The sequence below is a fragment of the Ixodes scapularis genome, unplaced genomic scaffold (genome assembly GCF_016920785.2).
Source record: "Ixodes scapularis isolate PalLabHiFi unplaced genomic scaffold, ASM1692078v2 PGA_scaffold1__304_contigs__length_218370807, whole genome shotgun sequence".
In the NCBI taxonomy this organism is placed as follows: Eukaryota; Metazoa; Arthropoda; class Arachnida; order Ixodida; family Ixodidae; genus Ixodes; species Ixodes scapularis.
In genome coordinates, this window is record NW_024609846.1 from 169,044 (window position 1) to 457,401 (window position 288,358).

Below are 288,358 nucleotides of genomic sequence, written 5' to 3' on the forward strand. Positions count from 1 at the left end.
CTCTCTAAGGCTCCGAACTTTTTTTTTTTTTTTTTCTTTTTTTTTTTTTTTTGCTACCGAAATATATATTTTTTGAAAGCTCAAGAAATTCTTCAAAAGTTGTAGAGGGGATTTTAATTTAATTTGAATTATTCTCCTCTTATTTCGATCAAACCGCTTACTTGGAAGGCAAAAGTATATATTTCGCGCTCTCGGAGCGGTTGGTCGTTCGTAAGTCGACAAAAAGGTATTAATAAACGCAGATAGACACTCTTAATATAGCGTGCCAGTGTGTGTAAGAGACGCATGTTATAAAATAATTTTTTTTTTTTCGAACGAATAGGTTTGTTTTTATTAAGACTTTTAATGAGAACACGGAACATCCAATCGCGGGCCACGCGCGAAGCCGCTATCCCCCGTTACTCTCTCTAAGGCTCCGAACTTTTTTTTTTTTTTTTTCTTTTTTTTTTTTTTTGCTACCGAAATATATATTTTTTGAAAGCTCAAGAAATTCTTCAAAAGTTGTAGAGGGGATTTTAATTTAATTTGAATTATTCTCCTCTTATTTCGATCAAACCGCTTACTTGGAAGGCAAAAGTATATATTTCGCGCTCTCGGAGCGGTTGGTCGTTCGTAAGTCGACAAAAAGGTATTAATAAACGCAGATAGACACTCTTAATATAGCGTGCCAGTGTGTGTAAGAGACGCATGTTATAAAATAATTTTTTTTTTTCGAACGAATAGGTTTGTTTTTATTAAGACTTTTAATGAGAACACGGAACATCCAATCGCGGGCCACGCGCGAAGCCGCTATCCCCCGTTACTCTCTCTAAGGCTCCGAACTTTTTTTTTTTTTTTTTCTTTTTTTTTTTTTTTTGCTACCGAAATATATATTTTTTGAAAGCTCAAGAAATTCTTCAAAAGTTGTAGAGGGGATTTTAATTTAATTTGAATTATTCTCCTCTTATTTCGATCAAACCGCTTACTTGGAAGGCAAAAGTATATATTTCGCGCTCTCGGAGCGGTTGGTCGTTCGTAAGTCGACAAAAAGGTATTAATAAACGCAGATAGACACTCTTAATATAGCGTGCCAGTGTGTGTAAGAGACGCATGTTATAAAATAATTTTTTTTTTTCGAACGAATAGGTTTGTTTTTATTAAGACTTTTAATGAGAACACGGAACATCCAATCGCGGGCCACGCGCGAAGCCGCTATCCCCCGTTACTCTCTCTAAGGCTCCGAACTTTTTTTTTTTTTTTTTCTTTTTTTTTTTTTTTTGCTACCGAAATATATATTTTTTGAAAGCTCAAGAAATTCTTCAAAAGTTGTAGAGGGGATTTTAATTTAATTTGAATTATTCTCCTCTTATTTCGATCAAACCGCTTACTTGGAAGGCAAAAGTATATATTTCGCGCTCTCGGAGCGGTTGGTCGTTCGTAAGTCGACAAAAAGGTATTAATAAACGCAGATAGACACTCTTAATATAGCGTGCCAGTGTGTGTAAGAGACGCATGTTATAAAATATTTTTTTTTTTCGAACGAATAGGTTTGTTTTTATTAAGACTTTTAATGAGAACACGGAACATCCAATCGCGGGCCACGCGCGAAGCCGCTATCCCCCGTTACTCTCTCTAAGGCTCCGAACTTTTTTTTTTTTTTTTTCTTTTTTTTTTTTTTTGCTACCGAAATATATATTTTTTGAAAGCTCAAGAAATTCTTCAAAAGTTGTAGAGGGGATTTTAATTTAATTTGAATTATTCTCCTCTTATTTCGATCAAACCGCTTACTTGGAAGGCAAAAGTATATATTTCGCGCTCTCGGAGCGGTTGGTCGTTCGTAAGTCGACAAAAAGGTATTAATAAACGCAGATAGACACTCTTAATATAGCGTGCCAGTGTGTGTAAGAGACGCATGTTATAAAATAATTTTTTTTTTCGAACGAATAGGTTTGTTTTTATTAAGACTTTTAATGAGAACACGGAACATCCAATCGCGGGCCACGCGCGAAGCCGCTATCCCCCGTTACTCTCTCTAAGGCTCCGAACTTTTTTCTTTTTTTTTTCTTTTTCTTTTTTTTTGCTACCGAAATATATATTTTTTGAAAGCTCAAGAAATTCTTCAAAAGTTGCAGAGGGGATTTTAATTTAATTTGAATTATTCTCCTCTTATTTCGATCAAACCGCTTACTTGGAAGGCAAAAGTATATATTTCGCGCTCTCGGAGCGGTTGGTCGTTCGTAAGTCGACAAAAAGGTATTAATAAACGCAGATAGACACTCTTAATATAGCGTGCCAGTGTGTGTAAGAGACGCATGTTATAAAATAATTTTTTTTTTCGAACGAATAGGTTTGTTTTTATTAAGACTTTTAATGAGAACACGGAACATCCAATCGCGGGCCACGCGCGAAGCCGCTATCCCCCGTTACTCTCTCTAAGGCTCCGAACTTTTTTCTTTTTTTTTTCTTTTTCTTTTTTTTTGCTACCGAAATATATATTTTTTGAAAGCTCAAGAAATTCTTCAAAAGTTGCAGAGGGGATTTTAATTTAATTTGAATTATTCTCCTCTTATTTCGATCAAACCGCTTACTTGGAAGGCAAAAGTATATATTTCGCGCTCTCGGAGCGGTTGGTCGTTCGTAAGTCGACAAAAAGGTATTAATAAACGCAGATAGACACTCTTAATATAGCGTGCCAGTGTGTGTAAGAGACGCATGTTATAAAATAATTTTTTTTTTCGAACGAATAGGTTTGTTTTTATTAAGACTTTTAATGAGAACACGGAACATCCAATCGCGGGCCACGCGCGAAGCCGCTATCCCCCGTTACTCTCTCTAAGGCTCCGAACTTTTTTCTTTTTTTTTTCTTTTTCTTTTTTTTTGCTACCGAAATATATATTTTTTGAAAGCTCAAGAAATTCTTCAAAAGTTGCAGAGGGGATTTTAATTTAATTTGAATTATTCTCCTCTTATTTCGATCAAACCGCTTACTTGGAAGGCAAAAGTATATATTTCGCGCTCTCGGAGCGGTTGGTCGTTCGTAAGTCGACAAAAAGGTATTAATAAACGCAGATAGACACTCTTAATATAGCGTGCCAGTGTGTGTAAGAGACGCATGTTATAAAATAATTTTTTTTTTTCGAACGAATAGGTTTGTTTTTATTAAGACTTTTAATGAGAACACGGAACATCCAATCGCGGGCCACGCGCGAAGCCGCTATCCCCCGTTACTCTCTCTAAGGCTCCGAACTTTTTTTTTTTTTTTTTCTTTTTTTTTTTTTTTGCTACCGAAATATATATTTTTTGAAAGCTCAAGAAATTCTTCAAAAGTTGTAGAGGGGATTTTAATTTAATTTGAATTATTCTCCTCTTATTTCGATCAAACCGCTTACTTGGAAGGCAAAAGTATATATTTCGCGCTCTCGGAGCGGTTGGTCGTTCGTAAGTCGACAAAAAGGTATTAATAAACGCAGATAGACACTCTTAATATAGCGTGCCAGTGTGTGTAAGAGACGCATGTTATAAAATAATTTTTTTTTTTCGAACGAATAGGTTTGTTTTTATTAAGACTTTTAATGAGAACACGGAACATCCAATCGCGGGCCACGCGCGAAGCCGCTATCCCCCGTTACTCTCTCTAAGGCTCCGAACTTTTTTCTTTTTTTTTTCTTTTTCTTTTTTTTTGCTACCGAAATATATATTTTTTGAAAGCTCAAGAAATTCTTCAAAAGTTGCAGAGGGGATTTTAATTTAATTTGAATTATTCTCCTCTTATTTCGATCAAACCGCTTACTTGGAAGGCAAAAGTATATATTTCGCGCTCTCGGAGCGGTTGGTCGTTCGTAAGTCGACAAAAAGGTATTAATAAACGCAGATAGACACTCTTAATATAGCGTGCCAGTGTGTGTAAGAGACGCATGTTATAAAATAATTTTTTTTTTTCGAACGAATAGGTTTGTTTTTATTAAGACTTTTAATGAGAACACGGAACATCCAATCGCGGGCCACGCGCGAAGCCGCTATCCCCCGTTACTCTCTCTAAGGCTCCGAACTTTTTTCTTTTTTTTTTCTTTTTCTTTTTTTTTGCTACCGAAATATATATTTTTTGAAAGCTCAAGAAATTCTTCAAAAGTTGCAGAGGGGATTTTAATTTAATTTGAATTATTCTCCTCTTATTTCGATCAAACCGCTTACTTGGAAGGCAAAAGTATATATTTCGCGCTCTCGGAGCGGTTGGTCGTTCGTAAGTCGACAAAAAGGTATTAATAAACGCAGATAGACACTCTTAATATAGCGTGCCAGTGTGTGTAAGAGACGCATGTTATAAAATAATTTTTTTTTTTCGAACGAATAGGTTTGTTTTTATTAAGACTTTTAATGAGAACACGGAACATCCAATCGCGGGCCACGCGCGAAGCCGCTATCCCCCGTTACTCTCTCTAAGGCTCCGAACTTTTTTTTTTTTTTTTTCTTTTTTTTTTTTTTTTGCTACCGAAATATATATTTTTTGAAAGCTCAAGAAATTCTTCAAAAGTTGTAGAGGGGATTTTAATTTAATTTGAATTATTCTCCTCTTATTTCGATCAAACCGCTTACTTGGAAGGCAAAAGTATATATTTCGCGCTCTCGGAGCGGTTGGTCGTTCGTAAGTCGACAAAAAGGTATTAATAAACGCAGATAGACACTCTTAATATAGCGTGCCAGTGTGTGTAAGAGACGCATGGTATAAAATAATTTTTTTTTTTCGAACGAATAGGTTTGTTTTTATTACGACTTTTAATGAGAACACGGAACATCCAATCGCGGGCCACGCGCGAAGCCGCTATCCCCCGTTACTCTCTCTAAGGCTCCGAACTTTTTTCTTTTTTTTTTCTTTTTCTTTTTTTTTGCTACCGAAATATATATTTTTTGAAAGCTCAAGAAATTCTTCAAAAGTTGTAGAGGGGATTTTAATTTAATTTGAATTATTCTCCTCTTATTTCGATCAAACCGCTTACTTGGAAGGCAAAAGTATATATTTCGCGCTCTCGGAGCGGTTGGTCGTTCGTAAGTCGACAAAAAGGTATTAATAAACGCAGATAGACACTCTTAATATAGCGTGCCAGTGTGTGTAAGAGACGCATGGTATAAAATAATTTTTTTTTTTCGAACGAATAGGTTTGTTTTTATTACGACTTTTAATGAGAACACGGAACATCCAATCGCGGGCCACGCGCGAAGCCGCTATCCCCCGTTACTCTCTCTAAGGCTCCGAACTTTTTTCTTTTTTTTTTCTTTTTCTTTTTTTTTGCTACCGAAATATATATTTTTTGAAAGCTCAAGAAATTCTTCAAAAGTTGTAGAGGGGATTTTAATTTAATTTGAATTATTCTCCTCTTATTTCGATCAAACCGCTTACTTGGAAGGCAAAAGTATATATTTCGCGCTCTCGGAGCGGTTGGTCGTTCGTAAGTCGACAAAAAGGTATTAATAAACGCAGATAGACACTCTTAATATAGCGTGCCAGTGTGTGTAAGAGACGCATGTTATAAAATAATTTTTTTTTTTCGAACGAATAGGTTTGTTTTTATTAAGACTTTTAATGAGAACACGGAACATCCAATCGCGGGCCACGCGCGAAGCCGCTATCCCCCGTTTCACCCTCTAAGGCTCCGAACTTTTTTTTTTTTTTTTCTTTTTTTTTTTTTTTTGCTACCGAAATATATATTTTTTGAAAGCTCAAGAAATTCTTCAAAAGTTGTAGAGGGGATTTTAATTTAATTTGAATTATTCTCCTCTTATTTCGATCAAACCGCTTACTTGGAAGGCAAAAGTATATATTTCGCGCTCTCGGAGCGGTTGGTCGTTCGTAAGTCGACAAAAAGGTATTAATAAACGCAGATAGACACTCTTAATATAGCGTGCCAGTGTGTGTAAGAGACGCATGGTATAAAATAATTTTTTTTTCGAACGAATAGGTTTGTTTTTATTAAGACTTTTAATGAGAACACGGAACATCCAATCGCGGGCCACGCGCGAAGCCGCTATCCCCCGTTACTCTCTCTAAGGCTCCGAACTTTTTTTTTTTTTTTTCTTTTTTTTTTTTTTTTTGCTACCGAAATATATATTTTTTGAAAGCTCAAGAAATTCTTCAAAAGTTGTAGAGGGGATTTTAATTTAATTTGAATTATTCTCCTCTTATTTCGATCAAACCGCTTACTTGGAAGGCAAAAGTATATATTTCGCGCTCTCGGAGCGGTTGGTCGTTCGTAAGTCGACAAAAAGGTATTAATAAACGCAGATAGACACTCTTAATATAGCGTGCCAGTGTGTGTAAGAGACGCATGGTATAAAATAATTTTTTTTTTTCGAACGAATAGGTTTGTTTTTATTAAGACTTTTAATGAGAACACGGAACATCCAATCGCGGGCCACGCGCGAAGCCGCTATCCCCCGTTACTCTCTCTAAGGCTCCGAACTTTTTTTTTTTTTTTTCTTTTTTTTTTTTTTTTTGCTACCGAAATATATATTTTTTGAAAGCTCAAGAAATTCTTCAAAAGTTGTAGAGGGGATTTTAATTTAATTTGAATTATTCTCCTCTTATTTCGATCAAACCGCTTACTTGGAAGGCAAAAGTATATATTTCGCGCTCTCGGAGCGGTTGGTCGTTCGTAAGTCGACAAAAAGGTATTAATAAACGCAGATAGACACTCTTAATATAGCGTGCCAGTGTGTGTAAGAGACGCATGGTATAAAATAATTTTTTTTTTTCGAACGAATAGGTTTGTTTTTATTAAGACTTTTAATGAGAACACGGAACATCCAATCGCGGGCCACGCGCGAAGCCGCTATCCCCCGTTACTCTCTCTAAGGCTCCAAACTTTTTTCTTTTTTTTTTCTTTTTCTTTTTTTTTGCTACCGAAATATATATTTTTTGAAAGCTCAAGAAATTCTTCAAAAGTTGTAGAGGGGATTTTAATTTAATTTGAATTATTCTCCTCTTATTTCGATCAAACCGCTTACTTGGAAGGCAAAAGTATATATTTCGCGCTCTCGGAGCGGTTGGTCGTTCGTAAGTCGACAAAAAGGTATTAATAAACGCAGATAGACACTCTTAATATAGCGTGCCAGTGTGTGTAAGAGACGCATGTTATAAAATAATTTTTTTTTTTCGAACGAATAGGTTTGTTTTTATTAAGACTTTTAATGAGAACACGGAACATCCAATCGCGGGCCACGCGCGAAGCCGCTATCCCCCGTTACTCTCTCTAAGGCTCCGAACTTTTTTTTTTTTTTTTCTTTTTTTTTTTTTTTTTGCTACCGAAATATATATTTTTTGAAAGCTCAAGAAATTCTTCAAAAGTTGTAGAGGGGATTTTAATTTAATTTGAATTATTCTCCTCTTATTTCGATCAAACCGCTTACTTGGAAGGCAAAAGTATATATTTCGCGCTCTCGGAGCGGTTGGTCGTTCGTAAGTCGACAAAAAGGTATTAATAAACGCAGATAGACACTCTTAATATAGCGTGCCAGTGTGTGTAAGAGACGCATGGTATAAAATAATTTTTTTTTTTCGAACGAATAGGTTTGTTTTTATTAAGACTTTTAATGAGAACACGGAACATCCAATCGCGGGCCACGCGCGAAGCCGCTATCCCCCGTTACTCTCTCTAAGGCTCCAAACTTTTTTCTTTTTTTTTTCTTTTTCTTTTTTTTTGCTACCGAAATATATATTTTTTGAAAGCTCAAGAAATTCTTCAAAAGTTGTAGAGGGGATTTTAATTTAATTTGAATTATTCTCCTCTTATTTCGATCAAACCGCTTACTTGGAAGGCAAAAGTATATATTTCGCGCTCTCGGAGCGGTTGGTCGTTCGTAAGTCGACAAAAAGGTATTAATAAACGCAGATAGACACTCTTAATATAGCGTGCCAGTGTGTGTAAGAGACGCATGGTATAAAATAATTTTTTTTTTTCGAACGAATAGGTTTGTTTTTATTAAGACTTTTAATGAGAACACGGAACATCCAATCGCGGGCCACGCGCGAAGCCGCTATCCCCCGTTACTCTCTCTAAGGCTCCGAACTTTTTTTTTTTTTTTTCTTTTTTTTTTTTTTTTTGCTACCGAAATATATATTTTTTGAAAGCTCAAGAAATTCTTCAAAAGTTGTAGAGGGGATTTTAATTTAATTTGAATTATTCTCCTCTTATTTCGATCAAACCGCTTACTTGGAAGGCAAAAGTATATATTTCGCGCTCTCGGAGCGGTTGGTCGTTCGTAAGTCGACAAAAAGGTATTAATAAACGCAGATAGACACTCTTAATATAGCGTGCCAGTGTGTGTAAGAGACGCATGGTATAAAATAATTTTTTTTTTTCGAACGAATAGGTTTGTTTTTATTAAGACTTTTAATGAGAACACGGAACATCCAATCGCGGGCCACGCGCGAAGCCGCTATCCCCCGTTACTCTCTCTAAGGCTCCAAACTTTTTTCTTTTTTTTTTCTTTTTTTTTTTTTTTTTTGCTACCGAAATATATATTTTTTGAAAGCTCAAGAAATTCTTCAAAAGTTGTAGAGGGGATTTTAATTTAATTTGAATTATTCTCCTCTTATTTCGATCAAACCGCTTACTTGGAAGGCAAAAGTATATATTTCGCGCTCTCGGAGCGGTTGGTCGTTCGTAAGTCGACAAAAAGGTATTAATAAACGCAGATAGACACTCTTAATATAGCGTGCCAGTGTGTGTAAGAGACGCATGTTATAAAATAATTTTTTTTTCGAACGAATAGGTTTGTTTTTATTAAGACTTTTAATGAGAACACGGAACATCCAATCGCGGGCCACGCGCGAAGCCGCTATCCCCCGTTACTCTCTCTAAGGCTCCAAACTTTTTTCTTTTTTTTTTCTTTTTCTTTTTTTTTGCTACCGAAATATATATTTTTTGAAAGCTCAAGAAATTCTTCAAAAGTTGTAGAGGGGATTTTAATTTAATTTGAATTATTCTCCTCTTATTTCGATCAAACCGCTTACTTGGAAGGCAAAAGTATATATTTCGCGCTCTCGGAGCGGTTGGTCGTTCGTAAGTCGACAAAAAGGTATTAATAAACGCAGATAGACACTCTTAATATAGCGTGCCAGTGTGTGTAAGAGACGCATGGTATAAAATAATTTTTTTTTTTCGAACGAATAGGTTTGTTTTTATTAAGACTTTTAATGAGAACACGGAACATCCAATCGCGGGCCACGCGCGAAGCCGCTATCCCCCGTTACTCTCTCTAAGGCTCCAAACTTTTTTCTTTTTTTTTTCTTTTTCTTTTTTTTTGCTACCGAAATATATATTTTTTGAAAGCTCAAGAAATTCTTCAAAAGTTGTAGAGGGGATTTTAATTTAATTTGAATTATTCTCCTCTTATTTCGATCAAACCGCTTACTTGGAAGGCAAAAGTATATATTTCGCGCTCTCGGAGCGGTTGGTCGTTCGTAAGTCGACAAAAAGGTATTAATAAACGCAGATAGACACTCTTAATATAGCGTGCCAGTGTGTGTAAGAGACGCATGGTATAAAATAATTTTTTTTTTTCGAACGAATAGGTTTGTTTTTATTAAGACTTTTAATGAGAACACGGAACATCCAATCGCGGGCCACGCGCGAAGCCGCTATCCCCCGTTACTCTCTCTAAGGCTCCGAACTTTTTTTTTTTTTTTTCTTTTTTTTTTTTTTTTTGCTACCGAAATATATATTTTTTGAAAGCTCAAGAAATTCTTCAAAAGTTGTAGAGGGGATTTTAATTTAATTTGAATTATTCTCCTCTTATTTCGATCAAACCGCTTACTTGGAAGGCAAAAGTATATATTTCGCGCTCTCGGAGCGGTTGGTCGTTCGTAAGTCGACAAAAAGGTATTAATAAACGCAGATAGACACTCTTAATATAGCGTGCCAGTGTGTGTAAGAGACGCATGTTATAAAATAATTTTTTTTTCGAACGAATAGGTTTGTTTTTATTAAGACTTTTAATGAGAACACGGAACTTCCAATCGCGGGCCACGCGCGAAGCCGCTATCCCCCGTTACTCTCTCTAAGGCTCCAAACTTTTTTCTTTTTTTTTTCTTTTTCTTTTTTTTTGCTACCGAAATATATATTTTTTGAAAGCTCAAGAAATTCTTCAAAAGTTGTAGAGGGGATTTTAATTTAATTTGAATTATTCTCCTCTTATTTCGATCAAACCGCTTACTTGGAAGGCAAAAGTATATATTTCGCGCTCTCGGAGCGGTTGGTCGTTCGTAAGTCGACAAAAAGGTATTAATAAACGCAGATAGACACTCTTAATATAGCGTGCCAGTGTGTGTAAGAGACGCATGTTATAAAATAATTTTTTTTTCGAACGAATAGGTTTGTTTTTATTAAGACTTTTAATGAGAACACGGAACTTCCAATCGCGGGCCACGCGCGAAGCCGCTATCCCCCGTTACTCTCTCTAAGGCTCCAAACTTTTTTCTTTTTTTTTTCTTTTTCTTTTTTTTTGCTACCGAAATATATATTTTTTGAAAGCTCAAGAAATTCTTCAAAAGTTGTAGAGGGGATTTTAATTTAATTTGAATTATTCTCCTCTTATTTCGATCAAACCGCTTACTTGGAAGGCAAAAGTATATATTTCGCGCTCTCGGAGCGGATTGGTCGTTCGTAAGTCGACAAAAAGGTATTAATAAACGCAGATAGACACTCTTAATATAGCGTGCCAGTGTGTGTAAGAGACGCATGTTATAAAATAATTTTTTTTTTTCGAACGAATAGGTTTGTTTTTATTAAGACTTTTAATGAGAACACGGAACTTCCAATCGCGGGCCACGCGCGAAGCCGCTATCCCCCGTTACTCTCTCTAAGGCTCCAAACTTTTTTCTTTTTTTTTTTCTTTTTTTTTTTTTTGCTACCGAAATATATATTTTTTGAAAGCTCAAGAAATTCTTCAAAAGTTGTAGAGGGGATTTTAATTTAATTTGAATTATTCTCCTCTTATTTCGATCAAACCGCTTACTTGGAAGGCAAAAGTATATATTTCGCGCTCTCGGAGCGGTTGGTCGTTCGTAAGTCGACAAAAAGGTATTAATAAACGCAGATAGACACTCTTAATATAGCGTGCCAGTGTGTGTAAGAGACGCATGTTATAAAATAATTTTTTTTTCTTCGAACGAATAGGTTTGTTTTTATTAAGACTTTTAATGAGAACACGGAACTTCCAATCGCGGGCCACGCGCGAAGCCGCTATCCCCCGTTACTCTCTCTAAGGCTCCGAACTTTTTTCTTTTTTTTTTCTTTTTCTTTTTTTTTTTTGCTACCGAAATATATATTTTTTGAAAGCTCAAGAAATTCTTCAAAAGTTGTAGAGGGGATTTTAATTTAATTTGAATTATTCTCCTCTTATTTCGATCAAACCGCTTACTTGGAAGGCAAAAGTATATATTTCGCGCTCTCGGAGCGGTTGGTCGTTCGTAAGTCGACAAAAAGGTATTAATAAACGCAGATAGACACTCTTAATATAGCGTGCCAGTGTGTGTAAGAGACGCATGTTATAAAATAATTTTTTTTTCTTCGAACGAATAGGTTTGTTTTTATTAAGACTTTTAATGAGAACACGGAACTTCCAATCGCGGGCCACGCGCGAAGCCGCTATCCCCCGTTACTCTCTCTAAGGCTCCGAACTTTTTTCTTTTTTTTTTCTTTTTCTTTTTTTTTTTTGCTACCGAAATATATATTTTTTGAAAGCTCAAGAAATTCTTCAAAAGTTGTAGAGGGGATTTTAATTTAATTTGAATTATTCTCCTCTTATTTCGATCAAACCGCTTACTTGGAAGGCAAAAGTATATATTTCGCGCTCTCGGAGCGGTTGGTCGTTCGTAAGTCGACAAAAAGGTATTAATAAACGCAGATAGACACTCTTAATATAGCGTGCCAGTGTGTGTAAGAGACGCATGTTATAAAATAATTTTTTTTTTCGAACGAATAGGTTTGTTTTTATTAAGACTTTTAATGAGAACACGGAACTTCCAATCGCGGGCCACGCGCGAAGCCGCTATCCCCCGTTACTCTCTCTAAGGCTCCGAACTTTTTTCTTTTTTTTTTCTTTTTTTTTTTTTTGCTACCGAAATATATATTTTTTGAAAGCTCAAGAAATTCTTCAAAAGTTGTAGAGGGGATTTTAATTTAATTTGAATTATTCTCCTCTTATTTCGATCAAACCGCTTACTTGGAAGGCAAAAGTATATATTTCGCGCTCTCGGAGCGGTTGGTCGTTCGTAAGTCGACAAAAAGGTATTAATAAACGCAGATAGACACTCTTAATATAGCGTGCCAGTGTGTGTAAGAGACGCATGTTATAAAATAATTTTTTTTTTCGAACGAATAGGTTTGTTTTTATTAAGACTTTTAATGAGAACACGGAACTTCCAATCGCGGGCCACGCGCGAAGCCGCTATCCCCCGTTACTCTCTCTAAGGCTCCGAACTTTTTTCTTTTTTTTTTCTTTTTCTTTTTTTTTGCTACCGAAATATATATTTTTTGAAAGCTCAAGAAATTCTTCAAAAGTTGTAGAGGGGATTTTAATTTAATTTGAATTATTCTCCTCTTATTTCGATCAAACCGCTTACTTGGAAGGCAAAAGTATATATTTCGCGCTCTCGGAGCGGTTGGTCGTTCGTAAGTCGACAAAAAGGTATTAATAAACGCAGATAGACACTCTTAATATAGCGTGCCAGTGTGTGTAAGAGACGCATGTTATAAAATAATTTTTTTTTTTCGAACGAATAGGTTTGTTTTTATTAAGACTTTTAATGAGAACACGGAACTTCCAATCGCGGGCCACGCGCGAAGCCGCTATCCCCCGTTACTCTCTCTAAGGCTCCGAACTTTTTTCTTTTTTTTTTCTTTTTCTTTTTTTTTGCTACCGAAATATATATTTTTTGAAAGCTCAAGAAATTCTTCAAAAGTTGTAGAGGGGATTTTAATTTAATTTGAATTATTCTCCTCTTATTTCGATCAAACCGCTTACTTGGAAGGCAAAAGTATATATTTCGCGCTCTCGGAGCGGTTGGTCGTTCGTAAGTCGACAAAAAGGTATTAATAAACGCAGATAGACACTCTTAATATAGCGTGCCAGTGTGTGTAAGAGACGCATGTTATAAAATAATTTTTTTTTTTCGAACGAATAGGTTTGTTTTTATTAAGACTTTTAATGAGAACACGGAACTTCCAATCGCGGGCCACGCGCGAAGCCGCTATCCCCCGTTACTCTCTCTAAGGCTCCGAACTTTTTTCTTTTTTTTTTCTTTTTCTTTTTTTTTGCTACCGAAATATATATTTTTTGAAAGCTCAAGAAATTCTTCAAAAGTTGTAGAGGGGATTTTAATTTAATTTGAATTATTCTCCTCTTATTTCGATCAAACCGCTTACTTGGAAGGCAAAAGTATATATTTCGCGCTCTCGGAGCGGTTGGTCGTTCGTAAGTCGACAAAAAGGTATTAATAAACGCAGATAGACACTCTTAATATAGCGTGCCAGTGTGTGTAAGAGACGCATGTTATAAAATAATTTTTTTTTTTCGAACGAATAGGTTTGTTTTTATTAAGACTTTTAATGAGAACACGGAACTTCCAATCGCGGGCCACGCGCGAAGCCGCTATCCCCCGTTACTCTCTCTAAGGCTCCGAACTTTTTTCTTTTTTTTTTCTTTTTCTTTTTTTTTTTGCTACCGAAATATATATTTTTTGAAAGCTCAAGAAATTCTTCAAAAGTTGTAGAGGGGATTTTAATTTAATTTGAATTATTCTCCTCTTATTTCGATCAAACCGCTTACTTGGAAGGCAAAAGTATATATTTCGCGCTCTCGGAGCGGTTGGTCGTTCGTAAGTCGACAAAAAGGTATTAATAAACGCAGATAGACACTCTTAATATAGCGTGCCAGTGTGTGTAAGAGACGCATGTTATAAAATAATTTTTTTTTTCGAACGAATAGGTTTGTTTTTATTAAGACTTTTAATGAGAACACGGAACTTCCAATCGCGGGCCACGCGCGAAGCCGCTATCCCCCGTTACTCTCTCTAAGGCTCCGAACTTTTTTCTTTTTTTTTTCTTTTTCTTTTTTTTTTTTGCTACCGAAATATATATTTTTTGAAAGCTCAAGAAATTCTTCAAAAGTTGTAGAGGGGATTTTAATTTAATTTGAATTATTCTCCTCTTATTTCGATCAAACCGCTTACTTGGAAGGCAAAAGTATATATTTCGCGCTCTCGGAGCGGTTGGTCGTTCGTAAGTCGACAAAAAGGTATTAATAAACGCAGATAGACACTCTTAATATAGCGTGCCAGTGTGTGTAAGAGACGCATGTTATAAAATAATTTTTTTTTTCGAACGAATAGGTTTGTTTTTATTAAGACTTTTAATGAGAACACGGAACTTCCAATCGCGGGCCACGCGCGAAGCCGCTATCCCCCGTTACTCTCTCTAAGGCTCCGAACTTTTTTCTTTTTTTTTTCTTTTTCTTTTTTTTTTTTGCTACCGAAATATATATTTTTTGAAAGCTCAAGAAATTCTTCAAAAGTTGTAGAGGGGATTTTAATTTAATTTGAATTATTCTCCTCTTATTTCGATCAAACCGCTTACTTGGAAGGCAAAAGTATATATTTCGTGCTCTCGGAGCGGTTGGTCGTTCGTAAGTCGACAAAAAGGTATTAATAAACGCAGATAGACACTCTTAATATAGCGTGCCAGTGTGTGTAAGAGACGCATGTTATAAAATAATTTTTTTTTTTCGAACGAATAGGTTTGTTTTTATTAAGACTTTTAATGAGAACACGGAACTTCCAATCGCGGGCCACGCGCGAAGCCGCTATCCCCCGTTACTCTCTCTAAGGCTCCGAACTTTTTTCTTTTTTTTTTCTTTTTCTTTTTTTTTTTTGCTACCGAAATATATATTTTTTGAAAGCTCAAGAAATTCTTCAAAAGTTGTAGAGGGGATTTTAATTTAATTTGAATTATTCTCCTCTTATTTCGATCAAACCGCTTACTTGGAAGGCAAAAGTATATATTTCGTGCTCTCGGAGCGGTTGGTCGTTCGTAAGTCGACAAAAAGGTATTAATAAACGCAGATAGACACTCTTAATATAGCGTGCCAGTGTGTGTAAGAGACGCATGTTATAAAATAATTTTTTTTTTTCGAACGAATAGGTTTGTTTTTATTAAGACTTTTAATGAGAACACGGAACTTCCAATCGCGGGCCACGCGCGAAGCCGCTATCCCCCGTTACTCTCTCTAAGGCTCCGAACTTTTTTCTTTTTTTTTTCTTTTTCTTTTTTTTTTTTGCTACCGAAATATATATTTTTTGAAAGCTCAAGAAATTCTTCAAAAGTTGTAGAGGGGATTTTAATTTAATTTGAATTATTCTCCTCTTATTTCGATCAAACCGCTTACTTGGAAGGCAAAAGTATATATTTCGCGCTCTCGGAGCGGTTGGTCGTTCGTAAGTCGACAAAAAGGTATTAATAAACGCAGATAGACACTCTTAATATAGCGTGCCAGTGTGTGTAAGAGACGCATGTTATAAAATAATTTTTTTTTTCGAACGAATAGGTTTGTTTTTATTAAGACTTTTAATGAGAACACGGAACTTCCAATCGCGGGCCACGCGCGAAGCCGCTATCCCCCGTTACTCTCTCTAAGGCTCCGAACTTTTTTCTTTTTTTTTTCTTTTTCTTTTTTTTTTTTGCTACCGAAATATATATTTTTTGAAAGCTCAAGAAATTCTTCAAAAGTTGTAGAGGGGATTTTAATTTAATTTGAATTATTCTCCTCTTATTTCGATCAAACCGCTTACTTGGAAGGCAAAAGTATATATTTCGGGCTCTCGGAGCGGTTGGTCGTTCGTAAGTCGACAAAAAGGTATTAATAAACGCAGATAGACACTCTTAATATAGCGTGCCAGTGTGTGTAAGAGACGCATGTTATAAAATAATTTTTTTTTTTCGAACGAATAGGTTTGTTTTTATTAAGACTTTTAATGAGAACACGGAACTTCCAATCGCGGGCCACGCGCGAAGCCGCTATCCCCCGTTACTCTCTCTAAGGCTCCGAACTTTTTTTTTTTTTTTCTGTTTTTTTTTTTTTTTGCTACCGAAATATATATTTTTTGAAAGCTCAAGAAATTCTTCAAAAGTTGTAGAGGGGATTTTAATTTAATTTGAATTATTCTCCTCTTATTTCGATCAAACCGCTTACTTGGAAGGCAAAAGTATATATTTCGCGCTCTCGGAGCGGTTGGTCGTTCGTAAGTCGACAAAAAGGTATTAATAAACGCAGATAGACACTCTTAATATAGCGTGCCAGTGTGTGTAAGAGACGCATGTTATAAAATAATTTTTTTTTTTCGAACGAATAGGTTTGTTTTTATTAAGACTTTTAATGAGAACACGGAACTTCCAATCGCGGGCCACGCGCGAAGCCGCTATCCCCCGTTACTCTCTCTAAGGCTCCGAACTTTTTTCTTTTTTTTTTCTTTTTCTTTTTTTTTTTGCTACCGAAATATATATTTTTTGAAAGCTCAAGAAATTCTTCAAAAGTTGTAGAGGGGATTTTAATTTAATTTGAATTATTCTCCTCTTATTTCGATCAAACCGCTTACTTGGAAGGCAAAAGTATATATTTCGCGCTCTCGGAGCGGTTGGTCGTTCGTAAGTCGACAAAAAGGTATTAATAAACGCAGATAGACACTCTTAATATAGCGTGCCAGTGTGTGTAAGAGACGCATGTTATAAAATAATTTTTTTTTTTCGAACGAATAGGTTTGTTTTTATTAAGACTTTTAATGAGAACACGGAACTTCCAATCGCGGGCCACGCGCGAAGCCGCTATCCCCCGTTACTCTCTCTAAGGCTCCGAACTTTTTTCTTTTTTTTTTCTTTTTCTTTTTTTTTTTGCTACCGAAATATATATTTTTTGAAAGCTCAAGAAATTCTTCAAAAGTTGTAGAGGGGATTTTAATTTAATTTGAATTATTCTCCTCTTATTTCGATCAAACCGCTTACTTGGAAGGCAAAAGTATATATTTCGCGCTCTCGGAGCGGTTGGTCGTTCGTAAGTCGACAAAAAGGTATTAATAAACGCAGATAGACACTCTTAATATAGCGTGCCAGTGTGTGTAAGAGACGCATGTTATAAAATAATTTTTTTTTTTCGAACGAATAGGTTTGTTTTTATTAAGACTTTTAATGAGAACACGGAACTTCCAATCGCGGGCCACGCGCGAAGCCGCTATCCCCCGTTACTCTCTCTAAGGCTCCGAACTTTTTTCTTTTTTTTTTCTTTTTCTTTTTTTTTTTGCTACCGAAATATATATTTTTTGAAAGCTCAAGAAATTCTTCAAAAGTTGTAGAGGGGATTTTAATTTAATTTGAATTATTCTCCTCTTATTTCGATCAAACCGCTTACTTGGAAGGCAAAAGTATATATTTCGTGCTCTCGGAGCGGTTGGTCGTTCGTAAGTCGACAAAAAGGTATTAATAAACGCAGATAGACACTCTTAATATAGCGTGCCAGTGTGTGTAAGAGACGCATGTTATAAAATAATTTTTTTTTTTCGAACGAATAGGTTTGTTTTTATTAAGACTTTTAATGAGAACACGGAACTTCCAATCGCGGGCCACGCGCGAAGCCGCTATCCCCCGTTACTCTCTCTAAGGCTCCGAACTTTTTTCTTTTTTTTTTCTTTTTCTTTTTTTTTTTGCTACCGAAATATATATTTTTTGAAAGCTCAAGAAATTCTTCAAAAGTTGTAGAGGGGATTTTAATTTAATTTGAATTATTCTCCTCTTATTTCGATCAAACCGCTTACTTGGAAGGCAAAAGTATATATTTCGCGCTCTCGGAGCGGTTGGTCGTTCGCAAGTCGACAAAAAGGTATTAATAAACGCAGATAGACACTCTTAATATAGCGTGCCAGTGTGTGTAAGAGACGCATGTTATAAAATAATTTTTTTTTTTCGAACGAATAGGTTTGTTTTTATTAAGACTTTTAATGAGAACACGGAACTTCCAATCGCGGGCCACGCGCGAAGCCGCTATCCCCCGTTACTCTCTCTAAGGCTCCGAACTTTTTTCTTTTTTTTTTCTTTTTCTTTTTTTTTTTGCTACCGAAATATATATTTTTTGAAAGCTCAAGAAATTCTTCAAAAGTTGTAGAGGGGATTTTAATTTAATTTGAATTATTCTCCTCTTATTTCGATCAAACCGCTTACTTGGAAGGCAAAAGTATATATTTCGTGCTCTCGGAGCGGTTGGTCGTTCGTAAGTCGACAAAAAGGTATTAATAAACGCAGATAGACACTCTTAATATAGCGTGCCAGTGTGTGTAAGAGACGCATGTTATAAAATAATTTTTTTTTTTCGAACGAATAGGTTTGTTTTTATTAAGACTTTTAATGAGAACACGGAACTTCCAATCGCGGGCCACGCGCGAAGCCGCTATCCCCCGTTACTCTCTCTAAGGCTCCGAACTTTTTTTTTTTTTTTTTCTTTTTCTTTTTTTTTTGCTACCGAAATATATATTTTTTGAAAGCTCAAGAAATTCTTCAAAAGTTGTAGAGGGGATTTTAATTTAATTTGAATTATTCTCCTCTTATTTCGATCAAACCGCTTACTTGGAAGGCAAAAGTATATATTTCGCGCTCTCGGAGCGGTTGGTCGTTCGTAAGTCGACAAAAAGGTATTAATAAACGCAGATAGACACTCTTAATATAGCGTGCCAGTGTGTGTAAGAGACGCATGTTATAAAATAATTTTTTTTTTTCGAACGAATAGGTTTGTTTTTATTAAGACTTTTAATGAGAACACGGAACTTCCAATCGCGGGCCACGCGCGAAGCCGCTATCCCCCGTTACTCTCTCTAAGGCTCCGAACTTTTTTTTTTTTTTTTTCTTTTTCTTTTTTTTTTTGCTACCGAAATATATATTTTTTGAAAGCTCAAGAAATTCTTCAAAAGTTGTAGAGGGGATTTTAATTTAATTTGAATTATTCTCCTCTTATTTCGATCAAACCGCTTACTTGGAAGGCAAAAGTATATATTTCGCGCTCTCGGAGCGGTTGGTCGTTCGTAAGTCGACAAAAAGGTATTAATAAACGCAGATAGACACTCTTAATATAGCGTGCCAGTGTGTGTAAGAGACGCATGTTATAAAATAATTTTTTTTTTTCGAACGAATAGGTTTGTTTTTATTAAGACTTTTAATGAGAACACGGAACTTCCAATCGCGGGCCACGCGCGAAGCCGCTATCCCCCGTTACTCTCTCTAAGGCTCCGAACTTTTTTTTTTTTTTTTTCTTTTTCTTTTTTTTTTTGCTACCGAAATATATATTTTTTGAAAGCTCAAGAAATTCTTCAAAAGTTGTAGAGGGGATTTTAATTTAATTTGAATTATTCTCCTCTTATTTCGATCAAACCGCTTACTTGGAAGGCAAAAGTATATATTTCGCGCTCTCGGAGCGGTTGGTCGTTCGTAAGTCGACAAAAAGGTATTAATAAACGCAGATAGACACTCTTAATATAGCGTGCCAGTGTGTGTAAGAGACGCATGTTATAAAATAATTTTTTTTTTTCGAACGAATAGGTTTGTTTTTATTAAGACTTTTAATGAGAACACGGAACTTCCAATCGCGGGCCACGCGCGAAGCCGCTATCCCCCGTTACTCTCTCTAAGGCTCCGAACTTTTTTTTTTTTTTTTTCTTTTTCTTTTTTTTTTTGCTACCGAAATATATATTTTTTGAAAGCTCAAGAAATTCTTCAAAAGTTGTAGAGGGGATTTTAATTTAATTTGAATTATTCTCCTCTTATTTCGATCAAACCGCTTACTTGGAAGGCAAAAGTATATATTTCGCGCTCTCGGAGCGGTTGGTCGTTCGTAAGTCGACAAAAAGGTATTAATAAACGCAGATAGACACTCTTAATATAGCGTGCCAGTGTGTGTAAGAGACGCATGTTATAAAATAATTTTTTTTTTTCGAACGAATAGGTTTGTTTTTATTAAGACTTTTAATGAGAACACGGAACTTCCAATCGCGGGCCACGCGCGAAGCCGCTATCCCCCGTTACTCTCTCTAAGGCTCCGAACTTTTTTTTTTTTTTTTTCTTTTTCTTTTTTTTTTGCTACCGAAATATATATTTTTTGAAAGCTCAAGAAATTCTTCAAAAGTTGTAGAGGGGATTTTAATTTAATTTGAATTATTCTCCTCTTATTTCGATCAAACCGCTTACTTGGAAGGCAAAAGTATATATTTCGCGCTCTCGGAGCGGTTGGTCGTTCGTAAGTCGACAAAAAGGTATTAATAAACGCAGATAGACACTCTTAATATAGCGTGCCAGTGTGTGTAAGAGACGCATGTTATAAAATAATTTTTTTTTTTCGAACGAATAGGTTTGTTTTTATTAAGACTTTTAATGAGAACACGGAACTTCCAATCGCGGGCCACGCGCGAAGCCGCTATCCCCCGTTACTCTCTCTAAGGCTCCGAACTTTTTTCTTTTTTTTTTCTTTTTCTTTTTTTTTTTGCTACCGAAATATATATTTTTTGAAAGCTCAAGAAATTCTTCAAAAGTTGTAGAGGGGATTTTAATTTAATTTGAATTATTCTCCTCTTATTTCGATCAAACCGCTTACTTGGAAGGCAAAAGTATATATTTCGTGCTCTCGGAGCGGTTGGTCGTTCGTAAGTCGACAAAAAGGTATTAATAAACGCAGATAGACACTCTTAATATAGCGTGCCAGTGTGTGTAAGAGACGCATGTTATAAAATAATTTTTTTTTTTCGAACGAATAGGTTTGTTTTTATTAAGACTTTTAATGAGAACACGGAACTTCCAATCGCGGGCCACGCGCGAAGCCGCTATCCCCCGTTACTCTCTCTAAGGCTCCGAACTTTTTTTTTTTTTTTTTCTTTTTCTTTTTTTTTTGCTACCGAAATATATATTTTTTGAAAGCTCAAGAAATTCTTCAAAAGTTGTAGAGGGGATTTTAATTTAATTTGAATTATTCTCCTCTTATTTCGATCAAACCGCTTACTTGGAAGGCAAAAGTATATATTTCGCGCTCTCGGAGCGGTTGGTCGTTCGTAAGTCGACAAAAAGGTATTAATAAACGCAGATAGACACTCTTAATATAGCGTGCCAGTGTGTGTAAGAGACGCATGTTATAAAATAATTTTTTTTTTTCGAACGAATAGGTTTGTTTTTATTAAGACTTTTAATGAGAACACGGAACTTCCAATCGCGGGCCACGCGCGAAGCCGCTATCCCCCGTTACTCTCTCTAAGGCTCCGAACTTTTTTCTTTTTTTTTTCTTTTTCTTTTTTTTTTTGCTACCGAAATATATATTTTTTGAAAGCTCAAGAAATTCTTCAAAAGTTGTAGAGGGGATTTTAATTTAATTTGAATTATTCTCCTCTTATTTCGATCAAACCGCTTACTTGGAAGGCAAAAGTATATATTTCGTGCTCTCGGAGCGGTTGGTCGTTCGTAAGTCGACAAAAAGGTATTAATAAACGCAGATAGACACTCTTAATATAGCGTGCCAGTGTGTGTAAGAGACGCATGTTATAAAATAATTTTTTTTTTTCGAACGAATAGGTTTGTTTTTATTAAGACTTTTAATGAGAACACGGAACTTCCAATCGCGGGCCACGCGCGAAGCCGCTATCCCCCGTTACTCTCTCTAAGGCTCCGAACTTTTTTCTTTTTTTTTTCTTTTTCTTTTTTTTTTTGCTACCGAAATATATATTTTTTGAAAGCTCAAGAAATTCTTCAAAAGTTGTAGAGGGGATTTTAATTTAATTTGAATTATTCTCCTCTTATTTCGATCAAACCGCTTACTTGGAAGGCAAAAGTATATATTTCGCGCTCTCGGAGCGGTTGGTCGTTCGTAAGTCGACAAAAAGGTATTAATAAACGCAGATAGACACTCTTAATATAGCGTGCCAGTGTGTGTAAGAGACGCATGTTATAAAATAATTTTTTTTTTTCGAACGAATAGGTTTGTTTTTATTAAGACTTTTAATGAGAACACGGAACTTCCAATCGCGGGCCACGCGCGAAGCCGCTATCCCCCGTTACTCTCTCTAAGGCTCCGAACTTTTTTCTTTTTTTTTTCTTTTTCTTTTTTTTTTTGCTACCGAAATATATATTTTTTGAAAGCTCAAGAAATTCTTCAAAAGTTGTAGAGGGGATTTTAATTTAATTTGAATTATTCTCCTCTTATTTCGATCAAACCGCTTACTTGGAAGGCAAAAGTATATATTTCGCGCTCTCGGAGCGGTTGGTCGTTCGTAAGTCGACAAAAAGGTATTAATAAACGCAGATAGACACTCTTAATATAGCGTGCCAGTGTGTGTAAGAGACGCATGTTATAAAATAATTTTTTTTTTTCGAACGAATAGGTTTGTTTTTATTAAGACTTTTAATGAGAACACGGAACTTCCAATCGCGGGCCACGCGCGAAGCCGCTATCCCCCGTTACTCTCTCTAAGGCTCCGAACTTTTTTCTTTTTTTTTTTCTTTTTCTTTTTTTTTTTGCTACCGAAATATATATTTTTTGAAAGCTCAAGAAATTCTTCAAAAGTTGTAGAGGGGATTTTAATTTAATTTGAATTATTCTCCTCTTATTTCGATCAAACCGCTTACTTGGAAGGCAAAAGTATACGTTTCGCGCTCTCGGAGCGGTTGGTCGTTCGTAAGTCGACAAAAAGGTATTAATAAACGCAGATAGACACTCTTAATATAGCGTGCCAGTGTGTGTAAGAGACGCATGTTATAAAATAATTTTTTTTTTTCGAACGAATAGGTTTGTTTTTATTAAGACTTTTAATGAGAACACGGAACTTCCAATCGCGGGCCACGCGCGAAGCCGCTATCCCCCGTTACTCTCTCTAAGGCTCCGAACTTTTTTCTTTTTTTTTTCTTTTTCTTTTTTTTTGCTACCGAAATATATATTTTTTGAAAGCTCAAGAAATTCTTCAAAAGTTGTAGAGGGGATTTTAATTTAATTTGAATTATTCTCCTCTTATTTCGATCAAACCGCTTACTTGGAAGGCAAAAGTATATATTTCGCGCTCTCGGAGCGGTTGGTCGTTCGTAAGTCGACAAAAAGGTATTAATAAACGCAGATAGACACTCTTAATATAGCGTGCCAGTGTGTGTAAGAGACGCATGTTATAAAATAATTTTTTTTTTTCGAACGAATAGGTTTGTTTTTATTAAGACTTTTAATGAGAACACGGAACTTCCAATCGCGGGCCACGCGCGAAGCCGCTATCCCCCGTTACTCTCTCTAAGGCTCCGAACTTTTTTCTTTTTTTTTTCTTTTTCTTTTTTTTTTTGCTACCGAAATATATATTTTTTGAAAGCTCAAGAAATTCTTCAAAAGTTGTAGAGGGGATTTTAATTTAATTTGAATTATTCTCCTCTTATTTCGATCAAACCGCTTACTTGGAAGGCAAAAGTATACGTTTCGCGCTCTCGGAGCGGTTGGTCGTTCGTAAGTCGACAAAAAGGTATTAATAAACGCAGATAGACACTCTTAATATAGCGTGCCAGTGTGTGTAAGAGACGCATGTTATAAAATAATTTTTTTTTTTCGAACGAATAGGTTTGTTTTTATTAAGACTTTTAATGAGAACACGGAACTTCCAATCGCGGGCCACGCGCGAAGCCGCTATCCCCCGTTACTCTCTCTAAGGCTCCGAACTTTTTTCTTTTTTTTTTCTTTTTCTTTTTTTTTTTGCTACCGAAATATATATTTTTTGAAAGCTCAAGAAATTCTTCAAAAGTTGTAGAGGGGATTTTAATTTAATTTGAATTATTCTCCTCTTATTTCGATCAAACCGCTTACTTGGAAGGCAAAAGTATATATTTCGCGCTCTCGGAGCGGTTGGTCGTTCGTAAGTCGACAAAAAGGTATTAATAAACGCAGATAGACACTCTTAATATAGCGTGCCAGTGTGTGTAAGAGACGCATGTTATAAAATAATTTTTTTTTTTCGAACGAATAGGTTTGTTTTTATTAAGACTTTTAATGAGAACACGGAACTTCCAATCGCGGGCCACGCGCGAAGCCGCTATCCCCCGTTACTCTCTCTAAGGCTCCGAACTTTTTTCTTTTTTTTTTCTTTTTCTTTTTTTTTTTGCTACCGAAATATATATTTTTTGAAAGCTCAAGAAATTCTTCAAAAGTTGTAGAGGGGATTTTAATTTAATTTGAATTATTCTCCTCTTATTTCGATCAAACCGCTTACTTGGAAGGCAAAAGTATACGTTTCGCGCTCTCGGAGCGGTTGGTCGTTCGTAAGTCGACAAAAAGGTATTAATAAACGCAGATAGACACTCTTAATATAGCGTGCCAGTGTGTGTAAGAGACGCATGTTATAAAATAATTTTTTTTTTTCGAACGAATAGGTTTGTTTTTATTAAGACTTTTAATGAGAACACGGAACTTCCAATCGCGGGCCACGCGCGAAGCCGCTATCCCCCGTTACTCTCTCTAAGGCTCCGAACTTTTTTCTTTTTTTTTTCTTTTTCTTTTTTTTTGCTACCGAAATATATATTTTTTGAAAGCTCAAGAAATTCTTCAAAAGTTGTAGAGGGGATTTTAATTTAATTTGAATTATTCTCCTCTTATTTCGATCAAACCGCTTACTTGGAAGGCAAAAGTATACGTTTCGCGCTCTCGGAGCGGTTGGTCGTTCGTAAGTCGACAAAAAGGTATTAATAAACGCAGATAGACACTCTTAATATAGCGTGCCAGTGTGTGTAAGAGACGCATGTTATAAAATAATTTTTTTTTTTCGAACGAATAGGTTTGTTTTTATTAAGACTTTTAATGAGAACACGGAACTTCCAATCGCGGGCCACGCGCGAAGCCGCTATCCCCCGTTACTCTCTCTAAGGCTCCGAACTTTTTTCTTTTTTTTTTCTTTTTCTTTTTTTTTTTGCTACCGAAATATATATTTTTTGAAAGCTCAAGAAATTCTTCAAAAGTTGTAGAGGGGATTTTAATTTAATTTGAATTATTCTCCTCTTATTTCGATCAAACCGCTTACTTGGAAGGCAAAAGTATATATTTCGTGCTCTCGGAGCGGTTGGTCGTTCGTAAGTCGACAAAAAGGTATTAATAAACGCAGATAGACACTCTTAATATAGCGTGCCAGTGTGTGTAAGAGACGCATGTTATAAAATAATTTTTTTTTTTCGAACGAATAGGTTTGTTTTTATTAAGACTTTTAATGAGAACACGGAACTTCCAATCGCGGGCCACGCGCGAAGCCGCTATCCCCCGTTACTCTCTCTAAGGCTCCGAACTTTTTTCTTTTTTTTTTCTTTTTCTTTTTTTTTTTGCTACCGAAATATATATTTTTTGAAAGCTCAAGAAATTCTTCAAAAGTTGTAGAGGGGATTTTAATTTAATTTGAATTATTCTCCTCTTATTTCGATCAAACCGCTTACTTGGAAGGCAAAAGTATACGTTTCGCGCTCTCGGAGCGGTTGGTCGTTCGTAAGTCGACAAAAAGGTATTAATAAACGCAGATAGACACTCTTAATATAGCGTGCCAGTGTGTGTAAGAGACGCATGTTATAAAATAATTTTTTTTTTTCGAACGAATAGGTTTGTTTTTATTAAGACTTTTAATGAGAACACGGAACTTCCAATCGCGGGCCACGCGCGAAGCCGCTATCCCCCGTTACTCTCTCTAAGGCTCCGAACTTTTTTCTTTTTTTTTTCTTTTTCTTTTTTTTTGCTACCGAAATATATATTTTTTGAAAGCTCAAGAAATTCTTCAAAAGTTGTAGAGGGGATTTTAATTTAATTTGAATTATTCTCCTCTTATTTCGATCAAACCGCTTACTTGGAAGGCAAAAGTATACGTTTCGCGCTCTCGGAGCGGTTGGTCGTTCGTAAGTCGACAAAAAGGTATTAATAAACGCAGATAGACACTCTTAATATAGCGTGCCAGTGTGTGTAAGAGACGCATGTTATAAAATAATTTTTTTTTTTCGAACGAATAGGTTTGTTTTTATTAAGACTTTTAATGAGAACACGGAACTTCCAATCGCGGGCCACGCGCGAAGCCGCTATCCCCCGTTACTCTCTCTAAGGCTCCGAACTTTTTTCTTTTTTTTTTCTTTTTCTTTTTTTTTTTGCTACCGAAATATATATTTTTTGAAAGCTCAAGAAATTCTTCAAAAGTTGTAGAGGGGATTTTAATTTAATTTGAATTATTCTCCTCTTATTTCGATCAAACCGCTTACTTGGAAGGCAAAAGTATACGTTTCGCGCTCTCGGAGCGGTTGGTCGTTCGTAAGTCGACAAAAAGGTATTAATAAACGCAGATAGACACTCTTAATATAGCGTGCCAGTGTGTGTAAGAGACGCATGTTATAAAATAATTTTTTTTTTTCGAACGAATAGGTTTGTTTTTATTAAGACTTTTAATGAGAACACGGAACTTCCAATCGCGGGCCACGCGCGAAGCCGCTATCCCCCGTTACTCTCTCTAAGGCTCCGAACTTTTTTCTTTTTTTTTTCTTTTTCTTTTTTTTTTTGCTACCGAAATATATATTTTTTGAAAGCTCAAGAAATTCTTCAAAAGTTGTAGAGGGGATTTTAATTTAATTTGAATTATTCTCCTCTTATTTCGATCAAACCGCTTACTTGGAAGGCAAAAGTATACGTTTCGCGCTCTCGGAGCGGTTGGTCGTTCGTAAGTCGACAAAAAGGTATTAATAAACGCAGATAGACACTCTTAATATAGCGTGCCAGTGTGTGTAAGAGACGCATGTTATAAAATAATTTTTTTTTTTCGAACGAATAGGTTTGTTTTTATTAAGACTTTTAATGAGAACACGGAACTTCCAATCGCGGGCCACGCGCGAAGCCGCTATCCCCCGTTACTCTCTCTAAGGCTCCGAACTTTTTTCTTTTTTTTTTCTTTTTCTTTTTTTTTTTGCTACCGAAATATATATTTTTTGAAAGCTCAAGAAATTCTTCAAAAGTTGTAGAGGGGATTTTAATTTAATTTGAATTATTCTCCTCTTATTTCGATCAAACCGCTTACTTGGAAGGCAAAAGTATACGTTTCGCGCTCTCGGAGCGGTTGGTCGTTCGTAAGTCGACAAAAAGGTATTAATAAACGCAGATAGACACTCTTAATATAGCGTGCCAGTGTGTGTAAGAGACGCATGTTATAAAATAATTTTTTTTTTCGAACGAATAGGTTTGTTTTTATTAAGACTTTTAATGAGAACACGGAACTTCCAATCGCGGGCCACGCGCGAAGCCGCTATCCCCCGTTACTCTCTCTAAGGCTCCGAACTTTTTTCTTTTTTTTTTCTTTTTCTTTTTTTTTGCTACCGAAATATATATTTTTTGAAAGCTCAAGAAATTCTTCAAAAGTTGTAGAGGGGATTTTAATTTAATTTGAATTATTCTCCTCTTATTTCGATCAAACCGCTTACTTGGAAGGCAAAAGTATATATTTCGCGCTCTCGGAGCGGATTGGTCGTTCGTAAGTCGACAAAAAGGTATTAATAAACGCAGATAGACACTCTTAATATAGCGTGCCAGTGTGTGTAAGAGACGCATGTTATAAAATAATTTTTTTTTTCGAACGAATAGGTTTGTTTTTATTACGACTTTTAATGAGAACACGGAACTTCCAATCGCGGGCCACGCGCGAAGCCGCTATCCCCCGTTACTCTCTCTAAGGCTCCGAACTTTTTTCTTTTTTTTTTCTTTTTCTTTTTTTTTGCTACCGAAATATATATTTTTTGAAAGCTCAAGAAATTCTTCAAAAGTTGTAGAGGGGATTTTAATTTAATTTGAATTATTCTCCTCTTATTTCGATCAAACCGCTTACTTGGAAGGCAAAAGTATATATTTCGCGCTCTCGGAGCGGATTGGTCGTTCGTAAGTCGACAAAAAGGTATTAATAAACGCAGATAGACACTCTTAATATAGCGTGCCAGTGTGTGTAAGAGACGCATGGTATAAAATAATTTTTTTTTTTCGAACGAATAGGTTTGTTTTTATTAAGACTTTTAATGAGAACACGGAACTTCCAATCGCGGGCCACGCGCGAAGCCGCTATCCCCCGTTACTCTCTCTAAGGCTCCGAACTTTTTTCTTTTTTTTTTCTTTTTCTTTTTTTTTTGCTACCGAAATATATATTTTTTGAAAGCTCAAGAAATTCTTCAAAAGTTGTAGAGGGGATTTTAATTTAATTTGAATTATTCTCCTCTTATTTCGATCAAACCGCTTACTTGGAAGGCAAAAGTATATATTTCGCGCTCTCGGAGCGGATTGGTCGTTCGTAAGTCGACAAAAAGGTATTAATAAACGCAGATAGACACTCTTAATATAGCGTGCCAGTGTGTGTAAGAGACGCATGGTATAAAATAATTTTTTTTTTTCGAACGAATAGGTTTGTTTTTATTAAGACTTTTAATGAGAACACGGAACTTCCAATCGCGGGCCACGCGCGAAGCCGCTATCCCCCGTTACTCTCTCTAAGGCTCCGAACTTTTTTCTTTTTTTTTTCTTTTTCTTTTTTTTTGCTACCGAAATATATATTTTTTGAAAGCTCAAGAAATTCTTCAAAAGTTGTAGAGGGGATTTTAATTTAATTTGAATTATTCTCCTCTTATTTCGATCAAACCGCTTACTTGGAAGGCAAAAGTATATATTTCGCGCTCTCGGAGCGGATTGGTCGTTCGTAAGTCGACAAAAAGGTATTAATAAACGCAGATAGACACTCTTAATATAGCGTGCCAGTGTGTGTAAGAGACGCATGGTATAAAATAATTTTTTTTTTTCGAACGAATAGGTTTGTTTTTATTAAGACTTTTAATGAGAACACGGAACTTCCAATCGCGGGCCACGCGCGAAGCCGCTATCCCCCGTTACTCTCTCTAAGGCTCCGAACTTTTTTCTTTTTTTTTTCTTTTTCTTTTTTTTTGCTACCGAAATATATATTTTTTGAAAGCTCAAGAAATTCTTCAAAAGTTGTAGAGGGGATTTTAATTTAATTTGAATTATTCTCCTCTCATTTCGATCAAACCGCTTACTTGGAAGGCAAAAGTATATATTTCGCGCTCTCGGAGCGGATTGGTCGTTCGTAAGTCGACAAAAAGGTATTAATAAACGCAGATAGACACTCTTAATATAGCGTGCCAGTGTGTGTAAGAGACGCATGGTATAAAATAATTTTTTTTTTTCGAACGAATAGTTTTGTTTTTATTATGACTTTTAATGAGAACACGGAACTTCCAATCGCGGGCCACGCGCGAAGCCGCTATCCCCCGTTTCACCCTCTAAGGCACCGAAAACTTTTTTTTTTTTTTTTTGGTGTTAGCGAAATATTTATTTTCTAAAATGTAATGAAATTCTCTGATGGGTGTGAAAAGAAATTTAATTTAAATGGAATTACTTAATTTATATTTCACCGCATACTTGGAAGGCAAAACTATTTCTAAACAGCTGGTCGTTTGTAAGTTTGAAAACGGTATTAAAGGGCCCATGAAACGATTTTTTGGTTGGGATAAATCATTTTAGATTGGGATTTTACTAATAGCACATCGTTCAGTGGACCAAAAGAAAAAAAAGGTAGAAAGTCAAAAGCCTGACTTTCAGTGCGAAAATTTGAAAACGCAGCGGACTATTTCGTACCTCCTCCCCTTCGCGACCTCTCTGCCTCTTCACTGTGATACATCCGCGGTCCCAAAAGCGCGTTATCGGGTCCAAACGGACGTCAGACGAAACGAGACCTCACTTATTCCCTTCACCCCTAAGCTGACATTGTGGTGGGAGCTACGCGCTTGCCGGACCAATCAGCCGCCTCCCTTTCATCACCTGACTTCATTCTCTGCAGCCACATTTGCCACGCTCACGTGGCAAGTGTGGCTGGCCCAACGAGCACGTAGCTTCAACAGCACTGTCAGCTTCGGAATGAACGGGGTGGGGAAAGCAACGTATGTCTGAATTTTGAACGACGGGCTAATCTTCTAGGGGGAGAATGGATGTGTCCGGATTAAGCAAACGAGAGTGAGAGCGAGAGGGGACTCCCCCTTTTCGTCTTCTTTAACTGTTTGGTGGAATGCGCGATTTATGAGTTGAGGAGGAAAGCGAAACAGGAAAAAGTTGGAAAAGCGTTTCATGACCCCTTTATTAAACGCAGATAAATTTGTTGTGCCGCGCAAGAAGTGTGTGTACAGGACGCACTGAGAAGGATTTTATTTTAAATGGAATACTTTCGTTTTAGATCAATATTTTTACACAAACATTTCGAATCGCTCAAGTTTTATTTTCCTACTCGAGAAGGAAAAGCCCTTTTAATCTGTTTCGACCTTTCCAGCGGTAGTCTGGAACGAAGCGAGCGGGGAAAAAATGCCGAGTCACTGAGCTGTGGACGCATGCGCAGCGTCCGATGCACCGCACAGCAGATCAACAAGGCATGCTTGGAAGGCGTTCCACAGCCCAGCAGACAAAGATGGCAGCGCGCAGAAGGCGATTTCTGCAACCCTCGGAAAAGGCGAAAGCAAGTGCCGGTTGGCGTGAATGCGTAGGGAGTCTCCGAATGAGCAAAAGAAATCTTCGGAATGTTCAAACTACGAGTGAGAGTGGAATCAAATACCTTTCCTTGCTCGTCGTCTAGGTGCGGGTTCCTCTCGTTGCTTTTGTGTCCACCAGGAAAGTGCACACACAAACACAAACGGCTCGTTGAGGTGGCAACATTCGTAACGAAGCACAATTTGAAGGAAAAGTACTTTTTCACACGACACAGGGAAATGCGCGAGTGTTTCAGGTTCGTAACGACGCACTTCACAAGTACAAAAAGTGCTTTTTCACCACGAGGCTCACACGTATATGCGCGGGTCTTTCAGGTAGCACTGAGGTCACTCTAGTGTTCTTGCGTAGTTTGGGATGAATTTCTAGAAAAGAAAAGTGGGGTAATAGAAAGAAAGGGTATAATAGATTTCTTTTTATTTTAGATTTGGTAGTTGACAATAAGGTAATTGAATTAGGAGTGATTATTAAGGAAACGTCGACGCAGAACGTCGACGCACGCACGGCACGACACGAGGAGAGACAGGTTTTTTCTCAAAACACAGCACTTTCAGACGAAGACACGTAGATCGGCGACGCACCGAAGCGGCTTCTCCTCGGTGGTGAAGGAGACGCCGAAGAGAGCGATTACGGAGCGTACCAGGCTCACGGGAACAAAGCGCGAACGAACTGCATCGCTTGCAAAGCAGCGGCGGCAGCCTTTGTACTCACTCGCGCAAACTTATTCGCAAAACGACCGCTAAATACTCGACAAAGCATGAGCCGGACGGGTACTTACACGGTCAGTCCTCAGCCACAACTGAAACTTCTCCGGGCGCGCACTTTTCGGAACAAAGGAAAGAGAATGAGTGAAAGAGGGAGAGAGACGGAAAGGAGATGAACGAGAAGAGGAGAAAGACAAAGCAAAAAACAACGGAGAATTAAGCGAGGGAATGAAACCCAAATGACCAATCAAGAGAGAACAACGGGCTGTTGCCGTGGGCAACCAATACGAGCGCCCGCTCGAAGCGAGTGGTGTGCATGCGATACACCAGGCGACGCCACCGTCGCCCCTCCGGGGCTCTGCTCCGGGGTACTCCGGGGCACGGTGCTCCGGGGTCTCCAAGCGGGGCCGACCTACGGCTCAGTGTAGTGGGGTGAGGCCCTCGGCTACTTCCGTCCCGCCGCGTATACTTATGACGTTCGTCCGGTCCGGCGAACTGCTTCCGATTGCCGCGCTCTTAGCGGGTGTTGGCACTCGTTATTTTATTTTAAATAAATATGAATCATATATCTAATGAAGCGAAATAAAGGTGAAGTTGTTTCGAAGGTGTGAATGGCTTCGAAGCTTGTTATCGTAAACTTTCTCTTTCACTCTTTCAACGTGTCTGGGCGCGCTTTCTCTCTCTCCGAACCCGCGCCTCGAGATGCGCTGGCCGCTGGCGCCGGGAAGTCGGTGGACCGTTAGAAAAAGCGCGAGGAACCCGAGCCGGCGAGCTGATTCGCTTCTGGGAGTGCGTCGCGGCGCGAGATTCGTGCCGCGTTCGTGCGCGCGCGGCTTTCTTTTCTTTTTCGTGGGAACTCGTTGTTTTTGTAATGTGGTCAAGCATGGATTTTCGTCATCACCACACCACCTGATGTGCCAAGTGGGGGAAACAGTCGTGAGAAGGGGAGAGGATATTGTTTATTTTTTTTGTTTATTTTAATGAAATAAATGCGACAGCGCCCACAGTGTCATTTCTTGTTTCGAATAAATTAGCGTTATAGGTGCACCCGGGATAATAGAGAAGTTTCGTTTTATATATTGTATTTTGATCCAAATAACGTTATGCCCTCAAGCTTTCGCGTTCGGTCCCAGCCACTAGCGTCACATTTTCACGGAGTATAAACTTTCTGCGATGCATAGTTGATTTACCCGGGCAGAATAGCACAGTTCTCTCTTCTCAGGGAATCCCGGTACATCTAGCTCAACAACAATGCGATAGCGTCGGTGCGAACAGGTTTTGCTTAGGTTGGACGGCTGTCTGTGTCGCAGCCTTGGGGCTTCCCTTTTTTACATTAGGAGGGGTGGCTGGCGCCGCCATATGTTGTTGTCGACTGGCCAAGCGCAATTTGAGAGAGCCTTTTCGATTGTCTCGGAAAATCAGGACCAAGACGAGACAGGACGAGACAGATCAGTTTCCAAAGTCGGCTACCGTACACCAGATTGGAACACGTGGAGCAAAGCCTCGCGTTCCAGAGCCCCGGTCATGTTTCCCAGCTGCTTGGTGCATATTAAGAGGTTAGCGGCGGTACTGCTCGGGAAAGGTTCTCATCTACAGCTGAGGAACCAGACGCCCATTGGGATGACTAAATTCCTGCAGTATAAACATACACCCAACACAATTATTATGGGGTTGAACGATGCTCACATTTTTTGAATTTTTTTGGCGGCTGCATTGCCTAGAAACAGAAGCTACGGCAAGTTTATTCAATACGAAGAAAACAAAACGTAAAAAAACAGGAGACAGATATGTATTGTTCCGAGGTCTGCAGACGGTTGCAAGTACAGCTTCTGGACGCGTCCATCTTGCTGCTCGTGTAGGTAGATTGTCCGATAGTCAAGCATTACTGAACTCTGGGTACGCCCCAACAATGGTTGACTATCAGGTACGCCTTAGCAATGCTTTGTTTGCATACTGTCAACCGACATCAGCCGCAAGATGGCGGAGCCCAGAGGCCGTACTTGCAAATGTCAATATAGGGTCGGTTGGGTTGTCTTTTTTTTTTGGGGGGGGGGGGGGGGAGGAGGAGGGAGGGGGGGGGCTGAAATTTCCCCAGGCTACGCCACTGAATTCTCGCCGGCTTTACTTTGTGCGATAAAGCAAGAACAGACTAGGCAACGGCCGCGCAAGTGAGGTTTGCTCGCTCTTTGTGCTTGTTAGTCTCACCAGCAATCAGCTGTATCGCTGGCGATCGCTTAGCGTGTCCCGCCGATATTGATTTTGAGGACAGTGACCAACGCGAACTTCTTTTTCGCTATTTGTTATATGGTCACTGTGTGTATCCGACAGGCTGTAGCAAGTCAACAACCAAGTGTATTCGGTAAGCAATTAGTAATATAGGCCGACGCTGCCAGTACAGATACTAGGCACGTGGCTCATGTTAATCTCTCAGGAAAAATGACAATGCGGTTTACATTCAACGTAGACGTGACTTGCAGGATACATTTTCCTCTGTCTACGAATGCGATTAAGAGTTCCAATTATAAATACGCTGAAGTTGTGCCAAGTTGTGATCGTACTGCAGCCGCTCTGCTTTTCGGGTTTGCCGTGTGGATCGCCTCGGAGCCGCAGGTGTTAGACGCTTGTCAGCCGGCGGCGTTGGTGGGTTTGTGGCAGGAGAGTGGTGTTGCCGCAGCTACTGCCTCGGAAGGACTGTCACTATCCGAGTTAACGATTTCGGCAGCCTCTTCACTAAAGGGCTCGCCTGTTGCAAGAAGATGTCGTCGGTTGCGTCGAAAAACTTGGTTGCCCTCGGTAACAACCCGATACGATCTTGGTGCCTCTGAACACAAAACAGGAGCTCTCTGCAGGCCCCACACTTTGTCTCTCACCCTCACGACCTCCCCTTTCTTGAGTTCGGTCAGACTCCTTCCTCGCGTGGCCAGTTTCGCGTGCTCAAAAACACACCTGCGTGGTAGTTGGTTGAAGTCAGGAAGTCGGCCGGGTAACCTTCTGCCTTGTAGCAGCTCTCCCGGCGATCGACCATCTTCTAGTGGTGTGGACCGGTAGCTAAGCAGTCCAAGCCAGAAGACCTCGTGGGCCTCTTCAGTCTTCTTCAGGATTCGCTTGATAATCTGCACCCCTTTTACGGCGAGTCCGTTTGATTGGGGAAACTGTGGGCTCGACGTCACATGTTTGAAATCGTATCTGGAAGCAAAAACGGCAAAGTCATGAGATGAAAACTGCGGACCGTTGTCGGGCTGCACACTTCCATCGGGATTCTGTATCTTGAGAATATAGCGCTCAACTTTGAAATAACGGCGCGTGCCGCGGTGTCCCCTAGTTTTTCCACCTCCGGAAACTTAGAAAGCGCATCCGATACACACAGGTACGAACTCCCCCATGCTGAAAGAGGTCAATCCCAACTCTGTACCATCGGTGATCTGGCGTTGACCTTACTATAAGAGGCTCGCTCGGTTGTCAGTACGCATACTTTCGGCACACGGCGCAGCCTTGCAGCAAAGTTTCAATGTCCGAGTTAAGCCCAGGTCAGAACACCAAGCGTCGGGCTCTTGCTTTACACTTGCTAAGGCCCAAATGTCCTTCATGGATTCGTTTAAGAATTTCCGGCCTCATGGACTTTGGGATCACCACTCTGCTCCCCTTCAATACAGTTCCTTGAACAAGTGATAACACGGAAACTAGTGGTTTCAGTTGGCCTTCCACATCACCGCTGCCGTTCATGTAGCGTATGAATGACTGCAAGTCCGGGTCTTTTGCGGTCGCTTCAGCCAGGCGATTCAAGATCTTTTCGCTTACCGAGCCCGCGACCACGATCAGGGCATGAACTTCCACATCTTCGGTCGAGCCGGCGGTATCCCCAGTCTTCACTGGTGATGACCTTGACAGCATGTCGGTGAGGAGCAGCAGTTTTACTAGTACGAATTGAAGGGCGTAATCGTACATAAGTAAACGCAGGAAAAAACGCTGAAGTCGCGGAGACATGTCACCGATTCCTTTCGAAGCAATCGCTATCAGTGGCCGGTGGTCTGTTTCGATTAGTAAGTTACGATCATACACAAAGTCGTGAAATTTCTCGCAGCCAAAAGTGATACCCATCGCTTCCTTTTGAATCTGCGAATATCTTTGTTCTGGGTCTGTCATAACCCGTGATGCGTAAGCTACAGGCCGCCAGCTGTCGCCGTGACGCTGTAGGAGTGCGGCTCCCAGCCCATTTCTTGACGCGTCAAAAGAGATTTTTGTTTCTCGGGCTGAATCAAAGATAGCCAGCAAAGGCGCGCTAGTAAGCATTACGCAGACTTCCTTCCATTCCTTGGCGTGGTTGTCCGTCCAATCGAAGACTGTGTCTTTTTGAATGAGACCACGCAAAAGTTTTGTTCTTGCCGCTAAATTCGGTAAGTACTTTCCAAAGTAATTGGCTACTCCAAGCATCCTATGCACGGCCCCCTTGTCCCTGGGGCACGACATTTCGCCTAGCGACGTGACTAACGCGGAGCTTGGCCTTATCCCTTCCTGGCTTATGACGTCGCCCAAGTAGTGGATCTCGGTTAGCCCAAACTTGCACTTGCGGCAGTGAAGGTCAAGCCAGCCCGCCTGGCCAACTGCAATACGTTTCGGAGGCGCGCATCGTGCTCCTCTTGCGTTGCTTCCCAGATCAAAATATCGTCAATGTGCACACGTACTCCCGGGGCTGAGTCAAATATCTCGCTTACAGTTTTCTGAAAAACCTCAGGTGCCGATGCTATCCCGAAGGGAAGCCTCAATAACCGGTAACGCCCGAAAGGCGTGCCGAACGTGCAAATGGTCGAAGTGGCCTCATCTAAGGAAATTTGTTGGAGCCCAGAGTTCGCGTCGAGACGCGAAAGGGTCTGGCCCCCACTAGTTCGGCCTCAATGTCCTCGCGCTTAGCCATCGGGCAGTGTTCGCGCTTTAGACAATCGTTAATACGTCTGGGGTCAATGCGAACGCGGAGTTTGCCGTCTTTTTTTCGTACGAGGACGAGGGGACTCACCCAGTCCGTTGGCTTGTTGGCCTTTTGTATGATGCCTCCCCGTTCCATGCGCTCCAGCTCTTCTCGAAGGGGCTCTCGGAGTGCCAGGGCCACCCGTCGTGCCGGCTAGACCAGCGGTGTCGCGTCCTCTCGCAGGATCATCTGGTACTGTCGTGTCACGCAGCCTGTGCCTTCGAACAATGAGTGAAATTCCTTTACAATTCTGTTGGTGCCACTGCTGTTCACAGAATCCACAGAGCGAGACACAAGTCCGTGCGCCTCGCTTGCTAGCAGTCCGAGTATTGCCTGGTTGCCTTTCTTGACAATGCAGAAGTCGATGTCTCCCGAGTGACTGTTCGCAAATACTGGTAGGCTCGCTACGCCGATGTGCTTGATGACGTCTCCGTTGTGTGCTCGAAGCACGGAGCTGCTTGGCGTCAAGCTTGCCTTGTCCATGCAATTTCGATAGACAGAGTTGGGCAGCAAGTTAGCTTGAGAGCCCATGTCCACCTTCAAGAAGACTGTCTGGTCAGCCACCCTTGCGTTGATGATCCAATCTGCCTGGCTCCTGACGCTACAAATCTTCACGTCGAGAATCTCAAAGTTGTCGTGGTCATTGAGAATTTCTCCGACACGGGGGTCTCTCTTGCAGCACGCCGCAAAGTGATTAGTGCCTCTGCACATACCGCAAAGTGATTAGTGCCTCTGCACATACCGCAAAGTGATTAGTGCCTCTGCACATAAAACACGATTTTCCAAATGCCGGACATCTCCCACGCTCATGCTGGCGGTTGCAGTTGCCACACTTGTATGGCTGCCTCTTTTTTACGGGCGCCACGAGCTTTTCCCCCTGCGCAAACACCTCGCTCTGCAGAGCCGATACTTCCGCTGCTTTGCAGATCTGTTCGGCCCTGAGCAGCGTGAGGTCCTTTTCCTTGAGCATTTTTTCCCGGAACTTCGGATTATTTGTTCCGAACACAACCTGATCCCTGATAACCGAGTCGGTTAACTGCGCAAAGTTGCAGCAGCCTGCTTGTTTCCGCAAGTCACGCAAGAAATGTTCGAAGGGCTCTGCCTCCACTCGCAATCGTGTCCGGAATATGTACCTTTCATAGACCTCATTCTGCTGTTTGCGACAGTACTCCTCAAACTTGGTCGCCACCGTTCCGTAGTCATCCTGGACTTCATCCTCGGCGAAACGAAAATTTTTGAATATTTCCAAGACGTTGTCCCCAGCAGCACTCAGCAGCAGCGCGGTCTTGACGGCTTCAGACCTTGGTTCTTTTGGTAAAGCCGTTGCCTTCAGGAACAGCTCGAACATTTGTCGAAACAGCTCCCAGTTTTTGGGAACGTTCCCGGATAGAAGCAGCGGCTCCGGTGGCTTGAGGAGTTCCATTAGGTTGAAAACTACTGCGTTCCGCTCTTTTCTTCGAGCTATCACCGACGTGGACGGCATCCCACTTCTGACACCATGTATCAGATAGGCTGTAGCAAGTCAACAACGACGTCTATTCGGTAAGCAGTTCGTAATATAGGCCGACGCGGCCAGTGCAGGTACTAGGCACGTGGCTCATGTTAATCTCTTAGGAAAGATGACAATGCGGTTTACATTCAACGTAGACTTGACTTGCACGATACAACTGTGGTACGAATAGAGGCTCGCATACCCATTTGCTTCGACCGCGGTGCGCTACGTTGTGTCGTGCAGCACAGCGCCTCCCCGATGGCTCGCCGAAAGTTTGACAATAGCAACAGCACGACGCAGGCAGTCTTAACGAGGCGCTTGTGGTTGCAGTCGCACTCGAACGCAACTTTGTGAACGAGACTGAATGCGCCCGGCATGTGTCGCGTGTTGCTTCCGCACCTGGGCAGTTACCGTACTGATTGGTAGCCAAAAAACTCAGTCGGCTTCAATGTTAATGGGCTTGTCAAGTTCGTACAGAGGTCATTTCGAACGACAGACCGTTTCCGACGGGTCTCTCCAGGAACGAGAAATGATCTACCTTTGCAGCGGGTCCCACGGAGTGGATCTTCGCCTCCCTCGCGAATTTCGAAATGAACGTCCGATCAACCAGTGGAATTCACAATAAGCAACGCGTGTAGCGCGAGTGCCAAGTTGTACAGGACGCGGCACACCCGGATAACGACTTTAAAAAGACGTGTATCCCCCACAGAGAAGCACGAGAAACTAGCCCTGCAACAGTGTATTATACTAGCCGCTTATCAAAGGCTCATCTGCTGGGGTTGCTTGCAACCCCAGCAGATGTTCCGTGATATTCTGGATCAGGGCATATTTATTTAATCGGGTGCAGTATGTAGAGGTTAACGGTGACCGTTCAATTGTATCTGAAGTGCCTTCGGGCGTCCCCCAGGGGTCAGTACTCGGGCCAGTATTATTTTTAATTTACATTAATGATATCGCGGCGGAAATAAATCAAGGGGTTACTGTGCGACTATTTGCGGATGATTGTCTGGTATCTTCAAAAATCGAGGAGCAAGACGACCAGCGCAGATTAAGTGCATCTGTTGGGTCTATTCAGGACTGGTGCTCGAAATGGAAGATGAAAATTAATACACAAAAAACTGTTTTCGCACGAATAACTAACAAAACTAAGAATGTTCTTTCTTATACTTACGAGCTTGATGGGAGTCCTTTGGTTGAAGTTGATAGTTTTAAATACTTGGGTGTGACACTTTCTAAAGACTTAAGTTGGAGTAAACACATAAATGAAATATGTCACAAAGCAATGAAAAAGCTTTGGTTTTTAAGACGGAATCTGGCCAGTGCTCCGCCTAAATTGAAGTTAATGGCCTACACAACGTATATTAGGCCTCCCTTGAAGTACGCTGCATCGGTATGGGACCCCTATAGAAAAAATCAAATTGGTGAACTCGAAAAAGTTCAGAGGAAGGCGGCGCGATTTATTCTAACCAAATACAAGCGACTTGATTCTGTCACAGATGTGCTGAACAGCCTCAACCTCCCCTTACTTTCTGTCCGTCGAAAAATTGCTCGACTAAAGTTTTTCTTTATGTTTTCTAATCACCTGTATAACATTAACCCGGATTCTAGATTAACACATCGCGCATCGAGAGAACTCAGATACGTTAGCACTAATCAGTTTGAAGTGCCCAAATGTAATATTGACGCTTATAAGTTTTCTTTTTTCCCCAGAACTGTGAAAAACTGGAATGATCTCCCACAAAATATATTGTCATTGGACTGTTTAAATGATTTTGAGAGCGCCCTTTTGAATATGACTGGTTTGGAATGATAAATAGTAGTTAAATATTTTTTGGAAACTTCGTTAAAGACTTCGAGTGCTGAGTGTTCATTTTGTTGAGTGCTATATAATATATTGAATGTTTGTGCTATTTCAGCCCCTTTATTTTAAGTGAATGTCGCTGAATGTGTACTGTATTGTAGTCCTGATGTTGTATGTTTCAGTGCTCTTCTATACCCCACACCTGTTAAAGCCCCAACAGTATTCATAAATAAATAAATAATAAACCGAGCGAGGAAAGGAAATTATCTAGTGGCTGCGACGCGCGCACGACACCACCTATTGTACAGGGTGTCACAAAAAAAAAAAAACATTTTCACGGTCTTTTTTACCGCAAAAATAAACTAGGCATCGCCGAACGCTCATTATTCGTCCAAAAGTAGAGCTAGAGGTCACAACCAGATGGCAAAGTGTCAGCCCGATCCGATGACTTAATCAAAAGTTATAACTGATTTTCTAAATATTTCAATGGGAAAATGGCGGCCAACAGAGTTTTCGAACAGATGGGGCTCTATGGCACCAGAAACCGAAAACGGGTGAAAATGGGCTCCATTTTTCCATTGAAATTTCCGGAAAATCACTTATAACTTTTGATTAAGTTATCGGATCGGGCTGAAACTTTGGCATCTCGTTGTGAGCTCGAGCTCTACTTTTGGGCGGAGAATGAGCGTTCGGCGATGATTAGTTTATTTTTGCGGTAAAAAGTACCGTGTAAATTTTCTTTTATGACACCTTGTATATGCCTCAAACCTTGATCAAGACGTAAGGAGCGTTCGACGATACGTGGCTTATTTTACATTTCGACAAACCCGGTTGTAATTTTACCCAAATACCCGTTATGTAATCTCGTTGCCCGTGGGTTGGATGCGACGGTGAGTCTGGCTGGCGTTCGAGCCGGCGTTGACTTTTGTGGTAATGAGGATATATGCAACTTGTTTTTGGAAGGGAGAAATGGGCAGGAGTCACCCCAATTACCACGGTGCCCGTGGACAACTTATTGTGGCATTGTTGTGGAAAGAAGTGCGCGTGAACAGCTCTAATCGAGGTTCACGGGCGTGTCTTGCAAAGCTACAAAATCAATCAATATTTTTTGTTCGGTCGTTTGGTGAGGCGCGCTACTTTTTTTAGTTGGCCGTCGCACTGCACATTTAGTGTAAACCGAACGGTATCTTAATGCTTACAATACCGCTATACTTCCATACAGCTAAAACAAAGTAATTTTCAGTGTTAAATGTCGCTTCTTCTTTCACTATGAAGCTTTAATTAAACACAAAATAATAACAAAAACGCTCCCAGTCACGAGCAAGCTCGCACTTCGAACGCATTAGCCTCTACGATTATCCCTCTGACTGGTGCACTTGGAAGAGGTGAGCTCATTTAGCTTTGCATTTTCAAACCTTGCTATTGCGTACCGATTCGCTTTTTCAAGGCAGGAGAGTTGTGTTTTAGTGGCACCTCGGAGCTGGGTATTCAGGGGCGTCCAGTACCTGGCATGTAAAATAGAACCGTTTTTTTTTTTTTTTCGGCCAGCGTAAGTGGACCGCACATCGGAGGGATCTGAAACCTTGTGAAATTGTGCAGCTAGCGGTCGGCAGAGAAGGCGAGAGTTTAAGAACGTGCTGTAAACTGGGTTAAAAACTAAAAGGGGAGAAGAAAATTTCTTCTTGAGCCGACGTCTACCTAAGCACGATATTGTCAAAGGAATAAATAATTTTGCAGACATGTATAGGGTGTACTTTACTGGAGGAACCAGCAAGAAAGAAAGCAATGTTCCTTTCCTTGCCGCCAAGATTTTTGTCGCCGAAAGCGAAATGCGAAACAAGCGAAATGTTAGCTGTGTTTCAGGTGAGCATTCCGCTTGCCTTCGAGGAATAAATCACGCAGTGTACCCTGCTTCTGGAGGACTACTGGCTGATCTTGTTCGCGCACGCCTCTCGGTTAGTTCCGAGCAAGTGAAGATAATCCCCAGCTTTTGCGCACGGTGCCTAGCTCGAACCAGATGGCCGCCTTGGGGATCTAATGGTAGTCCGTTGGGCGAAATTCTGCCTTTCGTCATTTGAGACCATCTTCTTTATTGGAGTGTGGAGCGTACTGGTGAACTCAAAGCATGTAGGTGCGCACTTATGCGCAGTATCCATTCGACTAGTTGAGATACCACTGTTAAATGCACACATTTCATCGTTCTAATGTTTACAATATAGTGCTTCATGATTAGTAATATGAATGCATTTTAATTGTAACTATTTTTTTATTTTCTTGCTCGTAGTCAGCGCAACGGGTTCGTCTAATGTTATCTCCTTTTTTTTGTAGCTGTACACTACATTTTGAAAGAAGAAAGACTCGGAGGATGACGCTTTTTGTATAACTCGATTTCGGGCTCTCTTTCCAGGTCGTCAAAAAGAAATGTTGTTTACGGTAATCTTCATTTTCGCTTCGCTGAAGGAAGTTGCACCAGCGAGCATTGACGGAAGCGACGGCGGTTACAACGTCGTCGTTGCTCTTCACCATTCTGTACCACCCTCTGATCTGATCATCCAGAATACCAAGGTACTGAAGTAACACCTTGGGTTAAGATTCTAGATGCGTAGTTTATTGGTTGTCACGTGGCTTTTTTGGGCCTCGGTAAACCAACGAAATGCCATAAGTAGGCTTCATTGCTGATTTCTTGGTTGATATGTTTCCTATCTGGCTCATGTCTGGAGCTTTATCAACTGCTCTAAACGACTTCATTTTTGCGAAAACATTATCTCCTCGAATTTCGCGAATTGCCTACAATTCGAGAAAAATAGTTCCAGCGAACAAATCCGGTAAATTGTAAACACATTTGATCTATCTTGAGATCCAACCGGGTCGCAAAATCTAGAACCCGCGAGATATACTAAAACCTCAGCTTCGACCTGAATCGCCAAACATTGAGCAAGCGAAAAATACGTCGCTAACAGTATTTGGCAAAGCAGAAATGTCATAGAAAAGCCAACGATAAGTTATTTGACACTAACTAATGCTGAGGCAACATTACAGAGGAAGAAGAACGGGGCAACACTAAGTGGTAACTCGTAACTTGGGATTTTACTCTAAAGAAGGAAGGACAGAAAGAAGAAAACACCACATTACACACCTTCGCACGTGCATTCCCCACTCTGCGCCTGACAGCTGATCATATTTGCGCGTCCAAGAGCCTCACCGTCAGCTTCATCATAACTATTTTTATGTTTCGACTACATCACTGATGCTTCACTAATGCTGTCTTTTTTTATGTAGATCTAACACGCTTCTAGCACCTCCCCTCTCCATTTGTTCTTGCGCCTTTCCAAGATAGTTGTGTTCCTTAAGCGCGGTTGGCATAAAGTCAAAAGGTAACTGTATCTTGTATGTCCTATGTTGCCTCAGTGTGTTCAGTCATTACCAATTAGCCCAGCTATCAGCCTTATTAATAATTAATATCTTCGTTCAAAAGCTTATTATGCCTTAGTTGGAACACAAGGATCGCCAAACGTAGATCAAGTGAAGCGTTCTTTTGGCGTGCTGCCTACGAAACGTTTACTAACATCCAGTATCTGACCCCGTTTTCAGTTAGTTTAATTACGTAATTCACCTTCAAGATGAACTTATGTCAACGGCAGTAACTACAGACTAACTTTTTATAAATTTCGTTAATATGGGAGCTTGGGCGATTTGATGATTCACGTTGAGGTTACAGCGCACAAGACACTGCCAAAACGAGACACACACTTAGAGATAAACATAAGTGCTGACTTGCAACTCCTTTGCATTCTTCTTCAATTTTTTTCGTCGCGAAACTAATTTAAATATCAGATGGTTATGAGTGAAAGCAAGAAAAAAATCAAATATTCTCATAAGGGATTGCTATCATCGTGCTAAATATTCTAATTCTTCTTTCAGATGGCGTTATGAATGGGCTCCTGACGCAATTATCTTCTAAGCGAGTGATCATCGCTGCATTCAATTATTTCTCTTGAGAGCGGGTTCTTACACCTAGCTATGATAGTACTTTTCCCGAGATATGCTGAGCATCGGCAACCCCTGCATTGGATGCCGAGATGTCCAGAAATAACTTTGTGGGTGTTATAATGGTGTCCCTTAATAGATCATTCAAACACCCGCCAGTTTGTCCGATACATTTCTTACCACACGATAGTGGAGTAGAATAAATCACTCTTTCATAGCAAGGAACAAAGCATGTTTGGTGTTTTCTTGAGCAGGCGAATTGAGGGTGTGCTGAGTGATTTACTTTCCTACACACAAACACGCTTTTTAGCCTGTGAAGGACAGCAAATCACCCAGCACACCGTCAATAAAAAAAAACAAAAAAAAAACAAAAAAACATGATTTGTGCCTTTTCTGAAGAAGTTATTTCTTTTATTCGACTGTAATGTGGGAAGAAGTATATCGAACAAAGTGGCGGGTGTTTAAATGATCGATTAGGGTAACACCATCATAACACCCACGAAGTCATTTCTGTACAACTCGGCATCCACTGCAGGGATTGCGGGTGCTCAGCAGATCTTGAGAAAAGTACCGTCATAGCTAGAAGTAACAACACGCTCACCAGAGGAACAATAGAGGCAGAGATGATCGCGCGCCTGGAAGATAATTGTGTCAGGAGCCCATTAGCGGTGACATGTTTCGGTGGCGCCCTCGCGTGGTTACCTTTCGTGACATCATTACCTTGCGAACAAGTTCGATGGTGTTTGAACTTTGCATGGCGGAAGCTTGAAACCATAGCGTTCTTGAACCAACACCGTCAAAATTGAAGTCCTCACGTTCCTCTTATTTCCGTCCATGAGAACGCCTTTGCTGACGTCATGGTCAGCATTCGGCCAATCGTGGAAGGCCGACCACCGCGACGTTTTCGATCGCGCACATTGCCAATACCTAACGCTATGTGGAAAATAATTAGAATAAGTAGCGCAATAATCGCGATGGTCTGTGAGAAGACTTTTGGATTGTTCTCCTTGTTTTCATTTAAAGCAATCTAAGATTTAAAATAGTCTCGTGAAGATGGAAGCAGAAAGATAATACGTAGAAGTTGTAAGTCAGCGTTTGTGTTTGCCTCTTTGTGTATCTCTCGTTTTGCCCTCGCCTTGTGCGCTGTAACCTCGAGATGGTAATTAGGCTTTGCATAGAGGACACGTTGCCACACAGATATTCTGACTTCCGTTTCGTAACTCTATGATCGATAAATGAAATTGCATTTCACGAAAAGTACGATATAATAGATTATACTCCGTTTTATACTTAGCGTGCTACGCTGTCAAAGCTACTGGCGCGAGCGCGTGGCTTCTTCTATGGTCTTGTTTGCGCGGGAACGCGTGCAAATGACTAACGAGATCAAGCCCCACACTCGCGCCAGTAGCTTTGACAGCGTTGCACGCTAAGTATGAAACAGAGTGTAGAAGTAATCGACCATTTGTTCTTAAGGCCACGGTCCCACTGAATGTGGCAGTTTAGGTACTTTTTGGCAGGTCATTACTCATCTCCTTTTAAATACTGTTTTGTGGGACTGGTGTCATTCGAAAGGCAATGCAATCTTCTTTCATTTTATATTATGTATGCGTTGGTTTTTACTGTTCATGCGCATTTATAGTGTTGCAAATATGATGGCGCGGACCCTCACTTGCTCCGCTAGTTCATGTTTTATGAACGATCCATTAAAGATAACACGGTTCCAATGTAGCAGTTTTGTTAAGATGATGTCGGAGCAGAATGTAACGATACATGTTTTTGGTATTTGCACTACTTTGTTTTTTTCATCAATCCAAATATTGCCCTAAAATTGAACTTTTTCAGCACAAATATGTTTTTAATGACACGCGCTAGGGCAATGAAATTAGCTACAGATGTAGTGCTTATAATTGGTCATATGCAGAAAAACATTTATTGTTGGGTAAAATTTTTTTGTTTAGATATTTTATATCAAACGTAGCACTTTTTTGTGCTTCGAGTCATGGTACTTCAAATGCTGCTGAGGAAATAATTAAACTATGATAAAATCTTTTATAACATTTAGAGCTACCATGGTTGCCCAAGAGGTGGACGATGGCTTTTTTTCATTTTCAAAGTCATAACGCTCCAGGAGCGTTTCAAGCTTACCTGTTTTGACGCATATCTTTTTTGGACATCAAACAGATTTATTGGCATCTAATAATATTGTTTGGAATAGATATACATTGCGATGTATTAAATTTTCACAATGATCTTGCGTTGGTTTCTTAATAGGTGTAGAGCTTAGCTAATTTTAATAACAATTAGAAACTGTTTTGGTGCTTTTTTGCGCTACCTGGCGGATGGCAGACAAACTGCTGAATTCTAATGTTCAAAAAATTTTCGAGGGCGGCGTTGGCGTCTGTATCATCATCAATCTCCGTGTCTTTTTACCCTCACATTTAAAAAATATATTGGAAGATTTACTATCGATAAATGAATGGTGTAAGTACTGGGTCAGGCTAATAAATCTAAGGCAAATAATTACACAAGCGTAGCGTGATATATTGTGTTCATTATTCGATATGATTGAAATCAATAAACAATGAAGACGAAGAGAAAAAGAATGCACCAGAGTTCACTTCATGCCTAGAGCACTAAATGAGCTTTAAAGTATCGGCACTCCGTTCCGCGAAATTGTTTTGGGCGCCGCCGTTTTCGGGTCTTGCTCAGGACAAACGCAACTGCCGATCATCATGATTCAAAAGTGCGACTTCCTCAGCATTAGATGCGGCACTAGGAAGCTGATGCAATATTGCAATGCTGTGTCGCGGGTTTTAAAACGTTTGTGAGGGACGGAAAAGGCGTTTTCTGTGATTTTACATTAAGCTTCATATAACTGGAAACCATGATTTTAAGCCACAATATGGCCAAGTATCGTTACTCTGAACCGTAGCTAATTTACTGGCACAAGCGGGAACAATGAAGAAGAGGCAGGTGTCAAAAGGTAGTGGCTTGTGGAATCCACGGGGCTTACGTCATGGCCCCTCCAGGTATTACAAGCCTCTTGAACAAGAACATGAATAGTGTCATTAAATAAGCTACGCTTCAGAGTAGCGACACTTGGCCTTATTGTGGCTTAAAATCATGGTTGCCAGTTATTTGAAGCTTTATCTGAAATCACAAGAAATGCTTTTCCGTCCTCCACTTTAAACAGTTTGCGACAAAGCAAAGCAACATTACATGAGCTTCCTAACACCGAATCTAATCTGAGGATGTCGCACTTTTGAATCATGACGATCGGCAGTTGCGCCTGCTCTACACAAGCACCACAATGGCGGCGTTCACAACACTGTCGGGGAAGAGAGTGCCGATACTCTAAGCGCAGCTCACTTATTGGCTCTAGTTCCCGCGAAACTCCTTTTCCCTGACTGAAACTGAAAGTAAATATGAATAATACACCAATATTATAGCTTATTTAGTTATAACCAAATACACATAATGAGAGGAGGAAGCGGGCGGGTAGGAGAAACGTGGGTTTTATGTGCGACCGTTCTAACCGTCTCAAAAGAGAGAACGCAAGAGCTTGCGCTGGTTTAAAAAAAAGGCATCCAAAGAAAAGAGGCGGCACGCTGTGTTCTTTGTTATTATCCGTCTAATAGACCGATCTCATCAGCCAGTTGGACTACGCCACCGCTGCCGCAATGCATCGAGGGAACTTTAGTCTTTTTGCACGTGCGATAACCTCGCTGGAGCTCTGCGCGTGTAGAGCAGGAGACGGCACGAGCCCTCGCATGCACGGCCGTCTGCCTCCTGTGAACTAAAGTTATGGCGGCTTTACGCATGCGCCCAACGCTTAGTGAGATCGGTCTATTGCAAATTGTTGTGTGTATGTTTATACAGCCGGAAGTTAGTCTGCCTTAGAGGGCATTTGGTGTCTCAGCTGTACATGAGCAACTTAGCCAGTGCGGTACAACCGCAAACCTGGGGTCTTTAACGTGCACCACGCAGTAGTGATACACGACCGCACGCCGGTACAATGCTCTTCCAGATCGAAACGGGCAGGGGCGGGGTGGGTTCTGCAGCGCGAGCTTTCGCTCCACGTGCTCCGAGCTGGTGTGCGCTAGACCATGCACACGGCCACCAACCCCCCCCCCCCCCCCCCCGCTTGTGCGTCTAATTTATATAGACGCTTTGCAGCAGCTGTGCATGGACGCCGCCATAACTGACCTTTAGTTTTTGTTTCGTTTTATTCGGTTTATTTCACTTCATCATTACCATAGCAGGTCAGGTTATTGCCATATTAGATTCAACTGTGTCCTTTTCTAAAGCATCGGCATTTGTAGAGGATCGTCAACTACCGTTTCAGTTGTTCGGCATCTAGGTAAGTCAAGAGAAGGTCAGCAATGGTGGCTGCAATTTGGCGCGTGTGTAAAGCGTCTATACAGGTATAAGTATTTGAAGATCGACGATGGACGTCAATCGTCTCGAGGTAATGTAACGTAATAACATTATATAAATAATAAACTTGTTGAAGGACTGAACGACTATATTTTTCAATTCTTGGATTATAATATGGCGGTAGCCTATTGTACTTACTGTTGATGAAGAGCAATATGAGGTGACGAGGTAATTATTAAATTGTGAGGCTCTATAAGGACGACGACATTAGTGGGTGCCGAACCACAACGTACAGTGCCAGACTTGTTTCAAGTATCGTGTACCCAAAGACTTTCTTCACCCGCAACAGAATATGGTAGAATCAATGAGGATGCTGCTTTACAGCTGTACGTGGAACAGGAAAACTGCACTGTGCAGAAGTGCAGCTTATTCGTTAATAGGAGGGACGGATTTCTATCAGGATTCATTGATTGACTACTTGGAACAAATGGCCTCGTTGACATAAAGTGTCCCCGTTCCAAAAGATTCTTGAAGCATACTTAAACCGCAAAGGAGTATGAGGCGAAAAATAAGAAAAAGGAGCCTGGTGTGAAAGGTCCAAATCACCACCATAGCTTCTACTATCAAATACAAGGGCTGTTACACAATACACAAAAAGAGTTTTGTGATTTAGTTATATTTACACTCAAAGTCATTGGTATCCAACGTATTCAGAGGGATGACACCTTCTGGTCAACCAACATAGAGCCTTTTCTACTCAAGTTTTACATGGAAAGCCCGACTTCCGCTGAAATTTTTTTTCTTAGACGAGTTGTCCGACCGAATAAACTGCAATTACTCCCGATCTGGGAATCTCTCGATCTTCGTTCGTAAGCCATAGTATCATGAAATCGAGGGGTGTGGCTCTTCGTCCGCTGAATATTGCTTCGGCGGGTTTTTTTCCGTGTAAGATGAGACCGTCGCGTGCTGCCGGAACAAGAACCTGGCGATTCTTCACTGAACTGCTTCTTCCGTAAGCTTCAAAAGAGCTTTTTTTTCGTTTCGCACACCATCTGTTCTGCTTGCCCGTTAGTTGCAGGATAGTATGGTGCACTAATGTGATGCCTGATGCCGGTTTTTTTTCTTCAAAAACTTGTTTTTGAAGAAAACAAGTTTTCTTCAAACTTGAAATTAAGAAACTAAAAAACTTCAAACTTGAAACTAAGAAAACGTTATCAGAGAAACGTATTTTCGGTAGGGCAAAAGTAGGTAAAAGAGACCGTAGAACGTCAATGACGTGTTTGGACGTCGTAGCAGGCATCGTGTAAACCTTCAGCCACTTAGAGTACGCATCGCCCATGACTCCGCAGATGTGGATATGTTTCGCCACCCACCGACTGAATAGTGGATCGTTTTTAGTTACTGTTCATGATGGCGTTGGACTCAAGGAAGACTTCGGGTCTTTCCACAAAGTTAGGCCAGGTGCCAGGACTTTTGTCGAAAGCGGTAAGTGTTCAAAACGTCGACAACGTCGGTAGCCGCGTGTTGTGCTTGACACTGGACACTTACCATTCGCTGAGAAGAAACTTGCTTGTTCGTCTGCCATGAGTCGTCCGATATCAGGTCATCACCGCAACACCATCCCCCGACAAAACTGGTCTTCATTGTCCGCATGTTCATAGTTAGCAATCCCGTCAACTTATAAAGTCCCGAACGCTCATAACTTGCCGTCGCTACATGCCGTTCATTCATAGCGTCTTCATTGCAAATAAACGTCTTCGTATTTCTTCTGATGGTCTTCATCATATTCCTCCTAAGCTGTACTTACAACATTATGTGTGTCGGTATTTCCGAAAATATTGCAACGGCGTTTGTTTTCTGGCAACACCCCCCCCCCCCCTCCCTATGATGTAACAACCTTTACGACATCTTCCGGACCCCGTGAAACATAATATTTCGTTTCCTTTTTTTAGTCGTCATTAAAATGGTGAGGTAAGTACCGTAAATCGCGAAGCAGTTTACTTGACGTCCGCTTCCACTGGTGTCTTGAAAGATTGAGTCTACTGAGCGTGCAATCCTGCAGAGGAAATTTTCATTGATAGAATATTGACACGTCAATCAACATTTGATTCCTTCTTGGTAAGATTTATGGCGAAAGCCGGTTACAACCGCCGAACCGCATGTCTCTATATCAGAGAACAATTTATACCCAGCCTGACATTCTCGCATACATCCGTTTGCTGGGCCACGCTACTTGAGCTAGCTGAGCACAGCCACACAGCTGGCAGCGGCGCGAGCAAGGCCACGAGGGGAACGTGATGGTGCTCGAGCAATGTCACTGTGAACCAATGTTTCGGCCACCCCACGGGTGCGTGTCGCCATCTATTGGTTGAACTAACGCCTTGTTCAAGATGGCTGCCGTGGGACCGCAGCCTTAAGAATCAATTTTATTTCTTTCCAAATAATTCGTGACCCCAAATGGCTCGGAGTGTGATTGCAACGAGGCTTCCTTGCGCTTATTGGATATCTATATATTTACCTTTTTAACACAGTCTACAATAACGTACTGACGCCCATTGACGTTTGTTACTTTTGTCCGTAGTGGTTCTTGTTACACGACGCCTGGATCATGCGAATATAAAAATGATCTTTGTTTTTCTTCGGTCTGCTTATCTTCATGAACTCTTACTAAAGGTGCTGTTGAGGCAAGGCTCCCGACTACTGCACCAGGCGACGTACGGGAAGTTCTACTTCAAGCGCGTGACCATCGTCCTTCCCTCCTCTTGGCCCCAGACGAGTGAGAGGCGGGTGACAGGGGACAGCCTCTTCCCCAGAGCTGACGTTCGCGTTGGCGGCGCCCCTAGCGGTGGGAGCGAGAGTCGCCCTTTCACCCGCCACCAGAGAGGATGTGGAGAGAGGGGAGAGTACATCCAGGTGCCGACGGAATTTCTGGTCAGCATGAATCTATCTTCGCTGGCAGAATGTGGGAGTCCAGGTAGGCACGGCATTAGGGATTTTTTTTTTCAACACGAACATCGTTTAAGCATTACAAACATGATGATCATGTACCAAGCGGGGACAAAAGACAACTTCAATATATCAAACAACAAGAACGCGGAATGAAAGTGCGCGTGGCTTCAAGAAATTTAATCTATGAAGGAAACCTAAAGTTTGGCGCATTGATTGCCAAGCATACGTAAACTGCACTAAGCGTATGAGTTTTTTGTTCAGACACTTTTTTTTTTATGAATGTTGCATATTACACTATGCTTTGTTTCATCTTAAGAGTGATCGCGGCAGTAGCTACAAGAGCAAGCTCACGGCTTTCAGCGTCCCTGTGAAGCAGGCGCGCTGGAGCAGTGCAAGCGTCGTTCAGAGCCCGGTGCTCGCGCTTGTAGCATAGACTGCGTCTGGAGTTAAGCCGAAAGGGAGTATATACACACGCCTTGTAGAATGCCTAAACGCCCACGTAAAACTTGCGTTTGAGTGCATGCAATGGACATTTTAAAGCAACGGGCGCCGCCTGGAGAGTTGTTTGCGAACTACAAATGAAAGGCAGCCCCACTTGCCTTCGCCCGTCAGAACATATTGACATCGTGCCGTTCTGGCGGTTTCCAGAGCTTCTTTTGCGCCATGCTATCAATACTAAACAAATGAGGCGTCACAATAGAGAAAATACGAGTCTATTTTGACATATACTGACAATGTTGTAACAGCTTGGTCTGCTGGGCAAGTTGGTAGTGGACATTAATATTAAAAATAGAGCAAAAGGGACGGGACAAAATTTTGTCCCGTCTTTTTTGCGCTATTTTTAATATAAGTGACAGAGTTGATCGTGCGGGACAGTGCCCTGCGAAAATGGCAGCAGCGGAAGGGTAGGCCTAAGGGGAAAGTGTACGCATTCACAGAAGCTTACTGGCAAAAGGTCCATTAGCGTGAGTCATACGAAGCTGGGATGTCCTCGTTAAGAAATGGGCCAACTGGCGCCGTGGCCCTGGCGAGCCGGAGAAAGTTTACGGCAAAGCAGGGGAGACTTCACTCCTCGCCACGACACGGTCCGGCAAACTACGGCGTCCCGCCCCATCACATGTTTCATGACGAAACAATGGATGCTGCCAATCAGGTTCGCGATAAAGGTGGAGAGGAGGTTAAGGCTAGGTTTGCATGCAGTCGGGCGTCGCGGCGTCGCCCGACTCCCTGATGCAGCGAAACGCACCGAGCAGTTGGAAAGAGACATGTCCTTTGGTGGTGGTGGGCCAGTCACATCGCTTCCCGCTCTCTCACCACCATGGCTCGCCACGGCTGGCTGTCGTGTTCAAACGGAAACACGGAAATAGGAGTCCAGCATTGTTTACTGAGCGGTCGTGAGCCGTTCACGGACCACACCGCCAATTTGCATACCCTTTAACTCGACGTCATGCGGTGCTGTATTGCTCAGCTGCGCGCGAACGATCCCTTACGCATCTGTGTGTACGGGCTTTTTGTTAAAGCGAACTGAACTATTCTACGTCACGTCGCGTCTAGGATACAACGGGTGCACTTCTGGTCTGGGGTGACGGCGCAAGATGCCATGCCGGCAGGGCTTTGCTCTGTTGTTTTGGAAGAAGCCAGACTAACACTTAATGAACTTCTGAATAAAACAGCACAACTGGAGCTGAATAAAAAGAGCAGTAAAAGGGGTCAAGGTCCATTTATGTATTTTTGGTTCACCCGATTTGCCTGAGAAAAAAGATAGGTGCAGTAATAAGGAGAAGAAAAGAAAGACTCCGCCGGATCAGGTTGCTATTTATGGGAGGTAGTTTGGATTGAATTCGCGCGGACCTTTGGTTGTCAGATTTATTTCTTTTGTTCCAACATGAATGCGGAAAAATCGCGAGCTTGTCCGGACCATCTGGACCGCGTTCAGTGCCCTTTCAGGTTCAAGCGGCCGTCTGCTCATTCAAACGGCCGTCTCCTTGCTCGAGCAAAAAGGGCCCGTATACCCCACATTGACATGACAATTGCGACAAAAGGTAAATAATTTTAAATAAGAAGATTTTTGGGGGTTTGTTGAGACTCGGTGTAGACAACAAAGAGAAGGGGAGGTTGATTTTTGCAACATCCTTTCAAATATATGTATACACTTTCTACCAAGAGCATATATTTAAGAGGATATATTCCTCTTGAGTATAGGATATATCTACGAGGATATATTCAAAGAGGATATATTTACTTCTCTATACACTGTGGTAGCTTTTTTTGCCGATTTTTTGTAAACAATTTATCAGACTTATTGTATACAGATTGCATAACAATTGTATAAATATTCTATAGAAGACCAATAAAGCTTCCTTCATCATATCTATCCCCTTTCTATAGAAAATTGGGCAGTTTCTTGCGACAAAAAAAAATTGATCCTGAACATTTATTCTATGTTTGTCACAATAAATCCATGGAAACATGCACTCGCTGCTTGCCTAGTGCGCGTACAAAGAGGTCCCAAAGACACTGGCCACGGAGCAGTCATAAACTTGTATTTCAGTAGTGTTGACTGCTCCTCGGCCACATATACCCGAACTTGAAAAGCAATATTTGAACGAGAACCACATCGGAAACTAAAAATATCACAAGTATATTGCCTTGTTTCGCCAATTATCTGCACAATATGTGATCTCTGAGGGTTGGTGAATCGTATCCCCTAATATAAAGTATTGGAAGAAGAGATAAATATATGTCACAACTGAAAAAAAGCAGCCTCCTTAAGGGGTTCAAGCTGGGTGTGATGTCGCTTCGCGGTGCTTCAGAGTATTCTTTCAAGTCGAGTGTATAAGTATTTAAGAGAAATATGATGTCAGTCTATTGAGACGTGTTGAGAAAAACACTAGTATTTCTAGCGTCTGCTCTATATTCTTTGTTTAGACGAAAATTTATATAAAGTATTTTAAATATTGCCTATACGACGTGACTCGATAGGAAAATGAAAGTGTCATTGAAATGTGGGTAGAATTTTTATTGCAACCCTGAAGCTTCTTGAGAGGGCAGGAGACATTCACCGGCTTGAAATGTCTGATTAGCATTATCTGATTCTGATTGATATTTCCATTGATATAGAGCATCACAGCTGCCGTCCAAGCTTTTTTTGCCGCCCAAGCGACGTCGCGACTGAGAATAGCAAGCAGATTCTCATCACGTCAATTAGAACCAAAGTACGTTTTTGGCAGTTGGTGGTTATACATAATAAACACTGAAGCGTCAACGACAAGGACAAGTGAAAGAGGTAGACACAGCAAGCTTTAAACTAATAACTGACGTTTGATCAAATGGTGGTGAAAATAAAGATGTTAAGTGCTTTTAGATTTCAAAGAGATTATAGATTTTTAATGTTGACTTATTTACAATACCAGTCTCAAAGCGTATCAGCCATTAACATGAATAATCTCACGAATATACTGATTAACACGAATCACAGGCTACGTTCAAAGTTTGCTGATAAAACCTAAAAATTTAGAGAATTCAATGACAATATTTACGTGTAAAGGAGGAATGACATGGTAATTTAGGGACACCAATCAATCAATTTTAGCGTTGTCGTCGACAATGCTAATGATGCCGATCTCATGCCAGCTTGACCTTTCGATGTCATATCTTTCGCTTCATCAATTCTCTAGCTGTTTGGTCACTGAACAACTTGGTAACTTTTCTGTCAAGAAATATTGGGGTTCAACTACAGTCCATCAAATGCATTGCTAAATGGCCCAACGGTGATGATTTAAGGGACATTGCATGCACTCTGAGTCTAACGCTTATATACCTTCGGACTGTTCCACATAGACTTTCCCACAGGGTAACGGGATTTTGTATTTTGTGCTCGAAATTCAATAAACTTCCGAGTCATTGTGACTTGACACTGGTTATGAAAGTCTTGCTGCTTAAATTTCGCGGCCACTCGCTTTGAGTTTTGGAGCACGCAGGGAACGTAGGGTATTACAAAGATAGGATAATTTTTTGTTTCTTTTCTTTTATATGATTTCAACATATTCTGGACGATCTTGGACATAACTGATATTGGGTATTTTAAAGCTCAAGGTCTTTGCACTAGGTTCTTGAAACTCTCTTCTGCTGCGTGTTCGCAAGAGGTTTTAGAGCTACACCCAAAGCAATTGCAATGATTTTTCTGTGAACGCGTTTGGTGCACGCTGACTCAGATTGAAGTAGACTTTTCTTCGGACGCGGGGATACATCCAGCACACATTTTCGTTGTTGAATGTTATTTTCAGATGAAGAAATTGCAGGGTCAGGTTTTTTGTTAATTCGCGTATGTGGTTGAATTCCTAAGCCTGTTCGACGAAAAAAGCTTTAATGGTTTCTACCAGTTGTGATTCGCCCACTGGTCGTGCATTAGAGTACAAGACAATCATCTAAATATCTGAAGATAGCTGTAATTTGAACAATGGTAATATTCTCAGCAGTGGCTCTGTTATATCTAGAGTGGTATAAATCACCCAGTAACGGAGCCGCACGATCCGATGCGTATAGCTTTATTTTTTACTAGAAATTGTGATTAAACTTGACCACTGTGACGCCGACATACAATTTAGAAGTTCCAGGAACGAATCCACTGGATTACCACAGTTGTTTTTAAGTCCGACGCTTTTATTCTCAGAACGTTTTCTCAACGCAGTAAATAATTCCTCGAGAGAGATTGAGTAAAATAAGCTTTCTACGACGATAAACAAGCCGTAAAAAACGGTTGAAATATAGTTTTCAGGTAGCCTAACACAAACTCCGAATTTGGGACGAGGAATGGGTCATCCAGTCGTAGAGTTCACAGGTGTCGTTGGAGATACACTGACATGGCTCGTTGCTACGAGCCTTTTTCCTTCACAACCCCGCGAAATGGAAGCCTTCCTTGTGTGTCTTGACGCTGAAAATGACATTCAATTGGAGCCTATTGTCTGAAGATATATGTTTCCTCTTTGTGTTAGATCAGACATGTGGCACGCTTGACGTGCGCTACTATTCCCAAGCTTATATTTGTACACTCGTAATATTTTAATTTGTTTTACAATAGGTGCACTCCCATTTTATTCCAGTATATATCTTCTGGAGCAACAATAGTTTCCCCTTTTCTTACAGCTACAATTAAGTTTAATATTTTTTGCTAGAGATAACCTGCAGTGTTGGATATATTTGTCTTGCAGAAGTTTGTTCCATTTTTAGGAACATATTTCCGCGTTCTTCTACACTCCCTCCTCTCTAGGATTCTAGAGTTTTTGTTGCTAAGTCGTCAATGGTAAACACCACCTCTAAGTTCTGCATTTTAGGTATGATGCTAAGTTTCGGACCTTTTATAGCACCGCATACACTGTTTCATACTTAGCGTGCAACGCTGTCAAAGTTACTGACAGGAGCGTGAAGCTTGACCTCGCTGATCATTTGCACGCGTTCTCGCGCAAACAAAACCTAATAGAGGAAGCCACTCGATCGCGCCAGTAGCTTCGACAGCGTTGCACGCGAATTATGAAACAGGGTATAGTTATTTATGGATTGTAGACCTCTTTCTTTTACATGTAAATATCGTCCCTGAATTACCGTCATCATCGTATTCATATGTAAACTTTGGATGTGGCCTCCAATTTATGATAAATAGTATATATGTGATAGCAGCTATATTGATGAACAGCACGCTCAGAAAATAATGTTGTAGTTAATTCTACACTTCAATCATTACTTAAAATTTAGAATTATTTTAACGTATTTTTTCTTTTGATAAGCTTTTTATTAAACGTGACTTGTGAGTTTAGCGCAAATCATGTCTACGTCTTTCACATTTCTTTGTTCTTGGCGCTTCCGTGCTTATTACGTCAATCAAGCTTTAGCGTACATTCTGCGGAGTCCACGTGGAATAGACCGCCGAGCGTCACATGATCGGCGCGAAGTTTTGCGAAGCAAGAAAGCTTGTCAAGTTCACTGAAACGACTGACATACTCAAACATTACGATAAGCACGTAAAATGGACAATTTCAACGCGAAAAAGAGCACGGAGACTTACACCGACGCCAACATGGCACGCGAATGGTTGCTTGATGGAGGACGGCGCTTTTCTTGCTTACACATCATAGCGCATGCGCGCCGCCGGTGTCGTGTTTCCAGGGACGCTCCAGTTTATTTCTAAACATAAGGTGCGTAGAGCAAATTGTAATGATGCGTCGATTGTATTTTTTCAGTTTTTATTTTAACTCAGGAGTGGGCTCGTTTTCGGTATGGAGTGTTTCATAATCCCGAACATCCCTCAGACAACGCTTGTCATCTTTTCTGTACCGAAGGTTTGCAGGTAAAATTTATTTTTGGCTTTTTTGTTTGTTTTGAATGTTTCGCGATGTATGTTTGTGTGTATGTTTTACATTTTGAAGTTATTCCGCCACATCTGGTGACTTGCCTCTCAGCTGCAGGCAATTTAGCCAGTTCATTACAACCGCCATACCCGCTATCCTGAGTTCTTTGACGTCCACCAAGCAGTAGCGATAGACGACGGCACGCGGTGCGATGCTCATCGGGATTAAAACGGACAGGTGTGGAGATTAAACGCATGATTCCTGGCTTTGCAGCGCTAGCTTTTGATTCATGTGCTCCGAGCTGGTGTGCACTAGGTCACGTTTATGTGCTGTCTCTTCAATATGTCCTGTTGTGGAACGAAACTTGACATACAAATCCCATACCCATGTTCCTCTCACTTGACACAGTTATGTCTCTAAAGATGCCCCCACTTTTTAGCAGCCTCAATATCAAATCAATTTCTTTGGCGCAGTAGTAAAATAAATTGTTTAGGACAAGAATTTGGTTCAAGCACTCGTTCACTAGTATAAACTGTTACTTTAAATTTGCAGAAGCGTTACAGGCAAGAAAAGTCATGGCATCTGCCGAATTTACCGTGACAATTTAGGCATTAGGCGAAGCGTGTTATCCGTAAGTTCTAATTAAAGAAAAAACAAAAAAGTGGGGCTACCTGATGCTTGTAATTTTAATGACGTCAAAATATAGGTTTATACAGACCGTGATGAGGATAATTTTTCCGGCAAAGTAGAGATTGTACCTGCTTTGCAAATGTGATGTGGTTTCTATTAGAGTTTCACTTGATGAACAAATTTGGTGCGTCTCCGTTTGCTACAGGAGTTCAGGTTTTGCAACGAGGGACAGACTGACGACAATTTGCCTACAAAAAATTTGTATTACGAAACTTGCGCATCTATGTCAACCTGGGCTGTTATAAGGGGGAGCGACGACTTTCGTGAGTAAGCATCGTTTGGTCTTATTTGACACCTATCTTAACATGAAAGGTTTTATGCGTTGATGATTTCCTAAAATCGCATCCTTTTTTGACCAAGATTGAAAGGCCCTGCTCTTGAGACCATACCCGATGTGATATTTCGTGTGATTCAACACATCCAGCCGCGTGGAAGGCGAACTGCACTTGTTTTTGATACTTCAAGTGCGATTGTGAGTGGTTAAATCTTATTTATGTTTTTACCGTATGTTTTGACACTTCCAATTCCGACGCCGAAAGATTATATATGCCTGCGGGATTTCTCGGGGATCACATTTTTTCCTGAACAGCTAGTATCGACAATATAAAGATCGATTTATTTCTAGATTTATTCCTCGCAAATTTTTGAACTTGCGGCAATAATAAATACATTAGGGCCATGGAATTGATATTTGTGAAACAATTTTATGATCAGGAGTATCTTGTTTGAAGGTTAGTCTTTGGCGTCTAGTAAACTCACCTCGTTGACGAAAACATCTGATTCCATATTTTAGGAGCCAAGACTTTTCAGTCATGTAAAACGTTCGGCTATCTACATAATTCGAAGTGTATTTCCGGATGAGGACCGACTGAGTATTGTGTCACTCAAAGAGGGCAGTCACATCGAACACCCCCTTGCTGTCATTGGTCCATCGACCCGTGAAACGTTTGCGAATGCTATCAGGTCTCTCAGACCTGGTGGCGATACCTGTGTCGCCTGCGGATTGGAGAGATCCCTGAGGGTAAGTTTTAAAAACACCTTATCGACCCTTAATATAAATGAGTTCTTAATCAATAGGTTCTGACATCACGAGGTGAATTGCCCGACGGTGCTACAGTGTGGATATTTCTTGGCTCCAAATCAAATCATAGCGAGGACACCTCTAATATTTTCTCGACTATACTGGAAAAAAATGTAGTCCTGCACACCTTCGGTTTTGTATTTGACGACATCTACAGACTTTCAGTGAAAACTGGTGGAAAAGCTGTTTTATTCGCAAATGTTAGAAATGAACCAGAAATGGAGCTCGAAGCAGTCTTAACTGAAAGCGTTTATTCAGATCTTCCGGAGCGTCAGCAACCTGTGATGGTGAGTGAAAAAAACTTTATATCTGACGGTATTGGAGGGGTCCGCAACAAGCGACTTGAAACAGTGTGCTTAGAAGGGATTGTCCAATGATGTATGCCAGACTAAATTGGTGGAGTCACCCGACTTACAAGCACCGATGAGAAAATACACGAGTTAAAAAAAATATTAGGTAATCCAAGGTGTGATTTACTTATTTTTATTTTATTTGGTGCTTGTTTTATCACTATGTGTTCCAAGAAATTGCGTTAATATGTGTGATCTTTTTCCGCCGTAAGGTCCTGTAGTATAACCTCAGTATGTTTGTGGAAGCTGCAGTATTCTATACGATGTCCATTTAACCGATTTGCTGCGCGAATGGCACAAACCTCTTTGCTCTCCTAAGAGTAACTGCTTTTTTATGTAAATGGTGACTCTTGATCTACGACCATTTTGAAAACGTTTAAAGTAACAAAAAAACAAAAAAGACTAATGTTGACGCTACTCAATCTCTAGTGGTTTTGCTCGCGTTGAGAACCACTTTTAAAGAGAGCCAGTTCCGCACACACACACACACACACAAGAACGCCAGTTTTGCTACTATTCAAAATACTAGGATATCATATTTATGCATTCTTTTAAAAGGACTTGAACGAATGACGAGGCCATATGTACGTTTAAACATAGAACTATAGCCTCTTTGCACAAAACAAGTCGTTTTACATTGCTCAGTGTTTATCACCGTCTTCGATATTAAGTTTCAGCATAATTTAAACCTTATCATTCTGAAATCTTAATCTGTAATCTGTGATTGAGATTAGAGACAGGCTAATTTTTTTTGCACTAATACCTAAGTTGTTTTATGATAAATACTTCTAATCGCTGTATCCCAGGGGGAGCGCTGTTCATGCGACTTGTGGCCTTTCATCCTGGTACAGAAATAGCCACAATGAGGCGCAGGAAATGCGTGGGACAGAAATGTACTTTCGACCATTTCGTTTATGCAAAAGCTGAAGGAGGATGGAGACAATGTTTCACTTTTAAGACATCTTAAATCGCACGTATACAAACATAGCAAGAAAGATGAAGGCAAAAAGGTTTGCAACCACCTATAACTACAAGAGTGTCGAGGTGAAATGTCCTCCACAGTACCTAGTGCCTTCGCTATATAGATAAACATTTGTCAACCAATTTAAACCAATGAAACTTAAATAATGTTGTTTCTAGGGTAAAGGCTCAATAGGTTAAAAAGAAACGCTTACTTTTTGTTGTTTTTTTCCGCAGCTCCTGAAAACGTCAGAAACGTTTGTGAAAACGTTGACGCGCATGTTCATTGTTCCCCTTGAACTGGGAAACAGAACATCTGTCCGCATCGTAGGCAGGCCAGGACAAGAACTGGACGCTCGTCTTATTCGTGAGAGAGGAACAACGTGTGGAGACTGCACCATAATCGAGGATGACGAAAAGAGCTCTTCTTTTTTGATCATTATCCCTTCACCAGCCAAGGTTTGGTTTATACTACTTATCAAGTGTCATCGAACGGTTCCTGTTTCAATGCAGAGTTAAAATCGGTGGATCGGTGCGCAGACAGCTTCCCCCAAGAAAACATATTTCCTAAAAAAAAAAAAACGAGTGTATGCAAATATACAATCCCAAGTAGCACAACACGCCAAGTTGGGGATGGGGCGGTATTGGCCTGCCGGGATACCGATACCGGCCAGTACCGGAAACGCCCCAAGGGGCGACATTGGCCGGGCCCAATGCCGGAATCCGGCCGGTACCGGGAACTTATTGGGAAACCGGGATGCCGGGAATACGGGATGTTCCCAGCGAGCTCCCGACACAGATCCCCGGCATGGAACCGGTGGTACGGTAGGAAACCATCAGTGTGCCAGCGTGTTTCCGGGTCAGAGCCAGTCCAATTGCGGATTAGTCCCAGCGTAAAAACAGATCAGTGCCAGCGTAATTGCGGGTCATTGCCTGCGAAATTGCGGATCAGCACCAGCGTATGCGTCATTCAGTGTACCCAGCATAGAACCAGCAGAATGCTATCTGTGTCAGGCTTTAAAGCCCAGGAATGACATTTTACTGCATTTTTGAACAGCTAAATTCTCAGTAGATCAAATTGACTTAAATGTGGAAATGCTAAATTTCTCAGTCCAAACTATTTTATTGGTTTTCATATCTTTTATGGTGCTGACCGTTCTTAACATGTTTTTCGTACTTGAACTGAAAAAAATGCCGGTTTAGTATTTGTGCAATTTTAAGAAACAAATCTGGTGAACAATTGACATTCTCCATGTATACAGTATACTCATGGCAATTATTGTATACTCGTTGAGACGACATGTCCCATTCATCTGTCGCCCAGATGCATATTGTGGGTAGTACAAGAAGGGAACATACACATTTTTTTTACCGTGACATTCTTTATTGTGACTCGTGCATCCATAGCAGCTAGCTCCTCGGCCAGAGTGTCCCTCATCGTCAAAGGCGGTTGGAACCACCAGTGGAGTGTCCGTCTTTTTAACTCTATTGCCCTTGCCCGCCTCCCTGCCCGTCAGACACTTCTGCACCGCGTCCACGCTGCACGAGTGTGACTTTGTGTGGCACCTGTAAAGAGAATTGTCAAATCACACAGATTAGTTGAGGGATAGGGGAAGCCAATATCTTGCATATTAGCTACACACAAGGTGCTGTTCACACACTGCAGTTTGTGAGCGTTTACTTTGTGTAAATATGGGTCCCTCACCTAGCCTGCAATTCAAAGGTGACAGAAAGAGAGCACCACAGAGGTGGAGATTGTGGGTTTGGCTGCCACGCTAAGGTGCAGATTCTATGGAGGCATATGGCTATTTCACGCAACATCCTATTAATCTGAAATGGGGGGCAAGACGGGGCGGGGGGCAAGACGGGGCGGGGGGCGAGAAGGGGTGGGGTGCAGAGATGAGTGGTTAAAAAAGAGCAAAACTTCGCCAACTGACACTCTATAGACCAAGGCCTCTAAATGGTCGTCATTAGATTTTCAACCTGGAAACTAACAGGATAACAAGACAAGAGCAACAAAAACCTTTTTTCACAGTTCCTTCAAGACGCTGCTTTTCAGTATGAAGGTTCCGAGAATGGTAACACAGGAGTTATTCATAATAAAAAATGCAAATCAAATTTAAAAAAAAAACAAAAAAAAAAAACAACAGGAATCGACGACTTAAATTTTGCATATTGCAAGACTTAACAAGAAACTGAAGCTGTTCTGTATTTGAGGAAGAACACCAAAATCGTCTTGATATGGCATCCAGGATCACGAATATCGAGTTCATTTTTTCAATCTGGTGCACGGAGGCTGCAGAAATTAATTTCTAAAGTACAGTTGAAGCCCCTCCTTCCCGGGGCGTGACGTCATGCTGGGAGTTTTCGGAATTTCTGCTCTCGCTCTTCTTCAGCTCCTGTCGAACCTATGCACGTGAACTCTTGTATTTGTAAAAAGGTCAGAAATAGACACCACAACTGGCATCAGTGTGGAAAAATACAACTGGCAAGCTTGCAATTGCACGCGCCGCCCACACGAGCGACACGTGCTTGGCGCCCCAAAGATCCTAGTACGACGTCACGACTGCTCTGAGGTTTTTCGTGTTTTCTCGCGTCTAGTTACACCTTCGGGGAAAACGAAAGCGATATTCAGATTCACAGGACAAAAATACGCCAGAAGTCACCTATAGCTCGTTTTTTTTGTCAAAAAGTGTTTCAGTTTCCCTTTAATTGTCAACATATTTCAAAGATTGTGCTTGTCTTTTGAGCTCCAATAGAGATACCATCAATTTATAGCTAGTAAAGAATATGCATTACCGATGACCACCTTACACATCACGGCGTCCTTGAACCTTGACTTTACTTGGTAGCCCAGAAGGGCCGGAGAACTGCTCCTGGACTTGCTTTGAGAGCAGGCGTCCCACCATCTCTCGTACCACCTTCTGCAGGTTCTTGCTGTCTCCTAGAGACACGAGCTGCTCCTCCTAGAAAGACAAAATGTGTTCTCAATATGTCAATAAAGTTATTTATATGCAGATATAATGGTATGAACATGTCTCAAGTAAGAGAATGTGAATGCCCAGGTAAATGCAGCAAGCCACATTATGCATGCATCAAAATGTTACAATATTTACTAGAGAGAGAATAAAAAATATTAGAATATATGGCATCTCTACCTGTCTTAGACGAAACCAGAAAGATTAAAATATTCCCCTCCATACTCCGCTAAATCTCATTAGTCAGTCAAATTCGTTGCAACGTTCAAATTGTGCAAACGTTTTGATGGATCCTCTTTGCCCATCAGCATCCACTCAGTAATTTTAATAATGTATGTGGTTCTCAAAACAGTGCATTCAAGACCCTGCGCTTCTTGACTTTGTTAAAGCTTAGTCTAGCTGCCGGCTAGTCACCCTACAAATTTATCACCTATTTTACGACTTTACGAAGACTGGAATTGAAAAAGGCAGGAATTGACCAAAACCGTCATCATAGTTGCAAAAAATGGCAACAGCAGCACAGTATGAGTAGCTACCTTTCCATATTTTTGTTTAGTGCTGACTCAGTTGTGGCCCTGTAGGCCAATGAACCAACTTAATCAGCTCAAGCTCGCCTCGTGTAATAATCGCTTGTGCGACTACCGTATGCTATGCCAGGAGACACAGCTACGCATGCACTCACACCCCCTGAATAAAGTGGCGGATGCAATGACAGTTACTCTTTCACCTTGGAAATGATTTCCTCTCATAGGGTGACCTTCGGTTAGGACTGGTTAACATCCCATTTTGGAAATGCACTACTAATGTAAAAGATGGAATTAATTAAGATTTATCTGGCAACCCCTTACAAATTTGTTTGGGCATACGCATATGGTGGGCACGCTCAAAAGCGATTTTAGACCAGGCTAAAAGTTATTTTCAAGCATGTACCTTTACTTCTGTAGCAGATGCCGAAAGCACAAATGAATTTATTGCCCTAAATATTTAGATCTCTTGATTATAGCCTCAAGTGAGAACAGGAACAAAACCAAAAGAAGCCCAATATATACTACAGCATCTCGATCCTTCCGTCAAGCAAGCATTAAACACAAAAAGCACGCAGGCAGGTTTGTGCGTGCTCCGCACACATACTCACGGCGAGAGTTGTTGGAGGTGCGGAATTTAACTTCTAAGGATAAAGCGGGCAGAAGTGTCGTAGCCAATCAGCATGATTTATGATTATTTGCAGGCTGACATATTGTAAGCACCCAAAGGCAAATATGTTGGGCGATTTTACTTCCCCCGTTGTGAAATGTTTTACTTAAAAAAATATTTCAAGAAGCGGCAGTTGAAAAAGACGTAAAATGCCGTTTAATGAGGATGCACATGAAGGCCTCTTGTCTACACGACCTTCGGGTCGAAAGAACTCTTCAAAAATGTAATGATGCACAAATATTTAATTTTTGGTGGCCACCGTCCATCATTTCTCCCTTCAGTAGCCTCTATGAAACGCAGTTTAACAATTGCAAAAAGTTTACGCAGGCTACTAAAGCTAACTTGCAAAACGTGCAACTGGCGTTGCGTCACCTTGACACAATTCTATCGCACGGTTCAGTTTAAGGGTACCCCTTACAATAAATAGCCTTCCATTGTGCATTGGCTGTGCATGCACTCTGCTGTTATAAATAACAGAAGGCCCGTAATGAAGGTAGGGCAATTTACTCATTTTTAATTTGCCACCGACCGTGCTTAAAACATAGTTTGGGTGCGCATCCATTTGAAATATTACGGTAAAAGGCTTCAGTCCACATTCCAACCCCATTTGCATAAATCTTCAGATAACCCAAGTTAAACCACAAAGTAAGAATCGCAGCCTTATGCCCGTCAATATTGTGAAAAAGAGGACACATAAATACCGGCAGTGTCCTGTTGGTGAAGTTTTTCAGCTGCGCTTCTGCAGCACTAAGCTGTTCCATGTTGCGGAGAGGCATCAGGAACAGCTCGGGTGGTTCAGGCCTGGCCAGTTCCTGGGGCGTCGCCTGTTCCCCGGGCCTCGCCTGCTCTCCCTGGTGCTTGAAAGACACCACGTGCCCGAGCACCTGCCCAACAGACTTGCAGTTCCCTGTTCTGCTGCTGTAGGTGCCCATTCTGGATGTGCAGGTCTATCACGGCCTAAGCAGCTGAGCGCCGAAGGCTGCAAAATAACCAAAGTATAAGAAAGCATTATCCATTTTGCTGATCAACATTATGCACTGATGATGCGAAGAAACTCTTTTAGAAACTTGGGTTTCGGGAAGTTTCAGAAGAACGCTTGAACCTTCAGGTGTTTCGGATGGTTTGGGTAGCTTTGGAACGGTTGCCAGACACAGCGAGTGTTTCAAATTTTTGTAAAAATTTAAGAGACATTAATATTTGTATGCAATATTTATAAATTTAATAAAAAAAAAAATGTGTTAATCAAATAAACTTTCTGAAAAGGAGACATAGCCCCGATTTTCAGAACTTCACAGTTTTGGCTTGTACGGTCAAAATGAATGCTTCCACAAGGTTTTATGATGTTTTTTGACAATCAAAGGAAATAACAATACTGATTCGTCGGCGACGCACGCAAGACGCGCTGCGCTTGGCTGCGATAAGCACCAGTTTAAAAATCTGATATATAGGTCCGTGCCTATTAGGCCTAGCTTGGTGCCTGTACCCTTGTTGGAACTGTCATTTTCTGGGCTTTCAGGACGGCCTTTTTTTTAACTATCAACCGTCTAAGAATGGAAAAATCCCGTTAAGAACACTTGCCCTGGTATAGAAAACGAAATTGGCTGCAAGCGGCTGCTCTGTGGTCACATGATACCTCGCACCTAGGCATATGACGCTTTAGAATGAATTGGCACTTCCAAGTAAAGCACAGTTCATCAATTGCGCCCCTTGTTAAATAGCAGAAGTTCCCAATGCAACTTTTTTTTCTATCGTTTCACTTGCAGCATACAGCGTGTAACAGATGATCCACCTTTCTTCGGTTCTGGTAGCAGACGACGCAACGGCGTCTTGTTTCCCGCAGCAAATGACACTCTAGGGCAGACAAGCCCTCCCTCTTTACTCACGTTAGCAGGCGACGCGTCTGTTAAAGAAAGGTCAGCTCCCTCAGTACAAGCCTGCCGAGATCTCAGTTTCACAAAACACCAAAATCGAGCCATTAGTACAACATTTCAAGGTACAAACAGAAGCTGCACAGCACGGCGCCGAAGCGAACTTGCTGCACCTAAAAACAAGCCTCTACGCTGTCCGTCGAACCTCTCCAGAGTAGGACGGCGCCACGGCCGTTCTTGGCAGCATGCAATGCTTTCCCACAGCATTACGAGAAAGTTTTGTGCCCAGTAGCGTATTGAAAGACTTGGTCACTACTGTAAATGTGCATGTGTCACTACGAAGATTATGGAGCTAACTAAATTGAGCAACTGCACGCAAGCTAATCTGGTCAAGCATGCTAACAGGGCAGATCAAAAACGTGTGCTAGCACATTATCAGGACTTTAGGTGAAAAGGAACAGTACAAAATAATACTTACTGCATTTCTGCAAACTTGATGCTCTGAACAAAGGCCAGTCAGGGTCTGGTGCTCGGTACGCTCGCACACGAGACAAGATGTTCGCCCCAAACATTTTGCTTGGCATCACGCCGTTGTTTCATACTCACGTCAAACCACAACAGAGGGACGGGCGCCACAGTTATTTCGTCATTCTCTTCGATGAACAGTACTCCTCCTCACTAGAATAAAAGGCGGGGTCAGACATGATGTTCATTCAAGTTACTTCACACTGTCAGGTCTTTGCAACCTTTAGCATATATTATAACTCCATGGCTATATCCCCATGCACGGCCACAATGAAACACGACGGCGTCGCATTCCGGTAACGCCAAGTAATAAAAGTAGCAGTAAAAGAGAAAAACGGTGCTCATTTCGCGTAAAGGTCTGTTTACACCATGCTTTGTAGCTTTTTACTTGCAACGGTTTCGTGATACCGAGGTTTCGTGCAAATAGCTTATTTACATCCAGTTTTTCAAGCAATGGCAATGGCGTTTCGACTATACTCTGTTCATTTTTAAGCTGAGACTAGAAGCTCCGCCTTCAACGCAAGCTTTCTGCCCCTGCTAACACAAGTGCGATCATGCAGGCACGCAAAACCAAAGCACTGCAGAAGCCAGCGAGCTCGCACTGAAGGCGGAGATTCTAGTCTCAGCTTAGGGGCGAACGAAGTATACATTCCTTGAAAAAGACGACATGCTAGGTAAGGACGGGGCCCTGTGCCATGCCGGTGGTGGACTTCACAACGCGCGGTTGTGCTTACCAAGGCATAGGATGCCGCTAACTGCCTGGACATACCGTAGAATACCGTGCATCCACCCATTCCACAGTAAGCACCCATTACCAAATTTGTGAGATCTGAGGAAATACGCACAGTACATTTATATGTAAAATTGACGACCGGACAAGCACCCATCCCCCATTTTTTTGCGATTATTTCCAAAGTTTGAGTGCGCGCTTGCCCGGTATTTAACGGTACACCGTATTTTCATAGAAGGAACCTAGTTTTGTTAGATGTGAACTGGGAAAAACGAGCCGAGCTTACGATGATGACGGTTAGCCAGTACGTGCGGAATTTTTCAGCATTGCTGCGATTGCGCTACGAGCAGAAAGTTTCGATATACCGCTAAGTTATAATGCAAAAAAAAAAAAATGTTGTGTCAAAAAAAAAAAAAAAAAAGAAGTTGTATTGCGTGCCGCAAAATTTGACGAGCGGCTCTAGGAGTCGCCTGCAGAAAAATTGTTACGCCTTTGCGAAGTATGGCAAACAATGCAAGGTTACCGTCATAATCTAAAACCTGATGCAAGGATAAATAAAATAACGGACAAGCGTCTCGCGGACGGCACAAACCGATGCCCCGCCAGCAGCGTCTCGGCGAGCTAGCATGCCTCCACCAACACGGCGCGGTCGCCCCCGGAGACCGCCTTGATCACCGGACACCGCGCGGTGCCAGCTAACCACCCCCCCCCCCCCACACACACACACACACACACTCACACTCACTCACTCACTCACTCACTCACGGATTAACCGCGACGATGGGATGACGAGCTAGCGGGACGGTGAGACGACGCTCCTGACGCCCGACTCCTACTTCTATCTTCTCCCCCACTTTTCTCCGCTCACCCTGTCATTTGTCACTGACATTTGTCACTGACATGCGCATTTGTCAGTGACAAATGCGCCTAGCGCGCGTACACGATTGACTCTATCCCCCCCCCCCCCCCTTAATTTTACTTCAACGCTTAAAACAACACACGGAGGCAACGCCGACCGATCGCCGTCTCGCCGGGCTAGCGGCGCGACACTCGTCCATACTCGGCCGGGAGCCCCGAAGGTGCGCTCGAAGCGTGGAAACAGCGCGATGCAACGAAAGGCAAAGGGCATCTACACTACGAACGGGCAGAAGCCGATGCAAAAACGTGCGCGAACGTAAACAGAAAAGTGCCGCCGCTCGCCACTACGAAATACGCGGCCGCACCCCTTTCCTGCTGCTCGTACTTTCTCTTACTTGACGGCTACTCTGTCTTGCGGGACATGCCGACGAAACGATCGTCGCGATACGGCGAAGGGCCGTCAACACCGTCGAGTCAACCACCAGCAAGCGTTGTTGAGCGGAAGTTGGTTCACTAGGCCTACATACGACGAAACCGACAGAACACGAACATCAAAATCAAAGCACAGGCGGCAACTTCGAGCGACTTCTGCCTCGCATAGATTTACATGCAGCGCTTTCACTCGCCACCACGGTCACATACAATTTTTCAACCCTCGAGCCACCGCACCTGAACGGTCGTGACCTGAACCATGCCGCGAACCACGCCAACGTCCCGCTCGCCATTTGTGTTCGCTCACCTTGTCCGGCTTTGGATTGGATGCTGGATCGGCTTTCTAGCAAAGTCCATCAACAGCTGACTCGATGCTGGATGAGGTCTGTTTTAGTCTAAACTCGAAGTCGCAAATATATAATTGTGCTACTGTGCTACTCTATATAAAAAAAAAAAGAAAACAGGGGCACGAAAAAATACACGACGCTTCAACGAAGTGCCCTCTGGGAACTAGTTGGCCACTCAGTTTCGGTTTCGATTGAGCAGCTTCCTTTCATGCTATCACGCCGTGACCGAATGCGCCGCTTGAGTTTTCGATTATCTGACTTTTCACGAATGTACAATACATTCATTCTCGAACAAAACAAAACGAAAACTGGGGCAATTTCCTTGCACACAAATTACTATGATGTTTTCCTCGTGTCATCATATATCGCCCACTCAAATTTTACGCTGAGTTCGGCTAGCTACGACAGAGGCTCTAACAAGCGTCTCCTACTCTTCGCTAAGCCTTTTTGGACGAGCTTTTACTGACGCCCAAGATCTGTGTCTGAACGGTGTGTTTGAAATTATCTCGGCATACTCAGCCAGGAAGAAAGCAAACATATAAATATTACGGCCATTAGCAACCGTCAAATGCGCTTTGAATAATTTCGTTCCTTTGGCACACCGCATAGAGGTTCACGCCCGTCCGACGCAATTCCGGCGAACGGTGCGACATTCTTCACACAATTGCTCGACTTTTGCTTTCTTAAAGCGGTTTGTGTGTGGGAATGTGCCTATATGATTGCAGAAAAATTTTATGTGCGTACGCGATGTTGAATATTAGTGGAATGCAAGCGGCTGGGGACTTAGCTTCATGCAGTGCTGCGGGTCAGTACAGATAAGAGATAGGATGTGTGTTCAAATTGAGCTTTTCAATGGCGCCTCCAAGTTTTACCTCACGTACTTAGGCGTATTAAGAAAAAGAGTAGTTGCAAAAAATAATATTTCGTCTATGGACGCACAAAACAAACAAACTTCCTGACCAGCTGTAAAGGGACGAGTTTGATGTATGCAAACTTATTGGTCGTTACAGCTTGTTGACTCGTAGACAAGCAAGATACCCGAGCTACGCAGCGTCGAGATTTCCAGTACTGGCTCGTTCACATATATCTCGAAACGCAAACAGAAAGGCTCGATAGTGTACAAAAATGCAACAAGCATGTGTGAAGACAAGCTATACGTCTCGGGCTTGTGCTATAGGTTCGAGGTCTGGCCATTTAGGTTAGTTTAGAGACCAAAAATGATGCTCTCGTGACCAAAAAACGTGAGATCACGGCCGTTAATAGTCCACGCTGCCGATCGAAACCGAAACCATGCCACTCTCCTCCCTGGCCAACTAGTTTCCAAAGAGCAACGTGCGCCGTGTTGCACGCAGGGGTTTATGGAAGTAGTCCATAGAATCCCCTAGCAGTGGTAGCGAGAAGCAGATCTGGTTTTAATAAGCGCGTAAGAGTTAAATAGAGTGATCCTTCCTGGTTGAATATAGGGTGAACGTGATGTTTTGATTGTGATCATGCAGAAAGATGTAAGAAACGAATGTGCCGCCTGAACTGTGTCTTCCTCGGACAGACCGCTCGGACCCGGAGTAGTTCTCCGCGCAGCCTTTTTCGGGGGAGTACGATCTGTAGTCCCTCGCAACATTTCAGTTTCGTTATCAACGTTGCCGCGGGGGAATGAAGGGGTTTCGCTGTTTTTTTGTTTCGATTGCTGGGTGGGCTCTCTTGCTGTGCTTGCTTTGGTTCCTCTTGTCATGACCGACTGGCTCGAGCATACTGCGGCGCTGACATCGCTGCAGTTAATTTCAGGAGGTCTAAGAAAACGCAGTAGCAGCGAAATCAGCGACAGCGACGAAGATACCAGCTTAGGTCCAGCTCGGGTGACGACGAGGCAGCCGTTCTCGGCGAAGTCTTTGCCGACTCATTCGCCTTGCCAGCGAAGAGGCCCAAGGTATGGCGTTACGTCGAAGACGTTGTGCGCACCTATTCGGATGAAGAGCTAGGTATGTCGTTTGCTAGAAGACAATACGACAAATTCCCCTCAGATGGAACTCGCCTTCGGAGATGGCGGTCGCTTTACCGCATACGTGTTTGGTATTGCTTAATAGACCCTTTGCAAAACGTACAGCGCCACGACGGCAGGAAATTTTGGGAACCCTCGGTACAGATCACGCGCACGCGCTTTCTCGTTGCGCCTCCGCGACTGCGCGCGCGTACCGGCAGCTACCGCCAGCAGCCGTTGCAGCCATCCCCTCGAGTCGTACGTCGTTGCCGGCGTACCGTATCTGTGGCAGCGTAAAGGCATCGCGACAGGTGAACTCATTCCAATACGTTATTCGTCGGAACTTACCTTCACGTATTGAAGTGTCACCAAATCCATCTAGTTTGCACCGCAACCATGGCAGGTTTCGACCAGGTTCGACAAAGCGCTGGTGCAGCAGACGACAGAACCGGTACAAAGGAGAGGGATACGAAAGGGGCAGCCGTCGGATGCTTTGTTGCCGTGGTAACCTGTGCCTGCTCGCGTATGCCACGTGGAAGCCGGGGGAGGGGCGTACCGAGGACTCCCATTAGTTGAAGCGCGGCGCGCGCGGGCTTTTGGGATTTTTGCAAAGGGCCTATTGCATCCTGCGGCTCGTACAAAAGTACTTGTAGTTGTCTTCATCGGGTTTATATAACTGTAAGGAAAAATAAATACTGCCTCAACGTCGGGGTCACCGTTAATAAAGTAGTAACAATCAACATTTTTGTCAAAGCATGAAGTTCCCATCAGAACTTCATGCTTTCAGCAAGATAGCAATGGGAACCGAAACTGTTAAAAAGCGAGGGCAGACGCTATGAAAGCGGTGGCAGCGCGTGCAACTGGGTGGATCGCTTACTGAGGCCGACCGCTCAACGACCGCTTGCGCGGAGCGCTTGGCATCTGCCCGGGCGAAGGGCTGGATCGCGCATCCCCACTTGGTCGCTGCAGCTGCAGCGCGAGAGTGAAGCCACCGATCGGCGATTTTGCATGTTGAAAAATCGCGTTTTTGGAGCGTTCCGGAGGCTGGCGGCAACATGCTGAAGACACGTTTTCTACTCGTTCGTAGTCATTCGTCGAAGAAGCTCTTTAAACCCCTGTGTAAGCCCTGAGACTTGCCGTTGAGAACATGTGGAAGCGCAGTGCCGCAGTAAAAATGCCCAACTCATCGAAAGCAAGTTTCGCCGCCACGATGCAACGCGCAGGTCACGAGTGACCCGCGCGTTGCATCATTGGACTTTTTTCATAATGCAACGTGCGGGACCCTTGTGACGTCACACGTGACGTCAATTGTGACGTCATTATAGGAAACGTCCCATAATGCAATGCGCGGGTCACGAATGCGACTGCACATTGCATTATAGGACGTTTCCCATGACTCAACGCGTAGTTACGCCGACGGCGACGTTGGCGTCGCCGGCCCGCGCGTTGCATCATGAGACGCTTCCGATAATGCAATGCGCGGGTCACAAATGAGACGGCGCGTTGCATTATGGGACGTTTCCCATAACCCAACGCGCGGTTACGCCGACGGCGATGTTGGCGTCGCCGACCGCGCGTTGCATCATGGGACGCTTCCCATAATGCAACGCGCGGGACCCTCGTGACGCCACACACGCCGTCATTATGGGACGTTTCCCATAATGCAACGCGCGGTTACGCCGACGGCGACTGCGACGGCGATGCCGCTCAAGCCGGAAACGGGCGCCTAAGAGCTGCTCTCTAAAAAATTAATAGATGTAAACCAAATTGAATTTTCATTCCACAGCCATGTTTGATCCCGTCTTTTTTAACAAAACTGAAATAAGCCTTTGTTAAGTGGTTTAAGGATGACGCGGCGTTAATACTAGGCCAAGGATAATATTAGGTGTCACCTTTTAGCATATTGAAGACATGCCAAACCTAACGGTCATTTGTAACCATCATATAGTTTCCATATCAGCGAAAAAGCCATGTCGGTTACATATCAAAACTTGCGCGGCTCGAATGGCCTGTGAAAGCAGCGAAAAAACGATGTCGGCCAGTCACCGAAAACTCAGTGGCTGAACTGGCCGGTGATAACAGAAAGAAAACGATGTCGGCCAGTCAGCGGAGACTCCACGGCTAGACTGGCCGCTGACTACAGCAAGAAAACGATGTCGGCCAGTCACCGGAAACTCCATGGCTAGACTGGCCAGTGACTACAGCAAGAAAACGATATCGGCCAGTCACCGGAAACTCCACGGCTAGACTGGCCGGTGACTACAGCAAGAAAACGATGTCGGCCAGTCACCGGAAACTCCATGGCTAGACTGGCCGGTGACTACAGCAAGAAAACGATGTCGGCCGGTATCGGGAACTTTCCGGCTGGTGCTGACCAGTTTAGACAACGAGTCCCCGATATCGGCCGGCGTCGGTTTCTCACCGGCGTCCCTGGCCGGGATCCGCCGCACAGCTCCCGGTACTGGCCGACGTAATCCCAGTATCGGCCGACATGGTGTGCTATTGATAGACGTGCTGCGCTGCGAAGTTCTACAGAACAAACGCGTGACTAAAAAATTGAAAATGAAAAGGATGAGTTTACATTGAGATGAGAAGAAACACAACGAACACAAATGGGCGCAGACTAACAACTGTTTATTCTTTTCTTTTTCCTCCTTTTCAATTCATGATTTTCCCAATGCGTGAGTTTGAAAAGGAGCGAACGCTATGAAATAATGATAAATGTCTTCATGAAGATGTGTGGACTTTCGATTTTTGTGGTGTTTTTCCCGTTTTTTGATAAACGTTCGGTTTTTGTGGTGTGAGGGGGGACCTTGAAGCTGGTGCTGGTGTCCGCCTCGTTATGTTATGGATTGTCTCAGCAGTTCAATTTCCTTTTTGTTCAGAGCAATGGAAGGATCACTGACACACTTGCCGTGCTTCCCTGATGCCATGTGGAAGGCCTCTATGATTTCTCGTTTGTTTCTATTTTTTGATCTGTCCATTACTGATGTGTTTTCGAATAGCGGTTCACAGCTGCATCTCGCGCAATGCGCTGCTAAGTTGCCAGGTGCTTGCAGTTGCCCGCATGAATATTTATGCTCTCTGAGTCGGTCATTTAAGCACCTCCCCGTTTGCCCGATGTATGAGTTTCCGCACGTCAATGGTATCTTGTAGACGACCCCTTCTACGCATTCGACGAACTTGTTTTTATGCTTTACCCGACACGACGATTGACCCGATGTGTCGCCTTCCTCTTCGTTAACCTTTTTGCACAGTCCTTTAAGCTTGAATGGGGCGGATAGGGCTACTTTGACCTCGTGCGTTTCGGCGATCTTTTTCAGTTGGTGCGAAAATTGATGAATGTATGGCATCACTACCAGAGGTTTTTTGACCTGATCCTTTTCCTTGGTTTTGTGATTGCCTCTGAGTGTTGCTATGCATTTTTCTGCCACAGATACTAGCAGGGACTCTGGGTAGCCGCTTGCTTGTAGTCGGGTGATTTGCCTTTGTAGGCCTTCTGACATTCTGTGGTGGCAAGATTTCTTTATGGCCTGCCATGGGCACCCAGAGGCGACGCTCCTCTTTACCAATTCGGTGTGCCCCGAGTCGTACGGTAGTATGCCTTTTGCCCCTCTTGTCTTGTACATCCAGCATGTATGCTTTTCTCCAAATGCCATTTTGATGTCTAAGAATTGCAGCCTGCTTCTTTCCGGTGGTTCAAATGTGAATTCTAGGCCTCTGTGCACTTGCTTGAAGCTCTGCTTGACCTTTTCGCACACGTGGTCTGTCATTTTGTTCATAGGGAAACATACCAGGAAATCGTCCACGTATCTAAAGCACTTTTTAACTCCGATCTCCTGGAAAAACGGCACTAGATCTCTGTTTCCTCTTGCAAGGTATATGTCGCATAAGGCTGGTGCGATGCACGAACCTATGCAAATGCCCTCTTTTTGCGTGTAAACACTTCCTTCATACATAACGTGCAGGGAGCTTAAGTATGTGCGGAGGAGATCGAGGAAATCGGATGTGCTGATCCCACTCTGGTTTTGGAATTTTACGCCTCCGTAGACGTCGATGCACTCTTCCACTGCCTCTAAGGCTCCTTGCTGTGGCACGTTGTAGAACATGTCTTTTACATCTACCGAGAAGGCAATGATGGGTTGTGTTCCATTCAGGAATTTCACCACCTCATCCGAGTTGCGTACCAGGAACGGATCATCGATTTGTAGAAGTGACAAGGATTTCTGTAGTTCTCTTGCAATCACATGCTGCCATGTGCCTTTGTCTTCTACTATTACCCGGAATGGACTGCCTTCTTTGTGCGTTTTGACTGCAAAGAATGGGTTTAGACATAGTTGACTGCTGCCTTTTACTTCCTTCGCTATCTTGGTGATGCCTAGTTCTTCACACTGTCTGGCCATTTGTGCTCTGGCGTTTTTCATACACCTTTCGTTGATGTCTTTTCGTTCCTCGAAGTTTTTCAGCATGGATTCTTTGGCTTTGTTTTTGTACATTTTCTGTTCTAAGATGACGAACTCTCCTGTCTTGTCAGCTAGCAGGAGGCTGCAGTTGTTTCTTCTAATCCAACGTACCGTGTGGTTGGTGTTCACGCCTGGTTGCCTGGCTGTTTTTAATTTGTTGGAAACAGCTCTGATGCCGGCAGCTATGCATGCGTTTTTCTCTTCTTCAGAAACCTTCCTTGCAACGTCGTGCACCATACCGATCAGGTCCACAGTTTTGGCCTTAGGCTCTACTGCATATTTGGGTCCTTTTTCTAATGTCTTGGAGACGTTGTCTGGGATGGTTAGATTGGTCATGTTGACGAGCCTTTCTTTTTCGTCCTTCATCCTTTTTTTCTTTTTCGGCATGTTGTTCATGCATTTAGTCCACTGGCTCTCACCCTGGCTCTCCGCTATATCGATGAAGTAGTTGTACATCAACTTGGCTCGGGTCGGTGATAAAAAGGCATCGCAAATACTCCTGATGTTGAGCTTGAAGAAGCGTACTTGCCTCCAAGTCTCGGAGCGCAGCATTTTGCAGCAACGCCTTGCTGTGGCCTCCCCCGGTGCCATCCTTCCGAATAAGGAAATCAGAACAGGTGCTGACAAGCCGTGTGTGAGGGCGTACGTCAGAATGCGTGTCCTGCATCTTGCCTCAGCAATGAATCCGATGAAGTGATGTATGCGTGGGAGAGGTGGTGATGGGAGAACATGAAAGCCCGATGCACTCGAAATGAAGATTATTAAAGCTTGGACTTGGGTTTGGGCTAGTTGGTTGTACATTGATAGACGTGCTGCGCTGCGAAGTTCTACAGAACAAACGCGTGACTAAAAAATTGAAAATGAAAAGGATGAGTTTACATTGAGATGAGAAGAAACACAACGAACACAAATGGGCGCAGACTAACAACTGTTTATTCTTTTCTTTTTCCTCCTTTTCAATTCATGATTTTCCCAATGCGTGAGTTTGAAAAGGAGCGAACGCTATGAAATAATGATAAATGTCTTCATGAAGATGTGTGGACTTTCGATTTTTGTGGTGTTTTTCCCGTTTTTTGATAAACGTTCGGTTTTTGTGGTGTGAGGGGGGACCTTGAAGCTGGTGCTGGTGTCCGCCTCGTTATGTTATGGATTGTCTCAGCAGTTCAATTTCCTTTTTGTTCAGAGCAATGGAAGGATCACTGACACACTTGCCGTGCTTCCCTGATGCCATGTGGAAGGCCTCTATGATTTCTCGTTTGTTTCTATTTTTTGATCTGTCCATTACTGATGTGTTTTCGAATAGCGGTTCACAGCTGCATCTCGCGCAATGCGCTGCTAAGTTGCCAGGTGCTTGCAGTTGCCCGCATGAATATTTATGCTCTCTGAGTCGGTCATTTAAGCACCTCCCCGTTTGCCCGATGTATGAGTTTCCGCACGTCAATGGTATCTTGTAGACGACCCCTTCTACGCATTCGACGAACTTGTTTTTATGCTTTACCCGACACGACGATTGACCCGATGTGTCGCCTTCCTCTTCGTTAACCTTTTTGCACAGTCCTTTAAGCTTGAATGGGGCGGATAGGGCTACTTTGACCTCGTGCGTTTCGGCGATCTTTTTCAGTTGGTGCGAAAATTGATGAATGTATGGCATCACTACCAGAGGTTTTTTGACCTGATCCTTTTCCTTGGTTTTGTGATTGCCTCTGAGTGTTGCTATGCATTTTTCTGCCACAGATACTAGCAGGGACTCTGGGTAGCCGCTTGCTTGTAGTCGGGTGATTTGCCTTTGTAGGCCTTCTGACATTCTGTGGTGGCAAGATTTCTTTATGGCCTGCCATACGCACCCAGAGGCGACGCTCCTCTTTACCAATTTGGTGTGCCCCGAGTCGTACGGTAGTATGCCTTTTGCCCCTCTTGTCTTGTACATCCAGCATGTATGCTTTTCTCCAAATGCCATTTCGATGTCTAAGAATTGCAGCCTGCTTCTTTCCGGTGGTTCAAATGTGAATTCTAGGCCTCTGTGCACTTGCTTGAAGCTCTGCTTGACCTTTTCGCACACGTGGTCTGTCATTTTGTTCATAGGGAAACATACCAGGAAATCGTCCACGTATCTAAAGCACTTTTTAACTCCGATTTCCTGGTATGTTTCCCTATGAACAAAATGACAGACCACGTGTGCGAAAAGGTCAAGCAGAGCTTCAAGCAAGTGCACAGAGGCCTAGAATTCACATTTGAACCACCGGAAAGAAGCAGGCTGCAATTCTTAGACATCGAAATGGCATTTGGAGAAAAGCATACATGCTGGATGTACAAGACAAGAGGGGCAAAAGGCATACTACCGTACGACTCGGGGCACACCAAATTGGTAAAGAGGAGCGTCGCCTCTGGGTGCGTATGGCAGGCCATAAAGAAATCTTGCCACCACAGAATGTCAGAAGGCCTACAAAGGCAAATCACCCGACTACAAGCAAGCGGCTACCCAGAGTCCCTGCTAGTATCTGTGGCAGAAAAATGCATAGCAACACTCAGAGGCAATCACAAAACCAAGGAAAAGGATCAGGTCAAAAAACCTCTGGTAGTGATGCCATACATTCATCAATTTTCGCACCAACTGAAAAAGATCGCCGAAACGCACGAGGTCAAAGTAGCCCTATCCGCCCCATTCAAGCTTAAAGGACTGTGCAAAAAGGTTAACGAAGAGGAAGGCGACACATCGGGTCAATCGTCGTGTCGGGTAAAGCATAAAAACAAGTTCGTCGAATGCGTAGAAGGGGTCGTCTACAAGATACCATTGACGTGCGGAAACTCATACATGGGGCAAACGGGGAGGTGCTTAAATGACCGACTCAGAGAGCATAAATATTCATGCGGGCAACTGCAAGCACCTGGCAACTTAGCAGCGCATTGCGCGAGATGCAGCTGTGAACCGCTATTCGAAAACACATCAGTAATGGACAGATCAAAAAATAGAAACAAACGAGAAATCATAGAGGCCTTCCACATGGCATCAGGGAAGCACGGCAAGTGTGTCAGTGATCCTTCCATTGCTCTGAACAAAAAGGAAATTGAACTGCTGAGACAATCCATAACATAACGAGGCGGACACCAGCACCAGCTTCAAGGTCCCCCCTCGCACCACAAAAACCGAACGTTTATCAAAAAACGGGAAAAACACCACAAAAATCGAAAGTCCACACATCTTCATGAAGACATTTATCATTATTTCATAGCGTTCGCTCCTTTTCAAACTCACGCATTGGGAAAATCATGAATTGAAAAGGAGGAAAAAGAAAAGAATAAACAGTTGTTAGTCTGCGCCCATTTGTGTTCGTTGTGTTTCTTCTCATCTCAATGTAAACTCATCCTTTTCATTTTCAATTTTTTAGTCACGCGTTTGTTCTGTAGAACTTCGCAGCGCAGCACGTCTATCAATGTACAACCAACTAGCCCAAACCCAAGTCCAAGCTTTAATAATCTTCATTTCGAGTGCATCGGGCTTTCATGTTCTCCCATCACCACCTCTCCCACGCATACATCACTTCATCGGATTCATTGCTGAGGCAAGATGCAGGACACGCATTCTGACGTACGCCCTCACACACGGCTTGTCAGCACCTGTTCTGATTTCCTTATTCGGAAGGATGGCACCGGGGGAGGCCACAGCAAGGCGTTGCTGCAAAATGCTGCGCTCCGAGACTTGGAGGCAAGTACGCTTCTTCAAGCTCAACATCAGGAGTATTTGCGATGCCTTTTTATCACCGACCCGAGCCAAGTTGATGTACAACTACTTCATCGATATAGCGGAGAGCCAGGGTGAGAGCCAGTGGACTAAATGCATGAACAACATGCCGAAAAAGGAAAAAAAGGATGAAGGACGAAAAAGAAAGGCTCGTCAACATGACCAATCTAACCATCCCAGACAACGTCTCCAAGACATTAGAAAAAGGACCCAAATATGCAGTAGAGCCTAAGGCCAAAACTGTGGACCTGATCGGTATGGTGCACGACGTTGCAAGGAAGGTTTCTGAAGAAGAGAAAAACGCATGCATAGCTGCCGGCATCAGAGCTGTTTCCAACAAATTAAAAACAGCCAGGCAACCAGGCGTGAACACCAACCACACGGTACGTTGGATTAGAAGAAACAACTGCAGCCTCCTGCTAGCTGACAAGACAGGAGAGTTCGTCATCTTAGAACAGAAAATGTACAAAAACAAAGCCAAAGAATCCATGCTGAAAAACTTCGAGGAACGAAAAGACATCAACGAAAGGTGTATGAAAAACGCCAGAGCACAAATGGCCAGACAGTGTGAAGAACTAGGCATCACCAAGATAGCGAAGGAAGTAAAAGGCAGCAGTCAACTATGTCTAAACCCATTCTTTGCAGTCAAAACGCACAAAGAAGGCAGTCCATTCCGGGTAATAGTAGAAGACAAAGGCACATGGCAGCATGTGATTGCAAGAGAACTACAAAAATCCTTGTCACTTCTACAAATCGATGATCCGTTCCTGGTACGCAACTCGGATGAGGTGGTGGAATTCCTGAATGGAACACAACCCATCATTGCCTTCTCGGTAGATGTAAAAGACATGTTCTACAACGTGCCACAGCAAGGAGCCTTAGAGGCAGTGGAAGAGTGCATCGACGTCTACGGAGGCGTAAAATTCCAAAACCAGAGTGGGATCAGCACATCCGATTTCCTCGATCTCCTCCGCACATACTTAAGCTCCCTGCACGTTATGTATGAAGGAAGTGTTTACACGCAAAAAGAGGGCATTTGCATAGGTTCGTGCATCGCACCAGCCTTATGCGACATATACCTTGCAAGAGGAAACAGAGATCTAGTGCCGTTTTTCCAGGAGATCGGAGTTAAAAAGTGCTTTAGATACGTGGACGATTTCCTGGTATGTTTCCCTATGAACAAAATGACAGACCACGTGTGCGAAAAGGTCAAGCAGAGCTTCAAGCAAGTGCACAGAGGCCTAGAATTCACATTTGAACCACCGGAAAGAAGCAGGCTGCAATTCTTAGACATCGAAATGGCATTTGGAGAAAAGCATACATGCTGGATGTACAAGACAAGAGGGGCAAAAGGCATACTACCGTACGACTCGGGGCACACCAAATTGGTAAAGAGGAGCGTCGCCTCTGGGTGCGTATGGCAGGCCATAAAGAAATCTTGCCACCACAGAATGTCAGAAGGCCTACAAAGGCAAATCACCCGACTACAAGCAAGCGGCTACCCAGAGTCCCTGCTAGTATCTGTGGCAGAAAAATGCATAGCAACACTCAGAGGCAATCACAAAACCAAGGAAAAGGATCAGGTCAAAAAACCTCTAGTAGTGATGCCATACATTCATCAATTTTCGCACCAACTGAAAAAGATCGCCGAAACGCACGAGGTCAAAGTAGCCCTATCCGCCCCATTCAAGCTTAAAGGACTGTGCAAAAAGGTTAACGAAGAGGAAGGCGACACATCGGGTCAATCGTCGTGTCGGGTAAAGCATAAAAACAAGTTCGTCGAATGCGTAGAAGGGGTCGTCTACAAGATACCATTGACGTGCGGAAACTCATACATCGGGCAAACGGGGAGGTGCTTAAATGACCGACTCAGAGAGCATAAATATTCATGCGGGCAACTGCAAGCACCTGGCAACTTAGCAGCGCATTGCGCGAGATGCAGCTGTGAACCGCTATTCGAAAACACATCAGTAATGGACAGATCAAAAAATAGAAACAAACGAGAAATCATAGAGGCCTTCCACATGGCATCAGGGAAGCACGGCAAGTGTGTCAGTGATCCTTCCATTGCTCTGAACAAAAAGGAAATTGAACTGCTGAGACAATCCATAACATAACGAGGCGGACACCAGCACCAGCTTCAAGGTCCCCCCTCACACCACAAAAACCGAACGTTTATCAAAAAACGGGAAAAACACCACAAAAATCGAAAGTCCACACATCTTCATGAAGACATTTATCATTATTTCATAGCGTTCGCTCCTTTTCAAACTCACGCATTGGGAAAATCATGAATTGAAAAGGAGGAAAAAGAAAAGAATAAACAGTTGTTAGTCTGCGCCCATTTGTGTTCGTTGTGTTTCTTCTCATCTCAATGTAAACTCATCCTTTTCATTTTCAATTTTTTAGTCACGCGTTTGTTCTGTAGAACTTCGCAGCGCAGCACGTCTATCAATGTACAACCAACTAGCCCAAACCCAAGTCCAAGCTTTAATAATGGTGTGCTACCTGGGATGTACCAAAGTAGAAGTAAAACGAATATTGACTTTTATAATAAGTGGTCTTGGAACACCACCGCTAGTAGTGTTCCAAGTTTCTTTAAGTGGTGCAGTTTGAGATTACCACTCCTCAGAGTAATTTACTGTACATATTTTCTGTTCAACTTTGGTCCTTTAACATTTAGAATATAGGTTGTTTACATATTCGTGTTATACTTTATGACAATTATCTTTTTAACCTGCACTGGTAGGGATTGTTGTAGAAGTAGCAGGGGCAACGCTTTGTGTGCCTATTGTTTTGATATTGGAGCCTGGTAGCATACATCTATTTTGTGTCTGCAATGTTTGCTGCCTGTACTGTCTAATAGCTATACATTGTGCCTTTCTAGGTTGAAGTAGTTTTTTTAAAAATGGGATTGCATATTCGTTTTTCTGATCTATCTACAGCGTATTCACCCCTAAGCTTTTATACTTATGCGCCTTGCTTTGATATCACCTAATCTTTCCAGTCAGGGCAGTGGCAGCTGATCGTGACCGCACGCCGCCAAGGGCCAGCCGATGTCGGCATTCTCGTCAAATCATTTCAAAGGGACATGAATGTTGACGCCATAAGAGCCGTCATTTATAATGGAAGGAGCGTTGTGACGGCTGGCATTGTTCCAGTTATATACGTAAAGGTTACGAAAGGTAATAACGTGGTACGGCATGCTGACGTGGTTGCGATGGTCACACCACATAATACTTCATCCGGAGCCCGCATCACACTTCGCGACGACGGTGTAGGTGAGAACGCCCCTTGTCAGTATGTTCACTCAGCAATTACATCGTGAAACATTTACATAAATTACTTTTAGAGTTTTAACTAGGGCTGGGCATTTGATCGATTAACCTAGCGATTAATCGATTAATGCTTTAATCGCGATTAATTTGCCTAACCGGTAAAAATTTGACGAGCCAGAATTAAAAAAAAATTAAATGCTTTCGCCAAGCAGACATGAACGACCACACATATGTGAAGTGAAAACTTTAGGTGAAATATTAGCTTAAGGTAAACTGTAAAAGGGAGATATGTAACTTCATACAAGTGCAGAAGGTTTTCACATGTCCCAGCGATTTCAACGACGTGCAAGTGTCCGTTTAGTGCAGCAGAGATTATTTTGTGAGTAATGAAAGGAAGCCGCCCATCCCGGAGAATATCAACGAACATTTTTGTCTCATGGAGCTCAAATAGTAATCTGTGAGTGTGAGTGTTTTTGAACTGTTTTCAACTGCACATCGAAGTTGATTCATAATTAAAATTACTGCGTCGTTTACCACATTTTCAGCAAAAAGAAAAACAAAAGGAGAAACAAGATGCAATTTTTATTTTTAAGCAGTATTATTATGCATGAAAATGGACGAGACCGATTAATCGATTAATTAATCGAATAAATGGTGGCGATTAATCGGGTTAAAATTTTTAATCGACGCCCAGCCCTAGTTTTAACGTAAGCGCTTTCCCAGAATTGTGCATACACTCGAAGAAATGCCTGCTCGTCTACATAACCGGCAAAACCTCTCGAAGAGCCAATCTCTTCGATCTACCAAATCAGCTCAGCGAATGATGGGCCGGAACATGTGTTTAGACTTCAGAATTTAGTCTGCGCCATGGCATTGCGCAATGCAACCATGACGTTTTGTTATGCGCAATGCCACAGCGGAAACTTCATTCCTAGGTCTAGACGGATGTTTCGTCTCATCATTCGCTGAGCTCTTTGAGTGTTTTTGAGTGTTTTTCGGGTAAGTAGACGCGCAGGCACTTCTTAGAGTGTAGCAGGTAAGGTGTATACTCTTCTCATAATATGAACTAACACCCCTACAAACATAGCCAGAGCGAACTATGAAGAAAAGAGTGACACTAAAACTAAACCTGAATAGTTATTGACAGCTAAAGAGATGCGGGGCGTGTCGAGGCCCGAGCATTTGATGATCACTCAGTAGCTAATGAGATGGCGGTATTAGACGATAAGATCGCATAAGAACCAATCAGAAAGCAAGAAGCTGTAGCACACTGAACCACGTCCGGCGTTCCTTAAGCTCTCGGCAAATATCACAAAAGATATGCAGGCGGTTTCCAAGTCCGGCATAAAATCTTCTACGATCAATCGATATAGCGAGTTGTGAACTCCATATGAGTGTATATAAAGGCTGCCCGAAATTCCGAGGGTGGATGAAATATGGGACGAATCTATCAACATCTTCACGCCGCAACCGAAATTTGTTCTTAAAAGTGTAGTTCACAGGTGGGTTTTACTTTGTAAACTTACAGAGCGTAACCCTCTTTCTCTTGAAAAGATAAAGTCAAACAACCTACAAGGGTAAACGGAAGACGGTGACGCATACGACCGAATCGAGTGGCGGGGCGCGTTTGGCAAACGTATTGATAGATGGCGCAAAATCCTTATCAAGACCGCTCGCGACGGACGTGGTCTATTAAAACGGGCATAATATTTTTATAAGGTGCGTTTGCTTTCAAGATTAATGCGAACAGTGATGCCAGAACTTAATGTAACCAAAATAAAGGAAAATCCGGTTGCATAACGAGGGCGCTTTGCTGCAGAGGGATTATGTTTGTAAGTCTCTTTCACGGCCACACCTTCTGACGCTGTTCCTGACGCCCTCTATCGTTATGTGCGCCAAACGCGCCCGTAACCCGACTTGGTCGTCTGCGTCGCCGTCCCACGTTGACTCTGGGAAGCATTTTGCCCTATTTCTTACAGTTAAGGACGTACGCTTTGTAATTTTCCAAGGTAAAACCCACCCATGGAATACACCTCTGACGAAAATGTTTCACTGCTACCTGAAGGCGGAGATTTTTAAGCCCCATTTTAGTTCCAGTCTGGGTAATTCAGACACCCTATGCGCAATACCGAAGCGTTGTCGACGATGTGTTTATATTTCATGAGATAGTTATAAATAGCTAAAGGCACTGTCGTCTCTAACTTCCTGTATGGAAGAGAAACATATTATTGTTTTTACATTGAAATTACTGCTTATACGTTTTGTGAGAGCAACGCCATTTCTGGCGGTGTTTTTTGACACGGTAAAAAACATTCTGAACTTAACTTTTATTCACGTTTTACAGTCAATAACTATATTTATCTATAAAAGAATCTATTTTAGTTGTAAATGAACAAAGGTAATATTGATTTAAACGAATGGCCTGCCATATTCACTGCGGTTTAACCATGTATGTGTCCCTTTGGCAGGGTTCGATGTTCGAAGGGGCGACGGGGTTTACACAGCCTCGTTTATTGGTGACAGAAAAGGTGGGTGGTATCAAGTTCAGGCTGAAATCAGGGTTGTCGAAACAATGGCATCTAGGATGAACCTAGGAGAAAGAGGTCAACTTTTCGAATTAGTACAAGGTAAGTTTGAACTTTTTTTTTTAATTTTAGAAAACAGGAAATAATCGTGACCAATTTGAGTTTATCATTTTGCGTTCCAGTTTAGGTGGCTTTTTTACTGTTGCGCCTTGATGTACTGACAGACTAGACTCATCGCGTTGCATGCTATTGCTCCATGGAGCGCGAAGCTGGACGGCGGTAGTAGTTGCGTGCTCTTCTAGACTGCGAGCAGTCGGTTTGTCTGCATCGCGATCATGATTTTAGCGTATAATCACGGTCAGAGAGCGGAGTTGGAGATAAAGCGGAAGCTGCTCCTTCTGCTCCCGAACTGCAGAAGACAAGCTACGTCACCAATCCAGAGCCTACCGCTTGTGACCTTTTCCCGTGATAAATCTTGAGGAGAAACGTAGTATATTGCGCTAACGCTTGAATTCCGGATGATTGAACATTTTATGTTTTACTAAAACATAATTTTTATTCTCAAGAACTGACCAGAAATCTGTACGTTTAACAACTCGACGAGGGTGTTGTGGGACCTTGATAGCTTCCAAGTTGGAGGAATGTCAAACAAAAATTAACATTTATTCATTATACAAGATGTTTGTGCTTGAACTTCAAAAATACTGGGTAGAAAAATTATAATATCTTTATGCGTTCAGAACGTTGGCATATATTTTTGCTACGTTTTACATAATCACAAATTAAGGCAGTTAATTACGACATGGCGCCATTTTCGTTATGCACTCTGCAAAGAGGATTGCCGCGGGGGTTCTCGGTCCTTCAATAATGCATCAGAAAACGGTCACTCCCCAGGATATGCGATATTTACGCGGGAAACGGCATGAACTATCGGGAGGTACGAACAGTATCCCTGATGTGAGTGTAAGGGAAGATGTCTGGCGACTGATCGTCCTGTTGAACGATCAGTTGACTGAGAAGTTAGAACCAGCATAATCTATATTAAAGAGGCTATCTAAAAGCTTTGCAAAGTCTGCTTGATCTGCGTGACGAATATTTAGAAAGTAGCTAGAATATTGTATCCAGTCTTTATGTAAAACAATTTAGTCATTCCACTCTGTGAAGGTGGTTGCGCAGCAAAGCTGTAGAACGCCGCCGCAAATCATTCACCAGGAGACAGAGACAAGAACGAAAGCCGTTTACAACTCCCTGTAACACCGAATTAGAGCGCAGCTCTTCTGAAGGCGGAGGGGAAGATACAGAAAAGATTCTATGCCCCTCATCCTCTCCCGCTCGCCTCCCATTTGGAAAGCATATTCCACTAAATTGAGCGGGCAATTTTTTCCGCTAATTTTAGCGGGGAGATTTTTCCACCAAATTTGGCGGGGAAAGTTTTCCGCCAATTTTAGCTGGGGGATTTTTTCACTAAATTTGTCGGGGAATTTTTTCAGCTAAATTTAGCGGGGAAATTAACCGATAATGCACAGCGCGATTACGCCGACGGCGAAGCCGGCGCCGCTCAGGCCGTAGACGGGAACCTAAGAGCTGCGCTCTAAAACGTCACCTAATGTTTAGTTAGAGCATATATACGTAATATTAAAACGTTAGTGATGATTGCTTTGTGATCACTATGATATGCACGAATCGGTTCTATTAAAACTTTGGTGAGACCTATACATGACCGATGGCGAGTAGTTAAGTGACTGAGATTGTTGGGGCACTCCAAACCAAGCTCTTCTAGCACAAACTGAGTGAACCATTTGTTGTGTGTATTTTTTGGCCAGAAAAGATGTGTAAAGCAGTGGCGTCACTCGACTCAAGCAGGAGAAAGTACATTGTTCTGCGATGTATCTTCATATCACACGATTCGACGTCTTTCCTTATTAAAATACATGTCGAGGTGAAGGGGCGGATATGCATTTCCATACAATAAAGCGCTTTTACATGCAATTTCTTACTCTTTTTTGCACACGGATACCAAAAAACATGAGGCCCTGAACGTATACGTCTTTGCTGTAAAAGCTTGTTACCACTTTAAATATTCTGTCTCCCTCGTTTTTCCTTTATCTAGTTCATCAAAAGGGTTGAGAACACCGGCGGCAAGCTTCTTTGGGGAGAACATATAAATATTTTCGCAACGTCATAATAGTTGTGTTAATGTATGCAAAATTATGTCGAAAAGCAGCTAGGCTATAGACATTTACATCTTGTGTATAAAGAAATGTTTTCATATATTTGTTTATTCAGTTTATTGGAAGTTGAATATAAAAAGCCCTCGGTAGGCATAACTATATGATGAAAAATGTTCGACCTCTATCTGAGCCAAGTATATTTAAGAGAACAAGAAATATCTAGTCTGTTGTTCCGCTGGTTTGCTACCTTTTAAAAAGGAAAGCACTCGGGGAGATATCAGGCACAAACTAAGAAAATAGTAAATGACAAAGAGATAACAAGAAACACAAATGGATAAACTTGTACTGATAAACACGCATCCAACACAGCTCACTAATATCAACACAAACGCAAGTTAAAATTCAGTTCAATTTTCTCCACAACGATTTGTCAATTAGAGGGGAGTCTCGAAAAAATCTAAGCGCTGATGCCTTTTGTGCTTAATGAACTTACGTGCAAGGAGGTTATCTTATCATTATAACAATCGTCCCTTTTTGCTTTATCGTAATAGTTGCGTTTACTGCATAAAAACATGTATAAATTTATGACTGACTCAGTGAGTGGGTTGGGATTTAACTGAATCGATTTGATCATTCAACTATTTATATTACCTTTTACATACCACATTAAGGCGTAAACAATTGCAGATGTGGATCCCAAAAGTGTTCTTCCCGTATTTGGGAACTATCGACCACCAAGAAGGCGAAGAAGTATGACTCAATCCACGACTAGAGGCATCAGAACAATTCCTACGTATGACTGGGATGTAAGCACTAACACCCTAATAAGTAGTTACTTGGATGTTTTTTTTTTGTTGTTGTCACGATACTCTGTTTAATCTTAAGTCTGATTGCCACTGACGCTACGAGCCGATGGAATCATTCGAACGTCAATATCGCTACGACATGCTGTTCGTCGTGCTTATGTAATTGTTGTATCATAGCCGAACCAGCCATGTAGAGAGAAGGCCCACTTACTGAAGCTTTTTAGGTCGTTTCATTGGTCCAATCATCTCTACGTGTTGTCTGCGTCTTAAATTAAGGTAAAAAAGGATAACTCATTAAAAAGCGCGAAGCGCGGCGAGTCCCGAAGATAATAATTACCATCAGCCAATGAGAACACCACAGATGATAGAACAAATATTTATATTTACGCGCATGCAAAGACCATAGTAGAATATTTTCTTGCTACGAATACTTAGGAAACGTTACGAAAATTATTTGCGCTGCACATTTAGAGCGAACAAACTATAGCCGTATCTTACGCTTGGGATCAGAAGGCTCGCAGTAAAACGTCTATTGCGCTGGAAGGCGCTCGTTTCAAGCAGTAACGAAAAGAGTAAATTACGGCAGCCTCCAATTACGTTTCGAGGTAAAATCTTAAAGCGAAAGCACAATGCTAAAATATTGTACAAAAGACAGCCTTCAGACATTGTCTGACGTTCTTTCTTGTGCGACGGTTCTTTCACACTAGTCATACAAAAGCTGTAAAGGTGTTCGATGCGCAGGTGTGTAGCAACCAATGCATACGTATGTAGGAACCAAATGTGCTTAGAACATGAATGGCCCATGTCCGCTGATACTGCTCTCATTGTCTGAAGCGAGCACCGTGTATTGTGTATGACGAATGAGCTGCCAAAAACCGGCGTAAAAAAAAAAAAACCCGCTGGTGTAGTGTTTTTGCAAACAATAATGTGCCGTGCATATGCCAATGTAGCTTAATTTTATGGTAATTCAATATTTAGTGTCATGGTAAATTCTAACCACATACAATGTTTATGTTCAATAAAAAATGACTGAATGGTTTGGAACGTGTACATGAAAATATAAACTACGAAGATTCTTTTACAAACCATTACAAAATTTTTAAAGCAGTTAAGTATAATCGCGTACGCAAAGGCGCTAAGTGATTTTTAATACTTTTGTCTCGATAGCTTTTTAACACATTGCGGGAGTGAACAAGAAACTCAGGGACCTATACTGTGACAATAATTGTGATAAAAAAATATTATTTATTTTTCCGTGCCCCAAAGTAAGAGCAAGCATTGTGTTTGGTGCACAGAGTCGATCAGGAGCTAAAAAAAAAAACACGTTCACTGGCTTTACGATCACTGTAATGTCACTGAATATATCAATTTCGGCATGTTGAATACTATTAAACAGGGTCTGTGTCCTTGACAAAGTAGAGGGTTTACAGAGAGTAAGCACGTTGAAAGTATTCTGATTTCCAATGGAACGTGGATGGACATGAGTATTCCCATCACGTAAATGCGAGCTACTGTGTAATGCGCTATTTGCAATCTTGTACAGGAAAACTATATCGCGTTTTGCTCCTGTATCGGATACAGGTATTAGCGAAACCTTATAAAGATTAAAAGTAGAGTTATGATAAAAGTGACATTGAAAGTAGAGATCGCAAGCAATACCTATTAGCCTTTGTACCACATTTTCAATGATATTGCCAGCGTTTTCAATAACAAATTTCACGCCACAGGACCCAACTCAAGCCTAGACCTAACTAGGGGTGTAAAATGACGAAAACAGGAAGCCGGGTTCCTAAACTGCTTAGTAATACGAGATATGACTTCCAACATTCTTGTCGCCTTACCAGTTATAAACGACACGTGAGCAGTAAATCCAAATGCGTTATGAAAATAAGCGCCAAGACATCTTGCAGCAGATGCACGTTTGATTGCCACGTCTTTCATAATATAATCGTTGTAAACTATAGTGCGAACCCTGCAGACAAAATATTTTTTGTGGGGGTTTCAAGGATTAGGTATTCACCGAACACCACTGGCCAAAGCGTGATACATCATGCTGCAGAACGTGGCAACCAATCAGAGAGTTTACACTCATAAAAAGTTTAATGTCATCCGCAAACATCAGTAATGGCGCGTTAACACTGGAAGCGGATACGCAAAGCAAAGCGGATCCGCGCGTTCTCAACCGCAAATCGGCTAGGATCGGGTTGGAGCGAATGTTTGCCAACCGCTTCGGGAACGATTCCTCCCAACCTAGCAAATGGACCATTGGCCGAGAGAATTACTTACAGCGCGACTACCTCCCAGTCGCGCTGTAAGTAATTATGAACTCCTCCCAACCGCTTTCACGAACCGCAAAGCGGCAACCAATCACAACGCGACGCTGACGTGACGTCAGTGACTTTCGAAACAAGATGGCGCCTGTCGCCGGCGAGGCGTCCAAGGCGCTGTAGTCGTAGCGTTACAGCAGACGAATCAACGGAGAAACGTGATGTTCACGCCTGTCACTTGAATCCGCCGTGAAAAGAATTGACTGGTAATCTTAACGGGCTTCGCGCCGCTGATTTGGTTCGGGTAAGAGTTTGTTTATTATTCCGGGTGCCACAGCCTGATGCTGGCGGCCTTGTTGGTCTCTGCCCGTAGAACGTCGGAACCCGCCTTTGACCGACAGAAATGTCAGATTTTGTACCCACTAAGCCAGTCGCATGAACTATTGAAAGCTTTCGACACCGTCCATGACCACCACGAAGGCCGATAGAGACGTCGTGAGCCCGATTGCGTAGCCAACGCACTACCGTGGAGCGGGTAGGGTACCTGTGCTAGCTCGACCTGCAACGTTTAGTACTAACAAAAGAAATAAAGGGAACATGTTCAAGAAATAAAGTGTACGTAGCAGATTATGTAGAGGTAGTTCACACGGCGTTTATTTGAGCATAATGTTGAACAAACAGTAGACTCGATCGACGTGCGAGTGACGAGAGAAAAGTCCGCCACCAACGAAGCCTCGACCGGCTAGCAGCGAACACATTCCCCGCATTACGGTCCACAGCTGCCGCTCACAACTCTGAAAATGATACGAACGAACAAAGAGGGGTGAAGACTGGCCCTCTATCCCGAAAACAAGGCCTGCTATTCACGCGAATCCAATTTGTTGAAAAGGTCGGGAACATTCTATTCTGAGTCAGCAAGGCGCGCCTAGCTGGGCTTTGCTTGTGGGCGAAGTCGAGGGAATCACAGGCGGGTTTTGCGGGTCCATGCCTCTTTTTTCGCTGCCTGAAGTCGCGATGCGTGCCCCCCGAACATCCCGAAGAAAAATCTTGGGTGCCAAAATAGCGAAACGTTGGCTTCGTATCATGGATTAAAGTGGATTTTGGATTGTAAAACAGGGTTGCCAAACGCAAGTCTCAAAAGATAACGCGTGATCGACGAGAAACCGCCGACCGCCTCTCGGTGCGTCTGCACGGGGTTTTTCGGGAACGCGGATCTGCTTCCACTGTGAATGCGCCATAACTGAGCGCTCGCTAGACATGCCACTACATCTTTGACAAGGGTCATGAACAAGAGGCGTCCGAAAATTGAGACTTGAGAGACACCAGATGTGAATTGAAAAAGGCGGAAAGACTGCTACGACTAGGAAGACTCTTCAGACGAGATGATAAGTAACGCCCGTACCAGTGACGCTACACTGAGCAACATCCGTATGACGATGATTTGTGTAACAACGTTTCAGGATTTACTTTATCGAATGCTTTCGACATACCGAAATACATAAAATCAACTTGTCTTCTGTGTAAGATATATGCGTACACAAGTGTGTGCTACAAATCCCGTAGAATGATATGGGGTGAGACTTTCAGCTCTGATAGTACGAGCCGCTTCGTGGCTTTCTTTCGCTTTTCTGCAACTTCTGCGTCTTCCGCAATTTCGTATTTTCTCCATTCCCCTTTTTTCGTTAAAATATAAGTACGCTCAAGGTTCCCACAAGCTGCATTGACTTTTTTTATGGACAGAGGGAAGCAAATGGCAATCCATGAGCCGAGCAGGATGTAGACATTCCGCAACCCTAGTTAACTTCAAGAGTGTCGCATTCCATTTTTTAGATAGCTGCAATGGTTGTTTATCTAGTAAAGTCAGCGCCGATATGAACATTCAAAATGACTACCATATCATGAACCATTCACGTGATAGAAAGAAGCTATAGGCAACCTGTGATTAGCAGGATGCACTACTGGAGCTATAGCTATCGTGCCTCCGCCTGCGAGAGAGGCAAGCTTTTGATATCGTTCTTCTTCGCTGGCAGGTTTTATACTTTCTACGTATCTAGTATACCATTTTAGTTTCTTAGACACTGTTTACTGAAACGAAAAGAGGGACCAACTAACTCCTTGCCACGCGGCAATATCAAACGTGTGCGGCCAAGAATTCAGTTTCGGAGACGCTAAGCAACTTTGTATTTGTGCTAACTGAACTGATGAGTGCGTTTGGCAGAGCTGCAAGGTGTGTCCAAAGCGAAGGGGATCAACCCTGGTATCGTCGTCACTCAAGGAAGACAAAAAAATCGACGTGGCTTTAGGGAATCTGGAGAACTGCTAAAGAAATAAGAGGGATGCAACCCATTTTGCCATGTGCTCAAAAAGTGCACAACGAATACTTCAACCATTACTTAGTCCAAATGGCAGCTGAGAAATGTGGCATCTCGAGGCTCGTACCATCGTTTTGCATTTTGATTTTGTAAAAAAACTCAACCGTCATTGTCCGGCGAGCGGTACAACGCTTTCACTGGAAGAACCAAATTCGGTCTATTTTCGTATGCGTCGCTACAGCAGAGCCCAAACCCTATCGTTTCGGAGTGGAAAGCGACGACATTGCGCAGGATACAGAACACGCACTGTTCGCTTTGCGCGCAGTTGAAACTGGAACAAAACATTCCGATATTTAAAAAACTTGTTCACATTTCCGAAGGGGCAGCTACTCATTTAACAAAGAGGTTCCAACTGTACGAGATGGCGAAAAGGTTAAGATGTGACCATATTGACTTTTTTTCTCCTACGGGGGAATGGCAAAGATGCCTGTCTTGATTCGGAGAAAGTCCCCAGACGCCAAGAATCCTTGAACAAGCTCAGGTTGTCAGAACTCGTTACCACTAAAAGTACTGATGATATTGCTCGTGTAGTGATCCCGAAGTTTCCTGGAGTTGTGCTTATCAAATTGGGGGGGGGGGGGGGGGGGGGGGGGGCGGGGAGCAGCAAACCTCGCTCAATACCGTCTCACAAAAAAAAAAAACGGTCGAATTATTTGAGTCTTGTGAAAAAGAAAAAAAAAAAAATTCAATCCTGCCGCTTGTGGATGGAGGAAATAGAGAGAAGTCTTTAGGGTTAGGATTAAATAAACAAATCCTTAAGAGCGACATTAGCCTAACTTAAAAGTAATGTTTTATTACCATAAGCGTTCCTGTGAGCTTATAATACCAAAGACGGCTGTAATGTTGAAATTTTTTTACATTCGTATTATTTTGTATTTCCTGAAACAAAAAGAAACCAAAGAAGTTTTAAATGAGCCGTAGAAGTGCAGGTGAAAGTGCGGCCGCATAAAATACGCATAATTTCGCGCTGCGCACGCTGTCTTTTTTTTTAATAATTTATTTCGCCCCTTCATTGCCTGACATAAAGGTTTGTGAAACTTAACATTTCGGGTTGTTAAAATAAACAAAAAATTTTTCAGCACGTTTATTTAATGAACAAGTCTTCACCAAGAAAGTCGTAAACGTAAAAAAATGTTTGGACAGCAGCGGAGGTTTTATTGCACGACGCCTCGGGAAAAGACTTCCCTTCGAGTGTGCAGAAAATACAGTTGCAAAGCGTTTCTCGAGAGACCATTGGAGAGAAGCGACATCGGAAAAAGCGAAAGAAGAAAACTCGTAGATATATGATTGCACATGCAAAATCACTTGAGCATGAAAAGACTACATTACAACACACACACACACGCACACGCACACACTCAGTAATAGTACTAAGGGGAACACGGTCGCGGCACTCGCTAGCAAAACCAAGAAAATATATCACATGCAACGACCTTCGTCAAGCTAGAGTTAGAGCTCCGGATCCAGGAAAATAAAATAATTTAAAAACATACAGGGGTCAAGTCGAGTGAGCCCAAGCCTGTATGAAACCGAAGGAAGCGAAGATCATAAACAAACCCGAAGTGTTTGTAAACGGACACCAGAAATGTCGCACTGCTCAACAAAGCTTCAGAAGAATCAGTGGTACAAATTTGCAGTTTTGTTCGAGTCACAAATATTTCATCATTATGTATTGTTGAGAATTTTCTTGGGACCCATCATTTTTTAGCGATTTAAGATTAATGTAACTTTATAATATTAGATCGCAATGCCCCACGAATGCTATACCCTGGGGACACCATATCTTACCTTAAGAAAAGGCGACGTATGACCATCGACCACAAGTCATTGCGTGCGTTGCTCATCATCTAAAAAAGATAGAGTTACGCCACAGACTACGTAGCTGTACAGTTTCTCAAATACAATTTGGTTAATGAAGTCAAACGCCTTAGTAAAATTGATAAATATTCCTAAGGTAAACAATCGATCCTCTATGATTTTCAAGGTAATTTATTTTTGTTGAAGTAATGCAGGCTCTGTGTACTTTATTTTAGATAAATGAAATGTTGCAGTTGGTTTCCATTAGGGGGTGCAGTAGTGGTAGCGGGGATTTAGGTTTAGTATTAAAATGTTCAACCCAAACCCTCTAAAGCGGACAGCGGTACAATCAATATGTTACGGCGCTGATTCATTGGTTAAAGCCAAAAACGAATGGCCAGCAGCCGCATTCTACTTTTGTTCTTTAAGTGACTGCGAGTGTAGATGAAAATTGAAATATTCAACGAACATCTTCCATAAGGAAGGTTTGTTGGAAAGTGTAAACCTTTGGCACTGTATAAAAACTGTGCTCAGTATACGATGCATCTTTTTCCTATTGTGTACTTGCCTGCTTCTCATTTTTTCTCTAAATATTTATTTATTAACTGCTTTGCCAGTCTTTATTAAGTCTTAAGTTTGTTACGATCCCTTGAAAAAGATTTTTGTTCAATTGGAATGTTTTCTCTCAAAGAAGTTCTATATTAACAAATCTTTATATATATTAGCCCACGATGCTTCTCAATCAAAACTTACATAATATGTTTCGTTGTCAGATTTATGTCAAGCTACACGGGAGAAAAATATATAGAATTTCAGAAGCGGGAGGTAGAAACATTGGCTGCAGAAACCACTGTTGTTGGTTGTCTATGAATGGCACTAACATTCGTCATGAGAATCACGATGCAGCTGGCTGTGAATATGGCGATGAATTTTTTTTATCAAACACTCCCTTTTAGGAATTCAAATTTCCCACCAGATTTATCGAAGAATATGAATTAGTGCATAGGTCGTGCCATCATTTCTTCCACTAAACTTTGTGGAAAAACTGAATTGGTTCAAAGTTCAAGTGGCGTAAATGTTTCCGATAAATTTAGCGGGGAATCTGAATTAGTGAAAAAGTCACGTGACGTAAATGTTTCGCCAAATTTAGCGGGAAACATGAATTTTGCTTTAGGTCCCGCGAAGGCAGGTCACGTGACATCAATTTTTCCGCCAAATATAGCGGGGAAACTAAAATGGTAAATAGATCACGAGGCGTCAGTCTTCCCGCTAAACTTAGGGGGGAACCAGCATTTCTCATTAGGTCCCGTGACGTCACATCATGTGCCATCAATTTTCCCGCCAGATTTAGCGGGGTAACAAAAGAAGGAGGACCTAACGGTCCATTAATCTGGAGAAAGGGAGGGAGATAGCTGAAGAATGCAGACGCATTAAAAAGTAAACGAGACGTATTCTAAAACTCATGATCCTTAGGAAGGTTTGCAGAAGCTGTACTAGTCTAAGAATGAGTTCACGTATTAACAAGCAAGATGGCCTTGCGTGTGTATAAAATAAGCTGTTTTTTTATAATTTTCTTATGGTGTGTTTTCTTTTCTATTACATACCTAGAACCCAGTCCCTAATGTAAAATTAGCCATTAAAGTCCTGCCGAATGGAGGATTTGAGATATTAGAAAACATCTACAAGATCAACTACGCTCCGTTAGGTATTAGGGATCTCCAAGTTATTGGCGATCCAATAATTAATAGCAACAACCCAGTAGTACCATTGCGTTGGACTAGCATGGGAGCATATGGAGATGAAGATAGAGGTACGTATACTTTCTTATATACCTTTTTTGTGTAAATAATTTCAACTTCAAATATTGTAGCAACTGTTATCACTTGATTCTTTCGACCTAGTTTTTGAAATCAAGGTGGTGGACTGATGTGCTAATATAGTGCCGAATTTCAGTATTTTTTACTTATGGTTAGAAAAACAATGTTATCTTGCAAATATCTGTCTAAGAGATACATTTCTTTTAATATCCGAGAGAACGATATTTTGCGCAGTAATCGTGAGGTTTGCTACCACGATTTCGGGTAGTTAGAAATAAGCAAAGATTAGTGGATGTTTTCAGATATGATCGAAGAAACATATGTCCGATCGACATTTTTCACTATTACAAAATTACAATTTCGTTTTGTTTCAAACACCTGGGGGAACGCATCGAAACTTTTCTGTGTGTGAAAATGTAATTTATTTTCCGGCTTCAAAATTACGAAATAGCTTCAGGTCGAATTTGCGTTTCGCGGCTTGCTTAAAATCGGTATTTATAACGGTCCTGAAACACAAACATTTGTCTTTGTTGGGTTTATATATTTTGTGCAGGACATACAGTAAAATAAGTTACACATTTCTTGTCGTTTATGTTACATCGTTGATAGTAGGGACAGACGCGGAGGCAGCAGGGCTCACTGCTTTATTGACGACATGCTCAATCGCCAAGAACGAATAAAGTGGACGCGTACAGCAGCGGCGCTCCAAGCTTATCGCCAGGACGTCACGCAATCACATAGGGCGCGCAAGCGTCGGGAGGATACATCAAACAGTGATATGACAATGCAAGTCAACGAAACAACGGTTTACGAATCATTATTTATGTAAAAATCGATCACAAGCGCAGGACACTTAATGTAAAATTGTTCAACTTACAAAAATTCAGTGTCTCCACACTAAAATATTTTCGAAAATTTAGATTATTCAGTATGATTGGTACACGCGCGTTAAACATTCGTATAGGTTTTTGTTCATATTAAAAACTTACACCTTTTTCATAGTCACTCCAATGTGGGCGGGTTTCTCATTTTGTGATAGTTTCAAGACCATTTGAATAAAGCGATGTTCAATCTTGTTTTAAGTTTGAAAAATCAAACTTTGCGTTGCACCCTATCAGGCCCTTTGAACACATATTGCAATATTTCTTGCAATGTGCAATGCACGGTGTGCGCAATACGACGAAATTAGCAGTACTGCCGTTATTGGAGTAAAGAAAGATAAGAATTTTCCACTAAAAGGAAGGACAAGAAAGCGGCCGAACAATACAATAAGCTACTGGGCAGATTATATTCTGCCCGGATTTTGTTATAATTAATTGTTAATCAAACAAAGCTTCAGTTTAGTATAAAATACGATTGCCTCCCTCGCGCACAACAAAGATTCTGTGCCGTTTATTCAATTTTCCCAAGCACTTTTTTATTCTCTTAGAAAAGCCGGTGTGGAAACAGATATAAGAGACTTTGTTTACAAAGAGTTCTAAGGCTCCGGATGCAACTCAAAACGTATGATAAATCTTCTAGCGCTTTGCAGAAAGGTGTTTGCAATGGTCACATTTGACCTGTCTGACGTGACTTTGAACTCCTTGTGGCTTCTCTGGAACTCTTGGTGCATAACAATCTCTATTTTTACTTGGGGAACGAATTCAGAAATTTACGCACGAACAAACTCACAGCACGTTTTAGTGTTCTACAGCATAATATCTGAACAGCGTCGTGGGCGCTTTACTTTCACCCGGAACAATAATGTTGGCAGTAAGCGAAGCTGATCTTCCCTACGACTTTCAACGTAACCTTTCCACGGTAATTCAGCATTTTGTGATAAATAAACAAAAGACCTCCCGAATGAACACTAATTTGACTTGGAACCCTCTTAAAATTCAAAACCCTGAAAAAAGCGATTTTTAAAAGGTAGACAGCATTAAAAGAACCTAAACTAGAAACGATTAAATCTATTTACGCTTTTGCACCTTTTGGTTCAAGGTCCTTACCTTTAGATATTGTTATAGGATAGCAGTATTCTTCTTGAATTATTGCAGTCTTTGGTGTCGTACCCAAAAACAGGAACTAGGTTTTGGGTAAACATAATTATGTAGGCCACCATTAATTACGCCAATTTATTGCAGCGTCCTTTATAGAATTAAGAATAAGTGATAACAACCAAATGCTCAAAAGCAACTTTACAAAGGCCACTCTGATCACATGGAACGACGTAGTGACTGGATCGTTGATCCCGATTGAACCCTTGCGGTAAGACCTTGATTATTTTCGTTACAAAAAGTAACATTGCGTCTTTGTATCGCCAAAAATACAGATTCCTTGACTGTTTCTAGAGCTTCATGACTTATATCGAAAAATATTCTTCTGAATTTAGCAGGCAAGCATTAATCACATTGCAGATAACCTGAACTCTTACTGGACGCGCTATAATGCCAATATTGTGCGGCCACAATATTGGCAATCAAGTACATAAGTAAGCGTGAATACATTGCTACAACGAAAACTCAACAAAGCGCGGCTAACATTTCGGCTATTAACATCTAGTAGGAATATGAAGTGAAAGATAAGTGCCAAAGGAAAGGAGGAGAACGACGTTTCGACCAAACGGTCTTCTTAAGGTAAAAGGGGAGATGACAGACAGAATAAAAATACCATATACACAAAAGGCATAGGTAGCACGTGACAAAGGTGACGTTGTGGAGAAAGAGAGGGAGGAGGAAAAGTCGTCAAGTAGGGTGCGAGGTTTGAAGTGAACAAGTTAAGTAAGGCGGGTGGGGGGAAGCTTACAGCCCCCGAGTGACTAAAAAAAAACAAAAAAAGGAAGGAGCGGGAGAAAGGGGAATGTTTAATAGCCGAAAGAAAGTTTCTTGTTCAGATCGGAAGGAAATTCCGTCTTTAAGTTAAAAATTAATCTGTTTTCTTCCTTTTTCCGTCAGGTAGGAGATGGAAGCCTGATTTGATGACGCAAATTCGCATGTTAAGTTTAGAGTGATTTGTGGAGGAGAAGTGTTTAGATACGTGTGTGGAGAAGTCCTGTTTGAGTTGGCCCGCTCTTTCCAGTATGACGAGTCTGCGGTGTTCTCGGAAGCATTCGTGGATTCGGCGGTCAGTTTCGCCGATATAAAATAAGTTTGGACAGAGTGTGCAGGAAATGATGTACAGCAGATTAGAAGATTTACAGGTGTGATTGTCAGGGATTCTCATTGGCAGGTTGGGAGGAGGGCCGGTGTGTTGGCACGTAAGGCATTTTGGGGCGCCGCACGGCGTGGTACCGGGAAGTAAAGTCTGAGGTCTTGTGGAACGGTTGCAGCGTACTAAAAGGGATCGTAAGTTGGGCTGTCGATGATAAGTTAGCGCGGGTGTTTTAGAAAGAACTTTGGAGTCTACGAGGTGGGGAGTGGCGTCCATGATTAGTTTGCCGAGCCTAAGTATCGAGGGATGGAACGTGAAGATGAGGGGGTTGCACGGGGGTTTAGGCCTTGTTTTGGATATAGGGCGTCGTGACGCGAAATGTTAGAAACGCGACTGCTGGCATTGCGCAGAAGGCCGAGTGGGTAACCACGTTCAATAAAGAAGGTGGTCAACGTCTTGAGCTGATGACGCAAATCAATGTCGTCGCTGAAAATCCTACGGAGGCGGAGAAATTGTGAGAAGGGAATAGAGTTGATTTGGGATCTAGGATGGCTCGAGGAGTATAGAAGGTAGCTATGGCTGGTCAGTAGGTTTAGAATGCACAGAGCTGTGGAACTTGTGACCGCCACTGGTTATTTTTAAGTGTAGGAAGTTGACAGAGGATTTCGATATCGGTGAGGTAAACTTCAGGGAGGCGTGGGCGTTACAAAGTGCCTTGGTGTAGTGGTCAACTACGGGAGGGGGGCCAAAACCAAAAATATCGTCAATGTACAAACCGTAGAAAATTGTGGTGGCGCGTGTGGAATGGAATTAAAAAACGAGTGCTCAACGTGGCCGACAAAAAGGTTGGCGAACGAGGAACCCATCTTTGTGCCCATCGCTACACCACATTTCCGGCGATAGAGCGAGTTGTCGAATTGGAAGGGGTTTAGTGTTAGAACGAGTCCGGGGAGGCGGATTACGGCGTGAGACGGAGGGTTTTGAAAAGGACGCTGATCAAGAAAATGTGAGAGAGCCTGTAGTCCTTCGGCATCAGGGATTACCGTGTAAAGAGATGGGATGCCCATTGTGAAGAGGATAGTGTCGGGGGTAGGGGCCAAATTAGACAAGCGTTGGAGGATGTATGTTGTGTCTTTAACGTAACTGGGCAGGTTTTGTACAAATGGCTGCTGGACCGAATAAAAAAAAGCGGAGATGAAGTAAGTGGGGCGGGATATGGCGGAGACCGAACAATTCTTCCGACGCTTACTCTTAGACGCCCACTTCACCCAGCACCCGTCCAACTTTAACCGCACAATTTTCGACACCATTAACCCGAAATCTAGCATCTGGACCCCGCCTCCCGCCAAGCACCCCGAAACCGACAATTCAATCAAAGCATGCCGTAGCATTCTTGCCAACTCTTCTAGCAACCTAATCTCCAAATCCCGCAACGCAACCTCACAAGAAGTTACTGCTCTAAAATCCCTTTGAAACCGCACTGACATCGTAATCAAGCCAGCCGACAAGGGTGGAGCCGTCGTGGTCTGGCGTAGTGATCTCTACTTGGAGGAAGCTCTCCGACAGCTTTCCGTTTCTGATTTTTACGAACCCCTTTCCTCCGACTCCACCGCCGCTTTTCAAGATAAAATTATGACTACCGTAGAGCACCTAACTGAAACTAGCTCCCTTCCCCCGCTGCAGATCGCCTAATCGTTCGTCATCCCCGCGCCGCCTCATTCTACCTCCTTCCCAAAATTCACAAAGCAGGATCTCCTAGCCGACCTTTTGTGTCCGCCATATCCTGCCCCACTTACTTCATCTCTGCTTTTGTTAATTCGGTCCTGCAGCCTATTGTACAAAACCTGCCCAGTTACGTTAAAGACACAACAGACATCCTCCAACCCTTGTCTAATCTGGCCCCTAACCCCCGACACTATCCTCTTCACAATGGACATCACATCTCTTTACATTGTAATCCCTCATGCCGAAGGACTACAGGCTCTCTCACATTTTCTCGATCAGCGTCCTCTTCAAAACTCTCCGTCTCACGCCGTAATCCCCCTCGCCGAACTCGTTCTAACACTAAACCCCTTCCAATTCGACAACTCCCTCTATCGCCGGAAATGTGGTGTAGCGATGGGCACAAAGATGGGTCCCTCGTTCGCCAACCTTTTTGTCGGCTACGTCGAGCACTCGTTTTTTTAATTCCTTTCAACACCCGCCACCACAATTCTACGGTCGTCACATTGAGAATATTTTTGGTTTTGCCCCCCTCCCGTAGTTGACTGCTTCACCAAGGCACTTTGTAACGCCCACGCCTCCCTGAAGTTTACCTCACTGATATCGAAATCCTCTGTCAACTTCCTACACTTAAAAATAGCCCGTGTCGGTCACAAGTTCCACACCTTTGTGCAATATAAACCTACTAAGCAGTCATAGCTACCTTCTATACTCCTCGAGCCACCCTAGATCCCAAATCAACTCTATTCCCTTCTCACAATTTCTCCGCCTCAGTCACGGCTTGTGGTTTGGGCGCCGTGGGACCCGGGAAGGCAGGGAGCCAGCCTTTTGGGGGGAAAGCGTTTTGTTACGGTTCGAAGTCGTGCTTGCACCAGCTCCAGCCCACCGCGTTCATTTTTTTCTCCTCGCGCACCGTCCCCAGCCTCGGTCCTTCCGTCGTCACTTCGTCTTTTTCTCGTCGCACCAATCAGCGCACACCACGGGTAACAAAATATAACAACCACAAAGCCCGATAACCGTCGGCGACGGCACGCGCTGAATCCGTTGCCTCATGCATGCCATATGCATGACAGCCTCCATAGGATTTTCAGCGACGACATTGATTTCCGTCATCAGCTCAAGACGTTGACCACCTTCTTTATTGAGCGTGGTTACCCACTCGGCCTTCTGCGCAATGCCAGCAGTCGCGTTTCTAACATTTCGCGTCACGACGCCCTATATCCTCAACCAAGGTCTAAACCCCCGTGCAACCCCCTCATCTTCACGTTCCATCCCTCGATACCTAGACTCGGCAAACTAATCATGGACGCCACTTCCCACCTCGTAAACTCCAAAGTTCTTTCGAAAACACCCGCGCTAACTTAACGTCGACAGCTCAACTTACGATCCCTTTTAGTAAGCAAGCAACCGTTCCACAAGACCTCAGACTTTACTTCCCGGTACCACGCCGTGCGGCGCCCCAAAATGCCTTACGTGCCAACACACCGGCCCTCCTCCCAACCTGCCAATGAGAATCCCTGATAATCACACCTGTAAATCTTCTAATTTGATATACATCATTTCCTGCACACTCTGTCCAACCTTATTTTATATCGGCGAAACTGACCGCCGAATCCACGAACGCTTCCGAGAACACCGCAGACTCGACACGCTGGAAAGAGCGGGCCAACTCAAACATGACCTCTCCACTCATGTATCTAAACACTGCTCCTCCACAAATCACTCTGAACTTAACATGCGAATTTGCGTCATTAAATCAGGCTTCCATACACCTACCTCACGGAACAAAGTAGAAAACAGATTAATTTTTAACTTAAAGACGGAATTTCCTTCCGGTTTGAACAAGAAACTTTCTTTCGGCTATTAAACATTCCCCTTTCTCTCTCTCCTTCCTTTTTTTTGTTACTCACGCGGGGGCTATAAGCTTCAACCCCACCCGCACTCCTTAACTTGTTCACTTCAAACCTTGCACCCTGCTTGATGACTTTTTCTCCTCCCTCTCTCTCTCCACAGCGTCGCCTTTGTCACGTGCTGCCTATGCCTTTCGTATAAATGGTATTTTTATTCTGTTCTGTCACCTCCCCTTTTACCTGAAGAAGACCGTTTGGTCGAAACGTCGGTCTCCTTTCCTTTGGCACATATTTTTCACTTCATATTCCTACTAATACACTAACAGTGCCCGACAGAACCCCACATCTTCAGATTAACATCTACAGGGTGTCACAAATAAAAATTTACACGGTCTTTTTTACCGCAAAAATAAACTAGGCATCGCCGAACGCTCATTTTCCGCCCAAAGGTAGAGCTAGAGATCACAACCAGATGCCGAAGTTTCAGCCCGATCCGATAACTTAATCAAAAGTTATAAGTGATTTTCTGAAAATTTCAATGGGAAAATGGACCCCATTTTCGCTCGTTTTCGGTTTCTGGTGCCATAGAGCCCCATGTGTTTGAAAACTCCGTCGGCCGCCATTTTCCCATTGAAATTTTCAGAAAATCAATTATAACTTTTGAATAAGTTATCGGATCGGGTTGAAACTTTGGCATCTGGTTGTGACCTCCAGCTCTACATTTGGGCGGAGAATGAGCGTTCGGCGATGCCTAATTTATTTTTGCGGTAAAAAAGACCGTGTAAATTTTCTTTTGTGACACCCTGTATGTCAACCTTTACGTTTAGTGTTCTTCTTTAGTATCTAAGGTTGCTCTTATTGTATGTGTGTTCGACAAGGGCAGAGGTTTCAAATTTGCAAATGAGAGATGATACCTTTCCTACATTCACTATGCAGTCAGGAATCATGCATTTCAAGCTAGCTTGATGAAAAGAACCGCCGTGCTTTTTTACATTATATTTGATACGACATGAGCACTTTTTGTAGGATATCTAGTTTTTTGCGCAAACCATATGACCAGCCTGTAGTGAAACACTCCTCATAAATTGTTTTAGGAAACGCAGCAGACAAGACGTTCTTTTACCTGAAGATGTATAGGGGGCTGACAGCTACGCCATCCTCACTATGCGTTTATGCGGCATGGCGGCAATCAGAGGAAAGAATAGGCGTCCCAATAAGTTGAACAACTAACTAAAACATCTTGATTCGCATTTTAATGATGGGTATGATGCAACGCTGCCTTGCCTGGTGTGCAGGTTAGTTAGAAACAGAGGATCTAAAGTATCAAGATATATACGTTTCACGCTAATTTCTTCTTGCATGTACCGTCAACTCAAGATTCCAGGAGGTAAAAATCGCCATTCCCCGGGAGTTTCTAGGTGTCAAAGCTGGTCCCCTTTTTATAGCCATGCGGTACTGGAACAATCACAGCCGAGTGAGCAACGTTTCAAAGATCGTTCCTATTACAATAATCAAGGTAGATGTAAAATCTGTTACGTCCCATACTTCAACTTCCACAAGTATTACACTTGAAGCAAGTAAAACAACCACCACCGAAACCACTTCACAATCTACACCGTCCAGCCAATCCTTCGGAACAGCCACGAGACCACCAGAGATTTCGCCCACCGTGCAAAGTTCGGCGATTCCTCCAGAAGAGTCAAGTACGGGAACATTCATCCTACTGGGCTTTGTACTATTCATATTTTTGTTCATAATCACGTGTGCAGCTACACGTATAGTCGTGAGTAGCTTGGGCGATGACGCTCAGCATCGGAGAATGGCTTCTCCCTCAAGCACAAGTTCCGTGGAAAGCTAATTCAAATTAGTTCGTAATAAAATGCAAGCTGAGCAAAGAATCTTCTTAGTTTTGATCATCGTTTTTCCTTACATAAATGAAACCCCACAATATCTTATTTTTTGACACAACCCCTCTCAAACATATGAACACCACGCGATTCGGTTGACCGTTCTTTTTGCGCGTAATCGTTTTTTCCCAGAGTATTTAATATTACAATACGGTATCCTTAGCGAAAGAAAGGTGTACTTGAAATATATTCTAAATGTATAATATAAATATTTACTTTGTATTAGCCACAAATTTCGGCCGAATCCAGCATGCAAGTGGAATGCATTTAAGTACGTCAGAAACACATCATACATAAGTACTTCAGAAACTGAGATGTCGTCCTGTCCATTTTTTGTCTCTTCAGCGTTTTGATGCTCCCTTTCTATCCCAGTCTCAAGTTCATTCAGAATGATGAGAAATACAATTTTACATATACTGCCAATACATTGCAGACAGGCCACGAATATCTAAAATTCACTGCATGCGTATTACAAATGCACTGGATATATTAATTTTACTATTTTTCGTATTATACGCGATGCGTATACATGATGCTGTGATGCAGATAACATGACGTTTTTGTAATGAGCCGTCGCAGAATGTCGTAGGGAAGCGTGGTGAACAGGCTGGGCTGCTTCGACAAATGCGCTCCCGAGCGACACACGCGGGCGAAATGTCTCTACAGCGTTAAAATCGCCTATCGAACGTCGATGACATGTTAGGATCGACGAAACTTGTCCCTGAAAGGCGCATCCACAAAAGGTTGTCTATGAAACGTGTTTCCTCGAAATGTAGGGAGAATGAGTAAGTCCGAATTCCACCGGTAGTTATCACTCGGTTTCAGACAGCCAGTGGGAGGCAAACTTGTACGTAGTTCGACTGCTCTACTCAAGTTACTGTAATTTAACTACTTTTCCGAGTAGTTTAGTAACTTTAAATTACATTTTTAGTTCAGGAATTGGTAGTTTACTTTAATTACTTCTTTCGAGTAACTTCTACTGAAATTACAAACTACTTTTGAATTTTAGTGGTGGGTTTGCTGGTCAACAAACATTCCTGCACAAACATAGGTGAGATGTTGGAAGATCATTTGATATCTGCCAAGAGGGGGAGGCATCTGGCGAAGGCAGGAGGGGGTGATCGGTTTGGAGGGCCCGAATTTCTCTGAAACTTTCACGAGTCCCCCAATCCAACCACACTGCTACAAGGCCGGAGGCATGCGGTTTAGAGAAGCTCGTTTTAGCGAACGCCATTTTACCGACCCCAGTTTATCGAATCATTTTATAAAGAAACCCATTTTAAAGAAAATGGCGTTAAGCCTCCTTTTAGCGAACTCGGCCGCCGCGAAGCGGCGTGTACGGAGAAGTCTGGTGAGTTAACATTTTTGGAATGATCCGCCACAGACTGCCGCCTCGAAGCGGCGGGAGCGCAGCGGGGGTCCTGGGTTTAATACGCGCACTAGTAATACACGGGAGAAGTAGAAAAGCCTTTTTTTAAATAGCGTCCACTTTTTGATAAACGGCGTTTCTCTAAACTGAGGCTATGCTTTCTCTTAACCGTGCTTTGATAAAATAGGCTTGTTGTCTAAAACTTCCTTCGATGAAATGGCGTTCGATCAACCGTAGTAAACCCCTACGAGGCGCGGGGAGTGGACAGACTTGTCGCAACGGAGTCCCAGTGAATGCGGGATTAGCGCCGAAGACTGCCATTTCTTTGTGTCCCGGAGCTCAAGGAGACCTGACGCATTAAAAGAAAGGGGTTGTCCCCGCTTCTCCCCAACATAGGAGCTCTTGCCCACCAAAGGGGGTGTACGCACTGCAGCCTTCTTCTCGGGATTCAACAAGATGCAGCACCCGCTCTGAAGCCCATCTGGTGCTCCTGTGGTTTGTGCTGTACTTGAAGCATCGCGCGATAAATGGAAACACAGAGCTGACCTCTTACGCTGCCTTTTCTTCCAAAACTCAGCATATGCAGGTCTTCCAAGAATTGAAGCTCGTTCCAGAAGCATAATAATTCCCCCAAAGTTTGTAGAAAAAAAAAAGCACACGAAAAAAGAAAAAAAGCTGAATTTGGAAGTACTTAAAGGACATGTACTCAAAGTGCTATTTTAAGTAGGATTAGAAAACTTGAATTTTAATTGAAGTACATTCCCCGAGCATGGGCCTTTACTTTACTAAAGTATTTTTTCTGGTGATTTCTGAAGAAAGTAACTTTCCCGACTATAGTGGACATTCCCCAAATTTGGAAACAAGAAATAATAAATCGTCACGTGAAAACGCACTATCGTCTTTCGAGACATCACCTGGTCATTTCTCTGCGTAAAGTAGTGGCGGCAATAAGACCGATACAAATAAGTGTTTCATAATTGTTTTGCTTTAAATAGTTGGTCAGTGCGAGTAAAACAACTACTCTGTGGCAACTTGACTTGATCCAATATTTTCCGCCATTTCTAAAAAAACACTTGCGCTCCCTCAACTACTCCTCGAGCAATCCATACCAGTTGAAATAAAGTTGGAAAATAAGGCATGAGGGGCACAATGAAAGATTGCGTTAAAAAGGTATTGGTACTTTATTTAAAAGTATGTAGTATTTATCGTACTTTGCTTCATGTGCATTGCTCCCGGAGTACTTACTATATTTGAAGTACATAACCTCTGATTGACTTTGTACTTCAACTATTTTTGGATGTACTTTACTCAAAATTGTAAACAAGCAACCACTGTCTGCAGAATCAAGCTCAGGCAGTGGTAAACCTTGGAAGTAGAAATTATGTATCCGGAGTACATCATTGACCAGAAAACAAAAAGTACAAAACCATTCAATACAAAGAAGCAGAACCAGCTATTAAAGCATTTCTGTGAAAACACAAGCCGCTTTGCATTCGGCTAGCATAATTTCGCTAACAGATCAAAACATTTAGGAACTTTCTTGTTACTATAAAAATACAAAAGTAACTTAAGAAGTAAATTGCTACTATGTTACGGTAGTTAGTAATTTACTCAATTACTTTCCGTTTGAGTAACTTCTCTACACAAATTACTTTTAAACAACTTTTCAGTAACTTAATTACTTCTTTTAGTTACTTGTACATGTCTTTGTAGGAAGCGACCGCAGAGAGTTTTTAAGGAAAAATGTTTATCCCAGATGCTGGGAAATGCGACACTGCCTAGTTCTAGAGGTAAATCAAAATAGTTCCCGTGGAAGAACGATCAATCGCTGCCAAGAAGTAGATTTCAGTGCACTCGCGATGAAATAGCGGACTTGCAGAACATCCATAAAATAATGAAAGCAGTTTACAACCCTCTGTAACGCCGGATTAGAGCGCAGCTCTTGAGGAGGAGGAGAGGAGGGTACTGAAGGAGGGGTATACCCCTCCTCCGTCCTCCTCATCCTGTCTGCTGTTCATCTGTCTGAGCGGCGTCGCCGTCGCCTCATGAGGGTCACGTGACCTTACGGGGGTCATGTGACGTCACCAGGGCCACGTGACCCCTGTGAGGTCATGTGACGATGACGTCATAACGTTGAAGTCATCGTGATGACGCATTATCTCAGAAGCCTGCACAGGTCAGCGCGTATACGGATGCTGCCCTGCAGACATCCGGTTGGTCTGCGACAGCTGCGGTGTTCCCGTCCCATGATCCTGCACAGTGCGATCCTATCGTTGTTGCAAACACCAACATGACCCTTTCATCGCGCGAACAAGCCGAAGCCCGCGCCGTCCTCCTCGCCCTCCAGACGTATGAGGTCAGGAATCCGGGGCCCGGCACGCTTACGGTGTTCACAGACTCTCAGAACACGATTCGCGGGCTTAAAACGCATCTACTCACATCAAGTCCGACAATTGCCGCTATTTACGACACTGCACTTGGCCTGCACCGCCATCGAAGAGTCCGAGTCAGCATACGCTGGGTTCCAGGACATGCGGGAATTGACGGCAACGAGAAGGCCCACAAGGCTGCATTGGAGGAGCTGCATAGAGATTTCCCCTCCTCCCAGCGGACCTTACCGGTGCCTCCCGCGTCGCCCAACGATGACCAGTTTCCCGAAGACGAAGCCTACGTCTACGACCCAGTCGATGTTGTTCGCCTCGTCCGTCGGGACTGGAAACGCCGACTTGACGCCTCTTGGACCCCAGAACAGTTCCCAATACCCGAAAACACGTTCCGTAGGCACCAGATGGTCCTGCTTCGACGCATTAGGACGGGTGGAGCGGTCACGCCTCATCATGTCTATCGCATCGAGCTGACCCGGCAACGTAAACTTGACCCTTACTATGTCCCACCAGACCCTCGCTGCCAGCGATGCAAAGACCCAGATGCCTTCCCGAAACTTCACCATCTCATTTGGGAGTGCGGAGCTCTGGTTGCCCAGCGTCAAGCAGCCTGGGCTACTCTTCTTCCTAAAGACCTTCCGACGACCATGCAAGAATGGGAGCATCCTGCCGGCGACTCCGAGCGCCGGACGAGGGTCCTGACTTCCCTCCTCGACTTTGTGTGGCGGAGCGGATTTGGGCCCTCGTTATAATGAAACACTTCATCATTTCAGGCCGCCAAGGACATAGACGCCACGCTTGAGAGCGACCACGCCGCGTCGGTCCCTTGGGCCGGGGTCGCGCTGCTCGGGGGATGACCTGCGGACGCGAGTCGCCGCGGTGTTCGTGGTTCGGGGGGCGCGTGCCGAGTTTCTCTTTGAACGTGTTGCCCCGCGCCATTCGGGACATGGATTTCACGGTGGCTCGCGCTCAAATATGTCTGGGGCTGTCTTTTGTGTGGTGTCGGACCGGTGTGGCCCCCGCTTAGGGGACTGGCGTTTGTCCTTGGTTTAATAAATAAACGTTGTTCTCACCTCACCTCATCGTGATGACGTCATCACTGACGTTACCACAGAAGTCAAGTGTGACGTCATCGTGATGTCATCGTCGTCGTCATTGATGACGTCACGAGTGACTTCATCATCACTGGTGACGTCATTGATGACGTCATCAGTGACGATGACGGTGCTGATGCCGATGACGTCATCAGTGACGTCATCACTGGCGATGACGATGCGGATGACTTCATCAGTGACGTTACTGATGACGTCATCAGTGGTGATGACGATGCGGATGCCGATGACGTCATCAGTGACGTCACGCGTCCCATAATGCACCGCGGGGTTACGCCGACGGCGACGGCGCCGCCGCTCAAGCCGGAAACGGGCGCCTAAGAGCTGCGCTCTAAAACACAATGACGAGAAGGGAGGGCGCCGTGAATATTTAACACGATGTGGCATAAGTTGACATTTGCCGAACCGAACACTAAACGCATCACAAATATTTACTTGGCTTTTCTTAAAGAGTCGCTTGTTGCCGTTGTACGCGTATGACTTTCCGAACACTGATAGCTTTGGTACACTTCGAATACGTTGTCACGGACGATAACAATTTACCATCGAAATCCACGGCAGCCCCGCAGGTCGCAGCATACACGAAACTAGGTCAGCAAACAGACATTCCAGGATTAGAAATCGCGCCTCCATCATCCATCAACCTTTGAGACGTGTGTCCTGTCCCCATTTTTTCCGTAGTCTCTTCTTAACGACGTGAAACCTAAACCAGGTCGCCTGTTTACTAAGAAAGAAGAAAGAGCGGGTTGGCGATACAGTAATCAAAGGGATAATAAAAACACTTAGTGAAAAGGACACAACAAGTTCTTTCAACTAGCAACAAACACTTACTGATGTCTCCTTCAATACGTGTATCTCCCTCCCAACTTGTTAAACTGAACAAGAAGATACATGGAAAAAAATATATATATATGTGCACCCGGAGAAACGACAAAAAATCCCAAATGATCTAGAAGATAAAGGAAAATAAAAATAAAAAATAGCAAAAAACACAATTTACAAATTAAGATAGGTGAGCCCAGTTCACTTATTCAAATCTGGCTTCAGGTACTTTATCTCAAATCTGGACAACCCAAGAGAAGGAGCAGCGATGCTGTGTTCGTCGCCGGCTATACTGTACCCTTCAATAATCTCTCGGCCGAGCTTCTTCTTGTGTCTTCCAATTATGCAAGCGTCCTGGAACCCAGCGTCACAGTTCCTGCAGAGGCGTTTATGCACAACAATTGGATGAAAAGAGTCGCTTGAAGCACGGGAAACCTCGAAGATGTGCTCTCGTTGGCGGATGTTTAGGCAAAGCCCTGTCTGAGCAATGTATCGGTCACCGCATTAAAAGGGATGGAGTATACTACCCGCTCTTCACCGGCAACGGCCTGATTGGCATGGTTGATGAAACAACCTACGGGGGGGGGGGCTTCCTTGTTGTTCACACTTGTGCAAAGTTGTTTTTGGCGCAACCTGCATAGGAAGACAACTGAAGTGTTGAAGCGCGCTGCAATTCTCTTCAATCTGTGTGCGGAGTTGTGCACATATGGTATGGAGATAACAAGTGAAGCCTTACTACGTGGAGCACGGGGCTTAAGGATAACTAAGATAACTGAACAAGAATAGTGCTCAGTATATCCTGGGGATATTGAGCTTAAATTTGGGGAGACGTCCTTGTTGTTTTGAAATGCATAAGCAAACAAAGTGCGAACAGGATTTGGTGCTAGAAGATGAAAGGAGAGGCCGAATTATTTCATCTTTTACCAGTTTAGAACGGGAACTGCAGAAAAGAAGAGCAGGATTCCGAGAACATTGTTGGAAGGCCCAGCAAATGCCGGTCGGAAGAAGATGGAGACGAAGATCGAGGTACTGGAGACCATCGCGTGAGCTGTCTTCCCTTGTAAAATTAAGGACTGAAGATAAAGAGAGAAAGGCGTGAACGTGAACTTCTTTACAGTATGTAAATGTTAATTCAATATGATTCGATGGGTTTACACATGTACTCATCAAAGTAGGCGAACTAATATAAGCTGTAGAAGGAGGTGGAACTGCAGTAAAAGGTACTAATATTGGTATGTTTTGTTATTTTTAGTTATGTGTGCAATAAAAATGCAGAGGCTCCTGTCGCGTCCCACACACAAGCCATCATTGGCTTATGTGGGCTTTATATTGTATTATTTGCAAACAAAGTAAATAAAGATGGTTTTTGTATTGTATTGTATTGTATAGAATCAGAAGAGAGTGAGATCGGGTGAACGACTAAATCATCATCCACATAATAAAAACCCTCGAAGCCTTGAAGAGTAGACACTCAGCTTCCATGATTTTGTTATCTGGATGATTGTTTTGTTATTCACCGGATCACACTTTCTTCAGATTTTATGCTTCATGCCTTTACGTTTTCATCTTCGGGGCTGAATTTCACAAGGGAAGACCGCTCACGCGATGGTCTCCAGTATCTCGATCATCGTCTTCACCTTCTACCGACCGGCATTTGTTGGGCCATCCAGCAACAATCACGGAAACCTTTTCTTCCGTTATGCAGTTTTCATTTTAAAGTGGTAATACATGAAATAATTTGGTCTCTTTTTTCATCTTCTCGTGCCAAATCCCGTTCTCACTTTGTGATTAGTAGTATGTCGTGTTGAATTGTGTCGAACGCATTTTTGAAATCTAGAAACAGGCCTAAGGTGTACAGTTTATTTTCAATGTTATTTTTAATTCTATCTTTTACCTCAGCTAGTGCTTCTTCTGCTGATTTTGATTTTTGAAAGCCGTACTGACATTTATTGATTACATCGTGTTTAGATAAAAATCCCTCTAGCCTAATGTTTATAACTCCCTCAAATATTTTTGAGAAACTAGACAAAACCGAGATAGGTCTGTAGTTCGGTAGGAGCTGTTCTCCTCCTTTGTAGACCGGGGTAGCTCTCGCAGCTTTTAGTTCGTCTGGAAATATATCAGTTTCAAAAGTGCGATTTACTACATGTGACAAGGGTTTACTTATTTGTTGAGAGACATATTTAACAGGCTTTGGTTTGAAATCTCCTACACCAGCTGGAGCGTTATTTTGTATTTTATGTATAAGCCCTTCCGCTTCGTATAATATTGTTGGTGATAGCATTACCGTATTCGACAGGCTAGTTGTGGTCTCTGCGGCAAAATGTTGCGAAAAACTTTCGTGGGACTCGCAGGTTCGAAAACTGGAGTCTGGTGAACCAACGTTAACGAAGTGCATATTCATCAGATTCGTCCTTTCCTGACCTCTTACGTTTTTGCAATCGACAGTAATACTTTGTATTCCTTGCACGCGTCTCTTCCTATCAGTGATTGTGTTTAAAGTTCCCCATATCTTTCGAGGGTCATTGTACACACTTAAAAATATGCCCTAAAAAATTCTGACTGCATTACTGAGATCGGAGTTCAATTTATTCCGTGTTTTCTTTTCTTTTTTTTTAATTGGTGAGAAGGCCTTGGCTTCTACAGTTAACAAAATTGTGCTACATCTTATATTTTTTCTTAATTCGTCTATATAAGTCGTTGGTGATCCACGGCTGTCGGACTTTGTTTTTACGCCTATTTAATTGTATAATCGGAAATTCAGTACCGTAACAAATCTTAAATTTTCGAGAACGGTTTGCGTAAGCCAGGTTTGGGTCCTGTTCTAAAAGAACGCTTTCCCAGCATGTTTGATCGGTCGAGGCGCGAGAATTCTCCCGTGATTCGTCGTTTATTCTTCTGTAGCAGTAGATCTCATGTTCAGCTGTATTTTTGCCTTGGGAGAAAGATGTTAGAGAAAAAACTGTCACGTGGTCGCTGATGTCATGTGTGCATACACCAGAAGTGACTTCCATAGCGTTGAGGTTAGTTATGCATATGTCGATAGAACTTGATGTTTCCAAGGTCACTCCGTAACTGCACAAGTAAGTAGCACTCAATTATATGTAAGAAAATGCAACGATCTAATCGGTGTTGTTCCACAGGTTATCTACCCTGTAAAAGGGTAATAAGTTGACGAAATATTAGATTAAAAATAGTACATAATAAAGAACTATAGATATAAAAACACATGTACACACAAGTACTTATAAAAACATCCAGTGCACGTACAAAGGTTGGCAAAATGAAAGGTAAAATTCAGTTAAGTACTGTCCACACGGATGTCTATTTACAGTAGTATCGCAAAAAAATCAAAGCTCTAATGCCTTCTGTAATTAATTGCCTTATGTCCAAGAACCTGATATTCTTCTAATATCGATCTCCATATATTGTTGTGTTGCAATTGGGTTTTTTTTGCGGGTGTAGTTGTGTGTGATGTGTACTTAGCGTAACTGCATAAAACAACTTTAATGTCATGAATCAGTGATAGCGATGTGATAAAACTTAAGTGAGTCTGCTCGACCAATCGAGTGTTGAAGGTTTCTTGTGTATACCACATTGAAGCGTAAACAATTGCAGGTGCAGATACCAAGAGTGTTCCAGCCGTGTTTGTGAACCATCAAATGCAAGGAAGGACGCCTCAATACACGACTGCACGCATCAAAACTATTCCTACGTATGACTGGGATGTAAGCACTTAAAACTGAATCAATATTAACTTAGATGCCTTTTTCTTGTCACTATAACACCAACCGCCCAGAGAAGTACCCTAAGTGGTTTTCCAAAGATTTGCGATATTACTTGAGATTAAAATTACGTTACCACAGATTATATAAAAAAACGAGGCTCGGCTTATGGTATGAAAAATTTAGCATCTGTCGTGAATTAACAAAAAAGCTTCTTGCTAACAACCAATATCACTACCGCAGGCAGATGGAGCGTAACCTGAACAAGCGACCAGTAGAATTCTGGCGCTATGTGAAAAAGCATACCACGAAGAACTTTAACGATATAACGCTGAGCAACGGGTCAGTTATTGAAACGTCCCCAAAATCTGTTTGTGAGTTGTTTTCGCATCATTTCAGTTCATGCTTTTCCAATGTCAACACCCTTTTACCCATGACATGTAATACTACTTTTGATGACTATTTACCTTTTACTAGATGTACTATTCACGAAGTGCTTTTAGCTATTGGAAAGCTGAATTCTAAACTGTCCACAGGCTCAGATGGTATTCCCAACTTCGTTCTAAAAGGATGTGCCGAATGTTTTGCTCCTGTTCTTGAAAATGTGTTTAACTTGTCTATACAGAGTGGTGTCTTTCCAGAAAAATGGAAATATTCAATAGTAGTCCCGATTTTCAAGTCAGGTAATTCTTGTGATGTTAGTAACTATCGTCCTGTTTCCCTTCTCAATGCATTTTCAAAGGTTTTTGAGAAGCTGGTGTACAATCGTTTGTATAATTATTTTAAAAGAAAGCTTGTTCTTGTACAGCACGGTTTCGTCAAAGGCAGATCCGTCGAGACAAATCTGTGCACATTTTTAAATTTTGCCTTTCCAATAATTCAGTCTCGGGGCCAAGTAGACGCAATATATCTGGATATGTCCAAAGCCTTCGATAAGGTCAATCATGAGCTGTTATTGCTGAAACTTAGGGACTATGACCTGAGTCCTGAGTACAATACCTGGTTTAGGAGTTATCTTCATAAAAGGCAGAACTGTGTAAGGGTATCTGGCTTCTTGTCTCGTCCATTCATTTCTATATCAGGAGTGCCTCAAGGCTCAAACCTTGTACCTTTGTTGTTTCTTATTTTTATAAATGATTTGGTGTCGTCCGTAAAACACTCTCAAATACTTACGTTCGCAGATGACGTGAATTTGTTTCGGGAGGTTACCTCAGTCACTGACTGTACTTTGCTGCAGGACGATCTTCGTTCAGTGGTAGAATGGTGCAGTTCTAACAATCTTTTCTTAAATCCGTTCAAAACAAAAGTCATGTCGCTGTCAAGAAAGCGTCACAATTTATCCTATGTATATGTTCTGGAAAATGAAACGATCTGTCGGACCACGCAGATGCGAGACCTAGGTGTTCTTGTGGACGACCATCTTTTTTTCCTTTCTCATGTAAACTCCACTATCAGCCAGTCATTGCGCACGCTAGGAATAATGTCTCGCTTAACTAGACCATTTATCACTCATCACTGTCTCTTGAAATTATATAGTACCCATGTGCGTTCGAAACTAGAATTTGCATCTGTAGTCTGGAACTGCATATCTATAACAGCAAGTGAAAGTATAGAACATGTACAAAAGCGATTTGTGCGCATCATTTACGACCGATATTTTGGAAGAAAGTGTTTTTACGAATATAATTCGATTTTAGCAAAATTAACATTGGGCACCTTAGGTAAAAGAAGGTCTATTCGGGATGTTCAGTTTTTACATAGGCTAATTCATAATGCAATAGACAGCCCTACTCTCCTCACCTGTGTTAACTTTCGCATACCACTTAGAACGAACTCTAGAAATCCTAGAGTCTTTTACCCAGACCTCATTCGTAACGCATCACCGGTTTCGCGTATCCAACATGTTTTAAACACGCAATTTACTGACGTCGATATTTTTAGTACAAACCTGTCTTTTGGAGAACCATCATTTTGATGCATGTGTTTTTAATTGGCATATATACACGTTTGTGTGCTTGCATTTTTTTTTCACAACATTTTATTTTGTCTACTCTGTATTTTGGGTATATTTCAATTGTGTGTGCTTAACCCAGTAGGCTTTCGAGCTGTTGGTTAGCACAAGAGAAAAATAAACATTGATTGATTGATTGATTGATTGATAATTTATTTAAATTTTAGTCTGGGCGCAACTGGAGCAACGGGCTGTTGGAATCCATCAAACAACGTCCATATTACACCAAGATGCTTTTAGTCTTTCTTTTATACTTGCCCTATTATAGCTGAACCAATCACGTACGGAGAAGTCCCAGTGACTTGGGCTTTTCATGTTGTTTGATTGGTCTCATCCTATCGCTCTGTCGTCTGCGTCCATAAGTAAGGTAAAACAAAGTATAACAGCTTAAGAAGTTCCTGTCCTGGTGTGGTGAGTTGTGACTGCCTGATGAACACTGGCCACTTGGAACTCCACAAATTTTAAAACGAATCATCAGATATGCGTGCATATAAAGGTCATCGTTGAAACGTTTCTTGCTACGAATACTGAGAAACCTTTATGAAAATGTATCGCGCTACGGTTTTAGAGCGAACAAGCAATAGCCATATTTCGTGTTTTGATTATCGTATCAGAAGTCTTGAAGTAAAACTTTTATTCCGATGGAGAACGGTAGCTTGAAGCACTAACAAAAAGGGTAAACTACGTCACCCCACAACAACGTTTCGAGAAAAATGTTAAGGCGCAAGCACAATGCTATAACATCCTTTAAACGACAGTCTGCATGACACTGTCTAAGGTTTGTTTCTTGTACGAATGTCCTTTCAGATGGTTATAAAGTGTATGTGGACATATTCGACTCATGCATATATCTGGACCATATTTGCACCGATGCTGCTTCAGCTGTGTCCGTTGTCTTCATCTGCAGCTAACTTCCTAACTTTTGTATGATGTGTGAGCTGTGTTACTCGGGCTCAAACACCACTGATATCGAGCTTACTCAAGCGGTCATGAGCAGCACACATGCCATAGTACCTTTTTTAATGATAATTGTTCATTGTCACACGTGTCTGACGCAGCGCGCCCGTGGCCGAACGCATTTACTGCCTGGCTTCCACGCGAGGGGTTGATGTTCAGTGCCTGCTAGCCGAAGCACCTCTTTGTTGCATGTCGCGTTCTGGTAATGTCGACAACCCTGTGGCTTGTTGAAGATCCCAATGTCCTACGTGCAGAAAATTCTTCGCCGATTGATCCATAACCCCACGCGAGCCGGAGTTAATCTCGCCCCAGCGCCCGATTCTGTTTTTACGCTGCCATGGACGCGTGCGACGCTGCCGTTTTTTTATATAGTTTGATTATGCATGTTTGTCCCTTTAACCGTTTACTTTCTCCAGGTATTTGTCGCCTCATCAGCTGTCATTTGTGTATTTTGGTGAAGGCGTGGGGTACCGCAGTTCATGCCCAAAAAATGCACCCTTCTGAAGGTCTCTCGGGCTCGATCACTTTTAAGCCCCGGAAAGCCAATCGCTGTCGACAAACCGAGACCTAAGCCAGCCGCCGCAACTAAGGCGAGCCTTTGGAGTTCGGACAACTATCTGAGCAACCGAGGAGGAAGACGCCGACGATGAACACCACATCGCAGCTAGACGGAACGCCACACTCGTCCATCGTCTACGTGCAGGCCACAGCACAGACGCCGGAAAATTTCAGCGGCGATCTTTATGAAGATGTGGACTACTGGTTGAGCCAGTACGAGCGCGTTGCCCGGTTCAACAGCTGGGGGGCCTGAGCAGAGCCTACGGAAAGTCTACTTCACTCCGGAAGGCACGGCAGGCACCTGGTTCGAAAACCACGAAGCGTCAATTTCGTTGTGGAAAGACTTCCAAACCAAGCTTCGGAGCATCTTTGCCGGCCAACAGCGACATCAACGGGCCGAAGATCTTCTCCAAGGAAGGATCCAAGGGCCGAACGTGGTTGTCACAAGCCTCGTCGACGACATTGTGCGCCTCAAGAACCGCTCCGACCCAGACGCTCCAGAAAAAAAAGCTACGGGTTCTGATGCGGGGAGTGAAAGAAGACATCTTCAAAGGCCTTGTGCGTACATCGCCTACCACCGTTGAAGGGTTCATCACTGAGCTCACAAACATCGAACGTACCCTTCAAGTAAGGGCCTCGCACTACCAGACACTTCCCACCTTTGCCGCCCCCTCGCTGTCCAGCTGCAACACCCCGGACGTCATGAATATCACCCGGGGCGTTGTCCTGGAGGAACTAAAGAGACTCCTACCCACTACTGCCAGCCCAACTTCGCCCTGAATTGCCGAGGTTGTCACGGACCAAGTTCAGCAAGCGCCCCAGCCGGAATTTTTCATCAACGCCGCTTCGGAACTACCGGCCCTGAGCTACGCCTCCGTAGCCCGTCACCCGACTTCCTAGCAGTACTCGGCGGCATTGAAACCTCACTCAGAGGCCCCTTTGCCACAGTACACTTCCCACCAGGAGCAAAGTAAGGCATGAAGGACCGACGTAGGGAGGGCTGCACACCGGCGCCCAATATGCATCCATTGTGGAAAGGCTGGCCATGTCTATATCCGCTGCTACTACCGCCAGGCTGGGATCTGAAGTTTTCAACCCAGCGACCCACTTCAAAGATACGGCGAGAAACCTCTGGATGCCGACAAATGCCTCCGTCGATCGTCATATCCTGGATCGTCTCCCCGTCGCGGTTTCCGTTCGCAGTCACACCGGTGCCCAACATCGCTTCTAGACAGATACCACCCTGAGAGTCAGTCTCCCTTTTCTCGACGAGAAACTGAGAGCGGAAACCCCTGGAGGTGGAGTGGCGGTAAGCCGGAGGCGTATAGAGGCTCCAAGAACGCCAAAGAGCTCCCATTCTTGAGACGCTTCGGGTCGAAGGCTCAGTCCAAGAGCCTCAACGTTGTCATCTACGGCCCCGAAGCGTCAGCACTTGTGGACACCAGACCGGACTACTCCGGTCTGAATGAGATACTCTCCCGACGCCTAGACGAGGATAACATCTCTAGGCGAGCGATGTTACTTTCGGAATGAACTTTTTATGTGATTACGGTGCTACCATCAACCTAGGAGAGAAGAAGCTGACACTCCAGCAATTTGTTTCGACGCCAAAAGTTTCTACAATAAAAGCAGGCCTTGTTCGAGTACTCGCTGAATATTCGAAACCGCGTCAAGGTCAAGTTTAGTTATAGCTGTCCAGTTCAATGAGGCCTCCTGCGTCGAAGTCTTGCTGGAGGGCACCATCCAGTTGGTTGTTGGAATGGGAATTGAAGTCGCAACAGGTGTAACAACGCTTCACTACGGACGTGCCACATTCCTGGTTACAAAATTCCGACAAGAACCGTCACCCTTTACCAAAGGCACCGCCGTGGGCCTTATCGAGGAACTCCATGACTCAGCCGTGATCATTGGACTGTCCGAATACCCGTCATAATCGCAGCCCCAGGAAACGCCGCCTATAGAACTTGACATAAATCCAAATCTTGCTGCTTCAGAGCGAAGACGACTGGACGACGAAGTGCGACTGACGACGATAGGGAAGCTCGTCGCCTAGTTACCGACGACGCCATGCTCCTTGTCCACCACTCACCGTACCCAGTCTCCGTAAAAAAGAGGGAGGTCATTACGGAGAAATTCAGGAAATGCTCGACAACGACATTATCCAGCCGTCAAGCAATCTATGGGAATCACGAAATGCGGTCGTCAAGAAGAAGGACGTAACTTTCATATTCTGCGTGTACTATCTCTTTGACTCAACGCGGTGACTGAAAAGGGTGTTTATCCTCTTCTTCGCATTCACGACACGTTGCACCGGCTTCGCCACTCCCTATATTTTTCGTCGATTGATCTAAAGAGTGGATACTTTCAGATCGAGGTCGGCGAAAGGGATAGTGAGAAGACGGTTTTCGTCGTGTCGAATTGGCTCCACGAATTTTAAGTGCTGCCCTTTGGGCCTATGCACGGCGCCAGGTACCTTCCAGCGCGTAATGGATACTGTGCTCTCCGGTCTGCAATGGCAGCCCTACCGAAAAACCCAGTAACACTTTTCGCTCTCTGGATTATGGAACTGGAAATCTATCTGGATTGTATCTGGACTTCAGGTTTTTAGAAATAATTCCTTTGTCTGCAATCTGAATTTCGAGTTTCCAAAAACAGATTTCCAGTTCCATAATCCGGATATAGTAAAGATTATACTGGGTTTTTCGGTAGGGAGAGCTGCCTTGGTCGACGTTGACGAAGTTGAGGTTTTAGCCAGTACTTCGACGAGCACTTGAGACGACTCTGAGCCGTGCTTCTAGCTACGAAGAACGCAGGACTCACCCTCCAGGCGACAAAATGTCGATTTGCCTATGAGGAACTGAAGTTCTTGGGTCACGTTGTGATCGCGAACATGTTCTTCCTCGCGCGTCGTAGCCGCATTTTTGCCGCCGTCGGAGAAGAATACTGCAAGATTTCTGCGCATTTGTGCCTACTATAGGTGCTTTGTCTTTGTCCGGTATTTTGCCAAGCTCCCTGAAACTCTGACGCACCTTACAATGGGCGGCCTAAGATTCGTGCAACAGCGAGCATTCGCCGAATGGAAACGGCGCCTTCAAACCCCTCCATCCCTTGGTCATTTCGACCAGTTTGCAGAAACAATTCTACACCGCCGCCAGTAATACAGGGCTTGGCGCCGCATTGGTCCAAACGGAGGAAGGCACAAAGCGAGTCAACACATACGCAAGTCGGACGTTGGCTACAGCAGAGAACAACTACTCAATGACAAAAAAGGAGCGCCCTACCGTCGTCTGGGAGCCCTTTCCGCGTGGGAACAGACCACCATTCACTCTGCTGGCTCGCAAACTCAAAGGACCCCCAGGATGGCTAGCTCGCTGGAGTCTCCGACTGCAGGAATCGGACATGACTCTGGTCTGCAAGTCTGGCCGCAAGCACAGCGGCGACGATTGTGTTTGAGGGCAGCCTTCGAGCGGGGGTCCGAGCACACTAACGACGACGACAAGAACGATGTTTTTCCCGGCGCAGCGAACGCCGACAACAAGGCAGGAATTCGACGGGACGATCTTGAGCTGCGCGCACTCACTGAGTACCTGGAAGGGCGGCATAGTACGGTGCCTCGAGTCTTTTCGCGAATTCAGCCGTCCTTCGCCATCCGAGGGGGTGCACTTTACAAAAGGAACCTCATTGGCTCCAACAAGATGTGGCTTTTGGTGGTTACAGCGGTCTTCGCGAAGAGATCTTCCAAGCCTGCCATAAGAACCCAATGGCGGGACACTTTGGCTACACCCGGACACTCGCCAGGATCTGCGTGAGGTACTCCTGGTGCAAACTTGCAAAGACCGTTCACCTCTACACACGATTGTGCCACGAGTGCCAACGATGGAAGAAACCACCGACAAAGCCAGCAGTACTCATGCAGCCAGTCGCTCTGACGTGTATGCCATTCCAGCAAATGGGAATTGATATGTCTGGTACCTTTCCACCATCAACTTTGTGTAACCGCGGGATAATCGTCGCCACCGATTATCTTAGGCGGTATTCCCAAACCAAGGTCCCTCCGTCGGGAACTGGGGTTGAATTTGCCAAGTTTTTTATCTAGTCGATCGTTCTCGGGTTGTTACAAACGACAATTCACGAGGTGGCGAATGATTGAAGGAAACTAAGCGTTTAATGGGGCAAGCTTGTGCCCAAGCCAAATTAGGAGATGTCTAGCGTCGCAGGCGTCAATGGCGGCGTAACAAAGGATTGAGTGCTGGGGCAAGACTGACTCCGGCTCGCCAAGCAGAGTCCCTTTTGTACACGCGTGGGTTTGTGGAACAATCGGGGTAGAAAGTTTGGCGCGCTCAACGTTCGAACCTCGAACCAGCAACAGGGCTCTCAAATTTACCAGAATGCAAAATTTACAAAGAAAAAGAAAAGTCGCGGCCGCTACCAGACATCGAACCACGGCCTTTTCGTGGAAGCCAAGCGCGATAACCGTCGGCCACGAGCGCGCTTGCTCAGAGACGCGTGTGACAATGTTTAATAAATGGTGTAGTGATTTCTGGCTACAAACAAGGTTTATTTTCAGGAATACAAAATTAAATCAGAAATAACCGAATAGTGCTAGTATCTGGAAGTGCAATCTAGGCGAACTGTTTTAGTTACCATCAGAACTTTAATAAAGCTATTTGGAATAAACACCTACCCGGACACGCTGTATTATTTTTGCTTAATTATATCTTAATAAAGTTTGGATATATTTTGTGGTTAACAAGAAACTTAAAGGCTTATACTTTAGAAGCCACAAAAAAAGCATTCTTTATTCTTTATTCAGGGAACTCCTGCAGCGCCTTGAAGGCATTATTGCAGGGGGCGAATAATAACGAAAAGAACATATCAACATTTGCAGCACAAACTATACATTCATGTAAAGCGTTCCAGTCCTTGACCGTCCTCACAAAAAACGAATTTTTGCAGAGCTCCGTCCTAGTACAGTATTCGCGTATCTTGTGCACATGATCATTACGTTTGGAAAAATAATTTGGTTTTAAGAGGTATGATGAGCTATTAATACCAGTAGCTTCATGATAAATGTTGTATAAAATTTTCAACCGTAAATTTTTTCGCCGAAGATCCAATGACGCCCATCCTAGTGATTGTTTCATGTTAGTTACACTAGAAAAACGGTCGTACTGGCCCAGGACGAAGCGTGCGGCACGATTTTGTATTTTTTCCAAGCCATCAATGCGATTTTTTTTTGGAAGGGTCCCACACAGTGCATGCGTAATCTAGAAGTGGCCTTACATAGGCAAGATATGCTAGTTCTTTTATTTTTTGTGTAGCGTTTTTTAGGTTTCTTTGAACAAAGCCCAGTGCGCGACCCGCCCTCATAATGACATCATCAATTTGCGAATCCCACGTGCAGTCGGATGACAAAATGACTCCGAGGTATTTTACTTTATTCTCATTCGTTACTAGCTCATTGCTTAAATAATACTGTGTGTCAAATTTATTTTTTTTTACGTGTGAAGCTAACATGAACACATTTCTTTACGTTAAGTTGCATCCCCCATTCACCGCACCATTGTTCTATTCGATCTAGGTCAGCCTGCAGTTGTCCGGAACCCTCCCCGTTCTTTATACGCGTATACACAGCGCAATCATCAGCAAATAATCTCAGCTGGGAAGTTACATTGACATGAATATCATTGATAAATATTAAGAATAACAATGGCCCCAGAACCGACCCCTGTGGTACACCAGACGTAACTTCAACAAAATGAGACGCCTCGCCGTTTAAAATTACACATTGCTGACGCGAACTCAGGTATGACTGAATCCATTTTAGTGTGGTAATATCTATGCTCAAACAATTCAATTTGTGAAGTAAGAACGAGTGCGACACTGTGTCAAACGCTTTCCTATAATCAAGAAAAACACAATCAGTCTGTTCACCCTTATCTACGGACATGACAAGATCATGATAGAGCTCGGTTAGTTGCGTGACACAAGAATAACCTCTCCTAAATCCATGTTGTGAATCTATGAAAAAATTATGGTAACTAAGATGTTGCATTATCTGGCTGTACAAAATGTGCTCAAGTAGTTTGCAACAAATTGATGTTAAAGAAATCGGCCTGTAATTTGTAACATCTTTTTTGGGTCCCTTCTTGTGTATTGGTATTACATGAGCTACTTTCCAATCATTCGGTAATGACCCCTCAAGCAAAGACTGGTTGAAGATTATAAAAAGATATGGGGCAATGGCGTGAGCACAGCGCTTCAGAACCCTAGGCGAAATTTGATCAGGGCCAATCGCTTTAGTTTCGTCTAAATTTTTTAGTAGCTTTAGGACTCCCTCGACACCAACCTCAACTGGAGGCATATCATCGTATCTGTTTGTAAGCGTTACTGGCGTTATATTGTTCGCAGGCAAAAATACCGATTGAAAATATTCATTAAAGATGCAAGCTTTTTGACGGGCATCTGTAATTAGTTCGTTATTTACTAATAGGTCAGGTATTCCCATCTGGTCATTTCCGCAACGTTTCATAAACTTCCAGAACTGTTTATTGTTATTTTTCATTCCGTCTTCGAGCCGCTGTAGGTAATCGCCTTTTGCTTTCCTCACGGTGACTTTGTACTTTGTCGTCAGTTCTTTCAGTTTCCCATGGTTTACTGCTGACTTTTTCTTTTTGTACCGTGCGTAAGCACGCTTTCGTTTTTTTGTTAATCGTAGAACACTTCCGTTGATCCATGGTTTGGCTCTATTTTTTAATTTGGATGCATCAATACATGGTATGTATTTCTCTGTTAGCTTTATCACTCTCTGCCTGAACAGTAACCACGTGTTGTGCACATCTGTTTCTTCGGCAACGCATTCAAACGAAAGAAAGCCACTAGAAAGCTCAGAGCTAATGCCTTCATAATTTCCCTTTTCATACAAAAACACCTTTCGATCTGAACTCAACTTTACACGTGCAGATTGAAAACGAAGCGTCGCGACTACAGCGTCATGGTCGCTTATGCTCGGTATGACATCGATTCGTTTAACAATGTCGGGATGATTGCACAACAACAAGTCGAGTATGTTGTGTCCGCGCGTAGGTACAAGTACATGCTGGGTAAAACCTAGACTATCAACCATGCACTTCATATCAATATTAAGTCGAGTCATTGTTTTACAGGCACACCCGTCATCGCTCCATGTCAAGTCTGGCAGATTAAAATCGCCACCAAGTACCACACATTCATTGGTAACACTAGAAACTATTTCGTTTAGGGTGTCTATACAAGTAGAATCAGAATTTGGAGGCCTGTAGAAAACTCCTACGGTAAAACATAGGTTATTGGGCAGCCTGACCCGACACCATACGGATTCTATGTTTTCAGCTAGATCGAGTTGGTGGCTTTGCAAATTATTGTTAACCAACAGAAAAACCCCTCCCCCGTGTAACGACCTATCCTTTCTGTAGACGTTAAAGCATCTAGGGAATACTTCATGATCTAAGATAGAGTCGTCAAGCCATGATTCAGTGCCGAGAATGATATCGGCTTGAACAGATAGGATTAATCCCGATAATTCTTCTACTTTATTTTTTACGCTTCTACAATTCACGACCATCACAGTGATATCCTTTTGCACCGCTTTCTTTGAATTCGTTTGACGTCAGTTACGTTGCACAGGTACAACCTCCTCTCTTTCACTGTTCCAAGTAAACATATTCCCATTAATTACAAGCTTATCGTTCGTTAGATTTACTTTGCTGATACCTTCTTCCCTTCTAGCTTTTGCGTATGTCCAAAGATGGCGGCGCTTTTCTCTTACTTCTATTGAGTAGTCGTTCGACAGAGACACCGTTGTACCCTTTAATTTAAACGCGTTCTTCAAAAGTGCAGCTTTTTCGTCTAGAGAAGAAAAGCGTATTAATATTGGTCGTGTTTTATTGTCCAGATGCCTTCCGAGCCTGTGTATTTTTTCTATCGTTGATACCTTCACGCCTAGCTTCTTGTCAAAAATTTCCGTAACCACTTTCTGGTTCAACGAAACGGGTGATTCAGTAGAGTCTTCCGCCACACCGTAAATAATGAGGGTGTTATGCCGGCTCCGGTTTTCAAGGGCGTCAACCCTTGCAGCCATTGCAGTGACGTTTCTTCCTAAATGCTGGACATAATTCTCGCATCTCTTAAGGTCAGGCTCTAATTTTGAGAGACACTCAACTTTAGTTTCTATTGAGGATAGCCTTGATTCTGTTTGTCTAATGTGTTCGTCAAGTTTACTTTTAATTTCTGATATGCTGTTGTTTAGCGTCCTCTGGCCATCAAGAATCGCTGCCAACTGAACTTCCGTCAGCGGGCCAGGGTTGAGTTCCACATCCCCGCTCAAAAGAAGAACGAGGAAGCAGAGTGAATCAAAACAGGCGGCAACACATAACATGATCACAGCAGAGTATGAGAAGCACTTGCAAAATGGATTATAATTAAATTATTCACGGATTTAAAACACATGCTCGTTACTTGCAGTCACACCTTTTTTCTTGTTTGCGCTAACAGATTCAGTACACACAACATTTGTCTTCGAATCTGGAAAGTTATTTTCACCTTGTCGCTGCGTAGACCTCCGCTGCCAGTTGACGTCAGTCCGCACGATGGTGCTAGCTGATGGTTCCTCTTTGCGCCGAGCCTCCTTGTTTTTTCCTTGCGCCTCTTCCATTTCCAAGGCAGAGCTGTTGGCGCGGTTAAAAATGAGGTCTTTCCTTTGTCGCCGGCGGCCTGCAGCGGATTGCATCATTTTGTAGCCTCACGATGAAAAGGTCTCGAAAAGCCTTTTCTAGAAAAGTTTCTCGGTGGCACGTAGCTGCCATTTTCTTGATTTCCACGACAACGTTACTGATGATTTCACCTTGACGTTCTTCCCTTCGGTAGAATTTGTATCGTTCCACGAACGTCGAATGCTTGGGGGCGTATACGTTTCAGAGGATCTTGAACACGCCGTCTTGTTTTGCTTCCGCAGCTCTTTTGGAAAGAGCTGATTTAGAAGCGTGATGAACGCAGCCTCGCCGATAGCGTGAGGAACACCTGCTGCATGGTAACCGAGTCAAGTTTGCTTGCGGTTGCGAAAGCTTCAAAGCATTCCACGTAAATTTCGAAGTCACCCTTCTCCGGAGAAAATTCCGGGAGGTGCCCCAAAACAGAACTGTTCTACAGGGTCCTCTCCGAAGTCTTGTCGTCGTTTTCCACGCGCATGATTCTTCAGCAAACAGACTTGCTGACCCACATCCTCCTCGCCACTCTTTCGTTGTGCAAAGTACGGACAGACGCTGGGGCGGCAAAGCTTACTGCCTTATTGAAAACATGGCCAACCGTCAAGAGGAAACAAGGATCAAGTGTAAAATTACTTGTTATTGCGCTAGTTGGTGGTCACTGTTTTCAACCATGGTTAAAAGCGCTAGCAAAACGAACAAAAGAAAAAAGACAAGCACGAGAGCTACTCACAACTATATTTAAAAAAATATAAGTATATATATATACTATATGTTGATACATTTATCGTAACATAGGCTACATAGGCGCAAAGATACACGTCCTTCTACCCGTATACATAACTTTATATATTAAAAAAAAAACAGCGTATTACAGCATTATACCATGCAGTCGACATGTCATTGACGCATTAGGGCCCCTTCTTCCTAATGAAGTGCGCCTCTTGCAGCTCGTGTGCTCTTTGATTTTTTCTTCTACCTAAAGTCTTGGTTTTTGGTTCTTGGTCATTGATAAAAATGCGAAATCATAGTCAACAGGCGAACGTGTTTTCCTCGGGTTCTTAGGTTCAGAGCAATTACAGGTAAAAATTAAAAATGAATCAACCAATAAGGTCATGAAACCTTTTTTAAAGAGTAAACCCCTTGTAATATATGTCTTTTAAACAGCTGTACTCAACATAATATAGGTTTTTTACTAAATTTTTCTTTCCTGGTTGTCATCTATCCTCTAATATATTTATATAATATTTGCTTTACCCTTCTTTATTGTGAGACAAGTTTATTACGATCTGTTTTCGCTCTCAAGAAGGGCTAATACAAACAGATGTTTATCTTAGCAAAAAAAACTTATTCGAAGCAATGTAATCCGTTTCGTTGTAATGTTTATTTTACACTGCACAAATTTAAACATGTGTAAACGTTTATAAACGGGACAAATAAAGACGGAATTAAAACGCACTTTCAAACACACTGATAATGAGGAAGGTTTGTATATCCAGTTTCTGAGGCATGTTTTTGTGTTTATTGCATACCTAGAACCCAGTCCCACAAGTAAAATTGCCCATCATATCGCTGCCATCTGGAGGATTCGTTGTATTAAAGGACATTGATGGGACAGTCATCAGTCCTGCCAAAATCAGGGACCTTTCAGTTTATGGCCGTTCAATAATTAGCCCCCACAAACCACTAGTGTCATTGAAATGGACTAGCATGGGAGCACACGGTACCAACCATAGAGGTACGTATGATTCAACATTTTTTTGTTTGTGTAGATTACTTTCAAAACAAGCATCGCAGAACTTGAGAGTCAATTCATTATTTTGACCTCGTACTTTAAAGCGAGATCACGAATTGATACACAATATGTTGTACCTTATTTCAGCATTGCTAGCCTATGCTTGGAGAAAAGAATGTGAAAATATAAATACGTCTTAACAAAATATTTCTTGTTTACAAATGTACCTAGCGCAATAATAGTGAATTTTGCTTGCTTGATATTGTGTGCTTGCAAATGAGCAAAACTTTGTGGGAGCTTTTAGGTAAGATCGAACGACCATGCTCGGTCAACATTCCTAATTCACATAAAATGAATTAGTCTGTACGCTATAACAGATTTCACAGTTTTTGGGGGAGAAAATAAAAATTATTTTACGGAACAAAAGTCACACAATCGCTGTCGGTCAGATCCGCGTTTCGCGACTTGCGCGGATGCAAAAATGTTCCAAAAGCCGGGTGAATTCATGATTGAAAAGGTTTACTCCGACTTAACATAACAAATTAATAACAAAAGGTACAGACGTTTCGCCACCTATGCAGGTGGCATCTTCAGTATACACTGACACAAATGAGGTGAGGTCGACCAGTCTACTTATCACACACGTCCCCGTAAACGTCCGGCAGGGGGCCACGGTTGGTGTTGCACACCGATGAGTCACGGCGAATGCACCAGGACTCGACGAATTTTCTTTGTCCCCACCTTTGTTCTCGGGCCAGCGTCGTCGCATTGTCCAGGTCGAAAGTGTGTCCTGTCGTCCAGCAGTGTTCGACAAGTTCCGTCTTGGACCGCGTGGCATGGGTGGCCTTGGCAACGTCCCTTTTGTGTTCTTTCAATCTCGTTGCCCTCTTTCTGCCCGTTTCGCCGATGTAGGTCGCGTCACAATCCCCGCACTGCACTTTGTATACGACCCCCCTCTGACCGTCTGCAGAGGTGCGGTCCTTCGGTTTCGGGAACACATTCGCTAAGGTATAATGTGGTTTAAAAACAGTTTGTACGCCCAGCGGGCGCAAAGCTCTCCGAACAGCATCTGACACGCCCTGGACATAGGGAATAGATACAATAGACGTTGCCCGCACTCGTGACTCACTCCCCCTTCCCCTCTGCATTCGCCTCTGCGTATCGTTAATAAACGTCCTCGGATAATGGCGCCGCTCTAACGCACCAACCACATTTTCTACCTCTTGCAACCGTAGCTGCTTGCTAGAGCACACTGCATCACAACGTGATAAAAAGGTTCTTACAACGGACCGTTTGTGTTCGGTCGGGTGATGCGAGTCAAAGGACAAAAAATTTCCGGTGTCACACTGCTTACGGTACACCGTCGTTTCCACACTGCCATTACTGGCCCGGCGTACCAACACATCCAAAAAAGGCAACACATTATCTGTCTCTGTTTCGTACGTGAACTGAATGGCGTGGTGTACGCTGTTCAGCGCCACGTGGAAAGCATCTAGGTTAATTCTTTTCAAAATTACAAAAGTGTCATCTACGTACCTACAGTACATTTTCACCGGAAAGGGTACTGAGCTTAGCATCTGAGCTTACCATCAAATCGAAGGGTGCCCTATGGGAAGTCCTATTTCTGTTACCGTAGCAAACTTAATGATGGAGCACGTCGAAACACGGGTGCTAAGCTCAGTACCCTTTCCGGTGAAAATGTACTGTAGGTACGTAGATGACACTTTTGTAATTTTGAAAAGAATTAACCTAGATGCTTTCCACGTGGCGCTGAACAGCGTACACCACGCCATTCAGTTCACGTACGAAACAGAGACAGATAATGTGTTGCCTTTTTTGGATGTGTTGGTACGCCGGGCCAGTAATGGCAGTGTGGAAACGACGGTGTACCGTAAGCAGTGTGACACCGGAAATTTTTTGTCCTTTGACTCGCATCACCCGACCGAACACAAACGGTCCGTTGTAAGAACCTTTTTATCACGTTGTGATGCAGTGTGCTCTAGCAAGCAGCTACGGTTGCAAGAGGTAGAAAATGTGGTTGGTGCGTTAGAGCGGCGCCATTATCCGAGGACGTTTATTAACGATACGCAGAGGCGAATGCAGAGGGGAAGGGGGAGTGAGTCACGAGTGCGGGCAACGTCTATTGTATCTATTCCCTATGTCCAGGGCGTGTCAGATGCTGTTCGGAGAGCTTTGCGCCCGCTGGGCGTACAAACTGTTTTTAAACCACATTATACCTTAGCGAATGTGTTCCCGAAACCGAAGGACCGCACCTCTGCAGACGGTCAGAGGGGGGTCGTATACAAAGTGCAGTGCGGGGATTGTGACGCGACCTACATCGGCGAAACGGGCAGAAAGAGGGCAACGAGATTGAAAGAACACAAAAGGGACGTTGCCAAGGCCACCCATGCCACGCGGTCCAAGACGGAACTTGTCGAACACTGCTGGACGACAGGACACACTTTCGACCTGGACAATGCGACGACGCTGGCCCGAGAACAAAGGTGGGGACAAAGAAAATTCGTCGAGTCCTGGTGCATTCGCCGTGACTCATCGGTGTGCAACACCAACCGTGGCCCCCTGCCGGACGTTTACGGGGACGTGTGTGATAAGTAGACTGGTCGACCTCACCTCATTTGTGTCAGTGTATACTGAAGATGCCACCTGCATAGGTGGCGAAACGTCTGTACCTTTTGTTATTAATTTGTTATGTTAAGTCGGAGTAAACCTTTTCAATCATGACTTGCGCGGAGTCGGCATTTTGAATATTTATCTAGCACAAAGATTTGTCGCTAGTGCTTAATATATTTTATGTAGAGACCTGAAATATGATAAAATGATCTAACATTTGTATTGCTTACAAAGAATTGTTTTGGTAATAAAAAAATACAAACAGAATACATAATGCAAAATTTTTGAATACTGAGCTATGTGTCTACGCACTAATATATCTATAAACTTGAGAATGTTAAGGATTACTGGGACAAGTGTACGTGTTCACTGCTTGTAAAGTTTATATTCAAACTTAAGACACGTATTCTCCTCAAAAAGTAGCTCAAACGTAGGCAGATTGCTTAGCTCTAACGTTGGCAGATTACTTATTCGGAAATATTTTGAATAATCTTTTCAGAAAAGGCCATCTGTATTTTATCGTTAAATTTTCAGAAATTGAGGCCAATATTGAGCCACATACGGCCCTTGATAAACATGCGCGCTAATTTTTGTATTTGCAGTTTACGGAGGGTTCAGTTGGACCAAATTAGCAGAAATGTCGTTATTAAAGTCATATAATAACGACGAACTGTCGTTATTAAAGTTCTTGCCGTTCCAGATTTCAAGGGAGGGCAATAAAAAGCCTCAAAGATATGAGCCTGTCAGCAGAGTCACACTTGCAAGATTTTGTTGAACTCAACTGTTCATAAGCAAAGGTTTTATTATTTTGTCTTTGAGTACGCAATACAAGCTCTTTTCTCGCGGACAATGAAGAGACTGTACCAATTCCTTAATTTTTGCATCCTCTGTTTTACTTAAAAATGTCGGTGTGGGAACGAACTTGAAACGCTCCGCTCACACTCGTCTCTTCAGTGAGCCGGATGTTTGGTGGCGGTAAATTCATTCGAAAGGTGAGGAACGGGATTGCCGTCGCAAAGCGTTACCGTGAAATATAAGGCGCAAATACTTTCCGAAATGTTTTTGTTCCGGTTAATTAAAAAAAAAAGAGTTTGAATACATTTCCCTGTACTTAAACAAACAAAGATATATTCTTTGTAAGAATTAAAAGTTTCAACCGGACATGATTGTTAAACCTTACCCGCGAACGCCATTCTTACACAATTTTTGTCTTTTTGTCAACTTCATTTTAGTTAATATGTAACTTATTGTAATATGTAATATGTAAGTTAATAATATGTTTGTGACTTAAAATATTTTTGTAAATGTTTATCCTCATGACAAACAACATACCACCAGACACAGAGGTTATTCGCATAAACTATGCATTTCAAATTGTTTGGCAAATGATATGACCTCTCTAGGATTGAGAAGAAATGCAACAAGCGTGCTTCACTGATCTATACAGCAAACCAAAAAAATTTTGAAGCGATCTGGGGAGTGTGACTAGGGTTGAATATACAAATTTTGATTTGCTCTACAAAAATGCGCTATAGCTTCTGGAATTGCAACTTGTTTGGACGTTTTTGTCTTATAGTAACCACAAAGTGCCTGATGGTCTATGCTAAATGGGAATGTTACAATATATATACTGCCCGGCTATTTTCAACAAAGAGAGGTCGCTTACTCGGAGCATACGTAATGGTGATTATATTGAAAGGCCTGAAATATAACCATGAAAGAACAGGAATTAAGCCTTAACGAGAGTGTTGGTGACGGCAGCGACAAAAAAAAATAATAAAGACACACCAGGCGAAGTACACAGAGGAGCACAGAAGCATCATAAGCACAGAAGGACAAGAAGTACCGCATTCTTTACAGAGTATTATGAACCATCGGTTTGTAAAATGATATGGTTCTATTTTTGTTACTTAGATTCATTGAACAACACCGAGGTCAGGCGAAGTAAAAAAGCTGAAATAACGGGTGCAATCATCCCCTGTTTCAACAAATTTTAACACATTATTATGTCACTAAGTTAATATATTTATACATTTGTGTTACTTCTGCTTTTAAAGTCGTTTAGTCTTGTTCAATATATGCCTGACCAACAACCTATCTGCCTTTTCTGAATTAGTTCTGGTGATAATTCTTTCAGTTTCCTTTTATTTGTCATTAGGATAATATCACGGATTTTTTACCGTCCACCAGGTTATCCATACACTATAGTTGATGTTATAAACATGAGTTACGTACGTTGATATGAAGCATATTGTAATGCAGAATTTTGAATGCTTGTTATTTTACGTTATAGGACATATTATATGAGGATACTGAAAAGTATTTGGGTTTTTACATACACTATTTACTCAGAATGCGCTCTGAGTTTTTAGGCCTGTACGTAGTGACGCTACTGGACCCAATAACGCTTTTTAAATTGCATAACGCTAATGAGGTTTCAGCCAGTGTTGCCAACGGAAAAATTAAATATCCGCAAAATGCATTCGCAGGCGCGTTAAAAACGGCTGATGTTAGAGAGCAGGGCAAAAAATTTTGATTTCAATTTGCTCATTTTTGACATAGACGCACATTAAAACAAAAAGACCATAAGAAAATGACCTTTTTACTCAGACACCTCCCCGCCCCCCCCCCCCCCCCCCTTTTTATACCAGAAACAAGGGCGCCTGTTTACCTTGCTTTTACCGCTAGTCCCGGGTATTTTGCCACGACTAACAAAATTTGCCTTCGTCATTTTCAGGTTTCGTGCAACAATCGAAGCAACTGAAAGTTTCGATAAAACGTTCCACGCATTGCGGAAACGTGTTTACTGTGTCAAACTTGACTTGTCTGGCGTGGCTTTAAGCTTTTTTTAACCAGTCTAGAAATTTAGTAGCATAAAAGCTCCTTTTTTAATTTATGCATATTCTATCAGGCCTAATTAATCTGGCGCACTTTGAAAACGTATTCAGGCGTTCACGCGCGGGTCAGTTCGCAACACGTGTCAGTGCTTTTCAACAAAATATCTAAATGACGTTCTAGCGGCTTTATTTAACCCGCCACTATTATGTTGGGAGTAAGCAAAGCTGACCTGCACTATGACTTACCAACTAAGTTAAGTTAACATTTTGTGATGAATAAACATAAACTAATACACTGAAGACCGCCAGAAAGAACACTAATATGGCCCATTGGCTTAAAATTTCACCAACCTGAAGACGGCAATTTCTTAATCGCAGACAATATCTAAAAAAAAAAGTTAAACTAGCAACAAGGCATTAACGCTTTAGTTTTCGAGTTCGGTTATTGCTTGGCTGATGTTTGCATTTAAGCTTCTTTTCTTTCGATATTGCTATACGCTATCAGTAGTCTGCTTGAAGTATTGCAGTTTTTGGTGTCGTATTCCTAAGCAGGATCTGATCATTTAAGCGTGAAACACAAGTACGACGAAACCGTCCGATCCGACGTCCGACCAGGCAATACGACTTTCCGAGGCGAGGGTTTTCAACGCTGTCCGATGCTGCGAAGACCCTCGCCCCCCAAGGCCATTCCGGTAGTCCGCACGTCGGATCGGACGGTTTCGTCGCACATGTGTTTCGCGCTTTAGATGAACATAATTATGTACGCTACCACTGATTACACCTAATTTCTTGCAGCCTCCTTCGTCGAAATAAGAATTAGTGATAACAAAGAGAAGCTCATAAAAAACTTTACGCAGACAACTCTGATCACGTGGAACGAAGTCGTGACAGGATCCTTGATTCCGGTTGACCCTAGGAAGTAAGACCTTGATTATTTTCTTTACTAGAAGTAACATTCCGCCTCTTGCTTGCATTGTCGAGAAACAGAGATATGTAACTGTTTTGAGGGTTGAAAAGCTTGGTCGCCATATCATGCGCAACTCATTACAATTTAAATAGGAAATGCTTAAAGAAGCTTCACGCCCCGAAGGGTACAGTGCTGGAACCAAAACGACAAATCAGCGCTGTTAAACTTGTTGCTATTAACATATCTGGGGCAATGTTTGCTGATGGCTCTAGTTATTAAGTGTCCAAGTTTTTTTTAATAAATATGCGTTCAACAAGAAAAATGTTTTTCACATTTTAAACAAAAAATTACGGCCTCTCGACATACACCTTGAAGTGCGGAAACATGCATTTCGGGGTGGGTTGCAGAAAAAAACCCGCCGTGTTTCATGCACATATCTGACACGGTATTCGCGCAAAACCTTTGAACAGCGTGTCATAGAACACTAGGAATTGTTTCACAAACACAGCAGAAAGGGCGTTTTTATTGGAAGAATTTTATAGGGCTGACCTTTTTTGTGGACCCGGTTCTCACTGCACGATTACGCGGCTTGGTTAAAATCAGATTTATTTTGATTTCACAACCCCCAAAGGCCCCAGCGGGATTACATAGAGCTATCGAAAATGTTCCTCGAGATTATCATACCCTTCCCCTGTTTTTGAAACATCAGGTCGTCGACATTTCCTACTTGTATCCCTGGAGACTAATTTACATGTATCAACGATCAGTAAAACAAAACATCAAAGTTATTTTAAATCTTGGAAACCTGGTGAGAAACGAAGTAACATATTCATTACGTGACCCTCCTCATTGGCGTGTTCCCCCTTCCAGGACCAATTTTGGATTGCAGAGATTTAACTACAGATTGGCGGTTATGTTAAATAAGCTGGCATCCCGAGATATTGACATACGCTCCATAAACTATCAGACAATTCAAAGAATATTATAATATCGAACTGTTTTTTTTGTGTTTCTTCTTCTGTGGTTATTGTATAAGAGTTGTATATTTAGAATTTCTGTAACCTAGCTGTGCCCCCATCACTGCTGCTTGGTTTTGGGGGGCGCTGGACTTTGTCAAGCTGCGAGTACGCCGCTTTTTTCCAGCCCCCTAGTCCCAAATGTAATTGTTTGTGACTGAATAAACTGATTGATTGATTGATTGATTGATATGTAAAATATTTTAAACAAGGAATGCAACACAAAAGAACTATTTCATGCAAACATTTTCAAACACGCGCTACGAACTATAACAGAACATATTCAGAAAAAAAGTCAGCTAAAAAGAGGGTTACTTTAATACTTTCTGGTTAAAAAAATACACTCCCAATTTCAAACGACTAAAACAAGAAACAAAAAATAAACACGGATTCAAAAGCAAAATCATAAATATTGAACAGAGAAAAAGGTGGCTACATTTCATTTTTACCTTCGAAGATTGCGAAGACAGCAATCAGGAATTCAGAATATTATGTTAAAGTGACTGTGCACTAAATAATAAACGTTCCAACGAGTTAAATATTTAACTAAGTAACGTCTGTTATAAAGGGGTGACCTAAAAATAGTAGCATATCTGCGTTCCAACATTAATTTCTTCTTGCAGAGTCCAGAACATGACAATTGCCATTCTTCCGGAGTACCTAGGTGATGACGCAGATCTTCTTTTCATCGGCATGCGGTACTGGAACAATTACAGCCGAGTGAACAATGTTTCGAATATTGTGGAAGTCAGGATTGAAAAGTCTGTAAAGTCCCATACTTCAGCTTCAACAATTATTACGCCTGAAACAAGCAGAGAAAGGTGGACTGGAACCTCAGGAACAGCCACAAGCGCGCCAGAAATTGTGCAAGCAGAGCGGAGTTCGAGGATTCCCTCAAAACAGCCATGTGCGGGAGCATCCATTCTACTGGGTTCTGCTCTACTTGTATTTTTTTTCACAATCATGTGTGCAGCCCATGTAATAGTGAGTCGACGGAACGATGGCGCTGAAGAACCTGAAGAGGCTACTCCTACAGGAACAGGTTTCGTTTCTAGCTGACACGAAATGTGTGGTAATAAAATACAAAATACACAACAAACCTTCTGAGCTTTCAGAATTTTTTTGTAAACATAGATCAAACCCGAAATTGTAATGAACAAGCCGATTTGGTGGACCTCACAATTTTCACTGAATTGTTGTATTTCGCATTTGAATATTTAATTATAGTACATATGAAAGTATCCGATCAAAGCATCTTTCAACGTCTTATATTGCTATTGAATAATTCTTCAAAAAACGGCAAAATTTGTGTTGCACATCCGCAGACACACGATACATCAGGAAAATATTAAAGGGGTACTGCACTGTTTTTTTTTTAGTTACCTCATCTAACTATATTTTGTAACTCCCCTGCCTTTACCCTTCCAGGTGTGCTATTTAGTGTCGCAAACTTCATAATAGTTATTGTGCAAGCAGGAAAAGAAAACGATGACTTTCCAAAACATTACACCACTTACACTAGATGCATTTAGGCAGAAATTATTGGCCACTGATTGGACCGATGTACTGAACTCAAAAGACGTGGATAGTGCATACAACGCGTTTTTGGAAAAATTTAAACAGGTTTATTTTTTTTTTGTTTTCCAAATAAAACTATTAAACTTGCTCGAAAAGGACGAAAGCCTTGGATGACCACTGCACTCCTTAAGAAGACGCGTATAAAATATAAACTTTATAAAACATTTCTTGTGACACGTGAGGCAGTGGCATTTGTCAATTTCAAAGAATACAGAAACCAACTAACAGCGGAAATTAGAAAATCTAAAAGAATTTATTATTCTAGTCTGTTTGATGCTGAGTGTCTAAAAAAGGCCGATATATTATGGAGACGTACAAATAGTGTTTTCAATTCGTCTTGCAAGCAAGAAAGTTTTGAAAATTTTAAACATAATGGAGAGGTCTTAAGTGCCTCAAACCTGGCAAACGTATTTAACAACCATTTTGTGAGTATCGGGAACAACTCTTATTATCATGATGCGTCAGAAAATATTAAGCCTATCTCAGAATCGCTCTTTATGTACCCCACATATGAGACTGAGGTGTGTTCCTCTATTATGTGTCTGAGTAACAGTGGCAGTCGTGATGCGGATGATTTACAAATTAAACCTGTAAAATATGTAGCAGATATTATTGCCCCATATATAACATACATATACAACCTCGCAATATCTTCCGGTATCTTTCCTAAAAAAATGCAAATCGCGAAAGTTCTGGCTTTATTCAAATCAGGAAACAAAAATGAGTTAGGAAATTAGCGTCCTATATCCATTCTTCCAGTATTTTCAAAAGGGTTAGAAAAGATTATTCACTCCCGCATTATTAATTTCTGTGATAAGCACTCGCTCATTACTGACTGTCAATTTGGATTCCGAAAACATAGATCAACAGAAACAGCCTTATTAGTTCAAAACGAATATATACTTAGAAATTTCGAAGACAAAATTTTGACGCTTGGGTTGTTTTTAGATTTCAGCAAAGCATTTGATTGCATAAATCATTTAATCCTGCTAGATAAATTATTTTCTTATGGCCTTCGCGACCTTCCACTCACACTAATTAAGTCATATTTATAGCATCGCTCCAAATTTGTGCAAATTAAAAATCAGAGATCAACACCTTTAAATATATTATCAGGAGTTCCCCAGGGAAGTATCCTCGGGCCACTTCTTTTTTTTTGTTATATATAAATGACATAGTGAAACTCGATTCAAGTTGCAAATATATTATATATGCAGACGACACCAGTGTATTTTTTTCAGATTCATCCGAGGAGGGTCTTGTAAATAAAGCAAATGCGTTTCTTATAAAATTAAAAACATGGGCTGAAGTAAATTGTTTAACTATTAATGTCTCAAAAACAAAAGCAATAATATTTCGCCCACGTGCTTCGAGCGATAGATTATACAATCCTCTCAACTTTGGATCCTTGCACATTGAATTTGTAAATAGTGTTAAAACACTTGGAGTTATTTTTTGTGATAATATGCTCTGGACTAACCATATAAGAAAGCTCTGCTCTAAACTGGGTAAATCTGTAGGAATTATGAACAAACATAGACATGTTCTACCGAAAAGCGTAAAAAGGGTTTTACATAACTCATTATTTTATTCCCATTTGTGTTATTGCAATCTCGTCTGGGGAAATACGTCTGATTCAAATTTAAATATGATACATTTATTACAAAAAAGGTGATACGAATAATAGCAGATGTTTCTTACATTCATCACAACGAATCATTGTTTCAATTATATAGGATCCTTAACATACAGCAAATTTATAACTACCGTTTAACAATGACTTGCAGAAATGCTACTTACGGCCGTTCCAGTACAATTCTTCAACTATCTGAATTAAAAGAAACAGAGAATCATTACCCGTCTAGACATCACCAACCTTGGAAAATTCCGAAATGCAGGACAAATTATGGAAAACAAACAATACGTTATGCTTTACCTTTTTTGTTGAATGAATATTGTGATCAAAATATAGATGTAGTGAAAATGTCAAACAGCAGTATACTCAATGTGTATTTTAATACTTAAGAATGTATTCCTTATGTGCGCACTATATTGGCATTGTTTATTTCTGAACGCATTTTATTTGTTTTTGTGCTACGTCATAGCTGCTGAGTGGGGGGTCCGGAGCTCGTCAAGCTGCATTTCTGCAGCTTTTTCTCCGGCCTCCCATTCACCACATCTATCTGTGGTGAGAATAAAGTTTGTATTGTATATTATTGTATTGTATGTAAAGCCAACAAACAAAAATACCGGCACTTTTCTGTGCCATGACGTCTGTGGCAGGGAGGCTTGCAAGTCGAGCAAGTGGTCTCAAAAATAGAATATGCCAATCATTGGTTCCTCGCTAAAGCGCGGGTACTGAAGCGAACTTCGGTAGCATTAACTTGACACCATGAAGCTGCTTCGAATCGGTTTGGAATAATTTTTTGAATCCGAAAAGTGAAACCCTGCCTTCCTCTGACGTCACCTTTTCGATGTTGCCAGCTGAGACTTTAAGTTTGAAAAACAAGGTGAAGAATAAAACTGTAAATAACTTCACGAAAAAACAATATTTTGACCTAATAAGTGAGATACTACTTTAGCGATGTTTGTTGGTGAGTTTAGCAAAATTTCAAGCAAAGCGGAGACAATGAAAAACCTGTGGACTGCCCCTTATTTGTCCATTATTTGCGACTTTCTGGTTTATTTACTGAAATACGTTATGAAGGGTTATTTACACGTTTGTTACTCAGTGGAAGCCTCGAGCTATCCTTCCGCCGTTGGTTGAGTCAATCATTAATTAATTAAATTCTTTATTTGTTTGTCTCAAACACAGCTGTTGCTTTGGTGACAATAAGCAAACAATAAATCGCACATGTCAGACACAACTCAAAAACATGTCATGTCATTTCATGTCATTTATGTTATGTCATTTCATGTCATGTCATTTCATGTCATTTCATGTCAACATGTCATTTCATGTCAACATGTCATTTACTCTCAGCTTGTTAATTTTTTGGAGTCTATCATGTTTTTCAACGCCGCTCAAGATATATTCCGAAAATCATTTTCCCGCGAGACCCAGCTTTTATTATTCAATAACGACTTGCATTCTGTTCTTGATAGGGGTCCCAGATAGACTGCGTATTTTTGGATTTCTCAAAGGCGTTCAATAAAGTCTCGCACGAGTTGCTTTTGTTGAAACTAAATAACCTTCGCATTGATGCTAACGTTATGGCTTGGGTCCAATGCTTGCTTACTAACCGATTCCAGTTCGTTACGGCCAATAACCATACACCTCCGCTCGCGTCAAGGCCCGTTCACACACTTGCAACCGAGTACGACTGAGAAAGACTTCTTAGGACCGGATGCGCTAGAGCGGAGCCGGTCCTAAGAGGTCGCGAGAGGCTTCAAAACCGGTCTGGTCCCTCTCGGTCTTGCTCGGTCGTAAGAGTGTGAACGGGCCTTTAGTGACCTCCGGCGTGCCTCAGGGTTCTGTACTAGGCCCACTTCTGTTTTTAATCTTTATTAATGACCTGCCGAATAACATTTATTCCTCAATTAACCTTTTTCGGATGATTGTGTAATTCACCATAAAATTAATGGTGATTGAGATGTTATCAAACTCCAGGCAGACATTAACCTTGTTCTTCATTGGTGTGAAACTTGGCATATGGAGCTTAACACAACTAAGTGCAAAGTAATGAGAGTGTCTCGTAATCATTCAGTTTCTCCCTGCTACTGTCTTAACAATGTTCCTTTACTTTCTGTATCGTCTTACAAGTACTTGGGCGTACACATAACATCTGATCTTTCCTGGAAAATACATACTGGATACGTTATTAGTAATGCTAATCGCATGGTTGGCTATTTAAAACGTAATGTTTCTTACCTCTCCTCCTTTTACATGGTATTCAAAAGTATGCGAGGTGACGTCACTGCAAGGAGCCTACATGGTGAAAGGAAAGTCTCATCCGGGTCTGGCCATACATGTCCGGCTCTGTACCCCTCCGGTTTGTGGCGGCTGTTCGCGAGAGAGCTGGCGGTTTTGTGGACCTAGGATAGATGTCGCCACTAAAACTCCGTATAATAAAAGTTTTGTCGATGATACCAGGGTTTTGACGTACTTATATTTACACTGGAACGACAAAATTGATAGAAATGTCACCTTTTATCGATCAGGTATTCGCACGACTTGCTATATTTCTACAAGACCCCCCATTGACGTCACAACGCGCGCGTGTTTCTTATGGCCTCTGCTTGCGGCTCCAGTTCGGGGAATATTCTAAATTTTTGTCCCGCGATGACATGCCGGAATCTCAAAATTTCGAAGGAAGAAGGTGTGTTTTCTGTCCTTCATGAGAATATGAACATTACCAAAAGTAGAAGATGCCAATTCTTTCAATGCGTAAATATTTGCACAGCTCCACAAGCAGCAGAGAATTGGCCAGACATCGGCCAAAGGCTGGCAATGATCCTTGGCCAAGTGACCAGACAGTGGCCAGAGACTGGCCGGTGACTGGCCTTTATCTGGCCATTGGCCGATGGCCACTGGCCATCAGCCATCGGCCAAGCATTGGCCAATGAATGGCCACTCTCCGGCCACTGGCCAAAAAATCATCGCCAGACATTGGCCATTGCTTGGCCGTAATCCGTGCTGCTTGGGTCCTTTATAGGTAGCTTAGTACCTTTGTCTCCACTGCACTCGTCGAATGCGTTCGAATGCGTAAGCCGGAGTTCCGCATTGTAAGTGAAACATGAGATGCAGTGTATACTGCTCGACACGCGCGATATTGTTTCTAGTGGGATACGGTCCATTCGTCACATGCGCACTCGTCACAGGACGATTGCTCACAGGACGATTCGTCACACAGGAACATTCGTCACAGGATGACTCGTCACGCGGGCAACCGGTCTCAAGAGTTTTTTCGTCCACAAACAATGTAATGTTCTATTTGATTTCGGCGGATAAAGTGGGTCACCTTTTATCTTAGCATGTCTTTCGCTTCTCAAGGGTGAAGAATTTGCAACAAACGTTTTAGCATCTGGTTACGTCTCGAACATACAATGTATTGTTCTATTTGGTTTGGGCGGATAATGTGGGTCACCTCTTACCTTAGCATGTCTTTCGCTTCTCAAGGGGATAGAAATTGTAACAAACGTTTTAGATTCTGGTTGCGTCCCGAACGGTGAATGCGGAGGCTATATAAGAGCGACTATTTTTCAACTCATACTTCATTCGAAAAGATGGAGGTGATCGCCACAGAGAGAGGCGGAGCTCTGCTGCGTCACGAAGGGTTCTCGTACACATGCAGCAGAAAGAATGATGAGACTTCTTATTGGATTTGTCTCAAAAGAGGAGAATGCAAGGCAAAATTAACAACTGATTTGGCTGCCAGTCGTATTATTGCCCGTTCAAACGAGCATACGCACGCGGGGGACCCAACGGAGATACACCTGCTGAAGACTCGTGATATGATGAAAGGAAAAGCGGGTGAGTGCCTGAAAGTGTTCTGCGTTGAATAACGTAAGGTTTGTTTTACTAACCGTTGGTTTATTTCACAGTGGGAAGTCGTGAAACTCCTCATCAGATTCTTTTGCATGCTGCGTCCACCGTGAGCGAGGACACCGCGTCTCAAATGCCTCCCCCTTCATCCCTTCGGCGAACCATCAGGAAGCAGAGACAGCGCATGACGTTCACTTACAGCATCCCGTCTGAAAGAGAAGACATCCGCATCCCCGAGGAGTTTAAGGTACTGTCCAAGACTAAATGATAGTGGTATTTTTCTTAATCTCATATCTGATTGCAGGTCACGAGCAAAGGCGAGTCCTTTCTTCTGCAAGACAGCGGGGACGGCGACCAGGCGAGGCTCCTCACCTTCGCAACAGGAAGGAACATGGGCTATTGGCTCAGTCAAACGTCTGGTTGGTAAATGGTACGTTTAAAGTGACACCCCAGCTGTTCTATCAATTGTACACGGTGCACGCAATAGTTCATGGAGTGGTCGTGCCAATGGCCTACGGGTTTGAAGACACCTATAAAAGATGATCCCTCTTATGTTGAAGCGATAGTTTTAGTGCTTGTAGCTAGAAACGTTACATGACATAATTTTCTAAATGAAACCCTTTTTATCTCCTACTTTTGCTAGGTTTTTTGCAGCTCTACTCAATATCTTGGGTCCCCTGAGCGTTCAGGTCATCTACTCGGACTTCGAGATCGCGGCTATAACCGTCATCAAACGCCTTTTACCTAACGCGAAGATCCAAGGATGTTTTTTTTTCATCTAAGTCAGTCGGTTTACCGGAAGGTATGTGCATACGGTCTCCAAAGTAGATACAACACGGACGAGAACTTCGCGGTGCAGGTTAGTTTTCTATATATTTATGGAGTAATAATCAATCATTCACCGTTGTCTAATCTATACCGCATTGCACTTTCACCACTTCAATGTTTTACAGATGAGAATGTTCCCAGCACTTGCCTTTCTTCCGGTTGGCGAGATTCCTGAAGCCTTCCAGGATCTGCTGGAGGTCATCCCCGCGGAGGCTATCCGTGTGGCTAACTATTTCGCGAACACGTATGTAGGCAGGCCCCGTCGAAATGGCCTGTTTTCCTCGCTCTTTTCACCGGAACTGTGGTCTGTGAGGGAGCCAACAATAGCCGACATGCCACGAACCAACAACAGCGTCGAGGCGTGGCACAGGGGACTCCTGGTAAGCTTTTCTTTTTAAATCTCGAGTGAGGTTGTGTTCAAGAGGTTATTGAGTTATAACGCATTTTACATATGACGTTCGACTGGGCTTTCTTTTTTCAGAGGAACGTGGGGTGCGCAACACCAAACTTGTGGTTTTTTCTGGATTGCATCAAGGAGGAGCAGTCTTTCAGTGAGATGATGATCGCACAGTCTGAAGGCGGTACGACGTTAACAAGGACGTCCAAGAAGCACGCCGATTGCAACAGGCGGATCCAGTTCATCGTTGGACAGTACGACAGCACCCGACGCCTCAACACTCTCAGGGCATTGGCCAGAAGCATTACTTTCTAAAATCGTGTAATGATCAGAGCAATAATTTGCAATTCCAAGTTTAACTTTTTTTTTTCAATTTGATATTTTAGAAAAGTGGTGCGAATATTTCATGGAATTTATGCATTAACCGTATTATGATTGAACTATGTAAATCGGCCCAACCTTATGCATAACGTACTTATGCACACAAATTCATTTTCACAAAGGACCAGGCTTATTATTTTAGCTGCAGGGTCAACAGGGAATCTGGGCAGTTCCTGAAATTTATATTTTACTATTGTCCCCTGCCCGCTCAATGTGACCAGTGGCCCGCGTGACAAATCATCCTGTGACGAATGTTCCTATGTGACGAATCGTCCTGTGACCAATCTTCCTGTGACGAGTGCGCATGTGACGAATCGTCCTCATCCCGTTTCTATTAAACAAGTAAACCAGAAACATGGTGAAAAATCAGAGGGCTTCTGCCGTAAATCGCAATTTGTTGACAAGTAAAGAATGATTGAAAGTTGAGTTTCTCGCTTAATCATCGTTTGCTTAATACATTGAAAAATAATGGTCAAATAAGCACGATTGAAACACAAAATCCAATATCAAAATATTTTTGTCTTCTATTTTGCCATTTTATTATTATTTCCCAGAAATGGCTAGTTTAGTCAGAACGTGTGCGTGGGCTGGGCTGATTGCGAAAGCCGTGCGAACCAACAACAATCAACATTATTAAGCAGCATGCTCTGGACGCGTCGTAATAATCAACTAAAAACAGAAACGTATCAGTCTCTTCAGTTCCGTTCAAAAGCCCGACATTTGAGAGATAAGAAAAAACTGGGCCACTGAACGTGTTATTTTCGCTTGCGAGAAAAGTGCTTTGATTTACATGTGGTCGGTTGGCACAGTTACCGATTACCACTGCAGTTTTAAGTTGAATTCCTTTGGTGTTCATCACGTAAAGTGTGCACAGTCGAGTCAAAGTTTCTTTTTTTTTTTTTACATATTTTTGCACGTAACTTTTCACTCTGTCGGGTACGCTCATTTTTTGTCCTCGTCTTTTGCGCTGTTTTTGCTCACCATAGTTTCAAAAAGCTTTTTGCAAGACGACAACATTTTTTGAAAGGAAAAATAAAAATTAAACCGCGTCAGAACTGCGATCCTCTTTTGGTGTGTTGTCGCTTTCGTCAGATTTGACTGTGTATAACATTCAAACTACAAGAATCACAAAGTTAAAACCTGATACACTCGCAGTGTTTACGGGTGCTATTTTACAAACGCACAGATTGCAGTTCGAGCGTAAAAAATGACAACCTTCGTTGCTTTGATATTTTAATTATGTTCGAGAGTGGTTGCAACGCGTTCAAGTTACAACAATTAAACTTTTGTCACATCAGCTTCCTATACAACCTTTTATTTAATGGCATGTATTTATTTCTTACGGAAACAAATTGAAAAATATGCGTTGTCCTCAACCTGCCTCAGATGAAAACGTTATCGATTTCAAGGTACAGTTGAAAAAGGCCACCGTTGAGATTATTTCCATTTTCGTAGAAATCAGTCTCAGCCATGTGCTCGTTAATCTGATCGATTGAAAGAATGTTCCGACGTTGGGTCTCTATCAACGCTGGTGTCTTTGAAAGGGCTTAAAAGTGTAACCTCCGCTTATAACTTTCTAATGTTAGATTTCAGATAGTTTGCTGCCAGCCATGTATTTGACAAGTAATATGTAGAAATGTACCGAAAGGGTTCTGACTGTTGGACGGCAGTCAACAGAAAAACGGGCCGCAGGTAGGAGCAGGAACTCGGTGACGTCACATGACAAGAATGCAAGAGTCACGGGAGCCTGATTCCTGCGCACGCGCAGAACCCACATGGCACCACGACAGAACAGCAGATGACAGAACAGCACGCCTCAAAAGAGCACCGCATCAAAACAGAACTCGTCTAAACAGCACCCGACTAAACAGCACGGCGTAAAAAAGTAGGCCGACAGAAGACTACGTGCCAAAACAGCACACAACTGAACCGCACAACCACAATAACAACAACAACGACGACAACAAAAAGACAGCACGCATGCAAATGAGTGCTGTCTTTTTGCCGTTGAACACATTATTAACAGCACACGGCCAAATCAAGTACTTGCTGCTAACGTCTTCAGCAGAACACGAGTATTTCGTCAAACTTTTACGTAGTTCAACTACTCTACTCAAGTTACTGTAGTTTAACTACTTTTCTGAGTATGTTAACTTTCAAATACATCTGTAATTTAGTGATTATTTGTTTACTTTATTTACTGTTTCTGAGTAAATTCTACTCAACTTACAGTGTTCTTTGTACTATCAACAATCATTCTCGCACAAAACGAGATGCTATTTTGGACGATCAGCTGATAATTGCAAAGAGGGAGAAGCATGTGGCGTGGGATAGGGCGAGGGAAAAAGTGGTTTGGAAATTCCAAAACCCCCCAAAATATTCACGAGCCCCGCACTGAAACAACATTGCTACGAGGCGTGGGGAGCGAAGAGACACGGCGCGAGAACGGCCGAGAAACTGAGATCAGCGCCGAAGACGCGTTTCCTTGTGTCCCGGAGCTGAAGGACAGTTGACCCATTTGAAGAAAGCGCTGGTCCCCGCTTTTCCCCAACGTAGGAACTATTGCTTACTACAGGACTTGCACGCAATGCATCCTGACTCAAAGGAGGCAACGAAATGCAGCTCCCGGTTTGAAGCTCATCAGGTGCCCCCATAGTTTGTGCTGTACTCGAAGAATCCCGTGCTAAAGGGAAATGCAACGGTGACATTTCTTGCGTTGCGTCTCCTCCCAAAACTCAGAATATGCAGATCTTCAAAGATTTGAAGATCATTCGAGAAACCTTAGTAATTCGCCCAACTTTCATAAAAAATAATAAACAAACAGTGTTGGTAAGTTGGGAAGTAACACGTACTAAAGTACATGTTACTTAAAGTACTACTTTTTAGAAAACTTGCACTTCACTTGAGGTACATTGTCCGAGTATGTACTTTGCTAAAGTATTTTTTCTGGTACTCTCCGAGGAGAGTAAAAACTCCCGACTTCAAGATACATTCCCCGAATTCGAAAATAAAAAAATGAAAGCCGTTTACAACTCCCTGTAACGCCGAATTAGAGCGCAGCTCTTGAGAAGGAGGAGGGAAGGGCACTGGGCTGTGGGTCAAGTGACCTCGGGTGGCGCGGGGGTCACGTGACCTTAGGGTTCACGTGACCTTGAGGGGGTAATGTGACCGTGGGTTTCACGTGACATAGGGGGGGGGGGGGTCACACGACGATGCCGATGACGTCATCAGTGACGTTACTGATGACGTCATCAGTGATGATGACGATGCAGATTCCGGTGACGTCGTCAGTGACGTCACTGATGAAGTCATCAGTGATGATGACGATGACGATGCGGATGCCGGTGACGTCATCGGTGACATCACTAATGACGTCATCAGTGATGATGATGAGATGACAATGCTGATGCCGGTGACGTCATCAGTGACGTCACTGGTGACGTCATCAGTGGCGACGATGTCAACGGGGTCACGTGACCTCGGGGGAGGGGGTCACGTGACCTTGGGAGGGGGTCACTTGACCTGGGTAACCTTTGTGACCCTCGCGAGGGTAACCCTAGTAACCCTTGTGAGGGTAACTTTCGTGACCCTCGTTAGGATAACTCTCGTGACCCTCGTGAGGGTAACTCTCATAACCCTCGTGAGGGTAACTCTCAACCCTCGTGACCCTAGTGAGGGTAACCCATTTGAGGGCAACTAACCCTCGTAACCCTCGTGATGGTTACGAGGGTTAGTAACACGTGACCTCGAAGGAGGGGGTCACGTGACCTCGGCGGGGGTCACGTGACCTCGGGGGAGTCACGTGACCTTGGGTGTCACGTGACCTTGGGGGTCAATGACCCTGGGGGGTCACATGGTTTTGGGGGTCACGACCTTGGGGGGTCACGTGAGCTTTGGTGACCTAGGTTACGCTGACGGCGATGCCGCTCAAGCCGGAACGGGCGCCTAAGAGCTGCGCTCTAAAAGTGAAAGCCGTTTACAACTCCCTGTAACGCCGAATTGGAGCGCAGCTCTTTAGGAGGAGGAGGGAAGGGTACTGAGGGGAGGGTAGGCCCCTCCTCCTCCTCCTTCTCCTCCTCCCCTCATTCTTGAGTATGCTCCGGGGGGGGTCACCTGACCACGGGGGAGGGGGTCACGTGACCTCGGGGGAGGGTGTCACGTGACTTCGGGGGTGAGGGGGGTCACGTGACCTCGAGGGAGGGGGGTCACCGTAAGGTCACGCAACCCCCAAGGTCACGTGACCTTGGTGGTTACGTGACCTTGGGTGACTTCGGGGGATCACGTGACCTTAGAGTGGCCTTGGGGGTCACGTGATCTTGGGGTGACCTTGGTTGCTCCGACGCCGCTCAATCCGAAAATGGGCGCCTAAGAGCTGTGCTCTAAAAAAATGGCATGTCGTGTGAAAATGTGCTCTTTTGAGGCATCAGCTGGTCATTTCTCTTAGTGAAGTAATGGCGGCTAAAAGAGCGGCACAAATAAGTACCGTGTTTTCCGGACTATAGTACCCACCCGGTGCATAGTCCGCGTGCGGTGCATAGTGCTTACCCGGTGTTTAGTCGACACAAAAATCTTCTTATACGCAGCGCAGCTTGACAGATGTCGGTTTCCTTAGCCTTTATATATACATAAGTCACCATTAACATATATACTCTTTCCTTCGCAAAATCCGTCTCGTCTCTTCATAATCAACGATATTGAAGGATGTGCCTGTGTGTGCCAAAAGCTTAATGAGGAAAAAAAGAAAAAAAAAGTCGTCTCACTCGCGCGTGACATCTTTCACGGCGTTTCCTCTTAAAAGGCCTCCTTTCGAAATGTCCTGACGGAGGTCGCCCGACGTCGTGTAATCGAGCAGGGTTCGTACGATTCGGACTCGTCTTTCAGAGTCGCCAGCAGGTCTGATATACTCCTCGTAGGAGATAGGAGTGTCTTGGCGCAGTTGGGCCCAAGCATCGCTCCTGTGTGTGGTGAGACTCTCACATTCCCAAACCAGGAGGTAAAGATTTAGGAGTGTGTCGGCTTCTTTGCATATTTGAGATCTTTGGTTGAAGGGTTCATGATCAGGGTTCAGCTTTCTTTTCTTGATGGTCTCAAATTTTTGAGTCATATATGGTATTGTTGCGCCGCCCGGACAGAATTTCTGTAGTTCCCACACACATGGATAGTCCGTACAGCTTAGAATTTTAACTTTTAAACATCCACAATCCTCGGACGGTAACTTTTAAGTTCATTGTGCCAAATACCTCGTCAGCGAGAGTAAAGCAACCGCGCTGCGGCGACTTCGCTTTATTCAATATTTTCTGCCATTTCAGCAAAAAAACTGATGAACTTCTGATTACTCCTGGAGCAATTCATACCAAATGTATGAATGTACGCTACATGGAGAAAACACGTAGAAAAAATGTGCTCGCGCAGGTGTTTGCAAATGGGCAGGGAAACAGACACAAACTATTGTTTTCAATTCTCCTAGAAGTTTATTACAACCTATTCCGTAGAAACGCACAAGCGATCTGTGAAATGTGAAGAGGCACTCTAAGCTTTAATATAACAGAAGATTGCAAAGCAAACAAGAACCGAGGTAATTCTGGATTATTGTGGTAGACTTTTGGGGATAATTCGGTCGATAATCTGGAAGAGTACGCGTAGAAGAACGGTCAATCGTTGCCAACAAGTAGGTTGCAGTGTACTTACCATAATAATAGCGGACTTCAAAGATGTAATTTAAGATATATGCCGAACGGTCAAAGCATTACAGACAGACAAACGAGAAGCAAGCAAGCAAGCAAGTAATAGTAGGAAAGCTTTAATTGCGCCCAGAAAGACTAATACTCCTGTTACACGGGCAGACTTAACCGCGGTTAACTCAGCTTAACTGCGGTTACGCGGCACCACTGATACCGCACTATACTCTCGGACAGCTATTCCATAAGAAGTGAAGAGCCCGCGTGCACTGCTTCGATGGATGATCAAGATGCTCATGCGCACGTTGGCCCATAGCTTTGACTGCATAGCCGCAGAATGTTGTCGGCAAGTATTGTGCGCTAACTGTGGCTTAGCGTAACTGCAGTTAAGTGTGCCCGTGTAACAAGGGTATAAGCGATTGGTCGGAAACCCATCTAGGATTCACCTTCCAATCACCCCTTAGGCGACGGCCCGAATCCCTTGGACTCTAGCGGTGTCCTGGGCCAGTCGGACGACTTGTTCCTGCACCTTAAGGTCGGTGCAGAGAAGAGCTTCCCAGCTGTCTTGGTCGGAGATCTTTTTTAGTAGCGGCTGGGCTTTGCAGTCGAGCCAGCTGCACTCCCACAGAATGTGGCGAAGAGTCGCTCTTGCACCGCATAACTTGCAGTTTCCCTTGTAAAACTTTATTTTAAAATAATGTAAGGGCCTACGTCCTGGTCCGGACGGCCCGTCCAGCCCACGTCTCGCAAATGGATTCCGCAAGGGGACAGGAGTGACTAATTAGTGCTTCGAGTGCAGTGGGTATGTCGGTACCCGTGGGTGGAGCTAGCCATTCCTCCCAAAAATATGTGTGAGAAGGTTGGGGGAAGGGTGGGTGGGTTACAAGACCAGTAGGTGTGAGGGATGGAAGGGTATTCTCCGAATTTTCGGCAGGTGGGGGAGTCGGGTCGTTTGTAGATTTTTGTGGAAGATCTGGTGCGATGGAAGGGAGTTGGTCTGGGCTTGCCTGACGAGGGAGGATTGTTACCTAGACATGGTTTTTGGAGGGTGAGGGTAAATGGTCCGCTTTTAACGTTGTTCTTTTAACCTCGACTTCCGCAGGGCTCGGTGCGCGTTCCTTGTTGCGCCTACCGAGTAGATAGCCGGCCATGACGTGACGGGACCCGGGGAGTTTTCGCGGGTGAGACGATGGGCTGCCTCATTTCCCTCCGCGCCTTGGTGGGCAGGCGTTTATACGAGGCGGAATTTTGTGTCCAAGTAACGGACATGTATTTCACGGACTAGGTTATCCGTCATAAAGTGTAAGGTGTTGTCGGTGCAGTTTCGTGGGCGCGCTGTGAGTTCGTGAAGATTAGCGTGGGATTAGTGTTAGGTTGTTGGGCTGAGTGTTTCATGGCTTTGGCGATGGCGCATTCTTCCAAATCGTCGATCGTTGGGGGCTCTGTGAAGGTTGCGGAGTAATGTGTTTTAGGGCGTGTGTTGACGAAAGTTATTTTGCCATGCGTGACCTGGTGACTGGCATCAGCAAAATACGTATCGTGATCCGTCTCATGTAGGTAGCGTATCCGCTTTTCGTGGGCTTTGGCGCGGAGTTTTCGTCTCTCGGGGTTTTTGTAGGGGTTCATGTTTTTCGATAGTGGTTCCACTCTAACATTTGGGTTGGCGCTTTTCCATGGAGGAGTAGGTATAGGGAATGGGAGAAGTGAGTCTGGGCTGATATCTAGTGTCTGCAAAATTTTTCGCCCTTGGTTTGAAGTAGAGAGTCGTTATATCTGCCCGTCTTTGTGCATTTGTATGCGTTCTGTAATGGTGTTGAAATTTCCCGTGTTGAGAAGGCTGGAAGCGTGGCGCGGAACTCCCAAGGCGAGTCGGAGACTGGCTTCGAGCATTTCGATTTGGGTACATGTTGCCGTGAGGTACGGTAGTGTGTATAGGAGACGAGATACAAACGAAAAGGAGGGCTCCTGGAAGTTTCAACACGATGTGGCACACAAGCTAGCATTTGCCAACCCAACCAAACCGCAAGAATTCCTGACTTCTTTGAAGAATCTCTTGTCGCCGGTATACGCGTGCTTTTCGAACACTGATAGCTTTGATGCACATCCAATACGCTGTCGAGAGACATCCTAATAAAGCCGTCGGGTGAGGCGACAGACCGAAGCAGGTAGGGCGAACGAAGTTCGAACTGCGACGGACAACAAGCAGACAAAGAAAAAAGCGGCTGCCAGCGCGTGCGCTTCCTGATCTCGGAGTATTTGCTATGCTTATCAGCGTGTAGCTCGCCCGCTGGTGGTGCTCGCTGGTGCCCTCCTCTCTCTCGGGTCACGTGACAGAGGTAACAAGAGAGGAGGGAGGGGGCGCGGACAAGGCGCAGGACACCGGGACACCCCCGCACACTTTCCTCAGGCAGTTCAGCACGACGCGTTTGCATCCTAGGAAAGCTGGCGAATCGCACACACTTCAGCACGCTCTAACGCTGGAAATGGCGCCGGCCAGAGGCTCGGCTTGCTCCCGAGAGCGAAGAAAGCACTCAGCGCGAGCTCGTAATTTCACTGCTTTAACGGGGGCCGTGCTCTCGCAACGCTCGGTGTTCTTGCAGCTACGTGTTCGCGCGCTACCTTCGCTGCGTCTTGTATTGAGGTGAAACGGAGTCAAGTATATTTATCCACGCGGTCGCGTCTTCTGTGAGAGAGATTCGAGCTGAATAGGTAAATTGATACAAGAAAGAACGCCAAAGTTTGAAAGTGCTGTCAGAAATTCGGCGCGCCAACGTGCGCGTTAACGTAACAGAAAACTTTTTTTTTTGCTTTTTGCAGTTGCAGTATAAACGAACATCAGCGCAATTAAATATAGACATAATTACTTGCATTACGCGGACGATTCGAAATCAATGAACCTGCGCTCTCGGCCTTCCGGAAACAAATGCTGCCATGGCTGAAACAGGCGTGCCCATGCCGACGATCTGTACGTTCAGTATCAAACGGGCTCCGGACAGCCTTTTGATTAAACCGGTACAGTTTGCCAGTCACCGGTGACCCGTTTGTGCAACGTGGTGACTGGTTTGAGCAAACGTGCGACAACTTTGCCCAAACGAGTGGCCAATTTGCCCAGACGGTTGACCCGTTTGCCAAAGGAGTGACCTGTTTGGCCAAATGTGACCGTCATGGCTCAAACGTCATGGCTGTGTGACCGTCATGGCTCAAACGGGTGACTCCTTTGACAATCTGGTAACCGGTACGGCCAAACTGTTGCCGGTATGAATCCGGTTACTTTCATATAGGCGCCAAGCGGTTTTTTAATACAAAAGCATTAACTGTCCCATGGATCGAGCCGACGTCATCACTTTGAAGCGGGGAAACGGCACCTGGTTTCCGCGATCCCAATAGGAGCGGAGGTAAGGTGATGGATTATCGGCTTTGGTCCTATTGGCTGGCGCGCGTCGACGAGGCTCTCATTGGCCGCTGCCGGTCAGTTTATGTGGCACCGCCAATCGGCCGCGCATGCAAGCAGAGGCAGTGGTGCCAGGAAGCCCCCGGCGTCTCTTTCGTCCGGCCGGCATCCAGGGTGCGCTCATATGTATACTGTTGTGCTCACGAACTCACGAGAACCCATGCATTGTGTACAGTTACATCCTCGCGCCCGTGCCTTTCCCAACCCTGTACATAACTTGTGTAACTTCGAAAAAGCATAATCAAAGTTGACGGTCCAAGTTTTCCACACCGCTGTAAAACCCCATCTCGCTCAGCTCGCTTAGCAGCTGGACAAGTTGTGGCAGGAAGCTTTCCGTTGGAGATTACCCGGTACATTGTCCTCTCAACAATGAACGTACGCGGTACGCTCAAGAGTGAAAGGAGGGGCGTAACAGCAGAGGAAATTCAAGGTTGCAAACAACAGGAAAAGAGATTTTCGAAATTGGCGCGCAGGGTTCTGCAGCCTTCTCTCACACTCGCGACGGAAGAAACACATTTAGGTGATGACTCTGGCCGCTCTTCCCGCGCGGAGCGAGCGTCCAGATCGTGTTCGCGGCTAGCCTTGAACCAGGAGTAGTTAGTTATGCGTCTCCGCGGTCCCTCCTCGGCGGCCACGGTGTCGGCATTGTAGCGTGCTCACCTTTTTCGCGGAGTGGTGGTGCGGTGGTGGTTTGGGGCCAGTGGCTGGCCTCCTGTTTTGCTATAGTGCTGTGTCGATCACGGGTGCCAGCATCGTGCACCAAGGTGAGCCTTAACCCGAAGAAGAAGAAGGAAGAAGACAGAAATTTACAGACTCTGGAGACTTGGTGGCGGCGTGGCGACGGTGAGGTACAACAATAGGGGATGTGCAAGGAAATGCGGGACCACCGCTTGGAGAAACAACCGGAGCGGTCGTTTTGGGAGGGACCCGATACTTGGGCGGCATCTATCGTTGTGCGCCGAACATAATATGGTCGCCTCGTCGGACAGAGTCATCACTTAAAGGTTTCTTCCACCGTGCTCGCACTAAAGCCCCTTGATAAAGCCCTTTTTACAACTACCGCCAACCATTGTTGTGGAAACGCGCAAGACACGTGCCAAAAGCGGGTGCTCCGCCCCCATTTGCTTCCAATGGCCGTTCGAGTGTCGGGTTTCGTGAACTGGCGCATGTGACGCTACTCGAGAGACTTAAGGTACGTTTATACTCCAACGTAACGTCGACGGCCGCGGCGTAGCGCAGCGCGCGCAGATATTGATTGGTAGCAGATATCGAGTTCCTGGTTGCCGGCCAATGAAAGGCGCGCGCTCATCGCTTCGCTGCGTTCACTGCGCTCAACGTCGGAGTATAAACAGCCCTTAAAGGCCGATTCAGACACTTGCGTTTGACTGCGTTTGACCGCGTTGCGTCGAGTACCGAAAGCGAGTCACCGGCACATCTGTGCTTCGTATGAAGCGCAAAATCCAATTCAAGGAATCATCTTGGCACGCGATATAAGCAGCATTGATGTCCTGGTTTCTCGCAGCCGCAACGCAGTCAAACGCACTCAAACGCAACTGTCTGAACCAGCCTTTACACAAACACATTGAGGGACTCACATGGACAGCCAACGCCGCCCTGGTGGTTGAACTACTAGCTTGTTCAAGATGGCCGCCGTGATACCCCAGCCTTAATGTTCAAAAATGACTATAATTATAACTGCGCACGTGGTCGGTCAGATGTTAAAGAAGGCATATTTGACGACTCCAGTGGTCAAAGTTTGGAGCAATTTATTTCGTCGCAGTCTCTTCGTTTGTTTTTCGATGTGAAACAAAATAAGCAGCTGTTAAGATGGCTGCAATTGTTAGGATCCCCAGAGATGTTGCTACCAGTATCAGGTAAACCCAGCCTAGATCATCGCTGTCTTCACAAGTCTCAATACAGTCTTTGGGGATGTCTTTGGGAATGTCTTTGGGATGTCTTTGGGGATGTCTTTGGGGATGTCTTTGGGGATGTCTTTGGGGATGTCTTTTAGGAAAAGTATTGCAGTGTTCGAGAGTTCGGATGCCGTCCCTCCTTGTTAAAGGAGCGATGCCTCAGGTAGAAAAAAGGACTTTTAGCCAACCACAACACCTTCTTCGATGACAGCAAGAGACCTACCGTCTGGTTCCTAAACGAGAGAGGTCAAAGATAAGAACCAAACAAAATGTCAGTTATAAATTGCTGTTCGGAAAATGCTTATACGCATATTTGAATAAAATAAATCTATTAAACTAAGTGAAATGGAAAATAATAGGAAGGATGATCACGTCGTTGCTTTCCACAGATCTATGTAGGAGAATAAAGGTAAACATATGCAACAATATAAAATGTAAAGGCATGTGAAAAGCGTCTTAAAATTTTATGGGAATCAAATTCATCATCTAATTTTTATTTTATTAATAATAGTTTGCTTTCCGATATTTCCCTTCTTGTTGAGACGACAATTGTTAGGCTGGGTGCAAGTCTGCAAAATCTGTTTATTTTTTTATAGATCTGATATATTTCTATTTTACTTCTGTGGTAAAAATTTTCACAAACAGGTTAAGGGCCATCGATACAAAGGCAATGACAGTGCATCTCTTTCAAACGTTCGGACCTGCAGTACGCGCTATTTGCGTTCCGTCGCGCTTTGGTTGGCCCTGAGATCTCGAAACTTACGAGAGGTCGAACTGTTATCGAAGGTTGGAATCTCGTGCTGCAGGCGGGAACCGAAGCTTTTCCCTGCCATTTTTATATTGTCAGCTGCTATATTACCGGAGTACCTTTATAAATCAAGCTTTGAAAAACATTTTTCGGCCTCGTGTCTCTATTTGTTTTTCGTTCTCGGCAGGCTGTAACTTATTTTCTATGCACTATACTTTATCTCTTGCTTGCTGACAGCGCATAAAAAAATGAAAGCCATTTACAACTCCCTGTCACGCCCAATTAGAGCGCAGCTCTTGAGGAGAAGGAGGGGAAAGGTACTGGGGGGAAGATATATCCCTCCTCACCTTCTCATCGTGTCTGCTACCCCTCCCTCCGAGCGGCGTCGCCGTCGTCTCACGATGGTCACGTGACCTCACGGGCATCACGTGACGTCACCGGGGTCACGTGACCAAACGGGGGTCATGTGACCCCTATGAGATCACGTGACGATGACAATGACGTCATTAGTGACGATGACAATGACGTCATTATTGACGTCCCTGATGACGTAATTAGTGAAGATGATTCCGATGACGTCATAAGTGACGATGACGATGCGGATGCCGATGACATCAGGGACGATGACGATGTCGTCATCACTGATGACGTCATCAGGGACGATGACAACAAGGATGACGATGCCGATGACGTCACAAGTGCCGATGCCGATGCCGATGACGTCACTGATGACGTCACTGATGACGTCATCAGTTACGTCACGCGTCCCATATTGCACCACAAGGTTACGCCGACGGCGAAGCCGACGCCGCTCAAACGGGCGCCTAAGAGATGCGCTCTAAAACAAGCTCATAATTGCTATGCGGAGATCAAGTCCTCTGCTTTTTGTGCAGGGGTTGTAGCGACACCAGAACGACACCGAGTTGTTATTTATTGCGTTGAGGTCTACCCAATATTTTAGAGCGCAGCTCTTATGCGCCCGTTTCCGGCTTAAGCGGCGTCGCCGTCGGCGTAACCGCGGGTGCATTATGGGAAATGTCCCATAATGCACCACGCCAGCCCCCCCCCCCGGGTCACGTGACCCCCCTCGAGGTCATGTGACCCCAATATCACGTGACTCCCAAGACCACGAAACCCCTCGAAGTCACGTGATCCCCCAGGTCACGTGATCAGACCAGGTCACGTGATCCCCAGGTCACGTGATCCCCCAGGTCACATGACCCCCGGTCACGTGACCCCCAGGTCACGTGACCACTCAGGTCACGTGACCACCCAGGTCACGTGACCCCTTAGGTCACGTGACCCCCCTAGGTCAAGTGACCCCCCTAGGTCACGTGACCCCTCTGTACCGTTCCCCTCAGTTCCCTTCCCTCCTCTTCCTCAGGAGCTGCACCCCAATTCGGCGTTACAGAGACTTCTAAACGGCTTTCATTTTTTAGAGCGCAGTCCTTAGGCGCCCGTTTCCGGTTTGAGCGGCGTCGGCGTCGCTGTAGGCGTAACCGCGCGGAGCAATATGGGAAATGTTCCATGATTCACCGCGCGGGGAGGGGGAGGGAGAGGAGAATGAGAGGAAGGGGAGGAGGGGAAGGAGTAGGAGGGGAAGAGGGATGGGGACGAGGAGAGGAGGGGACGAGCTTGAAGGAGGAGGGGAGGAGGAGGTGAAGAAGGAGGAGGAAGAGGAGAAGGAGGAGCCGGGAGGATGAGGAGGTGAAGAGGAGGGGTATACCTTCCCCTCAGTACCCCTCGCTCCTCTCGCTCAAGAGCTGCGCTCTAATTCGGCGTTACAGGGAGTTGTAAATGACTCATTTTTTTCAATCAGTCCGTAAGAACTCCGAGTTCCGACATCATCGCACCCCTCTGCATGAAGCACGCAAACTTCCGCTCCGCCTAGGTGTTTTAGATAATGTACACGTAGCAGAGCGCGTTGAAAACTACAGAATACAGAGAAAGAATAAAACACATGAAGGACGAACACAGACGCACACAGTTTTTCAATGAGCAACGATCATTTATGAAATGCCCATGACACTACGACCGTGAACTTCAAAGAATTGAAAAAAATTGAAACAAAAAGAGCAAAAATTAAACGTATATGCTGAAATTTTAAATAAAATAAATTAATTAAAAGGAACTAAAATAAATTAAAATAAATTAAAACTAAATTGCTCGAAATTTTATTTAAAGACCAAATTAAAACGATAGGACATTAATGTAAATTAACCCCTCGATAAAGGAGAAAAGAAAGAACAAAAGGGAAATTAACCCCCGAATAAATGGGGAAAAGGAAGAAGAATAGAAGGGAAATTAGGCCCCTGAAAACGAGGAAAATGAAGAAGGAAAGAAAGGTAAATGATTGATCAAAACTGGCTTTTCGATAACTCTGGCGCGAGGAACTCCAACTCTTTTGACGATAACACCAGAGAAGGCTCAGAAACATTGTTCGCGGCGTATTTGATCTTAAACGCCTCAATGATTTCTCGCCCACACTTATCTCTGTGTGTTTCAAGTACAGTAGTGTTTTCAAAGTTGGGGGTGCATTCGTGGCAGGTACGGGCATGCACGGCTATGGGGTGAAATGAGTCCGACGATGCCTTGGTGACTTCTAAATGGTGCTCCCTGAGGCGTACATTTCGGCATCTTCCAGTTTGGCCGATGTATTGACCTCCGCAGCTCAATGGAATTGAATAGATTGGCTTTTCTTTACATTTGACATACTTGTTGGAGTGCTTGATGGCGCATTCGGGTGGTCGACTCTCGTTGTTCACCCTCTGGCACATTTGCTTTAACCTCATTCTGCAAGTGAAGACCACCTTCGTGTCAAACCGAGCAGCAAGAGTCTTCAGTCGGTGGGCGGAGTTGTGCGCGTATGGAATGCATACTGGTCGTGAATGACATTTTTGTTTCATTGGAGGACGGATGGGGCCCGTGATGAGACGCTGAAGGGTTGTACGGAGGAGGTCAGCTGGATAACCTGCTTGGAGCAGGCGGTCATGCTGTCGCAGGAGACTTTCTGATGAGAGGTTTGAACAGGATTTCGAGCGAGAAGAGGCAAATAGGGTTCGAATGATTCCAAGCTTTACCGACTTGCAATGGTTACTGCAAAACGGAAGAACGGGTTTTTTGGATCGCTGCTGGAAGCTCCAGCATAGGCCTTGAGGATGAAGAGGAAGTTTTAAATCCAGATACTATAGACCTTCATCTGTTGGTTCTTCACTCGTGAATTTGAGACCCGACGAGCAAGAGTTGAAGGCGTCACAAATGGCCGGTGAAGAGATGGAGGACGGATGAACAACTAGATAGTCATCTACATATCGGTACATTTGGATTTATGGGGCTATAACGTCAAGTTGGGTCCTCACGGCTCGGTCTATGTACATAAGAAAGACTTCGCTAAGCACTGGGGCTAGGCATGAACGTATACAGACTCCTCTCTTCTGTCTAAAAATCTTTCTGTTGTATTCAACAAGCGTGGACTGAAGGTATACGGTAAGGAGGTCAATGAAGTTCTTTGTGGATATCCCTGATGTATTTTGGGACTCGCATGGACCGTGCTCATGAATAGCATCAGAAACGGAATTCAAGAGAAATCGGGGGTCCAGACTGTAGTAGAGGTCTTCTATGTCTAATGAAAACATGGAGTGTGGCTTGGTGGTGACGTGTAGACAAGTAAGGTGGGAAATGAGCTCTGTGGAGTTCGTAATCCTGAAGGGCTGGCGGAGATTCAACATAGAGAGATGCTTCTGTAGAAATAAGGCTAAATGTTTTTGCCAGCATCCTCTTTCAGACACAATGCTCCTGAGGGGCATACCTTCCTTGTTTTGCGGGAGATCCAAGTGATTATCACTTCTTTGAATGCGTCTTGTCGCAAGACCAGCCAAGCGGTGTTAGACCCTCCAGTTATACTTTGTGACCAACAACTTTCTCCAGGTACTTTGGAAGTGCTGTCCAAAGGCCCTAAATTTTCTCCAGATCTTCCATTCTCTAGAGCGGACCAATTGACAACGGTACGCGAAGTTGCCTCACGTATTCCGGAACAGGAGCGGTCTGAGTTTTTGTCAGCGGCAGCTTGTTCTATTTGCTACCATCCCCCTCCCAAAACACGCCAGTTCCCTATCCGGAGCGCAGTTGAAGAACTGAGCCAGAAGCGACTCAGGTTGCTTGAATCAGACAATACGGGTGTTTTCGTGGTCTTGGATGAAGGTAACTATGAAGCGAAGGTAGCGAAAGCTTTGGAAAAGAACTTTGACCAACTAAAGACGAGACCATCAGGATCCTTGCGGGCAAGAGCAAAACAGCTTTGCACCTTGATGAATCTGCCCTCTTTCAAGAAAACACTTGGATCTCCCGCAAAACAATATTTTTCTGTCTTTTTTACAGCGAAGACACACAAGGAAGGTATGCCCCTCAGGAGCATTGTGTCTGAAAGAGGATGCTGGCAAAAACATTTAGCCTTATTTCTACAGAAGCATCTCTCTATGTTGAATCTCCGCCAGCCCTTCAGGATTACGAACTCCACAGAGCTCATTTCCCACCTTACTTGTCTACACGTCACCACCAAGCCACACTCCATGTTTTCATTAGACATAGAAGACCTCTACTACAGTCTGGACCCCCGATTTCTCTTGAATTCCGTTTCTGATGCTATTCATGAGCACGGTCCATGCGAGTCCCAAAATACATCAGGGATATCCACAAAGAACTTCATTGACCTCCTTACCGTATACCTTCAGTCCACGCTTGTTGAGTACAACAGAAAGATTTTTAGACAGAAGAGAGGAGTCTGTATACGTTCATGCCTAGCCCCAGTGCTTAGCGAAGTCTTTCTTATGTACATAGACCGAGCCGTGAGGACCCAACTTGACGTTATAGCCCCATAAATCCAAATGTACCGATATGTAGATGACTATCTAGTTGTTCATCCGTCCTCCATCTCTTCACCGGCCATTTGTGACGCCTTCAACTCTTGCTCGTCGGGTCTCAAATTCACGAGTGAAGAACCAACAGATGAAGGTCTATAGTATCTGGATTAAAAAGTTCCTCTTCATCCTCAAGGCCTATGCTGGAGCTTCCAGCAGCGATCCAAAAAACCCGTTCTTCCGTTTTGCAGTAACCATTGCAAGTCGGTAAAGCTTGGAATCATTCGAACCCTATTTGCCTCTTCTCGCTCGAAATCCTGTTCAAACCTCTCATCAGAAAGTCTCCTGCGACAGCATGACCACCTGCTCCAAGCAGGTTATCCAGCTGACCTCCTCCGTACAACCCTTCAGCGTCTCATCACGGGCCCCATCCGTCCTCCAATGAAACAAAAATGGTCATTCACGACCAGTATGCATTCCATACGCGCACAACTCCGCCCACCGACTGAAGACTCTTGCTGCTCGGTTTGACACGAAGGTGGTCTTCACTTGCAGAATGAGGTTAAAGCAAATGTGCCAGAGGGTGAACAACGAGAGTCGACCACCCGAATGCGCCATCAAGCACTCCAACAAGTATGTCAAATGTAAAGAAAAGCCAATCTATTCAATTCCATTGAGCTGCGGAGGTCAATACATCGGCCAAACTGGAAGATGCCTAAATGTACGCCTCAGGGAGCACCATTTAGAAGTCACCAAGGCATCGTCGGACTCATTTCACCCCATAGCCGTGCATGCCCGTACCTGCCACGAATGCACCCCCAACTTTGAAAACACTACTGTACTTGAAACACACAGAGATAAGTGTGGGCGAGAAATCATTGAGGCGTTTAAGATCAAATACGCCGCGAACAATGTTTCTGAGCCTTCTCTGGTGTTATCGTCAAAAGAGTTGGAGTTCCTCGCGCCAGAGTTATCGAAAAGCCAGTTTTGATCAATCATTTACCTTTCTTTCCCTCTTCATTTTCCTCGTTTTCAGGGGCCTAATTTCCCTTCTATTCTTCTTCCTTTTCCCCATTTATTCGGGGGTTAATTTCCCTTTTGTTCTTTCTTTTCTCCTTTATCGAGGGGTTAATTTACATTAATGTCCTATCGTTTTAATTTGGTCTTTAAATAAAATTTGGAGCAATTTAGTTTTAATTTATTTTAATTTATTTTAGTTCCTTTGAATTAATTTATTTTATTTTAAATTTCAGCATATACGTTTAATTTTTGCTCTTTTTGTTTCAATTTTTTTCAATTCTTTGAAGTTCACGGTCGTAGTGTCATGGGCATTTCATAAATGTTCGTGGCTCATTGAAAGAACTGTGTGCGTCTGTGTTCGTCCTTCATGTGTTTTATTCTTTCTGTGTATTCGGTTTTTTAGATAGTTTCACTAAAGGGGATCCTTGCATCTTTCCGTCATTTAATTGAAAATTCGGAGTGTTTTTTTTTTTTTTGTGACAAGTTCCGAAGGGTGGTTAATTAATGAATAGAAATAAAACACTACAACGACGTTTTTCTCTTTTCGACAAATATAAGTAGCATTTTCCTTCGACGCAGGGCGTCCCACCTCAGTATAGCCGAGGCGGTGGGGGAACACCGAGACACTTTGTTTGTTTTTTTCGTTTCTCCCAGCCGCTTCTTAAGTCGATTCTTACGGCATGTGAGCTACAGGAAAAAAGACGTTACGAGGCGGTATTATAACGTCCTTTTAGTAAAATGAGATTATCGTAGTTTTATATCTTTTTTACACACTCGGTGTTTTGTCTTTCAAGATTTAGGCAGCTAACCTTCACGCCTGAGTAATAAAGATACAGAGACTCACTTGAATGGCGGAAGTGGGTCAAGAACGCCTTGAATGACCTCACAATTCCAAATCAACTTCGCATTCGAAAAGTTTTTTACAAGCATTCCATAGTCCTCGGAGATTCTCAGTTCAGTCCGTGACGCTAAAAAGTAAAATCATTTGCTACAATACATTATTTCGAACTTCTGGCAAAAAAAAACAAAACAACAACATATACTTAGGGTGACCGGGACAGTGCCGTTTTAAAGGTTAATTTCTGCCTTCCCGTCTTTTTTGGTTTAACAAGGCGTTATTTCCTGCTTTCGTGGGAACACGGATAGTAGTTGCGAAATCAATAATGAAATGAAACCGAAAGACTATTTACTCGCTAGAAACGCAATGAAACAAAAAAAAACAAAAAAAAACATTACGTATTTACTTCATTCTAAGCATCCCCTTTTTTTCACGCCCGCGAAGTTCAAAGACGGGGGGGGGGGGGGGGGGGGGGGGGCAGTGCTTAGATTCGGAACATGCCCCGAAAATACGAAATTTGTGCAAGAAATATGAATTTATTATAATCAAAATGAAAGAATAAATGTTCTAAAGGAAATAAATAAAGTAAAGACTGGAGAGTAGCCGGCTTGTCATCAGTTTGCACCACGGTCGACTAGTCGCTCTGGCGACAAGTCTTTTGGGGATGATGCAGGGCGCAAGTTTCCGAGCGTCGGCTGCGATGCACAGCACTACGGTCACCCTCTGCTTCTCATAGGCAGTCAGTCGTACGCACTTCTACTTCTCGGGCGCCAACTTCGTTTACGGCGCACGTCCCTGGCATGTCGATGTACACAGGAGTCTGAGCGGCATTGCCGATCTGCCCGAGTCCCTTGTGAGATTCAGGACGCAGCTTCATCACATAACATTGGAGGTTGACAAGCTTGTCTTCGAGGACCAGCAGTAGCTTCTGGCAGATAGTGGTGCGGCGTCCCAAAGAAAAACCGTTCTTATTCATCATCCGCTCCACACAGCCTCGGCTTGCGCGGAACGCCGCGCTCCAAGCTGTTCAGCGGCGCTGTGATTTCTCTTGTGTTCCACGTAAAAAATAACCGTTTTCTTGAACTTCGTCCTGTATGAAGTTTTCTTCGCACTCATGACGGACGACTTCCGCAAACCACGTGCACACAGTGAACGGAATACGATTGCGAGGCCAACGCGGTCGAATAGGCTTAACGGACTAAACAACCGACTTCAGCAAGCGCAAGGAGACCAAACAGAAAACAAAATAAAAAAAAAACATCTACGATAGAGGGTACGGCAGCGCACCAGAGCCGTATATGTAGAGAGTTTGGTCAATGGGAGGCGCGGGCAGAGCCAGGGCGTGCGGCCATAGAGATCATACATACTAGCTCTAGAGGAAAAGGTCCGCCATTTTCCCATGCATTCTGGATACCGCAAGCGGCGGAGCATGCAGGCAGACACTCGGGGTCCCACACATGGTTACCAACTGCCTTCGATTTCTCAAATATAATTATATCATCAGAGCAGTTTCATGAACTTCAACAATCCATGAACTTACCGGTGGGAAGATATTCGCGTTCCTTTCGAAGCTTTCTTTTCGCATAGCGCGCAGATGTACGGCCTCCCGTCAACACTATACTAAACCAGATAGCCGGCTTCGCGAGTGGCCGCGCCCTGGGAATACGAAACCGCGCAACCACCAAATTTCCGAGATTTCCACAGAAGGGAAGCTAATGCAGCGTAATGAGTATGCTGCTTTTTATAAGCGCTAGAATAGCTTATAATTTAGTTTACAACGTTAACTTACCACTTATTACATTGCTGAGAGTTTTCAGTTTTCGCGATTACCATTGCGATTGTCGTCCCTCAGCTGGCAACATTGGCTTCTTTCTCTTGTGTACTGTGCACGTCGTCTCAGACTCGGGAGTTCCTAGAGGTTAGACAGCGGGAGGCGGGACGGATGGCACTCGGGGCACACAGGGGGACTCCAAACGAAGGGGTGCAGGGGGACCTCGGATGGTCTGCTTTTGAGTCGAGGGAAGCGGTGGCTAAGCTGTCTTACGAGAGGCGTCTTTGCGGCCTCGGAGAGGAGCGATGGGCCAGGAGGGTGTTTAAGTACCTCGTGTACAGGAGTTTAAACACGCGCCTGACCAAACGGGTGGCCAGGCTCGCGGGGAAGTATGAGGTACCACCGACCCTGCTGGACGGCCGGCCGCTCCGAGAGGGAGTTGCGGACCTCAAGAAGCACGTGCGGCAGGTCGAGACGCGAAGGTGGACGGAGTCGGCCACACGAAAACCATCAATGACTGTGTATGCGGCCTCGAAGCGGGCGATCGAGCGGGAGCAGCTGTATGATGACTCCAGGGGCAGCGGCTTGCTTTTCGAGGCACGAACGGGGACCCTCAAGACCAGGCTGTGGAGATCGCGACATGACGCTGGGGCCCCAATCGCCTGCGTCGCCTGCGGAGCAGCAGAGGAGACAACCGAACATCTGGTGCTGCAGTGCAAGGCCCTCAGCCCGTGCCCCCAGGTGGACCATCTGCCGGACGCGCTGGGCTTCCGGACGGCGGAGCGGGGGGATGACGGCGAGGAACACGTCGAGACCACCAAGCGCCGACTAGAGCAGTGGTGGGAGATTTCCTGGCGGCTGTGGAAGAGGGAGAGGCGAGCTGGGCCGGACGTGCAAGCGCAAGCCGGACAACCGATGTTTTCCGCCCAAGTCGACCTGCCCCACACCGAGGACCCGACCGAAGCTGTACCACAACAAGAACTCGGCTAGACTTGGCTAGAAACCAGACTAAGCAAGCCTTTTTTTTTTTCTTTTTTTGGCAGGCCATCGCCGGAACTTCCGGCGAGCGGCCACCCGTTACAAAGGGACGCCACTAAATCCAAATCCAAATCCAAATGTACCAGCCAGCGTCTGCCAGTCCATTTGTTGCGGACGGCATTCACTACCAGGAGCACACCGGAAGGAGGGTGGGTCGGAGGATCGGATGCACAGTGAGGTATTCTTTAAATACACACAGGTCCCTAAGGGCGGAAGCCTAGAGGCCGGGGCTGGGGAGGGGGGGATGAAACAGAAAAAAATGTAGAGTTAGGAAACAGAGGGAATATAGAGCTAGAAGCACAGAGCATCCTTGGCTAAATGGCAACATAGCGGGAGAAGATGGACCGGTACCAGAGTCGGAAGAAGTTACTGGGTGTGAGTACCGCAGGAGCAGCAGGGAGAGCAGGAGGAAGCCCCGAAAAAATAAGAGAAAGAATCGGCTCAATATAGGGTTCATAAACATGCAGGGGGGTAGAAAGAGAATAAAGTGGGAGGAGATTGGTGAGCAATTAGAGGCTGAAAATTTCACAGTATATGGGGTAGCAGAAACGCACCTTAGAGATGAGGAGGAACCACCATATATATCAGGCTACTCCTGGATGGGATGCAACCGGAGGGAAGGTGAACGCAAAGGCGGGGGTCTAGGCATGTTAGTTAAAGGGCAGGACTGGAAAAGAAAGAGGGAAGGCTGCAGAGAACACTTATGGCTGAATGGTAGAGTAACAGGCCTCAACACTCTTCTGTGATTTGCCTACCTGAAAACAGGAAAAGACTCGAGGGAGGAAAATACAAAACACTTTACATGTATTTCAAGGGACATTAGAGAAATTGGCCTTAATCAGGAAATAATTATCATAGGAGTCATGAATGCCCATTTAGAAGAGTTTGGTGGATTCACAGATACAACCGGAAAGTTGCTAGAAGATTTCTGTGATGCCCTTGACCTAGTGTAAGTGAATGCTCAAGTAAAATGCGACGGCAAAATAACGTGGGAACGAAACAACTCGCACTCAACTATAGTCTACTGCCTCATGTCCCACAAACTGTATGCCAGGTTAGGAAGTATGGAAATAGATAAGGAAGGAACAAAAAGCTTAGGGAGTGACCGCAAACGAACTAAGATTAAATTTGGTGCATCCAAACCAGAACAGCAAGCCCAGGAACGAGCGGGTAAACCTAAACTGAGTGAAGATCAAATACAAAAAGTATCGAAAAGCATTGAGACCATAGTATCGAAACAACCAGAAAGGGAATGGGCATATCAGGATCTAATAGGAATCTTTAAAAGAGAATTAGAGAAGCATCGAATTAAACAAAGAGGACAGCAAAAACGAAAACACAAACCAAAAAGCTGGTGGGATAAGGAGGTCAAAGCAGCCATATTGCAGCGCCAAGAGGCATCTAGGGAGCATAGGTGGGCAAAGAAAAGGGGAGCCTTGCCAACTGCGGTAGAATCAAAATGGGAAAACTTCCAAGAGCGAAAAAGGGAGGCATCAGCTTTAATACAGACCAAAATTGGGAGTGCAGGAGTGCAGTGGATGATGGAAATAAATAAAAAAGATAGGAATGCAGCGAAAAGGCTTTGGGAACATATTAAAGCGCAAGGGAGAAAGACAGATAGTTTCCAACACGTAGTAACCACACAGGAAGGAAGAAGAGTGGAGGGGGAAGAGGCACGGGAATATATTAGGCAGACAATCGAAGGGGCTTTCTCCCAGCTTGAGCAGAGGGGAATAGTGGATAACTCTGACAGCAGCAGCATAGAGGAGGAGCAGAATTATGTAACAATGGAGACGACCGCAAGGGAATGGGATAAGGCAGAAAGTAAGGTTCCAGCAGGTACAGCGACAGGCCCAGATGACATAGCCATGGAACTCATTAGGACACTAGGAAAAACAAGCAAATTGAAGTTACGACATACAATAAATCAAATAATTATGGGAGGAGAGGTGCCTAGGGATTGGAAACTGAGTAAAATGAGACTAATATATAAAGGCCGAGGAAACAAAGACAACATTAAGTCGTATCGCCCAATAACGGTAACTTCAGTTCTATACAGAGTAGTTATGCAGATAGTAAAGCGGAGAATGGAGGAATGGGTAGAAGAAAATCAAATACTGGGTGAGCTCCAAAATGGATTCCGAAGAGATAGAAGACTGGAAGATAACTTATTCGTCACCACACAATGTATAGAAATAGCAATGAAGAACCGGACTCCTTTGTGGTTGGCTTATTTCGACATCAAGGTAGCGTACGATAATGTGAGCCAGGAAAAACTCTGGAGTCAGCTGAGGGAATATAACTTAGATGCATATTTGGGTGGGTTTCTTCAGCAGGTGTATACAGACAATAAGGTAATTATAGCATGGGAGGCAGAAACTACGCAACCCGCAGCGATAAAAAGAGGGCTCAGGTAGGGCTGTCCACTGTCACCTCTGCTTTTCATGATATATCTCAGGGAAATGGAAAAGAAATTAGACCAGAGCAACTTAGGTTTTGATGTGAGTTATATGGAAGGAGGGAGAAATGTAGTACAGGTAATACCAGGACTGATGTATGCCGATGACATAGTACTTATGGCAGATAACCAGGATACGTTACAGGAACTAGCTAGAATATGTGGAGAGGAAGGGGACACAATGGGCATGAGTTTTAGTAGAGAAAAGTCTGGAGTAATGGTGTTTAACGACAAAAAGAGGGAACCCCTGAGGATACAGGACATTGAAATAGACCAAGTAGGATAATACAAATATCTGGGAGTCTGGCTCAATGAGGGAGCGAAATATCTAGAGGAACATGAGGAGAATATAATTAGAAAAGGGAAAAGAAATTCATCAATTATGAAGCTCAAGGCGCTATGGAACTATAATCGATATGAAGTGGTCAAAGGTATATGGAAAGGAGTGATGGTGCCAGGGCTGTCTTTTGGCAATGCAGTGCTGTGCATGAAATCAGAGGTTCAATCACGATTAGAAATTCGACAAAGAAGCGTAGGCAGGCTGGCACTGGGAGCACATGGAAAAACACCATATGAGGGAGTACAGGGGGACATGGGATGGTCGTCTTTTGAGAGCAGGGAGGCAGTTAGTAAGTTGAAATTTGAACAAAGGTTGACCGAAATGGATGATACGCGGTGGGCACGGAAAGTATTCAAATATTTGTACATGAAAAATTTAAACACAAAATGGACAAACCGAACCCGAAAGCTTACATTTAAATACCTACACACTGGTGATGGGGCTGAACAGACTACTTCAGTGAAAAAAGGGGTGAAAGAGGCTGAGAGGAAAATGTGGGAAGAAAGAATGCAGGATAAATCAGCTCTAACAGTGTACAGGTCACGAAAGCAGGACATAAGAAAGGAAAATGTGTTTGACAACTCAATAGGAAGTTCTTTGCTGTTCGAGGCTTTGAGGACGAGGACGTATTGGGCTAAATTTCAGGAGATAGACACATTATGTGCTGCTTGCCATAATGAGAGAGAGACGCTTCAGCACTTGGTATTAAAGTGCACGGGGCTTCGTCCTGCACTCCCTGAAGGGGTAACAGATCTGGCCGGGGCCCTGGGGTTTGCTGGCGACGATGGAGGGACGGAGGAGAGGAGGATTGCAGTCACAAAGAGGCGATTAGAAGATTGGTGGAAATTATCTAGGAAAAATTGAATGATGCAGAACTAACTAGCACAGCTGGGGACAGGCGGGAGAGAGGAAAATTGGGACTACCTCCCGCGTGGCTCCTGCCCAAAGTCTCAACCCTGTCTCCCAGTGGGTCCGGTGCGGGGGTAACGCCGACAAGGTCTTACCAGAGGAAAATTGGCGACTCCCTCGCCGGGGGGAAGAGGCGGGGGGGGATGTTTTTAGTTTTTTTGCCCGATCCCCCAAAGGTCATCCTGGTGATATCCCACACTACCCGGTGATAGTTAGGGGGTAGAAAATTGGCTTAGAAGGGCGCGGGAAATCAAATCAAATGTTTGTCTTTCTTAGACTTAGGCTAGGTGGCGCAAGCTACCACCCGCTACAAAGGGTATAGCCAGTAACATCCATCCATCCATCCATCCATGTTCTGTCGCTCTCTTTCGCGATCTTTCACTCGGGACCCAGGATGTCAGCACGCGGGACTTTGCCACTCCTCCTCGCCCACCTTTACCCCCCTGCGTGCGGCAGACTCGGAAAGAGGGCTTGGCGGGCGCACTTGACCAACCTGAAGCCGAAAAGAATCCCCTAGCGGTGGTAGCGAGAAAGAGTTCTGATCAAAGTTCTATGTTCCTATATGGTTTTAATAAGTGCGTAGGAGACTAGGAGTGAAGTGTAGTAACTTTTCGTTGTTGTAAATAGGGTGCCCGTGGTGTTTTGATCATGATCACGCAGAAAGATGTAAGAAACGAATGCGCCGCACAACTCTGTTTTGCGTGGACAGAGTGTGACCGCTCGGACGGCAGATTCCTGGCCCTCGGCGCTTGGCGTACGGATTATGTTGATCGTTCCGATAGTCGCACTTTTCCACCGTTATTTTGGATGAGTGTAATTCAGACATCACGTGCACCATATTTTCAGCCATCGAGAGTTTCCAAAGCAGTTATCAGGTTTGTTTCTCGCGACCACCACCAGGGTGTTAATTCCGGCTTCTGGTAGGTCACGGATGAAGAAAGAATAAACAATTAAAACAGGGACAACACAACTACATCTTTCATTGTGAAAGATGTAGTTGTGTTGTCCCTGTTTTAATTGTTTATTCTTTCTTCATCCATGACTTAAACCAACACGCTCTTCTACTATACTTCGTTTCAGTTTCGGTCCGAGCGCGGCCGATGTTATGAGCCGAAGGGCCAATCAAACAGCGAAACAGGCACAACGTCATGGCGTGCTCTCTGCAGTTGATAGGACCCGCCGATATTCGCCGTGTCTCTGCGCGTGCTCCTCCGCCGGCTAGTCCTATCAGGCACAGAGAGCACGCCATGACGCTGCGCTTTTGCGCTGTTTGATTGGCCCTTCGGCTCATAAGTTCGACCGCGCTCGGACCGAAGCTGAAACGAAGTATAAGTATGGTAGGTCACATTCACTGATCTCAATGACAATTGCTGGATCGCGCTTGCCGCTCCCGCAAGTGAAGCCACCGGACGCAACCCCGCTGGGATACGATTTCCCGTCTTGCTAGCCTTTTGCTCCGGTTTTCCAGCGTGCTGTAGACACGTTTTCTACTCGCTCGTCGTCATTCGCCGAGGAACTTCTCAAATAGCTGTATACTGAATCGAAATAGGTATATTCTTCCGGAATCAGTTAAATTATTATTCTACAATACGCTATTTGTATCTCATATTAACTATTGCCATCTTGTATGGGGCACAACAACAGAATCTAACCTCCATAAATTACACTTAATGCAAAAGAGAATGATACGCGTTATTGCCAATGTCTCATACACCGAGCATACTGACTACCTTTTCAAGAAATATAACATTCCAAAAGTTCATGACATATACCGAAGGAGGCTTATGCGTGATTTTTATTATAGCATTAGGAAAAATACCTCTACACTCTTAGAAATAGGAAACTTAGAAAAAAGGCAACCTTCGCATAAAACACGAACTCCAGAACCATGGATAGTTCCTCGTTCTCGGACAAATTATGGTGACCAAATGCTTAAGAATACTTTGCCTCGACTACTAAATTCATTTGAGGAGGCTGGCACCGATATATCCTCTATAACCCCTTCTGAACTGAGATATCTTTTATGTTCATTTTCTGATACCGGTGCCCTTAGACCTGCCTGAGATGAAAACGAGCTATTTCCTAGAATTGTTTTGTGTTCCTTACACGACCTAATTATGTTAAATTGCAACTGTATACTAATGTGTGGAGTTGTATTGAATGAGTGAATCTGATTGACCAGGAAGTGTTTTGTTACTGTGTGTGAGTGTTTTGTGAGTCCAATGCTGCCATCAATTAAAGGGGGCCGAGGGCCCCACAAGCTGCGTTTGTAGCTTTTTTCCTCGGCCTCCTCCATTCTGTATGAAATGGAAACCAATAAAGAAACAAAGAAAGAAAGTTTTTGGAGACTCTATGTATTGTTGAGACTTGCCGTTGTGAACACGTGGAAAATTTTACGAAAGTGCAGTGTCGCAGGAAAAGGCACAACGCGTCGAAAGGAAGGGCTGGCGGCGTGTTCAAAGCTTCCTTGGCACGCCGAAGTGCCGTGTCTCTGTGCCTTCGCGCGCTTGGATACCGACCAAGAACCGACGCCGTGTGAATGTGTTTTGCGAGTGCAATGTGTGTGAAGCCGTATCAAAAGGTACAACTCGTCGAAAACAAGTGTCGCCGGTGTCGCGGCGTGATCAAAGCTTCCTTGGCACGCCGAGTGATGCATCTTTGTGCCTTCGCACGCTTGGATACCGGTCAAGAATTGACGCCGCGCCAAAGTTCTGAACGTGTGTTGCGCGTAGAAGCCTTTAGATCATTTATATATATCGGCCACGGAGTTCTGGATCGTCCAGCTGTTCCGGTGAGTTGCTATCAATAAAAGGGAGAGATCTGTACGTGTTCTTATGTACTATATTAACCATGGCTATGTCCCAAATCTACTCTAATAGATTCCGTGGGAGCACGAATAGGGCAACGTTGTGGAGCCAGGGGAGTTTTCGAAAGCAAAAGTACAAGACGGCGAGAATGGAAATCTTTGAAGCGCGGCCGATATGGTCGTGTGCAATCTGCTGACCAATTACAATTAGGCGAGCCGCGCTCAAACGTCAAGTGCAATTAAGTAGGTTGATAATAAGCCAGCACTGATCAGTGATGAGGAGCCGTTGTGCACGGTATTGTGTAAATCGTCTAAGGACGAAAAAAAGACGTACCTTCCCCCCATCTTCCGTCGCTAGTGGACGCTGGATTAAGCTCGTTCCTAAACCGCGAGGGGAAAAGACGCTGACCCAGAGGCACGAACAGCTTCACGCACATTGCACTCGCTAGACACATACACACGGCGTCGGTTCTTGGTCGGTATCCAAGCGTGCGAAGGCACAGAGACACGGCACTTCGGCGTGCCAAGGAAGCTTTGAACACGCCGCCAGCCCTTTTTTTCGACGCGTTGTGCCTTTTTCCTGCGACACTGCACTTTCGTAAAATTTTCCACGTGTTCACAACGGCAGGTCTCAACAATACACAGAGTCTTCAAAAAACTTCTTCGTCGAATGACGACGAACGAGTAGAAAACGTGTCCACAGCACGCTGGAAAACCGCAGCAAAGGCTAGCAAAAACGGCAAATCGTATCCCAAGCGAGTGAAGTCCGGTGGCTTCACTTGCGCTGCAGCGAACAAGCGGGGAAGCGCGATCCAGCAATTGTCATAGAGATCAGTGGTGGCGACGCTAATGTCAGCGCCGCGAAACTGGGACTGTGACCGGGGGTTGGCGGGGCCGACCTACGGCTCTGCGTAGTGGGGTGAGGCCCTCGGCTACTTCCGTCCTGCTGCGTATACTTATGACGTTCGTCCGGTCCGGCGAACTGCTTCCGATTGCCGCGCTCTTAGCGGGTGTTGGCACTTGTTATTTTATTTTAAATAAATATGATTCATATATCTAATGAAGCGAAATAAAGGTGAAGTTGTTTCGAAGGTGTGAATGGCTTTGAAGCTTGTTATCGTAAACTTTCTCTTTCACTCTTTCAACGTGTCTGGGCGCGCTTTCTCTCTCTCCGAACCCGCGCCTCGACATGCGCTGGCCGCTGGCGCCGGGAAGTCGGTGGACCGTTAGAAAAAGCGCGAGGAACCCGAGCCGGCGAGCTGATTCGCTTCTGGGAGTGCGTCGCGGCGCGAGATTCGTGCCGCGTTCGTGCGCGCGCGGCTTTCTTTTCTTTTTCGTGGGAACTCGTTGTTTTTGTAATGTGGTCAAGCATGGATTTTCGTCATCACCACACCACCTGATGTGCCAAGTGGGGGAAACAGTCGTGAGAAGGGGAGAGGATATTGTTTATTTTTTTTGTTTATTTTAATGAAATAAATGCGACAGCGCCCACAGTGTCATTTCTTGTTTCGAATAAATTAGCGTTATAGGTGCACCCGGGATAATAGAGAAGTTTCGTTTTATATATTGTATTTTGATCCAAATAACGTTATGCCCTCAAGCTTTCGCGTTCGGTCCCAGCCACTAGCGTCACATTTTCACGGAGTATAAACTTTCTGCGATGCATAGTTGATTTACCCGGGCAGAATAGCACAGTTCTCTCTTCTCAGGGAATCCCGGTACATCTAGCTCAACAACAATGCGATAGCGTCGGTGCGAACAGGTTTTGCTTAGGTTGGACGGCTGTCTATGTCGCAGCCTTGGGGCTTCTCTTTTTTACATTAGGAGGGGTGGCTGGCGCCGCCATATGTTGTTGTCGACTGGCCAAGCGCAATTTGAGAGAGCCTTTTCGATTGTCTCGGAAAATCAGGACCAAGACGAGACAGGACGAGAGAGATCAGTTTCCAAAGTCGGCTACCGTACACCAGATCGGAACACGTGGAGCAAAGCCCCGCGTTGCAGAGCCCAGGGATCCTGGGCTCAATCCCCACCCCTCCCCGCTTCGATCTGGACGAGTATCGTACCGGCGTGCGTCACGTTTCCCAGCTGCTTGGTGCATATTAAGAGGCTAGCGGCTGTACTGCACGGGGAAAGGTTCTCATCTACAGCTGAGGAACCAGACGCCCATTGGGCTGACTAAATTCCTGCAATATAAACATACACCCAACACAATTATCATGGGATTGAACGATGCTCACATTTTTTGAATTTTTTTGGCGACTGCATTGCCTAGAAACCGAAGCTACGGCAAGTTTATTCAATGCGAAGAAAACAAAACGTAAAAAAACAGGAGACAGATATGTATAGTTCCGAGGTCTGCAGACGGTTGCAAGTACAGCTTCTGGACGCCTCCATCTTGCTGCTCGTGTAGGTAGATTGTCCGATAGTCAAGCATTACTGAACTCCGGGTACGCCTCAACAATGGTTGACTATCAGGTACGCCTTAGCAATGATTTGTTTGCATACTGTCTACCGACATCAGCCGCAAGATGGCGGAGCCCAGAGGCCGTACTTGCAAATATCAATATAGGGTCGGTTGGGTTGTCTTTTTTTTTGAGGGGGGGGGGGGGGGGGGGCTAAAATCTGCCCAGACTACGCCACTGAATTCTCGCCGGCTTTCCTTTGTGCGATAAAGCAAGAACAGACTAGGCAACGGCCGCGCAAGTGAGGTTTGCTCGCTCTTTGTGTTTGTTAGTCTCACCAGCAATCAGCTGTATCGCTGGCGATCGCTTAGCGTGTCCCGCCGATATTGATTTTGAGGACAGTAACCAACGCGAACTTCTTTTTCGCTATTTGTTATATGGTCACCGTGTGTATCCGACAGGCTGTAGCAAGTCAACAACCAAGTGTATTCGGTAAGCAATTAGTAATATAGGCCGACACTGCCAGTACAGATACTAGGCACGTGGCTCATGTTAATCTCTTAGGAAAGATTACAATGCGGTTTACATTCAACGTAGACGTGACTTGCACGATACATTTCCCTCTGTCTACGAATGCGATTAAGAGTTCCAATTATAAATACGCTGAACTTGTGCCAAGTTGTGATCGAACTGCAGCCGCTCTGGGCTTCGGGTTTGCCGTGTGGATCGCCTCGGAGCCGCAGGTGTTAGACGCTTGTCAGCCGGCGGCGTTGGTGGGTTTGTGGCAGGAGAGTGATGGTGCCGCAGCTACTGCCTCGGAAGGACTGTCACTATCCGAGTTATCGATTTCGGCAGCCTCTTCAATAAAGGGCTCGCCTGTTGCAAAAAGATGTCGTTGGTTGCGTCGAAGAACCCGGTTGCCCTTGGTAACAACCCGATACGATCTTGGTGCCTCTGAACACAAAACAGGAGCTCTCTGCAGGCCCCACACTTTGTCTCTCACGCTCACGACCTCCCCTTTCTTGAATTCGGTCAGACTCCTTCCTCGCGTGGCCAGTTGCTCGTGCTCAAAAACACACCTGCGTAATTGTTGGTTGAAGTCAGGAAGTCGGCCGCGAAACCTTCTGCCTGGTAGCAGCTCTCCCGGCGATCGACCCTCTTCTAGTGGTGTGGACCGGTAGCTAAGCAGTCCAAGCCACAAGTCCTCGTGGGCCTCTTCAGTCTTCTTCATGATTCGCTTGACAATCTGTACCCCTTCTACGGCGAGTCCGTTTGATTGGGGAAACTGTGGGCTCGACGTCACATGTTTGAAATCGTATCTGGAAGCAAAAACGGCAAAGTCATGAGATGAAAACTGCGGACCGTTGTGGGGCTGCACACTTCCATCGGGATTCTGTATCTTGAGAAGATAGCGCTCAACTTTGAAATAACGGCGCGTGCCGCGGTGTCCCCTAGTTTTTCCACCTCCGGAAACTTAGAAAGCGCATCCAATACACACAGGTACGAACTCCCCCATGCTGAAAGAGGTCAATCCCAACTCTGTACCATCGGTGATCTGGCGTTGACCTTACTATAAGAGGCTCGCTCGGTTGTCAGTACGCATACTTTCGGCACACGGCGCAGCCTTGCAGCAAAGTTTCAATGTCCGAGTTAAGCCCAGGCCAGAACACCGAGCGTCGGGCACTTGTTAAGGCCCAAATGTCCTTCATGGATTCGTTTAAGAATTCCCGGCCTCATGGACTTTGGGATCACCACTCCGCTCCCCTTCAATACAGTTCCTTGAACAAGTGATAACACGGAAACTAGTGGTTTCAGTTGGCCTTCCACATCATCGCTGCCGTTCATGTAGCGTATGAATGACTGCAAGTCCGGGTTTTTTGCGGTCGCTTCAGCCAGGCGATTCAAGGTTTTTTCACTTACCAAGCCCGCGACCACGATCAGGGCGTGAACTTCCACATCTTCGGTCGAGCCGGCGGTATCCCCGGTCTTCACTGGTGATGACCTTGACAGCATGTCGGTGACGAGCATGTCGGTGAGGAGATTTACTGGTACGAATTGAAGGGCGTAATCGCGCATAAGTAAACGCAGGAAAAAATGCTGAAGTCGCGGAAGCATGTCACCAATTCCTTTCGAAACAATCGCTATCAGTGGCCGGTGGTCTGTTTTGATTAGTATGTTACGATCATACACAAAGTCATGAAATTTCTCGCAGCCAAAAGTGATGCCCATCGCTTCCTTTTCAATCTGCAAATATCTTTGTTCTGGGCCTGTCATAACCCGTGATGCGTAAGCTACAGGCCGCCAGCTGTCGCCGTGACGCTGTATTAGTGCGGCTCCCAGCCCATTTCTTGACGCGTCAAAAGAGATTTTTGTTTCTCGGGCTGAATCAAATATAGCCAGCAAAGGCGCGCTAGTAAGCATTACGCAGACTTCCTTCCATTCCTTGGCGTGGTTGTCCGTCCAATCGAAGACTGTGTCTTTTTGAATGAGACCACGCAAAAGTTTTGTTCTTGCCGCTAAATTCGGTAAGTCTTTTCCAAAGTAATTGGCTACTCCAAGCATTCTATGCACGGCCCCCTTGTCCCTGGGGCACGACATTTCGCCTAGCGACGTGACTAACGCGGAGCTTGGCCTTATCCCTTCCTGGCTTATGACGTCACACAAGTAGTCGATCTCCGTTAGCCCAAACTTGCACTTGTCGGCAGTGAAGGTCAAGCCAGCCCGCCTGGCCAACTGCAATGCGTTTCGGAGGCGCGCATCGTGTTCCTCTTGCGTTGCTCCCCAGATCGGAATATCGTCAATGTACACACGTACTCCCGGGGCCCAGTCAAAGATTTCGCTTACAGTTTTCTGAAAAACCTCAGGTGCCGATGCTATCCCGAAGAGAAGCCTCAATAACCGGTAACGCCCGAAAGGCGTGCCGAACGTGCAAATGGTCGAAGTGGCCTCATCTAAGGAAATTTGTTGGAGCCCAGAGTTCGCGTCGAGACGGGAAAAGGGTCTGGCCCCCACTAGTTCGGCCTCAATGTCCTCGCGCTTAGCCATCGGGCAGTGTTCGCGCTTTAGACAATCGTTAATACGTCTGGGGTCAATGCTAATGCGGAGTTTGCCGTCTTTTTTTCGTACGAGGACGAGGGGACTCACCCAGTCCGTTGGCTTGTTGGCCTTTTGTATGATGCCTCCCCGTTCCATGCGCTCCAGCTCTTCTCGAAGGGGCTCTCGGAGTGCCAGGGCCACCCGTCGTGCCGGCTAGACCACCGGTGTCGCGTCCTCTCGCAGGATCATCTGGTACTGTAGTGTCACGCAGCCTGTGCCTTCGAACAATGAGTGAAATTCCTTTACAATTCTGTTGGTGCCACTGCTGTTCACAGAATCACAGAGCGAGACACAAGTCCGTGCGCCTCGCTTGCTAGCAGTCCGAGTATTGCCTGGTTGCCTTTCTTGACAATGCAGAAGTCGATGTCTCCCGAGTGACTGTTCGCAAATACTGGTAGGCTCGCTACGCCGATGTGCTTGATGACGTCTCCGTTGTGGGCTCGAAGCACGGAGCTGCTTGGCGTCAAGCTTGCCTTGTCCATGCAATTTCGATAGACAGAGTTGGGCAGCAAGTTAGCTTGAGAGCCCATGTCCACCTTCAAGAAGACTGTCTGGTCAGCCACCCTTGCGTTGATGATCCAATCTGCCTGGCTCCTGACGCTACAAATCTTCACGTCGAGAATCTCAAAGTTGTCGTGGTCATTGAGAATTTCTCCGACACGGGGGTCTCTCTTGCAGCACGCCGCAAAGTGATTAGTGCCTCTGCACATAAAACACGATTTTCCAAATGCCGGACATCTCCCACGCTCATGCTGGCGGTTGCAGTTGCCACACTTGTATGGCTGCCTCTTTTTCACGGGCGCCACGAGCTTTTCCCCCTGCGCAAACATCTCGCTCTGCAGAGCCGATACTTCCGCTGCTTTGCAGATCTGTTTGGCCCTGAGCAGCGTGAGGTCCTTTTCCTTGAGCATTTTTTCCCGGAACTTCGGATTATTTGTTCCGAACACAACCTGATCCCTGATAACCGAGTCGCTTAACTGCGCAAAGTTGCAGCAGCCTGCTTGTTTCCGCAAGTCACGCAAGAAATGTTCGAAGGGCTCTGCCTCCACTCGCATTCGTGTCCGGAATATGTACCTTTCATAGACCTCATTCTGCTGTTCGCGACAGTACTCCTCAAACTTGGTCGCCACCGTTCCGTAGTCATCCTGGACTTCATCCTCGGCGAAACGAAAATTTGTGAATATTTCCAAGACGTTGTCCCCAGCAGCACTCAGCAGCCGCGCGGTCTTGACGGCTTCAGACCTTGGTTCTTTTGGTAAAGCCGTTGCCTTCAGGAACAGCTCGAACATTTGTCGAAACAGCTCCCAGTTTTTTGGAACGTTCCCGGATAGAAGCAGCGGCTCCGGTGGCTTGAGGAGTTCCATTAGGTTGAAAACTACTGCGTTCCGCTCTTTTCTTCGAGCTATCACCGACGTGGACGGCATCCCACTTCTGACACTATGTATCAGATAGGCTGTAGCAAGACAACAACGCCTTCTATTCGGTAAGCAGTTCGTAATATAGGCCGACGCGGCCAGTGCAGGTACTAGGCACGTGGCTCATGTTAATCTCTTAGGAAAGATGACAATGCGGTTTACATTCAACGTAGACTTGACTTGCACGATACAACTGTGGTACGAATAGAGGCTCGTACACCCATTTGCTTCGACCGCGGTGCGCTACGTTGTGTCGTGCAGCACAGCGCCTCCCCGATGGCTCGCCGAAAGTTTTACAATAGCAACAGCACGACGCACGCAGTCTTAACGAGGCGCATGTGGTTGCAGTCGCACTCGAACGCAACTTTGTGAACGAGACTGAATGCGCCCGGCATGTGTCGCGTGTTGCTTCCGCACCTGGGCAGTTACCGTACTGATTGGTAGCCAAAAAACTCAGTCGGCTTCAATGGTAATGGGCTTGTCAAGTTCGTACAGAGGTCATTTCGAACGACAAACCGTTTCCGACGGGTCTCTCCAGAAACGAGAAATGATCTACCTTTGCAGCGGGTCCCACGGAGTGGATCTTAGCCTCCCTCGCGAATTTCGAAATGAACGTCCGATCAACCAGTGGAATTCACAATAAGCAACGCGTGTAGCGCGAGCGCCAAGTTGTACAGGACGCGGCACACCCGGATAACGACTTTAAAAAGACGTGTATCCCCCACAGAAAAGCATGAGAAACCAGCCCTGCAACAGTGTATTCCACTAGCCGCTTATCAAAGGCTCATCTGGTGGGGTTGCTTGTAACCGAGCGAGGAAAGGAAATTATCTAGTGGCTGCGACGCGCGCATGACACCACCTATTGTACAGGGTGTCACAAAAAAAAAAAAACATTTTCACGGTCTTTTTTACCGCAAAAATAAACTAATCATCGCCGAACGCTCATTATTCGTCCAAAAGTAGAGCTAGAGGTCACAACCAGATGGCAAAGTGTCAGCCCGATCCGATGACTTAATCAAAAGTTATAACTGATTTTCTAAATATTTCAATGGGAAAATGGCGGCCAACAGAGTTTTCGAACAGATGGGGCTCTATGGCACCAGAAGCCGAAAACGGGTGAAAATGGGCTCCATTTTTCCATTGAAATTTCCAGAAAATCACTTATAACTTTTGATTAAGTTATCGGATCGGGCTGAAACTTTGGCATCTCGTTGTGAGCTCGAGCTCTACTTTTGGGCGGAGTATGAGCGTTCGGCGATGATTAGTTTATTTTCGCGGTAAAAAGTACCGTGTAAATTTTCTTTTATGACACCTTGTATATGCCTCAAACCTTGATCAAGACGTAAGGAGCGTTCGACGATACGTGGCTTATTTTACATTTCGACAAACCCGGTTGTAATTTTACCCAAATACCCGTTATGTAATCTCGTTGCCCGTGGGTTGGATGCCTCGGTGAGTCAGGCTGGCGTTCGAGCCGGCGTTGACTTTTGTGGTAATGAGGATATATGCAACTTGTTTTTGGAAGGGAGAAATGGGCAGGAGTCACCCCAATTACCACGGTGCCCGTGGACAACTTATTGTGGCATTGTTGTGGAAAGAAGTGCGCGTGAACAGCTCTAATCGAGGTTGACGCGCGTGTCTTGCAAAGCTACAAAATCAATCAATTTTTTTTTGTTCGGTCGTTTGGTGAGGCGCGCTACTTTTTTTTAGTTGGCCGTCGCACTGCACATTTAGTGTAAACCGAACGGTATCTTAACGCTTACAATTTCGGTATACTTCCATACAGCTAAAACCCAGTAATTTTCAGCGTGAAATGTCGGTTCTTCTTTCACTATGAAGCTTTCATTAAACACAAAACAAATAACAAAGAAGCTCCCAGTCACGAGCAAGCTCGCATTTCGAACGCATCAGCCTCCAGGATTATCTCTCTGGCTGGTGCACTTGGCAGAGGTGAGCTCATTTAGCTTTGCATTTTCAAACCTTGCTATTGCGTACCGATTCGCTTTTTCAAGGCAGGAGAGTTGTGTTTTAGTGGCACCTCGGAGCTGGGTATTCAGGGGCGTCCAGTACCTGGCATGTAAAATAGAACCGTTTTTTTTTTTTTTTCGGCCAGCGTAAGTGGACCGCACATCGGAGGGATCTGAAACCTTGTGAAATTGTGCAGCTAGCGGTCGGCAGAGAAAGCGAGAGTTTAAGAACGTGCTGTAAACTGGGTTAAAAACTAAAAGGGGAGAAGAAAATTTCTTTTTGAGCCGACGTCTACCTAAGCACGATATTGTCAAAGGAATAAATAATTTTGCAGACATGTATAGGGTGTACTTTACTGGAGGAACCAGCAAGAAAGAAAGCAATGTTCCTTTTCTTGCCGCCAAGATTTTTGTCGCCGAAAGTGAAATGCGAAACAAGCGAAATGTTAGCTGTGTTTCAGGTGAGCATTCCGCTTGCCTGCGAGGAATAAATCACGCAGTGTACCCTGCTTCTGGAGGACTAATGGCTGATGTTGTTTGCGCACGTCTCTCGGTTAGTTCCAAGCAAGTGAAGATAATTCCCAGCTTTTGCGCACGGTGCCTAGCTCGAACCAGGTGGCCTCCTTGGGGATCAAATGGTAGTTCGTTGGACGAAATTCTGCCTTTCGTCATTTGAGACCATCTTCTTTAGTGGAGTGTGGAGCGAACTGGTGAACTCAAAGCATGTAGGTGCGCACTTATGCGCAGTATCCATTCGACTAGTTGAGATACCACTGTTAAATGCACACATTTTATCGTTCTAATGTTTACAATATAGTGCTTCATGATCAGTAATATGAATGCACTTTAATTGTAACTATTTTTTTATTTTGTTGCTCGTAGTCAGCATAACGAGTTCGTCTAATGTTATCTCCCTTTTTTGTAGCTGTACAGTACATTTTGAAAGAAGAAAGACTCGGAGGATGACGCTTTTTGCATAACTCGTTTTCGGACTCTCTTTCCAGGTCATTAAAAAGAAATGTTTCTTACGCTGATATTTATTCTCTCTTCGCTACATGAAGTTGCACCTGCGAGCATTGACGGAAGGGACGGCGGTTACAACGTCGTTGTTGCTCTTCACAATTCTGTACCACCCGCTGATATGATCATCCAGAATATCAAGGTACTCAAGTAACACCGCGGGTTAAGATTCTAGATGCGTAGTTTATTGGTTGTCACATGGCCACTTTGGACCTCATTAAACCAACGAAATGCCATAAATAGGCCTCAACGCTTATTTCTTAATTGATATGTTGCATATTTGGCTCATGTCTGGAGCTTGCTCTAAATTACTTAATTTTCGCGAAAACATAATTTTCTCGAATTTCGCGAATCTCCTACAATTCGAGAAAAATAGTTCCCGCGAACAAGTCCGGTAAAATGTAAACGCATTAGAATCAATATCGAGATCCCATCGCGTCGCAAAATTTAAAACCCGCGAATTATTCTAAAACCTCAGTTTCGACCTAAATCGCGAAATATTGAGCCCGCGAAAAATACGTCGCTTACAGTATTTGGCAAAGCAGAAAAAGTCATAGAAAAGCCAACGATAAGTACCTTGACACTTGGTAATGCTGAGGTAGCATAGTGAAAATGCAGTTGAAGAAGAACGGGGCAACACAAAGTGGTAACTCGTAACTTAGGGTTTTATTGTAAAGAAGGAAGGACAGAAAGAAGAAAACACTGCATTACACACTTTCGCACGTGCATTCTCCGCTCTGCCCTGATAGCTGATCATATTTGCACGTCCAAGAGTCTCACCGTAAACTTAATCATAACTATTTTTATGTATCGACTACATCACTGATGCTTCACTAATGCTTTCTGTTTTTTAGGTAGATCTAGCACGCTTCTAGCACCCCCCCAATTTGTTCTTGCGCCTTTCCAATATAGTTGTGTTCCTTAAGCGCGGTTGGCATAAAGAAAAAAAGGTAATCGTATCTTCTTGTATGCACCATGTTGCCTCAGTGCGTTCAGTCAATACCAATTAGCCCAGCCATCAGCCTTATTAATAATTAATCTATTCGTTCAAAAAGCTTATTATGCCTTAGTTCGAACACTAGGATCGCCAAACGTAGACCAAGCGAAGCGTTTTTTTGGCGTCCTGCCTAGGAAACGTTTACTAATCCAGTATCTGACCCCATTTTCAGTTAGTTTAGTTACGTAATTCACCTTCAAGATGAACTTATATCAACGACAGTAATTGCAGAGTAACTTATAAGTTTCGTTAATATGTGAGCTTGGGCTATTTGGTGACCCAGTTTAAGGTTAGAGCGCACAAGACACTGACAAAACGAGACGCACGCAAAGAGTTGTTGATTACAGGCTTTTTGGCGCAAAGCGAGACACACACAAAGAGACGAACACAAATCCTGACTTACAACTCCTTTGTATTCGTCTTCTATTTTTTCTTCCCGAAACTAGTTTAAATATGAGATGATTATGAAAGAGAGCAAGTAAAAAAATAAAGTATTCTGACAAGCGATTGCCATCATCGTGCTAAATACTCTAATTCTTCTTTCAGATAGCGTTAGGGATGGGCTACTGACACAATTATCTTCTAGGCGCGCAGTCATCGCTGCCTTCTATTACTTCTCTTGAGAGCGGGTTCTTACTCCTAGCTATGCTGGTATTTTTCCCGAGATCTGCTGAGCACCCGCAATCTCTGATTTGGATGCCGAGGCGTCAAGAAATGACTTTGCGAGTGTTATAGTGGTGTCCCTTAATAGATCATTTAAGCACCCGCCAGTTTGTCCGATATATTTCTTACCACACGGTAGTGGAGTAGAATAAATCACTCCTTCAGAGCAAGGAACAAAGCATGTTTGGTGTTTTCTTGTGCAGGCGAATTGACGGTGTGCTGAGTGATTTCCTTTCCTACACATAAGCAAGCTTTTTAGTCTGTGTAGGACAGTAAATCACCCAGCACACCGTCAATAAAAAACAAACAAACATGCTGTGTGCCTTTCTCTGAAGAAGCGATTTATACCCGTGCCAGACGGGCAACTCGAATGCCATTTAGAACGAATGACATTCGTGTGATCAACGAATCGGCTCGCGATCTGTCGCGCGTGGAACGCCCCACGCTCGGAATGTCGCGCGCTGATTGGCCGATCATTCAAATGTCATTCGTCGTAAATGGCATTCGAGTTGCCCGTGTGGCACGGGTATTATTCCATTTCACTCTCATGTGGGAAGAAATATATCGGACAAGGTGGCCGGTGTTTAAATGATCGATTAGGGGAAAACCATTATAACACCCACGAAGTCATTTCTGTACAACTCGGCATCCACTGCAGGGATTGCGGGTGCTCAGCAGGGGTGCTATGTTGCGCTTTTGGGACTCCCAGGAGACTAGGGAGAAGTAAGTGACGTCAACAACGGAGCAAATGCAGATTGGATGTTGATTTTGTTTTCTTCCGTCAACATCCAAAGTGTGTTTGCTGTATCGTTGACGTCACTTCCTTCTTCCTAGTCTCCTGGGAGTCCAAAAAGCGCAACATAGCACCCCTGATCTCGATAAAAGTACCGTCATAGCTAGAAATAGGAACACGCTTACTATACTCTCTTTCACCTCGTGTTGTACCGCAGGAAAGGCTAGAAGCGCGAGCTTCTTGCTGTAGGGCACATCTCGGCGGCATAAGCTCTCGTGCGTTAAGGGGTATTCACACGAGGGAGAAATCCCCGGGATTTCTCCCTCGTGTGAATACCCGGTTAAGGATAGCTTTCAACGCTATGAGCTCGCGTTTCTAGTCTTGTCTGGGGTACAACATAAAGTGAAACGCTGTATAGAGAAACAATAGAGGCAGAGATGATCGCGCGCCTGGAAGATAATTGTGTCAGTAGCCCATACCTAACGATATGGGGAAAATAATTGGGATAATTAGCGTATTGATCCCATTGGTTTGTGAGAAGAGTTTTGGATTGTTCTACTTCTTTGCCTTTAAAAGCAATCTTGTATTTAAACTAGTCTCGTGAAAAGGAAGTAGAAACATAGTACGAAGGAGTTGTAAGTCAGCGCTTGTGTTTGCCTCTTTGTGTACCTCTCGTGTTGCCCTCGTCGTGTGCGCTGTAACCTCAAGATGTTAATAAGGCTTTGCATAAAGGACACGTTGCCACACAGATATTCTGACATCAAAAGTCAAATTGGACGTTTAGTGTTTATACAGTGTAAGGTTGGTCTGCCAGGATGAGGCGACACTGGACACTGTAGATGAGCAATTTTGCCAGTGCAGTACGACTGCTAACCTGGGGTATTTAACGTGCTCACGCAGTAGTGATACACGACCGCACGCCGGTACGATGCTCATCCAGATCGAAACGGGCAGGGGTGGGGCTCGAACCCAGGATCCCTGGGTTCTGCAGCGCGAGCTTTCGCTCCACGCGCGTCAAGCTGGGTGTGCGCTTCAGCCCACTCGGCCACCGATCCCCCTATTCTGACATCCGTTTCGTAACTCTATGATCGATAATTGAAATTGCATTTAACCAAAAGTACGATATAATAGATTAGAAGTAATCGACGATTTGTTCTTCAGAATCACTTATATTTCTTTCCAAATATTCTGTGACCCAAATGTCTCGGAGTGTGATTGCAACGAGACTTCCTTGCGCATACTGGATATTTATATATTTGCCTTTTTAACACAGTCTACAATAACCTAATGACGCCTGATGGCGTTTGCTACTTTTGTCCGTAGTGGTTCTTGTTACACCACTCCTTGATCATGCGAATATATAAATGATCCTTGTTTTTCTTCGGTCTGCTTATCTTCATGAACTCCTCCTAAAGGTGCTCTTCAGGCAAGGCTCCCAACTACTACACCAGGCGACGTACGGGAAGTTCTACTTCAAGCGCGTGACCATTGTCCTTCCCTCCTCTTGGCCCCAGACGAGTGAAAGACAGGTGACAGGGGACAGCCTCTTCCAGAGAGCTGACGTTCGCGTTGGCGGGACCCCTAGCGGTGGGAGCGGGAGTCGCCCTTTCACCCGCCACCAGAGAGGCTGTGGAGAGAGGGGAGAATATATCCAGGTGCCGACGGAATTTCTGGTCAGCATGAATCTTCCTTCGCTGGCAGAATGTGGGAGTCCAGGTAGGCACGGCATTTGTGATTTTTTTTTTAGAGCGCAGCTCTTAGGGGCCCGTTTCCGGCTTGAGCGGCGTCGGCGTCGCCGTCGCCGTCGGCGTCGGCGTCGGCGTAACCGCGCAGTGCATCATGGGAAATGTCCCATAATGCACCGCGCGAGCCCCCCACCGGGGTCACGTGACTTCGTGGGGCACGTGACCGCCCCCCCTGAGGTCACGTGACCCCCTCCTCGAGGTCACGTGACCCCCCGAGGTCACGTGACCCCCGCCAATGTCGCGTGACCCCCCGATGACGTCATCGACACTGATGACGATGACGATGTGGATGCCGGTGATGTCATCAGTGATGATGACGTCATCAATGATGATGACGTCATCAGTGACGATGACGATGTGGATGCCGGTGACGTCATCAGTGATGATGATGACGATGTGGATGCCGGTGACGTCATCAGTGATGATGACGATGACGATGCGGATGCCGGTGACGTCATCAGTGATGATGACGATGACGATGTGGATGCCGGTGACGTCATCAGTGATGATGACGATGACGATGTGGATGCCGGTGACGTCATCAGTGACGTCACTGATGTCGTCACCGGCATCCGCATCGTCATCGTCATCATCACTGATGACGTCGTCAGCGACGTCACTGATGACGTCACCGACATTCGCATCGTCATCGTCATCATCACTGGTGAAGTCATCAGTGACGTCACTAATGACGTCATCGGTACCCGCGTCGTCATCGTCACTGATGACATCATCAGTGACGTCAGTGATGACATCATCGGGACCCCCCAAGGTCACGTGACCCCCCCCTGGTTAGTCTAACCCCCCCCCCAGCGCCCTTCCCTCCTCCTCCTCAAGAGCTGCGCTCTAATTCGGCGTTACAGGGAGTTGTAAGCGGCTTTCACTTTTTTCAACACGAACATCGTTTAAGCATTACAAACATGATGATCATGTACCAAGCGGGGACAAAAAGACAACTTCGATATCTCAAACATCAAGAATTCGGAATGCAAGTGCGCGTTGTATCAAGAAATTTAAACTGCGAGTGAACCTAAAGTTTGGCGTATTGATTGCCAAACCTACGTAAGATGTACTGAGCTTTCGAGTTTCTTTTCTTCTTTTCAGTTTCAGATTTTTTAATTTATCTGAAATTTTACACTATACTCTGTTTAATTTTAAGAGAGAGCGCGGCAGAAGCTACAACAGCGAGCTCAGGGCTTTCAGCGTCCCTGCGAAGCGCGCGCGCTCGTGCAGTGCACGCATTGTTCAGGGCCACATGCTTGCGCTTGTGCCACCTACTGCGTCTGGGCTTAAGCCGAAAGGGAGTATATACACGAGCCTTGTAGAATGCCTAGACGCCCACGTACAGGTTGCGTTGGAGTGCATGCAATGGACATTTTAAAGCAACGAGCGCCGTCTGGGGAGTTGATTGCGAACTACAAATGAAAGGCAGCCCCACTTGCCTTCGCTCGTCAAACTATATTGGCATCGTGCCGTTGTAGCGGTTTCCAAAGCTTCTCATACGCCATACCACCAGTAATAAACAAATGAAGCTCGAAAATAGACGAGATAAGCGTGAATATAGATGCTGGCAATGTTGGTCCTGCGGGACTGTGCCCTGCGAAAATGGCAGGAGCGGGAGGGTAGTTCTTGGGATAAAGTGTACGCATTCGGCCACGCTTACTGGAAAAAGGTGCATTGGTGTGAGTCATACGAAGCAGGGATGCCCTGGTTTAGAAATAGGCAAACTGGAGTCGCGGCCGTGGCGAGCCGGAGAAAGTTCACGGGAAACCCGGGGAGACTTCACTCCTCGGCACGACACTCTCCGGCAAGTTGAGACATACCGCATCATGACGTGTTTCATGACGAAACAGCTGGATGGCACCAATCACGTTCGCGATTGGGGTGGAGAGGAGGTTCAAGCTACGTTTACATGGAGCCGGGCGTCGTGGCGTCGGCCGACTCCCGGATACAGCGAAGCTCACCGAGCGCTTGGTCATGTCCATTGGGGGGGCGGGCCAGTCACATCGCTTCCCCCTCTCCGGCCACCATGGCTCGCCACAGCTCCCTCTCCTGTTCAAACAGAAGCACAAAAAGGGAGTCCAGCTTTGTTTACGGAGCGGTCGTTCCCACGCCGCCAGTTTGCAAGCCCTTTGATTCGACGTCATGCGGGGAGCCCCTGTCTTCTAGGTGGTGTATTGGTCAGCTGCGCGCAAACGATCTCTTACGTATCTGTGTGTGCGGGCTTTTCGGTAAAGCGAACTGAACTCTCCTTCGTCATGTCCCGTCAAGGACGCTTCGGGTGCACTTCCGGTCCGGGGTGTCGGTGGGAGACGCCATGCGGGCAGGGCTTGGCCCTGTTGTTTTAGAAGAAGCCAGACTAACACTTATTAACTTCTTGACAAAACGCCGCTACTGAAGCTGCATCGAAAGAACAGGAAAAGGAGTCAAGGTCATTTTTTTATATATTTTCAGCCTTCCCGGTTTGTTCGAGAAAAAAAAAATGGAGAAGGCCTTAGGAAAAAAAAGAAAAAAAAAAAAGACTTTGCCGGATCAGGTTGCTTTCTGCGGGAAGTGCTTTGGGTTGAATTCGCGTATACTTTTGGTCCTCAGATTTATTGATTTTGTTCCAACACGAATGCGGAAAGAGCGCGAGTTTGTCCCGACCATCCGGACCACGTTCAGTGCGCTTTCAGATTCAGGCGGCCGTCTGATGGCTCAAGCTGTTTTCTGCTCGTTCAAGCTGTTGTCTTCTTGTTCGAGTGACCACGACGCGTATACCGTACGTTAACACGGTAACTGCGATAGGAAGTAACTGGAGGAGACAAAAGACTTTTAAATAACAAGATTTTTCGGGGCTTATATAGACTCGGTGTAAAAAAACAATGAGAAGGGGATGTTGATCACTGCTACATCCTTAAAAAATATGCATCCACTTTCTACAGAATTCTTGTAGAGTATTGTGTAGGTTTCAAAGACGATATCTGCACTCTTCTATACACTGTCTGTAGGTTTTTGGGTATCCACGCGCTGCGAGTTTCGTATCCTTCTGCAGCTGGAAAAGCTTTAAGAGCGGCAAGCGCAGTCTCAAGCCGGCTGTGACCACTAAGGCATCCGCCCAAAGAGGAGCGCTAATATATGAAAAAGAATAGTGCACACTCTACCACTATACACCTTTGCAAGTGGGATCCCGGCTTAACCTCCAACCGCGCGCCAAGGTGAGGCGGACCTACTCTCCAGCCAGGACGTTCGCTGGTTGTCGTACGATGTTGCCAAGCGTCTCTCGCCGAAGCGTGCACCACTGAGCGCAGAAAAAAAATTTAAAAAATAATTAAAAAACGTGCACGTGTCGTCTTCGACAGCGAAATAGCAAGGACAATTAAATAAAATGCCTAAAGCGGTAACAAATCGAAAATTTTCAAAAAGATCGAAAGTCTCAAGGCGCTCTCTTCAGAATGCGCCAAAAGTCGCATGGCCTTTGCATCAACGATGGCTGCGCTCGCGGCAGCTCTGGCTTCCACAACATGCAGGAACAGAGGCTGCAATCGTTATAAAGTCAGCTCCAACCCTGAAAGATGCCCCGTCCTACAATAGGGGACGATTCTGCGTTCCGAGACAGTAAGTGTGCCGCTAACGTAAGCCATCGGCGATGCAGCAAACGGCACCATCTTGTCATCGCGCACCCCAGTGACGTGCCCCTGGCACACCCCAGCATAGCGGAAACGGTACGGGGCGTCAGCATCGCTCAAAATGGCGGCGCACAGGAGCCTTTCTTGCAAACGTGTATAGTCAACACTTGGTGCAGTCATATCTGTTGTTCACAATTGCTTTAGTATTTTTTTCTCGCAAGCATTATATTCGTATTGGACATCGAATTTAGCTCGGGCTAATCTCGGAGTTCCACTCACGCGGCCGATCTGTCGTACACGAAGAGTGAAATGTGTAAGCAAAGTTCAAGTCTGAGTCTGGACATTGATCTCACACCTACTTCCGCTGACCGTTCCCTCGGATTCATAAAGCACAATCTTAAACAAGCACCCGCTCACTTATGTAAACTAGCTTATATCACTCTAATCCACCCCAAAATGCAGTATGCTTCTGCCATATGGGATCCTGAGCAAACCTACAGTATAAGTAACATCGAGTCTTTGCAAAACCGTGCTGCGCGTTTCAATTCCTCTGACTACTCTCCATTTTCCAGTGTCGCCGCATTAAAAAATCAAGCTGAGTTGCATGACCTATCACGCCGCCGTAAACATGCCCGTCTGTAATTATTTTACAAGCTCTATCACCGAGCAATGCTTCATGGCGATCTTTTTTTAAAGAAATCCACCCATTATTTTTGCCCGTCGCGATCATTGATTCAAAGTAGCGCGCATCACATCCCACTCTTCTAGTTACGCACGATCATTCATTCCACGGACCCTAATCGACTGGAACAACCAAGCGGCTCACATTGCCACTGAACTAGATATGTCTAACTTTCAAGAGTTAGATTTAAGAATTAGATGACCTAGCCTTACATTAATTCCAATTTAGTTCACTGTCTAGAATCATATTTAAAGGAAAGAAAAAAGACCAGTTATTCTCCCTGGCCCTTGCATATAGTACACATAGTAGAGGAGAAAGTGTAAATTTACAGTGAGTTGTCAGTCAGCGCTGAGTAAGTGTCTCTTTCTTTTGTGTGTATGTTGACTGGAATGACTGTCTTTCGGGTGCGCTGTTCCCCCTGTACTTCGTGCGTAGTTATACGAACACTTAGGTTTTTTTTTTATTCCTTGTTCTCATGTTGTTTTTGTATAATTTTTGTGTTCTACCTGTGTACTATATATTTCCTTGCCCCCCCCCCCCCCCCCTCGTATATAATACTCTCATACGGTGGGCCTCTATGGGTTTTTTGTATAAATAAATAAATAAAATAAATGAGAATTTCAACATATTGCTACTTGTGTCTGGTATTACAGAGTTTTATGGAACAGGTGTTTAGATCAATTAATATACGAAATAGTCGGTGCCTGGTTCGTCAGGTGTTTGGCGTGCTATCTTCTCTCACAGAAGAGGTGGCGAAAACATCTTTATTTTATTTTATTGCGCCGAAATGCGATAATGCGCTGAAAAGCTTTTTTTAAAACCATGAAAGTGATTAATGTCGTTGAGGGGAGGCATGAAAATTTACAGCTGATGGAAACTGCGTTAAACGAAAGCTTAATTTTATAAAATCTTACAATATTTACCTCCTTGCCACGTGCATCATAGAGGAGGCTATGCGTGTATTCGTGGAAGGCTTTTAGAGCACCTTGCATTCTATTCCGAGAGAAAAGAAACGACAACATAAAAGAAAAATGTCATTACACATTTCTTAGTCATTTTTGTTAACTTATTTTCAATTAAAAATTTCATGATTCATTTCTGTACTTTACGCACAATCATATCTTCGAGCAAATATACTTTATTTGAGGATGGATAGTGTACTCGTATATTTTGCACGCCTTTCATAGCGCCTTGATGTTTAGCTCGGTGGTTACTGACCATCTGCCCTACACTGACGCAGTTCATTCCATTCCATACATCTTATTGCTTACTAGAACCACAGCACAGACGCTTTATATGAGAGCCCAGCACGCGCATTTTCGCCGCTTTGGGAGGCGAGCAAAGCACGCGCCACACGCAGGAACGATGAAAATGGCGCCGACCAGAAGCGCTCTTCTGGAATGGTCTATAGATATTTTTCAAAATTAATTAAACACCAAGGAGCATGTGCACATTAGAAGATTAGTTTCACGTGCTGCCGTCTCTAGCAGTAAGTTTTCTAAATAAATTCTTAATGAAATGACACGTTCCATCAGGTAACGCAAACGTGCGGGTTATCTGTACCCGCATTCCGAACATTCTCCGTGGCACTTGGGTAATTTGTCAAAGAATGTATTGTGTGAACGTTCAGCCTTTCTTCACAGGCGTAACTCCCAGCTTCTGATAAAAGTATAGCGCGTTTGCTAGCAATTTCACGAAACTAGCGAGCCGTGACTTGAGCGCTCCGAGTTGCAAAAAACGGTTGTCTGAAGATCCCAATTGCTTCCGTTGTTTTATTTTTTCATAGAACGTAGCACAGATCTTGGCACGTAGGCCAAGATCTCCAGCTTCACAACGCATGTGAAGCTAGAGATTATCGGAGCACGAATGCCCCTGTTTTCTGGCTATTTGACGCGAGAAAGGCGGGCGCAAGCGTACCCGATTGTGGGCCGCGCGCCTCGCTGCCCGCCGGTGATGCCACGTTTGGATGACGGAAAAAACTAGGGAAAACTTGGGAAGGGCTATTTATTGGTTTTGGCAGCGAACAAAATATCACTTTTAGGGGCGAAGTTCCTTAGGGGCTAGCCATGTCCGTATATCCATCCGATGTCCGGCGTCGGGGCTCGTGCTGCTGCTCGTGAGCTGACGCGCTCACGTGCTCACGAGCACGTGAGAACGTGCTCCCGTGCTCGTGTAGGGCAAAAAGAAAAAGAAAACAACCGCGTCCCAACGTGGTGAATGATGCTGATTGGGGCGAAGCTCTGGTGGTGCTTGTCTGCGTAGATGGTGAGCCGCAGCATGCCGAACCTTTCGTTCGTTTTCATCCATGTCACGCTGCGTTCAAATGCTCAAATGCGTGTATAACCCCGTTCCATACCACAGATTCTCTTTCTGACATGGATGAAAACGAACGAAAGGCTCGGCATGCTGCGGCTCACCGTCTACGCAGATTAGCACCACCAGAGTTTCGCCCCAATCAACATCACTCACCATGTTGAGATGCGGTTGTCTTTTCAATTAGCTGGAATTCTGTAGGAACGAGATAGCATTTCGGAATCAGGAAGTCATCTTCATTCAGATGATGCCTTTGAATTAAGTAGCTAAAAAATCGGCGGGGTTCCCTTTTAACATATTTTCTTTTTATACGCTCTTTATTAAACGTGAGTTGTGAGTTTAGCGCGTGTCCGCTCTACGTATTTCACATTTCTTTGTTCTTGGTGCCTGTGTGCTTATTACGTCGATCTAGCTTTAGCCTCCATTCTGTGGAGTCCACGTGGAGTAGATCGCCGCCCATCACATTATTCGGGCGAAGTTTTCCAAAGAGAGAAATCTTTTTACGTTCACTGAGGTCACTAACTTACTCAGATATTGCTACGAATACGTAGAATCAACAGTTTCAACGCGAAAAAGAGCACGGGGACTTGCACCGACGCCGCCATGGCACGCCAATGGTTGGTTGTTGGAGGACGGCGCGCTTCTTGCCTGCATTCCATTGCGCCTGCGCGGCGCCGGTTTCATACATCTAGGGACGCTCCGCAGGTTTATTTCTAAACATAAGTTATGTGTAGAACGAAGGGTGATGATGCGTCGATTATATTTTCCAGTGTTTATTTTAACTCACGAGTGGGCTCGTTTTCGGTATGGACTGTTTGACGACTCCGGACATCCCTCTCCCGACGGTTGCCACCTTTTCTGCACCGACGGTTCCCAGGTAAAATTAAGTTTTGCGTTTTTATTTCTTGTGTCTTTTTATGGTTTTGTGATCAATGTTTGTACATCCTGAAGTTAGTTTGTCTCAACCGGAGACTTATCTCTCAACTGTAGGTGAGCAATTTAGTCAGTTCACTACAACCTCTAGCTTGATGCCGTTGGAGTGCACCAAGCAGCAGTGATACACGACAGCACGCGGTACGATGCTCGTCGAGATCGAAACGGGCAGGGGCAGGGATTGAACCCAGGATCGCTGGGTTGTGCAGCGCGAGCTTTCGCTCCATCTGCTTTGAGCTGGTGTGCGCTAGGTCACTTTTACCTGATGTCTTTTCAATATGTCCTGTTGATGAGCAAATCTTGACATACAAATCACATACCCAAGTTCCTCTTACTTGACACATATTATGTTTCTAAAGATGCACTGATATTTTTACAGCCTCAAATATCAGATCAGTTTCTTTGGCGGAGCAGTAAAAATTAATTGTTGAGGAGAAAAGATTTCTTACATGCATTCGTTCAATAGTGTAAACTGTTCCATTAAATTTGCAAAAGAGCTAGAGACGAGAAAATTTATAAAATTTGTTTAATTTAACGTGACAAATTCGACATTAGGCGAAACCTAATGTCGAATTTCGAATTTCTGTACGTTCTAATCTAAAAAAATAAAAAAAAACGGGGCAAACTCATGCTTGTCATTTTTATGACGTGAAATAATACAAGTCACAATGAGGTTAATGTTTCCTGCAACTTAGAGATGGTACCTGCTGTGCACACCTTATGTGGTTTCTATTAGAGTTCCACGTGATGAAAAAAACATTGTAGAGCCCATCGACTTCCCGTCAAGATGGAGGACCAGCGAAGCTCCTATCTTTACGACATCTTTACGACATCCAAACATCTGTACGATTGACATATGATTGCGATGAAGACACGTACAAGACTTTGTGGTATAATTGTCTTTATTTCCGATCGAGCCCAAGTCTGTTTATCAGCATCGCGGAAGCGAAAGAAAGGAAGGTTAGAAGTGCGCTTTCTGCCCTCAGCCTCGCCACAGCGCACTCCTGGCTGAGATAAGTCGGTGACCGTAGATGATAACGAGGAATCAGGACCTCACTATCTAATAATGCCAAGGAAGGCTGACTGACGCGGGTTGACCCCTTTTTTTGTGTTTCTATTTGTTTATACGTGCCACGACCAATGGGGAGTTTTTTGTTGCCATCCACGGACGTATTTTTTCCTGATCCTAGCGCATAGCAGCTTCGTTTTAAAATTTGGTATGTCTCCTTTCTTGCAGGTGTTCAGGTTTTGCAATGAGAAAGGGAATGACAATATTTCACCGACAGAAAACACGTATTACGAAACTTGCTCATCTAAACCAACCTGGGCTGTTATCAGAGAGAGCGACGACTATTATGAGTAAGCCTCGTTTATCTGACACCTGTCTTAAGATGAAGAGTTTTATTCATTAACGATTTCATTACACCGCATCCTTCGTTTGATCTAGATTGCAAGGCCCGTCGCTTGAAACCATACCCGATGTGATATTTCACGTGATTCAACACATCCAGGGGCGTGGAAGGAGAACTGTACTTGTTTTTGATACGTCGAACTCGATTGTGAGTGATTAAATCCAAGTTCTGTTTTTTTTTTTTTCGCAGTATTTTTAAACGCTTTTAATTCCGACACAAAAGGACTAGAAGTGCTTCCAGGATTTCTCGGAAATTATTTCGCTTCCTGAACAGCTAGTGTCGACAATATAAAGATTGATTTATTTCTAGATTTATGGCTCGCACAATTTTGAACTTGCGGCATTACTAAATAGATTAAAACAGTGGAATTTATTTGTAAAAAAGGTTTTACGATTAGAAATTTTTTTTTTTTTTTAAGGTTTGTCTTTGGTGTCTAGTAAATGCAGCTCCTTAACTAAAAAAAAACGATTCAATATTTTAGGAGCCACGATTTCTCAGCCTGGTGAAACGTTCGACTCTCTACATGATTCGAAGTTTATTTCCTGATGAAGATCGACTGAGCATTGTGTCACTCAACGAGGGAAATCACATTGAACACCCACTTGATGTCATTGGCCCTTCCACACGGAAAAAATTCGCGAACGTTATCAGGTCTCTTAGGCCGGGTGGCGATGCCTGCGTCGCCTGCGGAGTGGAGAGATCTCTGACGGTAAGTTCTTGACTCTTTATTAAGCCTATTTATAAATGTTTTCCTAATCAACAGGTCTTAATGTCACGAGGTGAATCGCCCGATGGTGCATCAGTGTGCATATTTTTAGGCTCCAAATCAAACTGGAGCGAAAACACTGCTAATATTTTCCCGGTTATACTAGAAAAAAATGTCATCCTGCACACCTTTGCTTCGGTATTTGACGACTTCTACAGACTGTCAGTGAAAACAGGAGGAAAAGCCTTTTTCTTCGGAGACGTCAAAAATGGACCACAGATGGCACTGGAAGAAGCCTTAACTGAGGTAGTCTATTCAAATCTTCCGGAGTGGCAGCAACCTGTGCTGGTGAGTGAATAACTTTAGTTCTCACTGTGTGGAAGGGGCCCTCAAAAGATGATCTAGAACAGTGTGCTTAAAGGAGTTTCACACTTAGTTATACGAGTCTAATTTTTTGGAGGAACCAAACCTGCATGCACCGATAAAAAACGAGACGACTTCAGAAAACGAGTAAATATTTAAACTCAGGTGTGCATCGCTTCCTTTATTATATTTAGTGTTTGGCTTTTATCGGTCTGTGTTCTAAGAATGTGCGGTTATTAAAGTTATTTATTTTATCTCTAGCATAATCCCAGTCGCAGTTGAAGAATGATCCTGTTTAGGTCTGCGCCTTGGTAAATGCTTCTAGGCAATACACACGGGAACTCCAATTTACACGCTTGGTTCCGTAAGGTTCAGGGTTATAATACACCTCGATGTTCACGTGCATATTTAATTATTCTCCACAATGTAACTTAATCAATTCGGTTCTATGATAAAAGAAACGCTGTTTGTTCGAGTGCGATTTACTGTTTTCATATTAATATTGCGATTCTATATCACCACCAGACACACAGCTTTTAAGCAGCAGAATAAAAAAAATATATATATATATATTACGGTGCTCTTTTATTCGGAAGTGATTCACTTGCATTGTGAAGCACTTTTCAGGGGCGCCAGTACCACACAAAAAAAAAAAAAAAAATCCAGTTTTACTATTATCCGGAAGAGCACTATCGATATCAAACTAATGAATTCTCAAAAAAAAAAAATCTCAGCAAATGACGATGCAATAAATACGTTTAAGCACGAAACAATTACTGTCTGCTTCACTGAGCGAGTCGTTTTATATTTCTGAGGGCTTATGGAGGTCTTCAATGTTAAGTCTCAGCAGGATCCCAACCTTGTCATTCTCTAAGCTTCATCTGTAGGCTGTACCTGAAAGTAGGGCCCCGATCATTGCTCTTTTCACTGTAGCCTCTTTGATAGACCTAAGTTATTTTAAAATATACATTTCAAATCGCGAAATGCAAGCCAAACACTGTTAAAGCAAGTTGTAGCCTTTCATCTTGGTGAATAAATAAATATAATAAGCCTCAGAAAATGCTTAGAACAGTGATGAAGCTTTGATGAAAAGCGCAACAATGCTGCGGATAATATTTCGTTTTTAAGATATTTTGAATCGCCTTTATACAGATGGAGAGGGAGAGATGACTGCAACGTTAGCAGGCACCACTTACCATAAGAATGCAACGGGACTGTTCTGAGACGTTCTCTATATTGACTAGCGTTCTCGCCATATATAAGTATTTTGTGATTTCTTTGGAAAATTATAACACAAAACTAAATTTACCGTTATTAAATCTAGAACAAAGACTCAACATATCGAGACGTAAGGTTTCCTCTTCTGTTTCTTTGTACAGCTCCTGAAAGAATCAAAAACGTTTGTGAAGACGCTGACGTGCATGTTCAATGTCCCATCTGAACTGGGGAAGGAAACATCCGTCCGCATTGTAGGCAGACCAGGACAAAAACTGGACGCTCGTCTTAAGCATGAGAGTGGTACAACTTGTGCAGACTGCACCCTAATCGAGGATGACGACGCCACTTCCTTTCTCCTTATTATATCTTCACCTGCCCAGGTCTGGCTTATATTATTACTGATTTGTGTTGTTTATTTACGCACAAGCGATTGCAGTGTCACTGCACGCTTGTTCTTTCAGTACACGATTATAACCTTAAGATGCACCCACCAGAAAGTAATGTCAGGATAGCTTACCCCAACAAACAAAATATATGCGCATATAATATATAGTTTTTTTTTTAGCTGAACCAAATTTTAAATTAAAGGGGAAGATTTCTATGAATGCGGTTATTACACCGTGTTTATATGGCACGGCGAATATTAGAGGAAAATATAACCGTCATGATTATCAGAATCACCTGCATTTTTTAATTAACTTTTTAATTACAGTAATTAAGTTGTATATATAAATAAAGATTTAAGGCGGTCGTCTGTAGCGACTGTTCCATTTTGTAGAATTTGAATAACCGGCCTGTGTTCCTCGATATTCGTCAAAAGAATTTTGTTCCTTTATGCGGGTAATGAAGCAAAGTTTGGCTATAGAGGCGACTTTCGTGTGTTTTTCTGATTCAGCGGAGAACAGTCGGGTTATGTCGAAAATTCGGGCGCAGATATTTGGGAATACGGGCTGGTTACGCTGCTTGAACAAAATGGAACAGTCTTTGCATACAACCGCCACACAATTTGTAATATAAACATATAGCAATTACAGTAATGAAAAAGGTAATTGACGAATATGAGTTAATTACTCTGATAATAGTGAGGGTTGCAATACCGTCTCGAGTACGCCGAGTATTATAAATACGCAGTGATAACCGCATATATATAACTTCCCACCCCTTTGTTTAAAAATTTGCTGCAGCTAAAAGAAGGAAGTAAAAGACGAAGGAAAAAAGGATGTAAAGCAAATATTGACTTTATAATAAGTGTTCTTGGAATTCTACCGCTTAATCGTGCCACCTCAGGCGTCGCACTTACGGAGCACCGGTAACTTGTCCCACCGAGCTAAAAGACGTCGGAAAAACCGATAAAAACGCGATTGCGCCGCACGCGCTGCTCAATGGGTGACCCTACTAGTCCCATTACCTTGGCGTTGTCCTTGCGGTCGTCCTAGACATCATCGTACTCCTCTAGAAAGACTTCAATTGTTACATTACGTGAAAAACAAGCGGCATCGGCTTTGTTCTGCCCGAAAGATGGTCACAAAAACACGTCATCAAGCGTCATCAGCGTGATGTCATCAAACGCCGTCGTGCGTCAGCGTGAAAAAACCGCCGCAGCGCCGTGTGCAAAGGTTGCGCTTTCGACTTCACCTCTGCTCGTTGTGTGCTTCGTGCGATGGACTGTGAGGCGACCGCGTCTAAATCTACGTCCTCGAGAATGGCAGCAGCGTTTATATCCACGGCCGCTTCCGTAGGCAAACGTGGCCGCTCAAACAAACACACCAAAGCCTCCTTAAGTGTCCTCCTCCCGCTGTCATTCTCGACGTCGTTCTAGAGGTCGTCCTGGAAGTCACCGTAGACGTCGTTCGTGACGTCGTCTCCGGTGACTTCTAGGACGACCTCTAGAAGTCGTTCTAGTACGACCTCTGGGAAGTCGTCCTTGAACGATGTCTAGGACGACTTCCTAGATGTCGTCCTGGACATCGTTCTTGACGTCACCCTAGAGGTCCTCCTAGACGTCGTCCTCTTAGCGTCGTTCTAAACGTGGTCTTAGAGGTCGTCTTTAAGGTCTTGCTAAAGGTCGCTCTAGGCGTCTTCCTAGACATTGTCATCGACATCGTCCTATACGTTGTCCTTGACTCGCTTTCAAATTCTTACCCGTGAGCAGTTTTAAGTGTACTCCTGTAACTTCACACTCTCGAAATTGTAAAGGCTGGGACATAAAAACATATCGACAAGTTGCGCACTCCTCAAAGTACGTTACTGTTTTTGTTACAATTTTGAATTTTATCTTTTTTTAATTTTTAGAATATATGTGCTCCCGGCGCCAGATTACTCTCCGGTGCTAAACTTTATGTCAATGTTTGTTTTGACTTTTCCTGGTAGAGCTTGTTGTAGAAGTCGGACAGGCAGCACTGGGTTTTTCTATTGTTTTGATAGAGGAGCCTGGGAGCATACTCCTCTTTTTTATCTGAAATATTTGCCATCCCTTACTGTTCAATAGCTATAGATTCTTTGTTTCTGGAGTGATACATTCTTCGAAAAATGGGATTGATATTTTCGCTTTTTTGATGTATCTATAGCGCCTTCATCGACGACTTGTTTTTCTTATGCGCCTTGCTTTGATATCACCTAATCATTCCAGTCAGGGCAGTGGCAGCTGACCTTAACAGCACGCCGCCAAGGACCAGCCGATGTCGGCATTCTCGTGAAATCATTTCAAAAGGACAAGAAGGTGGCCACCGTAAGAGCCGCAATTTATTTTGGAAGAACTATCTTAACTGCTGGCAACGTTCCCGTAGTCTACGTGAAGGTCGCAAAAGGAAATGACGTGATACGGCATGCTGACGTGGCTGTGATGGTCACACCACCCGATGCTTCATCCCGAACCCGCATCTCACTTCGCGACGACGGTCTAGGTGAGAAAGCCCATCGTCGAAATGGTCGCTCCAAATATGACCGAGGACCGATAGGATAAACACTTCTTTTTCAGTTGTCGCATAAACACTTTCACCGAACTGTGCATAACATGTAAGGTTTATAAACTGCCATATCCCACAAAACCCTCCCTGCAAATGCAGATATAAAAAGACGTCTAAACTGAAGAGCAGCACTAAAACAAGCATGTCGTCAATGACGCCTTAATGGATGCAGGGCGTGGTGAGTCCCGAACATTTGATGATAACTCCACAGCCTATGAGATGGCGTAATTAGGCAACAAGAACGCCTAACAGCCAATTAGGAAGGAAGAAGCATTAGCACAAGAACCCATGCCCGGCGTTCTTTAAGCTCTCTGCGACTATATCACTCTAAATGCATGCGGTTGGCTGGAGCGGCATAACATATGTTACGATAGATCGAAGGAGCGAGTCGTATATTTCACATTAGATTATATATATATTAAAAATACGGAGTTCGGGTTTAATTCTCGGAATGTGAGGCCAGGCTTCACGTCGCTCCGGCCATGTGATCGTTCTTTCTATAAAACAGAGCTGTTCACACCATGCAATTTGTACCAGCTATTTAGGAATAGCAGCAAAACCCGTGCACCCCACTTTGGCTGGTCTCCGAGCATTTCTTCGTAGTTTCTCCGAGTTTCTTGTCGGGCCTAGCGAAGAGCATGACTTTTAGCCGAATGCCGCGGACTCACCGGGCCTGCGTTTTGCCACCTTCCAACTGAAATTACGTCATCGTTACTGAAGTTTCCCGTCGAACACAGTCGAACTCACCCTCGAACTCTTCTTAGGGAATTTGGAAACCATTGCCCATCTCAAACCGTACCCCGAGCGACGCCCATCACACAGATTGTCAAGCTCCAACCGACAGGACGATGCGACGTTACACGCATCGACCCCCAAGACTTGCAAACCTCATTCGACTCCTACTTTTAAGATATCAAGCTACATCAACATCACCACGCCATGTCGACGTTCTAACACTATCGCCGTCACGACGTTCGGTTCTACTCAGCTTGCGCTCGTCCTCCGGGTCAACTCCATGCCACTGAAATTCAGACTACCATTCCAGGTGCGCTCGTTCCAGGTTCCCACAGAAGGAATCTCCCGCAGCGTGCTTTACGGGTACAAGGCGGATAACACTATAGAGAAACTCTTCAAGGTCCTGCATGCCGATTGTTCGACATACTGACCGTACGGCCTATGGGCTCTCGCGGAAATGAATTTATCAGTCCTTCTTTCCCACATCCCCCGCACCAAGTCACACGCTGGGGCTACCCGCGACAAGCAGAACGGTACGGGCACAGGTTTCTAGTGCATCTGCGCAGCCACTGCTTCGGCTCCTAAGCCACCGTTTGCGCGAATGAAACGTCCGACTGCACCAACTGCGGTCAAGAGCACCAAGAACACCAACAACATTCACTCAACGACAACCAAAGCTACTGCGCTTACTGAAAGCAAGAAAAACCACCTTGCTGACGATAATTCCGGCCGCGCCCAATCGTAGTTCACTGAATGAACAAAGCAACACAAAGAAACTAGACAAGAACAAAAATCGCCGACCATGAGGTCGACATTGGCATGCCTCGAGGTGCAGACTTGCACGCTACAATATCAGTATCTCTGCCTCGGACCATTCTCGCACCTCACGCCAGGTTCGTATTAACGAGCTATTCCGCTCGCAAAGATCTGCAATGGCAGGACTCTCTAAAAAGTGTCAAACTTCAGACACGCAACAACTCACCGACACGCATCAGGCAGCACAAAGCCGCAACCAAGACAACTTCTACCGTACCGTCCAACAGCAGCATCAACCATTGACAGCTATACTCAGGACCGTGCAAGTGGCCACGGAGGAGTATGATCATCGACGCCGAAAAAGAGAATGACGGCTCCGCTCCCTGAGTCTCAAACAAGAGGAGGAGAGGCGGCAAATAGAGAGTGAACTCGACAAACAGGGCAAGCGCCGCCTGTCCCGCTCACGACGGCACAGTCTTTCGCCACACGTCTCCTATTCGCATCCACTCGCAACACACCAAACCCCATGACCGTCTCTACCATCCACAACAGCCCAGCTTCGTCCCGACACGCCGGAGCACGTACGCCAGCTTCAGAAGACCCAACAAGCACAACATTTCCTGCACGCCTTCCAGAAGGGCAAGTAGCAAAAACAGCAAGGCACGAAACGAGCCATTCGGCAAGTGCATAAACAACTAAAGCAACGTATTCAAGCAATTTCTCCCCTTATCAATCAATATGGATGCACACAAGAAGCACAAGCTCAGCCCTGCGCCCAACGGCATCCGCAAAGGCCCACTGAAGCCCTGCAGTGGAACTGCTCCTCGCTGCGTCAAAACGGCACGGAGCTTACCGAACACTTTACCCTCATCTGTAGTCGGGGAGCGCTTCAACTGCAGAAAACGCAACAAAAAATAAAAAAATAAAAAAGAGGCCCCATCTCCACGTGGTGAACGATGTTGATTGGGGCGAAGCTCTGGTGGTGCTGATCATACTGATTTTATTGCTCATAGGTGGTGCTGAGTTCCGAGTTGCGTTTCGACTTCATTATTACTGCTTTATGGTCGGTGAAATGCAGAGCCAGCGGTTCTTCTAGCGGATCAGCTTGGGTCCGCTAGAAGCCGTGGGAACGCATCTCCACTGCTTAAGTCAACGGTCCATGTCAGAAAGAAAATGTGTGGTATGAATCGTGGTTATATGCGCAGTTGAGCATTTGACCACAGCGCAGCGTCTATAAACATTGAGCTAATGCATGCATGGTTTAACGCGATTATATATGTATTTTACGGCAGCGCCTTCTCCTGTATAGACGTTGAGCGGCTACATGGCACGTTGGAGCCTAGCGAAGTAGTTGAGACGCCTGGCTTGTAAGCATGCGGTCCTGAGTTCGAATCCCCGTGCGGGCGTACGTTTTTTTTTTTTTTTTTTTTTTTTTTTAAGTGGGCCGATTTTGAAGGCAGTGCAATCGATGTGAGCACGGACGCCGGACGGACAAGCCTATGCCCTAAGGAGCTTCGCCCCACTATATTTTCTAGCCTTTCCGGCTAGAAAATATAGTGACAACCTAGCATGGAGCATAAACCTGCGGCTGATCTTACGACCGGTCGCGCACCGTCGAAGCCCAAGCTGGTGTATTTGTACGTAAGAAGTTTCCACAGAAACAGCTGGACCTGTCCAGCTTCTGCTATACCTTTGATAAAGGTCTGACAACCCGCCCTACCCTAGGACGCTGTCACGTAATCGTCATCTCTTACTACGTGAGACCCCGACCCAGCTGCTCCCGGCCGGGCCCATCCAGCCCGACCGGGTTCCAGTGGATGAAATGACTTTAGAGAACGCTGTTCTAAGTACCGTTTATTAATTACTGGGAACTTCAGTGCTCATCACTCGGACTGTTACCACAACAGAGCTGACCAACACGAACCATGACTTCAAAAGATGGCAAAACTCACGCATCTCAAGTTCACCAATGACCTATACTATCTGACATGAACTTCATGACGGCCAGTTCGGCACCACCCAACACCCGACCTAGCGTACGTCCGACGAAGACTGTAGACTAGGATGCCGTGTGACAGGCGATCTTTACTTACGAAGGCTCCGTCTCCATCCCCACCAAGCTACTGAGAATAGTAGAATCCGACACGGGCCATGTGGTAGTTACCGAGCAGGACCTAACTCCCAACAAGCGAATCGCCATCCTCTGGGAAGAACACTGACGTCTTCATCGGATCTTCGTCTCCAACAGCAAGCGCTTTAAGGATCTGGTGCACGTCCGCCCCAAGACATCACCGGCCCGACGGTACGCCAAGTGCTTGTCCCGCACAGGGTGGCTTGACCATTCTGCTACTTTCAACAAAAGGACCGGCACCCACAAACACTGGCCCAGCCACACAGCTTTGGCGGCCAAGCCCAAGACGCCCAATATTGCCCGCAAAATTCAACTGAGCACCAACTGTGCTCCCGAAGAATTCGAAGACGAGGCGCGCAAGACTTCCTTCCATCAACCGCACAATCCAACAGTTCCCAGCATGTAAAAAACAACGGCATCTTCACGTGCTGGATGTTGGTGATTGGGGCGAAGGTCTGGTGGTGCTTGTCTGCGTAGATGGTGAGCCGCAGCATGCCGAGCCTTTCGTTCGTTTTCATCCATGTCACACTGCGGTCATATGCTCAAATGCGGATATAACCACGTTCTATACCACACATTCTCTTTCTGACATGGATGAAAACGAAAGAAACGCTCGGCATGCTGCGGCTCACCGTCTGCGCGCAAAACACGGTGTAAGTGTAGCACAAAAGCGCCACCAGAGCTTTGCCCCAATCAACATCATTCACCGCGTAGAGATGCGGTTTTTTTTTTCCCTAGACGAGTACGTGAGTGCGTGAGCTCACGAGCAGAAGCACGTGCACGTGCAACAACTGGCACCACCGACGGCGCACCTCATCCAAGGCTGATCTGTGGCAGCTCCAGCTGCTCCACCAAACCATTCGCAGAATCGTGCTCCTCCCACCAGCCAGCATACCGCGGTCGCGAAAGTGTTCTAGTTCGAATGCCCAAAAGCTCTCACTGACCGGCAAAACTGCGAGGACCACCCAAAAGCTAGAGCGGCCATCGCCGCACTCACCGACAAATCGGAGAACGCCGTCTTCACTGGCCTTGGATGATGCGCCGAGACTAAGCGGGTCACCCTCGCCCTCATTTACAACAAGCATCGGCACGCCCAGACACTCCAATTTCATCACGATCTGAACCTGAGTCTCCTCCAGGGTTGGGCAGAAATACTCAAAAACTTATTTGGAAATACAAATACTGGGATACATTAAAATGGTAGCTGAAATACTGATACTAAAATATATCTGTAAAAATGTATCGCGATACGTATCGGAAATACATTTTAAAAAAGAGGCAATAAGTATTTCAAAATACAAATACAGAAATACATTTTAGGGAGGGTAGAAATACAAATACAGAAATACTGATACTGCAATACATTTTTCAAATTTGTTTAAGACGCAACTGAGATGAAGCTTAATTGAAGTTTGAAGTGGAAGTTTTCTATCCCGAGATTACTTTGCCGTGGGCTTGGCACCTTGCCCTGAAGGTGGTGGTTTGGGACGACAATTAGTCTTCAATGGGATCAATCATATTAACGTTCAACCATGGGCTGACCGCGGCCCCTTCCCTGATATCCTGTCTGCCTGACGAGGCATTCCTCTCAACAATGATCACATGACGTCACGGTGGAATGAACTAGTATTCTTTATCTGTAGGTGTGGCCTTGAACATGAAACATTATCACGCTGCTGTATGAAAGGACAACATGCACTTTAGTTGTAGGTTACCTAGTTGAACATCGTGCAGGCAGTGCCATTTAGAATTTTTGAGAATAGTGGACCAGCTCAAAGCATCCTGGAACACATGTCTTATCTTCTGTTACGGTTGAAAAAACTATACGGTGGCATCCCAGTTCTGAAGGTCCTTCCTGGCGACCCTCCGCTACCGATTGCAGTCCTCAAGTTTTGCCTAGCATTATCCAAACAGAGACCTCGTGGATTGCCACCTGATATTACCGGCACAGGTGTGAGCTCCCCGAGAAACAGCGCGCTCGAGACGAGTCGCAGGTGTACGAAGTTTGGGTCGGCACAGCGGGGCCACGTCTGGCCTCCTTCCTGGGTTTCGGATCACCAGAGCAGCGGGTCACGTTTATGTCGGCTGGTGACGTACCCTTGAGCCGTGCAATATTACGGGCGCAGCCGCAGACGCATTCGAATATGTGTTGAACTTTACTGCGTGAGTCATCCTACTACTTCAAGTCAACCACCACCAGGCTCATGCTACAACGGACTGTAACTCAGCTTTGCCGGCTGGGTGTACTGTATACGCTAAGGCAAGAAAGACGGTTAGCAGCGGGCGTTGGATGCCAGCAAACAATGACTCAAGAAATCCTACCTAAGGACCTGCGGCAGAAGATGCTCTGACTCCCCCCCTGGCACGCCACCTGGTTCGAGTCTCCTACTATGCAACACTTCTCCGAAGAGAGAAGAGGACGTATAGAAAAATGGTTTGGGAGAATCGGAAGGAACCTTGGTCAGCATAGTAACCATACCCCAGATCTTCTTGGCCCTAGTGCCCTCAGAAGTAAAAAAAAAAAAAAAGAAATGCGCTCGAACTTGTTTTTTTTTTTTTCGAAGGTGGGTTGGGGGGGGGGAAGTATTTTTCAAGACATGTAATGAAATACATTTCATCCCGATTGTATCGCGATACAAAGAAACATTCCAAATGTATTCCAATGCAGGAATACAGATACTGGTGAAAAAAATGTATCGCGATACAGAAATACAGATACTAAATGTACTTCTGAAATACTATCGCGATACATTTGTATCGCGATACTGCCCAACCCTGGTCTCCTCAAGCTGAAAGCCATGCATCTACCCATCTTACAACATCTAAAGACATGGGCAGAAATAAAATCGCCTACCCGCCTCACCGTCTACACGAATTTTCGCAACACACTCGCCAGTCTAGCCAAGACACCCAGGGACGAAACGCAGTGTCAGCGGATCAAGAGCCCCTGCAGCGAGCTCCTCTCCATCAAGAAAATTAAGATACGGGTCGAGTGAATACCGGGAATGCAGAGGCTACAGCAAAGAGGCTGCACATGCGTTTGCAGGCGAGCAAGTAGCCATCCACTCCGACACGGATGTCGCAGTCCCTTGTGCGCCATCGGTCCCCGACCTTATTGAACAAAAGGCTGCGGCCTGCCAGGTGGACCGACGCCGGCTGCTCGAGAAAACTCCGTCAATATTGCGCCCCTACCTCCAGGGATTCTCCGAGGCGAAAAGGTCCTCGGAGAATGCCGGAGCGGATGTACTGATGACATCCTCGCTAAACGAAGGAACTACGCCCCCATTTGAGAATGACGACCTGACCAAGGCCACACCGACGAAGATCACACCGCCTCATCATCGACACCACCGGTTTCCAGCGGAACGTGCAACAGAGGCATCAGGCCGGCTATTCACCACTTACTGTGGGAGTGTGTCGCCCTGCAGCAAGTCCGCGCCCGGCATATGAGCCCCAATATTCGGTCTGGAAGGCTAGATATCACCCCATGCCCACTCCAAGAACGCGCTTCTTGGTTGGTGGACGCTTGCTAGCGCCACTGCCTTTCACCGCCGAATGTAATTTTTTCCTCACTCTTGCTTTTTAAAATCTTGGCCATCGAGCAATACTCCAAATAAACGCATTCAATCATATATGAATACAAAGATATTTCCGACGACATGTATATATTTCATCACATTTTCATTGACAGGTAGATGCAGGTGTCTCTTGCTACCTGTACGATGAGAGAAAACATACATGATTGTTTTTATATTGACGTTTTCGAAAACAATTTCCTGCGAGAACCAACGCCATAGCTCACATTCTTTTTACGCAGGTTAGAAAGCATATATTGCGCATGATTATTTACTGACGTTCCGCAACTATAAATAATTATTTATATTAGATTCATTTGGTAGCGCCTGAAATATAGAAAATATCAGGTGAAACGAATAGGCTGCAATAATACGCCGTAATCACGTGTTTGTCTATTTTCAGGGTTCGATGTTCAAAGTGGTGACGGGGTTTACACAACCTCGTTGGTTGGTGACATAAAAAGTGGGTTTTATTATGCTCAAGTTGAAATTAGGGTTGCCGAAGACATGGAACCTGAGATGAACCTTCGACGAAGAGATCCTATTTTCAAAATCGCACGAAGTGAGTTGAAAATGCCATTTAGTCGAAGCAAACATGCAGTGCTCGTGACCGACACAAGTCTGTTATTTACGTTACAGTAGAGGTAGAATTTCTCTGGGAAATGAGCCCCAAAAGAACAGGGACAAAGAGTAGAATAACAGCGACACAGGGCGCACTCTCAACTGAATTTATTAGGAAAAAACTCAAACTTATATACCAACGGGAGAGCACTATCAGACACCACACGTCACGTTAGTCCTCGCTCAGACCACGTTTCAAATATTCAAACTCCTCCGTAGACAGAGCCAGAGATGTATCGCTAATGCATTTTTCACCCCTACTCCTAATCTCAAATGCCTCGTGAAGCTCGCGTGACACTTTGTTTTTGGACTTCGGCAATATTTTAGTGCGGTCAAGTGACAGCACTACAATATTAGCGTGTGCGCGACGTCTTCGGCATCCTCGCGACTGCTATCTTCAACACAGGACTACATTGCACCCCTACGGGGAATGCACGTCAGAAATGTGCTTGAAGGCCCCTTAATGTGGGCAGCGATCACCGGAAACTTGCTGCTTGCGAAGCGCGAACGTTCTTCCGCGAAGGTACTCCGCCCGAAAAGTCAGTATACGAGATCTCTGTTGCCGAGGCGACGCTAGCGGATACGACTGGTTGACCGCTCCCGTCGCGTTTATGCATATTTAGGCAAATCGTAGATGTTACTCTGAACCAATAAACTTTTTTTTATCAAGTTACACCATTTCGTGTGTGAAACGAAAGGTGTCTCTGCATCTTCCTGGCGTTGCAAGGGCTAGATGCTTGGCCTTTTGCGTCGTGACGGCGAAACGCTCTTCTAAAACACTTTTGCGTTGCGTGCGCTAATGCAAGCGCTAACTATAATGCTAGAGTACGCTACAATTGCGTACGTTTTTTTAAAACTCCCTCTTGATGTGCGTGTCATAGAATGCCAGGATGTCGCGTTTTGTCCCGCGCGTTTCCCTTTGCGTAAGTAAATAAATTGCTCCAGCAGTTCCCAGTGCCTCCATCACGCGACAGCCGAACCATCATGCGTCACAGACACGTAATATGCGCGGAGGAGACGGCATGAGTATCGGAAAGGACGCACGGAGGTCTTTGATGTGTTGGGTTAGGAAAGGCGTTTGTGGTGTTCGACTGTCCTGTTGAACATGTGGTCGAAATACTGAGAGCCGCAATGAAAACCGATGTTATCATGTTTTTTTTTATTTTTGTTTTTTCAGTTGTACTACTGAATTTTACAATATGATGAATCCGAGTCATGCGACATGAGTAGCCTTTTGCCCCATTCTCCTAGACGCTGGTGTAAACTAAACAAATTAAAAAGAAACTTTGAATTTTTATTTTTAGGAAGGAGATCTATAACGCATTGGCACATAATAATCACTTCATGATCTGTGCTGCGATTACGTAGAAGAGTAGATACAGTATTATCTCCAGTATTCATTGATTAAATATAAATGCCTCTCTTCTTATTTTAATTCTTTCGTCATTTTTTTTATCCAGTAGATCAGAATGACTTAGAATTCGGGCGGTCCACTTTACCTTAAGCAACGTGATATTAATTGTCTCAATGAGTGCAGAAATTATGTGAAAAAGTAGCTAGACAATGTATCTACATTGTGTGTATACAAAATATTTTAATCACTTTTTCAACCAGTTGATCGGAAGCTAAAGAAAAAGAATCAAGGGCCCTCGAGGGTATAGGTAACTGCACAAATAAGTAGCGATAGATTTGACTCGATTATATTTAAGAACATGCAAAAGATCTAATCGGTGTTGTTCCACTGGTTTGCTACCCTGTAAAAGAGAAATAAGTTGAAGAGATATTAGATTAACAATAGTACATCATAAAGAAATGTGGATATAAAAACACATGTACACACAACTACTCATAAAAACATCCAACGCACGTACAAAGGTTGGCAGAAATGAAAGTTAAAAATTAGTTAAGTTCTCTCCACACGTATTTTTATTTACAGTAGTATCGCGAAAAAATCAAAGCACTAATGCATTGTGTAATTAATCGCCCTATGTCAAGGAACCCGATATTCTTCTAATATCTCCATATATTGTTTTGTTGCAATTGTGTTTTTTATGGGTGTAGGTGTGTGTGATGTGTACTTAGCGTAACTGCATAAAACAACTTTGATGTCATGAATCAGTGATAGCGATGGGATATAACTTAAGTGAGTCTGCTCAATCAATCGAGTGTTGAAGTTTTCTTTTGCATACCACATTAAGGCGTAAACAATTGCAGGTGCGGATACCAGGAGTGTTCCAGCCGTGTTTGTGAACCATCAAATACAAGAAAGGACGCCTCAATACACGACTGCACGCATCAAAACTATTCCTACGTATGACTGGGACGTAAGCACTTAAACCTGAATCAATAGCAACTTAGATGCCTTTTTTTTTGTCACTATAATTTATTTAAATTTAAGTCTGGGAGCAACTGGAGCAACGGGCTGTTAGAATTCATCAAACAACGTCCATATCACGCCAAGATACTTTTAGTCTTGCTTTTATACTTGTTCTATCATAGCTAAACCAATTACGTACGGAGAAGTTCCAGTGACTTGGGCTTTTCATGTTGTTCGATTGGTCTCATCCTATCACTTTGTCGTCTGCGTCCATAAGTAAAGTAAAACAAAGTATAACAGTTTAAGAAGTTCCTGTCCTGGCGTGGTAAGTTGCCACTGCCTAATAATGACTGGCCGATGGGAACTGCACACATTTTATAACGAATCATCACATATGCGTGCATATAAAGGCCACCCTTGAAATGTTTCTTGCAGCAAATACCGGGAAATCGCTATGAAAATTTATCGCGCTACAGTTTTAGGACGAACAAGCAATAGCCGTATTTCGTGTTTTGATCTTCGTATCAGAAGGCTTGAAGTATAACTTCTATCCCGATGGAGAACGCTCGCTAGAAGCACTAATGAAAAAAGTAAACTACGTCACCCCACAACAACGTTTGGAAGAAAAATGTTAAGCCGCAAGACAGTCTGCATGACACTATCTAAGGTGTGTTTCTTGTACGAAGTATGCACATTGGTTATAAAATGTCTGCGGGCGTATTCTACTCATGCATATATATGACCGGTATTTGCACCGATGCTGCTTGAGGTGTGTCCGCTGTCTTCATCTGCAGCTAACTCCCTAACTTTTGTATGATGTGTGGGCTGTGTGACTCGGGCTTAAAAAACACTAATGCCGAGTTTACGCAAGCAGTCATGTGCAGTACACATGTCAAAGTACCCTTTTTATAATAATTGTTCATTGTCACACGTGTTCCTGACGAAGCGCTCCCGTGGCCGAACGCATATGCTGCCTGGCTCCCACGGAAGGGGTCGATGTTCAGTGCCTGCTAGCCAATGCACCTTCTTGTTACATGTCACGTTCAGGTAATTTCGAGAACCCTGTTGGCGTGTTGGAGATCCCAATGCTTTACTTGCAGAAGCTTCTTCGCCGATTGATTTAGAATCCCACGCGAGTAAAAGGGGGGCTCCTTCTGGCGAGCCGGAGTTAATCTCGCCCCAGGGCCCGATTGTGTTTTTACGCCGCCATCGACGCCTGCGACGCTAGCGTTTTTCTATATAGTTTGGGTATGCATGTTTTCCCCTTTAAATGTTTACTTTCCTTCAGTTATTTGTCGCCTTATCAGCTGTCATTTGTGCATTTTGGTGAAGGCGTGGGGTACCGCAGTCCATGCCCGAAAAACGCACCCTTCTGGAGGTCTGTCGGGCTCGATCATTTTTAAGTCCCGGAAAGCCAATCGCTGTCGACGAACCGAGACCCGAGCCAGCCGCCGCAACTAAGGCCAGCCTTTGGAGTTCGGACAACTACCTGAGCAGTCGAGGAGGAAGACGCCGACGATGAACACCACATCGCAGCTAGACGGAAAGCCGCCTTCGTCTACGTGCAGGCCACGCCACAGACGCCCGCGAATTTCAGGGGCGATTTTTATGAAGATGTGGACTACTGGTTGAGCCAGTACGAGCGCGTTGCCCGGTTCAACCGATGGGGGCCTGAGCAGAGCCTACGGAAAGCCTACTTTGCTCCGGAAGGTACGGCTACCACCTGGTTCGAAAACCACGAAGCTTCAATTTCGTCTTGGAAAGACTTGCAGACCAAGCTTCGACGCATCTTCGCCAGCTAACAGTGACATCAACGGGCCGAAGATATTCTCCAAGGAAGAATCCAAGGGCCGAACGAGGTTGTCACAAGCTTCTTCGACGACATTGTCCGCCTTAAGAACCGCGTCGACTCAGACGCTCCAGAAAAGAAAAAACTACGGGTTCTGATGCGGGGAGTGAAAGAAGACATCTTAAAAGGCCTTGTGCGTACATCCCCTACCACCATTGAAGGGTTCATCACTGAGGTTACAAACATCGAACGTACCCTTCAAGTAAGAGCCTCCCACTACCAGACACTTCCCGCCTTCGCTGCCCCCTCGCTGTCCAGCTGCAACACACCGGACTTCCTCAATATCATCCGGGATGTTGTCCAGGAGAAACTAAAGAGACTCCTACCTACTCCTGCCAGCCCATCTTCGCCCTGAATGGCTGAGGTTGTGAGGGAAGAAGTTTAGCAAGCGCCCCAGCCGGAATTTCTCATCAACACCGCTCCGGAACTACCGGCCCTGAGCTAAGCCTTTGTAGTCCGTCACCCGACTTCCTAGCAGTATTCGGTGGCATTGGCACCTCAACGAGAGGCCCCTTTGCCACAGTACACTCCCCACCAGGAGCAACGTAGGGCTCGGAGGACCGACTTAGGGAGGGCTGCAGACAGGCGCCCAATATGCTTCTATTGTGGAGAGGCTGGCCATGTCTATTGCCGCTGCTACTACCGCGAGGTTTGGATCCAAGGTTTTCAACCGAGCGACCCACTCCCAAGATCCGGCGAGAAACCTCTGGATGCCCACAATTACCTCCTTTGGTTGTCATCTCCAGGACCGTCTCCCCGCCGCCGTTTCCCTTCGCCGTCCCACCGGTGCCCAACATCGCTTCTATACAGATACCACCCTGAGAGTCAGTCCCTCTTTCTCGCCGAAAAACTGAGAGCGGAAACCCCTGGAGGTGGCGTGGCCGTAGGCCGGATACGTATAGAGACTCAAAGAACGCCAAAAGGATTCACTCTTGAGACGCTACGCGTTGAACGATACGTTTCCGCAGCTCTGCCCAACAGCCTCAACGTTGTCATCTACGGTCCCGAAGCGTCAGCCCTTGTGGACACCGGCGCGGACTACTCTGGTCTGAGTGCGAGGCTCTCCCGACGCCTCGCCGAGGATAACATCTCTCGGCGAGCGATATTACCCTCGAAATGGATTTCTTATGCGATTACGGTAGTATCATTGACCTAGGAGACAAGAAGCTGAAACTCCAACCATTTGTTTCGACGCCAGAAGTTTTTATGGTAAAAGAAACCCTTGTTCGAGTACTTGCCGACTATTCGAACCCGCGTCAAGGTCAAGTGTTTTTTATAGCTCTCCTGATTGGATGAAGCTCCCTGCATCGAAGTCTTGCTCGAGGGGACCGTCCAGTTGGTTGTTGAAAAATTGAAAGCCGTTTACAATTCCCTGTAACGCCGGTTAGAGCGCAGCTCTTGAGGAGGAAGATGGAAGTGTACTGAGGGATAGGTGACTCCTTGAGGTCACGTGACCTCAAGAGGGTCACGTGACTACAGGGGGTCACGTGACCTAAGGGGTCACGTGACCTCAGGGGCTTACGTGACCTTTGGGGGTCACGTGACCTCGGGGGTCACGTGACCTCAGGGAGTCACATGACTTCTGGGGTCACGTGACTTCTGGGGGTCACGTGACCTCGGGGGGTCACGTGACCTAGGGGTGTCACGTGACCTGGGTGGGTCACGTGACCTTAGGGGGGTCACGTGACCTCGGGGGGTCACGTGACTTCAGGGGTCATGTGACCTCAGGAGGTCACGTGACTTCTGGGGACACGTGACCTGGGTGGGTCACGTGACCTCGGGGGGTCACGTGACCTCGCGGTTACGCCGACGGCGACGCCGCTCAAGCCGGAAACGGGCCCCTAAGAGCTGCGCTCTAAAAGGAATTGAAGTCGAAAGAAGTATAACAACGCTTCACGGCGGACATGCCACATTCCTGGTTACAAACTTCCGATAAGAACCGTAACACTTTAGCAAAGGTTACGCCGTGGGCATTATCGAGGAACTCCGGGACTCAGCCGTGATCATTGGACTATCCGAATACCCGTCATAATCGCAGCCCCAGGGAACGCCGCCTATGGAACTTGACATCAAACCAAATCTTGCTTCTCCAGAGCGAAGACGACTGGTCGACGTCCTCAACAACTTCACTGGGTGCTTTGCTACCTCTTCAAGGGTGCGACTGACTACAGTAGGGAAGCTTGTTGCCTAGTTACCGACAACGCCGTGCCCCTGGTCCACCACTCACCGTAACCATTCTCTGTAAAAGAGAGAGAGGTCATTATTGAGAAATTCAAGAAATGCTCGACAACGACATTATCCAGCCGTGAAGCAGTCTATGGAAATCACAAGGTACGGTCGTCATGAAGAAAGACGTAACTTTTGATGCTGCGTGGACTATCTTTGACTGCACGCGGTGGCTAAGGAGGGTGTTTATCCTCTTCCTTGCATTGATGACACGTTGGACCGGCTTCGCCACTCCGTATATCTTTCGTCGATTAATGTAAAGAGTGGATGCCTTCAGATTGACGTCGGCGAAAGGGATCGTGAGAAGACGGGCTTCGTCGTGTCGAATTGGCTGTACCAGTTTTAAGTGATGCCCTTTGGGCCTATGAATGGCGCCAGCGACCTTCCAGGGTGTAATGGACATTGTGCTCTCCGGTCTGCAATGGCAGCCCTTCCGAAAAACCCAGTATAGATTTTCGCCCTCTGGATTATGGAACTAGAAATCCACCTGAATTTTATCTAGATTTCAGGTTTTTCGAAATTATTCCGTTGTCTGCACTCTGAATTTCGAGTTTCCAAAAACAGACTTCTAGTTCTATATTTTGGATAGGGAAAGGTCATACTGGGTTTTTCGGTAGGGAGAGCTGCCTTGTCGACGTTGACGACGTTGAGGTTTTAGCCAGTACATCGAAGAGAATTTGAGACGACTTTGAGCCGTGCTCCAAGCTATGAAGAACGCAGGACTCACCCTCCAGGTGACAAAATGTCGATTTGACTATGAGGAACTGAAGTTCTTGGGTTACGCTGTGATCGCGAGGGTATTCTTCCTGACCTTCAGAAGACGCGCGCCGTAGCCGCATTTTTGCCGCCGTCGGAGAAGAATACTGCAAGATTCCTGCGCATCTGTGCCTACTATAGGCGCTTTGTCTTTGTCCGGTATTTTTCCAAGCTCCCTGGCCCACTGACACACCTTACGAAGGGTGGCCTATTATTCGAGCAACAGCGGGCATTCGACGAATGGAAACGGCGTCTTCAAACCCCTCCTGCCCTTGGTCATTTCGACCAGTTTGAAGAAATAGAATTCTACACCGCCGCCAGTAATACAGGACTTGGTGCCGCATTGGTCCAAACGGAGGAAGGCACAAAGCGAGTCAACGCATACGCAAAATGGACGCTGGCTACGGCAGAGAGCAACTAGACAATGACAGAAAAAGAGCGCCCTGCCGTCGTCTGGCAGTCCTTTCCGCGTGGAAACAGACCACCATTCACTCTGCTGGCTCATAAACTTGAAGGACCTCCTGGACGGCTAGCTCGCTGTAGTCTCCGACTGCAGGAATCGGGCATGACTCTGCTCTGCAAGCCTGGCCGCAAGCACAGCGACGACGATTGTCTTTGAGGGCCCCCTTCGAGCGGGCGTCCGAGCGCCCTAAGGACAACGACAAGGACGATGTTTTTCTCGGCGCAGTGAACGCCAAAAATATGGCAGGAAATCGACGGGACGATCTTGAGCTGCGCGCACTCACTGAGAACCTGGAAGGGCGGCATGCTACGGTGCCTCGAGTCTTTTCGCGAATTCGGCCGTCCTTTGCCATCTGACAGGGTGCACTTCACAAAAGGAACCCCATCGGCTCCAACACGACATGGCTTTTGGTGGTTACAGCGGTCTTCGCGAAGAGATCTTCCAAGCCTGCCATAATGACCCAATGGCGGGACACCTTGGCTACACCCGGACACCCGCCAGAATCCGCGGGAGGCACTCCTGGCCTCAACTTGCAAAGACCGTTCACCTCTACTCACGATTCTACCACGAGTGCCAAGGATGGGAGAAACCACCGGCGAAGCCAGCAGGAATCCTGCAGCCAGTCGCTCTGCCGTCTATGCCATTCCAGCAAGTGGGAATAGATTTGCTCATTCTCTTTCTACCATCAACTTTGTGTAACCACAGGATAATCGTCGTCACCGATTATCTTAGGTGGTATTCCGAGACCAAGGGCCCTCCGTGGGAACTGTGGTTGAAGTCGCCAAGTTTTTCATCTAGTCGATCGTCCTCAAGTTGTTACCAATGAAAATTGACGAGGTGACGAATGATTGAAGGAAACCAAACGTTTAATGGGGCGAGCTTGTGCCCAAGCCAATTTAGGAAATGTCTAGCGTCGCAGGCGTCAGTGGTGGCGTAAAAAAGGATCGAGTGCTGGGGCAAGATTGATTCCGGCTCACCAAGCAGAGTCCCTTTCGTACGCGCGTGGGTTTGTGGAAAAATCGGCGCAGAAGGTTCGGCGCGTTTAACGTTCGGACTTCGAACCAGCAACAGTGCTCTCAAATTTACCAGAAGGCGAAATTTACAAAGAAAAAGAAAAGGCCCGAACCTCGGCCTTTGCGTGGGAGCTAAGCCCGATAAGCGTTCGGCTACGGGTGCGCTTGCTTAGAGACGCGTGTGACAATGTTTAGTACATGGTGTAGTGATTTCTGACACAAACAAGGTTTACTCTCAGTAATCCAAAATTAAATCAGAAATAACCGAATAGTGCTAGTATCTGGAAGTGCGATCTAAGCGAACTGATTTTGGTTACCGTCAGAACTTTGATAAAGCTATTTGGAATAAACATATACCCGGACGCGCTATATTATTTTTGCCTAATTATACTTCTTAATAGAGTTTGAACACATTTTGTGATTAACAAGAAACTTAAAACGTATAATTTAAAATCTTTCTAAACCGCCACAACAAAAATAATAACATGATGACAGAAGAGTATGAGAAGCATTTGTAAAATGGATTATAATTAAAATATTCACGACTTGGGTCGTTCTCATTATACTAATAAGGTGTCGCTTCATGTTTAGAAAATTAGGTGTGTTCACGTCAATAATACGAACATTATTATACTAATTGCATTATTATTAACAATAATGTGCTTCTTTAATTTCAGCAGACGCGGGGTGTTAACAACAAACGGTATCATCTATATAAAAACAATTTCGCGTCTCTGAAACATTGCTTATTATAATTGATAAATATATGACTACAGCTGTTGAATTGAACTCCCTGTAGAACTTGTGTTAAAAATTGTGAATCAATGCTAACACTTTCTGTTCGACAATGTGAAGTACGCTGCAGAACATTTGAGGGCCCATCCGGGAACTCCGTCGCGTTCTCACTTTTCCAGTGACATAGCTTTATTGGGGAGATTAAGGGGTCTAAAGAATTCGACTTACACTACGCTAACCCGGAATGTATCCTCGAAAGACCTCACTCTTTTATACTGCATTAGTAACAAATTTTCAAAATTCAAAAATTTGTTTTTAATGTTTCATTTTCGGTTTGGAGGAGAATGGTTCAGGTTCGGCGAGGAGCAGGTGTAAAAAATAGGTCCTCGCGCAGGTTCGAGGGGGTTCGTAATGTAATGTTGTAAAACATTATTTAGAAAAAATATGCAATACTTTTTGTTCATATTTTTTGTATTACGACGGCGCGAAATCAATACACATGGTTGAAAAAAAACCGAGACTGCGGGTAAACGGCACAACTTGTGTCGTTTACCCGCAGTCTCGGGGTTTTTTCAACCATGCAAACACCAGCTCGTTTGCGCCCTTACTTTTTGTTCGAAGTCAATAAACGGAATAAAAACTTGTGGCAAAAGATGACAGGAGAAACCTTTCACGCTGACAATTGATAATGTATACTGTATAATGTACTGGTAACTGGCAAGTAAGTTGGACCAGCGGTGCATTCTTGCGGCAGCTACGGAACTAGAGTGCTCTTTAGGATCGAAAATGTGCGTGAGCGGTGGGAGGTATGTTACGATGGTAAACAAACGGCCATACAGATTCTTATAAATTGTCTGTATGCTATAAAAGCTCGCCGACGCTTCTCTTTCGATATAGGCGTAGCTCCGCTCAGCGGCACTTAACGTTTGAAACGCATAAGCCACTGGCATTTCCTGTCCGTTGACAACATGATAGATAACCGCACCAACACCGTAAGAAGTCATATCAGATGTCAGTTTGAGCGGTTTCGCACCGTAATAAAGCTCAAAAACAGCGTGGCTGCAGTGTAGCTGTTTGCAACACTCGAAACTTTCTTTACACGCTTGCGTCCATTTCCATGGATACTTTTTTTTTTGTCTGAGTTGTTTGTGCCTTGGTTCTAATGTTGAGGCAAGGCAAACATTTCGCGTAGAAGCTCAGTAAGCCTAAAAAAACCTCAAATATTTTTTGTTTTGTGGCTTTGGCGCTTTCAGCACCGCTTCGACCTTTCTTTTTCTTGGCTGCAGTCCACTGTTCCTTATCTCGTGTCTGAGATTCCTGACACTTCTCCAAAACAATCTACACTTTTCTGGAATTTACGCAGACTCCGTGCTTCCGTTGTCGCTCCAAAACATGCTCGAAGTTTTCTGCCCATTCCTTGTGTGTTCTAATGGAAATTAGAACATCATAGATGTAAAAAGTACTGCTTGGAATTTGCTTAAGGATGTGATCCCTCACTGACTGAAACAACGCAGGCGCACTGGCCACTCCATGGGGAAGTCGTCGGAACCGGTATAACCCGAAGTAGGTGTTCACCGTTAGAAGCTCTCGCGAGTGCTCCTCGAGCTCTAGTTGCAAGTAAAATTTAGACAAGTCGAGGACAGTGAAAACTGTGCCTCCCACTACTGCCACAAAAAATGTCTTCCGGCAGTGGGAGCGGGTAGCGATTTCCCTTCAAATGTATATTTATTTGATACAAAAATCCCCACAGAGTCCCATTCTCTTGTATTTCTTTTTAGCAAAGACTGAGGGTGCTGCCGAATCGGTATGTTAAACTCGGTAGATTACACCGTTTTCTTTCGAAGTCTTTAGCTCTTTTTCTACGCATCCTCGGTGGGCATAAGGCACAGGCTTTGCTTCGCAAAATATAGGCCGGGTGTTATCTTTAAAATGTAAACTTTCTTTGAAGCACTGGAACACGCCGAATCTACTGCAAACACGTCACTGTACTTCTATTTTAATGGCACTTTTGTCATGACCTCGTGCACTGAATTAATTTGAGACCAGTTCAGTCGCACTTTTGATAACCAGTCGCGACCCGGCAAGTTTGGAGTGAATTACTGTTTTGCATTCTGGGCAAAGATCAACGGCACAATGTGGTCGTTTCCCTTGTATCTTTACTCGAACGTTAAAACACCCTTTCACTGGAATCAATCTTTCATTGTAAGCTTTTAGCCTTAAGTCACTTTTTTCGCAGCGTTTGTTCCCAAACATTTAACGAATTGTGTTTTCGCTCATTATCGAAACAACAGATCTTTTATCCACTTGCGTTTCAACCTGTTTGATGCCGATCATTACGTTCACTCAGTTTGTGTTTCCTTCGGGTTTGCTTGAACTGCCAACAATTCAGTTTCCTTCACGGCTTTCTTTACCGTTGTTACTGCTTTAACATTTGTTCTACAGATTTTCGCATTGTGGCCAGATTTCGAGCATTTGAAACACATGCTCTTTACTTGCCGACACTCGTTTTTTGCTGTGTGCGCTAGCAGATCCAATACGCGCAACATTTGTCTTTGAAGCCGGAATGTTATTTTTACCTTGACGCCGCGTAGACCTCCGCTGCCTGTTGACGTCAGTCTCCACGATAGTGCTAGCTGTTGGTTCCTCTGTGCGCCGAGCCTCCTTGCTTTGTCCTTGCGCCTCTTCCATTTCCAAGGCAGAGCTGTTGGCACGGTCAAAGATAAGGTCTTTGTCCTCTGTCGCCGGCTGCTTGGTGCGAATTGCATCATTTCGGAGCCTCACGATGAAAAGGTCTCGAAACGCTTTTTCTAGGAACGTCCCTTGGTGGCACGTAGCTGCCCCTTTCTTGATTTTCACGACATCGTTAATGATGAGTTCACGTTGACGTTAATCCATTCGGTAGAATTTGTATCGTTCCACGAACGCCGAACACTTGGGAGCGTATACATACAAGAGGATCTTGAACACGCCGTCGTGTTTTGCTTCCGCCAGCTCTTTCGGAAAAAGCTAATTTAGAAGCGTGATGAACGCAGCCTCGCCGATAAGCGTGAGGAATACTTGCTGCTTAGTGGCCGGGTCAATCTTGTTTGCCGTTGTGAAAGCTTCAAAGCATTCCACGTAAATTTCGAAGTCGCCGTTTTCCGCAGAGAATTCCGGCAGGTGCCCCAAGACGGAACTGTTCTACAAGGTTCTCTTCTAAGACTTGTCCTAGTTTTCCACGCGCATGGTTGTTCAACAAACAGACTTGCTGTCCCACATCCTCCTCGTCTCTGTTGCGTTGTGCGAAGTACGGAAAGACGCCGGGGCAGCTAAAGCTTACTGCTTTATTGAGAACACGGTCAACCGTGAAGAAGGAACAACGTTCAAGTGTAAAAGTACTTGTTTTTGCGCTAGTTCGTGATCACTGTTTTGAATCATGATTGAAAACGTTAAAAAGGCGAACACAAGAAAAAATACAAACACGAGAGCTACCCACAACTATATTTGAAAAAAAGAAGATAAAAGTTCACATATACATATATATTATTAGAGGCTGACTGGAGTCAACTTCAGTTCCGGCTGACGGAATGCCAGTTAACGTTCACAAGGGCACCATTCCACTCCTCGTCTTCAACTTCGCCTGCCTCGAACACTCTCCTCCTCCCCCGTAAAAGAATTATCATAGTACAAAAAAGCAGGTCATCGGCCCTTTGGTGCCCACAATTCACTGACCCGGAGAAGAAGGGAGAACATTGTGCGTGGGGTGTACATTTTCAGGTGATGCACATGCGCTGAAAATGTCTTGGTCTTCCGTGAAGTTCCCTAATCTCGAACTTCATAGGTTAGTGGTCCAATTTTCTTAGTGACTTCACAGGGAACCCTATACCTAGGCAGAAGCTTCTGTGCTCGACCTTTCTTTAGCTGCTCCCTCCGAACCAGGACCAAGTCATCCGGACATAGACATGGTGTTCAACCAGGAGCGCTGTATCGAGATGCCGCACGCTTTTGGGAACATAATATAGCCATTCTTGCTTGTTTTGGTACGTCATCCAGGTGGTGCTGACAGTTATTGTCAGCAAAACCGTACACCTTCCCACTGGTGTGATGAGATGTCCCGCCGGCAGTTCGTATTATCGGGCCATCCCACGGCGTCCTCACTTTACGAAGGCGGCGAGAGAGCTCTCCACTTAAAACGGAGTAGCCTACTCCGTTGTCGACGAGTGCTTTTGCGTCGTGGCCGTCGATGGTAACGTCGAGGTTATTGGACACCGTCACAGAAGCGTCGTTCTGAGGCGTCTTGTTGCTAGTGTGGGAGCCCTCCGACGTTTGTGGAGGATCTTGGCATCGTTCGTCTTCAACAACACCACCTCCCGGCATTGCCGCGCCTAGTTTTCCCGACGGGAAGCGATCGGTGACAGGCTGTCTCGGCGAGACCGGCGGAAGAGCGATGGCGAGCGTCGGGGTACGGTGAACGGAATCCTCGGCGGGGTGTTGACTCGGGAGGCGAAGAGCGGCGGAGGTAGTCCTCAATGTCCCGAGATCGCTCTCCGAGACGTGGTCGAGGGTCGTTGGGTGCAAACCCTCGTAGGCCCAGCTGGCGATAAGGGCATCGTCGCTAGAAGTGGTCCACTTCGCCACAGTGGTAACACAGCGGGCGTCGGTCGGCCGTCCTTTAGACGTCGGTCTTTCTTGGCGCCACTAGTTCTGGACGAACGTGCGCCCGATCTTCCTGGCGTCGGGAAAACTGCGGCGCTGGAGGTTCACATCGGGGAGTCGCCACGTACGGACGCAGAGTTGGTGGTGCTCGTCGGACCATTGCGCGCAGCTTAACGTCGGTTCCTCTGATGTTCCGGTGTTGATGGGAACTTCAGGGTGGACCGCTTGTTGTACTTCCTCGCGCACGGCCTCAGTGATGGAGAGTGTCGCTGGACGGCTTGTGGCTGGCAGCAACCGGCGAATTTTCTCCCGGACTACCTCCCGGTGACGTTCTCATTGCCACCCTGGGTTCTGATTCGCAGTAGGTCTTCGGCTCCCTCTCGGCGGTGGTGGTTGGTGAAAGTAGCCTTCAGATCGGTCTTGAAAACGTCCCACGACGTCACAGAGTACTTATGGTTCTCGTACCAGTGCTTGGCGGTCCCCTGAAGCGAAAAATACACGTTGTGCAGGCGCTGCTCGTCGGTCCAGCCATTGTGGCGGGCAACGCGTTCATACTGGTCAACCCAGTCTTCGGCGTCTTTGTCTTCGGCGTCTCGGAACGGAGCAGACGTCCGCGGAACGACGGGCAGGTAAACGACGGCAGAAGCGGCCGGGGTCTGCGGCTGGTTGGCCATCTTCGTCGTCCTCGGCTTGGGCATGTCCGGCAGCAAACCCAATTCAGTAGCCTGTCCCTGGATGCCGTGGCTAGCTTGAGTTTTATGTTCCTCGTAGAGCGGTCTTCTCGACGGGCGCTTGGAATCGGACTTGCACTGCGGGCCCTCGTAGGAGTACGGTGCAAGGACATGCGTTACCTCCGCCAAAGTGTTACGAATATGACAAGGTGAAACAAAGAATAACAGGGGAAACGGGAACGTATAATGGAGCGAACTTGTGCCCCTCCCCTCCCCCCCCAGAAAGCAGACCGTCGCGGGCCTCGTAGTCGGCGCGACAGCAGAATCGAACGCTGGGGCGAAAACTGAGTCCGGCTGGACACACGGAGCCCCTTTTGTACACGCGTGGACTTTTGGATCAATCGACGTGGTAGGTTCGGCGTGTAGAACATTCTAACCTCAAATCATCAACAGGGTTCTCGAATTTACAAGAACATCACATTAGAGTCAACAAAAATGCGTACCCGCGCCCAGTAATCAAACCCTGGCTCTCTGCGTGGAAGGCACGCGACAACCGTTAGGCCACGAGCACGCTGCCTACTTAGCCGCGCTCGCGGGACTATAAATAAGTAAATATATATATATATATATACGTGTGTGTGTGTGTGTGTGTGTGTGTGTTTGTGTGTGCGCGTTCGTTGATACACCTACCGTAACAGGCTACGCAGGGGCCAAGATACTCACCCTTCTACCCGTTTACATAGATTTATATATAAAAAAAAAAACGTATTGCGGCATTATACCATGCAGTCAACATGTCATTGACGCATTAGGGCCTCTTCTTCCTAATGAAGTACGCCTCTCGCAGTTCGGGTGCTCTTTGTTTCTTGCTTCTACCCAAAATCTTTTTTTTTTTTTTGGTTCTTGGCCATTGATAAAAAAACGAAATCATTTAGCCAACAGGCGGACTTGTTTTCCTCGGGTTCCTTGGGTCAGAGCAAGTACAGTTGAAAATTAAAAATAAATCAACCATTAAGATGCATGATATATATTTTAAGGATTAAACCCTTTGTACTATGCGTCTTTTCAATAGCTGTACTCAATATAATATAGGTTTTTTTGCTAAATTTTACTGTCCGGCTTGTCATCTTTCCTCTAAAATATTTATATAATAGCTGCTTTGCTCGTCTTTGTTATGAATCGAGTTTATTACGATCTGTTTTTGATTTCAAGAAGGGCTAATACGAACAGATAGTTGTCTTAGCAGAAAAAGAAATTCTTAATCAGACCTATGCAATCGGTTTCGTTGTGAAGTTTCTTTTACACTGCACAAATTTAAACATTTATAAACGTTTATAAACGGGACAAATAAAGACGCAATCAAAACACACTTTTGAACACATTGATAATCAGGAAGGTTTGTATAACCAAATTTTGATGCACGTGTTTGTGTTTATTACGTAGATAGAACCCCGTCCCAGAGACTGAAGACGACTCGTACATTAGAATTCTGCCATCTGGAGGATTCATTGTATTAAAGGACGTTCCTTTTGATCTCAGCAGTCCTGTCAAAATTAAGGACCTCTCAGTTAATGGCCGATCTACAATTACGCGCAAATACCCACTAGTGCCATTGAGGTGGACTAGCATGGGAGCATACGCTATGCATTATAGAGGTACGTATGCTTCAACATTTTCTTTGTCTGTGTAGATTACTTTAAAGGAAAGCATCGTGGAACTTGATAATCATATCATTGTTTTGACATCGTACTTTAGAACGAGGCAACGAATTGATCAAAAATATATTGAACCTTTGTTCAAAAAGGCAGACACACCAGCGGTGTGTCTGCCTTTTTCGTTCCTCTGTGTGTGTGTGTCCGTAAAACGTTCAGCTGGCACTTTAAAAATCATGAACCAACTAGCTCAGCTTCAAGCCGTCACATATTGAACCTTAATTCAGTATTCCTAGCCCATGTTTTGAGAAAACTGTTAAAATATAAATACGTCTTAACAAAATATTTTTGGTTTACTAATGTGCTTTTACTTAGCTTAATAATAGTGAATTTTGCTTGCTTTCAAATAAGCAAAGCTTTGTGAGAGCTTTTAGATAAGATGAAACGACCATGCTCGGTCTACATTACTAATTTACATAGAAGAAATTAGTATGTACACTCAGAATAAATCAGACTTTTTTGGGGGAAATAAAATTAATTTTACGGAACGAAATTCACACAATCGCTGTCGGTAAGATTCGTGTTTCGCGACTTGCGCGGAGTCGACATTTGCATCATCATCATCATCATCATCATCATCATCATCATAATTTATTAAACCTTGAAGACCCTTGTGGGCATTACCCACAAGTAACTGCTGGTAGTTACTTGTAAATGGTAGGAGTAACTGCTGAAGAAACATTATATAAAGGAACAAACAAAAACGTGGGTTACATGCTGGAAAACATTGTTATATAAAGCAGGAAAAACAGAAAAAAAAGAAATACTCAAAACATTCTTAGAGAAAAACAGCTGATGAAACAGAAAAATACCCAAATAAAATATTTCTATAAGCACGAGTTGACTTTGCTATTAGTGCAAATGCAGATGGATGGTCAGTTGGGATATGAATGCATTCTAATCTGTCTGGGTCACGATACTGTTTGGTAGGCTATTGCAGTCCGTTACTGTGAGTGGCAAGGCGGAGTTAAGAAACGAAACTTTCGTGGCGAAAATTGGACGGACTTTACAGACGTTATCAATGCGAGGAAATATTCGAGTCGCTTTTGTCGCTAGAGCCTAACATATTTTATGTGAAGAACATCCCGTAAAATGGTTTAATATTTTTGTATTGTTTACAAAGAATTGTTTTTGTAATAAAAATAAAAAAAAAAATAATACATGATGCAAAATGTTTAAATACGGAACTATGTATCCCCCCAATAAATAATTTTAGAAACGTGAGATTATTCAGGATTATTCGGACAAGCGTACGTGTTCACTGTTTGTAAACACTTTCATACATATTTAAGGCACGTATCTTTATCAAAAATTGACTGTAATGCAGGTAGATTACTTATTCTGAAATATTTTAATAATCTTTTCAAAAAGGCCATCTTTATTTTATTGTTCAATTTAAAAAAAAAATTGAGGCCTATATTGGTTCCCATTTGGCCCTTAACAGACATATGCGATGATATGTTTTTCTATTTGGAATTTACGGCAGGTTCACTACGACCAAATTAGCAGAACTGTCATTATTAGAGTAAAGAAAGATAATATGTTCCCGATTTTAAGGAAGGGAAAGAAAACGGTTGAAAAATATTAGCCTGTGAGCAGAGTCTACCCTTGAAAGATTGTTTTTTAAATCAACTGTTCATGACCAAAAGTTTTTTTTTTTTTTTTTTTTTTTGAGTAGGCAATGCACGCACTTTTTTTCGGGGACAATGAAGGGACTGTACCATATCGTTAATTTTCGCAACCTCTTCTGTACTTACAAAAGTCGGTATGGAAACAAACTTGAAATGCTCTGCTTACACCCGTCTCTTTATTGAGCCGGATGTTTGGCGGCGGTAAATTCACTCGCAAGGTGAGGAACGGGATTGCCGGTGCAAGGAGTTACTGTGAAATGAAGGGCACAACTATTTTAAAGGTTATTGTTCTGGTTTATTTTAAAAAAAAAGTTTGAATACGTTTCCCGGTGCCGAAACAAAACAATATATATTTCGTAAGAATTAAAAGTGTCAACCGGACATGATTGTCCGACCATATCGGCAAACGTCATTGTAACACAATTTGTTTCTTTCTGTCAACTTAATTTTAGTTAGAGTATAACTGAGTTTGTGACTTATAATTTTTTTTGTAAATATTTATCCTCGTGACCAACAGCGTACCACCAAACACGGAAGTTATTCGCATAAACTATGCATTTCAAATTGTATTCTAAATGATATGACATCTCTAAATTGAGAAGAAATGCAGCGAACGTGTTTCACTGATCTATACAGCGAACACAAAAGAATATTTGAAGCGTGGGGAGTATCAATAGGCTTGAATATACACATTTTGAATTGTTCTACGAAAATGTGCTGTAGCTTCTGGAATTTATTCATTTATTTATTTCAAACTACTGCGACCTCAATGAGGTCATTGAAGTAGTGGAAAGAAAGCATACATATACATTCAAAAAGACATCGATTAAAGATGTACACACCCTACGAAACAACACTTAGAAAACCGTGAAAAATGCAATATAAAAAAGAGTACAAAAACAATGACATACACTTCAAGTACATATTCTAGGCACCATACCAGAACACCTACTGTATTTCTAACACAAACCTATCAAAATCGAGACAACGAACTGATCCATTTATGTTATTCCAGTTTTCTATCGTTCGAGGAAAAAAAGAATGTTTAAAACAGTTAAGGTGGGTTCCGTATGGTACAAGATTCAATGGATGGAAGCTTCGAGTGCGTGATTCAGTAACAAAATCAACATATTTTTCCCCGATTAAGTGCACAGTTATTATTCACTATTTTATGTAGGAGCTTGAGCCGTTCTACAGCGCGTCTAGAATCAAGAGGCGCAAGTCCTATGTCCCTCATGGTAGATATAGGAGAAAAATTGCGGTCATATCTATTAGAAATAAATCTAGCTGCCTTTGATTGTATTGCGTCAATCTGCTTAATATTACCCTTTAGGTACGGATCCCACAGCACACAACCGTACTCTAAGATAGTTCTAATTAAGGTCTTATACGCCGGTATTTTAACTTCCCTAGTTGAAGATTTTAAAGTTATCTTGACGTATCCTACGAGAACAAATAGAACTGATGTGCTTATCCCATTTGAGACTAGGCGTGAAGAAAATACCCAAATACTTGTATTCATGAACTTGACGCAGAATTATATTACTAGTACTATAGCTAAAAACAGACGGTTCCTTCTTATTAGTAAATGACATAACATATTTTGAACATATTTGTTATGTAACGTATTTGGAAGTTTGTATCTTATACTAACCACGAAGTGCTTGATAATCTATTCTAAATGATAATGTCACAGTACCTATACTGCCAAGGTGTTTTGAACAAAAAGAGGTCGTTTACTTGGAGCGTACGTAATGATGATTATATTGAAATCCCTGAAATATAAACATGAAAGAGCAGGAATACAGTCTTCAGGAGAGAGTTGGTAACGGCTGTGACAACAAAAAAGGATAAACACACACCAGGCGAGGTACACAGAGAAGCACAGAAGCATAATAAGCACAGGACAAAAAATACCGCATTCTTTACAAAAATATTATGACCCATTGGTTTGTAAAATGATATGGTTATTTTTTCGCTACTTAGATTCAATGAAAAATATACAGGTCAAGCGAAGTAAAAGATGCTAAACATGAAGCCTGGGTGAGTTAATATGACATATTTAAAAGGTCGTTTTTTGCGCTGTTTTAGCCTTCTAAGTATGTCAGTTGTTCTTTGCGCTATTTTAACCTTTTAAGTATGTCATGCCAACTCGCCCAGGCGCCAACTTTAGAACAGCGCTCTGTCTCTGTCCTCCTTTACCCTGTCCGACGTTTTTTGCGCTGCGTTAATCTTTGAAGTGAAAGAGCTGAAATAACGAGTAGAACCATGTGCTGATTTCAACAAATTTTAACACATTAGTATACAATGAGGTAATACATTTATTCATTTGTGTTACTGGTTTTTAAGGTCGTTCAGTCTTGTTCAATGTAAACCTGGCCAACAACGTCTCTGCATTTTATGAATTGGTTCTGAAGATAATTCTTTCAGTTTTATTGTTTTATTTGTCCTTAGGATGATATGACGAATTTTTTAGCGTCCACCAGGTTATCTTAACAAGACAGTTGATATCCTAAATATGAGCTACGTAGGTTTATATCAAGCATATTGTTGTGCAGAATTTTAAATGCTTATTATTTTACGTTATAGGGCATGTTATATGAGGATACTGAAAAGTATTTAGGTTGTTTCATACAGTATTTACTCAAAATGCAGTCTAAGTTTCTAGGACTGTACGTAGTGACGCTATTGGACTCAATAACGATTTTTTTTAAATTGCATAACGTTCATAGGGTTTCAGCGAGTGTTGACAACTTACAAAATCAAATATCCGCAAAATCTCAATCTTCTACACCAACGCGCTCAAACTTCTACATTCTCCATTCGGAGACGTGCTAAAAACGGCTGAGGTTAGAGAGCAGGGCAAGAAAGTTTGTATTTCAATTTTCTCTTTTTTTAGTATAGACGCACATTCAAACAAAAACCCCATAAGAAAACGGTATTTTTCCTCAGACTGCCCCTTTATACGCAGAACTATGTGCGCTTGCTCATGTTGCTTTTACCGCTAGTCCCAGGTATTTTGCCATGACTAAGAAACTTTGCATCCGCCATTTTGAAGTTTCGTGCAACAATCGATGCAACTCAAAGTTTCGCTAAAACTTTCCACACATTGCGGAAACGTGCGTACAGTGGTAAACTTGACTTGTCTTGCGTGGCTTTGAGCCCTGTTTAACCAGTCTACAATTTTAAGAGCATAAAAGCGCCATAGCAACAATGAGACGTAGAAAAATATAAAAAGGACAGAACAACGAAGTCTCTAACAAAGCTTGAAATTTATTTAACAACCATTGTCTTGTATACATGTCACGAAGCTCCATCACAATTCAAAAGACCCCCTCGCCAACTTCAGAGTGTACCCTCACCCTCAACCTATACCGACAAACGCACACAAAAGCAAACACGCCCGAAGCACAAGGGGACACCAACACGAAATGGGAATGCAAGAACTTCCGCACTTGGCAAGGTCAGACTGAACCCAAGAACACTTACAAACTCTTTTGTTCCCCTCATGAGACAAACGAGGTTTTTCGAAAAAGAAACCACAAAAAACCACACCCAAAGAAAGAGAAGAATCCGAACCGCGATACGACTGACCCATCACTGAACCAAAAAAAAAAAATCTAAACCTAGAAACGTTTTCGTTCTTTTATCAAGGGATAATGAAGGTTGACTGATACAGTTCCCGGAGCTAAAAATACGCAAAGTTTCTCTTAACACTCTCCTATGGCTTTCCTTCACTCTATGTAAGACTTCAGTGCCCTCCCACTCGGGTACACAGCTGTTGCACTCTACTACCTGTTTAGCAATTTTAGAGATCGGTGCATTATTTATTTATTTTTGACCGCCCTTCTGGGCTCTATTATACGACAGTTGTTCGACTTCGTTGATCTGTCCGTGTTTCTTTATTTTCCTACGTGTCAGGGTTACTATGAATATCATTCTCCAGCTCGCCTGCGTTTTTTACCTTTGTTCATAAAAGCTCTTTATTTAATTTATGGATATTCTTCCAGGCCTAATTGAACTTCCGCACTTTCAAACGCATTCAGGCGTTCACGCGCGGGTCAGTTCGCAACACGTTTTAGGGCTTTTCAATATAATATCTAAATGACATTGCTAGCGGCTTTATTTAACCCGCCACTATTATAATGGGAGTAAGCAAAGCTGACCTGCACTATGACTTCTAACCTCATCAAGTAACTTAGCATCTTGGGATGAATAAACATAAAGTAATACATTAAAGACCGCCATAAGGGACACTAACATGACTTATACCCCGCTAAGAACTTCACCAAATTGAAAACAGCAATTTATTCATAACAGACAATATTAAAAAAAAGAAAAAAAAAACACTAAGCTAGCAACAAGGCTTTAACGCTTTACTTTTTGTGTTCGGTTATTGCTTGGCTGATGTTTGTATTTAAGGTTTTTTTTTCGATATTGTTATACGCTATCAGTAGTCTGCTTGAAGTATTCCAGTTTTTGGTGTCGTACCCCTAAGCAGGATCTGATCATTTAGATGAACATAATTATGTATGCCACCACTGATTACACCGAATTTATTGCAGCGTCCTTCGTCGAAATCAGAATTAGTGATAACGAGGAGAAGCTCATAAAAAACTTTACGCAGACAACTTTGATCACGTGGAACGAAGTCGTGACTGGATCGTTGCTTCCCGTCGACCCTAGGAAGTAAGTCTTTGATTATTTACTTTACTTGAAGTAATTAACATTCCGTCTCTTGCATTGTCAAGAAACAGCGATATGCAACTGTTTTTGGGGTTGAAAACTTGGTAGCCATATCATGCACAACTCGTTACAATTTAAATAGCGAGCACCTAAAGAAGCTTAACGCCCTAAAGGTACAGTGCTACAACCAAAACGACAAAGCAGCGCTGTTAAACTTGTTGCTTTTAACATATCTGTGGCAGTGTTTGCTGATGGTTCTGGTTATTAAGTGCGCGAGTTTCTTCTTAATAAATATGCGTTCGACAAGGGCAAAGGTTTTCCCATTTTTAAATAAAAAATTACAGCCTCTCGACATGCACCTCGAAGCGCGGAAACATGCAATTCGGGGTGGGTTGCAGAAGAAGCCGCCGTATTTCATGCAGATATCTGACACAATATCAAACAATTTTCAGTGCAATACCTAGCTTTTTCAGCAAAACCTTTGGACAGCGTGTCATGGAACACTAGAAATTGTGTCACAAAACACAGCACACAGGACGTTTTTATTTGAACATTTTTAGAGGGCTGACCATTTTATGGACCCGGTCCTCACCGCACGATAACGCGGCTCTTTCGGTTAAAATCAGACTTATTTTGATTGCACAAACTTCAAAGGCCCCAGCGGGATTACATAAAGGGTGTTTATGTAAAATCAGTCAAACGAGGGATGCGGTACAAAACAACAATTTTATGCAAACATTTTGAAAAACGCGCTATGCACCATCATTGAACATATTCAACAAAAAAAAAGTTAGCGAAAAAGAGGGTATCTTTGATACATTTTGTGTAGAAAAAATTACACTCAAACTTGCAAACGACTCGAACAAGTTAATACTTCACAGCGCACAAAGGACAACCCTCAATCACATCCACACAAAGAAACAGCACTCAGGCAGCGCTCATTGTCAACTCTGGGATGTATCGAACATGATCTTCGTTATCTTTTACTCTTGCACACTAAAAAGAAGAGAATAAAATTTAACCAAGGAAGAACACTGAAGGAAAAAGAAAAAAAGATAGAGAAAAGGAAAAGGAGAGAAGATAAGAGAAAAAAGGAGTCATTGAAATAAAATGTGGAAAAGAAAAAGAAAACACGAAATAAAAGAGGATAAGATCATGTCCGACTACAGTAAAAGTCACTACGGAGAGTTTCCTAAATAATCTGACTCGTTCTTGAATAAGCTAATCGACGGGGTACTCACGGATAATTTATCTAACTGGTCTATGCTAGCGGCTTCGATAATTTTTCTAGTTAGTTTGTTCTTGCTTCCTCCCAGTATCGTGCAATCGTTTAGAAGGGGGGAGCATCCCCAATCTCTACGATGTAGAGATTGGGGATACAGCAGAGATCGGGCAGACAGCGACCCGTCTGCCCGACGTAACGCGCTTGTCACAGGTAAGAGGGAAAGAATGAATCACTCCTACGCAGGAAACGAACTTGGGCTTGCGGTTTTTGCTGCAGCACTCTGGTAGAATAGATGGCACATTCACCCGATTGCATAGGCTGGAATGTGTTTACGGAGTAGAGAAAACAACGTCGGCGTTGACTCTGCAATAATAACTGGGGTTGTGTGGATATTTATAAAGGGAGTCGTTGGTCAGCCATTTTTAAAGTTGCGACGAGTCACTCGCTGTAGATGAGCAATTTAGCCGGTGCAGTGCAACCGTAGCCTGGGGTCTTTAACGTGCTCACGCAGTAGTGATACACGACCGCACGCGGGTACGATGCTCATCCAGATCAAAACGGGCAGGGGCGGGGATTGAGCCCAGGATCCCTGGGTTCTGCAGCGCGAGCTTTCGCTCCACGCGCGTCGAGCTGGTGTGCGCTAGCCCACTCGGCCACCGGTCCCCCTGTTGACTCTACATGCTACTTTTTAAGCTTTTGAGACAGGATGTGAATATATATGGCACTACGACAGGCCTTATAGTGCTTTCTCTTGTTCTGTAGTTAGTGGCTTCTGCTTGCTTGACCTCCTTAAGCACGCATTCAGAGACTGAAATTAATAACGACAAAGGGTATCCTGTTTACTTTTTATTTAGTAAGTAAAAGTAAGAGATAACAAAGATGATTAATATATCCCAGAGTTGACAGTCAGCGCTCCGTGAGTGTCGTTTTTTTTGTATGAATGTGATTGATGGGGTCTTTTGTGCGTTGTGAATGATTACCATGATTCACCAACTGGCACAAGCTGAAGTATTGACTAAAACAAGCAACAAAAAATAAACACGGATTCAAAAACAAAATAATAAATATTGAGCAAAAAAAAAAAAAGGGGGGGGGGGGGGCTACATTTCATTTTTAGCTTCGAGGATTGAGAAGACAGCAGTCTGAAATTTAGAACTTTATGTTAAATTAGCTATGCATTAAATAATAAACGTACGTTCCAACGAGTTAAGTATTAAACTAAATTATGCCTAGTCGCATTTTCGTTATCATTTTGACGCACCCCTGCCTTTCCTTGTATATAAATCAGTTATAAAAGGGTGACTAAAAATAGTAGCATATCTGCGTTCCAACATTAATTTCTTGTTGCATGTACCCTCAACTCAAGAGTCCAGAAGATGACATTTGCCATTCCCCCGGAGTACCTAGGGGACGACGCAGGTCTTCTTTTTATCGGCATGCGGTACTGGAACAATTGCAGCCGAGCGAGCGATCTTTCAAATATCGTGAAAGTCAGTATAGAAAAGTCTGTGAAGTCCCATAGTTCACCTTCCACAAGCATTACGCCTGAAACAAGCAGAGAAAGCTTGACTGGAACCTCAGGAACAGCAACAAGCGCCCCAGAAGTTTTGCAGACAATCCGGAGTTCGACGAATCTACCAAAACAGTCATGTGCGGGAGCATCCATTTTACTGGCTTCTGCTCTACTTGTATTTTTTTTCACAGTCATGTGTGCAGCCCATGTAATAGTGAGTCGGCGGAACGATGGCGCCGAACATCGCGAAGAGGCTACTCCTTCAGGAACAGTTTCGTTTCCAGCTGATAGGAAATGTGTGCAAATAAAATACTAACTAGACAACAAACCTTCTAATTTTCAGCATTTTTTCTCAACATAGATCAAGCACCACAATATTTAACCTTTTTGACACAAACCCTCTCAAATATTTTAGCGCACCGTCAGTTTTATTTATTATAATGAACAAGACGATTTGGTGGACCTTACATTTTTGTTGAACTGGTGTCTTACACATTGTAATATTTCATTATAGTACACATGAAAGCATCGGATGAAAGCATCCGTTCAACGTCTTCTCATATTGTTGTTGAATAATGCTTATTCGAAAAACGGCCAAATTTATATTGAAAATCCGCAGACACACAATATATCGGGAAGCTCTTAAAGGGGTACTCCACTGGTTTTTTGAGCTACCTCATCTAACTATATTTTATGACTTTCCGGCCTTTATCTGTCCCGGTATGCTATTTAGTGTCGCGAAATTCATAAGAATATTGTGCAAGCAGGAAAAGAAAATGATGCAACAACCAACATTCCCATATACCCGCACTTTTCAGTGCCATGACGTCCGTGGTAGGGAGGCTTGCCAGTCGAGCAAGCGGACTAAAAATAGAATATGCCGATCATTTGTTGCTTGCTAAAGCGCGGGTACTGAAGCGAGCTTTCGAAGCATCCATTTTTTTATTTGTTTCTCTCCAAACAGGGGGAAGAGGGGAGTTAGAGAAAAAAGCTGCCACCGCAGCTTGACGAGGCCTCTGCCTCCCTTACAGCGCAAAACAGGACATCTGCAGATGCACATGCAGAACCAAACAAATTCAAAATAAACATTTCTACCAGATTTAACACGACTAAAAAAAGAATACTAGTTACATAAGAAAGGACATTTTAACATTATGTTCCTCATTCAAAAACGATATCACTCTCCACCAGGAGTTCTTTAACATTCCTCTTGAAAATCGGAAAGGAACACTGAAAGTTTACCTTTTCTTTGACAGCATGAAACTGATTCGAATAGATTGGGAACAAATTTTACACTCCAAAGAGTGAACGCCTGCCTTCAGCTGACGTCACTTTTTCGTTGCTGCCAGCAGACACTTTCTGTTTGAAAAACACGGTGAGGACCAGAACTGTAAACTGAATAACTTCGCGAAAAACAATATTTTGACCTAATATGTGGGATACTACTTTAGCTATGTTTGTTGGTGAGTTTAGCAAAATTTCAAGCAAACCGGGGACAATGAAAAACCTGTGGAATACCTCGTATTTATCCCTTATTTGCGAATTTCTGGTTTATTTACTGAAATACGTTATGAAGGGTTATTTAGACGTTTGTTACACTGTGGAAGCCCCGAGCTATCCTTCCGCCGCTTGTTGAATCATTAATTATTTAAATTCTTTATTTGATTCTCTCAAGGACAGCTGTTTCCTTGACAAGCCCGATGTGGCTTTGGCAGGCCTGATTCTGTACCTTTTTTCTTGTCATGTAATAAAAATATTATTATTCTTATTATTATTATTCCTTGGTGATAATAAGCAAACAATAAATCGCACATGTCAGACACAACTCAAATGCTAGAAATATGAGTTAAAACATAAATAATCACTGCACCGAGGGTAATATACAAGCGTTGTTTGCTGTTCATGCTAATTGAGATAATTGAATGAGCAAAGAAAGTAGGACAAACTCGCCAAACTCACGTCGTAAAGTGAACGCGACTAAATCACGTGATAAAAAGACAGTCAAACAAACCGCCAAAAGAATTATTTGAAGAGAATAAATATTGCTTACATCTTCAGAAACTCAAAGTGGGCAATTGGATGCCCCGAGAAGAACAGGGAGAGGAGATGAGAGCACTCGCCGAGCTCTGGTTGGAATGATTATTCCGTAAGCCTAAAGTCAGCAGCCTTTGTTTCCACTGCACTTTTCGAATGCGTTCGAATGCATTCGAATGCGTAAGCCAAACGCCGGACGCCGGCGTTTCGCAATCTAAGTGAAACATGATACTCAGAGGACTGTTTGACACGCGGGATATTGTGTCTATTAAACAAGTAATCGAAAAACAAGGTGCACATCGGATGGGCTTATGCCGTTAGATCGCAATTTGCTCTCAAGTAAGGAATGATTGAAAGTTGAGTTCCTCGTTTAATCATCCTTTGCTCAATGCATTGTAAAATAATAATAAAAGCAGCACATTTTAAACATAAAATTAAATGTAAAAATATTGGTGTCTTCTATTTTGGCTTTTTATTATTCCCGAAAATGGGCTGGGCTGATTGCGAAAGCCGTGCGAATGACCAACAATCAACATAATTAAGCAGCATGCTTTGGGCGCGCCGTGATAATCAACCAAAAAAACAAAAACGAGTCAGTCTCTTCAGTTCCGCTCAAAAGCACAACATATCAAAGATAAGAAGAAAAAAAAAAGACCACTGAAAGTGTTATTTTCGCTTGCGGGAAAAAGTGCTTACAATGACTCACATGTGGTCGGTTGGCACAGTTACCGACTGCCACTGCAGTTTTAAGTAGAATTCTTTTGGTGTTCATCACGTAGACCGTGCACAGTCCGGTCAAAGGTTTATTTTTTTATTTGCACGTTACTTTTCCCTCTGTCGGGTATGCTCCTTTTTTGTCCTCCTGTTTTGCGCTGTTTTTGTTCATCATGCTTTCGGAAAGTTTTTTTGCTTGATGACAACGTATTTTTAAAGGAAAAACAAAAATTAGGGCTGCGTCAAAACTGCGATTCCGTTTTGGTGTGTTGTCGTTTTCGTCACATTTGACTGTGGATAACATTTAAACTACAAGAATCACAAAGTTAAAACACTTACAGAAACGCGTGGATTATAGTTCGTGCGTACTGCGAATAACACGCCTTGTTTCTTCGATATTTTGACTATATTCGGGAGTGGTTGTAACGCGTTCAAGTTGCAACAATTGAACTTTTGGCACAACGGCTTCCTATACAACTTTTTATTTGATGACATTCATTTATTTCTTACGGAAACAAATTGAAAATATCTGTTGTGCTCAACCTGTTTCAAATAAAAACGTTATCGATTTCAAGGTACAATTAAAAAACGCCACTGTTGAGATTTTGTTCATTTTCAAAGAAAGCAGTCTCAACCACATGCTCGTTAATCTGATCGATTGAAAGCATCTTCCAACGTTGGGTCTCTACCAAGTTAATGTTGGTGTCCTTGAAAGCGCTTAAAAGTGTAACTTCCATTCATAACTTTCTATGGTTAGACCTCACATAGTTTGCTGCCAGCAGTGCATTTGACAAGTAATGTGTAGAAATGTACCGAAAGGGTTCTGACCGTTGGACGGCAGTCAACAAAAAAACGGAGAGCAGATGGGGGCAGGAGCTAGGCGGTGTCACATGACAAGAATGCATCTCCGGATTATACACCGACAAGCAGCCCTAACGTGAGGCAACTTACGTGGCGTTGCTGTTGGCTTGGCGCGTGCGCAGATGACTGCGTTCACGCCAGCCTGATTCCTGCGCACGCCCAGAGCCCAGATGGCACCACGACAGAACAGCAGACGACAAAACAACGCGAGCCGAACAACACGGTAAAAAAAAACACGTCTCAAAGGAGCACCGGATCAAAACAGTACTCGTCAAAACAGAACGCGACTAAACACCAGAGAGTAAAAAAATAAAAGCAGACCGACCGAAGAGTACGTGCCAAAACAGCACGCAACAGTAGCGCACAACAACAGGCTGACACCCCGAGAGCCTGTCTTGAAGATGGCAGTTTCTACTGTAAAAGGAAAACTTGTTCGATTACTTGCCGACTAAATAAACCTGTCGTGAAGGTCGAGTTGGTTTTTTATGATGAAGCTTGCTCCGTTCAAGTCCTGCTCCAGGGCAGCATCCAGTTGATTAGAGCGGATAGAGGTGTAAAACGCTTCAAGACGAACGTGCTACATTCCTCGTTACAATCTTTCGGAAAGAGCCGCGACACCTTACCACGGGTACAGCCGAGGGCCACATCAAGGAACTCCGGGACTCAGCCGTGATCATTGCACAGTCCGAATACCCGTCATCATCGTAGCACCCGAGAACGCCTCCCACGGACTTGACATCAATCAAAATCTTGCTGCTCCAGAGCGAGGACGACTGCTTGAACTTTTTGACGAGTTCACTGAGTGCTTTGCTACCTCCTCAAGGGTGCGACTAACGACAGTAGAGAAGCACCGCACAGTTACCGACAACGCCGCGCTCCCGGCCCATCACGCATGGTATTGAGTCTCCGTTAAAAAGAGGGAGGTCATTCTGGAGCACGTTCAAGAAATGCTGAATAACGACGTTATACAGCCTTCAAGCAGTCCATGGGCATTACGAGTCTTTGCCGTCAAAAAGAAGGAAACAACACTGAGATTCTCCATGGACTACCTTTGACTAACCGCGGTGACTAAAAAGGTTGTTTATCCTCTTCCTCGCATCGACGACGTTGGACCGGTTTCGCCACTCTCAACATGTTTTGTTGATTCATCTAAAAAGTGGATGCTGGTAGATCGAGTTCAACGAAAGGGATCGCGAGAAGACGGCCCTCGTCACGTCGAATTGGCTGTACGAATTTTAAGTGATGCCCTTAGTGTTATGCACGGCGCAAGCGACCTTCCAGTGTGTAATAGACACCATGTTCGCCGGTCTGCAATGACAGCGCTGCCTTGTCGACCTTGACGACATTGTGGTGTTCGCGAGCAACTTCGACGAGCACTTGACAAGACTCCGAGCCGTGCTTCAAGCTATCGAAAACGCTCGACTCACTTTCAAGCCGACAAAACATCTGCAATAAGATGAGCTGGCGGGCTAGTTGGTTGTCTATCATGAATAAAATAGGGCCAAACAAAAACGAAGGAAGGACGAGGTAGACAGAGGGGGCGCTTGTAGTTTTTCGCTATTTAATTCATGAACGACGAAATATCGATCCGCTAACGAGGAACTGAACCTCTTGGGTCACGTTGTGAGCGGCGAAGGCCTTCGTCTTGGCTCTGAGAGGACGTGCGCCCTAGCCGCATTTTCGCCGCAGTCGGACAAGAAGGCTTAAAGAAGATTCCTGGGCCTTAGTGACTAATCTAGACGCTTTGTTAGGGATTTTGCTAAGCTATCTGCACCTCTGACGCATTCCACAAAGGACGCCGTAAAAGTCCAGCAACAGCGGGCATTCGAGGAATTGAAATGACGCCTTCAACCCCCCCCCCCCCCCCCCTGTGCTTTGCCATTTTGGCCAGTTTTCAGAAACAGAAATTCACACCGACTACAGTATTACCGGACTTGGCGCCGTACTGGTCCAAAAGGCGGAAGGCACAAAGCGAGTGACTGCATACACAAGTCGGACGCTGTCTATGGCGGATAGCAACTACTAGAAAAAGAACGAACGCCTTTCAGTCATGGCGGGTGAAACCAGCTGAACAAAGAAAGGAGGCAGACAAAAGAAATTAAAAAAAATGAAAGCCATTCGCACCTCTCTGTAAAGCCGAATTAGAGCGCAGCTCTTGAGGAGGAGGAGCGAAGGGTACTGAGGGGAAGGTATACCCCTCCTCCCTCCTCCTCACCTCCTCGTCCTGGCTGCTACTGCTCCCTCCCAGCCGCGTCGCCGTCGCTTCACGTGACCTCATGGAGGTCACGTGACGTCACTGGGGTCACGTGACCTCAAGAAGGTCAGGTGACGATGACGATGCCGTCATCGTCACTGTTATCAGTGAGGTCACTGATGACGTCATGGGCATCGTCATGGTCACTGATGACGTCGTCGGCATCGTCATCGTCACTGGTGACATCATCAGTGACGTCATCGTCATCGTCACTGATAACGTCATAAGTGAGGTCACCAGTGACGTCACGCGTCCCATAATGCACCGCGCGGTTACGCCAACGGCGACGCCGCTCAAGCCGAAAACTTGCGCCTAAGAGCTGCGCTCGAAAAGAAACCAGCGGTCCCTTCCCTTGTTTAGCTGGTTGCACCCGACAACTATTATAACCAAATAGCTCAGCTCATTCCGGTTGTAAGTTGCCTTGCTGTCGTCTGGACGATAACAGAAAAAGGACTCTGTGGAAGTCCTCTCCTCGTGGTAACAGACCACCACTCACTTTGCTGGGTCGTAAACTTAAAGAACCCCTCAGGACTTCAAGCTCCCTGGAGTCTCCGACTGCAGGAATTGGGCATACTGTAGTCTAAGTGTGGCCGCAAGCACAATGACGCGGATTGTCTTTCCAGAGCCCCCGTCGAGCTGGCATCCGGGCACTAACGACGACGACGTGGACGATGTTTTTCTCGGCGCAGTGAACACCGACAACATTGCAGAACTTCAACGGTATGACCGTGAGCTGTGCGGACTCACCGAACACCTGGAAGGCCGGCATACTACGGTGCCCTAAGTCTTTTTGCGAGTTCTGCCGTCCTTCACCATCCGACGGGGTGCACTTAAAAAAAATACTCGTTGAAAAACAACGCGACATGCTTTTGGTGGTTCCGGTGGTCTTCGCGAAGAGATTTTTCATGGCTGCCATGATGACCCGGTGGCGGGACACCTTGGTTACACTCGGACGTTCGCCAGGATCCGAGAGACGTACTTCTAGCCTAAACTTCTAAAGACCGTTCACCTCTACACATGATTGTGCCACGAGTGCCAACGATGGAAGAAACCACCGACGAAACCAGCAGGACTCCTGCAGCCAGTCGCCCTGCCGTCTATGCCATTCCAGCGAATTGGAATAGATTTCCTTGGACACTTTCCACCATCAGCTTTGTGTAAACGCTAGATAATCGCCGTCACCGATTATCTTAGGCGGTATTCCGAGACCAAGGTCCCTCCGTCAGGAACTGTGGTTGAAGTTGCCAAGTTTTTCGTTACGAATGACAATTGACGAGTTGACGAATGATTGAAGAAAACTGAACGTTTAATGGGGCGAGCTTGTGCCCAAGCCAAATTAGGAAATGTCTAGCGTCGCAGGTGAACTGCAACGGACAACAAGCAGACAAACAAAAAAATGAAAGCCGTTTACAACTTCCTGTAACGCCGAATTGGAGCGCAGCTCTTGAGGAGGAGGAGTGGAGGGTATATTCCTCCTCCTCCCTCGTGATCATGCCTGCTAGTCCTCCTCCCCTCCTTCTCCCCCTCCCTCTCCTTTATTACCTTTACCGGGCGGGGGAGGAGGGGGGAGGAGGAGGAGAGGAGGGGGAGGAGGAGGAGGGGGAGGGGCGACGCCGACGCCGACGCCGCGCAGGCTGGAAACGGGTCATGTGACCCCCTCCCCCCGAGGTCACGTGACCCGCCCGGACCATACTACACAATGAGGGGAGGAGGAGGAGAAGGAGGGGAGGAGGAGGAGAGGGAGGGGCGGGGTTACGCCGCCGACGGCGACGCCAACGGCGACGCCGACGCCGCTCAGGCTGGAAACGGGCCCCTAAGAGCTGCGCTCTAAAAAGCGGCTGCCAGCGCGTGCGCTTCCTGATCTCGGAGTATTTGCTATGCTTATCAGCGTGTAGCTCGCTCGCTGGTGGTGCTCGCTGGCGCTCTCCTCTCTCTCGGGTCACGTGACAGTGGTAACAAGAGAGGAGGGAGGGGGCGCGGACAAGGCGCAGGACACCGGGACACCCCCGCACCCTTTCCTCAGGCAGTCCAGCACGACGCGTTTGCAGCCTAGGAGAGCAGGCGAATCGCACGCACTTCAGCACGCTCGAACGCTGGAAATGGCGCCGGCTAGAGGCTCGACTTGCTCCCGAGCGAAGAAAGCACTCCGCGCGATCTCGCAATTTCACTGCTTCAACGGGGCCGTGCTCTTGCAACGCTCGATGTTCTTGCAGCTACGTGTTCGCGCGCTGCCTTCGCTGCGTCTTGCATGGAAGTGAAACGGAGTCTAGACGTACATTCATTCACGCGGTCGCGTCTTCTGCGAGAGAGATTCGAGCCGAATAGTTAAATTGAGACAAGAAAGAATGATAAAGTTTGAAAGTGCTGTCAAAAATACGGTTCGCCAACGTCGCGTGTTAACGTAACAGAAAACTGCCCGAATGGTTCTCGAGCTATCAATATCACGAGCCCAAATCGAGTGCTCACGCAATCCTCGGGTCCAATCTATGAGCCGCATTCAAATATCCTCCCTGGAGGGTGCTGCTACCACCAGGGTGCGTCATCAAAATTTCCGAAGGAGAGATTGAAAGAAAACGCTCGCATTTCTCCTTGAAATTACACCGCAACAAAGAGGCTTCTTGGTTAGTGGCGTTGCGTGCGAGTGTACTTGGGTCCCACTAGTGCTAGTAAGCTCATACAAAAAGAAACACGCTCAAAACGAATATCGTTGCACGGCCTCTTTAAGCTGATGGATTCTCTTGGCTTTAATCCCATTGGCTGGCGCGCGTCGACGAGGGTCCCATTGGCCGCTGCCGGTCAGTTTATGTGGCACCGCCAATCGGCAGCGCATGCAAGCAGATGCAGTGGTGCCAGGAAGCCCCCGGCGTCTCTTTCGTACGGGCGGCATCTAGGGTGCGCTCAGATGTATGCTGCTCTGCTCACGAGCTCACGAGACGTTGACGCATTCTCGAAGGTGAACGCTTTTTACACATGGGATTGCAACACTGGGGAATGTAGGCATGTGGTTTCAGAAAGCGCTTTCTACCATTTTAACGCGCGATCTATCCATTGTGTACAGTTACATCCTCGCGCCCGTGCCTTTGCCAGCCGTGTACACAACTTGTGAAGCTTCAAAAAAGCATAGTTCCAAATTGACGGTCCAAGTTTTCCACAACGCTACAAAATCCCTTCGCGCCCAGATCACTTGGCAGCTGGACAAGTTGGGGCAGGAAGCTTTCAGTTGGAGAAAGGAGGGGCGTAAAAGCAGAGGAATCTCAAGGTCGCAAACGAAGGGGAAAGAGATTTTCGAAATTTGTGCGCAGGGTTCCGCAGCCTTTGCTCCCACTCGCGGCGGAAAAACAGATTTAGGTGACTCTGGCTGCTCTTACCGCACGGAGCGAGCGACCAGATCGTGTTCGGAGCTAGCCTCGAAACAGGAGCAATTAGTTCCGCGCCGCCACAGAGGGCGCTGGGGTATGCGGTCCCTCCTCGGTGGCCACGGTGTCGGCGGTGTAGCGTACTCACTTTTTTCGCGGTGTGGTGGTTTGGTGGTGGTGTGCGGCCAGTGGCTGGCCTCGTGTTTCGTGCTGTGTCGATCATAGGTGCCAGCATCGTGCACGAAGGTGAGCTTTAACCCGAAGAAGAAGTAAGAGGACACACATTTACGGACCCCGCGACTTGGTGGCGGCGTGGCAACGGTGGGGTACAACACGAAATGGTGTGCGAAGGAATGCGGGACCACCGCTGGCAGAAATAACCGGAGCGGTCGGTTTGAGACGGACCCGATTCTTGGGCGCCGTCTATACCCCGCGCGCCGAACACAATGCGGTCGCCTCGTCGGACAGAGTCATCACTTAAATGTTTCTTCCACCATGCTCACACTAAAGCCCCTTTATAAAGGCCTTTTTACAAGTACCGCCAACCGTTGCTGTGGAAACGCGCAAGACACATGCCACAAGCGGCTGCCCCGCCCCCATTCGCTTCCAAGGGCCGTTCGAGACTCGGGCCTTGTGAACTCGCGGATTTGACGCTACTTGAGAGGCTGACGCAAACATCTCTAGGGGCTCACACTAAAGCCCCTTGATAAAAGCGTTTTTTACAAGTACCGCCAACCATTGTTGTGGAAGCGCGCGAGACATGTGCCATGAGCGGGTGCTCCGCCGCCATTCGCTTCCAAGACCCGCTCATTTCAGTGCTGTGCCGCCATTAGCTTCCAAGGGCCGCTCGAGACATGGGCCTCGTGCACTCGCGCATTTGACGCTACTTGCAAGACGAACGCAAACACATCGAGGGGCTTTAGCTCACACGGACAGCCAACGCCGCCCTGGTGGTTGAAGTAGTTGCTCGTTACAGATGGCCGCCTTGATATCCCAGCTTTAAAATACAAGAATGACTATATTTATAACTGCGCACATGGTAACTCAGATGTTAAAGAGGGCATTATTGACGACTCCAGTGATCAGTTGGGAGCAATTTATTTCGTCGCAGTCTCTTCGTTTGTTGTTCGATGTGAAACAAAATAAGCAGCGGTTAAGATGGCTGCAATCGTTAGAATCCCCAGAGATGTTCCAACCAGTATCAGGTAAACCCAGCCTAGATCATCGCTGTCTTCACAAGTCTCATTACAGTCTTTGGGGATGTCTTTGGGTATGTCTTTGGGGTTGTCCTTGGGAATGTCTTTGGGAATGTCTTTGGGAATGTCTTTGGGGATTTCTAGGCAAAGTATTACAGTGTTCGAGAGTTCGGATGCTGTGCCCTCCTTGTTAAAGGAGCGATGCCTCAGGTAGAAAAAAGGACTTGTAGCCAACCACGGCACCTTCTTGGATGACAGCAAGAAACCTACCGTCTGGTTTCTAAACAAGAGAGGTCAAAGATGAGAACAAAACAAAATGCCAGTTATAAATTGCTGTTCGGAAAATGCTTATACGCATATTTGAATAAAATAAATCTATTAAACTATGTGAAATGAAAAATAATACGAACGATGATCACGTCGTTGCTTTCCACGCATCTATGTTTGAGAATAAAGGTAAGCATATGCAACAATATAAAATGTTAAGGCATGTGAAGAGCGTCTTGACATTTTTAGGGCAATCAAGTTTGCTTTCCGATATTTCCCTTCTTGTTAAGTACGCCAAAACATTGGGTGCTGCATCAAGACGAGAATCGTTAGGTTGGGTGCAAGTCTGCAAAATCTGTTTATTTTCTATATATATCTCATATAATTCTATTTTACTTCTCTGGTAAAAATATTTACAGACACGTTAAGAGCCATAGATACAAAGGCAATGGGAGTGCTCTTCTTTCAGAGGTCCGGACCTCCAGCACGCGCTATTTGCGTTGCGTCGCGCTTTGGTTGGCCCTGCGATCTCCAAACTTATGAGAGGAACTGTTATCGCAGGTAGGAATCTCGTGCTGCAGGCTGGAACTAAAGCTCTTCCCTGCCATTTTCATATTGTCTGCAGCTATATTACCAGAGTTCCCTTATAGATTGAGCTTTCAAAAACATTTTTCGCCCTCCGGTCATTCTTGTTTTTGTTTGTTTTCTAACTTCTCGGCAGACAGTACCTTATTTTTTACGCACTACGCTTTAATTCTTGTTTCTTGACAGCAGATAAAAAAAAAGAACAAAAAACACAAGCTCATCATTGCTATGCGGAGAGCAAATCCTCTGCTTTTTGTGCAGGGGTTGCAGCGACGCCAAAACGGCACCAGGTTGTTATTGACTTGGCGTGGATTGATAGTGGGTAGACCTCAACGTTACTGTGCATTGAAACCTGCATTGACTCTTTCGGCATTGTAGTCTTCCGAAATGCTTCAGAAATGCCCCAAAGCGGTTTTCTTGAATTGCTTACAGTCTACCTGAAATCTACTTTCACCACGTGGGATGGAGATATCTACCGACAAACGAAAGGTGTTTGTATTGGTTGCTGTATTGCTCCTCGTCTTAGTGACCTATACCTAGCACATCAGGACAACATCCTACAAAGCCGTTTGGAAACTTGGAAAGTTGTGAAGGTGTTCCGCTATGTAGATGATTTTTTTATTTTCTTGGCCCCTGATGGCAATGACATTTCAAGTACTGTGTCCAATGTCCTCTCGATATTTAAGAACTCTTTGGATCCTTGGGACATAACCCATGAACTTCCGGTTGAAAAGTCGCTAAGGTTCTTAGACCTCAGATTGCTTTTTCTGTCTCATCATACTTGTTGGTCATATGCTCCAAGGGGAAAGAGCCACTCTTCCATTATCAATCGGCCCACTCCAAATTATTTAAGAGGGGTATAGTCAACCTATGCCTTAAAAATGCCATCAAAACGTCATGCCCGCATGCTGTAAAAAACAGCTTTGACGCGCAGATAGCTAGGCTACTGTCAGGGGGGTACCCTAATGACGTATTAATTTCTGTCGCACAAAAACTACTTAAAAAATCAAAAATCCCGATTTAATCGAATGTAAGAAGAGGGACAGAAACCAAAGACCAGCGGTTGTGCCTTATATTCACCACATTTCTCATGGTCTTAAAAAGATATGCAACCGAGTAAACGTTAACGTAATATTTTCTGCTCCATGCAAGCTCTCTAGTATATGTAAGAAAGTCAATTCTCCCTCCGATAGAAAATTAGGTTGTACCAAAAACCACCACTCCCATTCTGTTCCATGCTCTGAAGGGGTGGTGTCTCAATGACCGGTTACATGAGCATCAATATAACATAAACAGAGTAATCTCAGGAAATCTAGGAATCCATTGCCGGGATTGCGGGTGTTTAGCGGATCCGAATAACTGCACTGGCATTGCTACAAGTGGTAATAATCTGACACAAGAAATCATCGAAGCTGAACAAATAGCCAGGTTGGACAAACAATGTGTTAGTGTATCGTGCGTAGCTTTATTAAAGAAAGGATTGGATTATCTAGAGATATCAAAGCCCCAATAGTGATGAGACATTTTTCGCTAAATTTTTTATTAATTTTCTTTTAAATTAAATTTCAAATTTAATTTTTAATTTAAGTTCCATTTTATTATTATTTCTTTAGTTGTCTTTTATTTACCTAATTATTAGTTATTTATTAATGTTTATTGGCTATTTGACCTCTGGTGTGTGAAAACCAATTTAAATTGTTCTCATTAACGGCGGAGTCGAAGAAGTTGAAGATCTGAGGAGGAAGAAATATAGGACTGAGTTGCAAGTCAGCGCTGCGAGTCTGTTTCGTTCTTTTGTGCATGTAAGTGTGACTGTTCATCCGCGCTGTTCCACCCTCCGCATAGGTGCCTTAGGTAGTTTCACTAAAACGGATCCTTGAGTCTTTCCGTCATGTAGTTGGAAATACGGACCGCCTCTATGACTAGCTCCAAAGAGCGATTAATAAATGAATTGAAATAAAATGTTACAACGACGTTTTTCTCTTTTAGAAAATATAACTTATAAAAATAAATATAAACATAAATATATAGATATATAGGGCGTCACACCTCAGCACAACCGAGGCGGTGGGGAAACACCCGTAGACGTTTTTTTTTTGTTTGTTTTGTTTTTCGTTTCTTCAAGCCGCTTCTTAGGTCGATTTTTTTCGGAATGTAAGCCACAGAAAACAGGACGTTATGATGCGGTATTCTAAAGTCCTTTTAGTCAAATGCGATTGTCGTAGTTTTATATCTTTTTCCCCAATCGGTGTTTTGTCTTTCAAAATGTAGGCAGCTAACCTTCACGCCTTAGTAATAAAGATACAGAGACTCACTTGAATGGTGGAAGTGGGTCAAGAACGCCTTGAATGACCTCACAATTCCAAATCGATTTCGCATTCGAAAAGTTTGTTACAAGCATTTCATAGTCTTCGGAGATTCTCAGTTCAGTCCTTGACGCTAAAAAGTAAAATCATTTTTATTACAATCAATGTTTGCGAAGTTCTGGCGAAAAAAGCAGAAATACTTAGGGTGACCGGGGCAGTCCCGTTTTGAAGGCTAATTTCTGCCGCCCCTTCTTTTTTGGTTTAAGTAGGCCTTATTTCCTGTTTTCGTTGGAAAACGCACTGTAGTTGCGAAATCAGTAGTAGGCGTATGAAAGCTAACCGAAAGTATGTTTACTTTGCTGGAGACGCTATGTTTTAACTTACGTTCTTTATTAAATATTCTAAATCTTTCTTAGCATTTGCAAGTCACAGTATGTTCCTTTTTCCGTTGCTATACCGCTCTTACAATGTTTTGTTTCGCAAAATTGAGACGCACCTCCAATGTGATTATCCATTTTTGTTATGACGTGCCCCTGTTGCATTGCTAAGATTTTGTAGGGGGCGCAGACCCTTAGTCAAGACTTTTATAGGCTTTTTGTCTGCGCCCCCAACATCTATGCGATGTTGAATGAAAATTTTATTGATTGATTGATTATAAAAAAACAAGCATGCTACGGAACTGACCGCATGCTTCAATCGACGAATACATTTTGTTTAAATAAACGTGTTTGCGGAAAACTCATATATTAGCTAAATTTGATGCGGTTTAGTAGGCAACATTTTTCTCCGTTGTTTAAATAATATAAAGCACTTCTGATCACAACTAAGGAGTCTGGAAAAGTGTGCATGTTTATGTTTATGAGATTTGTAACACAACTTCCTTTTTCTGCCTTGCTCCTACGTATGTCCCGGTTTTCACTCTGAGAATTATGGTCACCCTACATATACTGAACACTGCAAAAACAGACGACCGAAAACAAATAAAAAGAGCATTTACAGACATATAAAACTATGCAGTTGCGTTTCTTCTTTACTTCGACGACTTTAAGTAAGACCTTCTAGACAACCTTTGACAACCAATTGAATGTTGTCTTTCAATTGCTTGTCCCAAGTGAAGACAACTTTCAATTGGTTGTCCCCCGAAGCCAACGTCAGGCATTACAACTAGTCAAGCTGAAACCAGACACCTGTTTACCCAAAGGCGGTTTCCAGACATGCAACGCAAAATAAAATTTAGCCCCTGGAGCCCTATGCAATTCCAATTTAAGATGTTTGGTTGTTTTCTTAGCAACCATCGAATGGATGAACTTTAGAATGGTTTTATTAGAAAGATACTAAAAACTGAGTAATATCGCGGCGCTTCATTTTCCAATCTTGAAGTTTAAACTTTTTTTACGGGGACTTAAAGTTCTGGAAAAATCCCATTCTTTCGTTCCGTTCATGTACATTTAAAAAATAAACAAGGGTCTAAAAATAAATTCAGGGGCCACAATATTAAAGACCAAAACTATTTGGATGCATCTCTAAAGTGGTCTTTACCTCATAGATTCTCATTGTTGCAGTCGCTGCGGGTCGTCACAGTAATCGCTACATTGTCACACAACGAGCAACACTTTACTATTTACACCGCTGAGAATAATACATCGACATTCGAAAGCTTGCAAGGCCAAAAAGTTCAATCTTTCACGTTCCTCGTCGTCGTCGTTCTTCTTTTTCGTTTCCCCGTTTTTTTTTTTGTTTTTGTTTTTTTTGCACGCACGTGCCGGGGCAGCTTAGAAGACTTTTTTTCTTTTCTGCTTCTACTCCCTGTTCATCTAACGCCAACAGAGGCTTATTCGACGTTAGTTGCAACACACTCCCCACCGAATGGGTTCGAACCCACTGTAAATTTCAGTTACTTCTATTGGATAAAGCAATTGTACCGGTCGTTTCAGCAACAATTTCCAGTTTAAGCGCATGACACATGAACGAATCTTTCAATTCCGACCCAAAAACACTTCTTCAATCCTGCCCATCTTCCACAGCAAACGTGGACGCTGCTCCTTAAGCAGGACAAGCTGTCCAACCTCAAGGGGTGTGGATTTCCGTTGCTTTCTTTCCTAGGCGGATCGGAGCTCTCTTAGATACTCCGATCACCACGTCTCTTAAAATCTGTTAAGAATCTCCTTTCTGCGTCTTCAAAGCTGGCGGAGCACCTCAGGTGACGAATGAAGTCTTTTTTCTCCGCCACCGGAAGCGCCGGCAGCCTTCGTCCCGTGAGGAAGCTTGCAGGAGTGAACGACTCGCCCACGTCGATCTCATTGTAGACAAATGTGAGAGGCCGTGAACTTACTACGGCTTCAATCTCGAACAGAACTGTATGTAATTCTCCCCAGTCCAAACATCTCTTACCGATCACTTTCCTGAGCCCAACTTTCACCGATCGGACGAGTCGCTCGTAGAAGCCTTCCCACCATGGCGCCCGCTCAACAATATAGCGCCACTCAATATTCCCTTTGGCGAAGTGGTCTACCACCTCTGGGTGTCGGAGCGTCTTCCAGAGTTCGACCAAGTCTTTGGACGCCCTCTTGCAGGACAGCACATTGTCCGAGTACACGATGCGACACAAACCCCTTCGCGACACGAACTTTCGGAACGCAAGCAAGAAGCTCTTTGCCGAAAAGTCCTGCACGAGTTCCAAGTGCACCGAGCGCGTGACGGCACAGGTAAACAAGGCAATGTATGACTTATGCGTGAGTTCATTTTCTCGCACGTACATCGGCCCCGCAAAGTCTATGCCGACCATCTCAAAGGGATCAGCTTGCGTGGTTCTTGTACCCGGCAAAGGTCCCGTTGGAGCACTGGCAGGAGTGTCACTGAACCTCTGACAGGTAACGCAAGCATGCACCACCTTCTTCACCAATTGTCTTCCGCGGATGATCCGGTATCTCTCGCGAAGCTGCATGAGTGTGTCTCGTGGCCCCCCGTGCACCATCTGTCGGTGAGCTTCGATGGTCAGCAAGGTGGAATACCGATGTTCGTTGGGCAGCACGATGGGTTTACGTTCATCACGAGTCAGGTTTGCTGATCGGATACGGCCTTTGATCCGAAGAACTCCCTCTTGGTCGACGAATGTTTGGAAATTTCGCAAGGCTGAACCGGGCGGCGCTACTTTTTTTTTCCAGCGGCACAACTAATCTCCGAGACAAATGTCGAGCTTTGTGCCTCCTTTATCCACGCGGTTTGTGCTGCTTGGATCTCCTCAGCGCTCAGCGATCCAGTTTTTTTTATTGGTAATTGAAGGGTACGGACAAACCGAAAGCACCCAGGCTGTTGTTCGGTGTAGTCTCACAGCCGAACTGAATCTCGAGATGTCCATGAACTCCACGGACGTGTCAGCAGGTACAAAAGGGACTACAGCTTTCAAAGCTTTCTCCTCGAGCTTGTCGTGGGAAAGCACTCCAGCAGTTTCTTCGGGCCATTCGGTTGCTGGAAGCTGTAACCAACTTGGTCCGGTCCACCAGAGCGAAGCAGAAAGCAGTTGATCAGCTTTCAGCCCTCGGGTCATTAAATCTGCGGGATTTTCCTTACCCTGGCAGTGGTGCCACTTTGCGTCCCCTGAGTTTCCTTGTATCTCCAGTACTCGGTTTTTCACAAACATTTTCCATCTGAAGGCCTCTCCTCTCATCTAGTGCAAAGTGTCATCGAGTCCGTCCAAAAGTGAACTTCGTCGACCTGGATTTCGAGGCATATCTTGACGCACTTCAGTAGTCTCGATCCGATCAAGCTTGCCATGAGCTCCAGTCTTGCAAAGGAAATTTCCTTCAGGGGGGCGACGCGGCACTTAGCGAGCAATATTGTCGCCTTCTTCGTTTCGCAGTCGTCAGTTGAACACAGAAAAATAATCGATCTGTAGGCGGAAGAGCTGGCGTTCGAGAACACATGCAACGCTCTGTGTATGATTATGTCGCTCGGTCTGGCTGTCGTAGTACCTGGCAACGCTGATCTAACCCAGTTTGGTGAGCTCGTCGTACCAGCTCTCCCAGTCTCCCATCAGTTCGCCCGGCAGTGCATCATCCCAACGCAGGTTCCGCTTCCAGATCTCTTGAAACAAAATCTTGGCTCGGGCCGCGAAAGGGGAGAGGAAACCGAGTGGGTCGTAGAGTCGCGCCGTGGTCTGGAGCGCGAATCGCTTGGTGTTTCTGCGTTGGCTTGTAAACTCGACCACCTGTTCTGTTGTAAAAGACAGTTTGTCTTCGTTCGACTCCCACGTTATGCCCAGCACTTTCACCACTCCCGTCAGCTGTCCAAGGGCTCTCTCTTCGGATACGTTGTCCTCCAGCATTTTCTTTAGGACCGCGCTGTTGGACCCCCACTTATGAAGCTTCATCCCAGCTTACCCGAATATTTTGGTCGCCTCAGTGTAGAACTTTTGTGCCGCCTCCTCACTTTCTGTGCCGGTCAAGAGGTCGTCCACATATACTGACTTGGTCAGTTTTTCTGCTGTTTGTGAGAACTCGCTTTCCATATCTCTGTAATGGTGCTGTAGGATTGCTCCCAGTAGGAAAGGACTGCATGTTGTACCGACGGTTACCCTTGTCATACGCCAGACCTTGACTTCTGGGGTAGGTTGGTCTGGGTGAGGCGGCTCTTTATACCAGAGAAACCGCAATGCGTCGCGGTCCTCTTTGTGTACGCCGATCTGAAGGAAGGCTTGTGAAGGAAGGCACGTTGACGCGTGACGTCAACTTGACGTCACGTCTAGCATCACAAACGTAAATATTTCCCGCTACATTTAGCGTGAAAATTTTACCTTCGTGGTGTCACACGTGAGATGTGACGTTACGGGAAAATGCTGGTCATTTAGAGGGGAAATTGTTTTAAATTTCTCGCTAAATTTAGCGGGAATATTTTCTCGCTAAATTTAGCGGGAAAATATTTCTTAGTTTAGCTTTAAATTTAACAAAAATTTCCCTCTAAATGGGAGGGGAGCAGGAGAGCAGAATGAGAGGGTACCGAGGGGAGGAGCGGCGAACCCTCCCCTCCGTACCTTCCCGTCCTCCCCCTCAAGAGCTGTGTTCTAATTTGGCATTGCAGGGAATCGTGAACGTCTTTCATTTTTTTTATATTCTTATTAAGGGTCGTCCTTGTGTTCAGTATTTGAATGAATATTTCGTTTTGGATAGTCTTGCCAATTCTGTATATGCATCTTTTTACTAAAGGGCGCTGCCATCTTGAATGCGTCACTTCTGGTTAGGGGTAAAACATTGTTTTGGTCTCTCCACGCCGCTGGAAGGTGTTTACGAAAAAATGTGTGATTGTCACGCATTCTTGTTCGGAATCACCTATATTTTCTCGCATAGGTCGGAATGCTTTAGAGCGCAGCTCTTAGGCTCCTGTTTCCGGCTTGAGCGGCGTTGCCGTCGGCGTAACCGCGCGTTGCATGCAATGCGCATGCAAAGCTTGCATGCGAGTGGCGTAACCGCGCCTTGCATTATGGGTAGTTTCCTGCAATGACGTCGCGAGGGTTACTCTCGTAAGGATTACGAGGATTACTTTCACGAGGGTTACCCTCACAAGGGTAATCCTCACGAGGGTCACGAGCATTACCCTCACGAGGGTTGCCAGGGTTAGTTACCCTCAAAAGGGTTACCCTCACGAGGGTTGCTCTCACGATGGTCACGAGGGTTACCCTCACAAAGGTTATGAGAAGTTACCCTCACGTAACCCCCAGAGGTCACGTGACCCCCTGAGGTCACGTGACCCCTCCCTGAGGTTACGCGACCCCCCTGAGGTCACGTGACCTGAGAGAGTCACCTATCCTTCAGTACCCTTCCATCCTCCTCCTCAAGAGCTGCGCTCTAATCCATCGTTACTGGGAGCTGTCAACGGCTTTCATTTTTTTATTATTTTTTCCTTCCACATACCAGATACGAAACCTATGTGCCTGAGAATGACAGGAAAGAGAAGACGTCTATATTGTGGCGCTGCGGCCGAGACGCTTGTCAGAACCCACTGAGGACGACGATAACGCGTGCGCACACGGCACAGGGACGACTCACAATCTGTTCTAATCTCGCCATCGACATCACTTAGTAAACAAAACTCCGTAACACAGGTGTCATAAGTGGGATTTCTGTTATGGCAGCTCATGATACCCGGAAAGCGTCCTCTCGGGAAGAACATCTGCAACGTGGCCAGCGCCGCCGTCTAATGGAGCCGTAGAATCGCGGTTGGACCACTTGATGACGCAGATCTTCATGCCTGAGCTCCCGAACAAACAAGTTACATCTTCGACGTGTCCCTCACTCCTACTCTGTGAGCCTCAAATGGACATTATCCATTGGCCGATGGCCACATCAGCATCTTAGATCTTCAAGCCAACAAGGCGCGTAAGTGCGCGCTAGACTAGTTTTTCTGACCGTCGTGGTTGTCATTCAGCGCATTCGTTTTAGTCATTACATCTCCTTCTGGGTCTCGGCCTTACCGGCGCATTTCACTTTCGGTGTTCATTTTCAAAATGAGCAAATAGGTTGTGATGTTTTTCATAATATATGATATGTGCCGGCATCAGAAATTTGATGAGACATGCTACGAGGGTTAAGATAACAGAAGCTACCGGAAGTCAGGTGACAAGACTCCATGTGTCTATCGCAAAAAGCGTGAATGTGCTGGATTTTGGTGTTGCGAAGGAACTGTGACGGTGGTACGAAATTTGCATGCCTGCAGAAGAGCACCGGCAACGACACCTGCAAGCGGAACTGTCTATCTAACCGCACGTGAAAAGGTTGTTTAGCAGAGTTAACCACCCTAGAAGAAAAGATCACAAAAAAGGGGAAAGGGTGTAGCGGTGTGGCCGAGGCGCGTGCCAGAACCCACTGAGGACAACGACGACGCGCCCGCAGGCGGCATCATAATCTTTTCTAATATGGCAATGGACAACACTTAGTAAATTAAACTCTGCAAGAATAGTATGAGACATTTTCAATTGGAAGGCATTCACGGTTTTAGAACTACTCACCAGTTTCAGAAGTTCCATATGCACCCATTGATGTCCACGACACATGAAGCTCCAAACTTCCATTGCTGAAGAGAGTGTGACGAAGGATTGTGAGATTCCGAACACGTTAAGGCTCGATGTCTTTCTGGTTTATGTCGCGGTCCAATTTAAAGCTTCCGCCATAGCTGACCAAGTCAGGTACGTTGTCGTCTATAAGTAAAGGCGTTTCAAGTAAATTTATTATAATAGTAATAAAGCTGCACTCAGCGGGGTCTGTTCTATTGTGGTGACCCCTGAACCGTGATGAAGGCGGAACGGACAAACACAAATCTAAAGACAGCTACCGTTTTATTGCGGAAAGGCATACCCATAACCAGACGAAGAACATACCGGAAGTTAACATATTTGATCTAAACAATTTGGCTGCGCTTGAAGCTTCCTGTTTGTTTACCTCGTCTTTCCCTCGCCCGGGGTTAACTCTGTCAATCTTAAACCTGCACGCTTGCACTTTTGCTCCAGCTCAAAGCCTTTGCATGGTGCGCTCCAAATTCATCAACTCTCAATATAGCACAATTTAATGCCATATGCCTAACCGAAGCTTGGCGCTCACGTAATTCGCTATTTTTGTGGCGTCGTTGTTACTTCTGTGCCGCTTTCTGACCATGTAGGAATGTAGTACGTCAGGGAGACGGCTATTTTGGCCCAAGTTTGGCAATCGCAGGGGCCTAGCTTGGGCCTAGTATAGTTTTGCTCTAAGGCGTTAGTGCCAAACTGATTTTTTTCGGCTTTTCGATAGCTTTACTTTAGTATGTCATATAGATGCCAAAGTGCCGTACTTCAACCAGAGGTGCCACGAATCAATCGAGCAACCAGTGATGATGCCCAATGCTGGCACTTGATTGGAAATTTTGGCCAAAACTTGCCTCATTTTGGTATTTCTTTGGAGATCAAGGCACAAAAGTGCCAGATGACAGCCAAGCAGCCAGTCAGTGAAGCTTAACTTTGGCACTTGTTTGGCAATTTCGGGACAAGTTACCCCGAGTTAGACCAAAGAAGGTCAAGTATGGTTTTATCTCGGCTTGTTACTGTTTTAGAAGACTATATATTTTCAAAAAAAAAAAAGCAAACTCTTCTCCAACGAACTCTGCTACCTGTGTGAACACAATTCTGAGGCTTTTTTAGGTCTATAACTGAAGTTTGGCTGGTCGGTTTGACATATTGAAGTGGAAAAAAACAACGCAAAAGACAAACGACATGTAGAAAAAGCACACACACATAGCGCTGACTTAAAACCTAAATTCTGCTTCTACATGACACAGCAAGTAAACATGATACGAGACAGAATAGACCGCCCCCCCCCCCCCCCCAAAGAAAAAAAAAACCCGGTAACCTATCTCCCCTATCATGTCATCCCACGCATACACAAACTTGCCCAACTTCCTAATAAATTCAACCTCGTCACCCACCATTGCGATGGAGCGCTTGGACACATTGCCGCGTCATAGATAGCAACAAAAAAGCCTCCTCATTATCTCTGAGTGTCTTACTTCTGTACTGCACTAAAATATCGATGTCTAGATGTGTAGGCGCGTGTCAGCACAATGGTGAGGTTTGTGCTATCGATTCTTTGTTTTCTAGTTTGTTTTGTGTACAATCTGTAAACCTGTATAAGGTTTATTCCTGTATCGCACAGAAGTTAAATTACGTTTGTAAAGTGTGCACTTTATGGAACTAACTTTCGCGTCAAAATTCACGCGGCAAAAATCTAGGACAACGCGCCGCGCGCCGCGTATTCTTTCACAACTGAAGTCCGCGAGACAAACAAGCTATGCTATGAAGCTTATACGGACATTCCTGATAAACAGCGTTGACTTGAGGTTGAACCTTGCATTCGCTTTGTAATTACTGAAGATGCCTCCCGCACGGAAGGCGAAACGTCTAATGAAACTGCTTTTTCGGTTGTGTCAAGTCGGTGCTCTTATTTTAATTACGACGTCTCCCAGCTTTCGGAGTATATTTGCATTTATTTGTAAATGCCGTAGTGTCAAGCGAAAAAAAAAAAAAAAAACTACCCGAGTCTGCGGTGACGTCAGAAAAACGACGGGAAGAAGGAAACAAGTCTCAAAAGAACTACACACAAGCAGCGGCAGCAGGTCGAAAGGTTTAACGTTGTCGACCGATCTCTTGCTCCTTGCTCGATGCTCGCGCGTGGGGGACCGAAGACAAAGGAAGACAGAAGACCGTTTGTCAGCGCGCGGGCGAAACGCGTGAACAACACCGGATTAGGAGAGGAGAAGCGCCCGGGTGCACGTTGCTCTCCCCCTGGGCCGACTCGGCGGTGAACGCAGTAAAGGCGCCAATGTGCCTGGTCACGTGAAGTTACGTCTCTTTTGTTTCGGAGTTCTTGAACTAAAAAGGTTCGGTTGACTCTCCGTCTTATAATGCCTCTCCTCTCGCTCGTGCCGTCCCGTCTCTCCCTTTCCAAGTTCTCTTTTAGGGAAGGAGAAAAATAAACAATCTTCGTGTCAATCGTGGACACCCGGTTTGCGTAAACTATATATCGGGATTGCGTCTGTGCAATATAACATATATTCTCTGGACACCAACCCTGTCAAAATGGTACTGGCTTTCTCTCTATATCACCTCCAAATCGGCCGAAACTGCCTAATACTGCGCAGTTATTGCCGACTCAGAAACGATATTCAGAGAAAACACGGTTCGTGTACCAGATATATCATCGTTGCGTCGGAGCAATATAACAGATATCCCATCGATATCGGCAGTGTCAAAATGGCACCGGTACGATTTTCCCGATGCAACGCAAATATTGGCAGCACTCGCACGACTTTCCCGACCCGAGGCAAATATCGCCCCCAAATTGTGTTCTGCCTGGGATGACTTCACGGTCTGCCATGGTAAAGGAGATACACACGGTCATTTTAACAAATCAGAGCCTGTATAACAAGTGCGGCTTGATCACTATATATCGCTTGTGAGGCAGCTGCAACGCTACGAGTTTCATGCAGGGGCTATGACGGAGCAGGATTTTTGAGGGAGGAGAGAGATATGTACTATTTGTAGCGTCAATAAGATGTTCTGATGATTCATAGATCTCGAGGATCTCAATTTCGTCCTGTGTAATGACGAGTTTAACCCTTGACGGCACTATCTCAATCTCCTGATCGAACGTTTCTTCGTCGACCTGACGCCTTTCCAAAGGCTGACCTATACCACATATTTGTTCTCGAAAGAAGAATTTCTTTTAGCTAACGAAGAGGACATGTGCACACCATTAATTCTCTGGAAGGTTAGCGAGTAACAGCTTTCTTTTCAATCGAGGCTCGCTTTGGGACAGAACAATTCTCTCAAACCACTTTTCGCCAACGAGAGGACGTCTCGGTCTGCAGGGATTCGAATCTTTTTGGTGAATTTCACTTTCCCAGCGTCTGTTGCTCTGACCAAACAGATACCTTTAGACGATTTCTAGAACGACATCATACGGTTCATTTAATGAGATAAGTTAAGACAGCTTTACCTTAAACTTACTTAATACATTTTAGTGAAATATTTTATTGCATGCATTCGACAAAACATCCACATGAAATGTATCGCTCATTCTAGTGACCGATCGTGAACTACGCCAATACCAGACTCGCTGGACCGATAATGGGGCCCGATCTTTCCTGTCGGGTCAAACGAAAAGAAACGCAAACAAACAGAGTTAATTTATATCCACGACTCCACATTATTTTCAAGGGCCAGCCTGTGGCAAAGAACATCCGCGGCCAGCTGATGGAGGTAGGTTGCTACAATGTGGCACTTGCACCGGACTGACCGTTTGATAATATGCACAGTGTTCGAGAGAAACTCCGCCGCGTCCGTCGTTTTCGCTTCGGCCACTCAGGACATCTCCTTGCTCACCCATCCCGACAAGAATGTGAAAGGACCCCTGTGCGTTGCCCACTTTTTGCGCTTTCCCTCGTTGTGCTCGTACAGGCGGGACACTAACCGAAATACAACTGGATCCACTTCGTAGGGAGGGAACTTGCCGTACACAATCACATTGATGAGCAGTTCCAGTGCAGTCACAAAGAAGTCGTTTGTTTTACCTTCTGCAGCGCAGACTTCTATCTCGCTCGAGCGAGGTTCTTTCCCGTGCAACTAGTCAGAGGTCCGTTCGCCAACATCTCGACATTACGACACCTTGCGAACTTCTCAGCAGACTGAAGGTCACCGATGCGATTAGCCGCGCGATTCGCGTGATCTTGTGGGAATATCGCTAAGTATTCTAAACTGGACATGGCGGCATCCAGCGGCGTGTCTCAGCACTTTCTTACAAGTGAATCTCAAGCGCACCCTGTAGGGAAATCACCACTGATCTCTACTGTAGTAGGCTGGATCGCGGATCGGGAGCCCGTTGGCGCCGCTACCGGCTGCCATTACTTGACACCAGGCAATACACTCGAATCTACGGGAGAAACGCACTAAAGTAAGAATATTGGAGCATGGTACGCTGTGCTCGCAGGCTAGCATTTTATGGTGTGCTGCGATCCTTATGTCGGGTGTTTGGAGATCGAATTGGTAAACTCAACGAAACGGCCACCGACTTCGCCGTGACTCTGGGTAACTCTCGCCTCATTCAGGTGCACTACAGCGGAGTCACTCTCGACCACAAAATATTTATTTATAAAAACTGCGAGGGCTGTCAGTCTTAATGTTTGTACGCAAACTATTTAAGGGGCTTATTGAAAAGCATCCGAAAGGTTCAGTACCGACAACAGCTTAGAAACGGGGGAAACGGCACTTTTTCTCGTTCTTCCCATAGAGTCCCATGCATTGGCTGGTGTCAATCAATGGACGCCGGTGGCGACACTCGGGTCCCATCTGCCGAGGCCTCGCTCCGCGATCCAGCCTACTACAATAGAGATCAGTGGAAAACACCAACTATTGACGATGATGATGATGATGACGATTATGATGATTACGATGATGTAGCCTTTGGATTAGGCGGTTCCAAAAAATGTTCGTACCTAGCCAAAAAAATATTAAACAAAAAAGTCAATTCTTCTTTTCACTTTCCCCTTGTGGTTTGCGTTCACTTTGCTCTTTTCCTTCGCCACCAATCCTCCCGTCTTTTTTTTTTTTTTGTTATTTCGGCTGTTTTCCGGCTTTGTCCAAACGACTTCGGGGAAGCTGCGGCGCGCGTTTCAACCTCACTTTGAGGGATAGCAGCAGCATCTCTGTCTTGACACGCGCTCAGCACTGACCCCGTCGCTGGTGGTTCGAATCCGAGTGCTTCCGCCAGCAATTGGGCCTCTGGAAAGGCCTGGCTCGGTGTCTGTGCGTTTTTCGGAGCGTGATACCAATGCACCGGATTCCTTAGTTGCAGGCTTGAGCACGAAAGGACGATGTGTTCGATGGTTTCATCCTCTTCTCCACAAGCCCAACATGTTGTTTTTTCCTCCATTCGATAAAGATTCTTTGGGTACACTGGCGTTCTCAGCCCTCCTGCACGTGCCTCAGAGAGCAAGTGCCTTCTCAGGCTGTTATCATATAACTGAATCTCCGCTGATACTGCATTTTTGCTGAGGTTGTACAACCGCAATGTTAACTCACTCTGTGCCACCTCCGCCCAGTGTAGGGCCTCCTTTCTCACGCACTCTTTTACACACCTCCGTTTCCCATTTTATGTCTGTATTGGCACTCCCGGGTACTGCGAAGAAACCAAATATTTTTTCCAGTTGATATAATCGCCTCCTTCATCAATGTGACGTGTTGCGCTAATTGGTTTGAGGTGAACATCTTGGGAAAAAACAGCGGCAACAAAACTTGGACAAAAGTAAAGAAACAAACAGGACAGGACGGCGCTGAACTAACAACTGCTGTTTTTTACACAAAAAGAGAAGGAAAAAAACAAGAAGCATCTTAATCAGAAAAAACTATGCTGCTTGGTTGGCGCGTTTCTGTGTGCCTGAATTCTCTGATTAAGATGCTTCTTGTTTTCTTCCTTTCCCTTTTGTGTAACAAACAACAGTTGTTAGTTCAGCTCCGTCCTGTCCTGTTTGTTCCTTTACTCTTGTCCAAGTTTCCTTGCCGCTGTTTCTTCTCAAGATGTTCGCTTTCTCCATCTTGTTTGAATACTTGTAAGGTGGATGTATACAAGAGGTCGCTTTGCCCACCAACTTCGGTCCATGAATCGCAGCCGCCCTTCGGAGATGATCTTGTTCGTTGCTTCTCTGGCTGCGAAAGATGACCACCCTAGGTCTCGTTAGACAGCCTTGTTGGCCACCATACCATGGCATCCAACGGTCTGCTTCCCGACGTCTCGCTGGCGAAGCTACAAGATGTCCTGTACTTCTTTGGGCAAGCAAATAACTAAGCTGGCAAAAACAGTACAGGTACTATGCCAGCTTCCAGAGTTCCCGTGTAACAATAAACCGGTCGCAGCTCCACAAGTTTCGTTTGCGAAGAACGTTGGTGCGTCGTGTAGCTGCCTGTTGGATATGTAAATAATGCTCGGCCAAGTATTTTTGCTTATTGGTGAGTGTAATTAGTACCAATGTACCTTTAAGGGGCTTGCTCTGGCATTTCATTGCCATTCAGCACTCAGTTACCTAGATTACGCTCTTCAGGTCCAGCCAGTTGCATCACCGCCAATATTTTGTTGTTAAAGTGAAGGCCTCTCGCATTTGCCTCCTTATCGCAAATGTATAAAAGGTTCTGAAAATGTACTGCAGTCGCCGGTATCAGTAATATGTCGTCCGCAGATGTAAGCTCCGGAAGTACCCAATTCATCTCCTTACCTTCCTCTAAATAAACCGAAACGATCCAGATTCCAGGCTGAACCAGGCGCCTCTAAAGTCCCGACACATAGATAATGTATAAGCGCGGCGGAAGAGGACAGCCTTGTCGGAGATTCCTTGTCACCGTCACTTTTTTCTGGTTAGACCCCATTTATCACCATTTTCACCGTGTTTCCCGAATACAGACATTGGATGGGCGCTAACCACTGGTGCGGAAGGCCAAGCTGCTCTAGGTAGCATGGATCGTGGGAAAACGAAAAAAAAAGTACTAGATCCAGTGCTGGCAACACAATAATATTAACAACAACAAAAGTAACAAATTTGATGCTGGTAGCGGCGTGATGTCGATATGACATGTCATTTTTGCCCAAAATACGTGCTTCATTCCAGGTGATGCGGTGGTTTTCTGTGCTGCAGAAATTTGGTCGTTGGACGTGAAACCAGCTGCTGCGTCGTTGAATGCGGGTTTTATTGGGTCCATGGCGATAGTTTCTGGATGCCCGTGCCAGTCAAGAGTGATGGTTTTGTTGGTCCTGTTGAAGATATTAAACGGGCCGTCGCAGGGTGGAATAAGGCTCTTCTTCACGTCTTTGCGGACAAATGCGTGAGTGCAAGTTGTAAGTTCTTGGCTCGCAAATACCTCGCGAGAACTTGGCAACCGAGGAGGCGTAGGCTGGAGCTCTTTAAACTGTCGCAAGTCATCCAAGTACTGTGGTGTTGGCACAATATCCTCGGATCTGTCGAAAAATTCTCCAGGGAGTCGGAGCGGCGATCCGCATGCCCATTCCGCTGAGGTGCATTTTACGTCTGCTTTAAAAGCTGATCTAATGCTGAGGAGGACGGCTGGAAGATGATCGACCTATTGAAGTCGCCCGTGTCGTGCCATGATCGATGCTTTTAGCTGCCGGTGCAACCTTTCTACCATACCATTTGCTGACGAGTGGTAAGAAGTGGTGTGCATCTGATGTGTTCCAACAATTTTTTTTCAGGGCAGCAAACAGCGAACATTGGAACTGGTGTCTCCGGTCCGTAGTGACAGTTGAGGGACAACCGAAACGGGCTACCCAAATTTCAATAAAAGTTTGGGCAACTGTCTCCGCGGTGATGTCAGGAAGGGGACTTGTCTCAGGCCACCTGGTGTAGCGGTCAACGCAGGTCAAAATATAGGTGAAACCCCAACATGGTGGCAAGGGACGCACGATGTCGAGATGGACATGGTCAAAGCGTGTGCCAGTTGTTCGGAAGGGCATTAGATGTGTTACGGTGTGCTTGCTGACCTTCGACCGTTGACATTGCAGGCAGCCTCTTGTCACGCTCCGTACATCTGCTTTAATGGTAGGCCACACATAGCGTGCCCAAATACACACATAGCGTGACCAGTCGTAGTGTGGCTCGAATGCCGAATGGCTTAAGTTGTGCAGATGGTCGAAGACTTTCCGACGAAAAGCTTGCGGGACGAAGGGTCGAGGACTGCAGGTACACACGTCGCAGAGGATGGTGCCGGTAGAATGAGGGAGAGGAACTGCCCCCAATACCAAGGACTTGAGCCAGTCAGGATGAGCTAGCAGCTCCGGATCATCCCGTTGTGCCATAGGAATGCTCTCAATATCGACACATGGAGGACTTGCCTAGACAGCGTCGACGCGGGAGAGCGCGTCCGCTGCTGAATTGTCTTTACCTTTTACCTGGCGAAGACCTACAGCGAATTTAGAAATGAAGGACAGTTGTCGATTTTCTCGGGAGCAGTAGGCGGTGTGCTTGCCATGGAATGCATATGTTAAAGGCTTTCGATCCGTCAGTATATGAAACTCGTGACCCTCAATGATGTGCCTGAAATTAACGATCAGGTACACCGCAAGAAGTTCACGTCCGAAAGTATTATAACGTGTTTCTGTGGGCTTCAGTTTCTGGGGGAAAAGAAAAACAAGTGTTCGACACTGGCTGTCGAGACTCTGTTGCAATACAGCATCGGCAGTGGTGCTGGAGGCGTTGTTCATAAGACGGGTGAGGGCCTCAGGTCGCGGATAGAAAAGCATGGCTGCATTGGCCAAGGCTTCTTTCACGGTGGAAAAAGCTGATGAGGCTTCTGCATTCTACGGGACTGCTAATGATGGCCCTTTCCTAGTTTTAAGCAGATCCGTCATGGGTTGAAGTATTTCGGCACAATGCGGGAATAAATCTGCGATGGAAGTTGATCAAACTCAGAAACTAACGAAGCTTGCGAAGTGGCGTGTGTGTGGGAAACCGCCGGAATGCTCGGACTTTTTCTTCGAGTGGTAAGATGCCCATTGGTGTTACATGGTGGCCGAGGAAGTCCAAGGCGTCAACTCCAAACACGCACTTCTTCGGACTGATCAAAAGGCCGTACTGATGCAGCCGGTCGAACAAAAGCCATAGGAGTTGTTCATGTTTTCCGGAGATGAGCTGGCCACGAGGATGTCGTCAACGTACGCGAAAACAAATTGAAGTCCTGTTGTGACTTCACTGATGATTCATTGGAAAGTTTGAGCGGAGTTTGGCAGGCCGAAGGGCATCTGTACGTATTCACAAAGTCCGAACGGTGTGGTGATGGCCGTCTTGGCCACATCCGCCGGTTCTACGGGAATCTGGTGGTAGGCCTTTATTCGGTCTACATTGCTGTAGATGTGCCAGTCAGACCAGCGGAGAAATCGTGGATGTGCGGCAAAGGATACCGGTCACGTAGAGTGCACGCATTCAACGCCCTATAATCTGCGCAAGGTCTCCAGTCGTTCGGGTCCTTTTTTGGGACCATATGTAGTGGCGACGCCCAGTTGCTGCAAGACGGGCGTGTTGATCCCAAGCTCCAGCATGTGTTCAAACTCTCGACGCGCGATGTTTTGTCGCTCGCCAAAGAGGCGGCGAGGACGCGCGGAGCTGGCCGGGCCGTTGGCGATGATACGGTGTTTCACACTATGCTTGATTGGCACCTTGGTATTGCAGGGTCAGGTTAGAGCAGGTACTGAGAGGAGGGCTTCGTACCTCGAAGTCGCCGCCAGGGAACGCATCGGAGAAGCCGTAAATGACGACAAGATACCCTGTGTGGTCAAGGATGTGTTCGCATCGGTGAGGCTTCTGCCAAGGATGTTGACGGAGAGGCCAAAGTGTGCCAGAAAATCTACTCCCAGTATGGCCTCACGAATATACGCGACAATGAAAACCCACCGGAAAATTCGCCTTAGTCCTATGTCGATGGATAAATATGGCTAGCCAGAGGTGGCAATGGTCGAGCTGTTGACGGCTCGTAGGGGCGCGGTTCTCGAGCTTGCTGTCGGTCAAGCCGTGACGCGGACAAGACGCTCACCTCGGCCCCGGTGTCCACCAAGAAGCGGTGACCAGAGATTCGGTCGACGACGTAGAAAAGGCGGCTTGCGTATTGGCCATCGTCACTCGCCGCTGCTAGTGGCGGGTTTCAGTGTTTTCCGACCAGGAGCATGGTTGCCGGCAGTGCGTGGCACGTTCCTCGTAGCGCCGGTGGTATCAGCACAGGGCTCTGTTGCTTGACCGTGAGGCTCGTCGGGAGGATGAACGGTCGTGAGGCGAGCCTCGCCTCGTTTGTCGAGAAGGTCTCTCGCCTGTCGCCTCCATGGGAACAACAGCACTGGATAGTTGTGATATGCTTGCCTTGATCACTGCGATCAATGCTTGCCAGGACGATGGCTCGTGATGCTCGTGAGCTGCCACAGCAGCAATAGATGGTGCGGAAAATTCGGCGGTGAGATCCACAGCATATCAAGGCGATCTATAGTGGCGTGTCGTCAGCGGCTGGCAGAACCATGCGCTTTCCTTGCGGAAGTTTTTGAAGAAAACGCTCCCGCAGGATACGGTCTTGGGGCCCGGTGGCTTGGGGGCCCAGCAACTGTCGCATTTGATGGAGAAGTTGGGATGGGCGGCGCTTTCCTAGTTCGTGGGCTGTTAGTAGCTGTTGAATTAGGATAAGGGAGGTTACCTAAGAAACTAGGTCAGTAGACACGTGGTTAGTGCCGCACTCCAGAACGAACTATGGAAATCAGACGTTGAAATATGTAGTACCTCGTTCTTTAAATCGCCTGCGTGAGTTGAACGTAGAAGTTTTGAAAAAAAAAAACTATAAAAAATTGTACTTTCCATGTTTGTGAGAGACTGCCCCTGGAATTTATGAACTTGGCTCAATCGATTACTTTTCCCCCTTCCCCCCCTCCCCCATCTGATGTTTATTTTTGTGCTACAAGTGTGATGGTGGAAATCAAGCCACAACTGAGTTGCTTTTTTTTCTGTCTCTCCTTTCCAAACGGAGAGAAATAAAGAGTTTGAGTTTGAGAGTTCGTGACCACTGAGATGACGTTGTTCGCTCGAGCAGAATGCCCTTTAAGGTATCGTAGGCGTCCTCACGGGGTGACTGCGACAGCACATCGTCGATTTGGTCGGCCACGTTTGGCGGCAGGGAGGCAATGACGTGGTAGAATTGGGACAGCTGGGACGCCGAAGGTGGAAATGCGCCTCGATTTGGTGAACCAAACTCGCGGGCTCTTTGGCCAGAGAGGCGGAAGGCGCAAGTTGGTCGTTGCGAGGTTGGCGTCTGAGGTCTGGGGAGGCGTGCCGTCGCCAGCGTGAGTGTTGCCCTGGTCCATCTTTGTGGAGACCGCCAGAGACGACGGCGTGGGGTGTTCAGACGTCGGGTCACCATTTGTGTGGAAAAGCACGACCGAATGCTTTCTGGCACGGACTGGCCGCGTGATTAAATCTTTCGCGCGTGACCCGCGACTGACCCGCGGGCCGGAGCTCGCTGCTCAAGCTCCGTGTTGCGGCCTTTGCTGTGGGCTCCACATTGGCAACTAACGAGTTACAGTGTTACGGAGTTGCCACTCCAGAGCTGGATGATTCCGGTTTGATTCCGCACTTTCGCGACCCCGGTATGGAAGGGGAATGGGATGGCGCAGGGTATGGAAGGGAATGGCTGGTGGGGGGAATGTGATTGGAATTACGGGCCTTTTGCCCGGAATGGAGTGGGAATAAAATGGGCTCGGTAAAATACGATATAGCTTCGGCAGTACTGGCAAATATCCGAAAAGCCATGGGAGCGGCGGCGAACGCGAAAATAGTACCTCTAGTGGACTCGGAGTCTACGGAAGCAGACAATGCGATCAAAAAGTATAGGCTCCGCGACGTCCTTGAGCTTTGCGTGCCCCTTTTCGTCGTCCCAATAGCTGAAACAATTCATGAATGTCAGCCCGCCTGCAGAGCGGGATTCGCTGATCGCAACTGTAACGGCAATCAAAAAACAGCGAGCGCAAAAACAAAAATAGGGCAGTTTATTCAGCAGTCTCAAACACCACTCAGGAGATGACTCGCGTTTGAAGCGCATCTTGGAGGTGAAAAATAGGCGTTTAGCTGCTTGAACTACGTCGTAAGAGGTTACTGTTGATTCGTTACAAACAGCGTTGTCTCAATTTATTACCTGAATAGGTGATCATTTAAACGTGCGCAAACATGTCAAGATTACCTGAGTAAGCGCACCAGCATAACACAAAACCAAAAAAGTAACGAGAATAACGACTGTACAAACGCTTTCCGAACATTGCAGGAAAGATTGGGTCCGCAGGTGGTGCCCGCCGTCGGTGTTGAGTCGAATACAAACAGAGCGTGAGCAACACGACGAAACTAATAAACAAAAAACGAGCTTCTTTTTTTCTTCAGCTGCTTGTTACACCTTTGTCTATTTGCTTTTTCGGGCTTGGTAGGAACTAAACACAAAAGAGGAAAGGAATTAAGTAGTCCAGCTCGCACAGTCCGGTAAATAAGAGTTGATCGCTGCAATCTGCTCCGTGCTAGCAGCGGGTGAGCTTTTTTCTTTGCTTTCGTATTTCTTTTTCCAGTGACTTTGGCGGGGTTATCGTTTGCTCGCTTGACGAAGCAGTTCAAAAGTACATTCAAGTACTTGTTGACGTATGTGTCCAGGCAATCCTTGCACATCGTGTCTTTGTGGCGAGTGTCGATTGACGATCAGTGGCCTCAAGTGCTCCTAAAGCTGAACTCTTGTCTGGTGCAAAATATAAGTGTATTGTGCGTCGAAGGCATGGCTGACGTTACCGGCTAGCTGACGAGCTAATTCGGAAGGTGCTGTCATTTTCGCATGGGAATATTTCTTGTTCTTCAACACAATGTCTTTCGATGTGCCCTATATTTCTGATTGCAGGTGGGCTTGGCAAGCATAATGACAGGTCTGACTTGCTGCCCACCCGGCTACATAGGACTGGGTGCCCAGTTCCGCATAGATCTTCCGCGAAGTTCTCCGCGATCTCCATGGAGTTGTCAAAATTGTCTGCTGAGGAGTCAGTGGCCATTTTGAAGCTAGACTTCGATAGGTCGTGAAGTTTAATTTGAATGCCGCAGTAACTTTTACTCCCATATGGTCGCTGTTCGAGAAGAGGAAAAGCGATTTTCCAACACATCGCAAAAACATTTTGCTGTGGTAGGCAGTAAATGGTATGCCTGCCATCTCCATGTTTGCGCTAGTGTGTGCCCGAAGGCGGTCGGTTGATCAACAAACGATGACCCATAGCAGACGTGACCGCGTACGCAAATAAAATCCAAATAAAAAAATATAACGAGCTTGCTCATTTTTATTTGTTTTATAAATATCCAAACGATTTTTTAGAGATTTCGAATTAGAAAATCAATCGCAGGCAAAAATAGGAGGTTATCGCAACCGACAGTGGAAGAAAACAACAGCAACAACAATGTTGCGGACGGCACTCAACATGTCCGCGCATGTGTAACAGACGAACCTGCGGTAGTACACTGTTAGCGAAAATGTAATATTACGCCTGTTTACACCCCATTTTCACTCGTTAGCATATCCTTACACGCTCTGCTAGTGATAAATCGTCAAAAAATTACTTGGGGTAGTAAAAATTGGTGTTTCGGTTTCGGTTTACACGACTAGGCGTGTAAGCAACACTGAAAACACCTCAGCCCAACACCCCAAAACGTCGCCTCGAAGCGGTACGGCGGACGTAGCAGTCGAAGGTGAGTGCTTGATTTTTCTTTTTATTAAGTTTGTATAGAATGTAGCACGTCTCAGATTTTTATTACGTGCCGTTCAAGAACGTTAGATTTGCTTTGAGCAAGCCGGCTCAGGCGTTAAGCCCGATTCACACAACCGGCGTTTAGCCACCCCGTCGATTGGAAACGACTCGACTGCTCGCCGGTTCTTTTGCGCGAGCTTTCGCTCGGGCGCTGTGAACCCTATGAACTATGGTGCTCAAAGCTAGCACAATTAGGCACGGCTAGCGTCCCGGTGGAAGCTGCAGAGAGCGGAAACCGAAGACACCGTCGCATAAGAGTGGCGAAGCCGCGATCCTGCGCTTATCGTTGTCCCGCCGCTCTCTCCGGCAATATCGACACTTCGCTGCTGGGTGTCTCGTATTTCGACGTTGTAGAGAAACTTGGCAAGCGCGAGGAGTCTCTATATCGTTTTCTCCGTCGCCTGCGTGGAAGAAACACGGTGGCGATAGAAACATATGCTCATGCAGTCAGTCAGTCAACTTGGACAATCCCCCTGTTGTCCCTCAATCCTATCGCATTCTTTGACTGCGTTTGTGACAAGAACAACGTTTCCCCAGTGTGAAAGCTTTTAGTCACAACGGGCTACAAACTGTGTTGTGCATTGCATGTAGCCCTGATGGAATTCTTCGCCGGAGACACGAGCACATTAGTTTCATCGGTAAGGTGACCGGGCCACTAACGTGTTTGGCAAATGAAGCGATCACGGGTATGTAGAAATGAAAACAATGTTGAATGAATATTAAAGGAGCGATGCAACAATTTTTGTACTTTGCGCAAATACCGCTTAAAACGGATCCCTAACGTTAATGACCTATGAAACACGCGTTCGTTTTTCACTCCACGCAACAGAAGTCCCAGAAAAAATTAAAGAAAAACGAGCAGCGTTCACCCCCTCAACTCGCAGCCAGAACAAGCGGCCACGTGATCTGGAGCCGATTATATGCCGCCAGTGTTGATCATAGCCACGCGCTGGGGTCGGCAAAGCGCAGGACACGCGCCGAGTTCCAGACATTGTTATGGCTCGGCTGTTGTCGTAGTTGCAGCGATTGGACACGGGTCTCTACCCGAATGCTTCTCGAGCTAGCAATTATCACGAGCCCAAGTCGAGTGCACACGCAATGCTCGGGTCCAATCTATGAACCGCATTCAAATATCGTCACTTGGGTGAAATTGCGAGCCCCACGTTACGTCATAAAATTTTGCAAAGGAGAGATTGAATGGAAATTATCGCTTTTGCCCTTGAAATTACACCGCAACAAAGGAGTTTCTTGGCCAGTGGCGTTGCGTGTGGGTATCCTTGAGTCCTAGGTGTGCCAGTAAGCTCGTGTAGAGTGAAAAACATTCCAATTGAATATCGTTGCCAAGTTCCTTTAAGGTGGTCGTAGCCAGAGCCTGCCAGTTGAAATGCTAAACAACAACCGTTAACAGTATTGTCAAACTCTTGGTGAATAGATGAGTTTAATACAATGAATAGAGATTTGACTATGATGGTGGCGCCAGGAGAATCGTTGGAGCAATCGTCCGAGCGCAGCTCGAGCGTTTCCGCCGCTGCTCGAGATGCGCGGAGCCTTTTTGGCTTCGCCTCACTTCTTCCTTTCTAACAGCTGTCTCCCCGTTGAAAAAGGGCCGGTCCGCCGGCCATGGTGCTAGGGGACTTGGCGGTGGTAGCGCTTCAGTCGAGCGACGTGGACGACATCAGTAGGTTTGGAGCGGTTGTCCCGTGGGGGAATGACTGGAGTCACTTCATAGTTCGTTGTGGACAGCTGGCGAGAGATGCGAAAGGGGCCTCGGAATTGTTTTTGGAACTTTTCGCATTTTCCTGGCTTGCGAGAGGGCGTCCAAATGAGAACCTCGTCACCAATGTTGTAGGTAACGGGAGTGTGGTGCTCGGCGTGACGCATACTTTGTTGCTGTTGTGATTCTAATGTTCGAATGCGGGAAAGTTGCCGAACTTCTTCCGCGCGGTAAAGGATGGTTTGTGTGTAAACATCCAGAGAAGAGTCGTCTATGTATGGCAGAAGCGTGTCGATTGTAGACAGTGGCTCGCGTGCATACAAGAGGTGATACGGAGAGTAACCGGTGGTGGCTTGACGGCTCGTATTGTAGGCGTATGTAACGTATGGTAAAATTAAATCCCAGTTGTCTTGGTCATCTGTGATATACATGGAGATCATATCGGTCAGCGTGTGGTTGAACCGTTCCACCAAGCCATTTGTTTGTGGATGATATGCAGTGGTGACGTTATGAATTGTGTTTGCAAGGCGGCAGACTTCTCGAAGAAGGCTTGCTACAAACGGCGTGCCGCGGTCCGTGATAATAGATTGGGGGGCGCCATGTCGGAGGAGGACGGAATGAAGAAAAAAATGGGCTGCATGAAGAGCTGTGGCGGCGGGGAGCGCTTGCGTTTCGGCATATCGGGTTAGGTGGTCGATAGCGACAATTATCCATCGACTCTTTTCTTGCGACGGGGGAACGGACCGAAGAAGTCGAGTCCTATCCGCTGAAATGGGTGGCTTGGTGGAGAAAGCGGCCTGAGTGGTCCAGGAGGTGCAGTTGTTGGTCGTTTCTTTGCTTGACATAAATGGCATGCGCGCACATACTTATTAATAGTGCGGTGCATGCCGCTCCAGAAAAAGTTTTCACGGATTCTGAAATACGTTTTAGCAAATCCAAGGTGTCCGGCTGTGGGGTCGTCGTGATTTGCCGCTATTATTTTCTTTTGTAAGTGTCTTGGAATTACAAGGAGCCATGGTAGTCCTGGGGGCTCGTAGTTTCGTCTATAAAGGATGTCACTACGAAGAGTGAATAGTCGTGCGCGTCGTTTGGTGCGCTGAGGGCACGAAGTTGGTTGGCCTTGCAAATAATGAATCAGTGGCTGCAGGGAATCGTCTGAGAGTTGCGCTGTAGCCATATTGATGTTGTCTAGAGTTGCTGTGTCATCTGTCGCTTGTGCATGAGGGGGAAGGTGCGCTTCGTTTGGAAGCGGACATCAAGATAAGCTGTCGGCGTCGAGGTGCCGCTTCCCTGATTTGTATACGACAGTGAAGCTGTAGTCCTGGAGCTTTAATGACCAGCGGCCGAGACGTCCGGATGGATCTTTCAAACTAGCCAACCAACAAAGGGCGTGGTGGTCAGTTACAATACGGAATGGGGAGCCATATAAGTAAGGGCGAAACTTGGATACAGCCCATATGACGGCTAAGCATTCTTTCTCGGTGGTAGAAAAGTTGCGTTCAGCTTTGGTTAAAGTTCGACTAGCGTATGCTAAGACGCGCTGGTGTCCGTTGTGAGTTTGGGCGAGAACAGCGCCTATTCCATGGCCACTGGCGTCAGTTCGGATTTCGGTGTCTTGACCTTCGGCGAAGTGGCCAAGAACGGGAGCCGAGGTTAAGGCCGTCTTGAGGCGTTCAAAGGACGTTTGTTGGTTGGGACCCCACGTGAAAGCGATGCCATTCCGTAGTAGGTGATTGAGAGGCTCAGCGATATCGGAAAATCCTGAAATAAATTTTCTGAAGTAGGTGCACAAACCCAGGAATGTCCGTAAGTGCATGATGTTTTGTGGGGCAGGGAACTGCGATACCGCCCGCAGTTTGTCTGGGACCGGTCGTATACCGTCTGCGGTGACCACGTGGCCGAGGACTTTGATTTTCTGGGTACCAAAAGTACATTTCTTGGAATATAATAGCAGGCCAGCAGTACGCATGCGGTCAACAACTCTACGAAGCCGAGATAAGTGTTCGTCAAATATAGAAGGAAAGACAACAATATCGTCAAGGTAACACAGGCAAATATTCCAGGTAAGGCGACGGAGGAGGGCGTCCATCATGCGCTCGAATGTCGCAGGCGCGTTGCAGAGGCCGAACGGCATGACGTTGAAGTGGTAAAGGCCATCAGGTGTTGTGAATGCTGCTTTAGGCCTGTCAGCGGGCGCAAGAGGAACTTGCCAATACCCGCTTCGGAGGTCCATGGATGAAACGTAGGACGACCCTTGTAGCGTGTCGAGGGTATCGTCTATTCGGGGCTGTGGGTAGACGTCTTTTTGAGTCACTTTGTTGAGGCGGCGGTAGTCGACACAGAAGCGCCAGGTGCCGTCTTTCTTTTTTACAAGCACCACGGGGGAGGACCAGGGGCTAGATGAAGGTTCAACCACTTTTTTTTCTAGCATGTCAGTGATGTGATCTCGAATCAGTCTACGTTCTGGGGCAGATACTCTGTATGGTCTGCTTCGGAGTGGAGGGGAGTCTCCAGTATCGATGTGGTGCTCGACAAGTGTGGTACGGGTTAACACTTGGCCCCCGAAATCGAAAACATCTCTGTATGAAGTTAGAAGAGAGCGCATCTTGTGACGCTCGGCTTCGACGAGTGTTGAAGCCATCATTTTCTCTACTGCCTCGCTGGAATTATTTTCAGTTAATGGTTTGGTATCGGAGATTGCGGGGGCAAGTGCAGCAAAGTCGTCTTCAATATGCACCCAAAGAGTGGCAACGCGGCTACCTCGCGGAAGGATCTGGCGCTGCGTCGAAGTGTTCGTTATTCAGATGTGACATCTGTCGTCTGTGATTGTGGCGAGATTATAGGGACTGACGATTCCTTTCTTATTAAAACAGGTATCTATAGGTTCAATGAGGCCAGCAGATCCTTGAACTGGATTGGTCATGACCAGTGTCGCGGCGACGGCCGACTGAGGTGGTAGGAGTAAATCATCGTCGATGTGAAGAGCAGCGATTGACGCCTCAGAACGGGGACTGGGGTCGTCTGTGGAATTAAGGTGAATTTCACGATTGGCGCAGTCAATAAAAGCGGCGGTTGAAGATAAAAAATCCCATACAAGGATGACGTCTGCGATGCAGGTCGAGAGCACGGTAAACATGACCACATATCGGTTGCGACCCACCTGCAATGATGCTGTACAATATCCGAGCGGCGGTACCAGTTCGCCATTTCCCATGAGCAACAGGTGCCCCCCAGAGGGGGGAGTGAGGACCTTGCGCAAGCGCCTTCTAATATGTTCAGAAATGCAGGATTTGGCTGCTCCAGTGTCCACCAGAGCGTGAAAGGTTTGCCGTCCAATTACTACAGTTATGTTCGTCGGTCCAAGAAACGGAGGATTTTCTATAATTTGTGAAAATGCAGCCTGACCTCCACTGTCGATGCAGGCTGCGGGGTTTAGTTTGACTGGTGCGAGGTGGAAGGGTCATTGAAGGGCGAAACTGAGCGGCGGCGAGCAGGATAGGGTGACGGTGAACGACCACGGCGGGACTGTGCTGGCGTGACGGGACTGGGCGAGCGGTGGTCATGGAGATCTTGTCCGGCGTTAATGTTTTCTGAATAGGATCCACGAGAAGCGGGGAAGGGCCGGAAAGAGGAGTTATCATTGCGGCGGTGTTCATAGGAAGAGCGGCGGTCTCCGGAGTTATTGGTGTACTGGTTGTTAGGGGCTGGTGGGCTAGTGTCGGCGATGCGGCGTCGGCAGTACCGGAGAACGTGACCGGGCGTGTTGCAATAGAAACATACCGGTCGGTTGTCGTCAGTTCTCCAGATGTCCGATCGGCGACGTGTTTGACGAGGTTGCCAGAGTGGCGAGGCGGATGGAGGTGGACATGGCTGTTATGCGCACAGGGGTGTTGCAGGGGGTGCGTCTGATGTGTAGACAGAAGGGGCGTTCGGCAGGGGCTCTAGAGCAGCACGAAGCTCGTCACGAACCGTGGACTGGATGTCAAGGCGATGACCGGAGGGTTCCGAAGGGGCCGATGGTCCGCGCTGTTGTCCCAGAAAAAATCTCAGCTCTTCTCGGATGATGGTGCGTATCATGGTTGAAAGGGTGGTGTCAGGTTATGACCCATGAGACACCTCAGGGAGACGATCGAAGGGCCTCTTAAATATTCGCGCGTTGTCCAGTTGCTCATATTTCCGACATTCTGAGACGAGCTGGACCACGGTTTGCGGAGATTTCGGAGCAACGATGGAAAATAATTGTTGGGAAAGTCCTTTGAAGAGATGACGGATCTGGTCATCTTCACTCATGTGGGGGTCGACTCGGCGGCATAGTCGGAGGACATCTTCAATATAAGCTGTTGATGTCTCGGTTGTCAATTGGTAACGGCGGAGCAGTTCATCTCGTGCTTTTAGTTTATGGTGTTCCGGTTGACCGAAAGCCTCCGCAAAAGCTGTCTTGAAGCCGTCCCATGAATTTATGGCTTCTTCGTGGTTGTCGAACCATCGAAGGGATGTATCCTTGAGGGCAAACACAACGTTGGCGAGCTTAAATGAGTCGTCCCACCCGTTGTGCTGGCTTACCCGTTCATAATTCTTTAGCCAATCCTCCACGTCCGAGTCAGGACATTCCGTAAATATCGGAGGGTCCCGCTGGCGGTGTTTGATGGTTACCGTGGGAGCCCGGGGCCTGATCGTGTTTCCTTCTTCATCGAGCATGGCGAGTGGACGGGCCGTGCGTCCGCTACGAAGCTCCAGGTCTTGAAGGCGATCGCAAGAGGTAAGGAGCCACGGACCTCCACCAATCTGTCAGGCTCTTGGTGAATAGATGAGTTTAATACAATGAACAAAGATTTGACTATGATGGTGTCGCCAGAAGAATCGTTGGAGCAATCGTCCGAGCGCAGCTCGAGCGTTTCCGCCGCTGCTCGAGATGCGCGGAGCCTTTTTGGCTTAGCCTCACTTCTTCCTTTCTAACAGTATAGTCTGCGGTAACTTCTTTTTGCACTTGGGATTGCAATTTTAAACACAAAGCCACTCCATATAGCTGTCGAAAATCGTGTAAACAACACCAGTCATCGTCCCCGGTTCGGATGAGCGAAGCCTTAGCTTGATAAAAAGAATGGTGGTCTATACCTCTTGGTTGTTTAAATCACAACCTCGCACAGCTGAACCCACACAAATCAAGGAAATATATCCCACGCTGGCTTGCAAATCACAGCACACAAGTAGGGTAAGAGCAGAGCAGAAAACACTGGCAATGAGCACACGGAGGCATGCAGCTTCCTTTCTTTTTCCCTCGGCGAATGATTGGTTTGCTGCAGCATTCCGTAAGCACGTCGACATTCAAAAGTTGAGCCTGATCTGTCTTGCAGTGCCTTGCGGAACGGCAAGTATCGCCCACCATTCCACAAGACCCTGCAGGACTCGCAAATGTGTGAACAGCGCTTTGCAATAAAGGCCATGATCGGGCAGCAGGTGCCCATCTAAAGACATTTAATATTGATTGGCATTGAACTAAGCCTTGGGCTTCATCACGTAGCAAGCATGGGTGAGGTGTAATTCAAGAAAATTTGATGTTCGACGAGTTTAATACTTTGTGGTGCTTTCCCATCTGTTTCGGTGTCACGAAGTGGGGTTCAAATTAATAAAAATAATTCAATGATCTACTCTGAGGATAAACAAGAAATTACGGGAAAAGAACAAGAGAGCTAAGTTCGACCAGTGACTAGCGCTAGGTCCACGCCTGGTGTATAATCAGTAGAGAAAGACGATGACACAGGGAGGATAAGCAAACAAAAGATTAGATTTGATAAAGTGAAAAACTAAGCTGTACACGGCAATAGAGCACTCAACACAAACCACACTCCCGCTCAAAGCTATGGAGCCCTGCGAGCCAGAAACTAATACTAAAAAGACTCGACGCTCATAAAACCGGAATAAGCCAACAAAACAGTGACGAAAACCCGACACTAACAACGAGAGCAAACCGAGATGGAACGCGAACGTTGCCGTTACACACATGGGATAATCCCCCGAAACAGTCGTGACAGAAAGTAGCACTGCGTAAAAATCTTCCCTACGTTGAACAGTTCATACTTCAGAGCCAGAGGATGAAATAGACAAGTCGTAGAAAACCAGGCTTAGCTTTCCGGTAGGTGCTGAGTCCAGAGTAGTCCGTAGTCTGGAGTTGTTGGCCGAAGAACGACGTTTCGGAGTCCGGCGGTCCGGTTAGAAGCTTGATGAGGTCAACACCGCACACCACACAGCCACGCGAGCTTCAGCACAATAATTTCATACACTTGCCCGACAGACAGGGCAAAAGCCAAAAATTACACATTCCAAGACTCATCTGCAGGGAGTAACCGTGTCGAGCAGCGGCCCGGCCAGCTCCGGGGTTCGACTACCTCCTTTGTTCCCGAACCCCCTTTTATAGGCTTGTCTACCGACCAACCTCCCGTTTCCCCGCCTTTCGGGTCAGTCAACTTCCCAGAAAAACAAAGCTGCCCGGCATCGACCCAAACGGCAAAACCTATTACATTTTTCCAGCAACCAAACATACGTGCCCATCCATTCCCCCGTACGAGTCCAAAAACATCAATTATCGCCGATACATAGAACACGACAACCACGACAGGTGACAGACTGGGCAAAGCCGCTGCCTTCAAAAAGCACGCTAGCCAGCGTAAACATCTTTGTATCCCGGCGGCACCCCCGCATGACAAATCGGCATCATATGCGAGCCAGCATATACGCACCCCTCCGTCCGTGAGGTCAAAGCCACAAACTATGCGCCGGGATGATCCGCATTGCCCGTCAACAAAAACCCATCCCGCAAACGAGCAAACCTGTTAGGGACTTAGAAAGGAACTACGACGTGACGAACTGAGATTAAAAGTGGCAGCTGACCGTACCGACACTTAGAGTGGTCCAAAAAAATATCATAAAAATATTTAAAAAATAAAAAAAAGCCTGAATTTGCGACACCCCTCCCCACTTCAAGAATTTTTCACGCGTGAAAATTTAAACACAGCACGAATTCAGACACATTGACGCCAAAGCAGCCGCTTCAAAATATAACGAAAAAAAAACGACCACATACGTCTCCAGGCGGTAAAGAGCACATATACAAATGAGCACGAGAGAGCGCTCCAACGCCCCTGAAGTCAAAACCCTACAAAGAGAAAATAGCAATAATAAAAAAATGATAAAAAGAAAAAGAAAACTCTTAAAGCCGACCTAAATAATCGGCCCCAACGTTTTCCCTGCCCTTTATGTACTAAACTTGCTGTTCGATGACGGCTCATACTGCATATGGTAGCGGGTACTGCTTCGTTCGCACTGGCAGATCAGTAGAGCTTTTGGTTCATATCCAAGGAGATCTGTCCGTCTCGGAAAGCCAGAGAAGATGTTATGGAACCTCTCTACTACGGCCTCGGCATCCGTCCCTTGTTGAGGGCTAAGGCCCGTGCCAAACACAGCGTCTTTCGAGCTCTCGCTTGCTTCCATTAGTAAAGAGAAATCCCGTTCGCGTTCCTTTTCTTCGTAAGTTACTAGGTTGCAGGCATTGGTCGCCCCCTCCGTCTGTCGCTCTTCGTACTTCGTCAGCAGGTTGCCGTGAAACAAATTTGTCAAGTGCCCCAGATCCACCTCCTTGATAACGAACTCGCAAGAATGTCTCTTCTTCTTGAAAGTCATTTCCTTGCCCTCTTTCAGGAAATAGCTCCAGAGGCCCTCATCCTTACGTTGTTCTGCCCCCAGAGCTTCGGGACTGACGGTTTCATTTTGGATTTCCGGGACCTTTAGTTGCTTAGATCCAGCCGTCTGGCTGCTCTTCTTTTGAAGCCTGGTTTCCACGGCGGCACTCATGGCAGACTCGACTTCATCTTTCCTGTGGGCTTCGGTGGTGATCCCGTCATCAGCTGCCTCTACATCACACTCGAGATCGGGCCTTCCCGGGAATGTTTCCCAGAATTATGTCGAGTAATGGACTGTCCATGCAGAGTGCTGTTACCTCGCTACTGAAGAAGGGAGTGCGCATCGACAGCCTGGCTTCGGGGAGTACCCTGACCGTGCCATCCACCAGGTAAACCGTTTTAGACGTTCCCGTGAGGTCCTCATCTGCGATAAGGCTTTTTCAAACGACAACGGTGTTGCACCCGGTGTCGCGGAGGATCGTGAAGACCTGTTTTCCCACTTTTCCAGTTCGTACTGGTACTCCATCCGTCAAGTGCTTCATTTCGGCCGCAATGATCGAACTTACGATCGGGAGTCACTCCCCTTTCTGAATGAGCCCGTTCTGAATGAGCCCGTCGGTCATGTGGGCGTTTTCAGCAGCCACGCAGCAGAAGGCTTGAGATCGCCCCCGGGGACCTTCTTGGGATCCTCCCTGGTAGGAACTTGCGGTGTGGCTTCTCCGACCACATCTCCAGCAGGAGGGAGTCTTCGGGCCTTTCTCCCGGCAGTCAGCAGACCAATGTCCCATGCAGTCGCAGAGAAAGTATCTCAAGGGAGGCCGTTCTTCTCCCGCAGGATCCTTGTTGATGTCTCGTGGAGTATCAGGGTCTGGTTTCTTCTCTTCCGCCTTGAATCCAAGAGATTGGGCCCCTTGTGCTTCCAAAAAACGATCGGCCAAGTCGGCCATGTCGTCCAGAGCCTTAGATCCTCTTTCCTTGATAGAGATGGCGAGCTTCAGCGAGCACTCCTTTATGAATTGTTTGGTGAGCACTAAATTCCGGAAAGTGTCGTAGTCCTTGATCGTCTCGGCAAGTTTGACCCAACGGTCGAATAGGCTCGCCAGGCGTGCTGAAAACTGTGCTCCCGTTTCCGCGCTTTCCGGTTTGGCGTTCCAATACTTTCCCGGAATCCGTCTCCAGTCAGACGGAACCGTCTCATCAATGCCTTCATAGTCAACGGGCTCCTTCAGTGTGAGTCGAGAAATTTCCGACAGTGCCTCGCCCTTCAAACACAATGCGAGCATCATAGCCCATTGGTCGCGAGGCTAAAGTTGTCCCAGGGCTAAACGCTCGAATCGAAGGAGATATGGGTCTAAGTCGTCCTTCTTCTCATCAAAGGCCGCCATCCAGCGTTGAGGGCTCGTTAGGACGGCGCTGTGAGTCGCCAGAGCCCCATTTGTAGAGCTCGCATTTTCGACTTCTTTAAGCCGAATCTTCAACTCTATCATTTCCTTTGCCTTGACTTGCCGCTCGTCCTCCTGATTCATCTCATCTTTCACCCAGTTTCGCACTTCCACTCCCTCGTAGCCCAGCTGCTCTCTCCCAAGCATGGTTAATTCTACTCGCGACATGGTAGCACAATAACTCTCACACTCAAAGCAAGAAACAAACAATTACTCAAATCGCCCGCCCTCGTTCTTCCTCGTGGCCCTCCTCCGCGGTGGGGTCGTCTCCCTAACCTTAGACCCAGAGCCGTTATATTGGGAGAGTTTGGCCAATGGGGTGTGGCGACGAAGGCGCCGGAGAGGAGAAAAGTAAATGAAAGGGAGGAGAGTGCCGAAGGAGCGAGACAGAAAGAAAGGAGCAGAGAGGAGACGACTGCCATTTTTTCGCAACGCTGTCGGAGACTGGTCGGAGAAGAGCACTGCTGAGGCTACGCGTCGTCTGCTACGTGCCGACTTCTTTTTCTCCTGAATAAACGTTTGTGGCCATACGTCGAGAAAACTTCATTTATTAGCTTTTTAACCCACCGAGGAATAACAGTATATCCTTCGCTTGCCAGAGCCAGCGATATAAAAGGAAATAATCGAGATTTAGGTGCCGATCACATGCATTCCGCCGGGAGAATGAACGAAAATGGCGGCCCTCCCCACTCAGCTGCGAGCAGCCGGGAGTTCACGCGCATGCGCTCATGCCTCTCGCTCTGCGCAGCGTGCTGATTGGCTCGCTTGGGAGGAGAGCGTTACGGCGGCGAGATCATAGACTGACCAAGCTCTCCCCATATACGGCTCTGCTTGTACCATGCCACCGGTCCTGTCGCGGACGCCAGTTTGTCACGGAGTGTGGGTCAAGTTAATAAAAATAAATTAATGATCCACTCTGAGGATAAACGAAAAATTACGGATAAACGAGAGAAAGAACAAAAGAGCTAAGTTCGACCGGTGACTAGCGCTAGGTCTACGCCTGGTGTATAATCAGTAGAGAAAGAGAATGGCACAGGGAGGATAAGCAAACAGAAGATTAGATTTAATAAAGTGAAAAACTAAGCCGCGCACGGCAATACAGTCAAACCCGTGTATAACGCACAGCATGAAACGCTCCAATCAGTTCGATATAGCAAAAACCATTTACAACGAACTTCCACGATGCGTTCGTTGTAAGGTGAGAGTTTCTTTTTCTCTCTCATCTGTTCTCTTCCACCTTGTAACAAAGTGATGAAACGTTGTTTTTTTTTTGTTTTTTTTTAAATTTTTTGCATGCTTGCAGAGTTTTTTTTGTTTTTTTTAGCTTATCTCCCCTACCGAATCACTTCTCTTTATAGACTTTGGGATGAGCTTTTTTTTTTTTTTGCTTTTTCTTTGAGTATGTGCAGTTTTTTCTTTTTAGTTTTCTCCCCTCTTAATCGCTTCTCTTTGTCAACTTCGTTCGCGGCTTCAGCTTTAAACAATTTGCTTTCTTTCCTAGATTTTTTTGTGGATCGGAAGGGACAGGCTAGAAGGCGATTGTTTGCACGTTTTTGGAAGCCATCCCGGATGAAAAAAGTTCGATATAGCCAATATGTTGTTCGTTATAAAAATTACTTTCTACATGCATTTTTATTTATATTTTCCGTGAGTTTGATATCGACAATAATTCGCTGTACCTGTGTTCATTCTAAACGGGTTTCACTGTAGAGCACTCAACACAAACCACACTCCAGCTCAACGCTATGGAGCCCTGCGAGCGAGAAACTAATACTAAAAAGACTCAACCCTCATAAAACAGGAACAAGCCAACAAAACAGTGACGAAAACCCGACACTAAATAACAACGAGAGCAAACCGAGATGAAACTCGAACGTTACCGCTACACACATGGGATAATCCCCCAAAACAGTCGCGACAGAAAGTAGCACTGTGTAAACATCTTCCCAACATTCAACAATTCATACTTCAGGGCCAGAGAATGAAGTAGACAAGTTCTAGAAAACCAGGCTTAGGTTTCCGGTAGGTGCTGAGTCCAGAGCAGTCCGTAGTCTGGAGTTGTCAGCCGAAGAACTTCGTCTCGGAGTCCGGCGGTTCGGTTAGAAGCTTGATGAGGTCGACACCGCGCACCACACAGCCAGACACGCTTCAGCACAACAAACTCAAACACTTGCCCGACAGGCAGGGCAGAAGCCAAAAATTACACGTTCCACGACTCATCTGCAGGGAGTAACCGCGTTGAGCAGCGACACCGCCAGCTCTGGGGTTGGACTACCTTCTTTGTTCCCGAACCCTCTTTTATAGGCTCGTCTACTGACCAAGCTCCCGTTCCCCCGCCTTTCGGGTCAGTCAACTTTCAAGAAAAACAAAGCTACACAGCAACGACCCAAATGGCAAAACCTATTACATTTTTCAGACAACCAAACATATGTGCCCATCCATTCCCCCGTACGAGTCCAAAAACGTCAATTATCGCCGATACATAGAACACGACAGGCGGCAGACTGAGCAAAGCCGCCGCCTTCAAAAAGCGCGCTAGCCAGCGTAAACATCTTTGTATCCCAGCGCCGCCCCCGCATGTCAAATCGGCACCATACACGAGCCAGCATACGCACCCCTCCGTCCGCGAGGTCAAAGCCACAAACTGTGACCTGGGATGATCTACGTCGCCCGTTAACAAAAACCCATTCCTCAAACGAGCAAATTCGCTAGGGACTTAGAAAGGAACTACGACGGGACGAACTGAGATTAAAAGTGGAACCACACTCCCCCTTTTTGATCGTACCGACACTTAAAGTGGTCCAAAAAAAAGATCCTAAAAGTATTTAAAAAAAATAAAGAGAAGCCTGAATTTGTGACACTCGGTTTCTCCATCCTGGGTTTTTTTTTTGTGTGCTTTTTCTATTACGAAGCAAGACATTATTCCATCCGTAGGCACCAGATGTAATTCCCGTCTGCGATCATAAGATTATAGGATCTTAACATTCGGCAGCTAAGTGTCAATTACATCCGGCTTGTGCATACAGTGCAACATCTTGTGCTATTCAACCGATCATCCCTTTACAGCCTGGGTACCTGTTCTTGTAAACGACAGTAGTGCTACATGTTAAACGGCTCTAAAGCGATAGAGCAAACTCACATCTCATTATCTCTTAGCTGAATAAACTGTTTGTTTGGTTATGCTTGTTATCCAATCTGTGTTTTAAATTTATTTTTCTCATATAAACACCTTACATTATAGAAAAAAAAATTTATAGTACGGAGGTGACATGGTTGTATCATCTTTGAAACTAGTTTACCACAGCCAGTGTTATAATATGTATTGATTTTTTATGCAGTGCCTGCCTTTCCTTGCCCCTTGTGAGGACGACTGAGAAAGTGACTTTGCGCCACAACGACGGATGGCAAGTATCCCAAGTGTCGTCACCTATAGTGGTCATGTGCTACGTGTTCGCAGCATTGTAGGCCGACCACGGAGCACTTTCAAAAGGGAACTTTCGCCGTGTGCACAGTATGACCGTGTACAATATGGGGCACGTACAGTCAGAAGAATTATGAGAGGGAACATGCGGGCGCGTGTCACTTGGTACAGGCAGAGCAGCCTTGCAAGTGTCATGCTTGTGCACTGAGGGGCCCTGGTTTGAAGAGGCGAGACAGAAGTTTCAGCGGCGGTGTCACCGCCCTGGCGGCTTGTCGCCGAACCAGAAACGGGGTTAGCTAGCTTTGCTCGTGGCTGGCTTTGTGTAGTGTGTGTAGACCGGGAACATAGGCTTATGAACTTCAACAACAAGAATACTACGCGGCTTTGGTGTTTTGGTACGAGCAACAAACGTGACACTATCTGCTACGACTAGCTACGACCACCCACCGCAGCGGTGAAGCCATCGAAGAAGCAGAACCTGTGTATTACGCCGTTGCCGTAACCCAACAGTGCTCATTTGTCATGGAGGGCTTTCCGCCTAGAGACTTTGCTCGTCAAAGAGTGTTATTTCCCGTGTTTCTCTTTGTGTGCTCAGTGGCTGTACGGGCCTCATACAGCAGTTCTTCAGGCTCAAAGGTGACTAAAAGTTGAGGGTGGATGGACTTGCAGCAATCCCCTCGGTTGGTGCGTGTGACAGAACCTTTGTACGGCATCATCGGGAGGACACTGTTGTAAGTTAGCAAGTTGTCCAATTGTATGTTCAATATGCTAATATTTGAAAAATCTTGTTTAAAAGGATGCTGGACCAAAATTTGGATTCCATAAAATAAGGCCACGGAAGCTTTGAATGGGAGCTCTACAAACTCCGAAACATCACTCATACATTAATATCTCAAACGGATGGCCGTATTCTTGGAAAGGAAAGGACGCAATCAAACAAGAAATGTGACATCATACTTCTCCTGGTACACTTCAGAATGAGGGGAAGCGGCCTCGCTTCCCTTATTCCCGCTTCGGTTCACCTGCTTAAGGGGATGAAGCCTAGAGGAGAAAGAATGAGAATCGCGACATCACATGTCTCGTCGGCCTTGTTGAATCCCACATGTTTCCAAAAATATGGCCATCCGTTAGAAATAATGCTCTATGTGTGATGTTTTGGGGGTTTTGCAGCGTCCCGCCTACCACCCCAGTGTTGTTTTGCAAGCTTCGAATTTCGGTTAAGCATACCTTTTAATATGAATAATTGTGTCATCAGAATGTTAGAACATGTCAGTTCTATACACAGCTACTCTCAAACATTTTCGAGTGGTCTCGCCTGCCAGATTTAAAGGGGGGTCAACATGTACATGTTTTTATGTCTACAGCACAAATAGTTCCTATCATGCACTGTAAATAGCTGTCAATTGACAGACTCGGTAAGCGTGAGCACAAACAAGTCCAACTACCAACAATGCCGTCCATGGCGAATCTTGGACACCATGTCTTACATTATGTGGCCTCAGCGGTCTTTGTATAGTTCTTTTCATTGTTTCCAGTAGAGCAGCTACCAATAAGGGGGGTTGCAAGGACGTCAACTTTGAAATGCAGTTTCTTCACATAATGTTTGCATTTTGGGAAGTTTCTACACATATACCTTGAAGTCGCTATTGTACGGATGAAACAACTTTGTAAAAGTGTCTATGAAAACTTTGGCAGGGTCCTCTTTAACGTGCCTGACTTACAACAAGGCTGTCCAACTTGAGAAATTTCACTGGTGGGAAGCTTATTTTCATATAAGAATGGTGTACCTTTTCACAGCGCTGTATGTATGCAACAGAAACTCCAGGGCCCGTTTGCTCGAAGCTGGTTAACTCTAACCGCGGTTAAAAGTTAACCGCGTTTCCCTACCTAGGTACATCCGAGTACCTAGCCGCGTTCGACAAAAACTCAACGCACAATTTCTCCGTGTTTTATTATTATGCGGTAGCTCCCGCCACCTTCCGGTCGAAGCAAACAATAGCCTTTTAAGAAACGTTTTTGCTAGTTTTGTCTTTATTAAGAAAAATAAAAACAACATCGTATCACAATGTTTCTTTTTATGCATGAAAATATATATGTACTTTAAAAAAATAATAAATATCTTGATGCATCTATTGTGCCGCCAAACACAGCATAAGTTTGCAGCGTTGATTTCGGGTCTGGCAACGGTCTTTATAGATTCGTTGTTTTTGGTTGTTTTGTTCTCCGTGTTTTGCGACGCACGTTTCCCGCGCTTTAGTTATCACCTGATTTTCACTGTTTGTCTTCTCCTGCCGTTTGCCCAACCGACCCTCCGACTCGCTCGCCGACTGACTACCGGACTGACTGACAACTGATTTGCGGACGGATTGGTGAAGATAAGGGACGCAATGTCGACTGTGGCGCGACGCCGACATCGAAGAGAGCGCGTGTTCGCCCAGTACGCTGTTGTGATGATGGGACGGCAGCGTGTGTTCCGTGACCGCTTGAACCCTTTGGAGGAGTTCGATGAGGACGAACTGCAGGAGCGCTTTCGATTCGGTCGCGCGGGCATTGTGTTCCTCGCCGACACACTGCGCCCGGACTTGGAGCGGCCGACGCGTCGCAGCCGCGCCCTCTCTGCAGAGCAGCAGGTCATTGTCGCCTTACAGTTCTACGCCACGGGGAACTTCCTCATCACCGCAGGGGACTACATCCGTGTGCACGTCTCCACTGCTTCGCGGACTGTGAGGCGGGTGACTCAGGCCTTGGCACGTCGTGCCCAAGACTTCATAGGGTAAGTGGTCTGGAGCATCTCTGGTGCGTCCCGATATTAGGCGCATGTGCAGGCCAGTTTTCCGAGAAAAAAAGCCTGGGCCTAGATTGCTCGATGAGCAATCACCATTATTTCAGAAACCCTTTGTATAGAAATTTCGGTGCGTGAATTGTGTTCGCTGAAACCCCCGAATTCGTTAAAGGTGGTCTTCTCCGCACACCTATTCTGCAATTTATTTACGGCGCACCACCTGCGCAATGACCCTTTCGTTTTTGTTTCCTAAGCTGCAGGCTTGCTAGCCTGAATATCTGCCAGCGCATCGATCCCCACGTATACTGGTACCTCCCTAAAGGATCATTAGAAGTGTTGCTTCAGCACTCGATATTTGTTTTTTGGTAATGAGCGTGACATGCAGACCAGTGAACTGGGCAGTAAAATTACACGAACCAACTGGAGTGTACAAAATGACTCCCTTAGTACCTATTATTGGTGCAGGTGCAAATTCAACTAATCTACAAATAAAGTAGGAGTGCAGACATTTACAAACAGCCTGGTTTCTGCACTCCCAACTATGCACTTGTTGCTACTGAGCTAGTCTTGCGGCTACTGAGTACTGTCATTGTGCAGACGAGGCTTTTATTGCTCACTATTGATGACGATGAATGATAGCTGTGTTATTTTGAAGCATGTGATCATAACAACAAAACTGTCACTGTTAATGTCATAGTGCTACAGACTCACTCAAATCCATCTACAATGCAGGTGGCCAGGTGAAGCTGAGGGTCATGCCTTACAACAGGCCTTCTTTGAGATCGGTGGGTTTCCTTCGGTCGTGGGTGCTGTTGATGGCACTCACATTCGGATACAGGCACCACAAGTGCATGAGGAGGTGTACGTTAACCGCCATCTGTACCATTCAATAAATGTACAGTTAGTGGTTGACGTCTTTTACCGTATCCGCAATGTGGTTGCAAAATGGCCTGGAAGCACCCACGACTCTAGGATATTCACCGAGGGCTCGTTGTCAGGCAAGCTGGCCAATGGCGTTTACGAGGGCCTACTGCTTGGAGACAGCGGCTACACCTGCAAGCCATGGCTGATGACGCCCTTCCTGTCTCCGTCATCAGCAGCGGAGGTCGCCTACAATGCGTCACATAGCACAACGAGGAGCATCGTGGAACGGTAAAGCCAGGCTATGCGTCCTGGTTCGACGGTTCAGTGTTTCGGTACCTTGAGGCACCTAACCTTTTTTATGTGGTTGTGCCTGAGCTTTACATTTGTTGCCATTTTTATGTTCTTGCATAGTAGGCTACGGCTGCTCAGAAGCAAGGAGAGGAAGGCGTATCTCTACTATACCTTATTTATACTACGGGCTATAACCTACTGCCATAGCCTGAAATGTTTATTCTAAGGTTAGCCAGCATTGTGGGAATGAAGAACATCAATTCACAAAATTCAACCATTAGCCAGTTAACTCTATATGTCACAATAATTGTTATATTTCATTTGCTCTTTTCTGTATAAACTCCAGAATAGAAGTTAGAACTTCTCTGAAACATATCCTTCCTGTATGACTGGGTTTATTAACCTACAGGTTTTTACTAGCTGTTTACACATTTCAAACAATAGCAGTTAATTTTTTTTGTTACTCTATATTGCCTAAATGTAAAGCAATTCTTAGAAAAAAAAAACAGCTTGCAATGTGAAAAAAAAAACACTGGCTTAGGCAGGTTTTGTTTTTAGACAGTTTGTGTACAGACTTATTCAAGCATATCTTATTAAATACTGCTTATCTCAAACTGCAATTTTCCTTGCAAGTTTTTGCGAAGAACATTTTCATTATATCTGTGATGGGATTGCTGCGCCATTTGCGCCAAAGTGATTACCCTGCTACGTCCTGCTACATTTAACAAAAATGTGAGAAATTTGCACCAACGTAGCACCAAAACTTATTTTCATTTTAATAATACTGAAAATATAATAGCTCGGGCTTCGCCGCCCGGCCGGACCGTCACGATATGCTTACGCAAGTTTTCAGGTTTTCAAAACTTTTGATTATAGTCTCGTATACGATACCATTCCATCACATTTCGTATGAATGACAGGCAATATCTGGAAGTTTCGCAATAATTTTTATGTTAGTCGTCTGTTCATTCTGGAGGGTTAGCTATAGTCCGTTGCAACCTAAGAACGAAGGGCGAGGGTAAGACAGGCCGGGGAGGAGGAAGCAGACGGAACGCTAGAGAAGAGAGGGGGAAACCTCCTTCTCTCTTTAGCGTTCCGCCTGCTTCCTCCTCCCCAACCCGTCTTACCCTCGCCCTTCGTTCTTAGGTTGCAACGGACTATAGTGTCGTTGAATGCGCTTTTCACCACGCACCGGTGTACTGCAAAGAAGCAAACACCACGGAGTAGGCATCGCAACTTTGTATGTCTTGCTTCTCTGCAGCGGACCCTGTGTTAAGGAGAAAGCTCTCCTCCAAAGTGAGACTCAACACAATTCCTGAACACAACTTCGGCTCGTAAATATGATGGATTACAAGATCCCGGCGGCACCTTTTCCAATTTCGAGATTTAGTAAGGGTACTTTGGTATTGCAAGAGCATTTATATATGCTCTTATGCATGTTTATTTATTTATGCCAACTCATTTGTTTAGCTATCAATTTTCTGTAGGTGCGAGTAGATTAGAACTAAATTGACAGGAGCAGTGGATGAAATCTCAGGAAGAGCCTGAATGAGTTCGGCGGGTTTGTTTTTAAGTTTCGTTCACATGCCGTTTTTGCTCTGAAGTTCTACAGATAAAATGTAATTTATGTTGATAATCAAATGATAATTGCTTTGTTTTTTTATCTCATTTATAAATTGCAGTTTTATTACAACCTCTAGAACTTGAAGGAAACATCAGTTTATGTGACCAATGTTATTGTACTAATTTAGTGGCATTCAGTACCTAAAATAACCATTTAAAGGAGTTTGTGCTGTCCTTCATCACTCACCTTTTTGTTACCCTGTCATGGTGCTTCTCCACGCAACTGAACGCTATAGTTTTGTGTTTGAGGAACTCTTGCTGCGCAGTT

The 288,358-nt window shown here is 44.6% G+C and overlaps 3 protein-coding genes across 3 annotated transcripts in view; 2 read left to right on the forward strand and 1 right to left on the reverse strand.

The window, feature by feature from the left end:
- Positions 1-36,961: 36,961 nt before the first annotated feature.
- On the reverse strand, positions 36,962-76,220 carry LOC121835991. Its single transcript, XM_042290589.1, has 2 exons — positions 75,780-76,220; positions 36,962-37,663 (listed from the first exon to the last, which is right to left on the reverse strand). Exons 1-2 carry the CDS (start codon positions 76,218-76,220, stop codon positions 36,962-36,964), a joined length of 1,143 nt encoding a protein of 380 aa, XP_042146523.1.
- Positions 76,221-79,348: 3,128 nt separating this feature from the next.
- Positions 79,349-165,787, forward strand: LOC115333004. The gene is made up of 3 exons (XM_040208407.3): positions 79,349-79,481; positions 79,588-79,790; positions 164,912-165,787. Exons 1-3 carry the CDS (start codon positions 79,349-79,351, stop codon positions 165,785-165,787), a joined length of 1,212 nt encoding a protein of 403 aa, XP_040064341.3.
- Positions 165,788-284,366: 118,579 nt separating this feature from the next.
- Positions 284,367-288,358, forward strand: part of LOC121835992 (putative nuclease HARBI1) — a 4,622-nt gene continuing 630 nt past the window's right edge. The window contains exons 1-2 of the mRNA XM_042290590.1: positions 284,367-285,303; positions 286,045-286,464. Coding sequence (XP_042146524.1) covers positions 284,918-285,303; positions 286,045-286,464 — 806 coding nt within the window. The 5' untranslated portion in view covers positions 284,367-284,917. The remainder of the gene's footprint in view (positions 285,304-286,044; positions 286,465-288,358) is intronic.

Coding starts and splice junctions, on each gene's coding strand:
- LOC121835991 (XM_042290589.1), bottom strand. CDS start 76,220: ATGCTGCGCTCCGAGACTTGGAGGCAAGTACGCTTCTTCAAGCTCAAC. Junction 37,664..75,779: donor GCGTGAACACCAACCACACG/GTACGTTGGATT, acceptor CCACCGGAGCCG/CTGCTTCTATCCGGGAACGT.
- LOC115333004 (XM_040208407.3), top strand. CDS start 79,349: ATGCTGCGCTCCGAGACTTGGAGGCAAGTACGCTTCTTCAAGCTCAAC. Junction 79,482..79,587: donor CGATATAGCGGAGAGCCAGG/GTGAGAGCCAGT, acceptor TAACCATCCCAG/ACAACGTCTCCAAGACATTA. Junction 79,791..164,911: donor GCGTGAACACCAACCACACG/GTACGTTGGATT, acceptor TCTTGTGTACTG/TGCACGTCGTCTCAGACTCG.